Raw genomic sequence first — 235603 nt, 5'->3', positions numbered from 1 at the left:
GTATATATTTAGAAACTTTAATAGGCAAGAACTGAGCTGATGGAGAAAGTTAAAATATTAGAAAGAAAAAAGCTAGTCTGAGACATAGAAAGACTTCAGTCCTCCTATCAAGGGACTACCTATAGGGAAAGCAAATGGAAAACACTTCACATCTGGACATATCCTTGAGAATGCTTTGAATTTTAAGAACAAAGAATTAGTACAAAAAAAAGCCAAGCAAGAGAAACGTTTACCTCTAAAAGAAAGAAAAACAATTAGAAAGGTATTATTTTTCTTCACAGCCTAATGCCAGAAAATGGGAAGCAATGCCTATTGGATTGTGGTTTAAAATATCATGGCTAAGAACTCTCTAAGCAGGCAATTACTGTGCATGCCCCTGGGTAGACAAAGGGACTTGAGACCGATTTTCCTCTCCATCTCGGGGCTTATCATCCCAAAGCCGTTGCTTCTCCCACTCCAGGGTCTTCCCCAGGTAGGAGAGCAACTCTACTTGGTTATCTTGAGGCCAAATTATCTTTTCAGGAGGCAGGTTGCTGGCGAATCCTAACTTTCCTTTTAGAAAAAGATCCATTCAGCACTTGGTCTAGAAAAATGTTTCTTCCATGATTCTTACAATAGGAAGGCAGCTTTCCCTGGCCTCTTGTTCTCATGTTCCATCCCTGCTTAGAGCCGCTCCCATGTCACTATTTCCTTAGTTAGACTAGAAAGAGAGCCAGATATCTGTTCTGAAATAATTGTCTCTCTCCTCCTATCACAACCATCTTCAAAATTTTGCTTTGCATTTAAATTTTTATTGCATGTTTAGTTTCACAACCTTATTTCCTAAACTTTCCTAAAATTAAATGTCTGCCTCATCTCCATTTTTATCATGACCTGTTAACATATTGCACATTTAACCTCTTGTTCTACAGGAAACATGTATTTTGAATTTTATCAGTGGTTTAAAATTGACCAGTACAGTCTACAATGTCTTTCCGTCTCATTCAGAAAATTCTATTCAAACGTGCTCTTTCTACCATTTGAGCAGTTCGGGTTATTGGCCACATGTAGTTTTTTCTCCTTATTCCTGTATTCCTAGGTAAGAGATCACCAGGCCTTAGTCTTCCTTATCAACTGTATCAGTGGCTTCTTCTCAGCAACTCCTCATTATCAGGGACTCTTAGAGGCTTCCACTTAAATGTAAAAATTGGAGATTGATTACTAGTTCCCTAGGTGTTAAGTGCCCAAGGGCAAGAGAGAGGCTGTAGGGATTACGGAAAACTCTACTAACGTTGCAGTTTGTTTTGTATAGTTATTAATTCTCTTGTGTAAAGTGGTCAGCCCTGTGTACCCAGAATGATTCTGGAGTGAAGAAACTGCCCTTTTTGTGTGTGTACAAACACCCCCTACCCAATGTCAATGAACCTCCAAGTAGTCTTCAATCCACACATGAGAGATGCTGATTCATAATAAAATTTTGTTTTTCCAGGGAAATAAGAAATGCAATAATGATGCACTGAGTTTTTCTTAAAGTGAAACATATTTAATGATATATTCAGAGACATAGTTTTATAATTCACTTTGTATTATATCATAATGTACTAGAAATATTATAAACACCATTTATAAGATTATTAAGTAATCTGCAAGATGGTGGTTGTGCTAAGAACCACACATAGACAATTTTCTTGACAATATTGGTCAGTTTCCAGTCTTTGGCCTTAGATGTCCTTTGGCCAGTCTTGGTATATCATGGACACAAAATGAGTTCTATATCTGCTGTTGTTATCAGTAAAGTCACCCCAGATGACACATTGCCCCAAAAATATCTGGCAAAGTTTTTAAAACAATAAATTTTTATATGAGATTGGAATTATTTGTAAAAAATCAATAAGTGAACACACATTGAATTTCTCTCGAAGTCCTGACTTTTGATATATTTGATGATTAAAATTAATTCTACCTTTTATGGATATTAAAAGACCAATAATGTTAAACATGTCAAAGTGAAGTTTGTTCTAGTTGGTCTGTTTGAATGTTCTTTTTTTTTTCTTTTTCTTTTTTGACATAGAGTCTTGCTCTGTCACCTAGGCTGGAGTGCAAAGGCACGATCTCAGCTCATTGCAACCTCCGCCTCCCAGGTTCAAGTGATTCCCCTGCCTCAGCCTCCTGAGTAGCGGGAATTACAGGCGTGTGCCACCACGCCTGGCTAATTGTTGTATTTTTAGTAGAGACGGGGTTTCACCATGTTGACCAGGCTGGTCTCGAACGCCTGACCTCAGGTGATCCACCTGCCTTGGTCTCCCAAAATGCTGGGATTACAGGTGTGAACCACAGCGCCTGGCCTTGAATGTTTTTAAGAAGACCTGACAGAGTAAAAATGTATACTCCATGAATTGTGTTGTGAGTAAATTCACATAAGGGCATGATGAGAATAACATCCAGCCTGCCAAGGAGAGTCATGCAGAATTACTTGAAAATATGAGTGTTCACATATTCACTTCAGATTTATTCAGCTAAATGCAAATGATCAAAGCAACTCTAGTGCATGATATTAGTAAGTTTTGTCTGCTGTGATGCTTTAAAACCGCAAAACCTTTAAATACATTTAAATATAAGATACTACCCTAAAAGATCAATGCAGATAATTTTTTGAAATAAAAATGCTCCAAAATTATGAAACTACCAAATCTTGAGTGTTGGTACATAAATATGTACTTATTCCACAGACCTCATCCTCTCTGTGCACTCAGGACTTTGCCTCTGCTACTGTGGCCTCGGACTCCTGCACCATCGTTTTCTCTCTTTCTACTGAACTATCCACATCTGCATAAATGATACAGTATTAATGAAACAAAACCACTCCCATCATCTCCAGTAAATGCCATGCTATTGCTTTGCCTCCCGTTATAAGTTTTCTACAAGAAAACCCCTTGAAAGTAACACCCACATTATTTTATTTTATTTTACTTTATTTTATTTTATTTTATTTATTTTTGAGACGAAGTTTTGCTTTTGTTGCCCAGGTTGGAGTACAATGGCGTTATCTTGGCTCACTGCAACCTTTGTCTCCTGGGTTCAAGTGATTCTCCTGCCTCAGCCTCCTGAGTAGCTGGAATTACAGGCGCCAGCCACCACACCTGGCTAATTTCTGTAATTTTGGCAGAGACAGGGTTTCACCATGTTGGCCATGCTGGTCTCGAACTCCTGACCTCAGGTGATTCTCCCCCCTTGGCCTCCCAAAGCTGCATTCTGTTTCCAGTTCCTCACCTTCCATTATTCCCTTGGCCCAGTTCCATAGTTTCCGTTATGCCCCACTCCACCATATCAATTTTGTCAAGGTAATTAATGGTATCAATTATATAATTCAATGGTTAAGTTTGAGTCTTCACCTTATTCAATCTCAAAGTAAGGTAGGATGCAGTTGAGAAGTCTCTTTTTATGGAAATACTTTCCTCATTTAATTACTAAAATGTCTCCTGCTCTTGGGTTTTCTCCTACCTCATTAGGTATTCCATTTCCATTTCTTTGCTATTCATCCTCTTCTTCCCAGTTTCTAAAGGTTGGAGGGCACAGGGCTTCATCCTCAGCAACCTTCCTGCCTTTCTCTGCACACTTCCCTAAAAAATCTTGGCCATTTTTGTGGCTTTGAATGTGATCTGTATGCTGATCTTCACCAATTTATATCTGTCACTCTGTCCTCCCTCCTAGATTCCAGCTACACTTGAAACCTCTACTTATAATAATAAGCAACTTCAATTTAATTTTACCAGAGCAGAACACTGGATTTCCTCCCCTCAGCAGCCTTCCCCATCTCCTAAAATGGCATCACTTTTTACCCATTAGCTCGAACCAAATACCAAGAAGTTATTCTCAATGCCCTTTGTGTCCATCAGGTTCCAATTATGAGACAGAAACTGCTTGGTGATTTAAACAGGGAAAGTTTAATCATTAGCTATAATAGGAGATTGAAGTATTGAGAGATTAGCTACTAAGAGGTGAAGAGATGTCTAAAGAATACAAGAGTAGGAGATACAGCCAGCAGCCACTATCTTCAGAACAGAGGCAAAGCATGCAAAGAAAAACAAACCTGGGTAAGGAATCCGTCTCCTTACCCCCACCAGCCCACCTCACATACACACACAGCCAGCGCTGAAATGCAGACCTTGCAGGAAAGGGTGGGTCCCCTGGATGATGGAGAAGTCCACAAGGGTGCTTTGCTGATGTAACTCGCTGAAAAGCCACTCATAGGGGTATTAGGAAAAGCTGTCCAAGGGGAGAAACTGCATCTCAGGCCATGTTGGGCATCTGCACAAGGAACTGAATGCCTTTGGAAGCTGCTCTCTGAAGGGCAGGGATGGCTGTCCATGAGGAGGCCACATGCATTGTGTGCATTAGGCAGGAGCCTGCTACGAGAGAGCAGGTACCAGAGCCAGGGAGAAAAGCCTATTCCTCCCCAAGTGCTGCTTCAGCGCCTTGTAATGATGAAGATTAGTTTAGCATCCTGCCCACTGGTAAGCGAGAAACATGCTAGTTTCATGGCAGGGCAATAGAGGGTGGATTTGGAGCCGAAGACAATATATGGATGGATAGCCTCTCTTTTGTTCACACTCACACCACATACACTGTATCTTCTAATACCGATGACTCTGCTTTAAAGCATGTCTCTCATCTGACCACTTCTCACCATTTCTACTGCTACTACCTTCTTGGGCTAGCACAACATTCTCCCTCTCCCTGTTTTCACTTTTGCTGCACTGTGGTCAATTCTCTGCACATTAGCCATACATCACGTGAAAGTATAAATTCAATGTTATACTAATTTATAGTACTGATGTTAAATCATGACAGTCTCCACTAAAATTTTTCCTGTGGTTTTCGATCCCACTCAGATGAAAATGTAAACACCATGATCAGACCCTTGCCTGCCTCTCGCTCAACTTCTTTCTGTTCCTTTGTTTTTGCCTCATAAGCTTTGAATTTTCTGTTATCTCTGATGGGAACGTTTCTTCAAATGGCTGGTTCCTCCGTATCATTCACATCTGCTCCAGTGTCATCTCTGCAAACAAGGTCCTGATTTCTCTATTTCTCTATCTAAAATTGTAGCTCTTCATTCTCTACTTTTTATACTATTTTATATATATATATATATATATATATTTTTTTTTTTTTTTTTTTTCGCTGATAGAGTCTCATGCTGTCACCCAGGCTGGAGTGTAGTGGTGCGATCTTGGATCACTGCAACCTCCACCTCCTCGGTTCAAGAGATTCTTCTGCTTCAGCCTCCCGAGTAGCTGGGATTACAAGGGCGCACCACCACACCCAGCTAATTTTTGTATTTTTAGTGGAGATGGGGTTTCACCATGTTGGCCAGGCTCTTCTTGAACTCCCGACCTCAAGTGATCCTCCCCACCTTGGTCTCCCAAAGTGTTGGGATTATAGGCATGAGCCACCACACCCGGCTACTTTATATTCTTTTTGGCATTTATTATTACCACAAATTGTTAAGTATTCTTAATTAACAAGAATTAATTAGATTTTTGTCCTCTAGAATTTAAGTGTCATAAAAAAGGAAATTATTTTTGCCTGGCTATTGTGAGCTAAGGTTTAATGGCATTCAATAAATATATGTTGAAAGAATAAAAAAAATGAGTAAAGGAATGAATTCCTGCTTTTCAACAGACTGATTTGAACCCACGATCTGCCATTTTTTAAGCATATAAAATTCAAGTCATTTTCTCAATGTCTAAGAACCTCAAATTCTTCTTCTCTAAGATGATAGTTTAAAACATTTAACTCTCCGAAGCTTACTGTGAAAATTCACCAGATTGGATGATATCTCCTCAAAAAACCATCAGAAAGACTTCCTGATCAAGCAGAGCCATTTCTTGATGGAGTCTAAGTAGTCTCTTAAAAAGAGCAATTAGAGCAGGATATTTATAGGGCCACAGGCCAACCTGGGAGATTTTAAAGAGTGTCTATTAAGGTTTGGATTGGACAGAGTTTATGAAACAACTGTGCTTTGATGGACACAGTAGGGTGAGGGTGGTAAAATGAATTAAGTTAGCAAGCTGTTAGTCCTAATGAATAAGTGATTGGGTTGGCTTACAGTCTCATATTCTATGAGTAAGTGTTTCAAGGAGCAAGTAGCTAAGTGTGTTTTGCTTGTTCTCAATATTGATTAATAAACAGGGAGAATATATTATCTCAGATTTGGTTAGCACTGGGGCAGGAGAGTATGTTCTATGGCGTTGTTTATATGGGACAGAGGTATTTTGGTCCCAGATCTCAAGTGAGATGGTATTTGTGAGGTGTGGAAACAGTGCCAGCCCATATGCACAATGCCATAAAGCAGAGTAGATATCTAAGTGAATTGCCCTTCACTGAGCAGCTTAGCATGTACAGCCTGTATTCAGATAAAAGCATCATGGTTTCGTTTCTTTGAAAAGTTCTTTTCATTAATAAAATGGTTTTTTTGGTCTCTTTTGGATGATTTAAAAATGATTCTTTCAGAGATGATAAATTATGTGCTTGGGGAAATTCTGGTTTGTAATGACTCTTTTTGACTTTGTGAATTGGTCCAGTAGAGCATAAACTTCAGGAGTGCCTTAGGCCTTAATGGGCTATGTTCTTGTTTTAATAATTTTGACAAAATTGTTGTGGGAATCATAATCAGAGCCTCTCTCTCAGTGAATTTGATTAATTTAAAAATTAATAACATTTCTACATAAACAAAAGGTATTAGGGTGGTGCAAAAGTAATTGCAGTTTTGCCATTAAAAGTAATTGCTTACCACAATTACTTTTTCAATAACCTAAATGTAATGAGGAAGAGAGGAGAGCCTATCCCCCAGCAGGTGTGCACTTTAGGGAAGGAGTCGATGCTTGTCCTGTGTTGTGAGGCTTTGCGATTGAATCAGCTGCTCAGGATATCAAAGAATCTTCAACCTGAGGACCAGTTAGATCAGAATGGCATTGTCTGCCTGGACCCCTCTGTTAAGAAGAATTGTAACAATTCTCTGAGTTCAAGTGGGAAAAAGAGCTGTGGTATGGGCATAGGAAAGGTGGATGATGGCTTACTCATAGCACATTTATTGGTACATTGTTGTTTTTGCTGCTGTTATTGCTGTTTCCTGTTTCATTGATGAATCAGGAGTCTTCTTTTATTACAAACTATATGTACTACTTTTACACATGTTCACAGTAACATAACAACAAGCATAGGTCTTATCATCCACTTATTCCAAGGCTAAGAATAGGAGTCAGGGAAGTTAAGTGACTAGTCTGAGGACACAGGGCTAAAATTTGGCAGAGACATGGATGTGGCTATGCCCAGGTATCTGTGGCTGAAAGCTGGTGCTCTGTCTCTATGCAAGACAGGCAGAGGAAAACCTCTGGTTACAAAAAAAAAAAAAAAAAAAATCACAACAAAGCTACAGGACAACAGAAACCATCTAGAAAAGAAGTCAAGTCTCCTTCTCAATGACAGCTGAACTTTGCCAAGGAATTGAGATAATTATGAGCTAAGGTTGGGTAAGATTCTCATTTAAAGCATTACAGACTTTCTAAAGTTTTACTTCTTTCAGGAGCAGGAACAAAATCCCTTTTCCTCTTTTATCTACCTGATTTAGAAGAGTGCTCTGCTAGGAGGTCTATGAATATTTATAGAGGATGATAATAATTAAACACAAAAGTTTCAAGATATACATAGCAGAATTAAAGAACAGGGTTATATTTTGTGTGTCTGTTAGTGTTTAAGAGAAAGAGATCTCTTAGTGTATAAGTTTTTATTTTGTGAATTTACATATCCCAAATGACAAATCACTGTTATACATGGCCATTAGAGATTGCACAATATGTTTACTTTTCTCTTTTAGGTGACAAAGCTATTTGAAGGATGTGTGTGGGACTGAATATAACCCAGTTAAGCATTATTACTAGAAACCAATCAGGGACAAATGTAACTTTGTCACCTCACTGCCTAAAATACTTCACTGGTTTTAACTTCAGAGGCCTCTGATTCTCCTAAATTATTTGTAAACGTTTGTGTGTACCTCGTATGCATGTACTTTCAGGGTTTAGAATCCATAGATCTCACTAGATTTTCAAAGTCAGTATGCAACTCAAAAGAAGTTTAGAAAGTAATGACATGCAGGATACAGCCCACATTCCTCATTATGTCCTCCATAACTTGATCTGGCCCTTGCCTCCTTTTTTTTTAAAAAAAAAAAAAAAACATTGTATGTATTTAAAGTGTACAGCATGACGTTTGCTTATACACATACATAGTGAAATGTTTGCTATAGTTGAGCAAATTGACATATCCATCTACAAACAGAGTTGCCTTTATTTTTCTTATGGCGAGAGAACCTAAAATCTACTCTCTTAGCAAATGTTCCATATACAGTACAGTATTATTGAGTCCTCCTGCTCGTCATTAGATCTCCAAACATTCATCCTACAGAACGGCAACTCTGTACCCTTTGACCAACATCTCCCCATTTCAACTTTAGAAATCTCCCCATCCCTATTTCTATGTATTTAACTTTTTAAAATTCCACATATAAGTGAGATTATACAATATTTTTCTTTCCGTGTCTGGCTTATTTTACTTAATGTCTCCCAGGTTCATCCATGTTGTCATAAATGCACTATCTCCTTTTTAAAGGTCACATAGCATTCTATTCTGTACACGCACACACGTATAGTGTGTGTGTGTGTATATATATGTTAGTTTTAATATTAATCCGTAAATCCACCATTTTAATCCATAAATCCACCAAATGACACTTAGGTTGTTCCCATAGCTTGGCTATTATGAGTAAGGCTGCCGTGAACATGGGAGTGCAGGTACCTCTACCATGTGCTGGTTTCGTTTCCTTTGCATATATATCCAACAGAAGGATTACTGGGTCATACGGCTGTTCTATTTTTAATTTCACCAATAGTGCACAAGGGTTCCCTTTTTTTTCCACACCCTCATCAACACTTGCTATCTTTTGTCTTTTTGATAAAAGCCATTCTAAGGAGTGTGAGGTAATATGATTTGGAATTGCATTTTCCTAGTGATTAGTGATGTTGAGCTTCTTTTTATATACTTGTTGGTCATTTGTATGTTTTCTTTTAAAAGACGTCTGTTTAGGTCCTTTGCCCATTTTTAAACCACTTGAGTTTTTTTGTTGCTGTTGTTAGTGAGTTATGTGCATTTATTATATATTTGTGATATTAACCCCTAATCAGATATATTGTTTAGAAATATATTCCCCCAATCCTTAGGTAAAAATAAATGGAAATATATCCTTTGCCCATGGTTTAGAAGAATTAATATGATTAAAATGTTCATCCTACCCAAAGCAGTATGTAGGTTCAACGCATTCCTATTCAAAATTGCAATGACATTTTTAACAATTCTAAAATTCAAATGGAACACAAAAGACCCAAAATAGCCAAAGCAATCTTAAACAAGAAGAACAAAACTGGAGGCATCACACTTCTTGATTTCAAATTATACTGCAAAGCTATAGTGATCAAAAGAGTATGGTGCTGGCATAAAAACAAACATCTAGACCAATGGAACAAAATAGTGAGTCCAGAAATAAGTCCAAACATATAAGGACTATTCACTTTCAATAAGGAAACCAATGATACTCAACAGAGAAAGGATAGTCTCTTTAATAAATGCTATTGGGAGAACTGGATATGAACATGCAAAAAAAGGAAATTGAACTCTTATCTTATGCCATACATAAATATCAACTCAAAATGGATTAAAGACTTCAGTGTAAGACTTGCTGTAAAATTCCTGGACAAAAGATAGGGGATGAGCTCCTTTACATGGGCTTTGGCAGTGATTTTTGGGTTATGACACCAAAAGTTCAGGCAACAAAAGCAAAAATAAACAAGTAGGGCTACATCAAACTAAAAACCTTACTTACTTTTCTAGAAATAAAGTCATCACTTATGACTTTCTTATGAAGCATTGTGAAGTTTCTTTAAAACTCCCAAAGCACTTCACATGTTTTCTCGCCTCAGTGACTTTGTACACGCCATTGTCTTGTTTCTCTGCTGCCAACGGTGGTCTCTATTGTTTGCCCAGCAAATTGCTAACTGTCCTTTAAAACCCAGAACAGAATTCATTCCTTCAAGAAGAGCTGATCATTCCTTCATCTGTGCAACCCTGCCTATTTTCCATAGGTGTTTTATTTTATTATGCGTCCTAAAAATGGTGCTGCTGAACTTTTCTATGAAAAAATGTTCTTTATATATTATTAAGGAAACTAAGCATATGACAAATACAGTGCATGTGTTTATCTTCACACGTAGTTATCGAGAAGAATATAAATTGAGATTTTAGCTGTACTCATAGTTGATTCTGTTTGGCTTTTTCTTTTTTTCTGAATGTCTTTACTCCTGTGGACTTTAAAGTAGTAAATGTGTATGACTTTGGTAATATTTTAAGGTTTAAGAAAGCAATCTATTCACTCTTGGAAAAGGTGAATTTAATGGTGCAATGGCCACCTTTAGTGAGCAATTAAAAGCAGAATTGAAAGAATGTTGATCATGAGGTAATCTCATTCGATCTGCCAAGGGATATTTTTTGCTATGAGGGCTGGGTGTCTAATGACAGTAAACCGTAGTCACAGATAAGGAGAGAGGGTGGTTTTCAGTTGGAAGGAGGTGGTATCACATGACTACTCTCTGTTGGAATGAGGAGAGAGAACTGAGCTTCACAGAGAAGGTTGAGTTTTGAAGTGTAACTAGATTCAATACAATTTTTTCATTTTTGTGTTTTTTTCTTTTCAATAAAATATTTCCTAGGTGCTTAAGTGAATATTTTCAGAAATAGAACAAATAACCGAAGTTTTAAAATAAAGATATTCAGATAAAAGTGAGGTAAAAGAATATCATCTGGGCCCCTTGTGGAAGAGTCCCCTGGCATTGCCACACATGATGGGAGCACTCCAGGGGAAGCCCCACAGCCAGAGCCTTGTCTTCTCTGGTCATGCACTAGTGCAGCATTTGACCTGATTTATTTTTTCTTTTCTTTTCTTTTCTTTTTGAGATGGAGTTTTGCTCTTGTTGCCCAGGCTGAAGTGCAATGGTGTGATCTTGGCTAACCACAACCTCCACTTCCTGGGTTCAAGTGATTCTCTTGCCTCAGCTTCCTGAGTAGCTGGGATTACAGGCATGTGACACAACGCCCAGCTAATTTTGTATTTTTAGTAGAGATGGGGTTTCTTCAAGTTGGTCAGGCTGGTCTCAAACTCCTGACCTAGGTGCCTTGGCCTCCCAAAGTGCTGGGATTACAGGCAAGAGCCACCTCACCCAGCCTTGACCTGATTTTTAACCAGTGCTCTCAGAGGTGGCTGATTAGCTCTTACCACAGTGATGTCATCACTTTTGTCAAAACCAAAAGAAAACTGGTAGGGATGGCAGTACTTCCACAGAGTGTTAGTAGAACACAAACCTGGCTGCACCCTCCCTAGGCTCTGTGGTTCTAGTCGTAAGTCCCTTATGTGCACTTGTTGGCAGGTACTTGATATACTCTGCTCTTATGTATTTGCCTGTATGTCTTCTGGATCGTGAGCTCCTTGAAGGCAGGGGCTGTTGCTTTGCCCCTTTGCTTTGAAACAATCTTTATTTCAAAGTCTGCCATGTGGTCATAGCAGTTAAATATTTAATCTAGTGTAAATTAATCATTTAATTTAATTTAACTTAGTGGTGCCATAAACCAGGCATCATCCAGTGTCAGCATGCCTTGATTAAAGCTACAGAGTTTTGGAAGAAATAGAATTTGTGTAACTCTCAGTCTTGATGATTTGCTTTTCTCCAAAGTAACAAGATGTATTGCAAGTATAACCTGGAGAGTGGGGAGCTCTCAGATTCTCATTCTTTTCCTTTTGCATTCTTTTGGGCTTTTGGAAAGAGCAGCACTTAGCCAGACCAGTCATTTTTCTTTCAGTGTGAAGAAACTAATCCTTGCTGGAGGCTGACTTTGACAGAAAATCACTGCGAGTGCCTGGAACATGGGTTCTGAGTAGGAGTCCACGAGGGCTAGTTACTAAGGAAGAAACAGTGGAGAGAGGCAAGTGTCAGGATCAGGAGGGCAAAGGTTGAGATGGGCCTGCTTTCCTAGTTCAACTGCAGTCTAGCGGTGTCCAAGAACACTTGGACAGTCATCTCAGACAGGAGCCCAGTTATATTCTCTGAATTTGAGTAAATTTGGGGACAACAAAATATTTGACAAACTACCTGTTAGAAATATTTTCTGTGCCCATGTAGGCAAGGGTGACACATGCAGCATCAAGTGAGTGAACAGGCAGGTGCATGTAGTTCTGCACAGTCATTCTCAACTATTCTTCCTTATCCTGTGATGGATAGTACTCACACATGGTACACTATCTCTCCCAGTAAAGCGCACAGAGGCTGGAGGCTGGAGGATATTCCCTGTGGAATAGTTGTAATTCTGCATTGTCCTTTCCTCTTCAAGGGAATATGTTGGAACACATGGAAAAGATGTCATAACAGATGGAACTTAAATGCAGGCTGAAAAGCTCACATTTCCATTGAAAGCAGTTTTCTCCCTAGGGCTGGAGATAACCAGACTTTATATTTTTGTACCTGAAGTTTTGTACCTACTGAAATAGACCCTTTTGCTCTCAATGGTCCCTCTTAGTGATGTTGCTGTAGATCAAGTACCCCACTCATTGTTCTGAAAGAAGAATGTGTCATCCATGTACAGCTTAGCAGGAGTCTGGGACACAGAAACCTTGCTTTGTATGGTTAGGCCAAGTGTATCTCTTACGTATTGATTTGATTCTGCTTTGTGTTTTTTCCTAGAAGCCAAGGACCTTTCTGGAAGAAAGAGAAATAGAACACAAATATCATCTCTGAAGTTTACAATAATTAACTAGAATCTGTTTGATGCATTAGAAGGGTGGTAAATAAAACCAGCTACCAAGAAAGGTCAACAGGGTACCCTAGGAGGAAACTCACCATCAGGGAGGGATCTAAATGAGTGATTTGGATGTAACCCCAGAGCCTAGATATTCTCAGAAAAAGGCTGGATCAAGACACAATTTGTGGCTGTACCATACCCTTTCCTGATGCAGTTCCCATTATTTTACTCTTTCCTCCTATCTTCTACTGGGAAGATGGCTGCATGTATGCAAACTCAAAGAGCTGTTGTCTCAGAGCCCAGAGTAGTTGGGTGTTGCATCCTGTGGCTGTTGGCTGTAGGACACCCCTGGTCGAGTGTACTATTAAAGAGTCAAACACTTTCATCCGTCACAGAGAAACATTGAAGGATCAATGCTGTAGACAGCATATTACACAGTGTTGCTGGAGTGCTGGCTGTGCAAGGATGGCTGGGCCTTGGTTACCATGGTGACTCCTTGGGCAAGCAGAGCGCAGCTCCAGAGCTGTGGGATCACACTGGCTTACTGCTTGCTGGGTCCCAGCAGAACACGGGGCTTGCACCACCTGCCCAGAAGTGAGCAGATTAGAGATCAGCTGTCGTGGGCACAGCTGGTTTTGTGTTCTCCAGACAGATGGCAGCAGCAGGGAAACACCAAGGAGAGCTGATTATTCAGGAGTATAAACTACACTAGAGAGTCTTAGCGTGACCTGGATAGAAGTCCAGAATAAAATCTCAATTTCCAACCACGTGCTTGGGGACATGGTCATTACAGTTTGAATATTGGAGGAAATATGACTGTGTTTTCATTAATGAACTAATAAGTTGATTTATTTTTTATTGTATATATTTACAGTGCACAACATGATGTATTCATACATGTAGTGAATTTATTATTACAGGTAAGTAAAGTATAGGTACTTTACTGACCTTGGAGTTCCTTTACTTTTATAGCATGGAATACTACACGTTCTTTAAAAAGAATAAAATCATGTCCTTTGCAGGAACATGGATAACTGGAGGCCATCATCCCAAGTTAATTAAAGTAGAAACAAAAAACCAAATACTGCGTGTTCTCACTTATAAGTCAGATCTAAACATTGGGCACTTATGGAAATAAAGACGGGAACAATAGACACTGGGGACTACTAGAAACGGGAAGAGAGGGCAAGAAGGACTGAAAAGCTACCTATTGGGTACTATACTTACTATCTGGGTGATGGGATCATTCGTACTCCTAACCTTGGCATCATGCTATATACCCATGTAACAAACCTGCACACGTACCCCTGAATCTAAAATAAAAGCTGAAGTTATTTTTAAAAGTGTTGAATAAAAGGATGAGAGAGAGATATCATTAATTGCATGTATAGATGAGATAACTGATACTTAGAATAATTTGTCCAATATCTTACAACATAAGCAAAACACTGTCATTCTGATTGCATTTTTGTACTATGGTACATTATCTAGAGACATGCCTTATTCAAATAGGTAGTGCATTAAATGTTATAATTTATGTAGAATTGTGTATTATTTTCATGTTAAAATTTTTTTCAGTTAAGATGCATCTAGTAAACATAAAACCAAATGTGATTTAATTATATGTAAACATTTTCATTTTAAATGCTTAATATAAAATTTACCCCCTTACCAAATTTTCAATATACAATACAATGTTATTAACTATAGTCTCCCTGCTATACATCAGATCTCTAGGCTTGTTCAGCATACATCATAGCATTTGGACTCTTTGACCTACATCTCCCCATTTCTTTTCCCTTCCAGCCCCTGATAATCACCATTCTAACTCTCTGTTTCTATGTATTTGACTTTTATTTGGATTCTACATATAAGTGAGATCATGTAATATTTTTCTTTCTGTGATTTTGTTTATTTCACTTAGCACAGTGTCCTTCAGGTTCATCCATGTAGTAGCAAGTAGCAGTGTCTCCTTTTTATAAGGCCGATGAATATTCCACTGTAGATAAATACTACAATGTCTTTATCTATTCATCCATCGATGGATACTTAGGTTGTTTCCATAACTTGGCTATTACAAATGATGCTGCAATGAACATGAGAGTGCAGATATCTCTACCAGGTGCTGATTTCATTTCCTTTGTGGCAAAACCAGACTCATAAAACTCAAGCTCAGAATAGCTCTACATTGAGATAGAAATTTAGAATAAGAAAGGGAACTTACACAGCCAATTAATTCCTGGTCAGGAAAGACTACAGGGGGCCAGCTAAGTTCACTCACAGAGAAACAAGGAAAACATCACTTTCAGCTTCTAGGGAAACAGTGTCTTCTGTATTATTTCAGCTCTTAATTTAGTTGATTTTTGAATTTCTCTTCTCTGCCTCTGATACTTAGGGTTTATTAGGTCAGAGGACCAGCTGCAGAAGAAACACTTTTGTTCTCCAATTTGTGTGTGTGTGTGTGTGTGTGTGTGTGTATGTGTAATCTTATGATTAAGACTGTCAAAAGGAAAAAGTTATAGGTTCTTTAAGAGCACAGGGAGGGCAAAAATACATAGTTTTGAAGACCACATGACCTGAATAACTGAAAAAATGAGAAGGAAATAAGAAATCAACTTTTACTGAGAGCCTGCTGTGTTTGACACTCTACATGTTATTTAAAAAAAATTCATATGACATGAAATTATCTGCTCCTTGAGGACGGTGACCATGTCTTCTTCGATGCACTCTGTGCTGTGTGAGGTACATGGTAGGTACTCAATAAATATTTGTTGAGCTTATACACTCTTGGTGTGAATGTAAATTAGTTTAGCCACTGTAGAAAGAAGTTTAGAGATTTCTCAAAGAAATAAAAACCAAACTACCATTCTACCCAGCAATCCCATTACTGGGTATATACCCAAGGGAAATAAATCATTCTACAAACAAGACATGTACATTCATGTTCACTGCAGTACTATTCACAATAACAAAGACATGGAATCAACCTAGGTACCTATCAACAGTAAATTGGATAAAGAAAATATGGTACATATACCATGGAATACTATATGTTCTTAAAAAGAATAAAATTATGTCCTTTGCAGGAACATGAATGTACCTGGAGGCCATCACCCTAAGTGAATTAACACAGAAACAGAAAACCAAATACTGCATGTTCTCACTTATAAGTGGGAGCTAAACACTGAGAACTCATGGGTACAAAGATGGGAACAATAGACACTGGGGACTACTAGAGGGGGAAAGGGAGGGAAGGACAGGAAAGCTGCCTATTGGGTACTATACTCACTATCTGGATGACGAGATCATTCGTACGCCTAACTTTGGCATCATCCTATATACCCACGTAACAAACCTGCCCGCGTACCCCTGAATCTAAAATAAAAGTTGAAATTATTTTGAAAGAGTTGAATAAAAGGGTGAGAGAGAGATATCATTAATTGCACGTATAGATGAGATAACTGATACTCAGAATAATTTGCCCAATATCACACAGCAAAAGCTAAACACTAAGTCTTTCTGATTTTATTTTCATAATATAGTACATTATCATTATCATTCAAATAGTCAGGTAATGCATTAAGTGTTATAATTTATAGAGAATTGTGTATTAGTTTTATGTGACAATTTTTTTCGGTGAAGACAACCTAGTAAACATAAAACTAAATGTGATTTAATTATATGTAAGCATTTTCATGTAAAAAGTTCTACGACTCAGAAAATAAATGTGTCCAATCACGTATTTTTATTTGATTTAGAAAATAATATGATTAGGGGGCAGGGCCAAGATGGCCGACTAGAATCAGTGTCGATGGGAGGCTCCCATGGAAAAGAACCAAAACAGTGTGCGAATCCTCCACCGGCAACCCAGGTGTCCAGGTTCTGTCATCAGGACTGACTAGGAGGCTGGCGTGACCCATGGAGAGGAAGGAAGAGCAATGTGATGGGCGGCCCACCTGAGAGCCATACGGGGCCGAGGAGACCCCAACCCCCAGCCAAGGGAGGTGGTGAGTGAGCACGCTACCCAGCCTGGGAAACTGCTTTTTTCCATGGAACTGAGAAACCCACAGATCAGAAGAAGATCCTACTCGTGAGCCCAAGCCACCGTGGCCTAGGGTCCCAACCATGGAGCCATGCAGATTCTCAACAGCCACTCAGCTAGAATCTGCCTAAGCTTGCCCAGTTCTTGAGGGGAGGGGAGGCCATCACCACAGCTGCAGTTGCCTGCTGTCTAAGCTGTCTGGGCTCCTTGGAGGAGGGGAGGCAGGCAACACTGGGAATGCTAGCTTCCTAACACACTAAGCTCCCAGGGCAGGGGTAGGGCAGCAGCCATCTCTATAGCTCCAGGCCACGCTTTTCCCCTGCTGGAGCCAAGGAGGCTGGACGGCTTGGTCCCAAGAGGTATTCCCCACAGCCTAACAAACCGGCTGTGGCAGACTATGGCCAAAGTGCCTCTTCAGGCCTGACCTTGACCCATCCCTCCTCACTGGGTGGGGCCTCCCTGCAGGAACTCCAACAACTCCAGCCAGGGGCTCAGGGACAGAACTCTAATCTCCCTGGGCCTGAGCCCATAGAAGGGGTGACCATAGTCTCCGTGGACCAGCAGACTTAGTCTTTCCTTCTTGTAGTTCTGAGGAATTGGGGCAGCCCAGAGAAGTAGGTTTCCCCACAGCGAGGCACACCCCCTCTACCAAGGGAGAGCCAAAGTGCTTCATTAAATGGGTCGTGCATCCCATGCCACCCAACTGGGTGAGATCCTCCAACAGAGGTTGTCAGACACCTTATATGGGAGCATTTCTACTGGCATCAGATTGGTGCCCCTCGAAGTCAGAGATCCCAGAGGAAGGAGCAGGCATCCATCTTTGCTGTTCTCCAGCCTCCTCGAGTGACATCTTCAGGCACAGGAGTGAACCAGATGAATAGGGCCTGAAGTGAACCCCCAGCAAACCACAGCAGCCCTACAGAAGAGGGAGCTGACTATTGAAAAACAAACAAACAAACAAACAGACAGAAAGCAACAACAATATCATCAGCAAAAAAAGTCCCCACAAATCCTCATCCAAGGATCAACAGCCTCAAAGATCAAAACTAGACAAACTCATGAAGATGAGAAAAAATCAACAAAAAATCACTGGAAACCCAAAATGCCAGAGTGCCTCTTCTCCTCCAAATGATCACAACACCTCTCCAACAAGGGCACAGAACTGGACGGAGGATGACACGGATGAATTGTCAGAAGAAACAATAGATGCTGGCGAGGCTGTGGAGAAATAGGAATGCTTTTACACTGTTGGTAGGAATGTAAATTAGTTCAACCATTGTGGAAGACAGTGCGGCAATTCTTCAGGGATCTAGAACCAGAAATACCATTTGACCCAGCAATCCTATTACTGGGTATATACCCAAAGGAATATAAATCATTCTACTATAAAGATACAGGCACTTGTATGTTTATTGCAGCACTATTTACAATAGCAAAGACATGGAACCAACTCAAATGTCCATCAATGATAGACTGGATAAAGAAAATGTGGTACATATACGCTATGGAATACTATGCAGCCATAAAAACAAATGAGTTCATGTCCTTTGCAGGGACATAGATGAAGCCAGAAGCCATCTTCTTCAGCAAACCAACACAGGAACAGAAAACCAAACACTACATGTTCTCACTCATAAGTGGGAGTTGAACAATGAGAACACATGGACACAGGGAAGGGAACATCACACATGAAGGCCTGTAGGGGGAGGAGGAGAGGGAGATCATCAGGACAAATAGCTAATGCATTTGGGGCTTAAAGCCTAGATGACGGGTTGATAGTTGCAGCAAACCACCATGGCACATGTAACAAACCTGCATGTTCTGCACATGTATCCAGGAACTTAAAGTAAAATAAAAATTAAAAAGAACAATAATAATATGATTGTAAAGATAGATCATGTATAAAGAGGGCAGCTCACTGTGGTGTACTGGTAATTTTTGAACAACTGGTTCCCTTCTCCCTAAAAAAAAACTCTGTGTGTGTGTGTATGTATGTGTGTGTGTGTATGTATGTGTGTGTGTGTGTATGTATGTGTGTGTGTGTATGTGTATATATATATACACAATATTCTTTATTATAAATTCCATACAGTCAGTTTCCACAGAATGCTTTCATTAATTTTTACGAAACTCTTACTATAGCCAACCTTTGTTTGCAACTGATGAACAAGTTAGTTGACACATTTGCTTATCTCATGTAAGACAAAAGTGAAACAATGAAGACTCATGTCTCAGAACTTCACTGTTTTGTCCATGGTGTGAGCAACTTCTCTGTTGAATTGTATAATAGTGGTTGAATACTAGAAAACTGTATTTTTCATTTCAGTGCTGGTCAGTGTGATAACTACAGACACACGACACACTTCTAAGTTTAATCTGCTTTATCAACATTTTCTCTACCACTTCCATAAGTCTAGACAGTCAATAAAAAATAAATTGAGCCCTGATTTGTAGCATTTGCCAGTTCCCACCAGGCCAATTTCAAGCTATCCGAGTGATGTCACAAACATAGATTTGGGAAGAGATGTGCAGTGACACAGCATGATGTAGAACTTGCAACTTGCAACTAAGACATAAGTAACTTCAAAAGTATAAATAAATAAAACACAGTAATTGATAAGTTTTAGTAAGTGATGAGTTCTACACATTATTACTTGAATTTTTAATAATGGCTAGTTGGTAGAGAATGTAAATCAGTTTAGTTTCTACAGCAGTGACATCAGATTCCAATGAGGGGGTGAGAAAAGAAAGTGAAAAACAGAAGAAAGGGGAAAGAAATATTTGAGCACGTGATGTGGGCTAGGCACTTCCCTTACATGAGCTCCTTTAGAGTCCTTTCTCCAACTTACAAATGAACAAAATGAGTCCCAGCAAAGCACCTCCTCCTTTGACTACAGGATGCTGCCTCAGAAGGAGAGCCACCAGTTCCTGTTGCTCCTGGCTGCTTTTCTTTGTGTTTCGTTTCCTCTATTTAACTTAAATTACTGAGAAGTAGTCTGCTTATGTTTTAGTCATAAGCCTCTGATGGAAAGCTGGGCCAGCCGCCCACTAGGGATGATAGATGGTCAGACCCTCTCTCTTCATCTCTCTGACAGCCAGAACTTAGGCAAGGGACCCAGCAGGGTCTAATCACACATACGTGCCCAGCACTTGGACATGGGAGCCATGGATGATGGACAATTTATTCGGACTAGTGTGAGCAACTGTCCCGCTTTGCTGAGGACAGAGGGGGTTCTCAGGAGCCCAGACTATCAGTTTTAAAGCTAGCAAAGAGTTTTGAGCACACCAGCACGAGTGGGTCACCTGCTGCTGGAGTCTGGGGGTGGCAGTTTCAGCCTCAGTGTCCATGGTCAACAGTGGCTGCAGGGGAAGCTGCAGCTTCTGCAGTGTGGCGTTGACCACCCTAAGATCAAGTTCTGAGTCTTGATTTGGGCTGTGGTTCTGGCTGCCCTCTGTTCATGCCTATTTTCAGAAACTAGTTCTGCATCTTCCCAATTATTCTGTGAACAAACTAATAACCTTGCAAAACCTCCTTTTCTGTTTAATGTCAGCCAAGGCAAAGTTTCTGCTGCTTGCAGGGAATAGCCCTGGACTGACACCATGCCTCTCTCAGCTTTTCTTACTGCTGTTCCATCTCCCTGCAATGGCTGGCTCTGGAGTTCATTGTTCTGTGCTCCGCATGGGTGAAGGTCTCTAGGGAAAAGTGCTTCTTTCTAAGGCACTGTCAGACTTACGGAAATGATTTATTTAATATGTAAACCAGCACTGATGACTTCTAACCAGTTAAAGCTGATTGTTTTTTCCAGTCAGGAATTCTGGTAAAACCATATACCTCTATCCATAGTGTTGGTTAGTCCCTAATTGCCAGGCGTGGGCTGTAGAGTTTACGTGGGACTAGAAACCAACACACGTACGATAAACAATACAGGTAGGAAATTTACCTCAAATTTCCTGGCTATTGATTGATTCATAAAACTATTTTATAATGATCCAAAGGATTAAGCAACAAATAAAGTCATTAAAATTGTTTACTTAAAAGTTGCACTTTGCAAAATGGGTATGTGATCCAGGTACTCGTACACCATTTTTGTACTGCTGGTCCTGTACCAGAAACATTTTTTTTTTCCATTGTTACTTGCTTTTTAAACTTTGCTTAGCCACTTAAAGAAAATCTGCTTGCACAATTTGCCTCAAATCCACTCCCACTTTGAGCTGATTTTTTTATTTTTCCAATTAAAAAAATCACAATTTATGCCCCCCCAAAAACTCCTCAAATCATAGTGAGACGAACCTTCCATGAGGCCAGACTATGCCCTTCTCATTCAATAGGGTTAGTATTCAGGACCAAAAGAGCTAACCATCTAAGTTTAAATACAATAGAAATATAATGCCAGCCATGTGAGAAAATTTAAATTCCCTGGTAACTACACTTTTTAAAAAGTAAAAAGAAATAGGTGAAATTCGTATATCATTTTGTTTAACCTAACATATTAAAAATATTATCACTTCAAATAGTAAGCCATATAAGGATATTAACAATATATCTTACATTTCTTTTCTTTAATAGTAAGACTTCAAAATTCAGTGTGTAGTTTACCTTCAAGCACATCTCAACTAGGACGACCACATTTCAAGGGTTCAGCCCCATTTGACTTGGGGCTGCTGCCTTAAGCAGTGCAAGTCCAAGATATAAGCCCAAGCAAGACAAGGGTTGTCTCCGCATCCTCCTTCATGTGAGATGTGGCAAGTCTTGAAACCTCTCTAGCTCTGATGCCTTATAGTAAGATTAGTGGCTGTGTTAGATTATTGATGTTTCGTTTGAACACTGATGATTTTATGATCCTATGCTTTCTCTCAGCAACTAGTCTTCTGGATTTTTTCATTTATGATCCAGCCATCAGGACTTTTACCTAAATTCTAGATGCAATGGCTAATTGTTCTGCAATAACATTTTTTATTGTTCCTAAAAAAGCTTGTTTTGAATATTCAAACATAAGTTGTTTGATACTAAGATTTTTTAAAATGTACCTTTGCCAAAGAAAAGGGAATGAAGGAATACAGAAGCCAACTAAGATACTCTTACTGCTAGTATTTATTCTCTTGCCATAGCTTTAAAAGTGCAAACCAGATAATAAAATTATTAAACATAAATGGAACCAAGCAAGAAGTCTGTTTGTTTGTTTGTTTGTATTTTTAGTAGAGATGGGGTTTTGACATGTTGGCCAGGCTAGCCTCGAACCCCTGGCCTCAAGTGATCCACCCTCCTTGGCCTCCCAAAGTGTTGGGATTACAGGAACGAGCCACTGTGCCTGGCCTATATGTTTCTAAGTTACATTATTCACAGAAATCCTTAGGCATGAATGTCCTTGTGGGCATATAGAAAAACATGATTTCATGTCCTTTCAAAAACAGAACCCAGAATACTTTTGTACAGCATTTCTTAAGACACTTCCCTTGAAGAAGGAAATATGTTAGAGGTGCAATATCTTAAGATGAGCCTTGAGAAAAATAAAATGAAAAGAAGTAGGAAGAAGGAATTTATGTTTTTTTTTTTAAAAAGTGAGGAAACATCCAAGTTATGAAATATTGCTAAGTGCATCACAACAAGGGTTGCAATGACACAGAGAAGATCTGCAGAGTCCTGCACAGGAGGCTGTGTGCTGGGAATGTACACTGTTTTACTGTTTTTCAGAGGAGGATGAATGGAAGGAGGACTTACAGGCTTCTCAGTTGTATTTGGAGCTTAGTTCTTTGACCATAACCTTACTGCCATAATTTGATAATGGGCAGACCATAAGGAATTCATGCAGTAAACTCTGCATGGATGTGTTCTTGGCACTTAGCCATTGTATCTAGAATTTAGGTAAAAGTCCTGATGGCTGGATCATAAATGAAAAAATCCAGAAGACTAGTTGCTGAGAGAAAGCATAGGATCATAAAATCATCAGTGTTCAAATGAAACATCAATAATCTAACACAGCCACTAATCTTACTATAAGGCATCAGAGCTAGAGAGGTTTCAAGCCTTGCCACATGAGTCAAAGGGTAAAGGCACTATGTGTTGTCTTTAAAGAGATATGCCAATTCTTGCCTTGCTCACTGCACCACAATACTTTTTTGTACTGGGAGGAGTAGGCTCAGGGAAAAGAGGCTCTTCTCTAGCCACAGTGTGAACTATGATGCTTCTAAGATGGATTGAGGAATCAACAAATATTCATTCTGTCAAATGAGATGTAAAGGCAGAGCTGCACGAGGGCTTCAGGAAATGTTTTTCTCCCTGATAAAAAGAGGCACCAGGAAGACATAGTTTCTTTGTCTTCCTCTCCAGAAGGTTGTGTGATGGCCTGAAAATTGAAGCAACATTCATCTTTTTGTAGTCATGAAAAGAAGGCCATGAGACCACAGGGAAACCAAGCTAGAGTTCTGCCATCAGTGAGTGCTCAAGAATAACCTAGTCTGGAGCCATCCACTCTGAATCTCTTGTAATGTGGGACACAAAATTTCTCATTTTATCCAAGACTCTTGTATTGGGATTATTCAACTTGAAGGCATCACTTGGTAATAAATACTACTGAGGCTACTCTAGATGTGATGTATCCCTACCTTCTAGGCTTCTCTATGGTTGGATCTGCCTCTAAACCCTGACTCTAGGGTTATATCTCACAGACCCTAGTCATGTAGGAAGTATGGTAGGGCTTTGGCCAACATGTATGAGGTGAACACATCTGGCTAGCCCGAGTTAATCGTTTTCTGCTCATCAGTCTATTGTCTGGTCCACACAACTATGACTCTGCTTCTATTTCTTCTCTAGAACACTAGCTTCCTTTTTAGGTGGGCCTCAGGTAAAATCTGGCCCTGTTGTATGCTACCTTGACACCTGGAATGACAAGGTCTCCTTTCCATTGCTTTAGAAGTGGTCATCTGATCAATTGTATTAGGATAACCTAGTGGCTTTCAAAAGTGTGGATGCCTGGTCTCCTCCCAGCTCCCCACAGTCCATCAGGAAGGGTCATGTCAGCAAGCCTCCCAGATGACTCAGAAGTGGGTTAAAGCTGAAAGTTCCACTTACCCTCTGACTGTTGTCTCACCAGGCCCATGCGTGAATGAACATAATACCAGGTTCATTGCCTCTACCTGCCTGGGTTTAGAATACATCCACCACCTGGATCTCCTCTTGCTTCCCTGTCCTCACCAGGTCAAACCTGCCTGAGTCTGTCATTTCATCTGAGCCTGCCCTTGGATGGCCCCACTGCCCCAATGGGGCAAGCCCCTTGGTGGTGTCCATTCCCTCAGTCCCATCCTTTCTGTCTTCATCTTTCTCTCCAGTGCCTGTAATTAAGCTCAACTCAATTATGTCATCTCCCAGATGTCCACTGATACTGTGTCCTTATGACTGACCTCTATGAGTTAATCAAAGGAAACTCAGATTTTTAAAAATTGCTTAAAATAAAAGTCTAAGCCATCAACTAACGTTCAGTGCATGAGCTGGGTCAGCACTGCTCAACTACCTGAAGTAATCAAGATGCCTTTGATGTCCTTGTTTATTTTGCTTTTTGTTCCTCTAAAAACAATCTCTTAAGAGAAGAAAAAATTATATTTTGCCTATTTTAAAAATAAAAGAATTAAAATATTCTATGGTTTGCCTGAAGTCACACAGTACTCATTTGAGCCAAACTCTCATTGTCCAACTGGTCCCAAGAGTCCTTTCAAGTAACTTTGTCAGCTGTGCTTTGCCAGCATGTAATGCAGTGATGCAATGCTCTGGTAGCAATTTGGAACAATCCAGGAAGCAATATTCTCAGTGTTCAAGGCATGGCACTGCCCGGGGGAAGTTAAACCTTATCTACCCCAGCACATGATGCATGCCATTCTCCTTGACTGGGCTTTTCTGCTGCGGCAGCGGGAAAATGCAATCAGTTTCTCCCATCACCGAGTTCTATAGGCTTTTGTGGGGTTTTTTTATTTATTTACTAATAATAGGGCAATTAATGTAATTTTAAGAAGTTTTCTTTCCTTTGAAAAGAGGCTGGCCTGTGCTCCTAATTAAAATTGCTTTTCATGCTCTGAACAAGGCATCAGATTTCAATTGGCAAAATCCCATAGGGCTTGGCCTAGAGGGTTTATTTTTAAGGGTCTGGTGAGATTTTGAGTAAAAAATGATTAGTGAAATTGCTCCTCATCCTAACTACAGCCTGCAAAAGAGCGAAGAGTTCTGTAGTCACTGGTGTATTCATGACAAAGTAATTATTTTTCTACTTAGCTAGAAGGAAATGGGAGGTTTCTTTGAAGGCTTGAGATCTGCTTCTTAGAATGGGAGACCGAAATCTTTAACAGCTAATGGTATCTGTTTGAGTTCTTTGAACTGTCAGAGCATAAACTAGGTCACCACAGGGCCCATTTTGACTTGAGCATTCAAAACCAATATATCCTCATGGCCATTTTGAGAGTTATCATGTAAACAAGCAAAAATCTTCCATCTTCAGAAACTCTTGTTTGAAGCTATATTCCACCAGCTCCTGCCCTCTTACTCTGTCCTTCTCTTCAAGGTCAATGAACAGTTTTTAAGCCTTAGCTTCTTTTTCCTCCCAGCAGCATTTGACCCTGTTGACCATGCGTTTCTTGAAATCCTCTTGTTCTTTTGATTCCTTAATAATTATTCTCCCTGGTTCTTTTCAGTCCCATTGCCCCCAGTTCCAAATCTAAGTGCTTATCCTGCCAATTTTTGCTTTTCTCCAAATGTAAGCTGCCAGCCCACAGGGAAAAGAGAGATTAGGTGAGATCACAGGGATTAGGAGTTGTTTGGTAAATTGTGTTTTCTTTAGTAAATATATTCAATAGAACTCTCTCTGATTGAGCACTTGAAATGTGGCCAACGTGATTGAAGAAGTAAATTGTTAAATGTAATTTAATTTAAATTAATTGAAAGAGTCACGTGGCAAATGGCTATCAAATTGGACAGTGTTTTGTAGAGTCTTGCCACATAAAATGTGATCCATGGGCCAGTAGCTTCTGCATCACCTAGGTGCTGGTTAGAAATGCCTACTCTCAGGCTCCTCCCTGGATCTACAGACTCAGAATCTGCATCTTAGCAAGATCACCAGATGATTCGTAAGCACAATAATATTTGAGAAATACTGCTTTCAAAGTTTAATTTTTAAACCACTAGAGTGATAGACATGTGTACAACTTCTGGATATTATTATACCCTGAAGAAAGTGCTTTCTGTGAATTCTTACAGAGTCCGCCTTGTCATGTTAATCAGATATATTGTTGATTATATCTTGATTGACATTCCTCTGGATGTCAAAATTCTAAGATAATTGTTTCTGCGAGCAGTTGAGTTTAATCTACTGATCTGAGCTACATGTCATTCTTTAGTCCAGAGTATATCATTTGTTAGAAAAAATGCCAGCTCCCTTCCTGTGCTCTGGGGAAATAAATAGTATCTTTCTTTCTTAAAGATGTAGAATAAAGAAGATGAAAAAAATTAAACCTCATTGTACAGTAACTTGTAAAGAGATCACTTGCTTCTTCTATACTAAAATCAGACTGGTACCCTAAGGCATGAGTGAAGATTTGCACAAAACATTTAAGGATCTAAGACTAAAAAGAAGATCAGAGAAAAAGTCTACATTGGACAAAATGTTTTTTCATTCATTTTATTTACTTTTTAATTTTGAATTTTTATGGGTATGTTGGTGCATATTTTTATGAGGTACGTAAGACATTCTGATACAGGCATACAATGTATAATAATCACATCAAAGTAATTGGGGTATTCATCACCTTAAGCATTTACCCTTTCTTTGTGTTGTAAACATTCCAATTTTGCTTTTACTTATTTTTAAATATACAATAAATTACTGTAGACTGTATGTGTGTACTAGATCTTATTCCATCTGTCTAACTATATTTTTGCACCCATTAACAATTAACCATTCCCACTCCGCCCCCTGCCACTTCCCTACTACACTTTCCAGCCTCTAGTAACTGTCATTCTACTCTCTATCTTCATTGGTTCAATTGTTTTAAATTTTAGCTCCCACAAATGAGGGAGGACATGTGAAATTTGTCTTTATTTGCCTAGCTTATTTCACTTAACATAATTATCTCCAGTTACATCCATATTGATGAACATAACAGGATCTCATTCTTTTTTATGGCTGAATAGTACTCCATTGTGTATATGTACCACATTTTCTTTATCCCAGGTTTCTTTGAGTCGTATCCCCAAAGCACAAGTATCAAAGCAATAATGGACAAGAGGGATCACATCAAGTTAAAAAAATGCACAGCAAAGGAAACAACAAAGTGAAGAGACAAAGAATGGCAAAAAATATTCGCAAACTGTCTGTCTGACAAGCAATTAATAGCTACAATATATAAAGGAGCTCAAGGAACTCAATAGAAAAAAATTTGTTAATGAACACTTTGATTGATTCCAAATCTTGGATATTGTGAATAGTACCACAATAAACATGGGAATGCAGATATTTCTTTGATATACTGATTTTCTTTAGTTTGGGTATATGCTTAGCTGTGGGATTGCTGGATCATATGCTAGTTTTATTTTTAGTTTTTTTAAGGAAACTCTGTACTGTTCTCCAGGGTGGCTATAATAATTCACATTTTCACCAACAATGTATCAGGGTTCCCACTACTCCACCACCTCACCAGCATTCCTTACTGATTGTCTTTTGGATAAAAGCCATTTTAACTGGGGCGAGATGATATCCAATTGTAGTTTTGATTTGCATTTTCTCTGATAATCAGTGATGTTGAGTACCTTTTCATATATCTGTTTGCCATTTGTATGCCTTCTTCTGATAAACGCCATCTTAAATTAGATTATTATATTTTTTCCTATTTTTTTTAACATGATGTGATCCCTCTTGACCATTATTTGATTCTCATGCTTTTGGGATATTACTCAAAAAATGTGTGCCCAAACCAATGCCCTGGAGAGTTTTCCCAATATTTTCCTTTAGTAGTTTCATAGTTTGAAGTCTTAGATTTAAGTCTTTAATCAATTTTGATTTGTTTTTTGTATGTGCCAAGAGATAGTGGTCTAGTTTCATTATTCTGAATATGAATATCCTATTTTCCCAGTACCATTTATTGAAAAGACTGTCCTTTCCCCAATGCATATTCTTGGCATCTTTGTTGAAAATGAGTTCACTGTAGATGTATGGATTTATTTATGGATTCTCTATTCTATTCCATTGGTCTATGTGCCCATTTTAATGCTAGTACTGTGCTGTTTTGGTTACTATTTCTCTGTAATATAGTTTGAAATCAGGTACGTGATTCCTCCAGTTTTGTTCTTTTTGCTCAGGATGGCTTTGGCTATTTGGGGTCTTTTGTAGTTCCATATAAATTTTAGTTTTTTTTTCTACTTCTGTGAAGAATATCGTTAGTATTTATTTATTTATTTTTATTTTTTTGAGACCGAGTCTTGCTCTGTCACCCAGGCTGGAGTGCAGTGGCACGATGTCGGCTCACTGCAACCGCTGCCTCCCAGGTTCAAGCGATTCTCCTGACTCAGCCTCCTGAGCAGCTGGGATTACAGGTGTGTGCCACCATGCCTGGCTAATTTTTGTATTTCTTAGCAAAGACTGGGTTTCACCATGTTGGTCAGGCTAGTCTTGAACTCCTGACCTCATGATCTGCCCATCTTGGCCTCCCAAAGTGCAGGGGTTACAAGTGTGAGCCACCACACCTGGCCAATATCATCAGTATTTTGATAAAGATTGCATTGAATTTGTAGATTGCTTTGGTTATTATGGACATTTTAAAATACTAATTCTTTCAATCCATGAACATGGAATATTTTTTCATCTTTTTGTGTCCTCCTTAATTTCTTGCATCAACTTTTTATAGTTGATATGGTTTGGTTATGTCCTCACCTACATATCATCTTGAATTGTAGTTCCCATAATCCCCACAGGGACTTGGTGGGAGGTAATTGAATCATGGAGGCAGTTATCTCCATGCTATTCTCCTGAAAGTGAGTGAATTCTCATAAGATCTGATAGTTTTATAAGGGGATTTTCCCCTTTTGCTTGGGACTTCTCCTTGCTGCCGCCATGTGAAGAAGGATGGGTTTGCTTCCCCTCCCACCATGATTGTAAGTTTCCTGAGGCCTCCCCAGCCATGCTGAGCTGTGAGTCAACTAAACCTCTTTCCTTTATAAATTCCCAGTCTCAGGTATATCTTTATTAGCAGCATGAGAACAGACTAATATAATAAATTTGTACTGCAGAGGGTGGGGTGCTCCTATAAAGATACCCAAAAATGTGGAAGTGACTTTGGAACTGGGTAGATTGGAACAGTTTGGAGGGCTCAGAAGAAGACAGGAAAATGTGGGAAAGTTTGGAACTTCCTAGAGACTTGGAGGGCTCAAGAGACAGGGAGATGTGGGAAAGGTTGGAATTTCCTAGAGACTTGTTGAATGGCTTTGACCAAAATGCTGGTAATGATATGGCCAATGAAGTCCAGGCTGAGGTGGTTTCAGATGGAGATAAGGAACTCGTTAGAAACTGGAGTAAATGTCGCTCTTGCTATGCAAAAAGACTGGCAGCATTTTGCTCCTCCCTTAGAGATCTGTGGAAGTTTTGAACTTCAGAGAGATGATTTAGGATACCTGGAAAAGAAATTTCTGAACAGAAAAGCATTCAAGAGGAAGCAGAGCATAAAACTTTGGAAAATTTGCAGCCTCACAATGCAATAGAAAAGAAAAACCAATATTCTGCAGAGAAATTCAAGCCAGCTGCAGAAATGTGCATAAGTAATGAGGAGCCAAATGTTAATCATCAAGACAATGGGGGAAATGTCTCCAGGGCATGTCAGAGACCTTTCTGGCAACCCCTCTCATCACAGGCCTGGAGGTCTAGGACGAAAAAATGATTTTGCAGGCTAGGCTCAGGGCCCCCCTGCTGTGTGCAGCCTAGGGAATTTGTGCCCTGCATCCCAGCTGCCCCAGCCATGGCTAAAAGGGGCCATGGTACAGCTCAGGCCTTGGCTTCAGAGGGTGCAAGCCCCAAGCCTTGGCAGCTTCCACATGGTGTTGAGCCTGCAGGTGCACAGAAGTCAATAATTGAGATTTGGGAACCTCCACCTAGATTTCAGAAGATGTATGGAAATGCCTGGGTATCTAGGCAGAAGTCTGCTGCAGGGGCAGAGACCTCATGAAGAACCTCTTCTAGGGCAGTGCAGAAGGGAATTGTAGGGTTGGAGCCCCCACACAAAGTCCCCACTGGGACTCTGCCTAGTGGAGCTGTGAGAAGAGGGCCACTGTCTTCCAGACCCCAGAATGGTAGATTCACCGACAGCTTGCACCATGCAACTGGAAGAGCCACAGATACTTAATGCTAGTCTGTGAAAGCAGCAAGCAAGGAGGCTGTATCCTGCAAAGCCACAGGGGTGGAGCTGCCCAAGACCATGGGAGCCCACCTCTTGCATCAGCATGACCTGGATGTGAGACATGGAGTCAAGATCATTTTGGAACTTTAAGGTTTAATGACTGCCTTTTTGGATTTCAGAATTGCATGGGGTCTGTAGCCCCTTCATTTTGGCCAATTTCTCCCATTTGGAATGGGCGTACTTACCCAATGCCTGTACCTCCATTTTATCTAGGAAGCAACTAACTTGCTTTTGATTTTACAGACTCATGGGCAGAAGGGACTTACTTTGTTTCAGATAAGACTTTGGACTTGCACTTTTGAGTTAATGCTGGAATGAGTTAAGACTTTGGGGGACTGTTTGGAAGGCATGATTGTGTTTTGAAATGTGAAGACATGAGATTTGGGAGGGGACAGGAGTGGAATGTTATAGTTTAGCTGTGTTCTCACCCAAATGTCTTGTTGAATTGTAGTTTCCATAATCGCCACATGTTGTGGGAGGGACCTGATGGGAGGTATTTGAATCATGGGAGTGGTTACTTCCATGCTGTCCTCCTGAAAGTGAGTTCTCACAAGATCTGATAGTTTTATAAGGGGCTCTTCCCCTTTTGCTTGGCTCTTCTCCTTGCTGCCACCATGTGAAGAAGGACATGTTTGCTTCCCCTTCCACCATGACTGTAAGTTTCCTGAGGTCTCTTCCAGCCATGTTGAATTGTTCCCATTAAACCTTTTTCCTTTATAAATTACTGAGTATCAGTAATAGTTATAATAATATAATTTTCATTGTAGAGACCTATTACTTATTTGGTTAAGTTTATACCTATGTATTTTACTTTACTTGCAGCTATTGTAAATGGAATTATATTCTTAATTTCTTTTTCAGATTGTTCAAGGTTTGCATATAGAAATGGTACTGATTTTTGTATGTTGACTTTGTGTCCTGAAACATTACTGAATTTGTTTATCAGTTCTAATAGTTTTTCTGGTGGAGTTTTTAGGTTTCTCCAAATATAAGATAGTGTCACCTTCAAACAAGGATAATTTGACTTCTTCCTTTCCAATTTAGATCCACTTTATTTCTTTCTCCCATATCATTGCTCTAGTTGAGATTTCCAGTACTTAATGACAGTGGTGAAAGTGGGCATCCTTGTCTTGTTTCAGATTTGAGGAAAGACTTAGTTGTTCCTCATGCTGTATGATACTAGGTGTGGGTTTGTCGTACATGACTTTTTTTGCTGTTGTTGAAGTAGTTTCTTCTTTATCCAGTTTTGTGAGAGATTTTTCTCATGAAGGGGTGTTGAATTATATCAAATGTTTTTTCAGCATCAATTGTAATGATTATATGATTTTTGTCCTTTATTCTTTTGGTATGATGTATCACATTGATTGATTTGCATACATTAAACCATCCTTGCATGTCTGGAATAAATCCCACTTGATTATAATGCATCTTTTTAATGTTCAGATTAATTCAGTTTGCTAGTATTTTGTTGAGAATTTCTGCATCAATTTTCATCAGAGATACTGGCCTCTATTTCTCTCTCTGTCTCTCTCTCATTTTTTGATGTGTTTTTGTCTGGTTTTGGCATTAGTGTAATAATGTCTTCATAGAATGAGTTTGGGTGTATTCCCTTCTCCACTATTTTTCAGAATAGTTTGAGTAGGATTGGTATTAGTTATTCTTTAAATGTTTGGTAAAATTCTGCAGGGAAGCCATGAAGTCCCAGAGTTTTCTTTGATAGGAGATTTAATCTCATTACTTGTTGGTGTTCTATTCTGAATTTGGATTTCTTCATTGGTCAATCTTGGTAGATTGTATGTATCTAGAAATTTATCAATTTCTTTTGGTTTTTCCAATTTATTGGCATATAGTTATTCAGAATAGTCTCTAATGACTTTTGAATTTCTGTGGTATCAGTTTTAATATCTCCTTTTTCATCTCTGATTTTTTTTTATTTGGGTCTTCTTTCTTTTTTTTCTTAGTCTGGCTAAAGATTTGTTGATTTTGCTTATCTTTAAAAAAACAACTTTTCATTTCATTGAGCTTTTGTGTTGTACTATTTCTTTTCTTCGAATAATTTTGGGCTTAGTTTGCTCTTGTTTTTCTAGTTCTTTATAATGCATCATTAGGTTGTTTACTGTTTATTAGGTTGTTTATTGATTATTAGGTTGCTTATTGAAAAATTTCTACTTGTCTGAGGTAGGTGCATATTGCTATAAACTTTTCTTTTAGTATTGCTTTTGCTGTACCCCTATTGGTTTTGGTATATTGTGGTTTCATTTTAATTTGCTTCAAGAAATTTTTAAATTTCCTTTTTTTTTTTGAGATGGAGTTTCGTTCTTGTTGCCCAGGCTGGAGTGCAATGGCACGATCTCGACACACCACAACCTCCGCCTCCTGGGTTCAAGCAATTCTCCTGCCTCAGTCTCCTGAGTAGCTGGGATTACAGACATGTGCCACTACACACTGCTAATTTTGTATTTTTAGTAGAGACAGGGTTTCTCCATGTTGGTCAGGCTGGTCTCGAATTCCCGACCTCAGGTGATCCGCCTGCCTCAGCCTCCCAAAGTGATGGGATTACAGGCATGAGCCACCTTGCCCGGCCTAAATTTACTTCTTAATTTATTAATTGAAGCATTGGTCATTCAGAGCATATTGTTTAATTTCCATGAGTTTGTATAGATTCCAAAGTTCTTCATATTATTGATTGCAGTTATATTCCATTGTGTTCAGAGAAGTTACTCGATATTATTTCAATTTTTTTAATATTTAAAGACTTGTTTTGTGGCCTAACATATGGTCTATCCTTGAGCATAATCTATGTGCTGAGAAGAATGTGTATTCTGCATCCATTGGATGAAAGGTTCAATAAATATCTATTATGTCCCTTTGGTCTATAGTGTGGATTAAGTCCAATGTTTCTTTGTTGATTTGCTGTCTCAATGATCTGTCCAATGCTGAAAGTGGAGAGTGTTGAAGTCTCCAGCTATTATTGTATTGCGATCTATTTCTCTATATAGGTCTAATAATATATGCTTTATTATAAGTGAGTGTTCCAACAGTGGGTGCATATATATTTACCCAATATTGTCTTGCTGAATTGACCCCTTTATCATTATATAACAACCTTTGTCTCTTTTATAAGTTTTGTCTTGAAATCTATTTTATCTTATATAAGTATAGCTACTTCTGCTCTGTTTTTATTTTTATTTGCATAGAGTATCTTTCTAGCCCTTTATTTTCAGTCTATGTGCTTCTTTACAGGTGAAGTATCTTGTAGATCATTAGGTCCTTTTTTTTTTTCAATCCTTTCAGCCACTCTATGTCTTCTGATTATATAATTTAGTCTATTTATATTCAATGTTTTTAATTGATAAGTAAGGATTTAGTATAGCCACTTTGCTATTTGTTTTCTGGTTGTTTCTTGGTCTTATCTTCCTTCCTTTCTTTCTTCCTGTCTTCTCTTTTCTGAAAGTGATTTTCTCTGATGGTATGTTTTAATTTCTTGCTTTTCATTTTTTTACGTCTGTTATAGGTTTTTTGATTTGAGGTTGCCATGAGGCTTGCACATAACGTCTTATAAATCATTATTTAAGCTGATAAAACTTTAACTCTGACTACAAAAACAAAGAGAAAAACTAATGAAAACTCTATGCTTTAACTTCACCCACACCACTTTATAACTTTTTACTGCTTTTCTATTGTTATCTTATTATACTATCTCTGTATTAAAAAGTCATTGTAGTTATTATTTTTGTTAGGTGTGACTTTTAGTCTTCCTACTCAAGATATGAATAATTTATGCACCACAGTTACAGTGATATAATATCCTGTATTTGTGTACTCATTATTACCAGTGAGTTTTGTACCTTCAGATGATTTCTTATTGCCTGTTAACATCCTTTCCCTTCACATTAAAGAACTGCCCTTAGCATTTCTTGTAAGACATGTCTGGTGTTGATGAAATCCCTCAGCTTTCGTTTGTCTGGGAAAGTCTTTATTTCCTCTTCATTTATGTAGGGTATTCTTGTTGGATATACTATTCTAGGCAAAAGTTTTTCCCTTCAGAACTTTAAATATGTCATGCCAGTCTCTTCTGGCCTCTGAGCTTTCCAATGAGAAATCTGCTGCCAGGTGTATTGGAGCTCCTTTATATGTTGTTTGTTTCTTTCTTTTGCTGATTTTATGAATCTTTCTTTATCTTTGACCTTTGGGAGCTTGATTATTAAATGTCTTTAGGTATTCTTATTTGGGTTAAATATGCTTGGTGGCCTATACCATTCTTATACTTAAACATGAATATATTTGTATATTTTGGGAAGGTTCTCTATTATTATCCATTTGAATAAATATTCTACCCTAATCTCTTTCTCTCTGCTTCCTCATTAAGGCCAGTAACTCTTAGATATGCCCTTCTGAGGCTATTTTCTAGGCTTGTAGGCATGCTTCACTCTTTTTTTCTTTTGTTTAATCTGTGTGTCTTCAAATAGCCTGTCCTTAAGCACACTAATTCCTTCTTCTGCTTGATCAATTCTGCTGTTGAGACACAGTAATGCATTCTGTAGTTTGTCAATTGATTTTTTAATTCCAGCATTTCTGCTTGATTTAAAAAGTTATTTCAATCTCTTTACTAAAGTTATCTGATAGGACTCTGAATTCCTTCTCTGTGTTATGTTGAAATTCATTGAGCTTCCTCAAAACAGCTATTTTGAATTCTCTGTCTGAAACGTCACATATTTCAGTTACTCTGGGATCGGTCACTGGTAATTTATGTAGCTTGTTTGATGTAGTCACGTTTACTTAGATGATTTTGAGGCTTTTGGACATTCACTGATATCTGGGCATTGAAGAGCTAGATATTTATTCTAATCTTCACACTCTGGGCTTGTTTGTACCTGTCTTTCTTCAAAGGCTTTCCAAGTATTCAAAGGGAATTGAGTGTTGTGATTTAAGTCTTTGGTCACTCACTGCCGCCACATCTGCATTAGGAGACACCCCAAGCCCAGTAATAATGTGACTCTTGCAGACTTGTAAAAGCATCATTTTGGTGGTCTTGGGTAAGATCTGGGTGAATTCCCTGAATTCCCAAGCATTGTCTCTGGTTCACTTTCCATATTCTTCCCCCAAGCAAATGGAGTCTCCCTCTGTGATGAGCTGCCTGGAGTTGGGGAAGGGGTGATAGAACCACTCCTGTGGCCTCCATTGCTGGGTCACACCTGAAGCCAACACAGTAGAGTCTCACCCAAGGCCTGTGGTGACTGTTGCCTAGCTATCACTGATGTTTATTCAAGGCCCATGGGCTCTTTAGTCAGCAAGTGGTATATCCTTCCAGGCCTGTGTCTTTTCCTTCAGGTCAACAGGTTCCCTTCTGGCCCAGGATTGACCTAGAAATGTTATCTGGGGACTATGGCCTGAAATCAGGAATTTAAGGAATCTACTTGGTGCTTTATTTTACTATGGCTGAACTCATACCCAAGTTGCAAGACAAAGTCCTTTTACTCTTCCCTCTCCTTTCCTCAAGCAAGAGTCTCTCCCTGTGTCTACCACTGCCCTGGCCCATGGTGACTGCTGCCTAGCTACTGCTGATGTTTATGCAAGGCCCAAGGGCTCTTTAGCCAGCAGGTTGTGGTGAATCCTGCCAGGACAGTGTCCTTCCTTTCAGGACAGCAGATTCCTTTCTGGCCCAGGGAGGTAGGGCCTGTAACAGGGGCTTCAGGACTCTGCTTGGTGCTTTATTTTACTGTGGCTAAGTTGATATTCAAGCTACAAGACAAAGTCCTCTTTACTCTTCCCTCAAGTGGAAGAAGTCTCAGAGCCGTGTGCTGTTCTGCCTGGAGTTGGGGGAGGGGTGATGAAAGCAATCTCTTGGCCCTGACATCTCAGCTGATGTCTCACTAGGTCACATGCACTCCAAGTCCACTGGCTCTGAACCCAGGACAGCACCAAGACTTGCCCAGGAATTGCACTCCTTGTGACCTAGATTGTCTTTCAAATTTATTTAGGACCCCCGAGCACTTTAACCTGCATGGTGAAGCTAGCTGGAACTCAGGTTTAGGCCACTAAGATGAGCGATTCTCCTCTGCAATGCTCCTTCCATGGGCACAAACTGGATTCTTCCTGGCGTTGCTCTCCATTATTACAGGGAAGCACTGATTTCCAATGCAAAGCCCCACAATCACTCACTTTCCCCCCTGCAAGCACACAAATTATCTCTCCATGCTCCACATGGTGCTGTGGAAGGATGGGAAAGGTGTGTTTCAAGACTGTCTTTCTTACCCTCTTCCATTCCCGTTTCCTTGATATGATGTTAAAACCACATACTGTGATCGCTCACCTGAATTTTGCTTCTTAAGAATGTGCTTTCTTATGTGGATAATTGTTCAATTTGGTATTCCTTTGGCAGGATGATAAATTGAGGGCTTTAGTCATCTTGCTCCTCCCTCTCTCATTCTTGATTGAATGTACCCATGCTCTGGGATGCTTCCAAAGTGTTAAGATATACAGTGCCCTCGACTGTGAACTGGGATCAGAAAACAACGGACTTTTATTTTTCACTCATCTATAACTAAATCTGTCATTTCTGTCAATTATAAATGTAGACAAAAAAGGAGAATTGTATTAGAGAAACCAGTGACTCTGTCACCGGTAGGAATCACAGATCATTTGACATTACACTGTAACTGTGGCAAATTCTCAGAATACCATTTATGCAAATCATGACTTCAATATTACTGTGACCATTAAACCTGTCACTAGATACTGTATTTACTATACTAATAAAGAAACACATATATTAATATTAAAATAAAGATATACAGTGCCCTAAAAAGGCCATCTTTGGAACTGGAGAAACCTCCAGCTGTAGTGGATTTGAGATGGTCCCTTTGGGTGCCAGTTCTGGTTAAGAAAGAAGGATGGACTGAGAATCTCAGAGCCAGGGCATTTCAATACTTTCTACTCAGGCTGCCTCTCTGGGTTCTGTTTCTTCCCTGTAAAATAATGTATATGGATTTGATAGAGCCTTTTTTTAGGTCAATTCTCCTCACATTCAACCCTGATCCCAGAAAAGTTTTGAAAATCAAGTTAAGAATGATTAAATAGCTATCTACAAAAGAAGGATTATTCCATGACTGTTCTCAGAAAATCTTGTATAGTTAGACCATCATTGAAAATATTGAATTAATTGAACAAATATGTGCAAGGCATTATTCTGGGCACTGAGAAATAACAATAAACAATATAGTTAGGGCCATGTGGAATATATTGTTAGAAAAGTGTTAGCTAAATCAGCAACTGTTAATTCTCAAACCTGTTTACTCTCCCTGTTTATACTGATCAAGACTGTAAAATGCCAGGTGGGGGTGCCCTGTTTGATTTTAAAGTATAGTGGCTAAGTCTACTAAGATACTGGAGGCAGAATATCTCAGCAGAAGGCAGACAAGAAACCCATGCCAAGTAATAGGGCAATAAAAACATCTGGTGGAAAGTCATATGCAAAGAATTCAAATAGAACAATGTGATAGTGCTTGGGCGGTTTCCTGACACTGTGACAGTCACAGCAGGCTTCCCCAAGTAGGTGTCATTAATACTGAGTGAGAATGGAATGACCAGGGACAGCCAGCCCCACATGTGGAAGTGAGAAAAGCACTCCAGGCAGAGAAACCTACAGGTATAAAGATCACAATGCACAAAGAGCTGGGTGGGCTCCAGGAGCAAAATAAAATCCAAGGGATGGAGCGTGGCATGGTATGAATTATGGTCAAGCATATAAAAGGAGGATGTTGTAGGCCAGCATAAATCTCTCTCTGTATTCATTAGAGATCCCTTCTTAGTGGCTAATCTCAAGCTCTCTTGCTGCACTTAAAATCATTTATCATTTTGTTAGATGTAGAGAGCACTCTTATAGGGCAGGGTATGCATTTATAAATATTTGAAGACTAATATCCACAGCTTTCGACCATCCAAGACTTTTGTGTGCCAACTATGATTTCATTATTTGAGACTATATCCAGACTAGAAAATAAATGCCAGATAATATTTTTTTTTAACATGCTTATTTTCTTGGTCCTATGGATGCTCAGAAATGCTGCCTTGGATCACCTTCCTCTGGGGGAGGAGTGAGAGAGACAGAATGTCCTTTTTGGGCCTTCATCTCTCATCTGCAAAGTGGAAGACAGGGATGGGATAACGTTATCTGGACTCTTCTCATTTGAAATCTCATGTCTCAATGGAAGAAAGGTCTATTGTACCATTGCTGGGAAATCTCTGTTCAGTGGTTTCTCCTCAGGCTACCTCTCTGGGTTCTGTTTCTTCCCTGTAAAATACTTTAGCAACAGAACCCAGAGAGTCAGCCTGAGTGGAAAGCACTGAAATGCCCTGGCTCTGAGATTCTTAGTTCATCCTCCTTTCTTAACCAGCTCTGCCACCCAATGTGACCATCTCAAATCCACTACAGCTGGAGGGTTCTCCAAATTCCAAAGATGGCCTTTTTAGGGCACTGTATATCTTAACACTTTGGAAGCATCCCAGAGCATGGATACATTCAATTAAGAGTGAGACAGAGTGAGACATGCATATACGCAGAGAAGGAAAGATGAATAAAGAGAGATACTTTATGAATGCAGGTGCCTAGTGTGAAGAGCCTACACACCACTCCCAGTTTCTGGGTTGGCTAAGATTCTGGGATTTTTTTTTAGATCAAAGAGGGCACAAAGCCTGGCATCTCAAGTTTTTAGCTAATGACTTTTGAGTGTAAACAGGTTTGGAAATTAGCAGTTGCAGATTTTGTTACCACTTTCCTAAAAATAATTCACAGTGGCAATTTAAGGACTCCAGAGAAGAAAAGTGTCCTCCACCCATTCTTTCAGGAGCAGAGATTCCCCAGCAATGGCCATTTCAAATGGCACTTCCATGGGAAAGGAGAAGTGAGCAAGTTGGTGGCATCTCCAGCAGCATTTGCCTTGGACTTGCCTCAGCCGAGGACAGATTGACTTTGTCTTCTGAAAATGAAATTAGGCTAATCATTTATGTTAATGTCCTAATTTAACAGTTTAGAGGGGGGAAATAATTATATTTAAAGAATTTTAATGCTCTAGGATTTAAAAATATACTTCTACTTAAAGGTTAAGTTCCAACTCAAAAATAAGATTCCAAATAGCAAAAAGAAGGTGGAAAATGAAGCCATAGATTGTTAATGTGTCTGCCAGAGACTGTCTCAAATTCCTTGCCATGTGTACATCATGGTGCAGTGGAAATGAAGACTTGGAACACAAACCCTGGTTTTCATCTTTATCTTCTCCCTAAGTAGCCCTGTGGCCTTGTGGTAAATTCCTAAACTCCAAATTGGAGTGGCTTACATCTCTTAAATAAGAGAATTATACTATTCTGGAGTAAATTATTTCTAAGCTCTCGTATTAAGGAATTGTTAGTTTTCTTAAAATCTTGGCACTACCCAAGAAAAAAGTGCTGAATTCTGAGTATAGTAAGAAAATATATGAAACACCTGCATTCTTCTAGCTGTGCTGCAAATGCAATATGTACAGATTTTAGTACTTTGAAATCCTAATATCATCCATGTGAACAATTAAAGTATGTGTTGGTCATAGTTCCAAATTGTAGCTGATTTTTATTTTTATACTCCACTGTTGGTCACATCTAACTTATTTCTTAGTTTGTCCTTTGTTAGACAAGCAATCCCTAAATATAGCACGGTTTCTATGGGAACATACATTCTCCTGAAGATTCCAGGAACACATTTTATCTGAAAAATAAGGAACTGTCAGATAACACGTCCAAATTCAGGACTATAACCCAGGTTTTATATTTTTGAATTAATTTCATTTAAGTAGAGTTGTTTAAAATTAGTTGAAAAATTGGTTTCATGTGAAATTTTCCAGCTGAGTTGAATTGGTACATATTTGATTTTGATAATAAGAATTGAAATCTTATCTTTTATTGAGAGCTTTTTTTGAAATAATTAAGCATATGGCTCCATAACATTTGGATTCTGTTGTTTTACATCTCTGTGGCCACAAGCACTGTTGGATGATTGTGGAGCAGATGGCACAGGTGGGGACAATACTTACTCTCTTCCAAAGCAAATGAGAACTTTACCAGTTGTTACCTAAATGTAGGCCATAACGCACTTGCATTATGCATTTTTGTCCTTTTGAATCCCTGTAGCTGAGCAGTAATATGATTTGGTGCTGAGTTTGCCTGTAACTGCTAGTTCCTTCCATCTTTAGGATGTAGTCACCCAATACTTCCTCAAAATTATGCTTTGATGTCTTAGCACAGCTACAGATGACTGCGAAGTTAGGGCAGAAAGTGAGAAGGTTGACATATGAAAATTAAAAACTTTTGAGGAAAACAACCCTCATTGTTGAAGTTACATCACCAGAGGATTGGACTTCAAAGAAAACCATATGTCCAAACGGCAGTTGATGAGAGAAGGGACCTTTGAAAATGGAAAATTATAGTTATAAATATTGGACGCTTACTGCTGAGAATACAAAAGTCTCAAGGAAGTCATGCCACAGGTCGTTTTCATTCTGAATGTGAAACATTTGGGGCAATACATAAAAGTACAATGAGAAACAGCATTGAAAAATACCTTTTAAGTGTTTCATTTTAATAAGAAATATTTCTGAAAATAAGACACTGAGAGTGAAAATGAAGCATTTACTTATGTGAGTATTCTCGAATGTGTTTCACCACTAACTGTAGAGATAAACATTCCTTTGTGGCTGGGATGGTTCATCTGGGCTCTTCATTTTCACTGTTCCTCCTTGTGAGCCTTCAGTCTAAGCTATTCTCTCGCTTCCTCATTTTTCACATGGTTTTAAAGACTGTTGAGGTTAGCGAAGTCTTGGTTCCAGTAAACTGCTCTCGTTGCCTGCCCTGATCATGATTAGCAAATGACTATGGTAAATTATATCCTTATAAAAAATATTAGGAGTAATATTCCCCTGAAATACTATGAAAAATATCACAGGGTGTACACCCACTGTGATATTAGGAGTAAATTTCCCCTAGGATATTATGAATACTATCACAGGGTATACACCCACTGTGATATTAGGAGTAATATCGCCATAAGATATTACAAATAATGTCACAGGATGTACACAACAGGTGTACACCCACTGTGATATTAGGAGTAATATCCCCATAAGATATTATAAATAATGTCACATGGTGTACAAACCGAGTTTACACCCACTGGAATATTAGGAGTAATATTCCCCTAATATATTATGAATAATGACACAGGGTGTACACCACTGGTGATATTAGGAGTAATATCCCTCTAAGATATTACAAATAATATTACAGGATGTACACCCACTGTGATATTAGGAGTAATATACAACTAATACATTACAAATAATATCACAGGGCATACACACGAGGTGTACACAAACTGTATTATTAGGAGTAATATCCCCCTAAGATATTATGAATAATAACACAGGGTGTACCCCCACTTTAATATTAGGAGTAACATCCTTCTAAGATATTATGAATGATTTCACAGGGTGTGCACCCACTGTGATATTAGGAGTAATAGCTCCCTAAGATATTACGAATAATATCACAGGGTGTACACACCATGAGGTATTAGTAGTAATATCCCCCTGAGATATTACGAATAATATCACAGTGTGTAAACCCACTGTGATATTAGGAGGAATAACACTCTAAGACATGATACATAATATCACAGGGTGTACATCCACTGTTATATGATGAGGAATATCCCCTTAAGATATTACAAATGATATTGCAGCATGTACAGCTCCTGCAATGTTAGGAAGAAATCCCCGTAAGATATTATGAATAACATCACCGAATGTTCACCCACTGTGATAATAGGCGTAATATCCTCCTGAGATATTATGAATGTTGTCACCAGGTGTACAACAATTGTGATATTACGAGTAATATCGTCTTGAGATATCACAAACAGTATCGCCAGGTGTACACCAATGTGATATTAGGAGTAGTATCCCCCTGAGATGTCATGAATGATATCACTGGTGTACACCTATTGTGATAATAGGAATAATCTCCTCCACAGATATTATGAATAATATCACCGGTCTACACTCACAATAATATTAGGAGTAATATCCCCCTGAGATATCATGAATAATATCATCAGATGTACATCCACAGTGACATTAGAAGGAATATCTTCCTGAGATATTATAAATAATATCACAGGGTATACAACCACTGTGATATTTGGAGAAATATCCCCCTACGATAATGTGAATAATATCACAGTGCGTACACCCACTGTGATATTAGGCGGAATATCACCCTAAGATATTATGAATAATATCACAGGGTGTACACCCACTGCGATATTAGGAGGAAAATCCCCCTAAAATATTTCAAATAATATCACAGGGTCTACACCCACTGTGATACTAGGAGGAAAATCCTCCTAAAATATTTCGAATAATATCACAGGGTCTACACCCACTGTGATATTAGGAAGAACATTCCCCAAAGATACTACGAATAATATAACAGGGTGTACATCCACTGTGATATAACAAATATCTTCCTAAGATATTATGAATAATATCACCAGATTACACGCTGGTGTACATTTACTGTGATATTAGGAGTAATAGCCTTCTAAGATATTATGAATAATATCAACGGGTGTACACACCAGGTGTACACCCACTGTGATATTAGGAGGAATATCCCCCTAAGATATTACAAATAATATCACCTGGTGTAAACCCACTGTGATATTAGGAGGAATACTCTTCTAAGATATTACGAATAACATCACCAGGTGTACACCAACTGTGATATTAGGAGGAATATACCCCCAAAATATTAGAAATAATATCACAGGGTGTACACCCACTGTGATACCAAGAATACCCCCCTAAGGTATTATGAATAATATCACTGAGAGTACACCCACTGTGATATTAGGAGGAATATCCCCCTAAGATATTATGAATAATATCACAGGATGTACAGCCACTGTGATATTAGGAAGAATATCCTCCAAAGATATTAGGAATAATATCATAGAGTGTACACCCTCTGTGATGTTAGGAAAAATATCCCCCTAAGATATTACAAATAATATCACAGGGTGTACACCCATTGTGATATTAGGAGGAATATTTTCCTAAGATATTACGAATAATATTACAGGGTGTACACTTACTGTGATACTAGGAGGCATATCTCCCTAAGATATTAAGAATAATATCACAGGCTGTATAGTCATTGTGATATTAGGATGAATATTCCTGTACGATATTATGAGTAATATCACAAGGTGTACACACATTGTGATATTAGGAAAATATTCCCCTAAGATATTAAGAGTAAGATCACAGAGTGTACACCCACTGTTATATTAGAAGGAATATCCTCCTAAGATATTACAAATAATATCACAGAGTATACACTCACTGTGATATTAGGAGGAATATCCTTCTAACATATTATGAATAATATCACAGGGTGTACACCCACTCTAATATTAGGAGGAATATCCTCCTATGATATTACGAATAATATCACAGTGTGTACAACTGCTGTGATATTAGGAGAAATATCCCTTTCAGATATTACTTATAATTTCACAGGTTGTATACCCACTGTGATATTAGAAGAAATATCCCCCAAAATGTTACAAATAATACTGCAGCATGTACACCACAGGTGTACACACACTGTGATATTAGGAGTAATTTCCCCCTAAGATATTAGAAATAATATCACTGGGTGTACACCCACTGTGATATTAGGTGTATTATCCATCTGAGATATTACGAATAATATTACTGGGTGTACACCCAGTATGATATTAGGAGTAATATCCTTCTGAGATATTAAGAATAATATCACCATGTGTATACATGCTTCTATATTAAAAGTAAAATCCCCCTGATGTATTACAAATACTATCACTGGGTGTACACCCACAGTGATATTAGGAGTACTATCCTCCTAATATTATAAATTACTTCTAATATCACTGTACACCCACTGTGGTATTAGGAGTAATATCCCTGTAAGATATCACAAATAAAATGAGCAAGTGTACATTCACTGTGATATTAGCAGAAATAGCCTCCTGATATATTATGAATAATATCACCAGGTATACATCCACTGTGATATTAGGAAAAATATCCCCCTAAGATATTATGAATAATATCAGTGTGTACACCAAATGTGATATTAGGGGGAATATCCCTGAAAGATATTGTGAATATCACAGGGTATATACCCACTGTGATATTAGGAGAAATATCCCGCTAAGATATTACAAATAATATCAAAGGGTGCACACCACTGTGATATTAGCAGGAATATCCCCCAATATATTATAAATAATATTACAGGATGTACACCAACTGTGATATTAGAAGGAATATCCCCCTAATATAATACGAATAATAACACAGGGTGTACACCTATTGTAATGATAGGCAGAATATCCCCCTAAAGTATTACGTATAATATCACAGGGTGTACACCCACTGAGACATTAGGATAAATATCTCCCAAAGATATTACAAATAATATGACAGGGTGTACACCCACTGTGATATTAGGAGAAATTTCCCCGTAAGATATTATGAATAATATCACAGAGTGTACAGCCACTGTGATATGAGGAGGAATATCCCCCTAAGATAGTTCTTATAATATCACATGGTGTACACCCACTGTGATATTATAAAGAATATTCTTTTAAGATATTATGAATAATATCACAGGGTGTACACTCACTGTGATATCAGGAGGGGAATCCCTGAAGATATTACAGGGTGTACACCCACTATTATGTTAAGAAGAATATCCCCATAAGATGTTATGAATAATATCACTGGGTGTATATCCACTGTGATATTAGAAGCAATATCCCCCTGAGATATTACCAATAATATCACTGGTGTACACCCACAGTGAAATTAGGAGTAATATCCCCCTGAAATATTATGAACAATATCACATGTGTACACCCACTGTGACATTAGGAGTAATATCCCCCTAAGGTATTCTGAATAGTATCACCGGGTGTACACCCACTGTGATATTAGGAGTAATATCCTCCTAAGATACTATGAATAATATCACCGGGTGTACACCCCTGGTGATATTAGGAGTCATAGCCTTCTGAGATATGACTCCTGATAACACTGTGTGTACATCCACTGTGATACCAGAAGTAATAGCCCCCTGAGATATTAGTCTTAATATCACCAGGTATACACCCACTGTGATATTAGGAGTAATATTCCTCTAAGACATTACAAATAATATCAGCGAGTGTACACCCACTGTGATATTGGGAGGAATATCCCCCTAAGATATTAGGAATAATGTGGACACACCAGGTGTACACCAACTGTGAGAGGAGGAAGAATATACTTCTAAGATATTATGAATAATATCATAGGGTCTACACCCCGGGTGTACATGCACTATGATGTTAGGATGAATATCCTTCTAAGATACTACAAATAATATCACAGGGTGTACACAACGCATGTACACCCACTGTGATACTAGGATGAATATCCCCCAAGATATTATGAATAATATCACTAAGTGTACACACCTGGTGTACACCCACTATTATACTAGGTGGAATATCCCCCTAAGGTATTATGAATAACATCACAGGGTGTCCACATACTGTGATATTAGGAGTAATATCCCCCTAAGAGATTATGAATAATATCACAGGATCTACTCTCACTGTGATATTTCGAGTAATATTTCCCTGAGATATTGCAAATAATATCACAGGGTGTACACCCACTGTGATATTAGGAGTCAAATCCCCCTAAGATATTATGAATAATATCATAGTGTGTACATTCACTATGATATTAGCAGTAATATCCCCCTAAGGTATTACAAATAATATGACAGAGTGTATACCCACTGTGATATTAGGAGTAATATCCCCCCAATATATTACGAATAATATCACAGGGTGTATACCTACTGTGATATCAGAAGTAATATCCCCCTAAGTTATTATGAATAATATCACAGTGTGTACACAGCAGGTGTACACATACTATGATATTAGGGGTAATATTCCCCTACGATGATATTACAAATAATATTACAGGTTGTATACCCACTGTGATATTAAGCAAATTGTAACAGGAAAAGAACAAGTAAGTAGTTTGTGTAGCCATTTGTTTCTGAGTATAATACAGATCCAAAAATGTCTTTACTTGGTTTTAATAAGGAAGTACCATCCCAGAAATTAAAGGCTTTTGAAAGATAATGTTACGAGTGGTGGTGCAGTCGTAGGATAGGGTCTTGCGGGATATGAAAAGTGATTGTGTAACTTCTCCCCTCCTTTTGAATTTGTCCTTATGAATTTAAATATTTGTAGGTTTCTGAGAGCCAACTTAAGCAGAATGGGCTCTTGTACGTTGTGTTTGTGAAATATCTTTATGTCCATTATAGAAGGAGACATGACATTGACACTTCAGTAACCTATAATATGTCAGAGAGTCTGTTAGGTTCTTTGCAGATGTGATCTAACTTCCTGCCTACAAAAATCTTACAAAATAGGCATTATCATTCTCATTTTTATAGCTGAAGAAACAGCTACAGAGTTAAGTATATGTCTCATGATTCACCGGGTAGTAAGGTGTGGCACTACCTGTCTGTTTCCAAGTATCACACTGCCTTAGGAGATATGTTCGTATAAACCATGGAACTGATAAATAATTTAGGTTTTTCGTTCTCTTGAAATTATTTTAAAAGATCCTCTATGCTTAGACTTAAGGATGACCAATATTTTAAAACTAAATCAGTATCATATTTATTGCTTATTAAGTCATATAAACCTACTCTATTTCACCCGAAAGCTTATAAACATTACATTTTTTACATATATATATATACTTCTAAAAATGCATATTTTAACACATAAAACTTAGATCACTATGTCAGTTGTAATTATGTTTTTAAGTTGCCATAAAATCTTATTGAGGGTAGTAAATATGCCAAGTCCAATATAATTTAATACAAACAAAATCTTACTTATTCTAAGAAGATTCTGTAGTAGCAGAGGAAAAACTCTAAGATATTTAGACTTTCACTGTGGAATAACTTTTAACTCTGATAGAATCAAACTCCAATCTGGCCAGGTAGGCAGGAGATACATGAAGAAAATGACACAGGTCTTCCCAGAGAGAATATTTTGAGCTGTTGGTGCCTGGGTTTCTCATACTGTCAGAACAAAGTCTGGAAAAGTTATTGTTTGTTTTTAGTTAGATATTTACTAAATAGCTATTAATGCAACCATAATTTTATGGATCGTAACTATGTTTCTGCCCCTACTTACAGTAGAGAGGAAGAGGCAAATAATGTCTTCTTGTGGTTGTTGTTTTGGCTTAAGAACCATAACATTTATATGGCTTTTTTTTTTTTTTGAGACGGAGTGTCACTCTGACGCCCAAACTGGAGTGCAGTGGCACGATCTCGGCTCACTGCAACCTCCATCTCCGAGGTTCGAGCGATCCTTCTGCCTCAGCCTCCCGAGTAGCTGGGGCTACAGGAGTGCACCACTACGCCCAGCTATTTTTTTTTTTTTTAGTAGAGACAGGGTTTCACCATATTGGCAAGGCTGGTCTCAAACTCCTGACCTTGTGATCCACCCACCTCGGCCTCCCAAAGTGCTGGGATTACAGGTGTGAGCCACCACACCCTGCCAATTTATTTAATTTTTGAATAGCCCTTTAAGGCAGGCAGTACAACCTTTCTCGTTTCACAGCTGAAGCTCTGAGAAGCCAAGTAACTCACAGCAGGCCCACAGTAACTAAATGACAGAGTTGGCGCTTATTTGCAGGGTGGCAGATCGACAATGCTCTGTCCTTCTGCTACATGATCACTGCCCCTTAAACTCCCACTTAAATAAAAACTAGAAAGAACCATCTTCAATCCCCAACATTTCACCAAAATGTAACACATCAGTGCAAGAAGAGATTCAGATCTAAGAAGAAAGGACTGTAAGAAATATATATATATAGCATATAAAAAATATGCTACTTTCTGCTCAATAGATCCCACAGAAAATACTCTAAAATGTTATCTGATATACTGTCTTACAATAATTACACATGATTAGTGTCTTTTTCTCTACATTTTCCCCAATTGGATCGCATGACAATAGGAGAACGACCTTTGTATAACTGACCTAACTGTGGACTGGATGTATACTGATCTTGCATTTACTTAAAATTTTGTTATTTTTTCATGATATTTTGCATTAATTTTTATTTAAAAAATGTTGCTTCAGAATATTATTTATTTTGTTTCCTGAGTTTTTTGGCCCTTCCTTAAATTTTACCCCTGAAGCTAATATGTCTCATACTAGCCCTGACCCTCATATGTGTGCTTAAACTTGTCTGCAGAATACCTAGGTGCACAGCTCTGAATTTTATATTCAAACAAACTTTTGTTGTTAATTTATTTCACTAACTTCTGTCTCTCAAAAATGTTTGGTAATTGGGTGGAATCTGTGACGATTTTTTTTTTTTGGTATATAGGTTTGGTTTTTAAATAATTATCTGGGGTTGCCAAATTCAATAATATTAATACACAGTTGTTTAGCTTCAATATGTTTATCATAATTTTGTAAAACTTTTCACTTAGGGGTTTGTCCAAGCTCTGCGTGGCAAAACATGTAGATGATCAATACATCCACCCTGTCAGACTCCTTAAACATAGACTTAGATCACTGTGACATGCATTGTAGGATAATCCTCATGACACTCTACAGTGTGGTTGTACTTAGTGGCACTACAGGAACGGTTATGATGTTATGTATGATCTTCAAAACAAATAGCCAATCAATGATTGGTACAATCATCTTCAATATCATAGTGCTGCACTCCGTCCTCCTGGTGAGCCTTCCATTCCACCTCAGCTATTATGTCTTAGTCATCTGGGAGCTTGGATTCTTTACCTGCCGTGTGGTTAGCATCATATATGGGCATATGTACTTTACTTTTGTTTTCTGTGTGGCCATTGTCATACTCTGATTACTCATTTATGTTAACAACCTCCAAATGCAACAGTTACAAAACTACCATGTAGTAGTTTTAAGCATTATTATTTGGATGGTGGGTTGCCTCATTTTTGCCAATTTTTTTTTTTTTTTTAACAGTATGGCATAGATCCAAGTTACTCAGAACAATGATGCTTTGAATTCTACAAAGATCTTAACCACAGAGAATTCATTATCATGAACTACTCTGTGATTGTCACTATGATGACAATGGTTGTGATCCTTTTCCTGATACAGACAGCTGTCATCATTCACCTGATAAAAGCTCTTTGACCTGACATGTGGGCCCATCAAGAGTATAGACCCCAAATCAAGAGTTTCTTCTTCCTTCTAGTAATAGTTGTCTGTTTTGTACCCCACCATGCATTCCAGATACACTTTATTCAAAATAATTCAGAGAGAAAAGCTTCTGACTTAGTTCTTTATAATGAAATTTGTGTTACTTTAACGACTGTCTGTTGCCTGGATATGCTGTGTTTCATAAGTGGGGTTATCCATTAAGCATTCTTATGTCTCTTCCTTCACAGTGTTTTCCCACCATTGTGATAAAATGCTTTAATTGAATGAATGTTACTGTGATTTCAAAATTTTTCATCTTAATCGCCATCAGAATTGTTTTTTTTCCCAAAAAAGTAATGAGGATTGATTGTTCCCCTCTCTTTAGAGAACTATTACCAGTTCTATATTTACCATACAATGTATTCAATCTCTTAGCTCTATATAAGCTGTCTGCATCCTTTTTTCCAGACTTAACTACCTTCATGCAGTACTTAACTTCAGCTAAGCACAATAATTGGTTTCCCTGTACTCTCCAGGGAAATTTGCTTACAAATTTCATAGAACAAGATAACTGGCAGTGTACTCAAGTTACATTGTGAGCAAAAGTTGTGACATTTGCTCTCTCTGAGTTCTGACCCTAGAACATTCTTTCCCTCCATCTCCACTTCTCAATTTTTTAAGATCCAGAGAAACCTGGAAATAGGAACGGTATAAACTGGGCTCTAGAGAATACTTAAGTTGACATAGCTGCTTCTTGAAAACTACTGATTGTCAGTAAAGCCATAGTTACTGGCTTTGGTATTTGGAGGAAAACATTAGCTCAGATAGGAAGTCAACAGAGAGAAAACTCTTTCAGGAATGACTAGGCATAATAACTTGTCATTGTTACTATAATTATTAATTATATTTGAAAATGCTATAGTAGACCCACTTTATAATTTTGTTACCACAGAACAGGATAAATGGCAGTGTACTCAAATTACATTTAATCAATTTTCTTAGGGCACATGGTGTGTTTTAAGTCACAGTTTTCTCAAGATAGACAGTATTCATTATTGTCAGTACTCAACTTACTAATTCATTAGGTTTCACAAGTTCGTTTTTAATATGGTAGGCAGCCTCTAAGAGGAGCTCCAATGATTCCTGCCTCCTAATATTTCCTGTATAATGACCATGTGGAATCTCCTCCCCTTTTACTGACTTCTTATAAATAGAACAAGGCAGAGTGATGGAATGTCATTTCCAAGGTTAGGTTACAAAAAAGCTGTGGCTTCCATCTTGAGCACTCCTTCTCTCTTTCTTGGATTGCTTCACTCTGGAGGAAACCAGGTCATAAGGCAGCCCTGTGGAGAAGCCCATGTGGCAAATAATTGAGGCCTTCTACTAGCCATGTGAGTGAGCTTAGAAGTGGATCTTCTGAGACCTACCAATAGCTGTGGAGCAAGCTCAGACGCAGATCTTCTCCCACCTCTCCCATCCGAACCTTGAGATGTTGGCAGCCTGGCTGGGAAGTGACTGCTGCTTCATGATAGACCCTAAGCAGGAACCACTCTGCTAAGCTGCTGCTAGATTCCTGACTTGAAACTTGTTGTTTTAAGTCCTCATGTCTTGGGGTAATGTATTATGCAGTAATAGATAGCTAATATAGTAAGTTATTTACACCTATAGAATGCTGCCACATAAGACATTATAGTATCTGACATTTACAACCTGCTTCTTAGTCTCTGCTTATTCCAGTTGCTGATGATAAAAATATATCCTTGCCTGTTGTTTGAGTCAATAAGAACTGTGCCTGGTATTGTATTAGAAGCTTTACTTCTACGCCTGAAAAGTAGGGGTATGAGCATATAAAGTACATGGAGATACACTGGGCTGGTTTAGAGTAAAGATTGCAAGGGGGTCAGTTGAAGAGTGGGTAAGAATTGTTCTGTTAGTCATGTTGAAATCTGGACCATTGGTTCTCCATGTGTGTGGCCCTGGACCATCACTACCAGCAGCAGTAGCACCCATGACCTTGTTAGAAATGAAAATTCTAACAAGGAAAAATCAGTGGAGCTCCACCTGAGACCAGCTGATTCAGAAAATCTGGTTGTGGGTCCCAATAATAGGAGGTTTGACAAGCCCTCTGGGTGATTTTGATGCAGGCTAAAATCTGAGAACCACTGCACTGGATTAAGTTGATAAACTGAAAATGGGCACAGATTCTTTGAAACTGCTCCAATTGAGAGGTGGAATTTATGTCTCCTATAATTTACTATGGGTGGAATTTGTTATTGCTTCAACCAATAGAACACAAGGAAAGTGGTGCTGTGCCAATTCTCAGGTGCAGGTTTTAAGAAACTAGCAACCTCCGCTTCCTATCCCTTGAAGCATGGGTTCTTGGAGCCTGAACTCCATGAAAGAAGTCTGACTTGCATGCTGGAGAACATCTAGAGATGCCAGAGACTACATGGAGATACATGGAGATGTGCCCAGATATAGCCAGACTTCCAGCGAAGGCACCAGGCACATAAACGAAGAAGCTGTCTTGGGCCCTCCAGAACAACCTATCTGCCATGTGACTACCACTAACTGACCTCAGTCCACACAACATGGTGCAGAAGAATTGCCCACTCAATACTGCCTAAATTCCTGATCCACACAATTATGAGAGAAATCGTTGCTTTAAACCACTAGATTCTGGGATTATTTGTTACATAAAAATAGATAATTGCCATATATACAATTTAAAATTTTCTAGTTGCCATATTAAAAATTTTAAAAGGAAGAGGCAAAATCCATAGTAATAATAATAATATAATTTGTTTAATCCATTCTTTCTAGCTAGCTATCAATCATCTACTTTTCTTTCTATTTATCTATTCTAGCTTTCTTTCTTTTATGGATTCTGACTTTGGTGCTGTCTTTAAAAAGTAGTCACCAAACCCAGGGTCATGTAGATCTTTTCCTATGTTATCTTCTGGTAGTTTTAAACTTTTGTGTTTTACATTTATATATGTGACCCATTTTGAATTAGCTTTTGGGAAGGGTGTAAAATCTGAATCTAGATTCATATTTTTTGCATGTGGATGTCCAGTCGTTCCAGCAACATTTGTTGAAAAGGCTGGCATTTCTTCATTGCATTGCATTTTCTTCTTTGTCAAAGATCAATTGACTCTGTTTACGTGGGTCTATTTCTGGCCTCTCTTTTTCATTGATCTGTTTGCCTATACTTTTGCCAGTACCACACCAACTGAATTACTATAGCTTTGTAATATGTCTTAAAGTCAGGCACTCTTCATCCTCCAATTTTGTGCTTCTCCTTCATTGTGCTGGCTATTCTGGGTCTTTTGCCTTTCCACATAAATCTTAGAATCACTTTGTTGATATCCACAAAATAACTTGCTGGAATTTTAATTGGGATTGTGTTGATCCTATAAATCAAGTTAGGAAGAACTGATGTCCTGACAATATTGAGTCTGCCTCTCCGTAAACATGGAATATCTCTTCATTTACTGGGCTCCTCTTTGATTTCTTTCATCAGCTTTCCTCATGTAGATCTTGCACATATTTTGTTAGATTTACACAAAAGTGTATCATTTTGGGGGGCACAAATGTAAATGTTATTGCATTTTTAATTTAAAATTCCACTTTTCATTACTGGTATATATAAAACAGATTGACTTTTGTATAATACCCATGCATCCTGCAGGCTTGCTGTACTTATTAGTTTTAGGAGGTTTTATTATCTGGTTTATTCTTTCTGACTTTCTACATAGATGACTGTCATTTGTGAACAAAGATGGTTTTTATTTCTCCTTCCCCGTCAGTATGCTTTAAAAAAAAAAAAAAAAAACTTCATTTATTTGGTTAGCTAGGACTTCCAGTATGATAACGAAAAGAAGTGGTAAGAAGACCATCCTTGCCGTGTTCACAATCTTAGTGGGAAAGTTTCTCATTTCTTATCATTACATGTAATGTTAGCTGTCGGTTTTTTGATAAATATTGTAGGGGAGGCAAAATTTTACTTCTACCCTTGTAAAGTCCCAGTTAAGCCTGAGAATTAAATTGACTTAAGAGAGTAATGGGAGAAAAGCATACAAATTGAATTTAAATTTTACATGATATGGAGTCCTCATAAGGAAATGATGATGCAAAGAAGTGGCAAGCTTGTATGCTTTTATATTAGGTTGAACAAAGAGAGGTAGTCATGGAACAGTAACTAAATTATATGGGGAGGCTAATGGTAGGTAGAAAAGGTAGAATTATTTTAACAGGATCTGTTTGCCCAGAATTCTCTGGATATGATTCTCTATTGAAGAATGTTTCTTTTCTCCTGCTATAGAGGAATTTTTCTCTTCTGTTTTCAGGAAGAAAAGGGGAAGATTAGAATGCCTTCTTGCAACTGATGTTTTTTAAGTGCCTTTAGTCCGAAGTAATACTATGTCAAAGTGGCATATTTTGAGGTGGCATATTATGTCACCCTTCAATATTCCTTATCTAGTGTCCTCTATTCCTAGTTTACTGACAGCTTTATTGTGAAAGCATCTTGAATTTTATAATGATTTTTATGTATCCATTGATTTGATCATGTGATTTTTCTTCTTTAGATTGTTGATGTGATGAATTACATTAATTAATTTTTGAATGTTGAACCAGTTGCCCACCAGGGGTAAATCTCACTATGGGTGTGATATAATTCTTGTTATTCATTGCTGGATTTGATTTGCTAATATTCTGCTGAGGACTTTTGCTTCTATGATCAAAAGAGATATTGGTCTGTAGTTCTGTTTTCTTGCAGTGCCTTTGTCTGGTTTGAATATTATGGTGATGTTGACCTCATACAATAAGTTAGGAAGTATTCCCTCTGTTTCTATATTCTGGAAGAGATTGTAGAGAATTGGTATAATTTCTTCCTTAAATGTATGGTAAAATTTAACAGTGAACCCGTCTGGGCCTGGTGCTCCCTGTTTTGAAACATTATTAATTATTCATTCAATTTCTTTAATAGATATAGGCCTATTTAGATTGCCTCTTTCTTCTTGCTTTGTCAGATTGTGTCTTTCAAGGACTTGGTCCCTTTCATCTACCTTATCAAATTGGTGTTCATGCAGTTGATTATAATATTTCTTGATTATCCTTTTATTGTCTATGGGATCTCCTGTGATGTCTCCTCTTTCACTTCTGATATGAAGAATTTTTTTTTTTGGTTGGCCTACTAGAAGCTTACCTATTTTCTAGGTCTTTTCAGAGAACAAGCATTGGGTTTCATTGATTTTTTTCCTATTGATTTCCAATCTTCAACTGTGTTGATTTATGTTCTAATTTTCATTATTTCTTTTCTTCTGATTACCTTGAATTTAATTTGCTCTTCCTTTTCTAGTTTCCTAAGGTAGAAGCTTACATGTTATTAGATCTACCTTCTTTTCTACTATATGCATTCAATGCTATAAATTTCCCTTCAAGCACTGCTTCTCCTGCACCCCTCAAACATTTATAAGTTGTGTTTTCATTTTAATTTAGTTCAATTTTTTTTTTTTTTTTGAGACGGAGTCTCGCTCTCGCCCAGGCTGGAGTGCAGTGGTGCAATCTCGGCTCACTGCAAGCTCCGCCTCCCGGGTTCACGCCATTCTCCTGCCTCAGCCTCTCCAAGTAGCTGGGACTACAGGCGCCCGCCACCACGCCCGGCTAATTTTTTTTGTATTTTTAGTAGAGACGGGGTTTCACCGTGGTCTCGATCTCCTGACCTCGTGATCCGCCCGCCTCGGCCTCCCAAAGTGCTGGGATTACAAGCGTGAGCCACTGCACCCGGTTTAGTTCAAAAATTTTTAAATTTCTTTTGAAATTTCTCTTTTGACTCATGTGTTATTTAATTTTGTTAGATTTCCATGTAGTTTAGGGTTTTCCAATTATCTTTCTGTTATTCTGTTATTCTAGTTTAATTTCATTGTGATATACAGCAGATATTATATGACATTTCTATTCTCTCAGATCTCTTAAAGTGTGCTTTATGGCCACGAATGTGGTCTATTTTGGTTAATATTTCACATGAGCTTGAGAAGAAAGTGTATTCGGCTGTTGTAGAGAGTTACAGATGTCCAGATGATTGATGATGCTGTTGAGTAAAACTATGTCCTTGCTGATTTTCTGCCTGCTGGATCTGTTCATTTCTGATAGGAGGTACTGAAATCTTCCTCTATAATGGTGGATTAACCTATTTCTCCTTCCAGCATAATTAGTTTTTGCCTAATGTATTTTTACTCTGTTAGGCACATACATGTTAAGGATTGTTCTGTCTTTTTGGGTAATTGATTTCTGTATTATTAAGTAATGTCCCTCTTTACCCCTGCTAACTTTCCTTGTTTTGAAGTCTACCGTGCCTGAAATTAATGAAGTGATTCCTGCTTTGTTTTCATTAGTGTTAGTATGGCATATTTCTCTTTTTCCCTTCCCTTCCCTTCACTTACCTTTCCTTCCCATCCCTTCCCTTTCTTCCTTTCTTTCTCTTCTTTTTTTTTTTGGCAAGTTTTTCTCTGTCACCCAGGCTGGAGTGATCATGGCTCACTGCAGCCTCGACCTCCTGGGCTCAAGCAATTCTCCTATCTCACCCTCTTAAGTAGCTGGGACTACAGGCACATCCCACCACACGCAGTTTTTTTTTTTTTTTTTTTTTTAATGGAGACAAGGTCTCACTATGCCCAGGCTGGTCTCGAACTCCTGAACTCAAGCAGTCCTCCTGTCTTGGCCTCCAAAAGTGCTGGGATTACAGTTGTGAGCCACCACACCTGGCCCATCCATTTACTTTTAATCTATGTGTCATTATATTTAAAGTGGGTTTCTTGTAGACAACATGTAGTTGTGTCATTTTTTTTTCATCCACTCTGCCAATCACTGTCTTTCAACTGGTTATTTTATACCATTGACATTGAAAGTGATTATTGATATAGTTGAATGAATATTTACCATATTTGTTAGTGTTTTCTATTTGTTGTTTTTGTTCTTTGTTCTTATCTTTTCTTTCACTCTTTCTCTGCCTTTTGTGGTTTTAATTGAACACTTTATATGTTTCCATATTCTCTCCTCTCTTAGCATATCAGTTAAGCCTTTTTTCACTTATTTTAGTGGTTGCCTTAGAGTTTGCAATATCCATTTATAACTATTTCAAGGCAACTTCCAAAAACACTATACTATTTCACAGCTAGTGCAGGTACCTTATAATAACAAAATAATTCAAACTCCTCCCTCCTAGCTCTTGTATCACTGCTGTCATTCATTTTACTTATATGTAAGCATATATAAGCACAGGTAGACATATATGCATAAGATACGCACATAAGTATACATAATTGAATGCATAGTTGCTGTTATTATTTTAAACACACTGTGCTGTGGAGTGAATGAAGACACTGATTGTTTTGCTTGTACCTCCAGCACATTGAAGCCACCATATTCAAAGGAGTCAGTCTGTCTTCCTGGTGAGTCCGTGACCTCTCTGCTCTTCGTCCCCTGGCTTGGACCTGCAGCACAGCCATCCTACTTCCACCTGAATGTTCTCATTGGCAGCAGCTCCATGTATTTCGGGAGTGGAGTTCCCCGAGGCAACTGACAGCCCCTCTATAACTTCCATTGCAGTGGATACCCACCCTTGCTGCCACCAGACTAGGCAAGGAACAAAGAGCCTGAGTGCTTTATTCACACCTCCATGCCACAGATGCTCTATGGAGAAGAGGCCAGACTGATTTTACAGCAAGCCTCCAATCCTCCAGCTCTTCACCAGGAAGGGCCCCCTAGCTTGAGGCCCACAATGCAGCTGCCCCAACCCCAGGTGATCATTCTGATTGGTAGCAGCTCTGTGCTTCTCTGGGGTGAATCCCTCAAAGACAAGTGAAAGGCCCTCTGCCATTGCCACTGTCAAGGTCCCCACCCCTGCCACCCCCAAACTAGGGAGAGAACAAAAAGCTTGAGTTCACAAAGGGGCTATAGTGCACAGTCTGGGAGTGCCAAGCTGAGATATATGGCCAGCACTTGAGTGGGAGAGGGGCTTACACTCTCAGAGCACTGAGAGACAGCATAGCTGCAATTGAGGAAATACAGAGGAACCATGTGGCTGGGTAAGAGCCTATGTACCAGCCATTATGGTTAACTGCCATCTACTGGATGGAACCCCCAACTTTAACACCAAAAATACATTGCTAACATACCTCCCCATGAAATCAAGGACAAGAATTCAGCCACAAATAAAGACCCTGCACAAAGCATCAGCCCTCTGAAAACATCCAGAAACAAATTCAACTGACTATACTCAAATTACACCACAGTTAAAGGCACGTCAGCCCACATAGATGAGCAAAAACTCAGGCAACTCTAAAAGCCAGAGTGTTTTCTCACTCCCAAATGACCACACTAGCTCCTCAATGATGTGAGTTAAAAAGAAATTACTTAGGCAGACAGTGAGGTAAGAAAGTCTTTAGTAAGGTTTTCCTTTTAATGAAAAGCAACCCCCAAATCATTTTCTTTTCTAACAAAGCGCAGCCTGTAAAATCGAGCTGCAGACATAGAAAGGCAAGCTAGAAGTTTGCACGGGGAGGTGATGGCAGCTATGCCAGTAGGAAAGGGGCTACCTGGGGACTAGGCATGTTCAAAATGTCAGCTCCTTGTTTCCTTTTCTTTGCCAAACCATATGTACAGTAAGGTGAAGACAACATGGCGCTGACGGGGCAAATATGCCATTTGCATAATAAGATTAGGGTGGGGCAGCCAGCTTCCTCACATGCTATGTAAATGTTACCCTAGTCTAACCAATCTTCGGGTCCTATGTAATCAGACACCGCCTCCTCAAGCTTTTTTATAAAATCCTGAGCACTCCACTGTGGGCCAGAAGTCCCATTTGGGCACCCCTCTCTAAAGCAGGAGAGAGAAGTGTTCTCCTTTTCTTTCTTTTGCCTGTTAAACCTCCGCTCCTAAACCTACTTCTTGCATATGCATACTTGATTTCCTTTGCATGAGATGATGAACCTTGGTTATTTACCCCAGACAATGATGCCACTTCACCAATGATGGTTCTCAACCAGAATGAACTGGCTAAAATGACAGACATAAAATTAATAATCTGGATAGCAATGAAGATCATTGAGATTCAGGAGAAAACTGAAACTCAATCCAAGGAATCTAAGAAATCCAGTAAAGTGATTCAAGAGGTGAAAGGCAAAATAGGTATTTTAAGAAAGAACAAAACTTATCTGATAGGGCTGAGAAACTCACTAAAAGAATTTCATGACACGATCAGAAGCATTAACAGTGGAATAGACCAAGCTGATAAATTAATCTCAGAGCTCAAAGAACAGTTCATCAAATTATTTTAATTTCACACTATTTTAGTCACACAAAAATAAAACAACAAAGAATTTTTAAAATGAACAAAACCTTTGAGGAATGTGGGACTGTGTATAGAGACCAAACCTACAACACATTGGCACCCCTGAAAGAGAGAGAGAGAGAGAGAGACCAAGCAACTTAGAAAACAAATTTGAGGATATTATCCACAAAAATGTCTCCAACCTTACTAGAGAAGTCAACATTCAAATTCAGGAAATTCAGAGAACCTCTGTGAGCTGCATTACAAGACAAACATCCCCAAGACACATAGTCATCAGATTCTTCAAGGTCAATGCAAAAGAAATAATATTAAGGCAGCTAGAAAGAAGGGGCAGGTTAACTATAAACAGAACCCAATGACATTAACAATAGACCTTTTAGCAGAAACCCTGCAAATCAGAAGAGATTGGGGGCCTATATTCAGCATTCTTAAAGAAAAGAAATTCCAAACAAGAATTTCATGTCCAGCCAAACTAAGCTTCATAAGTGAATGAGAAATAAAATCTTTTACAGATAAGCAAATGCCAAGGGAACTAGTTACTGCTAGACCCACCTTACAAGAGTTGCTTAAGAGAGTGCTAAACATGGAAGTGAAAGACCACTAATGTCCACCACAAAAACATACTTAAGTACATAGACTATTTACACTGTAAAGCAACTACACAATCAAGTCTACCTAACAACCAAGAACATGATGACAGGATCAAATCAGCACACATCAATATTAACCTTGAATGTAAACAGGCTAAACACCTCATTTCAAAGGCAGACTGGCAAGTTGGATAAAGAAACAGGACTCAACTATATGCTGACTTCAAGAAACCCATCTCACGTGCAAGGACACACAAAAGCTCAAAGTAAATAGATGGAGAAAGATGTATCAAACAAATGGAAAACAAAAAAGAGCAGGGGTTCCTATTTTTATCTCCAAGAAAATAGACTTTAAACCAGCAATGATCAAAAAGGCCAAAGGAGTGCATTACATAATGATAAAGGGTTTCATTGAGCAAGAAGACTTAACTATCCAAAACACATATGCACCCAAAATTGTAGCACCCAGATTCATGAAACAAGATCTTAAAGGACTTACAAAGAGACTTAGATTACCATACAATAATAGTGGGAAAGTTAAACACTCCATGACAATATTCAACAGATAATCAAGGCAGAATATTCAAAAAGATATTTGAGACCTAAACTTGACACTTGGCTAAATGGACCTAAAATCCTCTTACAGAACACTTCACCCAAGAATAGAATATACATTCCTCTCCTATGCACGTGGCACATACTCCAAAACTGATCACACACTCACTTGGCCATAAAGCAGTTATCAACAAATTAAAAAACAACTCATACCAACCACACACTCAGAACACAATACAATCCATCCCAGCTAACGTGGTGAAACCCCATCTCTACTAAAAATACAAAAAAAAAAAAAATAGCTGGTCGTGGTGATGGGTGCCTGTAGTCCCAGCTGCTGGGGAGGCTGAGGCAGGAGAATGGCATGAACCCAGGAGGTGGAGGTTGCAGTGAGCCGAGATCACGGCACTGCACTCCAGCCTGGGCGACAGAGCAAGACTCCATCTCAAAAAACAAAACAAAACAAAAAAAAAACACAACACAGTAAAAACTAAAATCCACATCAAGAACATCTCTCAAAACCATACAATTACATGGAAATTAAACAATTGATTCTTGAGTAACTTTGGGGTAAACAATGAAATTATAGCAGAAATCAATAAATTCTTTGAAATGAATGAAAACAAAGATACAACACACCAGAATCTCTGGGAAACAGCAAAATCATTGTTAAGAGGAAAGTCTACAGCACTAAATGGCCACATCAAATTTAAAAAAACTTTAATAAACTACTTAATGTCATCCCTAGAGGAACTGGAAAAATAAGAGCAACCCAACCCCAAAGCTAGCAGAAGAAAAGAAATAACTAAAATCAAAGCTGAACTGAATGAAATAGAGGTAAGAAAAAATCATACAAAGGATCAACAAAATCAAAAATTGTTTTATGGAAAAAGTAAATAAGACTTGTAGACCACTAGCCAGACTACTAAAGAAAAGAAGAGAGAAGATCCAAATAAACACAAGAAATGACAAAGGGGACATAACCACTGAGTCCACAGAAATACAAAAAACCCTCAGGGACTATTACAAATACCTGTATGCACACAAACTTGAAAACAGAGAACAAATGGATAGATTCCTGGAAATAACCTCTCAAGATTGAACCAGGAAGAAATCGAAACTCTGAGCAGACCAATAATGAGTTCAGAAATTAAATCAGTAATAAAAAGCCTACCAAGCAGAAAAAGCCCTGGACCAGACAGTTTCACAGCCAAATTCTACCAGACATATAAAGAAGAGCTGGTACCACTCCCACTGAAACTATTCCAAAAGATTGAGGAGAAGGGACTCCTCCCTTACTCATTCTATGAGGCCAGCATCATTCTGATATCAAAACCTGGCAGAGACACAACAGAAAAAGAAAAATTCAGGGCAATATCTCTGATAAACATAGACACACAAATCCTCAACAAAATACCAGCAAACCAAATCCAGCAGCACATCAAAACGCTAATCCACCATGATCAAGTAAGCTTTATTCCTAGGAGGCAAGAATGCTTCAACATATGCAAATCAATAAATGTGATTCATCACATAAGCAGAACCAAAAACAAAAACCACAAGATAATCTCAATAGATGCAGAAAAGGCTTTTGGTAAAATTCAACATCCTTTCATGTTAAAACCTTCAATAAACTAGACATCAAAGGAACAAACCTCAAAATAGTAAGAGCTAATTATGACAAACCCACAGCCAACATCATACTGAATGGGCAAAAGCTGGAATCATTTCCCTTGAAAACTGGAACAAGACAAGGATGCCCACTCTCACCACTCCTATTCAACACAGTACTGGAACTTCTATCCAGAGCAGTCAGGCAAGAGAGAGACATAAAAGGCAGACAAACAGGAAGAGAGAAAGTCAAACTATCTCTCTTCACAGATGATATATTCTATACCTAGAAAATCCCATAGTCTCTGTCCAAAGGCTCCTACTTCTACAAACAACTTCAGCAAAATTTTAGGATACAAAATCAATGTACAAAAATCAGTCACATTTCTATATATTAATAATGTCCCAAGCTGAGAGCCAAATTAAGAACACAATCCCATTCACGATAGGCACTAAAAGAATAACATACCTAGGAATACAGCCAACTAGGGAAGTCAAAGATTTCTACAATAAGAATGACACAACACTGCTGAAAGGTATCAGAGATGATATGAACAAATGGAAGAATATTCCATGCTCATGGATAGGAAGAATCAATATTGTAAAAATGCCCATAATACCCAAAGCAATTTATAGTTTCAATGTTATTCCTATTAAGCTACCAACATTCTTCACAAAATTTAAAAAATACTATTCTAAAATTCAATTAAACCAAAAAACAGCCAGAATAAGCACAGCAATCCTAAGCAAAAAGAATAAAGCTGGAGGCATCACATTACCTGACCCCAAACTATACTACAAGGCTACAGTAACTGAAACAGCATGGTATTGGTACAAACACAGACACATACACCAATAGAAGAGTTTAGAGAACCCAGAAATTAAGCCACACATGTAACCATCTGATCTTCAACAAAGCTGACAATAACAAGCAGTGCGAAAATGATTCCCCTTTCAAAAAATGATACTGGGATTATTGGCTGGCTATATGGAGAAGATTGAAACTGGACCTTTTCCCTTTACCATATTAAAAAAATCAACTCAAAATGTGACCAGTCGTGGTGGCTCATGCCTGTAATCCCAGCGCTTTAGGAGGCCGAGGCGGGCAGATCACAAGGTCAGGAGATCGAGACCATCCTGGCTAACACAGTGAAACCCCATGTCTACTAAAAATACAAAAAATTAGCTGGGAGTGGTGGCGGGCGCCTGTAGTCCCAGCTACTCTGGAGGCTGAGGGAGGAGAATTGCATGAACCTGGGAGGCGGAGTTTGCAGTGAGCCGAGATCACACCACTGCACTCCAGCCTGGGCAACAGAGCAAGACTCTGTCTCAAAAAAAAAAAAAAAAAAGATCAACTCAAAATGTATTAGGCTTAAATGTAAAGGCTAAAACTATAGAAACCCTAGAAGAAAACCTAGGAAATACCATTATGGACATAGGCCCTGGCAAAGATTTCATCACATAGACTCCAAAACAATTGCAAAAAAAACAAAAACTGACACTGGGACCTAATTAAAGAGCTTCTGCACAGCAAAAGAAACTATCAACAGAGTAAATAGACAACCTATAGAATGGGAGAAAATATTGCAAACTATACGTCACATCCAACAAAGGACTAACACTAGAATCTTAATAAATCTTAAGCAAAACAACAAGCAAAAAACAAACAACCCTATTAAAAAATAGACAAAGGACATGAACAGACACTTCTGAAAAAGAAGACATACACATGGCCAACAAGCATATACAAATGCTCACTATCACTAATTATTAGAGAAATGCAAATCAAAACCACAATGAGATGCTGTACACAAGTCAGAATGGCTATTATTAAAATGTCAAAAATAACAGATGCTGGTAAAGATGCAGAGAGAAAGGAATGCTTATACATTCCTGGTGGGAATGCAAATTAGTTCAGCCACTGTGGGAAGCAATTTGGAGATTTCTCAAATAACTTAAAATGGAACTACCATTCAACCCAGCAATACCTTTATTGGGTTTATACCCAAAGAAATATGAATTGCTCTACCATAAAGATACATGCATGCATATGTTTATCACAGCACTATTCTTAATAACAAAGACATGGAATCACATAAATGCCCATCAAGAGTGGACTGGATAAAGAAAATGTGGTACATATACACCATGGAATACTACTCAGACATAAAAAAAAGAAGAAAATCATGTTCTTTGTAGCAACATGGATGGAGCTGAAGGCCATTATCCTAAGCGAACTAATACAGGAACACAAAACCAAATACTGCATATTCTCACTTGTAAGTGGGAACTAAATAGTGAGTACACATGGATACCACAAAGAAACAAACAGTAGACACCGGGGCCTATTTGAGGGTGGAGGGTGAGGTTTGAAATACTACCTATTGAATACTATGCTGATTACCTGGGTGACAAAATTATCTGTATACCAAACCTCTGCAACATGCAATTTACCCATGTAACAAACCTGCACATGTGCCCTCAAACCCAAAATAAAAGTTGGAAAGAAAAATAAATGAATAAAATAAAATCAAGGGTTTTTTTAAAAAAAGAATAGTAACAATAAAAGTTATTTCATCCTCTTATTCCTTCTATTTATTTATTGATTGATTTTTATTTTTATTTATTTCTTTATTTTTGAGACAGGGTCTTGCTTTGTTGCCCAGGCTGGAGTGCAGTGGTGCAATCTTGTTTCACTGCAGCCTTTGCATCCTGGGTTCAAGCAATTCTCCTGCCTCAGCCTCCTGAGAATGGCTATTACTAAAATGTCAAAAAATAACAGATGCTGGTAAGGATGCAGACAAAAGGGAACACCACCATGCCCCACTCATTTTTTTTTTTTGTATACTTAGTAGAGACAGGTTTCACCAGGTTGGCCAAGCTGGTCTCGAACTCCTGGCCTCAAGTGATCCACCTGTCTCAGCCTTCCAAAGTGCTGGGTTACAGGTGTGAGCCACTGCACCTGGCCAGATGTGTTTTCTTTCTTTATGTAGATCCAAGTTTCTGAGCTATGTCACTTTTCTTCTCTCTAAAGAACTCCTCTTAACATTTTTTGCAAGGCAGGTATACTAGCAACAAATTCTCTGAGTTTTTGTTTGCCTGAAAAAAATCTTTATTTCTTCTTCATTTTTGAAGGGTAACTTTGCAGATTACAGAATTTTAGGTTGGTGGGGATTTCAGACATCAATTTGGGAAAATTCTCAGTTAATATTGTTTCAAATATTTCTTCTATTCTTTTTTCTCTTCTGGTATTCTCCCTCCTCATATATTACTACTTTTGTAGTTGTTCCACAGTACTGAGATATTCTGCTACATTTTTATGAATATTTTTTCTATTGGCCTTTCAATTTTGGAGATTCCTATGAAGACATTGTCAAGCTCAGAGACTGTTTCCTCAGCTATGTCCAGCCTACCAATAAGCCCATCAAAGGCATTCTTCATTTCTGTTAGTGTTTTTGGTTTGCATTCCTCTTGGGGACTTTCTTAGGATCTCCGTCTGTCTGCTTACATTGCCCATCTGTTCTTGCATGCTGTCTACTTTCTCCATTAGAGCTCTTAGCATTTGAATCACAGTTGTTTAAATGCTGGGTCTGATCATTTCAATATCCTTGCTATATCTGGGTCTGGCTGGGATGCTTGCTCTGCCTCTTCAAACTGTGTATTTTGCCATTTAGTATGTCTTGTAATTTTTCTTGCTATCCAGATAGACATGATGTGCTGGGTAAAAGAAACTGCCATAAATAGGCCTTTAGTAATGTAGTGGTTAAGGTGTTGGGGGAGGAAATGCATTCTTAGTCTTATGATTAGGTGTCAGTCTCATAGTGAGCCTGTGCCTCCGGACTGTGAACTTTACACATGATTCTCAGGTTTTATTTTTTCTCCCCTTTGGTGAGACAGGGTGAAGATAACTTATGAGCTTACTCTATCTAGCTAGAGGGAGCTAGAGTTGGGTATTTCCATTCCCCAAGGTTAGTTAGGCTTGATACCATCCCAGCAGGTTAGGCTCTTCAGTTTCTCCTGAGAATAGTTTTTGTTAAGAACAGAATGCTGTGGTGTATTTAAAAATGTCCCTTTTACCCTCCCCCTGCTAAAAATGTGAGGTTTTTCTCTGAAATTTACAGTTGGAACCCCAAAGGAATTTTTCTCTCATATTTACTGTGGAAATCTCCTGTGGAGATTTCTATGAATTTCTGCTTGAGAAAAGTTGTAATGCCTTGCACCCCTTTGTCTGTCTCTCCAATTTGGGGAGCAGCAGTTTGTGCTATGGCTTCACTTCTCTTAGAGATCTGAGAAGAGTTGTTAATTTTTTTCATTTTGCTCAGATTTTTACTTGTCAGGTTGGAGAGGCAACACTCAATCTTCTTGCAGGTGGAAACAGCTCATATATTTTATTTTGAGCTATTTTCTGTACCATGTTGTGTTGTGTTTGCCTCTTTATTGATATTAAAACTTCTCTACAGCATTCTTACACAACAGCCTTGGTGTTTTGTATGGTTAAAATAAGGAGATGATCAAAGTATGATTTTATTCATCACAATCAAACAGTTTATTGCCACATAAAAATGCTCTGTTTTTTCCACCACACTCAAAGAGAGGGAGAATAAGGAGAATAAACCTCACAGAGAACACACTTAATAGACAAGGTACATTAAGCACATAGTGAGTGAGTTCCAATTTTGTTTAGAGTTCAATTATTAAAGTCTAGCTGCTCAATTAGGATGGAAGCAGGCATCTGTGAATGTAAAGTCTAATGGAGGTTTGAGGCTTATGTTAAAGCAGACTAAATATGGCCTGAGGAGGACTCTGTAATTCTGTATTTGAGTCCTTGTGGATGAACTGTAACCTAGCTTAATTGGCAGACAAAATTGAAAATCTAACTTAAAGGTATGCATCTGTAACAATAGCTGAGTCTTGGCCAACCCCAGCGGCCGTACTTCAATCACTCATAGGCTGCTATGTATTCAAACTGTCTTCAAATAAGGCAAACGCCAGCCTGTAACCAATCCAGCTGTTTCTGTATCTCACTTCCAATTTCTGTACGTCACTTCCCTTTTTTTGGTCTATAAATTTGTTCTGACCCTGGAGTCTCTCTGATTCTGCTGTAATTCTGAAGGCTGCCCAATTCATGAATCATTCATTGCTCAATTAAACTCCTTTAAACGTAATTCGGCTGAAGCTTTTCTTTTAACACTTAACCTTTCTACAAGAGGTTCTTGAAAGAGAGGTTTGATGAACACAAAGATATGTAAGCTCCTTCCATGCTTTCAAATAGTGCTGGTGTTGGTGGGCAAAGCTATAGAGAGTAGCTCAAAGGCTGGCAGAAAGTACCCCACCACACTCTAAGCTCTTAATGTCTGTCAAAGTCTTGGGTTTTTATGTGTTTTGGAGTAATTGAGGCCAATAACTCCCATATGTGGTCTGATAAGGTGTTATAACATTCTTCTGGGGAGAGAGATTACACTCTATGCTCTTACCACAGCAAAACATGCCACCCACATAGAAAATTATGTGTTTGGAATTTTCTATGTGAAAATTAACCTAAGTAGCCTAACACTTAGGTTATTGGTGCTTTGAGTGAATGAATACAATAAAGTGGAATAGAGAGACAACAGGAGCCATAGGACACAAAATGAGCATTCTGCTGACTCTTAGAGATGAGAGCATAAAGTGTCCAGGAAACTCTAAATTTTGGAGAATTTTTGGAAATATTTGAGAAGGCAACGAATCACCACAGGCTGTACAGTTTTCTGCAGTGGTTTGAATCATTTTATTTGGTTGTGAAATAAGAGTGACCTCAGAATGCTAGAGTACTTGCACATCACCAGGTTCCACACTAAATACATGATGACAATGATGATAACAATGGTGATGACAACACTCAAGGAGGAAAAATACTGGCTTGGTATGCTGTAAAAATTTACTCTGTAGCTTTTCTTATTATCTTAGCTGGAATGCATTGTATGGATTCAGTTTCCTGTATCTGGGCCTCACTGCACCTTTTTAGAGATTTTCCTTCACAGTTTGTTTTTGGTGAAGGCTCTCTTCCTGCTTTTTCTTTTATTCCCCTTACTCTCCCTATTCAGGCTCCAGCTTATTAAGTGCTGGCACTTTATCAGGGCAGCAACCACTGAAAGGGTATCCTGAGACAAAGGATGTAGGTACACACAGAATGAGCTCCTCAAGTTTCTCAAGTCCAAAGAATAGTTGGCACTTCATGCTGGTAACTTATCAGTACACCTCAGAGTGAGTTAAAAACAGGAATTATTTTAGACTCTGGATAATTACTTATTGTTAGCTCTTGTGCATATGCAGCTTTCCTTAGCTCAGTTAACCCTTCCTTCTTTTCCCAAGGCCTCCATCACCACTCTCATACACTATCTGGGGCTCCATCCTATTTTTGCATTAATTCCTTTGGTATTTCCCTTTTAATATTTTCATTCCAAGCCTTTAGCAAACAATAAAATTAAGAACAAAATGAGCATCAAGATACAGTAGGAAAATTGCCAACAGATACTTGGCAAACATATTTGTAGAGACATCTATCATTGCCCTTGTTACATAATAATTTGTCTATATGGAATTCTCTCTCAAATATGCCACTGCCCATTTCACCAAATATTTGAGAGCAAAAAATCAGTCTCATCTGATTGTGTATGTTTAACTCTACCTATAAATCAAACCTTTCTTTAAGCAAAGAAAGAGAGCTTGAATCTGTGAAATCTAATATTCTGACCTCAAGTATCATTTATCTGTTTATGAGACTCTGCCTAGGATGGAAGCTGCTCACATAACAGAGAATAGCCAATGATCTCACAACCTGGGCAGATGGGAGATTGTGCAAATACCTCTCAATCTAGGTGATGATAAACATTGATACTTCAGAGTGAACGTTATCAAATTGGAGAGCAGAATAGATCTCAGACATTATCTGGATCAAATACAGATCTTTTGATTCACTGATTTACTATTCTCTGATATTTTTCCCTTCCACCAGGTATGTTTTCACTTTATAGCAAATAAATCTTTAATAAAATTCTGTGTATAAAAGTTCACTGTCAGATGCTTCATTCACAAGGAACTACAAGGAGGATAAACTCTTTATCTACTTTATTAATACCAAATCTATAATCTTCAGGCTTGGAAAGGGGATGCCAGGTGGATCAAAAGCTCCCAGCTTTTATTTAGTCAAGGGCCCATTAGGAAACAGATGATCCTCACAAATCAAAATAATTCAAGGATAAGAGGCTAGTTACAAAAGTGTGGAGACGACATAGAGAAACCACAAACAATAGTGAAGTACCGCACTATTACTAACAGCAGTGCTATCAATATTCCTAGGCCTGAATGGCAAAGGAAGTGAGTGTTTATCAAAGGTGGAAAGAGGGAATAATGTGGAGAGAGCTGCTTTGAAAGACACTCTGATCTTAGGTTCAGAAACACAACCATCTCAAGGCAACACCACAGAGCATCAGCTGGTGGAATATATACCACAATCTTATTCTTCTCCATCCCTCAAATCTTTTGTTTTTGGGGCTGAATTCACCAGAAGCCAGAAGGCAAGAGAGCCTGTTGATGTAGTTCACATAGATCAGCTTCTCTGGGTGAAGCAGGGTGGACAACTATGGAGAAAAGTGTTGACAAAGCCCCTTTAAAAAAAAGTTTCTTATTAAAACAACTGCCTCCAAAACCAAAGCAAAAAGCAGAGGTAAAACTTGTCAGACATAGTAAGGAAACAAAAGGCAATAAAATATAAGCTGGCATATCTCAAAGAATAAATAAAACAGAAATTTAGAAATCAAGGCCATGCTGAAAACTTCATAATACAGAATTGAAATTGCTGAAAACATAGCAAAGGACTCAGAAATTGGGATTAATAAAAGCAAAAATAATTATATGAAAATTTTTTAAAACAAAAAGAATTAGCAAGAAAATGATAATTGTTGGACACAGAAAAGGAGATTCAACATATGTATTGGCATCCTCTAAGAAGTTATTATTTCAGATACAACATAAGGATTATAGTTAGTAAAATTGTATTGTATTAGAGATTTTTGTTAAATAAGTAAATTTTAGCTGTTCTTGTCACTATCAAAAAGTAACTATGTGAGATGAAATAAATACATGTTACTCTTCTTCAGTATAGTAACAATTTTAGTATCAGTATGTATTCTATAACATCATGTTGTAAACCTCAAACTTTAAAATTTATTTTATAAATAATGACAAAAACCAAAAATAAAAGGAATCCGGGTTGACAGTTCTTTCATTTTAGTACATTAAACATGTTCCACTATCTTCTCAGTTAAATTGTTTCTGACGAGCAATCTTTTGGCAGCTTTAACTTTGATCTTCTGTATATAGTATCTCTTCCTTTCTCCTACTAGTTTTAAGATTTTACCTTTATCTCTGGTTTTGAGAAATTTGATTATGATGTAAATTGGTGTAGTTATCTTCATATTTCTTGTGTTTGGGGTTCATTGAGCTTTTTGGATCTGTGGTTTTATACTTTTCATCACATTTGGAAAAAATTAAGCCACCATTTCTTCAAATAATTTTTCTGACTTTTACCCTCTTTTTTGAGAACTCCAATTATATATATACTATGCTCATGGAATTTTTTCCCCAGTTTACTGATATGCTTTTCTTTTCCTTTAAGTTGTGGTAATATCTATCTATCTATCTATCATCTATCTATCTATCTATCATCTATCTATCTATCTATCTATCTATCTATCTATCTATCATCTATCTATATCTATCTATCTATCATCTATAACATAACTCAGTCTTGGAACCAGATTGAGTTTTGTGCCAAACAGGTGTTTCTCAAAGAGGAAGCAAGACAGCCCACAGAAACCCTTGTAGCCAGCCAGAGCTCCGACAAGCCCTTGAGAGACCCTGAGACTCCCAGATCTTCAGGTTCTATGTGCAATAGATGGAAGCCAAATGGCAAGGTACTAAGGAGATTGCCCCTCACCATTCTGCAGGAGGACAACTCCTCTGGCACCCTGACACCATGACAGCTAAAGCAAGAGAAGGGTAAGCAGTCTTCACTAAGTGAAAATGTTAGTGAACTAAAGGAAGGAGCCATTCTTGGAACTGGGCAACTTCTGAAAAGTGGAAGACAGCATGGGAGCAAGGCCAGGACGATGACAAGGAAAATCAGCACTTTCCCTTGTGGAGTGCTGAGCCCTGCATGACCCCAGCAATGCAGTCACCTAGGGCCTGGTGGATCTGTGTTCTCTCAACCCTTCTTTCCCAGGGATACTGAGGAAGGGCTTGTTTTCTTAGACTCCTCCTCAACTACCAAACTGGGACTAAGAGCTTTATTGGGGGAAAAAAATAGAATTTTAAAAACATTTTAAAAGAATTAAAAAAAATTCTTTGTTTAGCTTTTTGAGGGACCGCTGAACTGATTTTTACAGAGGCTGCACCATTTTACATTCTCACTATTAATGTATGAGAGTTCCAATTTCTCCACATCCTTGTCAACACTTGTGATTTTCTATGTTAGGCTTTTTGTTCGTATGTTTTTTAGCCATTCTTGTAAGTGTGAAACAGTATCTCATTCTGGTTTTGATTTACATTTCCCCAATGACTAGTGATGTTAAACATCTTTTTATGAACTTATTGGCCATTTGTATATCTTTTGAGAAATGTCTATTTATGTCTGTAGTCCATTTTTAAATTGAGTTTTCTGTCTTTTTGTTTAGTTTTAGTTGTACATTATTTATTTTGAATATTAAACTCTTATTAGATATGATTTGTAAATATTTTTCCCATTCCGTAGTTGCCTTTTACTATCCTAATAATGTCTTTTGGTGCACAAAATTAAGATCTTTTATTTTCTTTGTCAGTCTAGCTGAAGGTTTGCCAATTTAAACATTTCTTTTCTAAGAGCAAGCTTTTTGTTTTTTTGCTTCTTTTTATTATTTTTCAATTCTCTACTTCATTTATGTTCACTATAATCTTTATTATTTCCTTTCTTCTACTAGCATTGGTTTTAGTTTGCTCTTCTTTTTCTAGTTCCTCAAGATGTAAACTCAGGTTGTTGATTTTTAGATCTTTTTTCTTTTCAATTGTGTTTACAGCTGTAAATTTCCCCCTGAACACTCTCTTCCCTGCAATGATGCACTTTTCATTTTTAGAAGTTAATTTCTCACTCCGTGTTTGATTTTTGGAGAGTATCTTTTGTTTTGTCTTCAACTATGCTAATTTTTATTTCTGCAATGTCTAAGCTGCCAATAATCTCATCCTGTGTTTTTCATATCATCCAGAATATTTATGTGTATTATTTTGATTTGAGTCATTTTTATGTGTTTGATAGCTCTTCTCTACTTTTTGAACATATAGAACATGATTATGATTACCGTTTTAATATCCTTATCTGTTAATTCTAGAATCTGGCAGCTTTATTGATTTACTGACTTTTCTCCTCATTATTAGTCATATTTACCCGCTTCTTCACATGTCTGACAATTTTTAATTGGGAATGTCCTTCATTGTAAATTTTATCTGATTGGATGTTGAGTATTTTTATGTTTTTGTAAATATGAGTGTGCTTTCTTCTGGAATGCAGTTTGATCATTTCAGGTGTTGCTTTTAAGATGAGTTAGGTAAATCCAGATCAGTGCTCAATCTCAGGCTATGTATTTCCCACTATGCAGGCAAGATCTTCTTGAGCACTATATTCAGTGTTCCGTAAATTATATTCTTCAGTGTGCCTGGTGGTAACATCTGCCATTCTCAGATCTATGTAAACACTGGACACTGCCCCTACTAATTCTTTCATATTCTTCTTTCTCCAGACTGATCAGTATTCAGCGGAACACCTGAGCTCGGGGAGGAGGAGAGGGACTCTGTAAATGCCTGTGGTTCTCTCTGTTTTGCTGTCTCCTTTCTTCTTTCTGTTACTCTGCTCTGCAAATTGTAGCTGCTTCAATTCTCAGTTTGGCCTCCTCAGATTCCAGGGATGCTTTCTCATTCTACCAGAGTTTCCCCCTTAGGTTGCAAACTAGAAACTTTCACAAGGCAGTAAGTTGATCACAGGGCTCATCTCATTTGTCTTTCATCTGTCATTGATCACTGTCATTCTTTGCTTGATGCCCATTCGATGTATTGAAAACTATTGTTACAGGGATTTGCCAGTTTTTAATTTTTTCAGGGAGTAGGGCAAATCTGGTCTGTCTTACTACATCTTGGCCAGAACCACAGGAATTTCATGTATAACAACAAGCCATAGGTATTCATGACCTTCTTTCTTATTCTGTGGGCTGAGCAATTTGTCTCAGACGACATAATGTCAAGATGACCTAAATACAGATGCTGTAATCAAATTTTGTTTTTCCGATTTAGCAATCAATCAATGAGTCATTTGTGTGAACAGATATCAGTATCTAACATCTTAAGACATTTTAGTCATGTAATTCTTCCCCATTCCCCATTCCCATATCTATCCCTTGGCATTCCTTCTTCTCCATCTCCATTCTATTCTAACTTAATAGTGATAGAAATTAGTTTGTGAACATACACTTTCTCAAAGTTCAGGTAGAATCAAATTCTATACAGATATAGTAATGAAAATATATTAAAGTTATATCTCTGCATGACAATAAATAATAATTATTGAATGCTCACCATAGGTTAGAGATTTTTCTAAGCCTTTTACATATTTAAAATCATTGAATCCTCACAGAAACCATTCAACAAGTTTGCTTATAATCTCCAGTAAAGATATTGGGGTTCACGGAGGTTAAGAAACTTACCCAAGGTCACAAAGACCACCACTACCCAATATTGCTGCATGGAGATTTTATCCCCCAAAAAGTGTGTATGTTTATGTGTGGGGAGCTAATTAGCCAGGAAAAGCCCTAATGTAATATGCTTTATTTATTTTCAGATTACTGATTGCATAGAACAATGTTGGCTCAAACCTAATGCTATTGTGAAAATGGACTTTTGTCTTATTCATTGTTTCCTTGGTAATCATCATATCTGTGGATCATAATAATCCTGGTTTAACTGTCAATAGTGGTAGTGAGTCTTCTTCCATCTTGTCATTCTAAAAGTCCTGAATTCATGATCTACCCTTCAGATCTGATCTTCCTTTTACATTTCTCATTAATTTTGTTAAAGAAAAATTATTCATTGACACTTATTAAAGATGGTAAGGAAGGCTCTACTAAGAAAGGGGATTATTGTGATGAGTGTAGGAACCACGTCAATAGGGGAAGAGAGATTGCGTCTGACTTCAACTCCAAGGAAAAGTGGAGATTTATATTCAAGGAGCAGAGTGGGAGTCAATGGATGGAAAATTACTAGGAAGAAATATCAAGGGTTAGGGGGATTCTTGCTAGACAGACTCAACAGAATTCTTGTTGAAGACAACTCAAGGTGATAAGAATGGAGAGTGGTTGGATACTAAGGGTGGGAAATTTTCACTAAACTGACTTAGCAGGATTCTTGCTCAGACTGGATTCTATAAGAATAGAGAGGGAAGCTGAAGCTTGGGCCCAGTTGAGCAGAGGGCTCAGAGGAGCCTGATTAAAATTTGGTCGAAGGAGAGAAAGTCTTTCTCAATATGAAAGGCATCATTCACTCACCCAAACCTGAAACTTAGGAGATTTCTGTGGTTCTCCCCCTCCCTCACCCCTCCACAGAGTAAGTCCTCAAGTCCCCTTGATGCTAAACCCCAAATATCTCATGAGTCAGTCTCTTTTGCCCCTTACTCACAGTCTCTGCCTTAGTTTAGGCCTTTGGCCCAGCTCCTCTGGGTTGCACCAACAGGCCCATATCTCTTTATCTCTTGTTTCACTTCCCACCCACATTTACTACAATTGCCACAGTGATGCCACAGTGGTTTTTCAAGAATTGAAAACTTTTCCTGTCATTCATCTACCATAAGTCTTCCCATCAAACTTTGAGAAGCTTCATACTGTTTTTGTATAAAGCCCAAATTTATTATCAGGCTTATTGCACTCCCTATGCTGCAGCCAAGCTTGCCTTTCCAGGCTTGTCATGCCCTCGCATGAATTCCTCACATCAGGTACAGCATCAAATCCACAGGCCCCTCCATACATCTGGCTCTCCCATCCCTGTGACTACACATACTTCCTACTGCACCTTGGAGTCCCTTCCCCCAAAATCCCTTTATCTCCATCTGCCTCCCTCTATGCTCCATGCTCAGCTCCACCTTATTGTGTTCTAGTCTTACCTCTAGTCCTTTATGGACAATGGCAGGAGTGATTAATTACTCCTATGCATCTATTGCAAGAACTCATATGCCAGGACTTCAGGATGCTCCTTTTCTATCTCCAGACTGATTACGAGCCTCTTCTTAACCAACTCCCCTGTCATCTTACCTGTGCCTCTATTGCAGTGACTGTCATTTGGCAAACTATGACATAGTACCAGATAGGGAAATCATAAAAAGAGAAAACTAAATTATACTTCTCTCTGTGTCCTCATGCTCTAGAATAATATCTTGCTGTTCAATAAATATTTGCCAGGCAATAAATGAATGAAGAAATAAGCTGAGCAATTTCCTGATATTTTTCCCTTTAGAAAACAGAAAAAAAGGTTGAAATCTGAACTCATACCTGAACCAATCCCAGTTGACCATTTTCTACTGGTGACATTAGTGTTGCCATTGAAATAGTATAAATATAAAATGAAAGTTTGATAAAGTCACCTCTGATAAAAATACATAATATATAACATGTATAACATCACAGAATATATATTATATACATGTGTATTATAAAAGCTTTTTTATCTTATATATGTATATATACATATCTTATATATACATGCATACGTGTATATACATGTGTGTGTATCTATCTATAGATACACACATGCACACATATATACGATAAGAAAGGAGCTTAACAGGGCAGTGATATGTAGATTTCTCTCCAATGAAGCCTGAAATTATTTTGTATGAACAACTATAAATGAGATGTGTTACTTTTACTGCGGACTGTTCACATGAGCATAAACTGGATGCTTTAATCCTTTGTTATTTTTTCTTGCATTTCATTCAAATTTTTAAATAGTTGTGATTATAGATTGACTGGATAAAGACACGGTCAATGGATATGGATTTTTAAAATGGTAACATTTTTGCACCACAGGGATCCTCAAAGATGCTTGTAATGGAAATAATTTGCATAAAGATGCTGGAAAAGTCATTGAAAATATAAGCTATTTAAATACATAAAATGGAGAAAAACAATATATGGAAAGGCTATATTTTTTCTTTTGGTCATGCTGGAGGAAGCGCCCCTCCTCTTATCTGACGTATTTTCTTCACCTGCACCTCCCATCTTCTATTTCTTCAACTTCTACTCTCCTGACTGTTAAAAATCAGCATTTAAATACAGTATTATAGTCAAACTTCTTCCACCTTGTTTAAAAAAGAAAAACGAGCCCTCCAGCATTCACATATTTTGGGCAACTGTCTCTTCTCTGTTTCCATTTCTTCACCCTTATGCTTCTGGAAAGAGCTGCTGATTCTTTCTCTGCCTCCTGTCTTTATAGTCTCTCAAGGGACTTTCCCAGACCACTCTACTGAAGACACTCTCGTGATCACCACTGGCATCTTTGTTGCTCAGTCCATGTAAGTGACATTTTATCTGACCAGACCTTGTTTTATTTGGCCGCTCTGTAGCACTTGGCAATAGTATTGCTGCCTCAACAGTGTCTCATTCTCTGATTCCTATGACATCACTTCTTGGTTCTTCTCCTGACTTTTTGGCTATTTCTCCTCATTTTCCTTCATCAGCTTTACTTTCATGACCTGTTCCTGAAAGTTGATGTTCTTAGCATATCCTCCTAGACCCTCACTGTCTCAAACTACTCAATTTTCTTGGTCATCTCCTATGCTTCTATTCCCCTAATGTGCTGATTATCAGCAAATCTATATCTCCAGCCCAGATATTTCCTGAGTATCTTTCATATTCAGTAGTCTCCAATGTGTTGTGTACACCTTCCCTAGGGTGTGCAAAATAAATCTATGAGGCTACACAAAGAAAAAGGCATCTATATTTTCATTTATTTTCTTATCTGAAATATGAGAAAAGACTGTGCTAATTTATTAATGGTTATCATATGCATCATCAGTAATGTCCTCAGTGGCTTTTCGTCCTCCTGTTTCCAGTTCGCATGGACACACTTTGTCTCTGGTTTTTCAACCACCACACATATGCAAAGGTACCAGGAAGCTCAAGGTTTGTTGAGTGTCTCCTACAAGGAGCTGGTCACACAGGAATATCCCAGCTATTGGTCAGCCTTGACCATTAAGCCCCCTCTCCCTCCTTATCCCTGGGCTCCAGCAAAACCAGGTGGTATAGGTCTAAATCCAGTTATTATTCCTGATCAATGCTGATAAACTGGTATGTCCACTCCAAAACAACTTGCAAACCAATGGTTCCAGAATATTATTTACTGGTTATCTCATGGCAAAGTTCATTTTTATTTTGTAAAAATAAAATGTTTTAAATTTGAGGACATGTGGCTGTCTAAATTTTGCTATCTAAGAGGTATATTTGAAAAAATTATCATCATTATCTATTCCCCCAAGATTAGAGTGATGTTTTGAAACAGTGAGAAAATTACTGCTTTTTTAAATAACTCATGGTGAGGAGGTGGAAATGTATGAAAACCAATATTTGAAATTTTTCTATAATTAACATGGCTTAATAGTGAAAATGAGCATGACTTATAAACCCGCTCACAATTACACACCTAAAATACCTTAGCATCACAAATTTTCTTTTGTGTTAAAAAATTTCCCCAAAAGTTACATTTTTAAGTTATTTGTCAAATGAAAACCCTTCCCATTTATTTGGTAGAAAAAGCAATTTAGATTTTCTAGGATGTTGAAAAATTACAGAGTAATTGTAACAAGTCTTTTCATAATTTTTGGAAGATACTGAAAGATAAGTATCTTTTGTTTTAAATGGCATTTTCTTGTGAGAAAGTATTTTGAGCATTGAAATAAATTTAAAACTTAGAAGCAGACATTTGAATCACTCTATCACACAATATTAAATCAAGATTTCAAAAACAATGAAATCATATTCAATTACATTTCTCACTAAATATTAATAACATTAATATTTGTTTAAGCATTTGAATATTAATAACATTAATATTTGCAGAAAGCCATGAAGTTCTGAACTAGTACGTAATAAATAAGACGAAACAAGTAAAAAATAACATATATTTATATATTTAATCAGATCATAATCTGAGTTAACGTTTTTGTTGTTTTTTAACTTTTTTTTTTTTTTTGTAGAAACAGGGTCTTACTATTTTTCCCAGGCTGGTCTCAAACTCCTGGCTCCTGGGCTCAAGCAATCCACCCACCTCAGCCTACCCAAAGTGCTGGGATTACAAGCGTGTGCTACCACACTCGACCCATTTTTGGTTTTGTTTAAGCATTATAACATTCAGAAGTGATGAGTAATAGGAAAAATATTTAATCTATTAAGACATAAAGATACCTAATTTGATGTGCAGGTTTAAATAATTTTACTGGTGTAAATGTGTTGTCAAGTACCTCCTAATCCTCTTGTGGACCCATATACTTTCTTCTGCTTTTCCTTCAGTCTTGCAGCAGACCACCCATCTCACTTTGATTCCCCCAGTTTTTCTGTTTTTTCATCCTCTCCTCTCTCCTTCAACCCATTCTCCAGTCCCAGTCAGAGTAGGGTTTCTAAAATGTAAAAATGAGCAGTCACTTTGCTCAGTAGAAGGCTGCGGTGGTTTTGCTTGCCCTCAGGCTATATACCCAGTTCTTCTTACCTCTCCCAGACTCCTCCAGATCTGCCCCCTGCTGACCTTGTACCCAGCTGCAGTGACACCGAGCTCCTCAAAGCTTCCTAAAGTGGGCTGGCCCCTCTCATGACAGGGTCATCGCACAGGCTCGCTCTGTGGGGGAACACTACGGGAGTCATTTAAACACCACCTTCTTCAGGAAGCCTATTCTGATCCTTGGTACTCTAAGCAGCTGTTGTCAATGCCTACCCCAGGACTTACCAAGCCATACTGATTTTATTTTCCTGGATACTTAATCACAGGTAAAGTCACTGAGGCCACACAACCCTGGGGAGAAAATGCTGTTGAGCAGGCAGGATTTTGATGATATTTTCTGGATGATACCCCATTCTCAAACTGTCCACATTCACACTTCTTTTCACCCAGAGAAGATTAAGCCACTATGCTTCTAAACCATTCTTACTTGGGTTTTGTGTAATATGCAGCAAAATGGAATTATTACAGATACAATTGGTTCTGACTTGTATGGATACACTTATAGAAAAACGTGTGAGGGTATATTGAACAACAAAATACTGATTTTTTTCTTATTTTGATTTGTCTCTGATGAACACACATCTCTTTATGTAAATGCATTAGAGGGAATGAATAAGAATATGTTGAGGAATAAACAAATTGCCAAATCGCAGTGGTGTAGCACACTGATGGTTGATTTGTCCCTCACACAAAGGCCGGTGCAGGTTAACTAGGGCTAGCTCGAGCCAATGACTCAAAGATCCAGGCTCCTTCTGTCTTGTGATTATTAAGGGTAGAAAAGAAAAGAGAAGGTGGCGGTGGCAGACCAACATCCAGATACTCCCTGCGAGAAACTAAAGGTGCCATTTCTAGTCACAGGCCATTGGCTAGACTACATCACATGACCTTGCCTGTCAGGAACTAGCATTGCAGACTTCCCAGCATGACGGAGAAGGAAATGAGAGCAGATGTGGGGAAGCATGCATTGTCTCTACCAAAATGAAAATGGAAGTTAAAAAATGCAAGTACTCATGGGAAAGGTAACACACTGCACATCTTAGCCACTGTCTTCCCTGACTGCAGTGGCAGAGGATAGAAGGAGAGAAGAGGTGTGCGCATATGGAGGCGCTTGTAGATTCTTTACAATTTGTCTCAGGTGAGGAAGGGTTAATGTGAGTGCTCAGATGTGCCAGTGAGTAAAGGAAAGAGTATGTTTTCAAGCTTTGCACCAAATGTGAAAGTCACTTGTTTCTTTTTTCCCTTTTAATTCTAAATCTGAGAAAAAACAATGCTCCACTTTGATTTTCAAATGTCTTCAACATTGAAGTCTGTTGATCAGGCTATTTTCTTATCATCTCTGAGCCTCAAATACGCATCTATAAGAAGAGAAGTCTTTTCCAGTTCTAAGAGCAGTGACTCTGTGTGGCTTCAGGAATGATAAGTACACATTCCAAAATGCATCCTGGATTAATCTCTTAATTCATATCTACCAGAGATGTGAGTATCCAATGCTTAAAGAACTATGGTTCCATGACTAACAAGAAGGGATTCACTGAGCCCAACGGGCAATCTAATCTAATTGCCTCTAAGTGTTGTTTAGTAGGGGTAACTTTGGCTATTTTAACGAAATGTAAATTTTTAGAAATTACAGACAACAAAACAAATGTGTATTCAGCAATTCCTGCCTATAGGAGGTCACACTCACTTAAGGAAGGCAAGGCATGTGCAGTTGAAGCAACTAGCGAAAAAACAATTCTAAATAAACTAGTGTTGTATACCAATACAATTAAGTGCTAAAGTGTGCAGTTCAATTAGATAATATAAGCATTAGAAAAGAAAGGTGATAAAGTATGCCCCCAGACAAAATGGGCTCCCTGTGGCTAACTGAGGAGCTCAAAGTTAAAACAGAACTAGGTGTCCATAGCTGGGGGACAGAATGGTCACATGTTCTGTGCTCTCAGAAAGATGTAAAAGTATTAAAGGACCTCCCTTTCTACAATCAAGCTGAACCAGCTCCTGTTCTGTTGTTCGGCTACAAGATAAAAGGCTGCAAAAAGCACAGCACCTGCCCACACCTCCCAATGCCACAAGCCCCAGGCCCCATTGGCCATTCGAAAGAAACATCTGACAGGGACTTCTGGTTTGGGGCTTGGGAAGCAACCAGAGATCACCTCCTCTAGCCAATTAAGGCTCAGCTGTTTAGGCCAATCAGAATTCAGCTCTGTCAGCCAGTCAAAACCAAACAAAACTCAACTCTTTGTTTGCATAAATGGACCTGGTTGAGAACCTGGGTGGGGACTTTTCCTATAAAACCCCAGGCATGCCATCCCTTCATTCTCTGGAATGGACCTTCATTTTACACAGCAGCCTGCATGTCTGCCTGATTTGCAAACAGTTCGCTGGAATAAAGTCTCTTTCTTCCAGATTCTTTTTCAGAGAGCTTTTGTTCACAAAGGGGATGAAAAGATTACGCTAAGACGAAAATCAGAAAAAAAATAGAATCACAGCAATGATAAGGCTCATTATTTCCAAGATTTTTATGTATCCTGGTCTAAGTATGTCTGTCCTTAAAGCATACGAACTGAAAATAATAGGAGCTGGATTTATGGGTTTTGATCCATTTAAAATATCAGTATTATAAAGTTTTCTAGTGAAGTTAAACGAATGTCCTCATGTAATTTTTTTACAGAACCCCAGTTGAGAAGGGCTGCAAGAATTAAGAGTATTTTTGAAAATATACCAGAGTAAGCAAAAATTGCAACATATGATGGCTAAAAAAAAACAAGCTCAGTAGTATATCATATTAAAGATTTATATATTAAAGATAACAGAATTTAGAAATTATTTATGTGTATGGGACACTGCCTACCACTTTGTATCATTTTTTTCACGTAGACTTGTCACCATTATTCATTGTGAAGAACAGTATATTTAATATTCATAGGAACATAGTATAAACATTCTTCTATGTAATATTAAATTCACAACAAATGGAGTATTTCCTGGGTCACATGGGAAAAAAATAGCAGAATCTTGCTGAGCCTCCCCAGACAGATTCTATCATCAGGACAGCTCTGTAAGTTCCCAGAGGCAGGTGCCTCCCTTCCTTGGCAGAATACCTGGTGGACTCGGCAGCTGCCTTCTCAGCCCTTATCACAACTGAGGCTCCCTGGGGAGTCAGGCTTCTCCTCTTCCACCCACTGTGGGCGTGGGGTGCCACCCCACGGCTTCTCCTGGTAGCTCTGATGCTGCCCCTGCAGTGACCCTGGCACCATCTGGTCCTTGGATGTACTTGCTGACACTGCCATCATCATCACCTGCACCTCTGCCCCAAGACAAGGTTGAGGATATTTTTCCCAGACCAGTTTCCTCCGTTGGGGACGTTTGTCCTAGGCCTAGTTGCCATTCTAGAATCAGGAACTTAATCAAATCATAGATCTTCACTTGAAGAAAGCATTATGTCGATGGCCATGAACCAGCAATTTTTCTTCCTTTCTCTCATCTCCCTACTCCTTTTTAGGGCTATTCTGCCCAGCCTCATTTCCCTGTTCTGAATGGCAGATCCATCTCTTAGAAATAACTTTCAAGATGGAACTGTAATCTAGGTCTTTGGTTGTAATTGAGGTCTTCTGGGAGTTCCATTTTGGGATCCAGACTTATATCAAATCCTACATTTGCTTCTGGAGAAAGTTAAAATTTTGATATACAAGAGAATTTTAAAAAAATACTATGCCATCAGAGATTAAAATGCTAATGGAAAGTGATTTAGGAGAGAAGAAAAATTGATTATGTGAATAAAAATAATATTAATTTGGCTGAAAATGCAAAATACAGTTTAGGTCTTCAGGGGCCATAGTAGAGTGTGTTAGGATTAATGAGAGAGGGAGTGGGGGGTCCCTGCTTTGTGCGGGGTCTAGTCTTGAGGGGTTATTCTTGCTGTTCATGGTTGATGTGTGACGACACTTCCATACTTGTGTTGGAATCCTAGGAATTTCTGGGAATCTGCCCCCACTTCTAAAGACAGGGACTGTCCTATGTCGGAGCTTTTGGGGTTCTGCTGAGAAAGGGGGAGGCTGAGTAGCAAGAACTATCATGATTGATTAGTAACATCTGCTACAAAAGTGGGAGGGTGAGGGACGGCTCATATGGCACATATTTATCACCTTACCCCATAACATGCTTTCTGGCTGTATTGTCAGGCTGCTAGGAAATCCTTTCCACTCGGAACTGAGACCTAAAACTGGAAACTAGGCTGCAGGACCACCTGGTACGTGTGAATTGCAGAGGTTCATGCATTTCCAAACAGGGGTGTCATTTTAGAACTGGGGCGTAAGATGATGAGCAACAGAAAAGACAACACCGAGCCCCGGGATATGAGCTCAGAACTCTTTACATGTTTGATACTCCAAATGGTCTAGGGCAGGGGGGCTTCAGAGCCTTGGCAGCGGAACGTGGTCGCGTAGTTGTTTATCTGATTTTCCGTGCGCTGCTGCTCAACCGCCACCACAGAAGTGCACACTGCCACCTTATGGACGTCTTGAGAAGTTACACTTAAACGTTATTAATTATATTGAATAAAATTCAAATTTAATAAATAATGTCAGGGGTAGTTTTTATAGACATTTGCAATGAAAATTCATATGAGGACTTCAGACAGAATATATTCAAATGAAGAGTTGATTTCGATTTCACTGATGAAATTAAATAACAGGATCAAGATGAAATTCTCAGCTATTTTAGCATTTTAGTGTTTTTCTGCTACTGAGTTGTAGGAGTTCCTTATATGTTTTGGCTTGTCATAAATATGGATGACAAATATTTTTTCTGATTTTATAAGTTTTTTCACTCTGTTGATTATTTCCTTGGTTATACAGAAACTTTTTAATTTTATGTGGTCCCACTTGTCTATTTTTTACTTTTGTTGCCTGTGCTTTTGGTGTTGTACTCAAGAAATCACTGCCAAGATCATTATCATGAAGCTTTCTCCCTATGATTTCTTCTAGAAGTTTTATAGTTGGGGTATTACATTTATTTATTTATTTAAAAACAAGATATTGTTCTGTCACTCAGCTGTAGTGCAGCGGCACAATCAAAGCTCACTAGAGCCCCAACCTCCTGGGCTCAAGTGATCCTCCCATCTCAGCCTCCCAAGTAACTGCAGGTAGCTACAAGTGTGCACTACCACACCAGGCTATTTTTTGTGGAGAAAGGGTTTCTCTGTGTTTCCTGGGCTGATTTTGAACTCTTGAACTCAAGTGATACTTCCACCTTGCCCTCCTAAAGTGCTGGGATTACAGGTGTGAGACTCCAACCCTGGCCAGGTCTTACATTTAAGTCCTTAATCTATTTTGAGTTGATTGTTGTGTGGTGTAATATACACATGTGAATATCCAGTTTCCCTAACATTTGTTGAAGAAACAACTGTGTATTCTTAGCATCTTTGTCAAAGATCAATTAATCATGTGTGTGTGTTTATTTCTGCACTGTCTATTCTATTCCATTGATTTATGTGTTTATCTTTAAGCCAATACAATATAGTTTTAATTGCAGTAGCTTTGTAGTATATTTTGAAATCAAGAACTATGATGCCTCCAGCTTTCTTTTTTTTTTTTCTAGAGATTGTTTTGGTTCTTCTGGATCTTTTATAGTTTAATATGAATCTTAGGATTGTTTTTATTATGTCTGTAAAAAAATGCCATTGGGATTTTGATAGAAATTGCATTTAAACTGCAGATCACTTTGAAGAGTATGATTATTTCAACAATATTAAGTCTTCCAATCCATGAACATGGGATTTTGTGAATATTTTTGTATGGTTTTAGCCTAATTAGAATGTTTCTACTGTTTTAATTTTACATACAATGTTAGCTGTAAGTTTCAGACAGAATTATTTCTCAACTCTAAGTTTGTTCAGAGCTTTCTAAAATTATTATTAATGAAAGTTAATCATTTTTGGCATAGACAGTTTTTAACTTTGGTTAAGTCCAATTATTACTTTTAAAATTTTATGATGACTCTTTGTGTTCTAAGAAATATTTGATTACCATCCCAAGATTGTAAAAATATTCTATACTTTTGGAAAACCTTTATAGTTGTAAACTTTTATGTGTAAGTCTGTGATCCATCTTGAACTACATTGCATATTTTATGAAGAGGAGGTGAAGGTTCATTATTTTACATCTGGAGTTTAAATTTTTCCAGCATCGTTTATTTGAAAATTTCCTTTCCCTGTTGAACTACCTTGATGTCTTTGGAGAAAATAAATTGACGGTGTGTGTGGGACTCTTCTGAACTCTGTATTTTTTTCATTGATCTATACGTGGCATTACCACACCATTTTAATTGCTGTAGTTTAATAATAAAGTGCACGTTTTCTACCTTTTTTCTTTCTGACTCTTCTGGGTACTTGACATTTCCAAATCAATTTTAGAATCAGATTGTCAAGTACAACAAAAAATGGTTGGGATTTTTATTATTATTGCATTGAATCTATAGAATAATTTCGGTTAAAAGTGACATCTTGGGCTGAGTGCAGTGGCTCGCACTTGTAATCCCAGCACTTTGGGAGGCCAAGGTGGGCAGATCACGAAGTCAAGAGTTCAAGACCAGCCTGGCCAACATAGTGAAACCCTGCCTTTGCTAAAAATACAAAAAAAAAAAAAAAAAAAAAAAAAATTAGCCGGGCATAGTGGCAGGTGCCTGTAGTCCCAGCTACATGGAAGGCTGAGGCAGGAGATTCGTTTGAACCCGAGAGGTGGAGGTTGCAGTGAGCCAAGATCACATCGTGCCACTGCACTGCAGCCTGGGTGACACAGCGAGACTCTGTCTCAAATAAACCAAAAAAAGTGACATTTTAGCAATTAGTCTTCTAATTAATGAATATGATACACTTTTTAAAATTTATTTCTTTGATTTTTTTCAGCAATACTTTGTTGTTTTCAGAAATAAGATATATTTCTCTTTTTAAATTTATGACATATTTTATCTTCTTTGATGGTATTGTAAATTTTAAAGTTAATTTTATTTTCCAAACCTTCGATGCTAGTTTATGGTATACAATTAATTTTTTATATTTACCTTGTATTTTGCAACTTTGATTAATCATCTATTAGTTCTAGTAGGTTGATTTTTCCCCAAGATTCCTTAGGATACAAAATCGTGCCTTTGCCTATATATATACTTTTTTCAGTCTTTACACCTATTATTTATATTCCCCTTGTATTGCACTAGCTAGCACTTCAATATAACATTTAGTAGAAGTGGGGGAAGCAGACATTCTTGACTTGTTAATGGTCTTATGGGAAAGTGTTTAATAATTGCCCATTACATATAATGTTAGCCGAAGGTGTTTTATAGATACACTATATCAGATTGGAGCAGTTTGCTAGGAGATTGTGTGTGTGTGTTTATCATGAATGAATATAAAGCTTATCACATTATTTTCTTTATTTACGTCATGATATAGTTTTTCTCTTGTATTATGCTAATATGGTGAATAAATGCTTCATTTTCAAGCTTGCATTGATGGATAAACCTCATTTGGTCATGACACATGATCTTTTTCATGTACTATTGGAATCGATCTGTTAATATGTTACATATATTTACATCTATGTTCATGAGGTATATTGGTCAATAAGGGTTATGCTGGCCTGGAAGCAGACACATGTCAGGATATATTCCTCTTTCTCTATTTTGTAAAATAGTTCATATAGTATTAAATTATTTTTCTTATTTGGGCATAAAATTTCCTTTATAAAAATATTTTAATTATATACTCAATTTAAGTAACAGATACATGGTAATTCAGTTTCTTGTGACCCTTTGCTAAATTGTATTTTTCAGGTAAGTTTTATTTCATCTAAGTTTTAAAAGCTTATGGCATATAGTTGTTGTAATATTCCATCACTGATGGAATCCATAACTTCATTGCTATGAGGTCTTTAGTGATATGCCCTCTTTCATTTACAATACTGAAAATTTGTATATAGCCTATTTTTCTTATGTAGTCTAGCTTTGGGTTTGTCTTTTCTTATCTTTATAAAAAAAACCTTGGATGTTTGTCAGCTTCCATTTTTTTTGTTTTCTATTTAATTAATTTTCTAACTTTTGTTAGTTTCTTCTCTTAATTCACTTTGAAAAATAAGTCATTTATTTCAGCTCATAAGTTGTAACTTACATCCTTATTTTGAACATGTTGTATTCTCTAATATAAGCATTTATAGTTTCCCACTAAGAACTGCATTAGCAACATCCAACAAACTTTGATATGGTATGTTTTAATTATCATTCAATTTAAAATATTTTCTAGGCCGGGCTTGGTGGCTCATCCCTGTAATTCCAGCACTTTAGGAGGCTGAGGCGGTGGATCATTTTGAGCTCAGGAGTTTGAGACCAGCCTGGGCACCATGGCAAAATCGTGTCTCTACAAAAAAATACAAAATTAGTTTGGTCTTCGTGGCTCAAGCCTGTAATTCCAGCTATATGGGAAGCTGAGGCACAAGAATCGCTTGAACCTGGGAGAGAGAGGTTGCAGTGAGCAGAGAGAACACCACTGCAGTCCAACCTAAGCAACAGAATGGGATCCTGTCTCAAAAATCAATCAATCAATCAATCAATCAATAAAATATGTTCTAATTTCCCTTTTGATTTCTTAACTCATGGATTATTTGGTAGTATATTGTTAACTTTCAGGTATTTCAGACTTTACCATTATTGTATTGTTCTTAATTTCTAACTTATTTCTATTGTGATCAGAGACAATATAGTGAAAGATGTAAATATTTGAAGTTTATTGTGATTTTATTATCTGGCTTATGATTCATTAAATATTCAATGTGCATTTCAAAAGAAAGTATATTCTGCAGTTATTCAGTAAGTGTCAATTAGGTCCAGATGATTGACAGGGTTGTTCAGATCTTCAATAATCTTACTGATTTTATATATTTATATCAATTATTGAGATGTAACGAGTTATCTATTTTTTATTTAATTCAGGAAATTTTTGCTTCCTATATTTTGAATCTCTGTTCTTAAATATACACACATTTAAAATACTTATGTCTCCCTAATGAACCCTTTTATCATCAGGAAATATTTATTATCTGTGAAAATACTCCTTGTACTGAAATCTACTTTGTCTGATATTAACATGGTCAGGTCAGCATTCTTACTTTTTACATTATATTTTTTCCATTTTTGACTTTCAACTCATATATATCTTTAATTGAAAAAGCATGTCCTTTTACCAGATGCTATGTATCATGGGTATTCTAATTTTGCATTTTGAGTATAGAAATGTATGTCAATTGCCTACTAGAATAATAAAATAGAAATGTTTAAAATAACACGACAGAACTCTACATTTTACAAGGCTGGCTTTATTATCTACAATGTCCAGTTTTTTTTACTAAAATTTACCAGATATGCAAAAGGATGGAAAAGTATGACCTATGCTCAAAAAAGGGCAGTCAATAGAAATTGACTGAATGGGCCCAAATGTTATAATTAGTAGACACAGATTTCAAAGCAGTTGTTAAAAATATGTTGAATAAATTCAAAAGAGTTCAATAATTAAAATATAATGTTAATTAATAGACTAGACAGAAAATCCCAATAGAGAAATGCAAACTATGCAAAATGTAAATTCTAAAGGTAGAAAGTACAATAACTGAAATAAAAAAGATTCACTAGATGAGCTCAACAAATAATAAATGACAAAAAATGTATAAACTTTAAAATAAATCAACATATGTTATCTGCACCCAAAGAATGAATTAAAAGAATAAAACTAAACAGAGTTACAGAGACCTGTGGGGCAACATCACACTCTCACATACATGTAATTGGAATACGAGATTGAGAATAGAGAAAGAAGGCAAGAAAGTGTTAGAAGGAATATGATCAAAAACTTGAAATTCGATGGAAAATATTAACGTAGGAGTCTGAGAAACTCACAAAACACATGCAGAATAAATGCAAAGAAAACCACCACTAGGCATATCATAGTCATTTTGTTGAAAGCCAAATTAAGGAGAAAATCTTGATAGGCAAAGAATAACGACATATTGCATACAGCAGAACAATGACAATGTTAAAGACTGATGTCTCATCAGAAACTACGGAAGCCATCATACTTTAGAAAGATACATTCAAAGTGATGAAGAGAGGGAATAAAAAACACATCAAGCAAGAACTCTGTATCCACAAAACATTTTTAAAAATGAAGGAAAAATTAATACATTTTCAGATAAACAGAACTGAGAGCATTTGTCACTAGGAGACTTACATTACAAGTAATCCTATGGTGTTCTCCAGACTGAAGAGCGATGAAACGAGATGGCAATTCTGATGCATAGAAGAAATGAAGACAACCAAAAATGACGGTAAGTATGTGAGTTAGTAAGTTAAGAACTCTTCTCTCTCTCTCTCTCTCTCTCTCCCCTCACCACGTATGTGTGTATCTGTATTTTCTAAAAAACATGACATTTTAAAACAAAAATTATTGCACTTTATTGATGAGTTTACAAGATATATAAATATAATGCCTAAGATGATAATAACATTAAGGATGGGGGAGAGATGACTAGAAATATACTATTGCAAGTTTTCTATATTTTACCTAAAAAAAAAAATCAATACTAATTCCAAGTAGGTACGGATAATTTATAGGTGTATATTTTACACTCTAAAGCAATGAGTTAAAAATAATTTCAAAACATATAGTTAGAAAACTAAAAAAGGCATTAAAGTGGAATGCTTAAAAATATTCAATTAAAGTAAGGCATCTAAGGAACAAAAGACAAAAACAAGTAAGACAAATAGAAAAATGGGACACCTCAGAACAACCATATCAGTAATTACATTAAATGTATATGGACTAGATACTCCAATAAAAAGACAGCAATCAAGATTTTTCAAACTGTGTAAAAAAGTAAGAACCATCAATATGCCGTCCACAAAATAATGCACTTTAAATATAAAAACACAAATAAATTGAAAATAAAAGGGTGGGAAACAGTAAACATAATACAGTGGAGTAACTATACTAATATCAGCCAACATGAAATTTAAGACAAAGATACTTACTAGAGACAGAGGGACATTTTGTAATGATAAAGAGACAGTTCAAAAGAAGACATAACAACTGCAAACATATGAGCCTAATAAATGAACTTCAAAATATATACAGGAAACTGACAGAACTAAAGGAAGTCATGCACAATTCTCACAGTCATAGTTGGAGACTCTATCAGACTTTGTTTTGCCATTTAGATTTTCCAAATGTTAATATTCTTTTTATTTATTAGGTTTTATAAAGGAATAAAACATTACAAATACAGCTGATGTCCCGCCTTTCTATCACATTCTCCTCCCTCTTTCTTTGGGCATTGATAAGCTAATAATAATTCAGGATGTAAATCTCTGGAGTGTGTGTTCTTGGAGTGCAGCACTATATTTTATTAATTTTGAATTTTTAGCTAATAGCAGTGCCTGACTCTAGAAGAGATAAATAAATATTCAAACAATTAAATAATAAATAAATGAAAGGGATTGTTTTTATAATAATAATAATAATTTTTATCTTTGCCATAGGTAATAGGGGCTCTGTAAATGTTTGATGAGTTTGGGAATTAATAAAATAGTTTTGATTTCTTACTGAGAATAATTGCCCCTAGCTCTTTTTTTTTTTTACACTTTAAGTTCTAGGGTACATGTGCAGAACGTGCAGGTTTGTTACATAGTTATACATGTGCCAAGTTGGTTTGCTGCATCCATTAACTTGTCATTTACATTAGGTATTTCTCCTAATGCTATCCCTCCCCCACACTCCCACCCCAGGACAGGCTCTAGTGTGTGATGTTCCTCACTTTGTGTCCAAGTGTTCTCATTGTTCAATTCCCACCTGTGAGTGAGAACATGCGATAGTTCTTGTGACAGTTTGCTCAGAATGATGGTTTCCAGCTTCATCCATGTCCCTGCAAAGGACATGAACTCATCATTTTTTATGGATGCTTAGTATTCCATGGTGTATATGTGCCACATTTTCTTAAGCCAGTCTATCATTGATGGACATTTGGGTTGGTTCCAAGTCTTTGCTATTGTGAATAGTGCTGCAATAAACATATGTGTGCATGTGTCTTTATAGCAGCATGATTTACAATCCTTTGGATATATACCCAGTAATGGCATTGCTGGGTCAAACTGTATTTCTAGTTCTAGATCCTTGACGAATCGCCACACTGTCTTCCACAATGGTTGAACTAGTTTACACTCCCACTAACAGTGTAAAAGTGTACCTATTTCTCCACATCCTCTCCAGCATCTGTTGTTTCCTGACTTTTTAATGATGGCCATTCTAACTGGTGTGAGATGGTATCTCATTGTGGTCTATCAGACTTTTTAAGTAATTTTTGGAACAACTACACCAAAAAAAGGTCCTTAAGAATCTGAATGACAATGTCAGTGGCTTTAACTCAAATGAGATTTGTAGAACACTGCCTCCAACGACTCCATAATACATATTCTTTTCTTTTCTTTTCTTTTTTTTTTTTGAGATGGAGTTTCGCTCTGTCACCAGGCTGGAGTGCAGTGGCACAATCTCAGCTCACTGCACCCTCTACCTCCCAGGTTCACGCAATTCTCCTGCCTCAGCCTCCCAAGTAGCTGGGATTACAGGCATGCACCACCACACCCAGCTAATTTTTGTATTTTTAGTAGAGACGGAGTTTCACCATGTTGGCCAGGATGGTGTGGATCTCTTGACATCGTGATCTGCCCGCCTCAGCCTCCCAAAGTGCTGGGATTACAGGCGTGTGCCACAGCACCCAGCCTATTTTCAAATGCATATGTAAGGCTTAACAGGCTAGACTATAAGCTGGGCCGTTAAACAAATCTTAGCAGATTTCAACAGACTGAAATCTTACGGAATATGTTCTCTGACCACAACAGAATTAAGGAAATCAGCAATGATAAAACACCTAGAAAAGTCCTATCTGGAAATCAGACAACTAATATGTAAATAACCAACCCATAGGTAAAAGAAAAAAAAAGTAAATTAGAAAATATTTATAAATGAATGGTGATTTTAAAAACACAATGTGCCGAAATTTATAGGATGCAATTAATAAGGCAGTTCTTCAAACTTTATACCTTAAACATTTTACATTAGTAAAGAAGAACCCTTTAATTTTGAAGATTATGTTAACTAATTTTTAGTATTTTGTTCATAAGCCTCATGTTGCTTTTGTTGTTGTTGCTGTTATTAATGTTTTCATTGAAATATATATCTTCACTCATATAAATATCTGTCATATGCCTGGTAACAAGGTGCCAGGTTTTCTTGGTTTTACTCACCTACACATAGTTGTTGATTGAATGCAATTTGAAAACTAGATCTAATGAAATGGCACATCTGGTGCTGCTCTTCTTATCAGAAGTCAGATCGTCTCCTCTTCTCTAATATTCTGAATGCATATACTGTACTTATCCTACATTTCCACTCCTTTTCCAATCTCTGTCCCCGTGTAAGACATCATTTAAAATTATTATCCAGCGGAGCCTTGGAACCACCTTATACTAGTTAATGAGAACAAATTGTTAGGTTTCAGGGATTATGTGATATGAGGGTTAATCACAGCCATTACAAAAAATATATAAAGTAACAAATTACTTATATTTAAAACATAAGTAATAAATTTCTCAAACTCATCACTTCCTTATCACTTTGTCACATTTTACTATTTTCTGTGCTCTTAAAATTACTTATATATACTGTATCTTTAGGTAAAACACCAACCATATAATGAAGTGTTAGTGCATATCTTTTGTGTCCCATGACATCATGCTGGTACCTTGAAACTGAACATGGTGGGAATATTTACACCATGGAAATCTGCAAATGCTACAAATTAGCACTTTATTGATTTGTTGATCATTAATGCAGATTAAAAGTTAAAGTATGTTGCATCTGTAGTTGTTACATTCTAAAAAGCACCCAATATTTAGAAATAATCTTCCAGTATTTGCAAACTATTACCATATTCCGCAAGAAGTCGTTTATGTCATTGATGAATGGGTGAAATTCTAACTTATATCTTCATTGTTTCACTTTGTTGAACTCATTAATGTATATTGAAATGTTGACCAACATTCTTACTGGACCTGCACACATTCACTGATGACATGAATAATTTATTTGCTGTATCATATAGTAAACAAGCATTTATTCATCTTCTGAACAAATTGCAACCATGAATTAGCTATGGAAACACGAGTTTGGCAAAAATTAAAGAAAAACACTTTTGTAAAAATCAATTGACTATGTGGGATTTGCAATAAAGAGTACTGTATATTTTATAATATATATTAAAAATGTGAAACATCATTTTAACAATTAAATTCATAATACTTTGTTGCATACATTTTTTCCAAGAGAACTGGTTATTAACACTTACCAGCATATCACCGATTATGACTCTCAGGATGTCACAAGTTAATTCTTCCATTTTCTCACCCTTGCTTTTCTTATTTAGAAAGAATTGTGATCTTCCATAAATACAGCAAAAAGGGTAGTGAAAGGTAGAAAATAGTACATAAATTGTATTACGAATCAGTGCCTGGACTGCAGAGGGATGGCTACTGTTTTGGTTTGTTGCAACTCTCTGAGTCTCTGAGACAGAAAGCAGACAGGGAGGTCCAAAGCCTCTTTCTGATTAGTTTCAGGCTGGTAGATTTGCTCGGATATAGAAACTGCACAAAATTTTTATCTCAATCCAAACTCATCAATTTTGCAGTTCCCAGTAGGTTGCGGTTGTAATAGGTTCACTCATTCTGTTTTATTATTATGAGTTTTTATTATTCTCAGTGCCTTAATTTCATATAAAATGGGAAAAGAGAATATCTCATTTAGTATTATTATGCAGGTGACTTTTAAAATTGGAATTCAGAATCTGTGATTTTGATCTAGTGGAGATAGGAGAAATTTTTTAAAAGTTATATAAAGTTTTCCTGGATAGATGACTAGCTTACTTCTATCTCTAGCTGAAGTTATAAAATTAAAGTAAATCCTTATACCATTTATTTTCTTTATAGTCTACTTAATTACCTGGACCAGATTTCTTCATTTTTAAGCATTGTGTCTTTATTTTATTAAACTTTAAAAAAATTTGAACTTTTATTTTAGAAATGAGGGGTACATGTGCAGATTTATTGCATGGGAATATTGCGTGATGCTGAAGTTTGGGGTGCAAATCCCATCACTCAGGTAATGAGCATAGTACCTGATAAGTGGCTTTTCAACCCACATCTCCCCATTGTCTGCCACTTATAGTAATCTGCAGTGTCTATTGTTCCAATATTTATGTCCATGTGTGCTCACTGTTTAGCTTCCACTTACAAGGGACAACATGCAGTATGTGGCTTTCTGTTTCCACATTAATTCATTTAGGATTATAACCTCCAATTGCATCCATGTTGCTGCAAAGGACATGATTTCATCCTTTTTAATGGCTGTGTAGTATTCCATGGTGCATATGTTTATATACACATTTTCTTTATCCAGTGTACCATTGATGAGCACCTGGATTGATTCCATGTCTTTGCTATTGTGAATAGCTCAGTGATGAACATATGAATGCATTGTCTTTTTGGTAGAATAATTTACTTTCCTTTGGGTGTATATCCAATAAGATTGCTGGGTCAAATTGTAGCTCTCTCTGTTTTAAGTTCTTTGAGAAATCATCAGACAGATTTCTTGAATTCAAAAATTAAGAATTTTGTTTATCTTCATTAAAGAGTACATAAATCTGTCAAGAATATCTGCTATTTCCAAATGCACTAGCCTGCTATCTAATTTTAAAGTGTTTATGCACAAATGGTGATGCTAGGTGCCAGAGAGGATTTCAAGAGGAAGAGAGCAAAGCGAAAACAATTCTACAATCCAGTTCTTCTTTTCTGGGCCTTCGTATATATTTAGAAGTCACGAGAACACACAAATGAAATAATTAGGTACTAATAAACTTGTGCCCCAAGGAAAGCAAATTGAGCACTATACATAGTGCTGTGTGAGGGTAAGAAAAGGCAGGTCAATGTAAGAGAGTACCTTTAATGAATATTGAAAGATAAAGTCAAATATATGCAAGGAGCAAAACAAACTATTAGGTCCCATCAGAAGTAAAATCTCTCATAGGCTTTTTGGCATTTATAGCTTACACTCTCCCTAATAAAATATACATTGTCTTGTAACCAACATTTTCAGAGAATTTGCCCTTAAAGTCAATTCTGGGCAGACCCAAGTCAAAGGCTCTTCAGGTTTACGTTTTAAAGCCTCAACATTCAAAGTTTTTTGCGATTAGTAGTAATGATGTAAAAAAAAAACAAAAAACCTAATTACACCTTCCTTCCATGTATTGGTCACTGATAAATGTTTGTTCTAATTTGAGAATACATTGAAACTTCTTGCATCAAAGTGTTATATGAAGGATTTGCCTGAAATATTTGCATGGACATTTCACCATGTGAACTGTTGTGTTGAAGCAAAGAAGAATCAAAAGTCAATTTACTCACAATCTGACTCTGGTGAAATGGCAATTATAGGAAATACATAAAACTTATTTGAAAATAGCAGATGGTTTTAGATCCTTGAGGAATTGTCACACTGTCTTCCACAACGGTTGAAATAATTACACTCCCACCAACAGTGTAAAAGCGTTCCTATTTCTCCACATCCTCTCCAGCATCTGTTGTTTCCTGACTTTTTAAAATGATTGCCATTCTAACTGGTGTGAGGTGGTATCTCATTGTGGTTTCGATTTGCATTTCTCTAATGACCAGTGATGAAAAGCTTTTGTTCATATGTTTGTTGGCCTCACAAATGTCTTCTTTTGAGAAGTGTCTGTTCATATCCTTTGCCCACTTTTTGATAGGGTTGTTTTTTTCTCGTAAATTTGTTTGAGTTCCTTGTAGATTCTGGATATTAGCCCTTTGTCAGAAAGATAGATTGCAAAAATTTTCCCTCATTCTCTAGGTTGCCTGTTCACTCTGATGATAGTTTCTTTTGCTGTGCAGAGGCTCTTTAGTTTAATTAGATCCCATTTGTCAGTTTTGGCTTTTGTTACCATTTGACCCAGCAATCCCAGTACTGGGTATATACCCAAAGGATTACAAATCATTCTATTATAAAGACACATGCACATGTATGTTTATTGCAGCACTATTCGCAATAGCAAAGACTTGGAACCAACCCAAATGTCCATCAATGATAGACTGGATAAAGAAAATGTGGCACATACACACCATGGAATACTATGCAGCCATAAAAAACGATGAGTTCATGTTTTTTGCAGGGACATGGATGAAGCTGGAAACCATCATTCTCAGCAAACTAACACAAGAACAGAAAACCAAACACTGCATGTTCTCACTCATAAGTGGGAGTTGAACAATGAGAACACGTGGACACAGGGAGGGGAATATCACACACTGGGCCCTGTCAGGGGGTGGGGGGCTAGGGGAGGGATAGCATTAGGGGAAATACCTAATATAGATGACAGGTTGATGGGTGCAGCAAACCACCATGGCATGTGTATATCTATGTAACAAACCTGCACTTTCTGCACATGTATCACAGAACTTAAAGTATAATAAAAAAAAAAAGGAAAGAAAATTGCAGATGGTGAAGTGAAGGAGTACTACATGTCCTGTCTTGATAGGATATGATCCTGGTCAAAAATCCTTCTGTAGGTAGCCCTGCTCATCTATTTGGTCCACTCCAGGGATGAGGATCCCTACAAAGGTTAATTGTGTCCCTCTACTCTACAGTTGCTTTCTGTATCTCGGCCTGTGGATTAATCAGAAACTATTGTTAAAAATTATTTCCAGATGCTGCAAGTGAGAGGGCAGAAGGAAAGTAAAGAGAAAAAAAAGAGAAAAAGAAAGAAAGAGAAAGAAAGAAAAAAGAAGAAGAAGAAAAAATAAATGAACCAGGGTAGATGAAGACAAAGTTAAAAAGAAAGAAAAGGCTGGTGCTGGCAGAGAGCCTTCTGTTCCGATTTGTGGTGCATGCATTTTATGCTGTAAAGCATGGCCAGTCACGGGAGGATTCAAAGCCAAGGAGAGATATGATCAAATCTGCACTTCGGAAAGCGCACCTTGGTGCGCATCTAGGGATAGGGGAATGTAGGGATGGGAATATGGGGGATGGGAGTTTGGGGATGAGGCAGCTGAAGAACAGAGTCTTGTGATGGTGGAACCAGGACTTCGTTGTTCCTTCATTGTGTGGGCAGAAGAGGTGGAGGATTTTCGGCGCCACCTGGTCTTGTCCCCACTGCTCAGGTATAGCTGCTGGCTGGAGCTGGGGCCTCGAGACGCCGCTCAAGTCTCACGGGCAGATGGGTTGGACAAAACGTTGCCCCGCTTCTTCTTCCCAGACAGGCAGGGAATCCCTCTTCTTCCTTTTGCTGAATCAGCTGGAGAAGAAAGCCCAGCAGGAGGCCGGCCAGCCTCAGCCCCGGGCCCTACCAGGGTCCCAGGTACTGGAATGGAACTTCGCCGAGGTCACCGCTCAAACGGCCACAACGAGGGAGCTGATTTAGATCCTCTGGGCCTGTTTCTTCCTTTTCTTTAAACGTCCCAGTCTAGCTTAGAGGAGGACGGTTTGTGTAAGGCTTGCCGGAGCAACCAGCACCTTTCCTGGGATACAGCCTTGCTTGTGGCTTTTCCTTTGTTGTACGCTAGTGTCCACTACCGCCCACACGCTGACTGACCCCTGTTCTACACCGCCCCTCATACCACTGAATAGGGAGTTTGGGAAGTTTATGTTGTGCCCCAGAAAACACTAGTGGCCTTGTTCTCAAGATTAAATATCCTTAGAGCAGCCAGATCTGAAGAGGGACCCCAGAAAGATCCACGGGCATGTTCATAGACAGTATATTTGCAATTGATAATATAGGAAACACTTTCTAATATTTCAGGAAAACAAAACCTTTAAAAAAACCAGACTACGTGTAACTCCTAACATTCTTACCTTGCTTCAGGACTGTTGGGAGGATAAGGTAGTGTGGCAGCTATAAGCATTTAGCATAGAGCCTAGCATACAATAGTGCTTCCATGACATTAGCTTCTCTCTCCCCAGCAAAGATGACATTGCATAATCCAATGTACAGTGGGGAAATTTTTCACTAGTACATTAAGATGTTATTTGCAGTTACAAAGAATGAATACTATAATCCCAGCACTCTGGGAGGCTGAGGTGGGAGCATCACGGGTCAGGAGGTTGAGACCATCCTGGTTAACACGGTGAAACTCTGTATCTACTAAAAATACAAAAAAAAATTAGCCGGGCGTGGTGGCAGGCGCCTGTAGTCGCAGGTACTCAGGAGGCTGAGGCAGAAGAATTGCTTGAACCCCGGAGACAGAGGTTGCAGTGAGCCCAGATTGTGCCACTGCACTCCAGTCTGGGCAACGGAGTGAGACTATGTCTCAAAATAAAAAAATTAAAAAAAAAAAAAGCAATGAATAAGACCTAGTATTTGCTAGCATAAACAGGTGACTGCAGTCAAAAAATCTAAATTGTACATTTGAAAATAACTAAAAGAGTTATTTTTGTAACACAAAGGATAAATTGTTCGTAACAATTTGTTTGTTTGTAACACAAAGGATAAATGCTTGAGGTGGTGGATATCCCATTTACCCTGATATGATTATAATGCATCGCATGCCTGTATCAAAATATCTCAGATTTAAATACATAAATATTTAAGTACATAAATAGAGAGATACATAAATATATACACCTATTATGTACCCACAAAAATTAAAAATTGTTTTAAAAGATATTATTTGCATGCACAAAGAAAATATTATTTGCATGCACAAAGAAGATATTATTTGAATTTCCTACTTAAAAATTTTTCTTTCTTTTTCCTATGATAGTAGATAAATGGCAAGCAAAAAACAAGAAGTCCAGTTACAGGTGGGTCTGACATATCAACAGTTCTTTATCTGGTGCACTGGTGCTTGAATACCTTTTACAGTGCCTTCCACTTTGCAGACAGTCATCAATAATCAAAGCCTGTGGGATGAGATGTTGCAGAACAAAGGCTTAACAGGTACAAGGACTCCCCAGCTGTCTGGCCACCTGGGGTTTGATCTAGGGTACCTCCTGGCACCCTGTCCCTCTAGAGTGCCACTCCCCACTTTGACCAAGAAATCCTGCAGTGCCTTTGCCCTGGCCATGGCTCCAGATTGGGATAACTGCTATCCTAGGTTGGTAGACTTAGTTATTTCATAAATATCATCATCTTCTAGTGATTGATGTTTACCAAGCCTGGTGTGGACCTTGCAAAGCAATGCAACCTTTATTCAGAAAATTGAAAAACGAACTGAACGAAGATGAAATTCTGCATTTTGCTGTTGTAAGAATTTTGTTTTCATTAAACCACTGTTTTCACTTCATATTAAGTGTTTAAGTATCCTCTAATACTTTAAGTATTGTCTTAATTTAAACAACCTGTCAGTTCTTCAAAATAGTCTTTACTTGGCAGTTTTACTATATATTTAATTCTACTAGATCTGAGAATGAACATGATTTTTATCCCATTCTTATAATGTCGAGGCTATTTACCATGACTGTGAAAGTTAGAAAAGTGTAATAATGGATACGTCTATTGTTCTGTTTCCTTTCACCTGACCACCTGTTCAGTGTGTGTCCTTTAGAATAAGGGCTGCAAAAGCTGTTTACTGGGTATCATTGAGTAGTGCCCTGGCATTAACCCAGTTACCTTATCTTCCAGTGGCAATGATTTTTTCCTCATTTATTTGCTACCTACCCCTAACCCCACACTCTCACAGCCTTTTCCACCATCAAAATCCCACATCAGAGTGGTACATTGTTACAACGGATGAGCCTACACTGGCACATCCTTATTTACCAAAATCCATAGTTCACATTAAAGTTCATTCTCGGTGTTGTACATTTTAGGGACTTTAACAAATGTGTAATGACAAGTACTTATTATATTATGGCATTATATAGTATAGTTGCATTCCCTGCAAAATCCTCTGTAATCTGTTCATCTCTCCCTACCCCGTAACCTCTGGCAACCACCAATCTTTTGACTACCTCCATAGTTTTGCCTTTTCCAGAATGTCATATACTTAGCATCACATAGTGTAGAGCCTTTTCACATTGGCTTCTTTTACTTAGTGATATGCCCCATGTCTTTTAATGATTTGATAGCTCATTTCTTTTTAGTGTCAAATAATACTTCATTATCTGGATGTACCATGGTTTGTTTATCCATTCACCTGCTGAAGAACATCTTGGTTGCTTCTAACTTTTAGCAGTTAGGAAAAGGCTGCTATAAACATCCATGCTTAGGTTTTTGTATGAACATACATTTTCAACTCATCTGGGTAAATACCAAGGAGCAAGATTGCTGGATCATGTGGTAATGATATGTTTTATTTTGTAAGAAACCATCAAATCATCTTCCTAAGCAGCTGTACCATTTTGCAGTCTTACCAACAACGAATGAGAGTTTCTGTTGCTCCACATCCTCACCAGCATCCGTTGCCTGGATTTTGGTCATCCTAATAGATGTGTAGTGGAATCACATTGTAGTTTTAGTTTGCGTTTCCTGAGATTATGTGATGTGGAGCACCTTTATATATACTTTATTGCCATCTGTATATCTTCTTTGAGGAGGTATCTGCTAAGGATTTTGGCTTATTTTTTAATTGGGTTGTTTGTTCTCTTATTGTTGAGTTTCAAGCATTCTGTGTATTTTGAATAACAGTCCTTTATCAGGTATTACTTTTGCAAATAGTTTATCCCAGTCTGTGGCTTGTTTTTTCATTCTCTTGTCATTGTAGTTTTTATAAGACAAGATTCTATAACAACCTGTTTCACTCTGGAGAATCAGAACCACCAGAAAGGAGCTAGGAAATTATTCTAGACTTGATTCTTCACAGGGAAGAAAAATCAAGTTAGAAGAGCAGAGAATAGGGCCTAAAGGAGATTGCCACATGCAGTTGGAAAGGGGTTGATGGAAGCTAAAAGACAGTATCACAAGTGTCTAACAGCTAACAGATGGATCACAGGGAATTGAGGATCAGGAAATTCTTGTGAATCCTGGCAGTTGGCATTAGGAAAGTTTGTTCAAAAGACATAGACTAGGGGTTCTGGATTCTGGTGACCTGCCCATGAAGGTGAAAGAAAATTATATCTCCAAACCTCTATTGTGAGCAGCAGTGGAGGGATGCCCTCTGCTGGACATACTGTTTTCTGCTGTTAATCAAGGAAGAGAGACACTCTGAACTTGAACATGTAGGTCCAAAATTAAGATGTATGAGGTTATTATCTATTAAAATCACCCTGAGCTGAATGGTCAGTATACAATTTTTTTCTGCTGTGTGCCTTTTTAAAAGAGGAACATTAAATATTTTATATATATGTAGACATATAAAAATTTAGTAAATGTTGTTTATTATAGTTACTATTATATTATTATTACATTATTTAATACTTAATAATTTATGTAGTATAATATAAACATTGTAATTATAATACCTGAATTACTTCTAAATAGAGTTGACCCTTAGCAATGCTGGAGTTAGGGGTGCTAACCCCCCTATGCAGTAAAAAATTCATGTATGACTTTTGACTCCACCAAAACTTAACTACTAATAACTTATTGTTGACTGGAAACCTTATGGGTAACACAAACAGTCGATTAGCGCATATTCTATATGTTATGTGTATTATATACTATATTATTGCAATAAAGTAAGCTAGAGAAAAGCAAATAGTATTAAGAAAATTATAAAGAAAACAAAATATATTTACTATACATTAAGTGCAAGTGGATTACCATAAAATTCTTCATCCTCATCATCTTAACATTGAGTAGGTTGAGGAGGAGAAGAAGGAAGAGGAGTTGGTATTGATATCTCAGGGGTGGCAGAAGCAAAACAGGTGGAGGAAGTGGAAGGGGAGGCAGGAGAAGCAGGCATAGTGGATGTAATTTTATGGAAATACATGGTAATTTCTGTCTGACGTTTTTGCTTTTTCATTTCTCTAAAAATGTTTCTATGTGGTACCAATCCTTCTTCCACCATTTGCTTTGGTTTCAGTGCCCATGTCATAGAAGGGTCCATGTCATAAATGAAGTCAAAAGCAGTCTTCAATAACTGGAATTCTTCTGCCAGATGTTCTAATGTCAGTTTGTTTTCTGGCACTGGCTCTTCTACATCTTCTCCCTCATCGTCTGGCACTGCTTTAGAGCACTCATCTCTATCAATTCGTCTTCTGTTAATTCCTCTGGTGTGGTGTCTCTCAGCTCTTCGATTTCTCCAACATCCATATCTTGAAACCTTTCACCCCCCACCTTTTTGCCATATACACAATCTCTTTTATGACTTCCTTAATTGGCTCTGTCATAAATCCCATGAAGTCATGCACAACATCTGGACACAATTTTCTCCAGCAGGAATTTATTAATTTGTGCTTGATAGCTTTTGCAGCTTTTTCTATAACAATGATGGCATCTTCAATGGTGCAATTCTTCCAGACTTTAATGATGTTCTATCAGGGTTCTCTTCCATAGCACTGACATTTTCTCCATAGAGTACCACGTGTAATGAGCCTTCCAAATCCTTATGACCCCCGATCTAGAGGCTGAATTATAGATGTTGTGTTTGGGGACAAGTAGATCATTTTGACACCTTCGGTGTTGACCTCATGGGATTCTCGGTGAACAGGGGCATTGTCCAATATCAAAGAACTTTAAAAATGGTCTCTCACTGGCAAGGTACTTCCTGACAGCAGGGACAAAGTATTGATGGAACCAAACCAGAATAAAAGGTTCTCATTGTCCAGGATTTCTTGTTGTACAACTGAAAGACTGGCAGCTGGTGTTATCTTTTCCCTTCAAGAATTGGGGGTTAGCAGTTTTATTGAGAAAGACAGCCCTGATCATAAACCCGACTGTAATGCATAAAAGGGTTGAGTTAGCCTATCTCTTCTTCCTTAAGTCTTGGTGCTCACTTCTCTTCCTTACTAAATAACGACCTTTGTGGCATTCCTCTCCCCCCACCAAAACCCAAGTTTAGGGCACTTTCATCTGCATTAAAAACCTGTTCAGGTAGACATCTTTTCTCCTTAATTATTTCCTTAAAGGCATCTGGAAACTTTTCTGCTGTCTCTTGGTCAGTAGCAGCTGCTTCTCCTGATATGTTAATATTTTTTAACCTTTTCAAAAATTATCAAACCATCCTTTGCAGGCATTAAATTCTCCAGCTTTAGATCCTTCACTTCCTTTTGCTTTAAGTTGTCATATGATGACTTTGCTTTTTTGGAATCATATTAGAGTCCTATAGGCATGCCTTTCTTATAGTAATCCTGCACCTGCATAAAAGCTGCATTTTCAATGTGAGATAAAAAGGTATTTCCACCCTTCCAACATCCCTAGTAGCACTTTATCTGGATCCCAAGGTGTTAGTCAAGGTTTATGGTATTGCACTAAACACAATGAAAATCCCACTTTGAAAAGCATTGCCTTAGGTTACAAAAACCAACTGCTATAAACTGAATGTTTGCCATCAAATTTCTTACATTAAAATCCTAATCCCCAATGTGATGATATTTGGAGATGGAGACTTTAGAAGGTAATTAGAATAAAATCAAAGCCTTTAAATAAAGGAAGAGACATGTGATTTCTTCCAGGTGAGGACATTAATGGAGAAGAGGGCCTTCACTTCTGGCACCCAGACTGTGCTGGCACCCTAATCTGAGACTTCCATCCTCCAGAACTATGAGAAATAAATGCTTGTTTTTCAGCCACCCAGTCAATAGCAATTTGCTATTGCAGCCCAAACTGACTAAGACACCAACTCTTACAGAAGGGCCTACCAAACGATCTCATTCTGGCAACTGGACCAATGGATACTATGTTAATATGGAAGAAGACACTATTATTGAATGTATAGTTGCTCATAATTGATTTGGAACAACTTGAAATTTATGAGAAAATATTAAGAAAATTACAGACATAAAATTCAAAATCTTTAAAAGTTGACTACTAATTTATTCAAGGAATGTTTAGTAAGGCTCTTTTAATGTATGGCCCTATGACTGACAGAGGGAGATGAGATACAAATGTGGATAGGAAACATACTCTCTCTGTGCACACAGCTCTCCTTCTAACAGAGCAGGTGCCACAGGCCCACACGTGCCTGTAGTAGAATATTGAAAGGGACATAGGTGCCTTGGGAGAGGGGCAGTAACGTGCTGTGCAGAACAAGAGATGATTTACAGCAAAAGGAAGTGAGACAGAATTGGAAGAAGGATAGTTGAACAGGGACAGTAAAAGAAGGGCAGGACCAGGGAGGAAAACATGAGTAAATAAGTTTGGCTAAAGGTTGGTTAATGTAAAAGGAAACAGTGTGGAAAGTTTAAGGCCAAATGATGTAGGGCTTGACTCGCCGGTATGTGCAGTTTGAGCCCTAAAAGCACTAAGGCATACCGAATGTTGCAGTAAACCTAAAAATTATATATATCTCTGCATTGTTTCAACATAGTGTATCACATTACTTGAATATAGTTTTATTTATTATCATATGAAATGTTTACTTTTTCCAGGCAGAAGCTGACAACATTGTGACTTTGCAGCCATTTAGAGATAAATGTGAACCTGTTTTTCTCTTTAGTGTTGTAAGTATCTTTACTTTCTCAATTGCATTATCAGATTTCAGTTTGCAGTTAAGAACAAGTAACATTGTAAAATTACCATGAAATTGTTTGCCAATGACAGTAATTATACAATGTTTGCCTTATCTTTTCTTGACTATTTATAAATTTTATAATTTGGCTGCTAGGAGCTTATTATGGATTGAAGGGATTAGATGATGACACACTGGGTTGATCAGGGAAAGGGAAAGGAAAAGTAAGATGGTGTTTACCTTTACTAAGGAAATGATCGGAGATTTGTACAATAGATTATTTACAGGAGTAAAACCTTGGAAATTTCTTAGATACCTAGCAAGAGAGAATTGGTTATAAACATTCATGCATATCCATACAAGAAAGCATCTGTATGATCAGTCTTTTGTAATACATATTACTCTTATCTCTATATTTATAAAGAAGAAAGCAAGTGGATTCACCAAAATGTTATAGTAGTTTTCTATGTGTGAGGAACAGGTGACTAATTTGTTTTATTGTTCATACTATTCTATATTTTCTACATATTCTCTGAGGAACACACAACTTTAAGAATCAGACAGAGGCCAGGCATAGTGGCTAACGCCTGTAATCTCAGCACTTTGGGAGGCTGAGGTGGGAGGATTGCTTGAGGCCAGGAATTCAAGATCAACCTGGCCAACATAGGGAGACCACATCTCTATTTTCAAAAATAAGTAATAATAAAATAAGTATAAAATATAAATGGATAATTAGAAAGACATAAAAAATGCTATTTTCTAAAAGCAGAGTGTACAGTTAGTGCTAAATTGTGTGACACAAGGTATAGCTGCTACAGAGTTCAAGAATTGAGACAAAAGAAAGAAAGCCTTCATGGAGGAGATAGACAGGACTTGGACTGTTCCTCCTCTGTGGCATATTTATTTTTGATATTAGAAATACTCATTAAAAACACATCTTGGATATAACTTTTTTCTGCTATTAAACAATACTCTTGCAACCCTTTCAAAGAGTTGAATTGCTGGGTTAGTGATAAAAAAATGCATTGAATGGTAAAAAATGCATTGTAGATCTCCTCTAAGTTGGATGTTTACAATTCAATGACTTAGGTGAGGGGTCAGCCAACGTTGTTTTTGTTGTTGTTGTTTTTGTTTTTTTTTTTGTAAAGGGCCAGGAAGTGAATATTTTCAGCATGATTAAAATAGTCTCTGGACTGGGTTGAGGTTTGCTGACTCCTAAGCTAGATGTCATTACACTCATGAGGGAACCAGAATGAATAACAACACAGAGGCAGAATGGGTTTGGGGGGCTCATGGAACAATGAGGAGGCTTTAGCTGCACGTAGTGGGTAGGAGCATGGGACTGAGGAGAAAAGATTAGGCAAGTGGGTCACATTGTAGAGTCTGGAGCTCTGGGATAGTTGATAATATAGTTTGGATATTTGTTTCCTCCAAATCTCATGATGCAGAAATGTGATCTCCAATGTTGGAGGTGGGGCCTAGTGGGAAGTGTTTGGGTCATTGGGGCGGATGCCTCATAAATGGCTTGGTGCCCTCCCTACAGTAATGAGTGAGTTCTCCCTCTATTAGTTCATGCAGGGGCTAGTTATTTAAAGAGATTGGCACTGTCTCACCTTTCTCTCGCTCCTTCTCTCTCCACGTGACATGCCGTCTCCTTTTCCCTTCCTCCATGAGAACAAGCTTCCTGAGGCCTCACCAGAAGCAGAAGCTGGTGCCATGTTTGTACAGTCTGCAAAAGTTTGTGCCAAATAAACTTTTCTTTACAAAGTTCCCAGCTTCATGTACTCCTTGATAACAACACAAAACAGACTAATTGGGCCATCACCCCGACAGCTAGTTCAGTCTGACCAGTAGACCCAGCCCCACTCTCCTTAAGTGGACCATCCAATCCATGTTCTCTAATCATCAGTGCCCAGAGTTTAAGTCCACCCTTCCTTGTAGCCATGTTTCATCCATCCTTCTGTTGCTTATTCTTTGTCACACTCAGTTCTCCAACTCTTCCCCTATCTCTCAAACCTTTCCACTCTATGACATCTGGAATTAAAATGACTTCCTAAGATTTTTGACCATGGCTCTGAGCTTTTGTCTCACTTCCTTGGCTTGCCTTAGTTCTACCTTCTTCCTTTGGACACTCTCTCCACAGCCCAGAAGTGATAACTGTTTATTTCAGGATGTGGAATAGAGTTGGTGTTTCCCTTACTTCTTAGTTCTTCAATAACTTTGTTTTCTTTGCTATTACTAGTGGTCTGTTTCACGTGGCTAAATCTCCTGTTCCTCCATCTCACTCCTGTCATTTACTGACCTTCAAATCAGGTCTATTGATGACTGAAGCCTTTGGCGTGTGCTTCAAAGTCTTACTCTCGAGCCTGAGTCCTGCCATCACCTTGACGACTTTAGTTTCCACATTGACAACCCACCCAATATCCTGGCTTTTCAATTCTTGACCTCCTGGCTGCTAATAAACTTTTCTTCCAATAAACTTCATCCAATCACTCCTGCAATCATGTCTCAGACTGCTCATTGCTCCACATCCATAATCGTTAATTTAAGAATAGAATTCTGTGATCACAAAAACACCATCAAGCCCAATGCTCATTTTATTCAGATATTCCTTCAATGTCCCTTTGTATGGTTCAGCATTTTTAGCTGACAACAGATTCATTCCAGCTAGTCTCAGCAGAAGCCTTCCTCAAGAGATACTAGATAGTTCACAGAATTGTTGAAAGATACTTTTTCGTTGGAAATGGTAACTAGAGTTTCAGGTTTCATTTAAACCTTACTCAACTAGATCCTTCTCATTGGCTTTTGAATATGATTAAGTCTTTTCAATTTAAAAAATATATAATACTTCTTTCTGATAGCATATCCCTCTCTAGCCACCATCCATTTCTTGTCTTCACCTCATAGCTAAATTGGTCAGAAGACTTTATATATTTAATTTTACTTCTTTTCTTTCCATTTCATTAACTCCTCAATCCATTCTACCTGAGTTCTGATTATTCCGCCAAAATTGCTGTTGCTAATGTATCCAAGTACCAGCCTGTGCTAAGTATAATGGATATAGTTAGGTATTCGTCATTTGTACCTCTTAAATGGATTGAATATGGTGACCATGCCCTCCTTTTTAAAACATTTGCTTCTTGTGGCTTATGTGACTTGGTTTTCCTTTCACCTTCCTGGATGCCACTTCCCTCTGTCCCTTTGGCAAATTCATCCTTCTTTATTCCATGATTAAATATTGACTTTATCAGGCTATACACTCTCCTTAGAAAATTTCCTCAATGCACAGTTTTAATCATCACCAACTGTATATCAATAAATCACATTTACATCTTCAGCTGAATGCTATTCTTTCCACTCACATTTCCAGTTGGTGTCTTGGCATCTCCTATTGGCTTTCTCAAAAAGCATCTCACAGCAAATTCATTCAATACCAGATCTTCCTCCCCACAAAACACAGTCCTCTTCTATTGTCTCTGAATTTGGCATATAACATGATAATTTATAATTTATCCAGTTTTCAAGTGAGAAACAGAAGAGTCGCCTTGGTGAAATCTCTTTACACAACATTCTATCCAAGTCATACCTTGCACCTGTCAATTTTACTGCCCAAGTCTCTGTCACACTCATCTACCTCTTTCCATCCTTTCCATCTCCACCACCATCATCTCTCCACCTCCACCTCTAGCGTGGCTCCTAACTTGTCTGCAAATATTTTTTTTTGCTCCCCCCAGCATTTTTTCCACACAGTAGGTGAAATAATTTTTACAGACAATTTTAATCGTGGTCATGGCCTCTGCTTAAACATTCTGACCGCACTTAGGATGAAGACTGAATCCCTGGCCCACCAGGCTGTGCACAGTGTAGCTTCCCCTGGGTGCCGGGCTTCAACTCACACCAGGCTCCCCATCACTTTGTCACCTGGTCTTGTCACTTGCCATCTTCCCTTCCAGCTTTAGAATCCTTACATGTGTTATTCCTTTTGCTCTTCCTTCTCCTTTTTGCCCAGTTAGCTCTTACCCATCTTTCATATTTTAAACCAAGAATCACTTCCTGACATTGAGAAGTACTTTCCCTGATCTCTTTGACCAAAACTCATTATTACAGGTGCTCCAATGGTTTTGCACCACTCTTGGTGGCACCTACTAAGGTTGCTGTTTCACATGTTTGTGTTTATGCAGGGCTTTTTTTTTTTAATCTAATTAGGTCAGGTGCCAGATCTATTATTTTATACCATTATGCCTGGTACGGCACCAGTAAACAGATGCTTAGTAAACAGGTGTTGAAAGATGAGTGAAAGGGGCATGGTGTCAGAAATAACTAGTGAGGATGTCATTGGGAGGCCTATCCAGAATTGTTCAACTTCAAAGCAAGGATGCCTCAGGAGAGATTGCATCAGGTGAGAGCTCCTGCAGGGGGATGACTTGCTGCAAGGTGCTGGAGGACATGCACATTGGAGGTAGAACTCAAAGAGTGGAGTTTACCAAGTCAAGAACATTCACGGTATTAAGATCTTACTGTAAAATGGTTAATTACCATAGCTAAAGGAGGATTCATGAGGATGAGAGTAGGGTAGAAGGGAGGGATGACTTAGTCCAGTTTAAGTGTTAATTCTTCATGTGTTCTGCAAATGAAACTTCCCTTCCTGTTTTCATTTCCCTTATAGAATGGCAAAATTATCGCAAAGATTCAGGGTGCAAATGCACCGCTTGTTAATAAAAAAGTTATTAATTTGATCGATGAGGAGAGAAAAATTGCAGCAGGTGAAATGGCTCGACCTCAGGTAATACTTTGGATTAACAACAGTTTGAAGACAAGCTTATCATTTAGAGTGAGATAGAACAAAATGCACTACTGGTGCTAGGTACCTCTAAAAGTTTTGAGTACTTCATGTCTTTTAATTTTTAAAAAGTACGTTACCTTTTATTTGATGTTTTCTTATTTATTTTTATTATACTTTAAGTTTTAGGGTACATGTGCACAACATGCAGGTTCGTTACATATGTATACATGTGCCATGTTATTTAACCTAATTTTGTAACTATCCAGGTGTGTAAATGGTGCAACCTTTCTGGGAAGCATTTTGGCAATGCATGTGTATATATATTTATATACATAAAAATGAAACCTTTCGGATAGTTCACAGAATCACAGAAGCATATCCATGGCTTCCCTGGAAGTTAGGAACCTTTGTCCTTCTGGTATTTTGCTCTTTAATAGGATATTGATTATTGGTTTGAGAAAGATTTTTTTTAAATTAACGAAATATCCTTTTGTTCCAAATTTGCTGATACTAGTGGTCAAGAATAGATCTTCACACTTATCAAATTCCCTTTTGATCATTAATATGATAATCATGTGTTTACAGTTTTCTTATTTATTAATTTCTGCTTTGTTCTTATTTTATCTCCCATGCTCTTATTAAATGTTAAGGTTTGGCTGGGTGCAGTAGCTCACGCCTGTAATCCCAGCACTTTGATAGGCCAAGGGGGGCAGATCACTTGAGGTCAGGAGATCGAGACCAGCCTGGCCAACATGGTGATACCCCCGTCTCTACTAAAAATACAAAAATTAGCCAGGCATGGTGGCGGGTGCCTGTAATCCCAGCTATTCGGGAGGCTGAGGCAGGAGAATCGCTTGAAGCCAGGAGGCGGAGATTGCAGTGAGCCAAAATAGCACCACTGCACTCCAGCCTGGGCGACAGAGCAAGACTCCTACTCAAAAAATAAATAAATAAATAAATAAAATTAAGGTTTGCTACCCGTTTCATACTGCATATATGCATTATTCCTGCCCCTTCCATTTTAAAAGATCCCTTATTTTATTTCAGTGGAAAGCTGGAGACAGTAATGTTAGATAAGTTCAGGAAGTCTTCCACTTTACTTTCTATTTCTTAGACTATAAATATTTACCAGACACAAAATTTCTAAAAACCCACTCACTATCATACTAAAACATAACTGTGTTCCCTTTGCATTGCATTTCTTTTTCATAGCATCCTGAAATTCCATTAGTAGACTCAGATTCAGAAGTTAGTGAGGAATCACCATATGAAAGTGTTCGTAAGTACATTTACTTCAAAGTAATCCAAGGGTTTTCTGTACATGGGCGGTCATCACAGCATCACTTGTTTCAGCAAAACACTGGTAACAAAATCCATGTTTATTAATGAGGAATTGTTCAGATAAATGATGCTTTGTGCCTTGCAAGACTCAGCTATTAAAAAGCACCTTCTTTTCCTCACTCGCCTTACCTTTGGTTCTGGGCCTGGAGCCTTTCAGAGGTTACCCAGTACAATGGATTCCTGTCTCCTGTGACTAATCTGGACAGCAGCTTCCTATTTCATCCTTCATCATCTTCCAAATATTTGTGATGATAATTTCTTCCTTGATGACCCATACTCTTGGTTTACTTTGCAGTTAACAATTTCATGCCTTCACTAGATTATCTGCGTTGGGGTAGCGGGGTGTATGTTTTCATACTCTGGAGGGAGCAGAGGCAAACAGCCACAACCAAATGAGTTATCTTGCACTAAAAGTTCGTTATAAGAATGTTGATACATTCATGGATGAATCTGTTGGTGATGTTTACTTGCATGATTCACAGTTAAAACTTCACTTACTGGTGGTACTGTGCTGGATGGATCCTGTGTGTGATTCTTACACATGGGAATTGCATTCAAGCCACTAGGGCCTACCTACTCAATTTTTGTTTCCTCTTGATTAAAAACTCTTGTGAATGCTTCCCCTGCATGCAAATATAGGAACTGCCATTTGATTCTAAGTAGGAAACCTCTGGTAGTTGAAATGCCATAGTAAGATACACAGCTATCGATGGGCAACAATTCACTGATAGTTAGAAATTTACATTGCTAATTGCCAGATCCTTCATTATCCAGACTTTGTGCCCAGAAAATGAAATTCTATCTTTTTCTAAATTTTTTCTAGAGGAATTATACAGTATTGCTATTATCAAACCAGATGCTGTGATCAGTAGAAAAGGTCTAGAAATTAAAAGAAAAGTAAGTAATATTTTCCAACCATGATTAAATTAATTGCAAAATAACAACCTCTTAATCGTCAGTTTGAAGACAAGCTTATCATTTAGAGTGAAATAGAACAAAATGCACTACTGGTGCTAGGTACCTCTAGAGGCTTTTGGTACTTTATGTCTTTACAAGGCTCGATCTATTCATGCATCCTTCTGTAAATGATCCTACTCTACCAGCGTCCTATGTAAATTTTAAAAAATTATAGTTCTTATACTAGATTGTATATTAGTCTGTCTTCATGCTGCTGATAAAGACATATCAGAGACTGGGCAATTTACAAAAGAAAGAGGTTTATTGGACTTACAGTTCCACATGTCTGGGGAGGCATCACAATCATGGTGGAAGGCAAGGAGGAGCAAGTCACATCTTACGTGGATGGCAGCAGGCAAAGAGAACTTGTGCAAGAAATCTTCCATTTTTAAAGCCATCAGATCTCATAAGACTCATTCACTATCATGAGAACAGTGCAGGAAAGACTCGCCCCCATAATTCAATCACCTCCCACTGGATTCCTCCCACAACACATGGGAATTGTGGGAGTTTAAAATTCAAGATGAGATTTTGGTAGGGACAGAGCCAAACCATATCATTCTGCTCCTGGCCCCTACCAAATGTCATGTTCTCACGTTTCAAAAACCAATCATGTTTTCTCAATAGTCCCCCAAAGCCTTAACTCATTTCAGCATTAACTCAAAAGTTCACTGTTCAACATGTCATCTGAGACAAGGCAAGTCCCTTCTGCCTATGAGCCAGTTAGATCAAAAGCAAGTTAGTTCCTTCCTAGATACGATAGGGGTGCAGGTATTGGGTAAATACAGCCATTCCAAGTGGGAGAAATTGGCCAAAATGAAGGGGCTACAGGCCCCGGGCAAGTCTGAAATCCAGCAGAGCAGTCAAATCTTAAAGTTTGTATATTTTTGAGCCACTTCAAACCAAGTGTCCTATAGATTTTGCTGAGGTTCTTATAGAAAATGCATTGAAAGCTGGTGGTTTGTTAAGCCCCCAAAACAAACTTAACTTGTTTTACATGTGATCCCACAACGTCTGGATTTGACCTTACTCTCTAATTGAAGATCACCAAAGCCGGATTTATTATAGAAGCAGAGCATAAGACAGTGCTCACTGAAGAACAAGTTGTCAACTTCTATAGTCGAATAGGAGACCAGGTATGAAAGCTAAAAAGAAAAAATCCACTATGTGTTTAAATACATTGGCCTCTATAAGCGTTAAATCTTTACTACAGAAAAGCAAATTGGTAAGTCTGAACAACTAAAATAAGCTCCTGGTGTCCCTGTTGGTGTCCATATCATGGAGATGCCAATGATAGTGGCTCTGAAAAAATCTTTGGTAGAAATAGTGGCTGCCAAGCAAAACTGGATGATCTGATTTTGTTTTGTTGACATGAAGACATCTTTATGTCATGCCCTCCAAGAGTGCCTGCATCCATCCTCTGGAAGTGAATATCCAGTCCTTTCCTATTGATTTTTATTCTGGGTTGAAGGCTCTGTCATCAGCTTCACAAGAATGCTTTAATCTTTTCTTTACCTAAGGGCCTTTCTCTCAGGCTGCCCCCACCCCAACTGCCCCACTCCCGCCACCTCCCTGCCCCACCAACTCTTTTTTGTCTGGGGATATAATATACTAAAGGCAGTGCTGTATATTAGAAATTGTATTGGCTTGGGAGTCAGGAGACCTCACTTCTAGAAATGAACTGTCCAATATGGTAGCTACTAGATACATGTGATCTTTTGAATTTAAATTCATTAAGATTAAATTACATTAAAAATGTGAAGTCTCAGTTGCACTAGCCACATTTCAAGTGTTCAAATCCACACGTGGCTACTGTGTTGGAAAGCGCAGAAGAGCATGTACATCATCACAGACCATTCTACTGGACATCAATTTGTGGAACTGACTGCACCACTGATGTCATCTCTGTTGGCCCCAGCTTCCACATGTGTAGAAAGAAAGGGTTACGCTAACTGTATTTGCATTAACTGTAAACTTCTGAGAAAATCCAATTCCTGGGCCCCACCTCAGACTTACTAAATCAGAAACTGTAGGATTGGGCTCCAGAAATATGTGTTTTAACAAGCCCCCTAGATGACTTGGAAACATCCTAAATTTGGGGATACTGTTAGGTTATCTTTAAGATAAATTCCTAATAGCTTTGAAATTCTACCACTTAAAAATGTAGGAGACTAGTGACTGGGAAGGGATAGGGAGAGATTTGTTAAAGGTGTGAACCAAAAGTATCTGGGACAGGTTGCAATCAATTTAGAAAGTTTATTTTGCCAAGGTTAAGGACACACACACGACACAGCCTCAGGAGGCCCTGATGACCTGTTTCCAAGGTGGTTGGGGCACAGCTTGATTTTATACATTTTAGGGAGACATGAGACATCAATCCATATGTGTAATATGTACATTGGTTCTTCCTGGAGAGGTGGAACAACTTGAAGCAGGGTTGCTTCCAGGTCATAGATAGATAAGAGACAAACAATAGCCTTCTTCTGAGTCTCTGATGAGCCTTTCACTGAATACACGATTTACATGTGAGATGCCATAAAGGAATAGTCACTTATGCCTTAGTCTTGCTTAGTGAATCTGCGTTTTTACATAAACCACTGAGCAGAGGAAGCCATCAGATGTGCATTTGTCTCAGGTGAGCAGCAGGATGACTTTCGGCTCTGTCTGTCCTCTGTCCCCCACCTGTGAAGATAAGCTATCAATTATCAATTTACATTGCCAGGGTGAAATCTAACGGAACTGTTTTAGAGTAAAGATCTTGAGGCCCACAAGGAATTTCCTTGTGGACAAATTATGAGGGAGGTATGTAGCTTTTTTTTTTTTTTTTTTAATCTTTGAAGCAATCTTATTTAGGAATAAAATGAGAGGCACGTTTGCCTGACGGAGTTCCCGGCTGGACTTTTCTTTAGTGATTTTGGGGTCCAAGAGATTTATTTTTCTAAGGATACAAAATTACCCTGCTCTGGTTATTATACATTTTCTTTACTGAAACATCACTATGTCTCCCATGAATATATACAATTATTTTTCAATAAAAAACAAAAACAAAAACCCCCAAACAATAAAAATGTATTGTTAACAGGAGATTTATAAGAGTAACATTCCCTTGCCCAGGGGCAATGGAGGGGGAAGATTTCATTTGACTTGGGTAGTGACCGCCATTTTAGTTCATCCATTTTAGGAGCCTGAAGGAAAGAGTTTATCATTTCATTTTGCAGGCTGACTTCGAAGAGTTTGTCTCTTTTATGACAAGTGGCTTAAGCTACATTCTAGTTGTATCTCAAGGAAGTAAACCCAATCCTCCCTCTGAAGAAACTGAACCACAGCCTGACACTGAACATAACGAACCATCTGAGGATCAACCTGAGGTCAATGCCCAGGTTACACCTGGAATGATGAAGAACAAACGAGACAGGTATAGCTCAAGACCAGGAATTGTGTTACTTGCAATGTGTTATTGGGTAATGAAGCATAGTGCAGGCACCTCAATACCTAAGGGCAAATGTTTTTGTGTTAAAGGCATAAGTATTTCTTCCAGTCAGCTTAACATACTGTATATTCAGAAGAGCTGTGTGCCGGGTGAAGTGTCAGATACCTGGCATCGGAAAAAGTAGTTGGCTTGTGGGTTGTAGGGTAGTAAGAATTTACAGATGACAGTGTAGGTTTGAAAGGAAAGTTTTGTTAGATAGAAAGAGCACTGCAGAAGAGTGCAGCGGGGCTCCTCAGTGAGAGAGGACTGAGCTCGCCATGGTGGATTTTTCTTTAGGGATATTTATGGACCTTAAAGCTGGAGCTTAAGGGTAATTTGGACCTTATTAGCCACACAGGTCATGATAAATAATTGCACTTGTAGACATGTTGGTGCCTTGATGTCAGCAAGGGTTGCACAATGAGTTTGAACATGCATGCATTCCGGGGATGTATAGAAATTCTAGTTACTGATAATTTTTTTTTAAAGTCTGGTACCAGATGCCAGCTTTAAATAATAGGGAAGTCTAGTTACTTCTAAATTCCTCAGATAAGGAGTTTTGCCTCTGGATAGTCAGCTTGGTGGCCCTCACGTGATCTTTGCTCTCCTCACTGTGACTGCCCTGAAAGTTTATGTCAAGACCACTAGAAAGGGAGGCCCTTTCCCTTCTTGTCTTCCTAAAGCTGGGCATACCAGTCTGGCCACAAGGGCCAGGGCTTGAAGGGTGTATTGGAACCATGTATAATCCCTCCCAACTCAGTCTCCTCTCCCATCTCCCCACCTTCCCCTTCCACCTTCCCGATGCCCTAAAAACATGAAACATGCACTTTTACTTTAGATGGTTTGTGGTTACAAATTACTGAGAACAAAACGGTTGTATATTTTTTGTTGATGGATTTTAAAATATTAGAAAATTGATATAAATAATTTGTGGAGCATTGGTTTTATGTGCTGCTGTTTGTGCCTGCATTCCTCTGAAGTCTCAGAGAATGGAGAGTGTAACACAGCAGTTGTCAGGCTGCACCGGAAAGAAAGTCAGGTGAGCAAGAACATACTTAGAGTATCTGAGCCTTGAGGCTTCCTGGGGTGTGTCTCCCCGTGTTTGGCAGCCCATCTCCATTGCATTTTCTGGCTGAGAATACCCAGAATGTTCCTTGTTGTTCCTTCTTGACTTATTAATGAATCATAGTGGCTTTTCTTGGGTGCCTACCTCTGTTGGCTCCTACTGATGCCATATTTTTAGGAAGTGGGAGATCCTAATATCATTAGTTCCAAGTTGTATGCAGGATAAAGGAATTCATAAGGTAAATCCTGCTGGCAAGGAGCTTTTTAAACAGTAGCAGTTACTTTCAGGGTTTTAAGGGAAAATAATAATGAGTGGGCTGAGGGAAGGTTTGTTGGGTAGGGTGTGTTAAGTTTAAAAAGATACCAGATTTTATCCTAGAATTTTTGAGCCATTCAAAAAACAAAAAGCATTCTATGAAGCACCCATTAATGTAACAAGTGAAGTCATCATTCCATGGGGCTATTGTTTAGGTAGTAAACCTCCATTACATCCAACTTTGAGAAGCTCTAATTGTCCAATACTCACATGACACCATGGACAATTTAGGCATGTTAATTGGCATGTCAGAAGGAAGTGCCAGCAGCTCTCCCTCCAGAACAAGGGCAAGCACTGTAGGGGCCAAGATCAGAGTGAAATGAAATGTGTACACCTTGCCCTGGCACAGTCTACAGTATTTCCTTTCTAAACTTAGAGTCCCCACGTGCCTTTGGCCCATGTTTATCCCAAGCTGGCCACAGCAGACAGCATGGGACAGTGTGGAGCATGCTTGTTTGGTGTGCTGGGGCTCAGAAACTGATACCCAAAATATGGCGCTTTGACATACTGAACTGAAAAAGCCTCACGATCTCTCTGACTTGTCCCAGCACTCCCGGCCAGCAGTCTCTCTCAAAGCACAGGATGAAGCTGAAGTTCTTTTATCTGCCTAAGATCCTCAGATCCGACAAGAACAATTGTTTTTCTTCCCCTCCCTATAAGACCAAGAATGTAACCACATCTGAACGGAGATAGTGTACAAGTTAATTTCTGCGCATTGGTCCATTCATTCTCCCTAGTCATCCTTTATTGTCCTTCAACAGAATTCTCCCCGCTCTTATTACCTGTTTTGTCAGATGGTCTATAACAGGGGTGTCCAATCTTTTGGCTTCCCCGGGCCACACTGGAAGAAGAATTGTCTTGGGCCACACATAAAATACACTAACACTAACCATAGCTGATTAACTTAAAAAAAAAAGAAACTCACAAAAAATACATATCATAATGTTTTTAAAAGTTTACCAATTTGAGCCGGGTGCAGTGGCTCATGCTTGTAATCCCAGCACTTTGGAGGGCCGAGGCAGGCAGATCATGAGGTCAGGAGATCGAGACCAGCCTGACCAACATGGTGAAACCCAGTCTGTACTAAAAATACAAAAATTAGCTGGGCGTGGTGGTGCATGCCTGTAGTTGCAGCTACTTGGGAGACTGAGACAGGAGACTCGCTTGAACCTGGGAGGCAGAGGTTGCAGTGAGTCAAGATCAAGCCACTGCACTCCAGCCTGGGCGACAGAGTGAGACTCCATCTCAAAAAAAAAAAAGTTTACCAATTTGTGTTGGGCCACATTCAAAGCCTTCCTGGGCCTCATGCAGCCAGTGGGCTGTAGGCTGGACAAGCTTGGTCTATAGGCTTCTGAACCTCATTGCAGGATGGGTACTCACTCTGTGGTTCTCTCTGTGTACATGTTGATCAAATTTGTCTGCTTTTTCTCCAACTAATCTACTTTTTGTCTGTTGATGCCCGTTGGTTTTTCAGTAAAACTTGAGAGGACAGAGGGGAAGCTTTCCCCTGGCCCCTATAATGTTTGTCTTTATTTTCACAGCTCTTTCTCTGGAGGGAGGGCCTGAAAGGCACTGTCACTTCCATGTGACATCTTTCAAGTAGGTCCAGAATCTAAAGGAATAAGGACAAAAACTCTCATGCATAATTTATTCAGTTGTTCACTTTCACTCTTTATTGCCCCCTCTCCCCTATCTCCCAGCCTGCTCACTCTCCTCTCTGGGTGGTGGGGATGGAAAGGGTGAGACATGAGAAAAGTTAAAAGCAGAGCAATTGAACTGGGAGTGATTGGTGACCCCTCTGTGTATAGAGCAGCGGAGCCCCAGGGCTTTGTTGGCTGGTTATTCCTATGGAGACAAACACTCACAGCTTATGAATTCACATGGTGTAGGGAAACTCTCTCCATGCCATCGATGGTCTGCCTGCTCCAGTGGCTGCAGAAGGATGGGGGAAGAGCCAGGGAAACAAGGCAGAGGTACCCATGTTTGTCGTTCACATTCCAGCTTCCTTCATGATGGCTTTTTATTACATTATTTACATGTTTGTCTCCGTAATCAGCCTGTTTTAAGAAATCAAAGGATACTGTCATTTATCTTTGCTTTCCAGTCTTTCTACAGATCAGGAAGGTGTGGTTCCATTAGCTACATTGCTCAGAGTCACACAGGTAGTAACTGGCAGAGTCTTCTCATTCATTCACTTATTCTGTTATGCGTTGATTCATTCATCTAGTATTTATTAAAGACCTACTATATGCCAAATCGTAGAGATACAAAGATGGGGAAGAATTAGATGATGACCTCTGAGGTCACTTTCAGTTTTAAGTCTTTATGACAGAGTGAAGGTGACATTTCCAACCACCTCTACTATATTGTATTCCTCTGTCCATAGAAAATATCTGTTCTCTTCTTGGTAGCCTCTCTTTTTGTCCCTATACCTGTCATAGCTATAGGGAGCTTTATTTTTTCCTTTATGATATTCTCATTTAAATTAAACATAATAGATACAATTCCTAAAATAATCCTTAAAAGTGTTTCTGGGATCAGGGAAGTCTGAATTCTATACCCTGACTCTACTCCCATCTACGAAGCTTTCTTTCCTCTCCATAGTCAAAGGGAAGCTTAACTGATATGCAGCTGGCTGTCAGTGAGGTCTGGAGCTCTGTTCAGGTCCCCAGGGCAGGAGAAGATGAGGGTGGTGTGGTGTTTTCTCCACTGAGAGTTTGGGGAGCTCCTGAACTCTCCAGAAAAAAAGGACCTGCAGACAACCACAGACCCTGAGAATAACAGACTTGTGGACTTCACTGAGACTTCGTGACTCCTAAAGGGCCAGGATGGAACTGAGTAGAATTATTGAATACCTTGCCCTAGCTAGGTCTCTGGGGGCTTTTCCTGATTGTGCCTGCAGAAGAATAATGACCCACTGTCTTCTACAGCACAAGCTTGTAGCCTAGAGGTCATCTTGCCTTCCAACTACAGGATTTCCAACACATATCAAAAATCAGACCTAAGCCCCAGTGAGCCATCAAGGAAAAATGACTACCTGCCTAAGGGAGACTGGCAGCCAGAGAAAGGAAGGCCTGTACAAAAATCACAACACAAGTCTAGTGAAAAACAACTGCTTAGAGACAGAAAAATCCTTAAATAAAATAACAATAAAAAAAGGACTTGAGATTCAATTGCTAGGTATACATTTAAAAAGCCTTCCAAATTTGAATTATACAAATTGTGATTTGAATTATAAGTTCAGTGGAGAATTGGTATGATCATCGTTTGAGACTCAAATTAATGACATGGAAAGTCAGATGCAAGAAATAGCTGAAAGCACACACAAAAAATTAGACAGGCATGATGAGAGCAGAAGTCTGAAATCTGGATGATATACTGAGGGGATCAATTGCTAATGAGAAACTCTGCACAGAGAAAGAACAGATGGACAAACTATAATTCAACAAATAATGGGGGAATTTTTTTCCCAGAATAAATGCATTTCTCTGCCAATTGCAAGGGCTTACAATAGTCCACCCTCAACTGATGCCACCCCACCCCCACCCCACACACAAATACAGGAACATCCTGGGAAGAAACACTGCACACTGTTTCCAGACAGACAGAGCAAGCATTTGTATACTTCATATGTTTGAAACCCAGAGCAGATCATCTTCCTAACAGCCTCTTCCTCTGTATGATGAAATTATTTTTAAGTGCTAGTTACTGAATGAGGCAAACAATTATGCTAGAATAAAAATACAGACAGTGAAAATAGTCTTTTATGGGCCAGATGCCATGGCTTGTGCCTGTAATCCCAGCATTTGAGGTCAGGAGCTCAAGACCAGCCTGGCCAACATGGTGAAACCCCGTCTCTACTAAAAATACAAAAATTGGCCAAGCGTGGTGGCCCATGCCTGTAGTCCCAGCTACTCGGGAGGCTGAGGCAGGAGAATTGTTTGAACCCAGGAGGTGGAGATTGCAGTGAGCCAAAATCGCGCCACTGCACCCCAGCCGGGGCGAATGAGTGACACTCTGTCTCAAAAAAAAGAAAAAGAAAAAAGATAGAAAAAGAAAGAAAAAGAAAAGAAAAGAGAATAGTCTTTTATGGACTTTTGAATGTATAAATATATGAGTATAAAATAAAAATAAATGTTACAATGTCCCAAAGGAAAGAAGTGATAGATGGATTAATTAATATTTTTATCAATAAAACACATGTATGTCTGTGTATATTAATCTATCACAGAAAATGAAGTACAGTTTTTGCTTTTTGAAAGCCTTAATTTTTGAAGATTTGTCCGTGATGTTCTCAAAATTGATCTCCACTCTATGTTTAATAGAAAAAGGTAAGTGAAATTCCCATTTTACAGTACATTGCAGAAATTGCAATACTGCCAATAACTTTGTTGTTTTGGGATTGATTCTATGTAGAGCATCATGAACAGTACACTACTTATGAAAGGATAAGTAATGAATATGTGCGAACTCCAAGAGTACATAGGTGCATTATCACTAATGTTGTTTAGGAGTGCTGGTACATGGTGCTGATAAAAAGCAACCAGACTTTTAATTGGTTTTATTACTGATTTAAAATTGCACTTGCACTTTAGGTGGATCCCCAACTGCATACTTGGCAGCAATTGAGAATAAGTTACTTACAAGGGAAAAATGCCTGACTGCCATAGGGCTCATTTTAGGACTACTGGAAGAAAAAGACTGCAACCCCTGCATTCTTACAAAGCTAAGATATTTACCTGGTACAGCAAATGAAGATCTTCGAGGACATACTTAGCAATATATCACCTATATACTCCTTCTGTGGAAAATATGTGAGGATATACTCAACCAAATCAAAAATATGGGAGGAAAAAAAAGAAAAACAGTTCTTATCAGTGAACCTTGGAATCGCTGAACACACACACAGACACATACAGTCCATAATTCTGGGTTTTATAATATAACAGCTGATGAAGTACTCTAGAAATAGAAGAAAATTCTTCTAGATTCTAAATTATCTCAACAAAACCTAGAAATTTCTGGGTGTATATGGCAAAATGGTTCAAAGATCAAGAAGGCAGTATTTTGACAGTTGTATTTTGAGGTTCTTATTTGCAGAAAGGGCATAAGTGGAGTATTAAAGTTGGGAGATGGTGTGTCAGAATGCAAGAAATATTTGGGACATACGCATCTGACAACAGGGGCAGGAAAAAGAGAGTAAACATTAATGCAGTGGATAAGTATAGTAAAACTTCCACCTTAACAAGGGAAAAACATGGAATGAGGAGCAGCTTGCTCAGACCAGCAAAATAAGGGGAAAAAAGAAGAAACCTCAATTTAAAATAAATAGTCTAGATAAAGTAAGATGAAAAAAATAAAGTCAAGAATATGGCTATTAGGCTAACTATGAAAAAGTTAATTTTCCCATCACATATAGACATTACCAGGTAAAGGTAAAAAAAACCCTAAATTAAAAACCATCATATTAATGATGCACACAAGAATCATCATTGGGTTTTAAAATATTGTGTGAAAAATATACACACAGTTTCATGGAATGTCCTCAGAGATGACTTATTAGTTTTAAGGGGAAAATTGTAGCTTTTCAGTAGATAAAATGGGGGGATATCAACTATATTAATATCACCAATAACGGGAAAAACTGACATCATACACCTCCTATGTGATGGAGCAAGTAATGGACCAAGAAGGACACAGGCTCTTGAAGATAGTTTTCCTGCCAAACGTTCATAACCAGAATGTAATAGGAAACTATTGGACCATCCAATAGTTTGAAACTATCCAAAATGAAGGGAAGTCTACAAACAACTGTCCTGGACTCTTCACCATATCAATATCATGAAAGACAAAAGAGGTTGAGTCACTGTTGGAGATAAAAGCAAACTAAGGAGATGGGACAACTACATGCAATATATAATCCTGGATTAATATAAAAAATTACTATAGATAAGACGGTATTAGAAAATTGGTGAAAATTGAATATGGACTGTTTATGAGGTAATAGTTTTGTATCAATGTAATATTTCCTGAAGTATTTAGAGATGAATGGTTAAAATATCTGCAGCTCACTCTCAAATGGATCTGCCAAGACACACATACACACACCCACACAGCCCCCCATACCCCCCATACACATTGGGGGATGAAAGCCGAAGATGGAGGGAACAAATATGGGACAGTGTTCACAGTTGGTGAACCTAGATGAAGGGTATAAATGGGAGTTCTTTGTCCTAGTCTTGCAACTTTTCTATTAATTTTTTTCAAAATAAAAAATTTAAACAACTTTACTCATCTATATTCTGTTTAGAAAAAAAGATGAAAATAAAGGGATGGCCAAAAAATAGCCAGGAAAAATAAAATATTAACATTGATCATTAAAATTGCTAAATTTGATAAAGACATGATATAGAAGGCAACATTTATGATAATACAGCAACCAAAATAAGAAAAAATTGTGTCCCCACCAACATAACTGCTAAGTACATAAGGAGGGAATTATTGGAAAAATAAGGAGAACTGGAAAAAATATCAGCTAGCAGACAACAATAAGTAAGGATGTAGAAGAATTTAAAAATACATATTCCATAAATAATATATAATAAATTGTCCAGGCACGGTGGCTCACGCCTGTAATCCCAGCACTTTGGGAGGCCGAGATGGGCTGATCACAAGGTTAGGAGATTGAGACCATCCTGGGCAATGTGGTGAAACTCCATCTTTATGAAAATACAAAAAAAAAATTACCTGGGCTGGTGGTGAGCACCTGTAGTCCCAGCTACTCGGGAGGCTGAGGCAGGAGAATCGCTTAAACTTCGGAGGCAGAGGTAGCAGTGTGACAAGATCGCACCACTGCACTCCAGTCTGGTGACAGAGCGAGACTCCGTCTCAAAAAATATATATATATAGATAGATAGTTAGATAGATAATAAATTATCTATAATATATGAAACATAAACATAGATACAACCTTACACATTACAAATAATTTTTTCTTTTACACGAAGAATACCTCAACAAATTTTTAATCAAAATTTTACCACACATATTTTTTTGATTATAATCCAATAAAATTGGAAATAAACAATAAAAAGGTAACTGAAAATGTTCATTTGAAAATATGAAATGCACTTTTAGTTAACCGTTAGTTCAAAGACAAGATTAAAAAGAAAATTAAAAACTATCTGGAAAGTTCTACATAGGGAAAAGAAAAATTTTTCCTTAAAAACACAAAATTTAATTTTGATCTTTGTTTATTCTCTCATAAACTCAAACATAGATGATATCATGTAAGTAATTTTTGTAGTGGGCTCAATAAAAAGTTGAATTAAGTATCATATTCTTCGATATAATAGGAAATGCAATTTATCTTTACATGAAATTTAATTTTTGTTTTATTAAACTTCTAGTAATTTCTTAACATATTATCACTTTTAATTTGTTGGCATGGTTATAAACTTCAGTTTATAATTATCTTAAATTATATTTTGGATTTTGACAGTTTACAAGAATATCTGGAAAGACAACATGTAGCTCAGTTTTGTGACCTTGAAGAGGATGCAACTAATGTTACTAAGTTCATGGATATTTTCTTCCCTGATTTTAAAAAAATGAAAAGCATGAAATTAGAAAAGACATTGGCATTACTTCGACCAAATCTGTTTCACGAAAGGAAAGGTAGGGAATCAAGCATAAATTGTTTGAGTATTTTATAGATGAGATTTGAATAAACCCTAGTATAATTACATTTAAAGACATTGTTTGAAAATTTAACATTGAAGAAAATGTACCTTAAGAAATTAATGTATTAACTTACTAATAATTTAATAATAGTGAATGAAACATATTTGTAGCTGAAGAGTTTACAAGGTATTTTCTAACCTGTGAAATTGTTAGAGTAGATTTTAACATTGCAGGAATTATTATACAGTAAATATTGAAAGCTTTTATGTCTGAAATGCCTCAATTCAAAGCTTGGATCTACCATAACTGATAGTGTGACTTGAACAACATATTTTACCAAGTTTATTTCTTCACATGTAAAATTCAGAACATTAAAATGAGAAAACACAAATAAAGTACCTGGCACATAAAGAGTTAGTTCTTTTTAATCTCGCCCCATATTCTTACAGCAGAGTGAATATGGCAGAACAAGAACACAAGTCATAAATTAACACTATTCATTCTTTTTTTATACCTAATATATGGTATCCTTGCTACCATTAATATTTATATATTGGCATTTTATTCTCTGACTTGTCCAACTACCTAGGAGCTTTCTAGGAGCTTTGACGTAGTTTCCTCGGCATTTCTATGTAGACCAGGATTTCTCAACCTCAAATCGGCTTACATCTTGGGCCAGATAATTCTTTGTCCAGGGTGGAGGATTGACTGTGTTATGTGCATTGTAAAGTGTGTAGCAACATCCTTGGCCTCTACTAACTGAAAGTCAGTATCATACCCCCCTTCCCCCCACCCCACCTCTCAAATTGTGACAACCAAAAATGTCTCTGGAGGTTGCCAAATGCCCCTTTTAGGGCAAAATCTCTCCAGCTAAAAATCATTGATATACACAGTAATAGGGTTTGCAAAGTGAGATACTTGTTCCTCTTCGTTTCCATCTGTATGCCTTTTATTTCTTTTTCTTTCCTCATTGAGTGAGCTAGCACGTCCTGTATGATGCTGAATTGGAGTGATGAGAGGAGACATCCTTGCCTTGTACCTGATCTTATAGCAAAAGCATTTGGTCTTTTACCATGAAGTATGTTAGCTGTGTATGTCCTTTATCAGTTTAAGAAAATTACCACCTCTTCCTAGTTTGGAGAGAATTTTTATCAGGAAAGGATGTTGTGTTTTTCTCATTTTTTTTGTATCTATTGATGTGATTGTGTTTTTTCCTTCGTTTTGATAATATGGTGGATTATTTTGATTATTGATGTTGAAACAGCCTTGCATGCTCCAGAAAAATCCCACTTGGCTGTCATGTATTATCCTTTTTACACACTGCCGGATTTGATTTGCTAATATTTTGTTGAGAATTTTTGTGTCTCTATTCAGGAGGGATATGTGTTGATTTATTTCCTTGTAATGGTTTTATCTGGTTTGGTGTCAGAGTAATGCAGGTTCATAAAGTGTGATGAGAAGCAGTCACTCCTGTTTTATGGACGAGATAGTGTAGAATTGGAGTTATGTCTTAAATGTTTACTGGAATTTATGAGTAAAATGATTCAGACATGGGGTTTTTTTTGGAAGATTTTGTCTTATTTTTGTCTTTTTGCCATTTTGAATGTCTTTTAGTATTTAAAAAAGATAATATTTTCAAATACATGTTATTTTTAAATAAATAGACTTTACAGAACCGTTTTAGATTTACAGAAAAATCAAGCCAAAAAAATAAACCATTGTAGACTTTGAGAAATATTAAGAAAAATACTACAGAGTTCCCATATACCTGCTCTCCCACCTTCTCCTATCAACATCTTGTATTACTGTGATACACTTTTACAGTTAATGAACCAATATTGTTACAATGTCATTAGCTAAAGTCCATAGTTTACATTGAGTTTCACTCTTTATTTTGTTCATCCTATGGATTGTGACAAATGCATAATGTCCAGTATTCCCATTACAGTATCATACAGAATAGAATTGCCACCCTAAAAATTCCATGTGTTCTACCTACTAATCCCTTTCTCTCTCCTAACCCCTGGCAACCACTGATCCTTTTGTTATTTGATATGTTACAGAATGTCTTAGAGTTGAATCATACAATATATAGCCTTTTCATTTTATATGTGTGTATATATATGTGTGTGTGTATATATATATATATATATATATATATTTGATTTTATTTATTTTTTATTTTTTGAGATGGAATCTCACTGTGTCACCCAGGCTGGAGTGCAGTGGCGCGACCTCGGATCACTGCAACCTCTGCCTCCCAGGTTCAAGAGATTCTCCTGCCTCAGTCTCCCAAGTAGATGGGATTACAGGTGTGCCACCATGCCCGGCTAATTTTTGTATTTTTAGTAGAGAGGGGGTTTCCCCATGTTGGCCAGGGTTGTCTAGAACTCCTGACCTCAAGTGATACACCCACCTCGCCTCCCAAAGTGCTGGGATTACAGGCGTGAGCCACCGCACCCGGTCAGTAGATAGCCTTTTCAGATTGACTTCTTTCATTTAGCAATGTGCATTTTGTGTTCCTCCATGTCTTTTGGTGTCTTGATTGTTCATTTCTTTTTATCACTGGATAATATTCCATTGTATGTATGCAACTAAGTTTATTTATGTAGTTACCTATAGAAGGGCGTCTTGGTTGCTTCCAGTTTTCAGCCATTATGAAGAAAATTGCTGTAGGTGTTCATATGCAGGTTTTTGTGTGGATGTAAGTTTTCAATTTAATTGGGTAAATATCTAGGAGCAAGACTATAGGATCATGCTGTAAAAGTATGTGTAGTTTGTAAGAAACTGCCAAAATGTCTTCCAAAGCATCTGTATCACTTTCCATTTTTATTAGAAATGAATCAGAGTTCCTGTTGCTCTACAACCTTGCCAGGATTTGGTATTGTCAGTTTTTGGGAGTTTAGTTACATTAATAGGCAAATAATATTACCTTAGTGTTGTCCTTGTTTACAATTCCCTAATGACATATTATGCAGAGCTTCTTTTCATATGCTTACTAATCATCTCTATATCTTCTTTGATGATGTGTTGTCTCTTTATATTTTTTGCCCATTTCTTAATTGAGTTGTTTGTTTTTCTCATTGTTGAGTAGAAAGTTTTTTTGCTTATTTTGATTGCAAGTCTTTTATCATGTATGTGGTTTGCAAATATTTTCTCCAAGTTTTTGGTTCTGTGGTTTCTGAAAAGTGTCTTTCACAGAAAAGTTTTTATTTTTAATTTAGTCCAGCTTATTAGTTATTTCTTTTTGGATTGTGGTTTTAGTGTTGTATCTAAAAACTCATTGCTAACCACGAGGTCACCTAGATTTTCTTCTGTGTTATTCTCCAGAAAGTTTATAGTCTTGTGTTTTACATTTAGGTGTATCATCCATTTTGAGTTATTTTTATGAATAGTATAAGGTTTGTGTCTAGATTTATTGTTTTGAGAGGGTATTTCTAATTATTTCAGCACTATTTGTTGACAAAACTGTCCTTCCTCCATTGTATTGCCTTTGCAACTTTATCACAAACCAACTGACTATATTTGTGTGGGTCTTTTTCTGGGCTCTCTACTCTGTTCCATTAATCAATGTGGCTAAGTCAGGTAGTATCAGTTCTCTAACTTTGTTCTTCTCCTTCAACACTGTGTCACATCTTTGGCCTTTTCATATAAACTTGAGAATCAGTTTGTCAATTTCCATATCCACAAAATAACTTGCTGGGCTTTTGGGTGGGATTGTGTTTAATCTACAGATCAAGTTGGGAAAAACTGACATCTTAATATTAAGTCTTGTTATCTATGAATATGGAATATCTCTCCATTTATTTAGATCTTTGATTATTTTTTCACCAGAGTTTTGTACTTTTCTTCATTTAGATTCTTTATGTATTTTGATAGATTTTTACCCATGTATTTTCATTTTTAGTGCTAATATAAATTGTTTTGTTTTAAATTTCAAATTCCAATTGCTCATTTCTGGTATATAGAAAAAAATTGACTTTTGTATATTAATTATAACCTGAACCTTTGCTATAATATTCCCTTATCAGTGCCCGAAGTTTTGTGGTGGTGGTGTTGTTGTTGTTGTTGACAGTGATGATGATGATTCTTCGGGATTTCTACATAGACAGTCATGTCCTCTGTGAAGAACAACAATAGCTTCATTTCCTCATTCTGAATCAGTATACCTTTTATTTCCTTTTCTTGTGTTATCTCTTTAGCTAAGATTTCCAGTATGAATTTGAAGAGGAGTAGTGAGAGGGAGTAGCTTTGCTTTTTTTTCCGATCTTAGAGGCAAAGCATCTAGCTTCTCTCCATTAAGGACAGTGTTCACTGTAGGATTTTTGAAAATGTTCTCTAGTAAGTTGAGAAAGTTTCCCTTTATTCCTCCTCTGGTAAGAATTTTTATCATGAATTGGTATTAAATTTGTCATATGATTTTTCTGCATCTACTGATACAATCATATGACTTTTCTTCTTTAGCCTATTAGTGGAGATTAAGTTAATTGATTTTCAAATGTTCAACCACCCTGGCATACTTGGAATAAATCCAGCTTGGTCATGGTTTGTAACTTTTTTATACATTGTTAAATTTGAATGGTTAATATTTTGTTAAGAATTTTTGCTCCTATGTTCATGAGAGCTATTGGTCTGTAGTCTCTCTTGTAATATCTGTTTGAATATTATGGTAAGGCTGGCCTCATGGAATGAGATAGAAAGTGTTCCCTCTGCTTCTATTTTCTGAAAAAAATTAATTGTTTCCAGGGAATTGGTGTCATTTATTCCTTAAACGTTTTGTAGAATTCACTAGCGAAATAATCTAGTCCTGGTGCTGTATTTTTCAGAATGTTATTAAGGGTTAATTCAATTTATCTAATAGATATAGGGCTAATCATATTACCTAGCTTTCATTGTGTGAGTTTTGGTATTTAATATTTAGTGTATTTCAAGGAATGGGTCAATTTATCTGAATTATCAAATTTGTGAGCACAAAGTTGTATTGCAGAGAAAAAGTCTGCTGTCAGCTTGGTTTTTGTTCCTTTGTAGATAATTCAGTTTTTGTTGGTGGTGGTTGTGGCTTGATTTATTTAGATACTTGCAAAATATTTTGCCTTTATTTTTGCTCAGTTGTTTTTCAAGATTGTATAGATATCTAAGAATGAACGGATCTTTACACATTTATTTAACTATTAAGCACCTTACTTAGAAATTTGCCTGTTATTGATGAGAAGTAAGGTATCAAGGTGTGGGCCAGGTGCTGTGGTTCACGCCTGTAGTACCAGCACTTTGGGAGGCCAGGCAGCCGGATCGCTCGAGCCCAGGAGATCAAGACCAGCCTGCGCAACGTGGTGAAACCTCATCTCTACTAAAAATAGAAAACGTAGCTGGGCGTGGTGGCCCATGCCTGTGGTCCCAGCTGCTGGGGAGGCTGAGGCAGGAGAATCACTTGAACCTGGGAGGTGGAGATTGCGGTGAGCTAAGATGGTGCTACTGCACTCCAGCCTGGGTGACAGAGTCAGACCCTGAAAGAAACAAGAAGGAAGGAAGGAAGGAGAAAAAAAAAAACAAAAAAAAAAAAAAAAAAAAAGAAAGAAAAAAAAAGGAAAGAGGAAGGAAGGAAGAAAGAAAGAAGGAAAGAAAGAAAAAGAAAAAAGAAAGAAAGAAAGAGAAAGAAAAAGAAAGAAAGAAAGAGAAAGAAAGAAGAAGAAAGAAAGGCGGAAAGAAAGAAAGATCAACAAGGTGTTCAGGGCTTTGAAGTATGAGTTTTTATGCATCAGGTTATTCCATGAAACTTCCATGCAATTGCTAGACACCTTTATCTAGAACCAGGAATTCTGTGTGTCTTCATACCTGTCACCAAATACGGCATCAGATAGTGTCACTGGAATACTTGAAAGGATGTTTGAAAATTCTCATGGACATAGTGCAAGCAAAATAAAATATTTATTATTATATTCATCATGGAATTTAGAGTGAAACAATCCTCTAGTGGTGAGTTCAAAGAAACTCAATGCCATCTTGCAAATAAGGCATATTGGTTCTACTCACCAATATGCCTTATTTTGGTTCTACTCACCAATATGCCTTATTTTGGTTCTACTCACCAATATGCCTTATTTTGGTTCTACTCACCAATGTGCCTTATTTTGGTTCTACTCACCAATGTGCCTTATTTTGGTTCTACTCACCAATGTGCCTTATTTTGGTTCTACTCACCAATGTACCTTATTTTGGTTCTACTCACCAATATTTTTTCAGTTTATCCGTTGGACAGTGAGGACCCTCTCTACACCTGGTTTATAATTCCTTTGTGATCACCTAACTGAGAGAGTGCAAATTAGGGAAGGCAATCTCCAGGATTCTCAAGGATCGACAATCGACCTACTCTCCCATTAAATCTATTTTCTTTAGCTTTATGCAGATTTACCTTCCCTGAATATTTTTCCTGAGCTTTTGTCATGAGTCATTTCAAGAAGCTATTAATATTTTATGGCAATTGCTTGGGGATTGGTTGTCACTTTTTAAACTGTGGTCATCAGGTACCCTCATTTGAGAAATCTTTTTACAAAATTAGTAATTAAAAATAACTTTAGTGTCTTCTAAGAATTAATATGATTCCACTTTTTCAAATTTCAAGAGCTATATATCCTGTGTTTTCCTTTTTTCTCTGTGAGGTAGTTCTGAAGCAAATTATTGCTTAAGCTGTATTAACATGCATGATACTTTGTTTTATTCTTTCCGTACAATTGTTTGCTTAGTTCTACTTTATTCACTTTGTTTCCTGTTTTTTGGCCTCGATAAGGAGCTTAAGGGTGTTCAAGATCTTAGTCAATATTTGTGCTTTTGACTTATCCTTCTTTGTCACAAGATGACCTGCACAGCTCCAAAGATCATGTCCCTCAAACATTCAAAAGCAGGAAGCAGAAGGTGGTGTAGGACAGAGGTTCTCCCTGAGTGCCTCTCTCAGAAGAGTCCCCAGTGTATTTCCTATAAATATCATTGACCATAGCTGGATCACACTGCCACACTATCTGTAAGGAAGGATGGAGGTGTGAGTATTGGATTTTCTAGGCTTCTGTAGTGGGAAGTAGGCAAGAGATAAAAAGGTTGAGAAATACCTTCAGGTATTCAATCACCTTGTTTCTCCCCAAATGGGACAAATCAGATCATGGTTATTGAACATAAAAATTATTTATAATGACTTCCATAATTGTGTTGGTTGATTATTTAGGTTACTATCTACACACACACACACATACACACACACAATCACTCACATTCACATGCATACACCCAAGAAAAAGATTTAATGAGATAGCTATGTGTGTGTGTGTTGTATATGTGTATGTGTGTGCATGCATGATTCCTATGCAATGAAAAATTGGAAATAGCATCATAATGAGATGTTAAGAGATACTGTTCACCTCAAATTAAAACCTAAGAAGGTATTTCTGCAAACTTTCAAAATTTCATATGAGAATAAAGTGCATTGTATGCCCTCATGATTGTATATTATGTATTGTGTACATAATCAGTAATCTACCAGTTTAAAGCTTATTATGTGACTTTTTATTTAGATGATGTTTTGCATATTATTAAAGATGAAGACTTCAACATACTGGAGCAAAGACAAGTAGTATTATCGGAAAAAGAAGCACAAGCACTGTGCAAGGAATATAAAAATGAAGACTATTTTAATAAACTTATAGAAAACATGACCAGGTAGAATTCACGTTGAGAAAATTCAGTCTGATTTATTTTTGAATCCTGTAAACTTTCTCTTAAGTCTGGTTTCTATTTAAGCTGCCAAACTCCTCAAGTCTGTAAACATGTTCTGAATTTACTTCTCTACCAGTCCTGCTCCCATCCCAATCCTCTGCTCACCTGCCTGTCTTCTCTAGTCTTCCTGGAATGTTACTGGAATAGTAGGAAGGTCTCAGAGGAAGTTACTGGAGTCCCGTTGAGTTGAACACCAGAAGTCCAGGGTGTACAATACTATCAAGTTTAAGCAGAGAACTGACTGACTCTCAAGAGCTTTTGTAATCTTATAGTTAACTAGTTCTAGGAAAGAATGAGTTGCTAGAAATGTGCTGGGTTTCTTTCTAGAAGAATAACTGAAATAGCAATTGAGGCCGAAATCCTGCAAGGGCATATAAACCAGCAGGACCATGGGAACAATGAAAGAAACATCTACAAGGATCATGACCCTCCCCTTCCCTTCCTTTCTCTCCTTCTATTCTTTTATAGATATGCTCTTGAAAACATATCAATGGAAAAAAATTTCAGACCTCTGTTAAAAGATTATTTTACATGTTACATGTTTTTGATCTATTTAACAATATGCATTTGTATTGCCTATACATAATTAGCTACTGAGCTACACTTCTTATTACCTCTTCTTTGTTTTCTTTTCTAATAGTGGTCCATCTCTAGCCCTTGTTTTATTGAGAGACAATGGCTTGCAATACTGGAAACAATTACTGGGACCAAGAACTGCTGAAGAAGCCATTGAATATTTTCCAGAGAGGTAGGATTCATACCATGGGTCCCTATCTGTTTTCATGGGCTCCATTTTAAACACCTTTATAGATGTAGAGTATTGGAACCACAGCTCTACTCCCAGGGAGCTTCTCAGGAAAGCTGCCTTTCCTGGGGCAGGAGTGGACCACTTATGACTGTAGGTCCAGCCCAGTGCCAGCCTGAGGATGGCCAAGGATTTGCAAGAGACCATTGTGAGATGCTAGGCTTGGGGCTGAGAGCTAAGAGGTGTATATTTCAGTCAACAGGTCATCTCTCGGGAGAAATATCCACCCCACCTGCTATTTAGGAGAAATTCCTTTGAGAAGGTTGTGGTGGCAGCTGTAGCTTCTTTAACTGATCATGAGTTTTAAGATGGTGATGACTAATTGAGTATGTACTCTACAATTTAGTGGGAACATTTATTGACTTGGCTTACTGATTAATCTTAGAAATCAGCTAAACTTTGTAATCAACTTGACCCCTGGCATATTACCTGGCACATAAGGGGAACTCTTTCAATATTTTCTGAGCTTACCTGCTAGGCTTAATATCATCTGCAGGATAGAAATAGTATCTCATGCATCTCCATATTTGGCAGGAAGCTGATGGAAACAAATTGAATTTCAATTCCCTTGAATTCTTCGTGCCGATTTTAGGGTAGGATTCAATTCAAAGGAAGAAAGGACACCCCTCATACCCCCTTCAAGTGTGCAAGAATATAGATGCTCTTTATGGCACTGCAAACCTGACATACATGTTGACACAATAAATAACAATAGTTATGAAGCCTCACTTACATGAAAGCTGAAGTGCTTTCTTTTGGGTAGGATATACTTAAATCTGACTTGTGTTGCATTAACATGTATTGCTCCTTAGTTAGCCCTACTCAATTATGTCTTTGCTTATGTGCTAATGACTGTGAAGGATAATAAGCATAAAACCTCTGCAAGTGTTGTGAGCAGAGTGCCATGGAATCATTTAATAAAATGTGGCATAGAGTGCAATGCATGCTACCAGAGAGAGGGATTGCTATCAACACAAGGCCTGTGCCTGTAGGCACACTGGTCTAGACACTGGGGCACCAAGTGTGGAGGATCTCAGTTACTGCCCCATCTCCACCCCACTATCGTACTGAAAATTGCCACGCGTTCACAATTAATCTTGATCTTTATTTCTAATTGATCCCCACTTTTCCACTTTCCTTGGCTCCACCCAGCACTTACAGTTGCTTTAGGAATAACTCTTTAAATAGAACTTCACCCCTTTCCTGTGCCTGAATATCAGATTCTATGCTGGCATTGTTTTACCCAAAATATGATAATTTGCATAGAAGAGAAGCACAGCAACCCCTCATTGTTACCTGTTACTCCCTGTATCCCACTATTCCTCCCCCGACATTTTCCAAAAATCGTGTTTAACAGCATAACAGGGGTTGGGAGAATGCTCTGCATTGAGTAGAGTAAGTGCTCAGGATGGCTCAGGCTGTTTCATTCAATCATTGTGCAAATCCCTCATCCCTGGCAATCACAGAGTCCAAGTGACTAGGGCTAAAAGTATCTCCAGATTAGAGGTGTGGGAACAGCCAAGGGCAGAATGGAAAGGTCAAGGTGATAAGGCAAAAAAACAAAAACAAACAAACAAAACCCTGAATGAGTCACTGAGACCAGAGAGGAAAGAAGAGGATCTGGAAGCTGGGGACAGAAAATCAAGTTTCCAGTGATGTGAAGAATCCACATCAGTGTTAGCAGGAAGGAACATTATTCACCATAGCTGGAATTTGTTGGGTTGACTGCCCTGGACTGTTTAAAGGGAAAAAAGTGAAATGGGCAGTGAGCATTATTTGCTACTGAAATATGCATAGATAGAAAGACAGATAAAAAGGACAACTGAAAAAAATACCAAAGAGCAACAGCTGATTCATGGGATACATACTTATTTATAGGAAAGAAAGCATAACAATAAACTGTCTAATCTAATGTGGATGGTCTGGTATTATCAGCATCACTCCTGCCTCTTCCCACAAAGTTGTCCTGTCTACTTCTCTTTTATTGCTGTTGTTGCTCACCTGGAGGGTTCCCTTACAGTATCTTCTGGATTTAATGTTTATAATTTTGTATCTTTGGTCTAGAGTCAAATGCCATGTAATGCTTGTTAATGTGAAGCATTAACGCATGGCGAAAGCCGCAGAAGAAAATTTATTTAGAGTTCAATACACGCACCATATATTTCAAAGGCATCATCTGATTGCATCTGCAAAATCACCTTCTGAAACAGGTTTTATTGTCATATTTATATTTGAGACAACTAAAGCACAGAGAAGTTAAGCAGCTCCCTAATATCACACAGCTAGCAAGTAGTGCAAGGATTCTACCCTCTGAGCTTTTTCACTGCACAGGGCATCTATATCAGTCCGTTCTCATGCTGCTATGAAGAAATACCTGAGACTGGGTCATTTATAAAGAAAAGAGGTTTAATTGACACACAGTTCCGCATGGCTGGGGAAGCCTCAGGAAAGTTATAATAGTGGCAGAAGGCACCTCTTCACAGGGTGGCAGGAGAGAGAATGAGTGCCAGCAGGGCTTGTAATACCAGGTGCTTGTAAAACCATCAGATCTTCTGAGAACTCACTCAGAACAGCATGAGGGAAACTGCCCCCATGATTCATTTAGCTCCCACTAGGTCCTGCCCATGACATGTGGGGATTTTGGGGATTACAATTCAACGTGAGAATTGGGTGGGAACACAGCCAAACCATATCGGCATTCATTCCTCTTTCATAGTTATCTGTCAATATTCATTGTCATGATGATTTAAATGATCACATCCTTTCTTCCTAATGACCATTACCTCCTTGAAAAGAAGTAGCATGCCCTAAGCCGCCATGTACTTACTTCCTTTTGCACAGTGTCAAGATCTGGAATGATTTGCTGTTATTTGATAACTTTTGAACAACTTATGTAAATTGTGTTATATTACTCTGTTCTGTTCTAATAGCTTTTAAACCTGACTTCTTTTTCAAAGTTTGTGTGCAAAATTTGCGATGGACAGTTTGCCGGTCAACCAGTTGTATGGCAGCGATTCGTTAGAAACCGCTGAAAGGGAAATACAGCATTTCTTTCCTCTTCAAAGCACTTTAGGCTTGATTAAACCTCATGCAACAAGTGAACAAAGAGGTAAATATTTGAGAATAAAAGTCAGTGTATACATTTTCTCCAAATTTTGTGAACATTTAAAAAATTAACAAGCAGAAAAGCAAAACAGGAAACAGAAAATTCAAAAAAAGAAAGGTTGCGATGAGTACTCCTATCCTTCATTTAGATTCAAAGATTGACTTTGTCATATTTTCTCTTGCTGTCTCTCTCAGGTCTCCCTCCCTCATCCTTGTCTTTGTCTTTCTCTTAATCAGAAATGATATTGAATTTTGCTGAAGTCCTTTTCAGAATTTATGAAAATGATGAGTTATTTTTTCCATGGATATATTAGTATGGAATATCATGTTAATGATATTTCAAATATTGAACTATGTCCTTCCATTCCTATATAGATGTTGCTTAGTTACGATGCATTTTTAGATATGCTATTGGATACTATTTGCTTATATTTTACTTTTTTTTGTATTGAGACTTAAAAGTGAGATTGATCTCTGCTTTCCATTTTTTTGGTTTGATATCTATCAGGTTTAGAAATCAATGGAATACTTCATAAGGAATGTGAACATCTTTTTCAGTGCTCCAAAAGAGTGTAAGCAGCACTGAGATTGGTATTTGGAGGTTTGGTAAAATTTTCCTGTGAAAATATCTGGGCCTGTTGTTTTTTTGTGGGATAATTATTTGATTGCTTTCTCTGTTTCTTTTATGGAAATTGCTCTGTTTAAGCTTTCTATCACCCTTTGAGTAAATATAGTTAAATTATACCTTCCTAGGAAGTTATCTATTCCAGCTACGTAATTTGTAAAGTAATTTTTTATCATTACTATATTTCCTCCATTTCAGTGATTATTTCTACTTTACCATTTCTTATTTTGTTATCTTTCAAACAATAAAAATTTAATTTATTCATGAGTTCTATGTTTTTCTCTTTTCTAACTACTACTTTTGGTTTTATCTTCATGATTTTCTTCCTTCTATTTTCTAGTAGTTTTTTCTTATGTTCTTCTTCTAGCTTTTTGAGTTGAATATTAAATTTATTTATTTTCAACTTTTAATTTTTATTGACAAGAAATTTTAAGGTTATACATTTTTCTTTGATTACTGCTTTAATTATAGCCCACAGGTTCTAATGCATAGAGTTTTCATTATCTTTGATTATTGATAATTAGTTATTGAAATTTTGTAATTTTGGTTTGTATTTTCCCTTGGGCCTTAGAATTATTCAACAAATAAATTATTTTTAAAGATATTTTTTAAAATTCTGGTAGAAGAAAAGCTTGCATTTTTTTGAAATTATCATGGTATTGCCGAACTACCATATGGCAAACTTTTGTGAAGATTCTACGTGTCTGAGGAGAAAAAATATTATCACTAGTATCATGGTGAAAAGTTTGAATATAAGATAAAACCAGCCTTACAGTTTGATTCATCTTGATTTATTTTTTCCCGACTTGATCTGTCTTGAATTTTGGGGATCCTCAGAAACTAAAGGTGTGAGTCACCTGTTTTCAGTATATTGTTGGCTATATTTCCTGTATTTTCTGATTCATAATGGTGGTGGCCATGTTATTTGATACATAGATATTTAAAACTATTCATGGTAAATTTAGTTTTTAGCATTACACAAGGTTCTTATTTGTCTCATTTAATGCCTTGGGGCCTGAATTCTGTATTGTTTGCTATCAAGACCACACACCCTGCTTTCTTATTATTTGCATTTGCTTTGTATATTTTTGCCCATTTATTTTTAGCCTTTTTGAATCACTTTTTTTAGGCTTGTCTCACACATAAAAATCCATAAAGGCAGATTTGTATTCCTGACTTTCTCTTAAAATATATGTTAAACAGCCAAATTCACTGTAATAAAACAGTACACAACTGACGTATTTTTAATTTTTTAAATTGAAACATCATTGTCCGTATTCATGGGGTACATTATGATGTTTTGATAGATGTACACATTATGTAATAATCAAATCAGCGTATATAGCATACCCATTACCTCATAACTTTATCATTTCTTTGTGGTGAGAACATTCAAAGTCTCCTCTTCTACCTATTTTGAAATATACAATGTAATATTATTAACTATAGTTACCCTACTATGCAGTAGAACGCCAGAACTTATACCCAAAGACTTATCTCTCCCTATTTCTCCCTCCCCCATACCCTCCCTGCCTCTAGTAAGCACCATTCTGCTCTCTACTTCTAGGAGATCAACTTCTTTAGGTTCCACATATGAGTGAGATCATGCAGTATTTGTCTTTTCTGTGCCTGGCTTATTTCACTTAAGATAATGTCCTCTAGGTTCTTCTATGTTGTCACAAATGACAGGATTTCATTACTTTTTATAGCTGAATAATATTCCATTATGTACATACATCACACTTTCGTTATCCATTCATCCATCAATTTTTATTGATAATAAATAGGTTGATTTTATTTATGTTGATTCCAAATCTTGGCTATTGTGGATAATGCTGCAATAAACATATGAGTACAGATATTTCTTCAATGTACTGATTTTATTTCCTTTGGATATATATCCATAGTAGGATTGCTGGATCATATATGGTAGTTCTATTTTTGATTTTTTAAGAGATGTTGAGCATTTTTTCGTATATCTGTTGGTCATTATATGTTCAACAGATGTCTTTTGAGAAATGTCTATTCAGGTTTTTACCGATTTTTAAACCAGAATCCTTTTTTGGGGGTTTTTGTTTGTTTGCTATTGAGTTGAGTTCCTCATATATGCTGTATATTAACCCTTTGTCAGATGCATAGCTTGAAAATATTTTCTTGAATTCTGTAGGTTGTCTCTTCACTCTGTTGATTTTTTTCTTCACTATGTAGAATTTAGTTTGATATAATCCCATTTGTCTAGTTTTGCTTTTGTTGCCTGTGCTTTTGAGGTCTTATCAAAAAAAATCACTGCCGAGACCAATGCTATGAAGCATTTCACCTATATTTTCTTCTAGTAGTTTTATTGTTTTAGGTGTTACAGGAAAAAAATTTAGTAGATGAGATAAAGTCACATAATATGTTTATTTTATGTTAATGATATGTTTAGTTTCAAACATCTTATTATTTTAAGTTATATTTACTTTACATGTTATTTTTCATTTACTGTTGTTCTTCTCTGTGTGGTCTTTTACATTTTCTTTTGTGTTTGAGAAATTTATTTGTTCTGGAAGCCATTTTTAATCGCAACATCTATCAGGGTTGTCCAAGGGAAAGAATATAGTCATGGGTTCTTAGTTTCTGTTTCTGATTGGTCCAGTAAAGCCCCTTCCTCATCCTTCTTTTCTGGTTATCACTAGAGACAGAAACTAAAAACCATGGCTTTGGGCTGCTAAAAGCCTAAAACAAAACACAACAACAACAACAAAAAAAGGTGGGATGGATAAGCTTGAAAGTTCTCTTTTCTTGACTGAGTGCCTATTATTTGTTTTCTCTGCTTTAAATGATACCCTATTACCTTTCTGACAATTAGGTATTTAATCTACTTTCTCATTTCTTGAGCTATTCTCCTATTTTTTGAACTTGTGTTAAATGTTAAATGTACTTTGTTAGAAAATATATTATTAACATATATGCTGGATAAAAATAATCCTAGGCTCACGTTTTTTTTCTTGGAGTTTCTTGACAGGGTATCTCTATTCTTGTTTCCTGCATTTCTTTCAAGAAACCTGGTGCCATATTGATTTTTGTTTCATTGTAATATGGTGTTTTGCCAGAAGACAGGGTTAATTTTTGTTTGTTTCTTAAGTCTAGTAGCTTTACTAACATATGTCTGAGATTTGACCACTCTTGGTTTCTTTTTCCAGATACATGCTAGTCTTTTTCACTGCCTAGATTCTTGTCTTCTCTTATTTCAAGACGGTTTTCCTGCCTCATAGTTTTAAATATTAGTTCTGTTCCATTGTTCTTTTTTTTCTTTAGGGATTTCACCAACTGGAACTAACAGGGGATTCTTTTGAAGTTTCTGAGTGTTTAGATTGACTTGCTCAATTTTTAGTTAAAAATATTCTCTTTTGGTATGATGAAGTCAAATTTCTTAAATAAATATAGTAATATATATTATTTAATTATATATATACACAGATATGTACACACACATACCTACATACACACACGTGTAGACATGCTTATCTTTGCCTAACTTCTGTAACTATCACTTTCCCTATTGACTTCTCTTTCTTTATTTTGCTTCCCTTTACTTGGCTATTTTTACTTCTGTTGTCTATGTCCTTCTCTGTATTTTAAGTTACATTAGACACCTAGTTTATTTCTGTTATTTTATCTTTGTCTTTCGTGGGTGCAGCTTTTATTTCACATCTACTTATTGCTTGGCCATTTCTAGTTTTGAGTTTGAAGTTCTGATTTATGATTTATGATTTTTTTAATGTTCAAACTGCTTAATTCACATTAGGGTGTTGTGTTACAGTTTGGGAGGTATTTGTCATCCTTCTGCTGGCTTTCTTTCTTCCTCCCTCCCTTCCTCTTTCTCTTTCTTTTATTTATTTCTTTAATAGGGGAATAAATTTTTTAATTAGCATAGTAATTTTAATTTTATCTTTTATAATGGTTCAGTAAAGATTAATAAGTGTTTGGGTTAGCTCATTTCATTTCTCAGCTCAGATTTTCCCTTGGTTTTGTATTAATATAATTAGGTAGTTTCTTCATAGGTAGGGCCTTTGCAGGGGGTGAATCTGCCTCACTACCTACAGTACTCTCTGTTTATCTTGAACGTTAACCTGAGCCACTTGCTGTCTTTATCTAAGAACTGTAAGAGACTTTTCTTTTCCAAGGTGCCTCCTTTTACCAGAAAGTACTGATTTCCAAAAACTGCATTAGTCTTCAAATACCTTGCTTGCAATGCCACAATCACCCACTCCTACCCTAATTCATTCTTCATGGTGCAAAGGAAATTATCGTTTTGGAGCACAGATCTGAATATGTTCTTGCTTAGAATGCTTTAAATGTTCCTTGCTGTTTTTAGAGGAAAGTCCAGATTTCTTCACAGGGCATAGCTCTTGATAATCCTTCTTCTACTTACTTGGCCAACTTCATCTCCAGTATATTTTCACCCAGTCACTTCTTCCTGCCCTCTGCACTTGGCATACATTACTCACTCTGCCTGCAATGTCCTTTCCCTACTTGTCCACTTGGTGATCACACCTTATTTTTTCCATGCTTAACACAAAGGTCGGTGTCTCTGTGAAGTCATCCCTGACCTCTTCAGAGAAAGTTAATTGTTTTCTCACCTGTGGTTCTGGGGACCTTATATATTACTCTATAATAATGATTACTTTCTCATGATATCTTTATAGGCCTTGCTCTCTGTTGAGACAATTAGTCTCTGAGGAAAGGTTTATATTTTCTTCCCTTTCATTTCTGCAGTGCCTGTCTTAGGGCAGATCCTGGCCACCTCCCTTCCAGCAGGAGAGGTCCAGCCTTCTCCAGGCTGTCTGTTGGTTATAATCATATTGCCTTTAGCTCCCAGACCATTCTATGTGCTTTTGATCTGGAGCAAAGAACAGGCCGTTTTACCAGAAAGTGCCCAGTTTCTCAGTTGGTTCATCTTTGTCTCTAGAATGTAGCCCTCAAAACTTAGGCTGTTGGTGAGATTTTGACATTTGCTTTAATTCCCTCGATGGTACTCTGATTCTTCAGGGAGAAGAGTTCAGATTGGCTTTATCCTTCAATCCATATCTAGCAAGAAATTCCTTGGAATTTGTAGTATGAAGGTGAAAATATATCTTTATTCTTAGCTTGAGAGCAGGTCCCTTTGCCTTCTACTCTTGTGGTCTACTAGGTGTTTCAGGTGGTTTCTGGAAGGGTGAACCTCAGAGACTGAAAATCCACATTAACATACTAAAATTCTGAATGTCAATTTGGTGCTTTGGAATTTTAATTTAGTTTGGCAGTTTTGTCATGTTCAACCACAATATGCAAGTTAAACTGTCGTTTTCCTTAGTTATTTCAGTCTACTTGAGTATGGAGGAAAAGTGAAGCAATCTGCAATATTATCAAATATCTGTTTTTCTTAGAGCAGATCCTGAAGATGATTAAGGAGGCTGGGTTTGATCTGACACAGGTGAAGAAAATGTTCCTAACTCCTGAGCAAATAGAGAAAATTTATCCAAAAATAACAGGAAAAGACTTTTATAAAGATTTATTGGAAATGTTATCTGAGTAAGTTTCTGATACATAATTATTTGCATTATAAAAGTGGTAAATGTTCATTATAGAAACTTTGAAAAATGCAAAAGTTAATTAAAACATTTCGTCTAATGTCATTCATGAAAAGACATTCTGTTAACATTCATGGTTCATCTTTTTTCTGTTTTCTTACCTCCCCACATCTTCTTTTCTCTCTCTCCTTCTGTCTCTCCTCGCTCCCTTTCTTTCATTCTTTCTTCCTTCCTACTTTCCTTTCTCCCTTCCCTTCCCTTCCTTTCCCTTCCCTTCCCTTCCCTTCCCTTCCCTTCCCTTCCCTTCCCTTTCTCTAGGTCTTCGCATTAGACATAGAGGCTGCCTAAGTTCAAACCCCTGCTTTGCCAGCATACTTAATTGTTGCCTGAGTTTCCTTATCTGTTGAATGGGAGTAATAATAGAATCTATCTAATAGGCTTGTTGGGAGGGCTACATAATTGATGTGTTGAAAGTACCTAGAACAGTGCATGACAGATATTAAACACTTGATAAATGTTAGCTATGATTATTCACATCTTTTTTTTACATGCGTTGATACCTTGTAAAACTATGTATACATAATAACATAAATATTACTATAAGAAATACACTCTTTTAAAACTTCTTTCTACATGATACATCTGTTCCTGACAACACATACTTTTATAACCACCGCATAGAAATTAAAGGCTAACATTTATTGTTTCCTTAATTCCAGGCCTTGTGATGAGCTGTACACACTTTACTTCATTTGATTCTTATAATAATAACTCTATGAAGTAGTTTTACTAGAATTTCCACTTTGATTTTGAGAGAACGTAGGCCCAGGGCTAGAAGTTGTCCACAGTCACAAAACTAGTGTTTCGCTGGGTCCTGAACCCAGGGAGTCTCTGCTTTTAACTGCTGCTTTCCAAAGCTCTCTTTTACACAGAGTTCATAATTATGTGAACATCGTTATCGATTTACTATGAGTTAAATGTCTTTTCTATTTTATATATATTAAACATCAAATATTTTCTATACAGTCATGCTTTGCAGTATAATATTTCAGTCAATAATGAATTACATGTACAGCAGTAGTCCCATAAGATTATAATGGAGCTGAAAAATTCCTATTGCTTTAGTGACTTCGTGATCATTGTAATGCAACGCATTACCATTTCTGTTCATATATGTTTAGATACACAAATAACACTGTGTTACAGTTGTCTACAGTATTCAGTATGGTAACATGCTGTACAGGTTTATAGCCCAGGAGCCAGCCTAGGTGTGTAAGAGGCTATTCTATCTAGGTTTCTGTAAGTATATTCTATGATGTTTGCACTACAATGAAATAGCATAATGTCACATTTCTCAGAATGTATCTGCATTATTAAGAGGTACATGACTGTGCATACACACACACATGCACACACGCACACACGTGTGTATAAAATACGTATAAGAAACCTCTTTAATTGCACATCTTCCCTTTTTTCAGTTCCTGACCATTTGTCAATGAGTTTAGGAAGGCAGAATTTATAAAGTTAACCAAATTTAATGGAATATATGTGCTATTTAGATATAAATAATAAGCAGAAGCCTAGGACTGCACCATGACAGCTTAGAAAACTAACTTTCATACTTACTGCAGGTTGCATTTTCTGGGAAGCTGGAAGAGTTTCTTGTTCAGGCTATTGAGTAAGGATGCCACAAGGAAGAGGGGGCAAAGAAGCAGGATGGGGATGACGGCAAGTCAAGATAATAGTGCAGACCAGACAACAGCCTCTGCTAACCACAGTTAGATTGGTCTATCAGAGTTGTCCAGTATTGGCTGAGATGACCAGGCTGTTGTATGCTCACATCACTCAGTTACTTGAAGTAGGCCATCCTGGCAATGAGGGTGGCCTGAACAAGGTGGCTATCTTAACTTGAGGCAATCCCTGAAGGGGTTAGAGGTTGCTAGCCAACCATAAAGCAACAAGTCTTGAATGCATGACAATGTCTCTATTTACAGATCTCAAAGTAGCAAAATAATAAGACTTCATTGACAAATATTCTCTAGAATTAAATTATAGCACTCACCTAGCATATAAACCTATTAGAAGAGGGAGAAATGAAAAAAAGAGAGTACATGATTGCACTGATAAGGACAAAGAATGAAAAGGAGCTCCCTGGCCCAGGCTGCAGTGTTCTGTCTTTAGCCTTGTTTGCAGTGTCAAGAGTTCTCAGTAGGCTGAGTCTTCTGAAAGCACTGTTCTTTGCAGGGGTCCATCTATGGTCATGATTCTGACCAAGTGGAATGCTGTTGCAGAATGGAGACGATTGATGGGCCCAACAGACCCAGAAGAAGCAAAAGTACTTTCCCCTGACTCTATCCGAGCCCGGTTTGGAATAAGTAAGTTGAAAAACATTGTCCATGGAGCATCTAACGTCTATGAAGCAAAAGAGGTTGTTAATAGACTCTTTGAGAATCCTGAGGAAAACTAAAGTATATACTGTGAAGTACGTACCTGTTTAATTATTATTTTATTTTATTTGCTTGTTGCAGTGACTGAGGCTAGGACAAATCTGTCCTAAAAAGAGAAGAACTTTTCCTAAATTCCTGAATCAAACTTTATTTCCTGTGAGACACACTGTTCTGTTGCATAGTAACCACACAGCCTCAAAGCTGAGCCTTGTAGATGCTGATGACCTTGGGGATTCTGGTTGCTTGTAACCAGGCTGAGGATGCTGCATCCAGGCTGGAGGGATGCAGACAACAGGGCAAGCACCACACCCATTGGTTCACACACCTTGGTCTTGAGTTGTGGTGTCATCTACCATGATATAAAAAGCCTCATGCAGTCCCTCTACTCAGCTCCTTTCCACTTCTCCACTTTGAATGGCCAAAGTTTCTTTCTTTTTATCTTTATTTGTTCTAAAAAAAAAAAAAGCCAAAAACAAAACAAAAGAAAACAAAAAACAGGATACATGTGCAGAACGTGCAGGTTTGTTACATAGGTATATGCGTGCCATGGTGGTTTGCTGCACCTATTGACCTGTCCTTTAAGATCCTTCCCCTCACCCCCCACCCCCCAACAGGCCCTGGTGTGCGTTGTTCCCCTCTCTGTGTCCGTGTGTTCCCAATGTTCGACTCCCACTTATGAGTGAGAACATGTAGTGTTTGGTTTTCTGTTCCGGTGTTAGTTTGCTGAGGATGGTGACTTCCAGTTGCATCCATGTCCCTGCAAAGGACATAATCTTTTTGATGGCTGCATAGTATTCCATGTACCACATTTTCTTTATCCAGTCTATCGCTGATGTGCATTTGGGTTGGTGCCATGTCTTTGCTGTTGTAAATATTGCTGCAATAAACATATGTGTGCACGTGTCTTTATAGTAGAATGATTTATATCCCTTTGGGTAGGTATATACCCGGTAATGAAATTACTGGGTCAAATGGTATCTCTGGTTCTAGATCCTTGAGGAATCACCATACTGTCTTCCACAATGATTGAACTAATTTACATTCCCACCAACAGTGTAAAAGTGTTACTATTTCTCCACAGCCTCACCAGCATCTATTATTCCTGACTTTTTAGTAATTGCCTGAATGGCCAAAGTTTCAGTGTACAGTGTACAATGATTGTACGGTGTACAGTGATTGAAAAACCTACAGTCACCTTGGGCTGGTGGGAATATAAAATGGTGCGTCTTCTGGATAATCGTTTGGCAGTTTCTTAAAAGGTTAAATATAGAATCATTATTTAACCCATCAATTCTATTCCTAGGTGTATTCCCAAGAGAACTGAAAACAGGGAGTCAAACATATACTTGTACAGTAATGTTTATAGAAAAATGATTCACAATAGGCAAAAGGAAGAAACCAGCGAAGTGTCCATAAAGTGTGGTATAAAGATACAACGGAATATTATTTAGCCATTCAAAGGAATAAAGTATTGATGCATACTGCAACATGGATGAATCTCCAAAAAATTTTGCTAAATGAAATGTTAGACACAGAAGAACACATATTGAATGTTACCACTTATACGAGGTACCTAGAACAAGCAATTATAGAGAGAAAAAGTAAATTATAGCTTGGGGCTGAAGGAAGAGTGAAATTGTAAGTTATTGCTTAATGGGTGCAGAGTTTTTTTTTAAGTTGACAAAATATTTTGGAAATTGTTTGTGGTGATGTTTGCAAACCATGTAAATGTCATTAAGACCATTGATTTGTACACTCAAATGGTTGCAATGGCAAATTTAATACACACACCCCCTGACATATTGCCAGGATAAAAAAAATAGTAACAAAAATAGTGAAATAAGGAAGAATGATTTCTCAGACAAGCACAAAAAGCTCTTGCAAGAGAACTCTTCAAAACCCCTTCCAAAATGACACAAAATTGTTAGTGTTACATTTTAAAAAGAAAATGCATATACTCCTAACGTCGAAACCCTTAATTAAAAGTAAGCCTTTATGGTAGGAGTGTAAATTAGTTCAACCATTGTGGAGGACAGTGTACTGATTCTTCGAAAACCTGGAACCAGAAATACATTTGACCCAGCAATCCCATTACTGGATATATACCCAAAGGAATATAAATCCTTCTATAAAGATACATGCACAGATATATTTATGGCAGAACTATTTACAATAGCAAAGATATGGAATCAGTCTAAATGCCCATCGATGATAGATTGGATAAAGAAAATGTGGTACATACGTGGCATGGACTACTATGCAGCCATAAAAGGGAATGAGATCATGTCCTTTGCAGGGACATGGACAGAGTTGGAAGCCATTATCCTCAGCAAACTAATGCAGGAACAGAAAACCAAACACTGCATGTTCTCACTTATAAGTGGGAGCTGAATGATGAGAACACATGGACACATGGGGGGAACAACACACACTAGAGCCTGCCAGTGGGGGCTGGGGGAGGGAGAGCATCAGGAAGAATAGCTAATGGATGCTGGGCTTAATACCTAGGTGATGGGATGATCTGTGCAGCAAACTACCATGGCACACATTTACCTCTGCAACAAACATGCACATTCTGTACACATACCCCTGAACTTAAAATAAAGTTGAAGAAAAAAGTAAGCCTTTAATAAAGTTCTTAAACAGATAGTAAATAAAGGAAATTTTGTTTCAAACAAAATACAACAATACCAACAAACTCCTTAAACTCTTTCTTGGACATCTCTGACCTGAGAGTCCTGCTGAACCCCCAGCTGCTCCCCCAGGCAACCCCACAGCCCCGCCTTTACACTCCAGCCTGTCCATCATGTTCAGAAGGAGCTGCACAATCTGTCCTGGTATTTTTCTCACCCCCTTCCTATTGTCTTCCTAACCTTTGGCTTAACCAGCAGTTTTGAATCCTTGAACGGGTTGGGTAGAAAGCTTACTCACGAGTTAATATTTTTAACTCTGTCACAAATGTTTGTTCATTAACTCATTGCTCTGTAAATGTTTGATGACTGCTTACTTGCTCAGTCAGGCTGTCTATAGGTAAAGGTTAAGGCCCATCTCCCCGCTCTGTGATTTGTGTGCAAAACTTCAATATGGAAACTGATAACTGCTTAAAGATTAGCATATAACACTGTCATTTATTTTATTAAGTGCATTCTTTCTTTTCCTAGAACTTTGAGAAGATAATACATACGTTCACATCAATATACAACCATTTGGCACAGTTTCCTGGGAATAAAAATAAAAACATGCTTTGGAGGAAAACTCACCTCAAGTTACAAAAATGAATGGCTATGCATAACAACAATAAAAATGTATTCCCCAAACAAATCTTAATGTTTATTTGTACCCGATCTTCCAGAAAAGATTTAAGGTATATAAATGCACACAATATACAACAAGATAATTGAGGGAGGAACATGAAATGTGGGGAAGAAGAGAGTAGGAGAGATCAAATAAAGCCAGGAGTGGAGTTAAATGCAAATGCATACTGCCTAATGTATATTTAAAATTGGTCAAAGTTTTGACTCTAAATTTTCTTGCAGACAATGAGGAAAAGGATGACATGTAGACTTATATAGTTTGCAAACTATAGTACTGTCCAACAGTCCAGGCAGTGTACCTAACTCCCTCATGGTAAGATAATGCAAGAAGGTAACAAGCCAATTTTGTTTTGCTTTTTGTTTCTTTTCCTCTCTCATGATGTACTCTGAATGATGTTTTCTGCAGTGGTATGCTCTTAAGCCCGTAGCCAGAGTAATGTGTGGTTCCCAGCATGTTAGCCCTGACACCCTCCTTTTCATTCCACTCAGGAGAAATATTAGATTGCACATGAGTGAGAATAATGTTGCTGAATGATTAACTTTTCAATTTAATTTCTTAACTCTAGTATTAATAAAGGTAAGATGCTCACAAGCTTTGATCCTTCCACATTAGTAACAGATTACTCACTGCAATACTTTCATATTCCAACATAACGTTTGAGAAGCATGCCTGTGAACAGTGTTAAATTATACAAAATCTAATTACTTACATAGGAGTTATCAGTAAGGATATTTCTCAATCTTTCTCCAGAATACATTAAAAAATAAGGTAAATCAATTATCGGCTTCCTTTAGATTGTGCAGAGAAATAAGTACAGTCAATATCTTCACTTTCCTCACTTCCTTCACCTTCCCTGCTCCCTCAGGTTGAATATTATTATCTGATGCTTTCCATGGCCTGATAGTATTTGGATATTCATAATATGATTGTGCTGAGTGGCACACTGCTATTGCCTCAAGGATGATCCAGACCTTCGAATGCATTGGGGGAAAAAAAAGAAAAAAAAAAAAAAACTCTCTTAAAAGTGATATCGTATTTCCCCAGCAGATGGCAAGCTACACTCAGTTGTGTGTATATGTGACTAAAGCTGTACAAAGATTTCATACACAAGACATAGAGAAAGGCCATTTCTTTCTAATTGAAGTAGCTAGAAATCTAATAATCAATATCTAAAGAGATCTATCCAATTAAGCTTTAAGTTGAGTTCGTCTTGGTCTCGAGGGGATTGTATTTAGTGAGTGGAACACAGCAGCAAGAGGTAGGCATGTAAGGACTGGGGTTAGCAGTACTTGGAAATATCTTCTTGCCTCTAGGGGAGAAAGATTTTAAAAGGCTAGAAAGTCACCAGGGCTTCTGCTAAATGGGCTGGTCTTGAATTTCGGCTGGACTTTAGGTAGTAAAAGCATGTCCTGGACCACTGTGGCTGAGGCAAGTAAGGCCTGAAAAATCAGCAGGAAAAGTTAGAACTTGAGGCTGAGAACTGTCAGCTGATGAGATACCCAGGAGGGTGGGGATGTGGGTCTGAATTCAGGGACGGGCTCAGTAAGTAGGCAATGAGACACCTGTGCACAAAGTGCCTCTATCCCATCAGCCAAATACACGAGGATGACTTCGCTGGGATGAGGTCAGTGTCTACATGAATTCCCCCAGACAGAACAGTCCCCATTCTCTAGTACTGGCTCAGTCATGCACCTTGACCCTAAAGCCAGAGTCTCTCTGATGGCTACACCCAGTCCATCCAGACCAGTTCCATGACAGGACACCCAAAGCATTCTCGATTTGAGCCTAATGCTCTCCAGTACCTTCCTTGGATGCCCTGTGGAAGATGGACAGATTTTGTAAAATATGCTGTCCTCTATTTGTGGCCCTCTAGCTGGACTGTCTTGGTGCCCTTTCTGGACACTGAAAGGGATTCCTGACACTGATGCCTATCTGAACTGTGTCTGAACCTGCTCAACCATTGGAAGCTACTTTGGATGACCTCCAAAGCCAAACATTTTATGCATTCCAAAAAGGGAGAAAGATGACTTAGCAATTGTCTGCCTAATTTTCAGCTGCTGAACTATTTCAATGACATAATAAATATTTTAAATTATTAGAATTATTATTAAAATGTTAGCGAATTTGAAAAGTCCATCAGTTTGAATCAACATTATTTTAGATTTATTTTGCTACCATGGTGAAATTTTATTCATAATACCATTTTTTTTTGCTTAACTTCAGTTATTTGCGCCTTGTTATATTATTCAAGTTCTTACAATTTTATGAGATTTAGGAATAGTCGTCTGATTATATGCCCTCCCTGTTAGCTGAATATAATTGTTAATGAACAATTTAATTGTTTTCCCTTTTCATAATATGTCATTTAAGTGAGTCATACTGGCCATTAGAAAATTGTTCTCATTGAGATACTGCAGCTGCATATTTTAGTTATAAAATTGTTCTCATACAAATATCACAACTAAATATATTAGACTTAGGCTGTAAAGGCAAAATTACACACCATGGCTTTGTTCTTGCCATTAATTACCTCTTTACAAATATTTTCTTACATTCCACTAGAGAGAAATTTCTCTCAGGTAGCAAAGCAAATAAATACTGTAAGTTCTGTAGTGGTGATCAACATATTATTTCTTCAATAAATTCGAAAAGAAAAAGACATGAAAAAGCATGAAGACAAAAGTCCAAGGCTTAGGGATTAAAGAGTGTATGGCTGCCAGTTACAGAAATTGACAGAGACATTCTGTTGCTTGACACTACTTTATAGTTTGTGCTGGAAAAGTGTGGTGGTCAAACTTTAATATTTTTATGATTGTCATAGTGTGATGAGTATGAGAATGTGAATCACAACTTCCAATTGCAGGGGCCATATTGACAAGGGTTCTAACTCTGCACCCTGAAATTCACTGCCACCTTTGCAGCAAGACTGCACTACCTATAGGTTGCTCCCAGTCAGTGACTGAGCACAACAGGATACTTAGAGTTATCCCTGGGAGAAGAGGGACTCGTTTGACAGATGACTGGCTCAAGACTCCCAAATAACGTTGCCAAACTTTCCTTAGACTTTACAGCAGTGTGGAATGCTTCTACCCAACCTTTCTTCTCTCTTCGCTCTCTCTTTCACTCAAGGTGGACATCCGTTGTGTTCTGACAGCTCTCCCAGCCCTACCCAGATCCCTCCCCATTCTCTCTCACAGGCGTTTTGCACATTTAATTCTGTTTTCGCATTTGCTTCTCTGAGGACCCAGATAAAAACGCATATGATCAAGGCAATAATTTTCAAATTAGCATGTCGAAATGTCTTTAAACCCAATTACATTCTATATATATCCCTCTCTGATAATATTTTTGTAGTATCTGATAGTTATAAAAGTAACACATGTTCATTAGACAAAATATGGAAAACCTTTATGGCTTGCAGTCTTTTCTTTTCTTTCTTTTTTTTTTTTTGAGACAGAGTCTCGCTCTGTCACCCAGGCTGGAGTACAATGACGTGATCTTGGCTCACTGCAATCTCCGCCTCCCCGGCTCAAGAGGTTATCTTGCCTCAGCCTCCCAAGTAGCTGGGACTAATTTTTTGTATTTTTGGTAGAGACAGGGTTTCACCATGTTAGCCAGGATGGTCTCGATCTCTTGACCTTGTGATCCACCCGCCTCAGCCTCCCAAAGTGCTGGGATTACAGGTGTGAGCCACCGCACCCAGCCTATGCCTTGCACTCTCTTATGGCAACATTTTTTATGGTCTTTAGTATTCAATAATGAAGGAAAGTTATTTGTGTCACAAACACCTATCCTACCCTGGCATGACTAGGGAACCACAAGTCCACTTTCACAAATTATTGGTAAAATAAACTCTGATACATCCAAGCTATGCAACTGTCCAATATAAACCTACTGTTGCATTCTTGACGTGGAGCAATTTTCATGCTGCCTTATTAAGTTCATACACCAAAACAGAAGGAAAACCCAGAAGGATTCACACCAAAATGCTAGTTTTGACATTTTGAGTAGCTACTTTGATATTTTGGGTCTTTTTGTTTTATTTCATGTTTTTGCTTATCTCTGTTGTTTGAATAATAAGGGAGGATATTCTATTGCTATCCTAGCATTCAGCATCTTCTTTGGGGTACTTTAAATTAAAACAGATACTCTATCTTGGGTACTTCATTCATCTGGAGAACATGGCATGCTTCCTTATCAGTTAAATCACAGAGTTGACAATTAACTGATATTGTGGCTAATAATATCAGTTAATTACTGATATATTGTTGGTTGGCATGCTTCTCACTATGATGTAATACATCTTTCAGTGTAAACTGCTTTTCAAAAGTATTTTCCAATAGGAAATATGGTCAGTATTAGCATAAATCAGACTATAACAAGAAGCAGAAATTTGTTATCCTGTTGCTCTTTCTATGGTGATAAATAGTCTCTCTAGCAGCCTAGATTTATGTTACCAAAAAATCAGTGGACTTTAGATGAGTAAATCAAAATTCAGGAAATTTGAAGGCCCAGATCTGTCTCTAGCTATGTGCAAGAAATCAGACAAACTTACACAACCTTTTCCCAACAAGCGAGGTTATGACTTCTGAGGTCTTATTCAACCTTTTCATTCCATGATTCCAAATAACCATTTTTGCTTTTTGAATTGGTAATAATAGCAGGTACATCCTTGCAGTAAAAATGTGCCCTTCTTTTTCACTCAGGGACTGGTTACCCCAACCAGAAACACCCTCAAGCTAGTAAGGGGTTTTGTTGTAAGAATGCGATAGACCATCTTATAGGTATCCAAGGAGAGAAACCAACAGTGTGATCAGACTGCATTGGTTTAGAGCTGAAAAGTAAGAACTAAGGCTATTAATGTAAATTCTCATGTATCTTAAAAGGAGGCTAGCCAGAGAGCATCTATTGGCAGCTCTGCTATACTCTAATTCTTCAGTTCCTGTAGTTAACCAGTTATATTATTAAGTTTGATTCGTTAAAAAATAGAGGAGGTTGCATAGGCTTTTCTGGCAGTTAAGAAATCTGTCTGTCTGTCTATCTATCTATCTATCTATCTATCTATCTATCTATCTATCTATCTATCATCTATCATCTATCTATCTATCATCTATCTATCATCTATCTATCTATCTATCTATCTATCTATCTATCTATCTATCATCTATCTATCTATCTATCTATCTATCCATCCATCCATCTTTCTATCCATCTATCTATCAATCCATCTATTTATCTCTATACTTTGAGAGGCTCAAATCACTATTTCCCAGCTGCCAGGAGTGTAGGAAGTGCTAAGAATGTTGTCAGCTGATGGTTCACAGATGAAGGGAGGAGGTTTGCCCAAGGTGGCCACCAGTTCCAACTTTAAATTTATAATAAATATGGGGAAGGAGAAACAATCTTAGTGAGGGTTTCCATATATCATACACTTAGCGAGCATTTCCATACACTGCTGGTCCAAGCATTCTGGGGCATAACTGACAAGATCAAAAACTTTCCTTGCTGAGCATACTCCTTGGCCCGAAAATGCTATTTAAACAAACGTATCCCAAGGTACTAATGAAGGATATGCACAGATGTTTGACTATTGAGATGTTTATTCAGTATTGTCAGTGAAGAAACCACCTAAGTATCCAATAGTACAACAGTTTGTTGAGTAATGCATACTATGGAATACAACACAGCTGTTAGAAATGAGGTGATATCGGCCGGGCGCGGTGGCTCACGCTTGTAATCCCAGCACTTTGGGAGGCCGAGGCGGGCGGATCACGAGGTCAGGAGATCGAGACCACGGTGAAACCCCGTCTCTACTAAAAATACAAAAAATTAGCCGGGCGTGGTGGCGGGCGCCTGTAGTCCCAGCTACTCGGAGAGGCTGAGGCAGGAGAATGGCGTGAACTCAGGAGGCGGAGCTTGCAGTGAGCCGAGATTGCGCCACTGCACTCCAGCCTGGGTGACAGAGCGAGACTCCGTCTCAAAAAAAAAAAGAAAAAAAAAAAAGAAATGAGGTGATATCTGCTTTCTTGACATGAAAACTTATCTCAATAAAGGGTCAAGCAAAGGAGGCAGGTTATGAAACACATGTATAGCAGGCTCCTAGTTTTACTTGTTCAAATCTTTTTATAAGTGCATAAGAAACACCTGGAGAATAATATGCCAAAATACTAATAGTGATTACTTCTGTGTAGTGGAGAGTAGGATTAAATAGGATTTTATTTCCTTTGGACGTTGTGCATTTATTGAATGCCTTATAGAGAATACGTGCTTACTGTGTTAGCAAAAGGCCAATAAAATTGTTTTTTTAAATAAATGCCTCCAATTGTCCACAATTATGAAATTCGTTGGTAAAATACTGCAAGATAAGTTCTTTTTTTCTGATTAAAGTATCCCAACTGTCAAGTAATTCTCATTTCAGAGATGGAACCTCAGCTTTCCTCTCTGTACATTTATATTTAACTCCTCTCACATGTATTTAGGCAAAGAAAATATTTAAGTGAAGAAAACAAATTTTTGGCACTCACATGAAGGCCATTTTTACACTTGTCAAATTATTCTCAGGGTGGATGTCCTGGGAAGTGAGATGAGTGACATACCTCTCTTGTTGTGGGTATAAAATGATTGAGCATTAGCCAACTAATTAGTACCTAACTCCTAATGGTACAGACAAACTCATTGTTTCTGGTGCTGCTTAAGGGAGTGTTGACAAGAAGCATCATGATCATGAAATCAGGTAACCAAAAAACAGGAATCCAGACATTGTCTGCCTCTCCTTTTTATTTATTTTTCTTTATTATTATTTGTTTTTAGAGTTTCTAGCTAAAAACAGAGCTGAAGTCATTGTAAAAAAGACACATTATAATTTTCCATATGCTACTTCTCTAGATTTTTCAAAAAATCCCCTTTCATCACAGAAATCCTTCTGCAGACCATAAACACATAAAGATCTTTTAGACATTCATTCCACTACTGTTCCTTCTTAGAAGCATTATATTTTCGATCACATCTTAAAACATCACTAACGTAACAATAGATTTCAAAAGGTAATAAAACATACTGTAAAAAAATTACGTGTTTTGTTTGAAATATGGCATTTATTTTACAATGCACATATTAGGTCGAATAGTAACAAGCACTATTTTCCCTACTCTCCTAGAGTATGCACACAGGTTACTCTGAATGCAATGCAATAAGCCTTTTCCACCAGCTTTAACTCACCTTCTGTACCAAGGGGCAAACCTACCACTATGGCTTGTGATGGCTTACAAAGAAAAACTGAAGCATAGCATTAAGAAAAATGCTGCAAGATGTGTCTATGAAGAGCACTGCAGTGAGTTGTTAGGGCAAGGGGCACATGGCCTTACATAGGCTGTCCCAGGCAATGCCCAGCCTCATCCTGTAAGGAAGTCGGAAGTCTCCGCTTTGGAAACTAGTTAGCTCACACTCTTTTCGGGTTTGTTCTCTTCTGGGCACTCCTAGTTTTAATGTTCTTCTTGGGGCTGTCTGGTTTGGGAGCAGGAGGCTTTCCCTTTGGTTTGGGGGGATTACTACGACTGGTGCGCCCGGCTGTTTTCTTCTTGTCCTGAATTGTTCTCCGCTGTTCCTGCAGCCTCTCTTCCCACTGCTGAAAGGCAATTTGTAAACATGACTGTCAAATTATCTCACCCCTTTATGGTGCTCAGCTAATATGAAAATTAAGGCAAGTTTTTCACTGTAATATGCTAATGATGTTAACAATTGTAATAGCTACCCTATGTCAAGCACTTATCATGTACCAGGTGACTTGGAAAGTGCTCAGTGTGTGATGAAGTTTCCACATGCATTCATTTCATGAAACAACAGTCCTTCCAGATAGGCACCATTGACAGGGGCAGGAAACAAGCACAAAGAGGTTATTTGCAGGCCACAGAACTGGCAAATGTCAGAGTCAGGATTCAAATTCACCCACTCTGACTCCAGAGCCCGAGGCCCTCACCCATGCACTTTTGACCACTAGCCCCATGATGCAACATTCCTACAGGGCAAAGCCTTCTAAAAAGGCTCTTATTTCATGGCTACTAGCATTAGTTTACCCCATGTCACTGGGAAGTCAGGGGTTTGTTCACTTCATTCTCCCACATCCAAAGGAAGACAGAGGCCCCTTCTACACCTAGTCATCCACTAATGTGCTAGCTATCCAGAACCACTGGGAAATGAGTCATTCTGAAAAATCAAGTTTCTCTGATAGCAAAAAATTTATTCTTTAAATAGCTCAAGTAAGGAACAATAAAAAAGTGAGTCCACTTGAATTGCCATTGCTTTATATTAACACAGATGTCCCTGCTTGGCTAGAGTCTATTTCATTCAGCCAAAAGTTTGACCACAGTCATCAGCCGGGTATTATTCTAGGCAGTAGGAATGCAATGAAAAGAAAAACATTGTCTCCACTGTGCTATGACACAATTCTAGTCTATTCTAAAATAATAAACTCATTACAGTATGTTGCTATCATGTGGTGATATTTGCAAATTCCTACTGAAGTATATTGGAAAATATGCTGCAAAAGTGAATGGTCCCCACAGCTATGATTACTGAAAGCTTTCCTCTCGGCAAGCTGAGGTTCTCAGGGTCTGCTTGCCTTCTGTATTGATGCTTCTAATCTACTGTAGTCCTGGAAACCAGATAACCAATCTTGCTAGAATTTCCTGTCTAATAGAACTAAGCATGCTCCTAAGCAGCTCATGAGTTTTTAGCTCTGATTTAACACAATAGTGTTTGGTTCTCTTATTCAGAAGCGCACTGACTAGGGGAGGCTGTGTTCTAACTACATTCTCCATAACTCAATTGTTAATATATACTTTTCTCTTGCCTGGAACTCTTTATTGGTGCAAACTAAGAGAGCATAGGCAATAGCAATATGTTTTGTGAACCTGTAAACACAAACTCTTCTGAATATATATGACATATTTTGCAGAGAAGGGGTGCTTTAAAAATTTAAAACCAAAGACATCAGGTGATGTCTTTAGATTGGTATAATTTCTCATCTCTGGGCAAAAAATTATTCTAACTCCTCTAATTGAATTACCAATATTTCTACGATGTTACCACACAAATCATAGATTTGACTGCAAAACGATTACTTTTTGCATATAATTTTTGACAAAAGTCTTAAATTGTTATAAATACAGGAAAAGATTCTGCTATGTATAGTGATAGGGTAAGTTTTAGTACTAGATATTTCACCCCTCCAAATATATGTCAGTTTTAATCTCAATGGATATTAAGTCTGCTCAAGTATCTCATGGTTCACTAAAACAACTACATGTAATAAAGAAACAAAAGGCTCATTTAATTTGGAAATAACCAGTACATTAGTATTGAACACAACTAAATCACCTTTGAAGTTGAATGATAGATTCCTGGTAAAAATTCTGAGTGAGACTAGCTACACTTTTAATGGCCTATTCAAAACACAAATACTGTTGCTATTGCTGGCTCTTATGAGAGCCTGGAGATTAGAGAATGGGAAGAATTCCCCAACTCTAAGGAAATCTGTTATGTACACTTACATCCATCTTCACAGTGTTGTTCATGATACTTACTATGGATCTTTTACTAAGCTGATCTCTCCATTTTTCAACTAAGCAATTTTCAAGAAGCATCATCCTGAAAAAAAATTATCTTAGTAAACAGATTTTTATTACAAAAGTAAAAAGCTAAAAATACAGAAATTGTAAAAAAAATTTTCAAGAATCCTTTACCCCATAATCCACATATCCACCATTTATATTTTATTGGTGTTTCCTTTCATTCCTCCTTGTAACAATATTTATTATATTTATTAGATCACATTGTGTATTTAGATGATCTGCTGATCTGCAAATTTCCTTTTGTCATTATATGATATAAATTTTCTGATGTAATTAAATAATTTAAAAATGTAATGTTAATAATATAATATTATGAATATGGATATCCATAATATATCTAGCCATTTCTTTATTGCTGAATTCCCCTTTTGCTTAGCTATGATTACCAGTGTTGCATTGAATAACCCTGTATACAGTAGTGTGCACTGGCTTATTATTTTGTTAGGACAGATTTTTAAAATAGAGTAACTGAGTTAAAGGGTATGTACTTTTTAAAAAGATTTTCAATGCATAGTGCCAAGTTATTTTCAAAATGGTTGCACTTTCATCCAATTCACTAACATTAAGAATTAGGTGAAAATGGAATCTTGTTTTTATTTGGACTTAGAATTAAGGAGATAATTTTTTAAATGTTTACTTACTATTTGTATTCTATTTGTATTACTATTTGAACTTCTCTATATAAATTTATATACATATATTTCTATATCATGGTCTCTATGTTTAAATATTAATTTTACGAACTCTTTAGTAAGATTACTATTTTTTCATATCTTTTGCAAGTATGTTTCTCAATTTTTATTTGTCTTTCTATAATCATTTGTGATTTTTATGTATATAATATTATGTGGTCAGATATGTGTATTGATATTTTTCCTTGCAATTTCTTACATTACTTTTATGATTACAAATTACTTTGCTTTTCAGATACAACATATTTAGTCACCCAATTTTATCCTTTTTTTAGTTCTTAGAATATTTATCTATTTAATCCATTTGAAAGTTATTGTATAGTACAGTATAAAATGAAAAGACTGTATTATTTTTACAAATAAGAATATTTTCAACATTTACCAAATAATACATTCATTTTCTATTGATGTGCCATATTTCCTTCACAATGAAAGGCTGTATTTTATGGATTAAAACCTGTTTCAAGAGTTTTTCCCTCTGTTTTATTTATCTTTACATCTACTATTGCATCACATGGTTTTAACAAGTGTAACGTTACAACAGTTTTGCAGGTCTCATAAGGCAGATTTCCTCTCTTATTTTCACAATCATCTTTACATACCCTTACCAATTTATTAGAATCATTTGTGAGGACATAAATCTCAATTATCCAAAACTATTTTTACTGGGATGGATTATAATCCATTCATCTCTCCAGACAGAATGTAATGACTAACAACCTGGTATCCCGAACTGCATCTCTAGCACTGCAGCAGATGCAAACACCTTGGTAGAGATGAGTCCAGAATCACTGATTGCTTCTTTAGGAAGACAAGATATAAGCAGAGTCTGGCTTTAGAACCAAGAACACAAGGTGATATCCATGTTGTAAGGAGGGCACCCAAGTACTGATAGAATACAGAAAAGTGAAGTTAGTTCCCGAAGATATTTTTGGTTTCTTTTTGGAGGAATAGTCTTAGGTTATATCTAGAAGAAACAGATGAGCATTAACAGCAGAGAATGGGAGGGATGCCTTGTTATGTAAAACTGAGTGATTTTGCTGGAGAAGTATACTGCACTAACTTACGGGGCTCAACATGGAGGCTGGGCTCAAGAGTTTGACTTTATATTACAAGTAATGTACCAACATCCAAAAAAAATAAGAAGGAGAGGCCAGGGAGACAAATAGACCCAGCCAGAATTTGTGTGTATGTGTATCAGTGTGCATGAAGCATATATTTATTTGTTTATACTTTGCCTTGTGATGATTTGAATTGAGAATCACATATTCGATTCAGAAATCACCTTAAAGTGTATGTGTGTGTGTGTGTGTGTGTGTGTGTGTGTGTGTGCAATACTCTATCAAATATTATGAAGTGTTTATATGGAAAACATGCGGAGCTATAGTCTCAAATGCCTACTTATTTGATCTGTAAGCTATTAAAGTGGCCTTAAAAATTCAGTATTTGCCATTCTAAAATTTTTTGAATGATTTGAAAAGAATTGTTCTTCCTTAAAATAACTGACTTGCCTATAAATTTTGGAATCACTTAATGAATTTTGAAATTGATTTTTAAAGACTCTATTCAAATACTCATATTTGATTTTTCCTTCATTCTATGAAGAATTAATTGATAGTTGGAATATATGCTATTCAAACAGAGGCATCTGTTAAACTAATTTTTTTTGAAAAGCCTTTGGCATATTTTTGTTATATTTTTAAACCGTGACTGCTAACTGAGATTGAGGTTTTTCTAACAGTGTGCATACAGTTCCTTCTGCCTCTTTGTGCCTACCTTGAGCGCCACTCATAACACATGATGAGAACATCTTGATGGGGCAGGATGTGTGGACACTGGCAAGAAGAATTTGTAATGAGCGGGACTTGAGTTCGAGGGATGGGTGATGAGGACTTGAAGATCTCTTTTACATCCACCACCGTTGTGACCTCATTGCAGCCACTCCTCTGCACAGCTTTTATTTTGGCATGAATAACTGCAATTTAAAAATAGATAAAAGTGTTGTTGAAGGTTTTGGGGAAAAACTAGGGATGGTGTATTCATGCCAACTTCTGAGCCTCTCTTAAAGAATCACTCCTGTAATTATGGTTATGTCCAAGTGGCCTGAGTGCAGGCAAACAGCCCACACAGTCATATGCTAAATGGATGGTGTCCTATATTGTCAACATTGTCTTAAAAGTTCCGGGGCATACTGCAAAGATGGGAAAGCAAGCTGAAAAGCAGGTTTTAGTCTTTCTCTGCCTTTAGGTCAGTAAAAAATTCACAGAAATGTGTATTTGTATTCTTCCTTGTGGTGATTGGAAGTGGGGATCATATACTTTCAGATCAGAAGTCATCTTAAGGTTTGCATTTCTTCAATCACTCATCTGATGCTTGAGCTTCTTCTGTTTTACAGAGATAGTTATTAGTCATAACATTTTTGAACTGGAGGGAGTCTCTGAGGACTACTGTTCTCAATCTTTTAATTTCACAGGCTGACAAAGTAGACCCATGGTGAGCAGAGATAGAACTGTTATTACAGATGGCTGTTAATGTCACTGTCTCTGACCAAGTTTTAAATGCTGGTTTCTGTGGTCTGTTGCTATTACTGCCTCCCACAGAGTTGTAATCAGCCTAATATGGCTGTGTCTTGGATTCCGTTTCTGGAAGCCAGTTTATGAAGACACCAAAGGACTTGAATACAAAATGGTTTCTTCATCAAGTTCGTTCCAAGGCCATAACACCCCAGAGAACAACACGACAGTGAAACTCAGATTAGTATCTCAGGCTGGATCTTGGCAGAGGAGGGACTAAGTAAGTCAGATTAGGATGGTATCTACATAGAGCAGGCTTTAAGAAAAAAAGCTACAGGAAAAGATAAATTACTTTTTGTTGTTGCTGAATTACCCACATTGGCTAAATATGATACTTAAATCTGATAGCTTTGTAAGAGCTTATTTTTTTTCAGATTTTTATATTTCCATGATCCTCCTACTTTCATGTCTGATATATATCCTAAAGTTTCTTACTGATATAAAATTTCAATCTGCAAGATGAAAACTAAGTCAGCAAACAAAATAAGCATTTTCCCTAAAATCACTTTATGTTATTTCAGCAGAAATAATTTAAGACATGCAATGAAATATAAAGTAGGCAGCCCAAACAGACATTTTTTAAATGTCTGCCTTTTACATTTCTTTTTGAATTGAAAAAGAACATATGTTAATTAAATTTACTTTCAGATGATAATAGTGAAATTAAAATTACTTAAAACATTTCAAATTTCATGATTGACTTATTCATGGAAGAAAATGCTGAATGGTTCTTTCAAGAGAGAGGGCATTTAAACTAGTTCGATAGTGTAACCATAGGATTTTGTGATTAACATTTTTTTCACAATTTATTTAAGACGTTAAATATTTGTAGCTAGTCACAAGTAAAAGGATATGCAGGCAGATCTTAATTGTCTGGGCCTATGGGCCTTATTTCTCTGACTCTCAGATAATCAGATCCATGGATCATTCTCCCATTCTTTCTGCAGCAGTAAAACCTCAGGAGGAGAACTGGTGGGATGTGCCATCAGGGCTGATAAGCACTTCTTACCAAGAAAAGGAGGATCAAGATGTCAAATTTTCAATCTGATGCATGTAATTGTTATCACCTGGGTCATTTCCTTTGTTTGCACTTGATTTATCCAGAAAAGCAAGACATTTTGCAGTTGTTATTGTGCCATATATTAATAGAATTCACATGATCAACTGCAAAAGTAGTCAACCTTTTGTTTCTTTACTTTGTGACTAGCTATAATGAGAGCAACCTTATTGAGATTCCAGCTTTGTAATGGACCAAGTCTCAAAAGTAAATGGCTTTAACAGATGACTTACCATAGCTGTAGTTTTTGCTGAGATATGTTGCCAAAGTCGGCTTCACCTTTTTACACTTGCACCGATCTAAAAAAGGCAAAAGAGGCAGAAAGTTGGAACGAGTACAGAAATCACTCAGGAGAGGAGAAGTAGAGGGAATATCCACGAAGAAAGAACTCACCGGGGCTTAGGCGTTTACAGTCAACATCAAGAGGCCTTTCCTGTACCATCATGTCTGGTGTGATGTCTATCCACTTAACATCTGAAACACAAACAGGGCCACATGGGCATGGTTGGTGATTTGGTCTGTTCACCCAGCTGGTATAAGGAGCCCTCTGAAGATATAAACTAAAACAGTATCGCAAAAGAATAGTTCTTAATGGTAAAAATGGGCCAGGAGAGGTGGCTCACGCCTGTAATCCCAGCACTTTGGGAGGCCGAGGAGGGCAGATCACCTGAAGTCAGGAGTTTGAGTCCAGTCTGGCCAATATGGTGAAACCCCGTCTCTACTAAAAATACAAAAATTAGCCAGGCATGGTGGTGGACGCCTGTAATCCCAGCTACTCGAGAGGCTGAGGCAGGAGAATCGCTTGAACCCGGGAGGCAAAGGTTGCAGTGAGCTGAGATTGTGCCATTGCACTCCAGCCTGGGCAACAGAGTGAGGCTCCATCTCAAAAAACAAAACAAAACAAAAAATATTTATATATAGTAAAAATGGCATGTGATTGTTGACTTCTCCTTTCATAATGATATCCAGGGCTTAGGAAAGAAATCCTCTGGGGGGATATTTGCCTATCCAAGCACAAATTGATGTGAATGTATATCCATTTAACCTCACTGGTATATACAACCAAACTGGATAAATCACATCACTCTCTCCCAAAGTCATATTTAAATGTTGATTTTCCAAGTTAACAGTTTATATTAATCAAACTAACCAAAATATTTCCAAATCCCTACCTCGTATCTTGCAGTGCAGAAACAATTCACAGGTACATAACCAAAACCAAGCATAACCCTCTATTATTTATATAATTTAAACAATAAATATGTTTTCTTTCCTAAAACTCTAAATTAGAGAGGAGTTTCCATTTACCCTGTTCACTTAACCACTCCTCCTTCATGTTTAGGGCAATGCTCTGGGGTATAACTTCAGAGATTCCAGCACAGCAATATCATAGTCTGTTTAAATGTGGGGTGACCTGGGTCAGATAAAGCCTGGATAAAAGAATGCAAAAATATTCCTAGGTTTCATTTCAAGAAGTGAATTTAAACCTCTCCCTCTTCTTAGAAAAGCAATCAAATGACCAAAGAAAAAAGAAGGAAGTGGAAGCAGAGATGGGGTTAACTAAAATGCCACAGTAGTTGGCTCCGGGTCAATGACCATGAAACAGACCTCACAATTTTCCAGGGAAACTGCAATTACAAATCTCACTCCTGGTGGGAAGCAATGACCATTACTGCTTTTTCAGAAAAAAAAACTTTTTAGGAAGTAGCACTAAATGGAGCGAATATTGGCACCTGCCTGGTGAGATTATTTTGGGCATTAAATGAGTGAATAACGTGTAATGTGTTTAACACTTGCTCAGACACCTAGCAACACCTGTTTACTGCTATTATCATTTCTGTTATTACCATAAATGCAAACATCATCGAAGGCTCGTTTGTAAGCAAAATCTTTTTTTTTATTTATGGGGTGCAGTGCTCTTCGTGGCTCCTAAAATTCCTATGGGAGAAACCAGACTTTTTCTGAAGAAAATGTTTCCCCCATTCTTTCCCACCTCCTACAAGCCTCAGACGCCCCTGGCAGCCTTAGGTGTGGCCGCCCAGTTCTCAAGTGGCAGCCACAGCCCCGGGCGCCTCCTGGCCTCCCTCCATCCTTCCTAGGGCCTCACCCTCCGGGAGGTCGGTGACGATGGCTTCAGGCGAGATGCACACGCCACGGTCATAGACGGGCAGCTCGTCGCAGGCCAGGCTTTCGGGCCAGCTGTGGTTGTACATCTTCATGAGGGGCTCGCAGTCGTCGCGCGCGCGCTGGCACACCGACTTGCACGGCTTGATGGGGTCGTGCAGGAACTCCAGGGTGCAAATGGGCGCGTACATGGCACAGAGGAAGAAACGCAGCACGGCGCTGCAGTTCACGTCCACCAGCTCCTCGTACTGCTCGATGGCCAGGATGGCGTTTTCCTGCGTGCTGTGGTGCAGGTGGTTGGGCATCCGCGTGATGTTCCAGGGCATGTGCCGGCACATGGGGATGCGCACCGCCTCGCAGGGCGCGCCGCGCACGCCCAGCGCCAGGTGCAGCCACAGGCACAGCGCCACCAGGATGGAGAGGAACATGGCACTGCCCTCCCGCGCTGCGACCCCGGCAGACAGAAAGCGCCCTTCTCTTCCTGCCACCCTTGTCTTTCGCTGTCCCTTCGCCGAGGAGGAAAACCTCTGCGGCGCAGGAGAGTTTCTTCCCCCAAACTCCAGTCGGTAGCAAAGCGGAGCCGCGGGGTCCGGCCGCGGAGCTCCGCCGTCTGGCACACAGGGCACGAGCAGCGCCAGCTCTCAGCCTTCGGGGCGCGAACCCGCCCGGGCAGCTCCAGTCCCGGACTCCGCAGCTCGGAGCGCAGCCAGCCACGGCCATTGCGGGACCCTATTTATCCCGACACCTCCCCTGACGTGGGCTCGGAACGCTCCCTTGGCAGCTGCAGCCGCGGCGCGGGCTCCCCCTCGGCCGCCCCACCCCCAGGCCCCTCGGTGCAGAAGCGGTGACATCATCCCCTCTCGGCCGCAGCCCAGGGCTGGAAGCCTGCTTTCCCCCAAAAGTCCCTCCTTTTTAGTCTGGCCAGTCTTTTTTCTTCGGACCAAGAAAAAGAACCTCTGGCAGTTGTTTTCGACACCGGATACAAGAGGGTGCGGGAGAGAATTTCGAGAGAGAAAGACACTCTTCGGCTAAAAACTGAACTTTGCTCCCTCTGCCTTAGAGTTTTTCCAAGTATAGAGTTGGGGGGAAATGGGAGCTTCTGCTACCCTCTAATTCTGAAATATATTTGCTTTCTCCGGTAGGGGGCATGAGGAGCGCTGAGGACAGTTGGGACACTGTCCTGCGAGGCAGGGGAGAGTGCAGTGAGTGTCAGAACAGGAGGGACACATTGTATAAATCACTCCCACTCCGCCCTTAGTTGTGTGGAGGGTGGTTTGTTGTTGTTGCTAGTAGACAGTTTGGGCCGAAATTTTTCCAGTATAACACTTGGTTTGTTTCTGCTCCAGGAAGTTAACAGAACTGGGGGAAGGTGTGCTAGCATCTTCCAGCCTGAGAAATGTCTCCAACATTTCCCCTTCCTTCTAACTCCCTGTTCCCCTCTCCAGCATTAGTGGAACCCAGGAGAAAACATTGGGCACCACAATCTGAAAGGTCTCCCCTGCTCTGATCCTTCATGCCAAAGGATTTCCGCCTCAGCAGCCTAAAGTCTTGATTTTTGATGTGCTCAGAGACTGTTGCTTGAGTTGAGTAAGAAGCTGTGTACTATGGGATGCAAGTATGTAGTTTTGCTTTCTCTTTTATCTTACTTGCATTAGGAAGAGGTAGTAAGTCCAATTGCTGGCTCAGCTATCCACGGAAAAGGGAGGCTTTGTTTATATAAGGTTGTTGTATATTAATCTTCAGGTGGTAAGACTTCTGGTATGTGCTATTTTTTAGGGCATCAGCAATATGGAAACATGTTCTCTGAATGTTAATCTTTAAAAACACAGTTTAACTTGAATTTAAGGCACATGGTTTTTCTCTCCAAAGCTTAAGCCTACACAATTAGTTTAGTTTTGACTGAGGATTAAAACTAAAGACTAAGGATTAAAACAGCGAGGAAACAAGCGCAAGTGACATGTATTGGGAATTTACAACGGTCAAGGTATGAAGCTAAGAACTTTAAATGCATTATCTTATTTTTTAGGGAACATGAATTAAACATAGTAAGTGCAAAGGATAAATGAGACAAATACCTTTCAGGATTCATCCAAAGAGTCTGGTTCTTATTTAGGGGAAGCCCAGGGTGTTCTTACACTTCCAAGCCACTCTAGAAAGGTAATCTAGTTCCTATAGAACAGGTCTTAACCTCCAGAGATGCTAAGCCAGGCTAGTAAAATATCACACGAGGAGGAAAGCCCAGATGACATCTCAAGCCATTTCTAGCAGTAAACTCCAATGAGTCTAAACCCTTCACTGAGTGAAAAAGATTTTCAGTCGGAGTTCCTACCAGGGGAGCAAGAGAAAAAGCTGAACTACCCTACACTTTTCCTATGAGTCTGAGCAGGGCAAACTTCGAGAGGGCTCAAATTTCTGCAGCCAGTTTGAACCTGCTGCATCTGTTTAACTATGTAACCAAGTCACAGAGTCTCATGGGCTTCCCTGATGTTCTCTGAGGCATACCCTTTAAGAAAAGGTAATGCTAAAGCTCTGTGCCTGCCCCATTCCACCCACTGGTAGTGTCTCTAGTGGTTCTACAGACAGGGAGCAGCAGGGAAGGATGCATCAGGAAAACATGTCAACTGTCCCTCCTCTTCGGGACCTCCAGGGATGCTGTGATTCTAGAACACCCTACTTCCGCATTCAGTCCATTGTTTCCATGCCTTACATTTATTTAACAAGGCTCGGGAAGTTGCCTTATTCAGTGGCTTCTTTCTGGTGACTCCTTTTGGTCTCCTCAAGTGCCTGTTATCTGCCCATCCTTTAAATATCTGGAGCTCTCTGGGGCACCATCCTAATCCTTCTTCTCACACTCAACACTCCCCTGCACTCCAGGTTTTCTCACCCCCAACACTTAGGACATTTGGGGCCAGATAATTTTCTCTTCATTTGGGTGGGGGGAGGTGGCTGTACTGTGCATTGTAGGAAGTTTAGTAGCATCCTTGGCCTCTACCCACAAAATGTCAGCGGTAGCCTCCTCCCCATCTACATTGTGATCATCAAAAATGTCTCCAGATATTGCCAAATGTTTCTTTGCTGGGGAGGGGAATGCGGAATTGCCCCAGGAACCACTGTTCTACTCTTCAGCTTCAGTTACCACCTATGTACCTATGGCTTCCTAATCCAGAAGCTCTGCTGGTTTCCAGAAGTATTTATCCAGCTGTCCCTTGGATATTTCCACCTTAATATTCCACAGTCAGCTCAAAATCAACCAATCCTAAAATGAATTGATCATCTCTCCTCACTCAGGACTGGACTCCCAGTGGCCCAAACCAGAAACCTCTCTCTCTGAGTTGAAATGCTTCTTTACAGCTCCCAACTGTCTTCCACCCTCTCCATGACCACTCCCGCTGCCTTAGCTGAGTCAGGATCATCTCTTTCCAGGATGATAACAGTAGCTTCCTCCTCTCCCTGCCTTCCCTCTGGCCCTATGCCTTCTGTTGCCTAAGTGGGCTTTTCAAAGCATATGCCTGATGATGCTCCTCCCTAGCTTTACATTGATTGATAGTTCCCACAGTCCTCAATATCAATGACAAATTCCTTAAAATGAGTGCTATGGCTTCAGAGTACTCCTCTACCTTGTCCTTGAACCCCAGCATTATTCTTTTCTTGTCCTTATGCCCTTCATTCAGGAATGTTATCTCCCACTTTCACCTGGCTCAATCTTTTTTTTTTTTAATTATACTTTAAGTTTTAGGGTACATGTGCACAATGTGCAGGTTTGTTACATATGTATCCATGTGCCATGGTGGTGTGCTGCACCCGTTAACTCATCATTTAGCATTAGGTATATCTCCTAATGCTCTCCCTCCCGCCTCCCCACACCCCACAACGGTCCCTGGAGTGTGATGTTCCCCTTCCTGTGTCCATGTATTCCCATTGTTCAATTCCCACCTAGGAGTGAGAACATATGGTGTTTGGTTTTTTGTCCTTGCGATAGTTTACTGAGAATGATGGTTTCCAGTTTCATCCATGTCCCTACAAAGAACATGAACTCATCATTTTTTATGGCTGCATAGTATTCCATGGTGTATATGTGCCACATTTTCTTAATCCAGTCTATCGTTGTTGGACATTTGGGTTGGTTCCAAGTCTTTGCTATTGTGAATAGTGCTGCAATAAACATACGTGTGCATGTGTCTTTATAGCAGCCTGATTTATAGTCCTTTGGGTATATACCCAGTAATGGGATGGCTGGGTCAAATGGTATTTCTAGTTCTAGATCCCTGAGGAATCGCCACAATGACTTCCACAATGGTTGGACTAGTTTACAGTCCCACCAACAGTGTAAAAGTGCTCCTATTTCTCCACATTCTCTCCAGCACCTGTTGTTTCCTGATTTTTTAATGATGGCCATTCTAACTGGTGTGAGATGGTATCTCATTGTGGTTTTGATTTGCATTTCTCTGATGGCCAGTGATGATGAGCATTTTTGCAAGTGTTTTTTGGCTGCATAAATGTCTTCTTTTGAGAAGTGTCTGCTCATGTCCTTTGCCCACTTTTTGATGGGGTTGTTTGCTTTTTTCTTGTAAATTTGTTTGAGTTCATTGTAGATTCTGGATATTAGCCCTTTGTCAGATGAGTAGGTTGCAAAAATTTTCTCCCATTCTGTAGGTTGCCTGTTCACTCTGATGGTAGTTTCTTTTGCTGTGCAGAAGCTCTTTAGTTTAATTAGATCCCATTTGTCAATTTTGGCTTTTGTTGCCATTGCTTTTGGTGTTTTAGACATGAAGTCCTTTCCCATGCGAATGTGCTGAATGGTAATGCCTATGTTTTCTTCTAGGGTTTTTATGGTTTTAGGTCTAACATGTAAGTCTTTAATCCATCTTGAATTAATTTTTGTATAAGGTGTAAGGAAGGGATCCAGTTTCAGCTTTCTACATATGGCTAGCCAGTTTTCCCAGCACCATTTATTAAATAGGGAATCCTTTCCCTGTTTCTTGTTTTTATCAGGTTTGTCAAAGATCAGATGGTTGTAGATATGCAGCATTATTTCTGAGGGCTCTGTTCTGTTCCATTGATCTGTATCTCTGTTTTGGTACCAGTACCATGCTGTTTTGGTTACTGTAGGCTTGTAGTATAGTTTGAAGTCAGGTAGCGTGATGCCTCCAGCTTTGTTCTTTTGGCTTAGGATTGACTTGGCGATGCGGGCTCGTTTTTGGTTCCATATGAACTTTAAAGTAGTTTTTTCCAATTCTGTGAAGAAAGTCATTGGTAGCTTGATGGGGATGGCATTGAATCTATAAATTACCTTGGGCAGTATGGCCATTTTCACAATATTGATTCTTCCAACGCATGAGCATGGAATGTTCTTCCATTTGTTTGTATCCTCTTTTATTTCATTGAGCAGTGGTTTGTAGTTCTCCTTGAAGAGGTCCTTCACGTCCCTTGTAAATTGGATTCCTAGGTATTTTATTCTCTTTGAAGCAATTGTGAATGGGAGTTCACTCATGATTTGGCTGTTTGTCTGTTATTGGTGTACAAAAATGCTTGTGATTTTTGTACATTGATTTTGTATCCTGAGACTTTGCTGAAGTTGCTTATCAGCTTAAGGAGATTTTGGGCTGAGACAATGGGGTTTTCTAGATATACAATCATGTCGTCTGCAAAGAGGGACAATTTGACTTACTTTTTTCCTAATTGAATACCATTTATTTCCTTCTCCTGCCTGATTGCCCTGGCCAGAACTTCCAACACTATGTTGAATAGGAGTGGTGAGAGAGGGCATCCCTGTCTTGTGCCAGTTTTCAAAGGGAATGCTTCCAGTTTTTGCCCATTCAGTATATTAATCATCCTTGAAATGCAGTTCAAGTGGAAAGATGCTATACATTTTTTTAGTTCCTTTCTTTTTTCTTGATTTCGTATTTTATCACTATATTTTTAGAGACAGGGTCTCGCCATGTCGCCCAGGCTGGATGGAGTGCAGTGGCATGATCATAGCACACTGCAACCTCTAACTCCTAGGCTCCAGCGATCCTCCCACTTCAGCCTCCAGAGTAGCTGGGACTACAGGTGTGTGAGCCCCGCTCATTCCATATTATAGATCCTAACATTACATAAATATAAACCCAATTAACCTTGTTCTTGAAGAAGCGAACCCCCCCAGACACCCAAACCACTCGGCTGGCGGTATTGCCAGGAGATGAGAGGAGCAGTCTCACTGCAATGTGACCTTGAGGCAATGTCCATGAGTCCTAGGCCCAATGCAGGAGGCTGTTTACTAGTCTCCTAGACTCTTCACTGGGAATAGGGGCTGAGAAGCGGCCATGATGAATAGCTAGTATCATTTCTTCAGGGAAGGACTCGTCTTTCCACTTTTAATTTGGAGGAAGAAGTTTGCAATTTTGTCGAGGGGCAATGTACGCGGGGCAAATATTTGCACAGCAAACGCAGCAGCTCTGCTTTTCCTATCTTGACCTTGAACTTGCCCCTCCGTGTGTGATTACCTGTTGAACACTGAAGTTAGTGGAGAAACAAACTTCTTAGCACAGTCTCCCCCCATCCCCCCTCTTAAAACATGATGCCTCCCAGGATGCTAGTGGCACCACTGCCACTGCATTTCCTGTTGGCAGCAGTGAGCAGTGAAAACCGAAGCGGCAGCAGGCAGTGGCCCAGGCAGAAATAGCTCCCGCGAGATTCACTGGAGCCTTCCCAGGGCCCTGGTCCCGGCTACCGGGACTCGCGCGTCCGGATCTCAAAAGCGGCAGAGGCCACCGAAGGGACAGGAAGCACCTTGGTCCAGACCACACTCCCGGCACAGTGCGGAAAGAGCCGGCGGGAGCCACTGTGATCCCGGCCGCCTCAGCGCCCCCTTGGGCTAGCGCTTGCCCTCGGGCCGGGGAAGGCTGACCGCGATGCCAGGACGCGCTCCTCTCCGCACCGTCCCGGGCGCCCTGGGCGCCTGGCTTCTGGGCGGCTTCTGGGCCTGGACCCTGTGCGGCCTGTGCAGACTGGGGGCGGTGGGAGCCCCGCGCCCGTGCCAGGCGCCGCAGCAGTGGGAGGGGCGCCAGGTTATGTACCAGCAAAGTAGCGGGCGCAACAGCCGCGCCCTGCTCTCCTACGACGGGCTCAACCAGCGCGTGCGGGTGCTGGACGAGAGGAAGGCGCTGATCCCCTGCAAGAGGTACAGGTCACCGGCCCGCGGGGCGGGAGTAGGGAGCCGCGCGGGCCCGGGGGGGGCGAGGTCGCAGGGGCCTGCGCCCTGTAACTCTTTCCGGCCCCTTGCAGCTCCTCCCTTCTCCCAGAGAGATCCTTCGCGAGGAGGGTCGCTTGGGGATAGCATGGTCAGGGGTTGGGAGGGGCGCTGCGCCCACCGAGGGCGGCCTGCTGGCGGGGGACTCAGTAACACCCAGCGAGGTGGTGGCAGGTAAAGAAGAGACCCATCCAGGGCAGGATCGAGCTGCAGAGCGCCCCATGCCCAGGTTCGCCCCTGTTCTCACGCTGCTGAGTCAGGCTCTGGGCTCATGGAGCCCCCTGCAGTCTAGGGCGTGTCTTCTGCGCTATCTCATTTCTTTCTAGAGCCATCTGCGAGAGAGGCACGCAGAATATGTATTTTCTAAGAAATACTTTCTGTATTTTAAAAGAATGTGGCAAGACTACAAACGGTATGGGAAACTGATAAAAAGAAAATTTTACCCACAAACTTATCAAATTGTTACAGCATTAAAATTTTGGTCTACTCCGTTTAAGTTTTTTGTTTATTTTAAAGCAAATTTTACATACTATGATCAAAAGCCACATGTTATCTGAATCTTTTTTAACTTAACATTGTCCCATATATGTTCTTATTTGCCATTTTATTAGCTGGCCTCCTATTTTTAATGGCTGCACAGTATTCCTTACAGGGGCAAAGCTGTAAGTTTCTTTTAAGCATTAGTCTGACCATTCACCTTTTCACATCTGTTGTGACAAAGGAAACCCTCTTTTAGAGATGTCATCTCGCTTGTGGCCCCTTTAAGACCTGATTTCTAATTTGGAATCACCACCTGTCTCCCTTCCGGAGCCCTGCCGTTCCCCCAAAGTGTGTTCCTCTCACTGGCCTCTCTTTATGGCGTTTGCATCATTAGGAGTTGCAAAGTGAATTTCCATGGTTTGAAACTCCGATGGGCTGTAAGATCTATAGCAAAAGGGCACCATTAGTTTATAGAACAAAACCAAACTTGATAATATCATTTATTCTAAAAGCATTTGTTCAAGTATTAGGTGACTTGAAGAAAGTATGGAAAAGGTAGACCCTTTCAAACAATATCAAGGGTGCAAACTAATGCATTATGAAATGCAGCACAGAGCAGCACAGTCATCATGGTGGACTGGGAACTGATTTGAAGTCTTTCAAGAACATGAATGTTTTCAGTAGGGTCTTGAAGGGCACAGTAATAATAATAACAACTAACAGTTGAATACTTATTATATATGAGGCATGACACTGAGGACTTTACATATATTATATAATTTAGTTTAAATCTCTCAATAACTTGACAGTATAGGTTTTATGATCTCCATTTTACAGACAATAACTCTGAGGTCTAGTGAGATTAAGCAACTTTCTTAAGATCACACAGCTAATACTTGAGGAAGCTGGGTGGGTTCTGACGCCTATGGTATACCAGATTCACATTCATTCATTTATTTAACAAGCATTTGTTCATGTTAGGCACTGTGTATAAACAGAGTGGTTCCTGGCTTGCGGGGAGTTCAGAGTCTGGAGGTGAAGTCACATAAATAAAAAAAATTCCCATACAGTGGGATGAGGGGTGAGAGCTGGGGTGTGATGAGAAGAACTCAGTTGGGCACCTAACCCAGGCTTCCTGGAGGAGCTGAAATGAGAGTGAGTTCCAAAACACCTGTACAGGTTTTCCAGGGAGATGTGGAGAGACTACTGGTCCAGGGGGATGCAGGTGTATCCATGCCTGGTACGTGTGTGCCATCCTGGAGTGTATAGAGTTGAATAAATTCCAAAAACCGCAGACCACTCACTATTACAGCTGAAGCACAGGACATGGCGAAGGGTCATACTGAAGGAGTTTTAAACCGTGGAATTTGTGATTAGATTATATAAAGATCCCTAGATGTGTCCTTAAGGATGCATTCCCAAGATGTGGACACAAAATGGAGCAATGTGGAGCAAAAGTAGAAGTGAGAACACAACCTTGGAGATTTTTGTAGTGGTCCAGGTGAGAGATGGGTAGTAGCAATGGAAATGGTGAGCAAGGGGCAAGTGAATGCATCAGGGAAGTATTGAAGAGGTTCAATTGAGGAACATGTAAATGATTGGACGGGTTGTGGCAGACATGGTGAGGGAGAGGAAAACATTAAAGAGGACCCCATTTTTGGCTTGTGAAGCTAATGGTACTGATGGCATAGGGTAGATGGTGATGCTGTTCCTTGCAACAGGGCTTGACTTTGTGCACTTCCAATTAAGGGTGGATTGGTATCTTATGTAATTTTATGTGAAGACTTGTACAGTAGTGGCGCATTGATGAATAGTCATATTGAAGATGGACTGGGATGGCTGAGAGCACACTGCTGAAGCAGAGGAGTGTGTCAAAGAGAAGGATAAGGGTTCATCTCTCCAAAGGTAGTATTTTTTTACAATTAAAAAAATTAGACTTTAGAGTCAGACAAATCTGGTTCTGAATCCAGACTCTGAATATGGGTCTTTGGGTAAGTTACTAAAGCTTTCTGAGTCTCAGTATCCTCATTTACAAAATATGAATACTTATAATGCCTTATTTATTGGATTATTATGGGAATTAAATGAGCTCAAGTATATAAAACATATAGTACAGTGTCTGATAGTACACACAAGATGCTCTGTTCATGGCCAAGTTTGGTCCCATCACTACCACTATCATCATTATCCTGGTAAAGTTACCATAGCCCAGAGACTTGCTGCCAGCCTTTGGGCTCAGAAACTTGATCCAGCAGCACACACAGACACTTTCTTTGGGAACAACCTTCAAGTAAGGAAACTCAAATGCTAAACCGTCTACTTCAATGAGTTTTATTGCTGGCATGAGGACCAGGATTCTCAAATACACCAGACTAGGTCATTCTCTCCCTGTAGTCAGAACTATGTGGGGAGCCAAATTATCATCAGGCAGTTGTGAGCAAAGAGTTGGAGCAAACTCATCAAGCAAACATCTAATGATTGCCTGCCCTAGGTTAGGCTGTATGCTCAATGTGGAGTTTTCCATCATGAATAAGACAGGCCAGCCCGGGGTGAGGTTTAATGGTAATCAGGCAAAGGCAAAGTGATGCATTCATTTTCACAATAGAGATGACTTGGTGGTGGTTCTGTGCTACCTCAGCTGTGCTGCTCCTGACCCCTTCCACTCGGAATGGACCCGTAGTGAGTACTGCTCAAGTCTGTCTGAGCAACCCTTCTTCCATGACTCCATGACTGACTAATATAGCCTTTAGATGTGTGTTTTATACCTTTAGTGGAGTCACAGCCAACTCTTGCTGGCCTAGAAGCATTTGTGTCCCTTTGTGGTGATTTCTCATTCCTCCGCCCTAATCCAATAGGTGCTGGTTTCACAGTTAAACTTCTAAAAGACAGTTTTTTCCCTTTCTTTCCGAGTTCTTGGCAAGGTTCTTTCTCACAGTCACATCGCTGGCCCTAAGTCAGATGTGGAAAAGAATGTTTAATGCATAAACACATTTTTAAGCTCTTTAAGTGTAGATTTGTTGGAACAAACTCAGAAACTTTTTCAGGTATTAACAGTCTGGCCAAGCAACCAGATGTTATTTGAAGAAAATATGGATGAGTTGTCTCTTCATATTTATGAGTAAGTTGAGAAGTAAGTTTTAGAATTGGATCAACTTCTTAAGATTTTCATTTTGCATCCAGATAGTTATGGAAAATCCCGTTGATAGTTACTGTGGAATAACTAGTATTTTCCAGGCTCTCTTTTCCCTGAGATGATGGAAAAGATTAAACAACTTTACAAGCTTCAGATAAGACAAGCCTGAGCAGCAAATGGGAAATATTAGTAATTGATACCATTTTATTTTCTAATTCCAACTGTCTTTTCCGACTCCTTGATTAAATTCACAAGTATTTATTTGAAAGACTGAAGGAAAATCAAGAAGATGATTTTCATATTTCAGGCAACATGTTGAACTTTATAGGGGAAGCAACGTTGATACACAATGAACCCTCACAGGCCACCAGTAACTTAAGGCTCCCCCTTACAAAATGGTGGCTTGGGTGTTGGAATCAATGAAGCTCTTAATGCAGAGTGAGCAGAGAGGCAGTAAAACAATATGCACTGTCTGGCATCTTGGAATATTATTTCGTCACCAGTCCTACATGTTCTATTAAGGATTTGTATTTGTAAAACATGAAAAATATGTCACAAATGGGGCAGCAGGTGGATTCTTATTCAAATTCTGATTAATTCATGTCTGCTTCTCTTGATTCTCCCAGAGCATATTATTTCTTGGAGAAGAGAATAGCATTAACCTTCTCTTTTTTAAACAGAGAAGCAGCCTCCTGTAGTGGAGAGGGCAGGGGCATTCATGTTAGACCATGATGGAGTGACAACCATGGCTTCTAATCCTGTCTTCACCCCAGTAAGGTCCTCAACATTGCAGAACCTCTGTGTTTTTCATCTTTTAATTTAATTTGAATGATGCCTACAATGTTGATACTAAATCACTTTTAGGCTTTCGTTTGTTAAATGCTAGATATAGATAGTATTAAATGATATCCTGAAGGCACCAATTGTACTTTTATTATATCAGGCAGATTCATTGTTTCTAATGCAAGGAACTTGACACAGATTTTAAATTTTTTCTCAACCTGTCCCATTGTGTAGACAAATTAATTCAAAGTTCTTTTTCTTCCTTCTCTTTTTCATCTAAGCCTGTGCTTATGAGTAGAAAAAGAGAAGAGGCTACCTTGAAATGCCTCGGGCCCAAACTCAGAAGGCTCTGCACTCAACTTCCTGCTAAGAGTGGAATAATGTTGCTTATAGGGGTGTTGGTCCAAGTATCAGCTGTGGATGATTAATTCCCAGGGCTGCTATCACCTAAGGTAGCTTCAGTAATCTTATGTGTTTGGAAAAGAGAATGAGGATTATTTTTCAAATACATAATTTTGTTTTATTTTGAAACAATCTCACACCTACAGAAAAGTTGCAATTATAATACAAAGAGCTTCCCCCCCACCCCGCCTGAACTGTTTGATAGTAAGTTGCCAAACTGATACACCCACGATCCCCAAATGCTTCAGTGTATTTCCTCACAGCAAGGACATTCTCCTGCTTAACCCACAATACAACCATAAAAGTCAGGAGATTGACACCGGTTCATTTTGACCATCTGAAATTCAGGTGTCATTCATGTTTTGCCAGTTGTTCTTTGTATGTTCTTCATAGCAAAATAAATAAATAAATTAATTAATTAAAAAAGATTTAAATGCAAGCATTACACTTGTGTGGTGTCTCTGTGGTCTCTTTCTATCTGGAACAGTTCCTAGGTCTTCCTTGCACTTTAGTACTTTTAAAGATTGCAGGCCAGTTATTTTGTAGAATATTCCCTGTTTTGGGTTTGTCTGATATTTCCTCATAATTAGATTCAAGTTACTTACCTTTGGCAGGAATATTGGGGATAATACTCTGTTCCAATTGCATCCTGATGTTCACTTTGATCACCTCATTGACTGTTGTCTGCCAGCCTTCTTCACTGTGAAATGATACATTTTTTCTTTTTAATTAATAAGATTTGGTAGGGAAATATTTTAAAACCATGTACATATCCCATTCTTCATTAATCTTCTGAATTATACTTTATTTGTATCAGTGTGGACTCAAGCCTTCTAATTTTGTCCTGTTTGCTCTCATTGTTTACTTTGCTGTTCATAATGTCCTAGATTTGGCCAGTGGAAGCCTCTTCAAATTGGTTTCTGTGTTCTTTTGATGTGTTTGAGCACTTCCTTGCTTTCTGGCACAGCAAGATATTTCAAGATCATCTATACTTTTCCTGCCCCAGTCTTAGGATAAACCATTTTCAAAGAAGCCCTGGTTACTTTTCCTGGAGAATAATATATGGGAGTCAGGACCTGTGCTCTGGTCATGCTCAGTGCTAGCAGGTGGCTCTGCTACCAGGTCCTCTCAATGGACAATGCAAGGGGTGTTAAGTTTGAATACACACACCCCTCCCCACACACACTCATACATATATACACATTTACATCTATATTTATTTCTGAACCTCCAGTTCTAATCCATAGAGGTGATTAAACTGATGCCTTCATTCTAATCCAGCACTACATGGTTCATTCTAGTTTTTTTTTCCCTTTCATTTTTGCTGCTCCCTTCTCAGACAGTGAGAAAACTGGCTTACTATTCAATTGCAGTAGGTAGCCAGTCATGTATCATTACACTCTCTCCTTCACACACGGGCTGTGCACTCCAGGCCAGCCCATGTAGAAGCCTATCTTCCTTGGTCCTACCTAGTGGCTTTAGTCTAAATTGTTCAAGAGAAAGGAGTAGGTCAAATTATGTTCTTAACATATGTTTGTATTGCTTTGGGCTTCTCAGTATGTCATCATTACAAATCCTCAGAGTGTGTTTCTGTGTGACTGGGGGAGGCGGACTAATATAAACTGCTCAATAAATCTATTTGATCATGAATCTTGTCTTGCATGGGTTGGATTTTCATTTTAAGAAACTATGACTTTGTGAATATTAGGAGCATGACTTCTCCTTTGACCTTTACTCCATCATTTTGGTCTCAGATGGCTGGCGATAGCATATTCTTTTATAAGCTCAGGAAGCCTTGACTGCCTGTGGCCTCCTGATCCTCAAAGAATAAACCATGCTGATTTGCAATACTTCAGTTTCACAATATTTGAGTTTTTCTTCAAGAAACAGATTTTCTTGGAAGCACACAAAGTTTGATTTAAAGGACTTAATTCAGTGGGTCTATAGACCCTGGATTTCAGGGAATTAATGCTGAGATGGGGAGGGAGAAGCAGGCACTGGGGAAAAAAGATCCAAAGAAGATAAGCCCAGGAGCATAAGGAGGCTGATGGAATGTAAGACCAATTTACAAATGGAAGCCAGAGGTGGTCACTGTACTGCTTTGAAAACATCTTTACTTTCTCCAATAACCTTGAGCTGTTTCTTCCTGATTCTGACCTTGAGGATGGTGGTCAGGGGCAAAGTGCCCAAAGATCTGAAAATATTCCACCAATTAGTGGTTTGTTTTTCCTGGAATAAATATGATAGTCTTCGATTTCACCAATTCCAGTAAAAAGTTTCTATTTTCCCCCTTAACATTTTCTTTTACTTTACCCATCTTTAAATAAAAAAAAAATCTTCTCTTGATCTTACCAGCTGAAATCTCATTCTCCTCTTCTATTTAAAGCAAATCTCATGCCAACTACAATTTTTGTACTCCCATGCTCTCTTGAACACCCTCCAATCACTTTTGTCACCATTCTATTGAAAATACTCTGGTGAAAAGCAAGAAGCTCTACATTACTAATCAACCAATCTTTGATCAGTTCTCATCTTATTATAGATTAATTCCCCAATCTTGATGTACTTCCTTCACTTGGCTTTCAACATGCTGGTCTTCTGGTTTTCCTCCTCCCACCTTATTTCCTCTCCTCAAGCCTTTTGCTCTTTCTGCTCTTCTCTGGACTGCTAATAGTGGACTCTCCCAGGGCTCAGGCTCTCATCTCTTTAGGTTCCTACCTATACCCTAATTTTGAGGTATACTGAATCTGACCATACCTCCACTGTTATTCTGGTCCAAACCTTTATTATGTCTTGGCTGGATGTTTATGATAGCCTCCTAACAGGTCCCCCCACTTCGGACCTTGCTCCCTTTAGTCTGTTCTCCACGTGGAAACCCCAGGGGTTCCCTTGAAAATATGTCATGCCACTCTTTGGCTCAGGATCTGCTCCCCAGCCTTTTCCCTACCTTATCTCTGTCACCAGCTCACTCATTGTGGACCTGACCTCAGCATGCTGACCCCATTGGCACTTGAATCTGTCATTTCCTCTGCCAAGAAAGCCTTTTTCCTAAGAAGCTGCAGGACCTACTCCCAAATTAAACTGTTTCTCTGCTCAACATTCTCAGTGCCCCCTGACTGCTTTATATTAATATATCCAAGGCACTTATGACTATCTGGCAGAGTGTTTAATATTAAAGTTCCTTCATCTCCCCCACCTTCCCTCACGCACAGTAAGGCTCCATAAGGCCAGGGGTTTCGTATGGTTGTTGCTGTATCTCTAACTCCTCAGAACACTTTACATTCTTTTCAATATACTATGTGGGACCTAAACGAATACTTGTCCCGTATGAAAGGAACTGTGTTCTGATGTCGGAGAAGGTGATTCCCAAGCTCCATTTTCTAAATGCTAAAAGCAGGGCCTGACTAATTTTTTTTTTTTTAATCAGTGAATGAAGGAAATGAATAACTGATAATATGCATTCATTGAAGAAAGATATCTAAATAATAAATATGTATTTTCTTTCCTTTTTTCCTTATAATTAAATTTCTTAGACAATAAAATGATAGATTTATGTAATGGTTTCATGTTTTTTCATTTATATGTTATGTTATACCTCTTCTATGTTAAGAATGATTTTTGACATCGAATTACACTGCAGTGTTTTGAAAAGTTTTCCAGTAGGGTTGACATCGAATTACACTGCAGTGTTTTGAAAAGTTTTCCAGTAGGGTTGAAGTGGAGCTTCCCTAGGAGGGCACACCACCACCTCCAGAGAGTGGATCCAGAGAGTGGATGCTCCAGAGAGTGGATGCACTCCAGAGAGTGGGAGTGCTCACCCACGAGCCACTCCCCAACTGCCCTCTCATCAAACTCTGTCTTCAGTGTCTCTCTTGTGCTTCAATTTCAATTTTGGGGAATTTCACCCAATGTGGGCATTTGAGATTTATTTCTAAAGCACCCACAGTTTCTCAGAAGCAGTGCCTCTTTGAGTCGGGAGGCCATCTGAAGAGGAATCAGATCCTTAGCAGGGTGCCTAAGTTACTCTCAGGCCCCTCAAAGAAAGGAGAAACTCTTGGGATGATGGCTTCCCTAAAGAAGGCAACTTCTCCTGGAGAAAAGGATACAACACCTTGGATGACTCCTGCCCGCTCACAGAAGGCTGCTTTTGTTGTGGCTTAAAGTTAGATCTTCTGGTAGAGTTCTAGAATGTGAGCCCTGCTGATGAGTGATGACCAAAATCTCACCTCAGAAGAGGCACCAGAGTCACAGCCCCAGCTCTCCCAGGGAAGATGCTGCTCCAGAGCATCTCAGAAGCCACCAGGGAAGACACTGGCAGATGGGAAGCCAGTGGTGCAGGGCCAAGGGCACAGCTCTGCCTGACGCAGCATAGTCAGCAATAGGTAACATACAACTTATGAGGAGTATCTGTGGCACCATGAACCCCTAGGCTCATTGCCATGGCATCTGGGAGCAGACATGGTGGAAGCAAGGCCCTTCCAGGTTGCTTGAAAATACTTGCAAGGGAGACTGGTGAGCCGGGCCATCCACATTCACCCCGAGTCTTCTAAAATATTTTCCTCAGGGCCCTTACTGAGACATCTCTTAGATCTTCCAGAATGTAAGGCTGCTTCCGGGAGTGTCTCACCAAGCTGCTGATGAGTCAGGACATCCAGGCTGAGAAAGGCAGAAGAGGCCCATGACACCCCAGAGCCTCTGAGCTGGCTGAAGTCAAGGGCAGCAGCACCTGCTTCAGAATCCCTCGGGCAACTCTTGGCGGAGGGACCCTGCTTGAAGTGGGAGGCAGAGGCAGCGAATGTAGAGAAAGCATGAGGGATGGAAGCTCCCATTTCAGAAGAAACAGGGCTGTGGACCAGTGAAAGATTCTACCAGCTGGCTCTCTCGGGAGTGAAGGATGGGGGAAGAGAATCTGCTCCAGACTTCATATCCATTGGAAATGCCACATCAAGTGCTGTGTCTTGGCGTGGATTGTGTTTCCTGTAGGTGTGGGAGTTCTTCTTCTCACAGTCAAGCCCTCCACCTGTCCCTTGTAACACACCCTGTCCTTTTGAATAGATATTCTCATCCTAGCCCAGCTTCAGGCATGGCCTGGCTTACCCTTGGACCCCAGAGATCTCATCCTTCTGAGGTCTCAATTCTCCTTAAGAAGTTAGGAAATGAAGCTTGGGAATCCGCTTCTCGGACTTCAGAACACAGTTCCTTTTGCACAGGACAAGTATTTATTTAGGTTCCACTTAGTATATTGAAAAGAATTTGAAGTGTTTTGGTGGTTTGTAGTCCTCTTTCATCATACTGAATCAAGCCTCAAAAAGGTCAATTTCTGCGGTTGTTAAAACACAGAGGAATTTTCATAGTGTGTGTGTTTGCATAAGTTTATAAGGAGCTTTGTCACAAGGTCTTCTATTTTAGAAAAACAAGCCATTTTACTCCTTTTATAATTCACTGCAATTTATTTTATACTAATTTTCGTATTTACCTTTATTTCATGTTTTAGTCAGCTAGAGAAATTATTCAATTTTTTTTTCAGAGAAGACGCTAAGGTTGCATACTTTCAGAGATTTTCAATGTCTGAGCACATCTACTTATTGCCATTTAAATAATGATTTTTTTGGTGTATACAATTTGGGTAAAAATGGTCTTTTTGCTTAAATATGTTTATGGCATTTACAGCTCTCAAAGAGAAGTTTGAGGCCGGGTGCAGTGGCTCACGCTTGTAATCCCATCACTTTGGGAGGCCGAGGCAGGTGGATCACCTGAGGTCAGGAGTTTGAGACCAGCCTGGCCAACATGGTGAAACCCCATCTCTACTAAAAATACAAAAATTAGCCGGGCGTGGTGGCATGTGCCTGTAATCCCAGCTACCCAGGAGGCTGAGGCAGGAGAATTGCTGGAACCCGGGAGGCAGAGGCTGCAGTGACCTGAGATTGTGTCACTGCACTTCAGCCTGGGTGACACAGCAAGACTCCATCCAAAAAAAAAAAAGAGAGAGAGAGAAGTCTGACACCAAACTAAATTTAGTTTTGTTTCAATAATTTTTTTTCTGCCCATGTTTTTGTAGGTTGTTTCTATTATCCTTGAATATTATTAACATCTCCAGGTAAGGTGTAGTTTTAGGGGAACTTTGTTTTTGTTTCGCTTTGTTTTGTTTTTGTTTTTGTTTTTGTTTTTTGAGATAGTCTCGCACTGTCACCCAGGGTGGAGTGAAGTGGCGCAATCTCGGCGCACTGCAACCTCCGCCTCCTGGGTTCAAGTGATTCTCATGCCTTAGCCTCCTGAGTAGCTGGGACTACAGGTGCCCACCACTGCACCCGCCTTATTTATTTATTTATTTATTTATTTATTATTTATTTATTTATTTATTTAATTTATTTATTTTTGTAGTAGAGAAGGGGTTTCACCGTGTTAGCCAGGATGGTCTCGATCTCCTGACCTCGTGATCCACCCACCTTGGCCTCCCAAAGTGCTGGGATTACAGGCTTGAACCACCGCACCCGGCCGGGAACTTTCCTCTAGTATTTCTGGAGGTTTGATACTCTGCTTTTCTCTTGGTTCCTTACAGAATCTCTTTCTGCTTATCTGTTCTGGTTCTCTTACATTACATCTGTCTTCCAAATGTCTTCTTTGCTTTAGCCTATTCATCACTTAATATGTTTTTTTCCCCTCTGAATTCTACAATAATACCCTCTAAGTCACTGCCTGTGAGGTGGTTCTTGTCGTTGTTGTTGTTGTTGTTGTTGTTTTTGCCACAGTCAATCTGCTTTACACTGCCATGACTGCATTTTTAATTTCTAAATTTTTAAAATTTGTTTACTTATTTATTTAGAGATGACATCTCACTGTGTTGCCCAAGCTGGCCTCAAACTCCTGGGCTCAAGTGGTCTGCTTACCTCGGCCTCCCAAGTATCTGGGACTACATGCCCTTGCCACTATTTTTTATTTTGATAATGATGTTTTTCATCAGAAAGCCATCCTTGTGGTCACACATTATTCCTTTTCAATTATAAACAGTCTATCCCAAATCCCAGTGAAAATAAAAAATAAGATTTATATTTCAGAGTTTCATTAAATGTTAGCTGGAAGGGTTTGCGTGAGTTTATATTTCAACATGGTGGGAATTGATCTATTTCTGCTAAATGGCATCATGCTGACCCTGCACTGTCCTTCCCATCCTTCTTAGAGAACCCCCTGCTATGTCGTTCTAGAAGCCACTAAGCACCATGGCAACCTGGATATCTCAGTACTAATGATGCTATTTCTTTTCGTGGTGGTGAAACAAAAGTCAGCCTGCACTACTGTCTCATGAGAAATTTTTTATTATCTTTCATCAGATGAAAGAGTATTTGCCTACACAATGCCAATATTCATCCAGATATATTTTGGGAAAAAAAGCTCTTCAATTTCTCAAGCACTTTTTTCATCTTTTGAACTGGAATCCAAGTCATGAGGCCCATCACCTTACAGCTTCTTAAATGGCAAACATAATTATTCTTTGATTTTGCTTTTCCTCAGGCTGCATTCTTAAGTAATTTAATTTTCCTTTTGTTATATGTGATTGGCAACAATGCGCACAATGAGTTTGTGTCTAACACAATTTTGAAATAGTGTTTTTTTTCCTTTTTATGTCTCATAATCATTGCAGGGTGTAACTCAAACTTAGTATACGCCAGCATGGCAAGTGGCCGCAGCTCAATTCTTCCTCCTGAGAGTCAGATGGCCAGCATGCATTACTAATCTATTATAGTGCGTATTAAACAAATCCAAAGTTTGTTCAATTTTTTCCATAAAAGCCAAAGTTCTTTTGTAATCACAATATAATATTTGTCTACTCCCTTTTCTGTAATTTAATATATCTTGGATGGCCGAGCAGTTCTACATGGATGGGAAGAATCACTCCTTCCCCCTGTTGAGAGCGAGAAGGCACATGGTGTTTAAGAGTTAGAATGAGTCTGGTTGACCCCATACTTAACTACGAAGTTATGCTCTGAGCCTCATATTTTCTCATCTGTTAAAAAAATAAAAATGCTAATAACATGTTCAATCAGCTGAATTTGCCAGTCTGTAACCTCTGCTTTGGATGTGTTCTTTTTTTCCTGACTACTCAAAATTGTGACAGAAAAACACTTGTCTCTTGACTGTTAAGGCAGTAGCTGCTCAGGTTCACCTACACCCAGGCCAGGCTCTGGTATTTCAGGTTCTAGGATTAGTCAAATCTTTGGGCCCTGCTCATTCTGAGAGGGAAGGCTCTCACAGAGTTTTTGTAATGAATTGAGTAGATGTTATCCATAAAGGAGTGGTTTTTATTCATTTCATTAAGGATATTTACAGCTATAAGGGTCAGAAAATCTGGCTAGCAAATGCTAAAATATAAGAATGTTTGTTGTTTACTCCAGAATTCTTGGGATACATGTTCCTAGGTCTGATTCAACAGTTTCATCAAGACCCTAGGATTATCTGCATCCACTTTCTCTGCCATTCTGTTTTGTTTTTTTTTTATTTTGAGATGGAGTCTCACTCTGTCGCCCAGGCTGGAGTGCAGTGGCGCGATCTCAGCTCACTACAAGCTTCGCCTCCCGGGTTCACGCCATTCTCCTGCCTCAGCCTCCCCAGCAGCTGGGATTACAGGCACCTGCCACCACGCCTGGCTAATTTTTTGTATTTTTAGTAGAGATGAGGTTTCATTGTGTTAGCCAGGATGGTCTCGGTCTCCTGACCTCATGATCCACCTGCCTAGGCCTCCCAAAGTGCTGGGATTATAGGCGTGAGCCACCACGCCCGGCCTACTCTGCCATTCTTAGCATGATGGCTCCTAGTTGCAAGATTGCATGTTGACTTGTTGCCTCATGGTTTCAAGATGGCTGCCTCTGCTCCAAGCATTATGTCCTCTCCCAACTACATTCAAAGACAGAAAGTGAAGGGAGTAGCTTCCCTAGAACAAGGACGCTTCTCTTTTTTTTTCCTTTTCCTTTGAGAGAGAGGAGGAATCCCAGGGTATTCTCTCTCATTACAAACTTTCCTTTAGATCTTCAAAGCCAGAACCACATACCTTTAGCTCTAAGGGAGACTAAGAAAATGAGTACAGTCAGCCCTCCACATCCATGGATTCTATATCCATGGATTCCACCAACTACAGATGGGAAATACTGTTTTAAAAAATTAAAAATGGCCAGGTATGGTGGTTCATGCTTGTAATACCAGCACTTTGGGGGGCTGATGTGAGAGGATCACTTGAAACCAGGAGTTTGGGACCAGCCTGGGCAAAACCCCATCTCTACAAAAAAATACATAAAATGTCCAGGTGTGGTGGCATGTGCCTGTGGTCCCAGCTACTTGGGAGGCTGGGGCAGGAAGATTGCTTGAGCCTGAGAGGCAATTGTTGCAGTTAGCAAAAAAAATGTCATTGCACCCCAGCCTGGATGACAGAGTGAGGCTCTGTCTTTAAAAAAAAAAGTTAACTATGACAATAAAAATAATGCAAATCAAAAATATAGAGTATAATCACTATTTACATAGCATTTACATTGTATAAAGATTATAAATAATCTAGAAATAATTTATAGTATACAGGAGAATATGCAAAGGTTATATGCAAATACTGAACCATTTTATCTAAGGGACTTGAGCATCTGTGGATTTTGGTATCTACAGGACTCCAATCTTCCATGGAGGTCGAGGGACTACTCAGTATGATTTTCTCAACCTCTATATTGAGAGATAGACAAGGGAGAAGGGGTACAAATGCCTGCTGGGTCTTTTAGGAAGGGATCCACCATAGCACTCAGAATATTCTGTCCTTCATCTCTCTATCCCACCTGGATGAATTAGCCCTTCTTTGTTATGTAGTAGAGCAATTAATATGTGTACGTATTAAATGATTTTTTTCCCTGTTAAACGTTAACTGATGATGATAAACACAAATATGAGATTTTCCTGCCATGGTTATGATGCCTTACACTTATATAACAATGTTATATCTATTATCTCAAATTCTGTTTGTAAGAATGTCATAAGTTTCAAATTTTTGGTCTCTCTTTCCATATGAGAAGTAGACAGATGACATTTATGATCATACAGCTCATCAATAGCAAATGGGTAAGATTGATTGTTTGACCTAAGCTTTTTAACCTTTTATGTTTTCTGAAAACCTTATGCCAAATTAAGAAAACTAGAAAGGTTTTTTCCCTGCTTATAGTAGGGTAAACTTTTAGTATCTTTTCTAAAGCAGAGAATTTAATGAAGCTCTACATCTAGTTAACGATTCCAGTGTTTTTGTTGGGTGGGGGTGGGGAGGTGGGACAATTAGTAGTATCTCATAAAATATGATATGGGAAGTTCGTTTGATGCAATGATCCCATTCTATAAATTTTTTGCTGGGATATAAACACAGAAAGGTAAAAGGTTTTATCTCCAATTCATATTCAGCATCATTAATATTAACAAAACTGTAGAAATAATCTAAATGGACATGATTTGGGAACTAGCAAATCATGGCATATATATATACAAGGGAAATGTGAATCTGTTAAAATTATTGTAAGTCAATCTCACTTGTGAATATTGATATAATAAGTGATTAAAAATTCCTTAATAGCAGACTAAGTCCAACAGCACATTAAAAAATACATTGTAATCAAGTGAGATTTATTCCAGGAATGCAAAGATGGTTCAATTTTAGAAAATCCATAAATATCTATAAAATAATCATGTGATTATAGCCTTAGTCTAGCAGAAAGGCAGTTGATAAAATTCAACAAACATTCATAATACAATGGATTCAGTAGGAACTGATGGATGCTTCTTTAACATAGTACAACCTGTGTAGTTCTTAATTTACTTGAAACCATAGCCTTTTTCTGCTAAACTCTGGAAGAAGGCAAGGATGCCCATTACCTACATTCTATTTAATATTGTGCTGGATTTACTGACCAGTATGGACAGAGACAACAAAGTAATTAGTGGTAAGGGATTAGAAAAGAAGAAATTGAAAACCATCTCTATCAATGATATGAATATAGTATACCTGCAAGACACAAAAGACCTGAACATAAAACTAATTCAGACAATAAAAGTAAGGTGGCTATATGTAAAATTAACATGAAAAATCAATAGTCTTCATATATACAAACAATAACCTTACTAGAATTATAGTGTAAGAGAAAGTGTCACTTAAAACAGCAACAGTGACAACAAAAGATCAACTACTTAGAAACAAATTTAAAGGAAATGTGCAAACCTTGTATAGTAAAAAATTTAAACACTCCTTTTTTGGAGTAATAGGATGATTGAACATCAAAAAAATATCAGTTCTCCTAGATTTAACTCAGTTCCAATAAATGCAAAAAAGCGGGATTTTTTTTTTTAGCTAAGTTGATGCTAAATTTCATAAGGAAAAATTGAAAAGCCCAAACATGGGAAAACCTTGGAAAAGGACACAAAAGGAGGACCAGCAAATTTGACCAAATGTTGAAACACACTAGTAAGTCTCTGTAATTAAAAAGTGTGATATTGATGTGTAAATAGGCAATTCAGTGGAATAAAATAGAGTCTTGAAATAGATCCACATACATCTGGAAATTAGGTATGTGATAAGGGTGGCATCTCAAATCACTGGGGAAAAGATGGACTTATTAATCAGTGTTGTTGGAACAACTGAGAAAAGATAAAACTGAATCCACATCTCACACCATACGTAAAAATAAACTGCAAACCAAATTAAAGATCCAACAAACAAAATAAAACCACACCGTTATGATAGAAAATATGATGCATTTCTTTATAATCTGAGAGTAGGAAGCTTTTTTAAAATATGACAAAACCCAGAAACAATAAAAGGAATTTGCTTTTTAAAAATGAAAAATCCTTTGCATTATAGAAAAAATTGAAATAAAACCAACAAATGGCAGGGGAAAATAGGGGCAATTTATATCAAGTACAAAAGGCTAATTAGTTAATGATCTGTAGAAAATAGAGAAGAGAAAAAATCCTGATGTGTAGAGAAATGAACAGCCAGTTCATGGAAAAACAAAATCAGATGATGCTTAATATATGAACACTCCACCAACTATAATGAAAGGAGGTGAATTAAAATTACACTGCTCTTTGAAATGTTAGTGACTGAGGGGGCACAGTGGAGGCTTCTGAGGTGACTTATCTTTGATCTGGGCTGGAGATACTCAGATTATTCACATAAAAAGTTTCTCAAGCTCCACACCTTAAATCTATGCAATCTATTGTACAAGAGAACTTTTACAACTTCATAGGAAAATAGAATTAAAAGATACGAATACAAAATATAAACATTTCTTGACACAAGCCCCATCAACTTCAATACACCTTTGCAAGTGATAATACCAGCCATTTAGTCCATCATCAACAAAGTGAGGTCCCAGGAATTTAACCATGTCAATGCAGTCTTTTTTATGCACTGACTGAAGAAAAATGGGTGTCCTTTAAATTTTTTTTTTTTTTTTTTTTTTGAGATGGAGTCTTTCTCTGCCACCCAGGCTGGAATGCTGTGGCGCAATCTTAGCTCACTGTAAACTCTGCCTCCCAGGTTCACACCGTTCTCTTGCCTCAGCCTCCCGAATAGCTGGGACTACAGGTGCCAGCCACCATGCCTGGCCAATTTTTTGTATTTTTAGTGGAGATGGGGTTTCACCATGTTAGCCAGGATGGTCTCCATCTCCTTACCTTGTGATCTGCCCATCATGGCCTCCCAAAGTGCTGGGATTACAGGCTTGAGCCACTGCACCCAGTGCCTTTAAATATTTTTAAAGATTAGGAAACAAAAAGAAGTCAGAAGGAGCCAAATCAGGACTGTCAAGTGGATGATTAATGATTTCCCATCATCTCATGGAATTGTCCTTGTTTCATGAGAGGAATGAGCAGAAACATTGATATGGTGGAGAAGCTCTGGTGAAGCTTCCATGGATGTTTTACTGCTAAAGCTTTGGCTAACTTTCTCAAAACACTCTCATAATAAGAAGATGTTATCATTCTTTGGCTTTTCAGAGGGTGAACATGCAAAATGCCTTGAGCATCCAGAGAAACTTACCATGACTTTTGCTCTTATCCAGCCTACTTTTGCTTTAACTGGACCACTTCTACCACTTGGTAGCCATTGCTTTGATTGTGCTTTGTCTTCAGGATTGTACTGGTAAAGCCATGTTTCAGCTCATGTTACAATTCATAGAAGAAATGCTTCAGGATCTTGACCACTTGTATAAAATTTCCATTGAAGGGTCTGCTCTTGTCTGCAGCTGATTGGGCCACAATTGTTTTAGTACCCTTGGGAATGAAAAGTCTGCTCCCCTTAAATTTTTCATTCAGAATTGTATAAGCTGAACTAATTGAGGTGTCTGTGGTGCTGGCTATTGTTTCTCCTGTTAATTGTCTGTACAATTGTCTCCTGTACAAGTAGGGCATGACCAATTTTTTTTTTTTTTTGAGATGGAGTCTCGCCCTGTTGCCCAGGCTGGAGTGCAGTGATGGGATCTTGTGTCACTGCAAGCTCCACCTCCTGGGTTCACGCCATTCTCCTGCCTCAGACTCGAGAATAGCTGGAACTATAGGCACCCACCACCATACCCAGCTAATTTTTTTGTATTTTTAGTAGAGACGGGGTTTCACCATATTAGCCAGGATGGTCTCAATCTGTTGACCTCGTGATCTGCCTGCCTCGGCCTCCCAAAGTGCTAGTATTACAGGTGTGAGCCACCACGCCTGGCCCAAGATTTTTTTTCTCACAAATTGATATGGATGAACTGCCACTGTGGGCTTAAATCTTAAATCTTAATCTTAATATTGACTCTCACCTTTTTAAAATGAGTTAGTTATTTGCAACTGCTGACTTCTTTGGAGTAATGTCACATAAACTTTTTGTAAAACATCAGTGATTTCACCATTCTGCCACTTGAGCCTCATAATAAATTTAATATTTGTTCTTGCTTTAATTTTAGCAGAATGCATGTTGCTCTGATAGGAGCTCTATCCAAACTGATGTCTTATTCTTCTTGGTGCCTCAAACTAGATCCTGTTTAGGCATGTTATAACAAGTTTTGTGAGTTTACTTTGGTGAAAAAAGTTGGAATCCATGCATAGTTTTTTCATAATACACATTTTCTGTGAACTTTTTAAAGACCCCTCTTATGGGTGTTATACTTACTAAAAATGTTCTTAACAAAAACCTAGTAGTCAGATACCATTTCTTATTCCTCAGATTAGCACAAATTTAAGTTTGACAACATGCTCTGTTGGCAGGACTATAAAGAAAAAAGGCATTATAATATAATGCTGATAGGCATGCAAAATAGTACAACCCTGTGGAGAGAAATCTGGTAATATTTAACAAAACCACAAATGCTTTTACCTTTTGACCTGGTAATTCCACATCTAATAATTTACCCTAAACATACAACTCCAAAACAGCACAACACAAGGTCATTATTTTTGTTAATATCAAAGGAAGAGAAACAACTCAATGTTTATTGGTAGAAGACTGGCTAAAGAAATAATGATATTTGCACACAGTAAATTTACATGGCCATAAAAAAATAAGGATAATCTGTAGGCATTAGTGGAGAATGGAGAAAGCAAGATGCAGAAAGGTCTATATAGCATGCTACTCTGTCTGTAAAGAAGAAGAGAAAATAATAATTCACATATGTATTTGCTTATTTTTTGACAGGCATGCAGGAAAAACAAAATGGAAGCAGTTGAAAAGTGTTATCTATAAGGAGCATGAGGAATGGGGAAGATGAGATAGGGATGGAAGGGGAACTTGGCTCAATGTACCATTTTCTGTCATTTTGAGTTTTGAAATACAAAAATTTTTACATATTTAAATAATAAAATCAGGGAGGAAAAGTGTAAAGTCCCTGAATTGGGAACAAACTAAAACAAAGGAATCTAATGATCTATCAATCTGGAAACATAACCACACAGAGAATAGGCTTATTCTAAGTAAATTTTTGACACAATACTGACTCTCGATACTAGGGAATTATATTCTAAGGATAAGAAGAACTACAATGAAATCTTAAACTTCACTCGGCAATTTTGTTATTTATAATAGTTTTGAAGTTATTATTATTTCAAAATTATAGAATAAAGCAAATAAATAAATGTTTTTGTTAATGTTTTTAGGAAGCATGATTTTTATTTTAAGGGAAAAGATACATAAATACAAAAAGTAGGGGGAAAAACCTGTAATGTTAATTTAAATGGAAAATATCTATATGAATTCCAATTTTTTTTTTTTAATTGGAAGCTCTGACCACTTGAAAAGCAATGACATCTCAATGGCAATGAGCCCATCTAGCGCCCTGAGGTCAGTTTCTAAGTTTTTTCCCCATTAAGGGTAACTAGAGTTTTTTAGAGAAATGCCTGATTTCAGATCTGGGACAGGAAAAGTCCAAGGTTAGCCTGTGCCACCTTGTGTCATAGAACATCAGAAAGCACTCAGAGACTAATAGGATTATGTCAGAAGATACATACACCAACTTGAAGGAGCTCCTTCTGACCAAACTTGGGGAAATTTTAGCATCAAAAGGAATAATGACTTTAATTCTTTGTCATACATTGAATAAATAATATATCCATGAGTCCAGAGTGGTACTCAATAGATTAAGATAGATAGATGTCATTTACTATACCATTGGTACTATGATCCTAACTCCCAGTGAAATAATTGATTCAGGAAATGGTTTTACCTAAAACCATTAGGTGACAGTTATTGGGTAACAGGACATTTCCAACATCACAAAGTATCACTCATCAATCACTTGCCAATTGCAAAAGGAAACACTTTTATAACAGATATCTGGAGTCACCATATAACTTGGTGATCAAAGTTAGCAGCATTAATAGTGGGAAGGTACATCACCTGTCTTCAGATATGATAAAGTCCGAAGTATACAACCTCACCAATGACATGTTATTTACAAATATCTTGGAACTCAAATCGAAAAGAGCCTTTAGACTTCATATCCATTTCATAAGAATGACAAAAGCTCAAATAGCAATTTAAATGACACCATGAGGAAACTGCCAAAGAAATCCACATTGTGGAATATCTGCAAATCTGAACTCTTCAAAGAGTCAATGTCATATTGGAAAATAAAAAGGTAGGAGTACTGCTCCAGATTTTTGATAGAGACATAACCAAATATGATGCTTGAACTTTAATTGAACTCTGATTTGAAAAACCAGCTTTAAGATGTATTTGGGGGGCCACTTGAATATGGAGCAGATATCAGGGAATGAATTTTTATTTATAAGATACCGTCCTATTGTGACCATGTGACAGAAGCTCTTGTTTTAAGGAAATATTTAGAAAACTAGAAAAAATACAGTAAAATGTAGAGAATTGTTGAGCCTAGGAGGCAGACATAAAAGTGGTCATTATACTAGTTCTTCAACTGTTCTGCATATTTAAAATATTTTATAATAAAAATTAGAAAAGTTAGATTTATCTTTTTACTTAAAAGATTATCAAGGGCAAATTGTTGAATTTAAAATGCGTAGTTAGAAAACAAATAATAGGCAATCATTTGCGTAAAATGAGTATAGTACATATTGAACAATCAATCTAATGTTTGTACACCTATGTTTATAGCAGCATTTTTACAATAGCCAAAAGTTAGGAAACACCTAGGAATCCATCAGTGGATGAATGGATAAATAAAATATGGTGTATACATACAATGGGATGTTATTCAGCCTTAAAAAGGAAGGAAATGCCAACACATGCTACAGCACAGATAAACTTTGAAGATATTATATTAACTGAAAAGAACAAATATTGTGTGATTCCACTTACATGAGCTATGTAGCGTAGCCAAACTCATAGAATGGTGGTTGCCAGGAGTTGGGGAGAGGGAGGAATGGGTTGTTATTGTTTAATGGATATAGAGTTTCAATTTTGCAAGAGTTCTGGAGACTGATGTACCACAATGTGAATATATTTAACATTACTGAACTGTACACTTAAAAATGGCTAAGATGGTACATTTTTGTAACTTGTATCTTGCCACAATTAAAACATAAAAAATTTAAGTATAAAAATTAATAGTACATAAAGATATATTTAGAAGAATATATGTCCAGACACATGTACAGAGTTGTTATTTCTGTAAATTAGAGTTTCTAGGCAATTTTTGCTTCCCTTTCCATCCCTAGATTGTTTTAATTTTTTTATATTGATCATGAATCCATCTTACTAAAAAAAAAAAACTATTTTCAAAAGCAAAACTGGGAAGTTTTTTCAAAAGAAAACTGGGAAGTTTTCCCCAGATTTTCGGTGTTTCAGAAAACATGGTGATTCGAGAGCCTACTTTTTAGGGAAATGGATTTGCAGGAAACAATGGAAATTGTCAATGTAACCTGAGAATTTTAGTAAAAGCAACAAAAATCCTTTGTCCCATATGGTGAGAAGCAAAACAGGCCTCGGGCCCGTCCTGTGTGTTGCGGTTGCCGTGGAGAGCTTGGCCTTCTGACCCTTTGGCAGGGCCTAGCCAACCTGACCTTGCTCACAGCTGAGGCTCAGCAGCAGCAGGGCCTTTGTGGGAACTCGCCTGCCCCTCCCAGTGAACTATGCTTTGCTTGGTGCCTGGCCAGCAAGGAGGCGAAGTTTGTCTGCTGTTGTTGACCTGGGCTGGTCTGCCTCCCTGTCCTGAACACCAATTTCAGCATCTCACCTTGCTTCACTGTGCCCCGGGGGGTCGTTGGTGCCTCTCATCTCGTAAATGCCTCTGTGACAGAGCCAGTCTTTGATCTCGCCTCCAGGAATCCAATTCCTCTCAAAGTCTGTTAATCCCTTGGGTCCACGGGTTATTCCCGTACAGCATCCCCACTCCGATTACTCATCTCAACCGTGGCTGATCTCTGCATTTTGACCTTTGGTCCCCGTCAGGCCACAGGCCCTGTATTCTATTTGTGATGGAAAGACTTATGTCCTAACTGTTAATATGTTCACATAAACACACACAACCTACAGTATCATTAAAATGTTTTCTAAAATTTGTCATAGAGCAGTACTAGCATTTATATCCACATGGGATTTTGAAAACGAATTATATAGTTCTATTTTGTTTCCCATTAATTTATTATTTTCAGTTTAACTTAAGGTACAGTCAACATAACCTCAATATCAGATGATGTCTACTTTTTAAAAAAGTAAATATTTTGGAAACATAGAAAAGTACAGAGAATACCAAAACGAACACTTGTGTTTAGACCACCCAGATTTAGCGAATGTTAACATTTCGTAGTGATTGTTCTGGGTCTAAAATTCTCATTTTAAAATTACATTTTACTTCTGTATGTGGGCAGAGCGGGCCTCAGGGAAACAGTGAAGCTGTGAGTGTTCCCTCCCTGCTGTCCCCTGCCCTTCTGTTGCAGGTGACTGACCAGGCATCTGTGGCCCTTGGTGCCACACAGGGCCATGCTGGGCCTTTCCCAGCACAGCCGTGCTGGCAGCTGCTTCCCGGGGCTCTCCATGGAGCACTGGGGTCCTCAATTCTATCAGAAATGATAGAACTGAGTAGCATAAAAAGCTGCAAGCCAAAAAAGGAAGGAAAGTTTATTAGAACAAAGGAAGCTTATTGTAACTCTGTAAGCGGGGATGCTCCAAGCATCTCAGAAAAAAAGGGCATAGGAAATGAACAGCTGTTGGAATCCCAGTTTGCTAGTGCTTCTCTCTGCTTCATTCTTTAATCCTATTCCATTTGCATTTTGGAAAATAGCCTCCCTCAGCTTCTAAATTTACATGTGATGTGTCCAGCCACATAAGAGGCTGACTATTAGACCTTGGTTGCAATGACACAGGTCAAGAGGAAAGAATCTCATTGTCTCATCTCTGGTCTAGTAAACTCTGGTGAGGGAGGTAAATATGAGGCTAGAATGACATGTATGACAAATATGAGGCTAGGATGACTGTATTAGTCTGTTCTCATGCTGCTAATAAAGACATACCTGAGACTGGGCAATTTATAAAGGAAAGAGGTTTAATGGATTCACAGTGGCAGAAGATGAAGGAGGAGCAAAGGGACTTCTTACGTGGTGGCAGGCGAGAGAGAGCTTATGCAGGAGAATTTCCATTTATAAAACCATCAGACCTTGTGAGACTTATTCACTACCAGGAGAAAAGCATGGGAAAGACCCGTGCCCATTATTCAATTACCTCCCCCAGGTCCCTCCCATGACACATGAGAATTATGGGAGCTACAATTCAAGATGAGATTTAGGTGGAGACACCGCCAAACCATATTAATGACACTTCTGTGATCTTGTGGATTTGGGGAGTGATGGAGATGATTTCAAGAAGGAAACTCCCTCTCCTGCACATGGCTACATATTCTCCAGGGAACAATCATTGCAGTCTGAGAAGCACACAACAGGGATATCAGCAAAAGCTAGGAATGCCTTTCTAGCCCAGATACCTAGCACTGGGGAAAGCACAAGATATTGCTGGTGGTGAGAACAATGAAGACAACTTGTTTTTTGGGTGGCCCACTGGTCATTAAAAGTATCACAGAACAGGATTTGTGTATGGACAACAATTCCCATATTTACAAATGAACAATGCTCTAAGAGTTGGGTTAATGTTGCTGTGTTTCTTCAATCAGTGCTTAGGCTCTGTTGTGTCACAGATTTAGCTGGTTATGAGAAAACAGTGACAATCCAACCCCAAACTTTTTCAAAGGGCTAACAGTTTTATGTTGACCCTGCATGCATATTATAAAAAATTAGCTCCATTTTTGAGCAATATCTCATAAAATGCACACTTATATTTCTTTCTATATTCATTCTCATTTCTGAAAGTATGTGTCTGGGTCATTTTTACCCTCGCAAGCCCTTTAAAATCTTTTCTGAAATAAGCAAGATACATATAAATGTGTAAAATGATGTCATGTTTATATTTCCATACTATCTCATAGAAACCTGAAGCATACGACTACTAATAATACAATGATGTGCTTCAAAATGACGTTTCAGTCAATGAAGGATCACATATACAGTGGTGGTCCCATGAGATTACAATGGAGCTGTAAAACTTCTATTGCCTAGTGACCTCATAGCCATAGTATGTGGTAGCACAATGCATTACTCACATGTCTGGGGTGATGGTGGTGTAAACAAACTTACTGTGCTTCCAGTTGTATACAATTCTAGCATATAAGTAATTACTATATTATACTTTTTTTCTTCAACTTTTACGCTAAATCAGGGGTACATGTGCAGGATGTGCAGATTTGTTACACAAGTGAACGTGTGCCATGGTGTTTTGCTGCACAGATCATCCCATCACCTAGGTATTAAGCCCAGCCTCCATTAGCTATTCTTCCTGATGCTCCCCCTCCCCCAAGCTCCACCAACAGGCCCCAGTGTGTGTTGCTCCCCCGACGCGTCCATTTGTTCTCATCATTCAGCTCCTGCTTATAAGTGAGAACATGCAGTATTTGCGTTTTCGTTTCTGCGTTAATTTGCTGAGGATAATGGCTTCCAACTCCATCCATGTCCCTGCAAAGGACATGATCTTGTTCCTTTTTATGGCTGCATAGTATTCCATGGTGTATATGTACCCCATTTTCTTTGTCCACATTTTCAGTCTATCATTGATGGCATTTAGGTTGATTCCACGTCTTTGCTATTGTGAATAGTGCTGCAACGAACACAGGTATGCATGTATCTTTAGAACAGAATGATTTATATTCCTTGGGGTATATACACAGTAATGGGATTGCTGGGTTGATGGTATTTCTGGTTCTAGGTATTTGAGGAATTGCCACACTGTCTTCCACAATGGTTGAACTAATTTATACTCCCATCAACAGTGTAAAAGTGTTCCTTTTTCTCCACAACCTCACCAGCATCTGTTGCTTTTTGCCTTTTTATTAATAGCCATTCTGACTGGCATGAGATGGTGTCTTTTTGTGGTTTGATGTGCATTTCTCTAATGATCAGTGATGTTGGGCTTTTTTTTCCTGTATTTGTTGGCCACATGTATGTAATTACTATATTATATCGTTATTTTAGAGTGTGCTCCCACTTACGTAAAAGGTAACTGTGAAACTGCCTCAGGCAGGTCCCTCAGGAGGTATCCAGAAGTAGACATTGTTATCATAGGAGGTGACAGTTCCATGCATGTTACTGGCCCTGAAGGCCTTCCGGTGGGACAAGATGTGGAAGTGAAAGAGGGTGATACTGATGATCCTAACCTTGTGTAGGCCTGGCTAATATCTGTGTTTGTGTCATAATTTTTAACACAAAAGTTTTTTTTAAATAAAATAAATTTTAAAATAGAAAAAAGCATATCAAATAAGGATATAAAGAAAATATTTCTGTGTAGCTGTGCAATGTGTGTTTTAAGCTGTCTTCCTACAAAAAAGTCAAAAAGTTAAAAAAAATCAAAACGTATATAAAGTTAAAAAGTTACAGGAAGGTAAAATTAATGTATTATTGAAGAAAGGAACATATTTTTTATAAATTTAGTGTGGCCTAAGTGTACAATGTTTATAAAGCCTACAGTAGTGTATAGAAATGTCCTAGGCCTTCACATTCTGTCACCACTCACTCACTCACATACCCAGAGCAACTTCGAGTCCTGCAAGCTCCGTTCATGGCAAGTACCCTGTACATGCGTACCATTTTTTATATTTTATCCCATATTTTTATTGCACCTTTTCTATGTTTAGATATATAAATGCTTACCGTTGTGTTACAGTTGCCTCCAATATTTAGTGCAGTCACATGCAGTACAGGTTTGTACCCTGGGAGCAGTAGGCCATACTGTGTAGCCCTGGTGTGTAGTAGGCTGCACCATCCAGGTTTGTGTAACTGCACTCTATGATGTTCGTGCAGTGATGAAATGGCCTAATGACACATTTCTGAGAACATAAGCCTATCATGAAGTGACGCACGACTGTGTTTTGACTATAAAGACAGTAACCATTTTTAACTTTTTTTTCTGAAGAAAACAATTTTTAAGCTCGGGCTTGGGATGGAGAGCACATGTCTTCCCTGAAGCCTCCTCTAGTGCATTGGGTCTCATAAGCCACAGATAATTTGTTGGCTATTTTTATTTGCTGATGAAAAATCACCTCTCTAGGCTCTTCAGCCCTCAAGTGTTACGGATTTCACTTTCTGAGGTCATAGCTGCAAGACACATTTTCTTGACCAGCAGCTGTGGCCTGAGTTTTGGGTCGACAGTGAAATGCATAGAAACATAGCAGGCTTCCCCCAACACCAAGATGGCTCAGCTTTAAGGAAGATATAGGACTGATGCCGATACTGCATGGCTGGTGACTCCTGGGCTCAGCCTCTGAATATCTCCCTGTCACTCCCCAGGAAGGGTGAGCAGGTGGTCACTGGAGGAGGCCGAGAGCATGGAGAGAAACTCAGCTGAGGGAGTCATTTGCTCTGGGGTCGCCTCAGCTTTTGTCTTTGCTCATCTCAGCCCCTGCAGGGTATGTGGGCTGCGCCCATGCCGGATCAGCTATGCGCATCAAAGCCCCTTATTCATGACTGCTTGGCAGTGGAGGCAGTGAAGCACAGGCACTCGGTCCATCCAGTCCTCAGTGCGTTCTTGTCCTATATTCAGTATACCCCCATAATTCCTTGACTGAGTGCTGCAAGAGAAACTGCACCAAACAAGAGTCAAGTCCTCCTGTGTCCCTGTGGGTAAACGAAAGTTCACAAACCAGCTGTTCAGCCAGGACCACATCTTCCCCATGTTTGTATGCTAAGCAAAGGGTCTGGCATATACTAGGTCCTGGTCAAAATTTGTCCGGTGAATATACACTTTTGACCTCTATTTTTTTTTTTCTTTTTTTTATGGTGGAAGGGATCTCACCCAGGCTGTATGTAGTGCGGTGGCGTGATCATGGCTCACTGCAGCTTTGACCTCCCAGGCTCAAGTGATCCTCTTACTTCAACCTCCCAAGTAGCTGGGACTACAGCTGTGCACTGCCATGTCTGGCTAATTTTTAAATTTTTTTTTCTAGAGACAGGGGTCTCACTATGTTGCCCAGGCTGGTCTCAAACTCCTGGGCTCAAATCATACTCCCTCCTTGGCCTCCCAAAGTGCTGGGATTACAGCGATGAGCCATCATACTCGGTCTGATCTGTGAATTCTAATTATTTCATATGCAAGTTGTTTCATGTGTCTAGTGTTTATAAATGTTAAGTGATTGCCTAGCAAGTAATTTCTTTCTATTTTAAAAGTAATATCTATCAAAGGTGTTTGTGCTGTTAAAAGGCACGATGATTGTAACATGAAGCCCTAAACTACTTCTTTCCATCTGTGTTTCAGATTATTTGAATATATTTTGCTGTATAAGGATGGAGTGATGTTTCAGATTGAGCAAGCCACCAAGCAGTGCTCAAAGACGACCCTGACAGAGCCCTGGGACCCTCTTGACATTCCTCAGAACTCCACATTTGAAGACCAGTACTCCATCGGGGGGCCCCAGGAGCAGATCACGGTCCAGGAGTGGTCGGACAGAAAGTCAGCTAGATCCTGTAAGGGTTCAAAGGATCTAAGCATTGTATTCAGGAGGCATGATGGGGAAAAATGTTTAAGTCCTTTAAGGAAGGTAGTTTTCAGGGAAACATCCGCTTAATCAAAACATTTTTAAAGCCTCCACTTAGGTCTGCATGTTACTTTGCTCACTATGGGGCAATGGGATCCAAGCTTCATATTTGAAACACCTCAGCCTTCTAGTGCCACCTGTACCTCTCTGCCACTTTGGCTCCTGTGAACTTAGCCTTGATTTTGACATTTTATGGTCACCCCGAGGTCTGTGACATGGAAGGCATCTGTCTAAGGCACACATTTGAATCGGGTGCCTCCTTTTCTTTCCCCCACTTCCTAAAGTTGCAGGGGTCAAATCTACTCCCATCATGCGGAGTGTGCAAACCAGCCTGCTTTTATGTGAAGCCATTCTCTGCCCTGCTGCTGATATATGCCTATCCCAAGACAGTTTTTACCACACAGGCATTCATGCTGTGGAACACAGTATGGTGATTTCTCAAAAAATTAAAGATAAAACTGTCATATGACCCGGCAACTCCACTTCTGTATGCCCCAAAGAATTGAACGCAGAGACTCAAACAGATATTTGTACACCCATGTTCACAGCAGCACTATTCACAAGTGCCAAAAGGTGGAAACCCAAATGTTCATCAACAGATAAATGGATAAACAAAATGTGCTATAGTCATACAACAGAATATTATTCAGCCTTAAAAAGGAAGGAAACACCAGCACATGCTACAACCTGAGTAAACCTTGAGGACGTAATGTTAAGAGAAACAATGCAGGCAGAAAATGATAAATACGGTACAATCCTACTTACACGAGGTATGTAGAGCTATCAAATTCATAGAGACAGAAAATCGAATGATGGGTTCCAGGACCTGGGAGAGGAGGAATGGGAAGTTAGTGTTTAATGGAGACAGAGTTTCAGTTTGGGAAGATGAAAAAAGTTCCGGAGATGGATGGTGCTGATGGTCAACAAATGTGAATGTACTCAAGCCACCAAACAGTTAAAAATGGTAAAATGGTAAATTTTATGTTATGTACATCTTACCACCATAAGAAAAATTATGAACTTCTTGCCTGTCTTCTTTATTCAAAAGTCAACTTTTTTCCTCTTATAGATGAAACCTGGATTGGCATCTATACAGTCAAGGATTGCTATCCTGTCCAGGAAACCTTTACCAAAAACTACAGTGTGATATTGTCCATGCGGTTTTTTGACATCCAGCTGGGTATTAAAGACCCCTCGGTGTTTACCCCTCCAAGCACGTGCCAGATGGCCCAACTAGAGAAGATGAGCGAAGACTGCTCCTGGTGAGCCTGTGCATAGAGAAGAGGCAGCATCAGATGTCAGCCCCCTGTGACCCCAGCTGGAGATGGATATGAGACTAGTCAAGATGTGAATGCTAATTGGAGAGAAATGTAATTTTAGGAAGATGCACATTGATGTGGGGTTTTGATGTGTCTGATTTTGACTACTCAAGCTATGTTTACAGAAGAAAATTGAATGGCGAGAGTGTGGCCATATGAGCTGACTAGATGGCTAATATGGACACTTTGGGTATTTCTAATGCCTGTTCAGGGCTGGTTTTCTGCATGCACAGGTATACACATGATGCAGTGCCATGCACATAGGGAGGGGTCAGTAAGAGAAGTTTGCCTTGGCAGCAAGTATTTATTGTTGACATTATTCAGAATTAGTGATAATAAAAAGCAGAGTGATTTTGGTCAATTTTATTATTAATTCTTAAATTCCCTGCAGAGAATGCCCCCTTTGTTGCTGCACCGGGGTGGGCATTGCTCCCACTGAGCCCTACTCCACCCTGCCCCTGCACTCCCTTGGTTGCCAAAAAAATGATACCTTAAATCCCTTCCAGACTTAAGAATTTTATAGCATGGCCCAATTGATATAAACATTTAGAAGGAAATGAAAGCTAAAATAGGAAGTAATTATTCCTCTAAAGAAACATTTTGAGCAAGGCAGTTTAGAGAATCCTAACGTCTACACTGGTAAAGCACGAGCCATGTAAGCTTCTTTTTTTTCTATGCAAGAGTATTGTTGTATGTGCTGAATCTTCACAGACTTGTCAATACACAGGCAGTATTCTAAAATAGCACTGAACTGGGAGTCAGGAGACTATTGTCTCCTAACCCCAGGACTAGAGTTCCCTCGTACTCTCACTCCTTTCGTCATTAAATGCACTGGGCTTGCCCACACTTTGGCCTTCCTAGAACGCTGCTTCATATCCTCTCTGTCTGACTTCTGCATCTCCTTCCAGATCAGCTCATTCACAAGAGCTGCTCTGAATCCTGGATGAGTTGCACTTGCATCTTGAGCATGCATTTCTCACAACAATTATTAAGCTGTGTGATAATTTCTGCTTTCAGGACACTCATCCATTATCTTGGCTGTGCGCTCCTTGGGTACAGGTACCTTGTATGTTTACTTTTATATCCCTAGCACAAAGCAAGTGCCTGGCACATGGTCAGTGCCCTAAGTATTTGTAGAGTGAAGAATGCCAGTCTCTCTTGTCCCTAGTTTCCTTATGTGTTAAATGTGGTTGAGTTTGTCCATTGCTACGGAGAGACTTCCAGTGATACAATTTACTATTCTAGATGCTTCTACTGTTATATTTTATCTGCCCATTTATCTTTTTTAGTTAGCAGGAAAAATGTGTGACACCTATATTATAATGAAAACAATCTTATTATTATAGTTTATCTATATTAAACAAATTTAATTGCATTTTAAAGCATTCTTTGATATTGTTGCTTTTGTAATAAATATGGATAATCTTGGTTATAAGGGAGTTAAAACAATGCTCTAATAAATAAAGTGCTTTATGTGATCAAAATCAAATTTGTTATCCTCTCTCGAAAGCCTGCTCTCCCTCTTACCTTCCCTAAACTCCAGTGTCCAGTTGCCAAGGCCAGAAGCTTCCAAGTCATTCTTGACCCATTTGTCTCCCTCAGTCCTCACTGGCAGTCAATATCCCGAGTCCTATGAAAATAGCTCTTAAAACTTCTGCCTCTTCTCCATTCCCTCAGCCACCACCCAGCTCTGGGCTCTTAACATCATTGGCCTTTGCAGGATCTTCACACCCTCTGTCCTTGCCCTTGTCTTTTTTTTATAGAAGCCATCCTGTGTTTGTTCATTCATTCATTCATTCACTTGGTCAGCCAAATCACAAGCCAGTACTAAGCACCTGCTCCCTCCAGTGCCCATGCAGGTTCCTGGGGTCCCCGAGGATTGTGAAGTTTGGTCATGCAGGTATCTGAACCGCACAGACAGGGAAGAGTTTCGCAGCTGCATTCCAGGTGGCCCACCCTACTAACGCCTTTGTGACCATGTTTGCCCCACTTCCTGTCTCCCCAACCACAGAATGATCCTCTCCTCTCCAAGCTGCACATCTCCTCTTAGCCCTGGGACTTTGTCTTTGCCCATTGCAGGCCACAACCTTACTCAGAGAGAGAAGGAAACTCCTTTTATTTTATGGAGGCCCATGCAAAGTGGGTACCCTTTTGTTTTTCGGTTGGCCTGTTTTAGTTATTAAGCCACTTCACAGAAAGGAGTAAAAAGTCCAGAAGGATTTGACATCTGGTCAAATCTGATCTGATGGCGTCCTGCCTCTGTGGTTCTTCACTGCTTACAAGTAAAGTGGAGACCCCATAGCATGGTGGACACACCCTTTTTCATCAGGCATCTGACTCCAGCCTCACTCCTTGGCACAGTTTCTTCTTTCCCTAAATGCCCAAAGGGCTTGAGAAGTAATGGCTGGGTCACCTCTTGGTGGCAGGAGGGTTTCCTTACTCTGCAGTCTTATGTAAAAACTTTCTAGTAGCCACCAGAGTCACAACGAAGAGGGCTACTAAATAGGTACGGACCTGTACCTATTAATAAAGTGCAGTATCCCAGTGCCTCACTCATCTGCAGAGGTGGTATCACTGATAGTGGTCTGAGCCAGGGCTGGGTACCACTTTGTGGATACCCCACCTTATATGTCTCTGAGCCTTTATGCTGCACTGGAACAATTTACTTCCATTTCTCCCAAGGAAGCCTTGCCACTTCCAAATTGCCAGGATCCAGGCAAGCCCTAGGGTGTGCTCGACATACACCTGCCTTCAACTCTGCCACCCTGAAGGCCCAGCTCTACGACAGAGCCATCACTCCCTCTATCTCATGGGCCATGCAGAGTCAAGGAGGCCCGACATTTCTGTCCCCAATTGCTCTGTCATCAGGGTGAGTTTCTTACCATAAGCTTTGCTAATCGAGATTCCTAAAATTGGGACACATTTTAAAATTCTTTAAATATTTAATGAAGACCAAGAATTTTAGGTCTTTGGGAAATTTTTCAATTAACTACTAATAATTTCCTACCAAGTTAAATTTGACATCATTTGAAAACAAAACACTCACCTCTTGCTGGGTTTCCTTTACCAAATCCACTTTCTCTGTTGTCCCAGCTACTCAGGAGGCTGAGCTGGTAGAATCGCTTGACCCCAGGAGGTGGAGATTGCAGTGAGCCAAGATTGCACCACTGCACTCCAGCCTGGGCAACACGGTGAGACCCTGTCTCAAACAAACAAACAAACAAATAAAAACCTTCATTTTCTCAATGTTCCTTCTGTTATTTCAAATCACTTTGCCTATATATCCACCTGCAGCACACGGGATGTTTGACATTTTTCCGCTTATGTAGATCTTGTCTTTCTCCATCCACAGAAAGCAGCTCCAATGCAGGAATGCCATCCTTGTCATTCTTGTTGAGTGAAAATAATTTATATTGAATGACAGAATGAGCCTCCTCAGCCAAAGACTTGTAAATAATTGTTGATATTTGAAGGCTTTGTAGGTGAACACCTCTTTAAAAGACAAATTTAACTTTATTTATGGATATTCTGATATCAACAATCATCTTTTTTAGGAATGATGCTAGGATAATAAATGATTAGAACATATTTTTATTTGTTTTAAAGCAGAATTATTAGCTTAACTACATGTGTAGAAAAAATACTGGGCCTATAATTTGTTGTATAGTTTATTCAGGGAGAGTGATGCTTACCTTTATGATATCCTAATTTTAAAATGTATATTGTTTTCATTAGAGCAAAAATGAACACATATTTTCAATATTTATTTCATATTTAAAGTTGGAAAATGTAATGTAGCCCCAGCATTCAAGGAGTGGGCTATAACTATCCTATAATTCAGAAATAATATCAAAGACTTGGAACCAACCCAAATGCCCATCAATGTTAGACTAGATAAAGAAAATGTGGCTCATATACACCATGGAATACTATGCAGCCATAAAAAAGAATAAGTTCATGTCCTTTGTAGGGACATGGATGAGGCTGGAAACCATCATTCTCAGCAAACTAACACAAGAACAGAAAACCAAACACCGCATGTTGAACAATGAGAACACATGGACACAGGGAGGGGAACATCACACACTGGGGCCTGTCAGGGAGTGGGGGGCTAAGGGAGCAATAGCATTCAGAGAAATACCTAATGTAGATGACAGGTTGATGGGTGCAGCAAACAACCATGGCACGTGTATATCTATGTAACAAACCTGCACGTTCTGCACATGTACCCCAGAACTTAAAGTATAATAATAATAATTTTTTAAAAAAAGAAATAATGTGCAATGAATACAACACACTCAGAATTTAAGTAATTTGAGTATATGAGTGTGTTGTGCTGTGGCTGCAGTTATATCATTCCCAATGGCATATTGTATATTCATTTTAACATACAACTGTTTAAATCACATAGCAGTGTTCTTTTCCTTCACCAAGATAACTGATGGTAAAATAGGTACTCTATTACTTAAACATGACTAGTATTATTGCCATTTTTACTTGACCTCTATGATTTTAATCAAGAAAATTATGTAAAAAAAAGAAGTCAAGGCATTATCGGTTATTGTGAGAAATGGGTTTTCAAGCCTAGAATATGTTACTTAATAACCTCTCAGCCCTAGTTCATTAGTTTTTCCGTTCAGCCTGGGAGAATAGCTGTTGGGAAATCACTGGTCTTAGTTTCCCAACCAGGAGGCACCAACCTAATTATTGAAAAGTCCCCAGTTAACCAAATACACAAACCTGATTAATTAAAAGTGTAGTTTTGGGATAGATATGTGGGTATTGATATACGTATTAGAGAAATTTAGGGTCTGTTGGTTTTGTTTCACTCCTGATGCCAGAAATGATACCTTTCTTGTGGGATCGTGGTAAATCTGTCCTATCTTATTATATAAGTACATTTGAGCAAAGCTTAGTTTTCTATTAAATTCAATTATAAAATGGGGGATTCTTTTTTAAGAAAAATTTAAATTTGTAAAAACTAAACTGAAAATCTTTGATGAGGAAAAAACTAAGATAAAAGTTGTTTCTAAAGCAGTTCTGTTATCACGTTAGTTGATGGGCATATGCAGGAAGCAGTTGCAATTTAAACTCTTTTTAGAAGAGCCCTTTGCTTTTAAAGAATTTTTTGATTCTGAAGTGTTAGGTGACCTTGTCTCAGTAGCTGTGGCATCTCTGAGGGCTTGGGGATAATAAAGTGAAGATGTAGACTGCCCTGTCTTGAATGATCTTAGGACATTACCTTAAAGTGGACATTAGAATAATGGGAGTAGGCAAAATGACATCTCAAGCCCAGGGAAAGTGTATGCTTTTATGATGTTTCTTATAACTTAAACCTCCCTGTACTTAACACCTTTCATAATTTCCTCCAGGTAAACCTATGTTCCTATCACCATAACTCTTATCACATAAAAAATAACTAATAGCACTGCAAAGATGTTTAGATGTATTTTAAAACTCCGAATATCTTGGGACTGAAGACTTTACTTAGATCCATATATGTCCTATCCTTACTACAAAAAATATCATGATGATAGCAATCCCATAATCCTATCTAGCTCAAACTAACTATATCCCAAGCAGCAAAAAGAGGTGAGGAAGAAGGAGCAGGAAGGGGAGGAGGATGACAAGAAGAGGAAGAAGAAGAAGGAGAAGGAGAAGGAGAAGAAGAAGAAGAAGAAGAAGAAGAAGAAGAAGAAGAAGAAGAAGAAGAAGAAGAAGAAGAAGAAGAAGAAGAAGAAGAAGAAGAAGAAGAAGAAGAAGAAGAAGAAGAAAGAAGAATAAGGAGGATGAGGAGCAGGAGGAGGAGGTGGAGGAGGATGGGGGGAGGAGGGGGAGAAGGAGAAGGAGAAGAGAAAAAGAAGAGGAAGAAGAGAAGAAGAAAGAGAAGAGGAATGGAAGAAGAAAAAAGAAGGATGTAGGGGAGGAGGAGAAAACATTTATCACTATAAATTTTCAGTCCAAAGGGCTGTTGATGTATATAGATGAATAAACATGAGAGCGTCACAAGCCACAATGGAGCAGCACTTTAGGGATTTTCAGTTCAGATGCCTCCCCTTTAAGTTTCTCTAAATTAGAGCATTTCTCATGGACACAGGAAGGGGAACACCACACTCCGGGGACTGTTGTGAGGTGGGGGGACGGGGGAGGGACAGCATTAGGAGATATACCTAATGCTAAATGATGAGTTAATGGGTGCAGCAAACCAACATGGCACATGGATACATATATAACAAACCTGCACATTGTGCACATGTACCCTAAAACCTAAAGTATAATAATAAAACAATTAAAAATAAATAAATAAATAAATAAAAATAAATTAGAGCATTTCCAGACGAAACGTTCTTTCCTGAACCATGAACCATTGGCCCCTCCTGTCAGAAATTTAGAATTATTTCCATGTCTATGTACCTCATAATAGATGTTGACATTCAGTGAGGAATAAAAATAGCCTTAAAAAGAAAGCCTGCTTGTTCAGGGAATAATTTCTCTGCTTTTTCAGTTCAATACACTTAAAATGAGTTTTAGTTTGTCTGCTCATAACAACTAAAGTTCAGTATTATGGTGTATTCAAGTGCGTAGGTATTGAACCTCAAAGGACTTTTTAACTTTGTATGGAAAGTATATGATTATGTAGGTAGTCTTTGGATAATAATGGGTTATCAAGTGATTTTGAAAACTCTCAGGTCCATCTTATTCTTTCTAAACCTCTTACTTTCCCTGTTCAGTCATGAGAACTCTCTATTCCCTGAGTGAAGAAAGAGGAGGAAACAGCTTTATTGAGATAATTCAAACAGTTCAGATAATACAAGAATGAGAGTCTATTATGGAATTTGCAGTAGATGTCCCTGGAATGGAGATAAGTAAAAATTTTCCCCAGACTCCTGCCATATGTAATCATTCAGTACAACCATTCTGTTCAAAAATAAGTTTGTTAATAAATTTTCCATGTGTCTCTAGAAGAGTGGTCATCAACAAATCAACTTAACAAAGTCAAGCATAAATAGACTAAATTTAGGTGCCCCAAACTTGGAAATAAGATTAAGCTCTGTGATTGAAAATATAGGACCAATACTTAATAAATGGATAAAGTGCTATTTAGAGATATACACCACAGAAAGAGAAGGTCTTCAAGTTCGGGGCTATAAAACTGGAGAAAGCATGAAGTCCAATGAAAGCAAGATTGCCACTGAAATGCAGTCTCATCAAAGTTTAATCAGAATTGGGGCTGATGTAAAAGAACACTGGAATGTTGTCATTTCGTCTGAAAATGAAGTGTTTTCGCAGAAGGAAGTTGGTTTACATGGAGTTTAGTTAGGGAATCTTAAAACCAAGGATTTGGCAGTGTTTATCTAACCATGTCCAGGAGAGAAAAGTATGGAATCTGGCAGTCATATACAAAATGTTGGGGACAATTATGAGATTAAAGTCATGTGTTGTTATTTTGCCTAAGATTTAGGAATATTTCACTTCACTCTCCCTATCAGCGATCCACAACAGAGCAAGGTCAGGAGACAGCAAAGCAAGTCATCGCCATTACTTAGCTGGAGCTCTGGCCCCGAGCACCTTCTGTGGATGTCTGGTAGATCAGGCTAGACCAACTGGAGAAAGTGGAGGCCAAAGTAGCCGCAGGCCAGAGCAAGCCAAATTACTAGTTCTGTCCATTCTACTGCAAGTCCCAACACAAGTAGATCTTACCGCTCCCAGGTCAGCAAAAGGGCACACAGAATAGACCCACTGGTGACAGAAGAAAAGGAGCAAGGACAAGGAAAGAAGTTTGTGCCTTGGTGCCCAATGCTGCCTTCCCCAGACCTTGGGCTGGTCAGAGCAGTAGACAACCTGCATGGGAGGAATACCCAAAACAGAGAGATTTAGCTAGGCCTGTTGGTCAAGCAGAATCCAATAAGCTCAGAACGATCCCTCCAAACTAGGTAACTTTTCTTCTGATTAGAAATTTTACTTCTCAAGTAATTTTCTAAAATCATAACTGAATATCCAAAATGGCAGATTTAAGTATTTCACTCACTGGAAAAGTTTAAAACATCATTGCAAAATAATGCATTGTTTTTCTGTTTTATTTCCCAGTCTCTTAAGTTAAACTGCTTAGTGCATGTCAGTCTGTAAGGGAGGCTGTGCAGTGCAGTAGAAAGGATGAGGGTTTGAAACCATACTTAACCTGAGTTCAGATGCTGATTCAGTCCCTTATTACCACTGTGTTACCTTGGACAAGTCATTTGAACAGTCTATGAACCTAAGTTTCCTCCACTTCTTATAAACAAACATACAAACAAAAAAAGTGGTGTATGGGGGTTGTTAGGGTTAAATGAAATAGCATTTAGAACATGTGTAGCACACAGCTTTGTAAGCAAAAAGCACTCAAAATATTAAATGTCTTCTACCTCTGGCTTCTTTCCCCTGAGATCCTGACCAATCCTCCATGGATCAACAAAATCAAACCTGTATGACTGTATGAATCTGCTATGGATTAGAGCAGGGTCCTGGAGGCCTACAAAGGCAGTGCCCTTGATGGGCTCTGTTGGACCCATCAGCTAAACCATTCCCTAAGGTATCTGTTCCTCATTGCTCACGTTCGTGTGCAGAAACATGCGCCCACCTGTAGCTATGCTCAGGCAACATCAAGTATAATATACATGTAGTTAAAAAAAACCCCAGCAACTTCCCCTTAATAAATACATCCCTCATGTACCCTGGCATTTTGCACATAACATTTTTAAGATAGAGAAAATAAAAGTAGTATCAACCTCAATCTACATCAGTGAGCACTTGTTTTGTGTTACATTCTCTCCAGAGTTTTATACTGATTATTTTATTCAACATCAACAACCATATTTGAATTAGATACTATTGTTATTATGCTCATATCATAGATTAGAAGACAGAAGTCCATATCAAATGCCTTTGACTTGGGAAGATAATTGATAATAATTTTAAACTATGATTTTAGTTACTGGTTGCATGCTATTTGTGCATTACTTATAGAAGTCATGTTGACTAAGTGAAGAAAAGACTGGGGAATACATTAAAATGCATTTCTCTAAAGCTGATTTTGAATGAGATGAGCTGAAAATAAAACTATTTCAATATCACCGTTGTTGGATTGCCAGCAATGCCTGTGGGCTTTTACGCTATCGGGAAACCTTAACTTTCCCCAAACCTCATGGTCACACTTCCATTTAAGCACAAAGAGGGTGGAAAGTCACAATATATTGAGTTACTTTTTGGCACTGGAAACAAGAAGTACCCATCAGCAGTTTGCCAACCTGTGCAAGAATTTTCACTAACTGGCCCTCAAGGGTCATGGCTCAGCAAGGTCATGACGATTCCATTTCCAGGCTTTGAAAGGTGCCGCGGCAAGCAACAGTAAGGTAGGAAAATGTTGCCATGCACTGTTGCCACTTCTGCCAAAGGTCTGGCCCATCAATCAGAAAGCCAGCAGTCATCTTTTTTACTGAGAGAGTTGTACCGGGGGCAGCTGAAGCCACCCCTTTATCCTCAATTTTCATCCCACTACTCTTCAACAGCACCTCTTTCCCTGAATCAATGTCAGATAATACAAATTCTATCAGCAACCAAGAGTGAAATAGGACAGGCAATGGGGCCACTGGTGAGCAGTTAATGAAATCCCCAAAAGAGGGAAGATCTGAGGATTGTAGTTTTCAGACTAAAGAAGTATCACTTGCTCGAAATGATCAAGAATCCATTCATTCATTGAGCATTACTGAGGCCCTCCTACAGGCAAGACTCTTCTAGGCAGTGGGGAGACAGTCAAGGACAAGGTCCTGCCCTCAGGAAGCCTGCATTCTGCTGAGAAGGAGACAGATGACACACAGAGAATTTTAAAAGCCAGCTAGTGACAATAACTACCCAGAAAATGGAAAGAGGCTGAAGGAATATGGTGAATAAATAGCACCTTATGATGGGGATGGTCAGGGAGAGCCTCTTTGAGGAGGTGCCCTTTAACTTGAGTTTCCAATGTCAGAAAGAAGCTGGTCAGGAGAAGATCCAGTAGGTCACATTCTAGGTAGAGGGAACAGTTAAAGCAAAGGCTGAGGCTGCAAGGAGTTCATCTTGTTTGAGGAACTGGACAGGCCAAGTAGATGGAGTCTGGTGACTGAGGCTTTCAAGGAGAGTGGATCCAGGTGAGATAAAAGAGACAAGGGAGGGCCAGACCTCACATGTTGGAGTGGCCACAGCAATGAGTCTAAACTTCATTCTAAGGCCAATGGGAAGTTGTTGAAAGGTTTTCAGTGATGAGTCACAAAATCTGGTTTATATTTTCTAAGATCCTCCTGTTTGCTATGTGGAAATGGATGGAAGGCTTGTGAGAGAGAAGGTGAGAGGACCGGTGAGCAGGAGTGCAGCAGCTTGGGAGAGAGAGCTTGGTGGCTCGCAAGGGGGTGGCTGCAGGGGAATGGGGAAAAGGCACCAGGGTCAGGGTATGTTTGGAAGCAGTAAGTGGGACTTGTTCAGTTAGCTGTGGTAAGGTGAGGGAGGAAGGAGGAGTTGAGGAAATCCAGTTGAGTTTTGGTCATGATTAAATTTACATAATATTCAGAGAACTAGATAACAGTGGCAGGAGGAAACCTCTTAATCTAGTGTCTAGTGGACTAACGTGTGTGTGCATGCTGTTAAAACAATGAAGAAACTTCTATTAATTATGAAAAATGTGTATGTATGCATGTTTGTGTCTGTCTGTGATGCTGTGTAATAGGATATCCAACAGAATTTTTCCTGTTTTCATGGCTCAAAGCCAAGGACAATGTTTAGAGAGCCACCAGCCACTTCCTGCTTTTACTGAGAGGCACTGATGAAGACTTGGCTCTACCACTAACTCCTGCATATATCTCGTCCTCCTTCCTTTAAGCCACGGACTGGGAAGGAAGTCTCGCTGGGTGTGCAGTTTTCAAAAGTGGATCTGCCATCCCTAGCCCACTCTGCTCATGAAACTGAGTATGTTTGTCCATCCTCTGGGGAGACTAGCATCTTGTTACTCACTTGAGCATCTGCTTAGACAGAAAAAAGTTTGAAGATAATTTTTTTTTTTTTTTTTTGAGATGGAGTCTTGCTCTGTCGCCAGGCTGGAGTCCAGTGGCACAATCTTGGCTCAGGGCAACCTCCGCCTCCCAGGTTCAAGTGATTCTCCTGCCTCAGCCTCCTGAGTAGCTGGGACTACAGGCACCCCCCACCATGCCCAGCTAGTGTTTGTATTTTTAGTAGAGATGGAGTTTCACCATGTTGACCAGGATGGTCTCAACCTCTTGACCTTGTGATCCACCTGCCTCGATCTCCCAAAGTGATGGGATTACAGGCGTGCAACACCACACCTGGCCTGAAGATAAAGATTTTAAAAATCAATAGTTTTCTAAATACCAGAAATAATTGGAAATAAAACCGAAACAAAAAAATTGTACTTACATGGGCATTAGGAAAACAGACTGTCAGGAATAATCCTTACAAGAAATTTGTGAAACCTCTATTTTTTAAAAAATTTACTTTATAAATACATATGTAATGATTTTTAAGCCAATTTTTAAATCTATCTACTAATATTTTATATAATTTATATATATTGAATACATGAAAAATGTGATTTTTCAGCTTAATATAGGGTTAAAATATCTATTTCCAATCCCAAAAAGATTTCCTTTGCAATTTGACAAAATAATTTCAAAGTTCACTAGAAAAAGGAACAGTTTGAGACTAGAAAAATAAAAGGAAGCAGAGTTGTGGATGCTCCCTGTGAAATGCTAAGTACAAAACAAAGTGTTCGTAAAAAGCTGCATGGACTCTAGAGTTCACAGAAAAGCCACTGAACACAATGGCCTTAAAAAAGAAACACGAATTGAACTTTTCATAGCAAAGCATCCTAAGGCCATATAAGGGATGGATTTTCTTACCAAAATATATTGGGAAAATTATCTATTTCATTCAGAAACAAAGTCTAGCTGGAGACTTACTCAGACTGTGCACTGAAATAAGTTGTAATGCATTAAAGAGATATATGTGAAACCAATATAAAACCACTCAAGAATTTTATTAAGGCTGCTAAACTAAAAAATAGGCCAATATATCCTGATCTTGGTTTGAAAAAACTTAAAGAAAATAAAAAGCATTGAATAAAACCACACAGAAAAAAAAAAAAAAGAACTGACACTATAAAGCCCTATATATGTATATGTACATACAAAAATAAAAGAAATTAAAATAGAACTTACGGGCCAGGCATGGTGGCTCACACCTGTAATTTCAGCACTTTGGGAGGCTGAGGCAGGTGGATCACCTGAGGTCAGGAGTTCGAGACCAGCCTGGCCAACATAGTGAAACCCCGTCTCTACTAAAAACACAAAAATTAGCCAGGCATGGTAGCACATGCTTGTAATCCCAGCTACTTGGGAGGCTGAGGCAGGAGAATCACTTGAACCTGGGAGGCGGAGGTTGCAGTGAGCTGAGATCGCGCCACTGGACTCCAGCCCAGACGACAGAGCCAGACTCAGTCTCAAATAACAATAACAATAACAATAATGATAACAATAACAATAACAATAATACAACTTACACCTGGGCGCAGTGGCTCATGCCTAAAATCCCAGCACTTTGGGAGGTCGACTCAGGGGGATCACTTGAGGTCAGGAGTTTGAGACCAGCCTGGCCAACATGGTAAAACCCCATCTCTACTAAAAATACAACAATTAGCTGGGCATGGTGGAGAGTGCCTGTAATCCCAGCTACTCAGGAGGCTGAGGCAAGAGAATCACCTGAACCCAGGAAGCAAGGTTGCAGTGAGCCAAGATCACACCACTGCACTCCAGCCTGGGCAACAGAGCGAGACTCCATCTCGAATATAATAATAATAATAATAATAAATAATAATAATAATAATAAATACAACTTAAAACTGAAGAAAAATCTTAGTATATTTCCTACATAACATGACATTTTACTAAGTAATTAAAATATAGCTTATTAAAAATAGATAAAAGAAACAAAGAGACATTTATAAAAGAAGACAAAAAGCTAATAAACATTTTTAAATGTCCAACTTTGGTAATAATCAAAGAAATGCAGGTTAAACACTAAATAATGCCATTCTCACTTCTGAGATTTATAAATATTAAAAAGTTTATAATCCCCAAAGATATGAAAGGGTTGATGATATGTACTCTCATATGCTATGGCTAGCCTATTCTTTCTTTCTTTATTTTTTCGAGAAACTGCAATTGTTTGGGGGGTACAGGTGGTTTTTGGTTACATGGATGAGTTCTTTAGTGGTGATTGCAGAAATTTTAATGCACCTGTTACCCAAGCAGTGGACACCCGTACCCAATATGTAGGCTCTTATCCTACATCCCACTCCCAACTTTCTCCGCCACCAAGTCCCCAAAGTCCATTATATCACTCTTATATGGCTGGCCTATTCTTTGGCACACTTCTGGACAGCATTTTGGTGATATAAATTAAAAGCCTTATAAAATTTCTTATGCCATCATCTGCCCACTCCCACCCCCAGTTACTGAGATGGGCATTTAAGTATCACAAACTTTAAACATAATTCCAGCTAAATTCTTGCAGTCCAGATGTGTGCTCTAGAACATGTAAGTTTTAATGAATCATTTGATCGTTTCTTGGAGTCATCTTCACGTTACTTTTGAAGAAAACACTGGTCTTTCCTCAGATTATCTTTGAGAGTTGGGCAATCTTTTATCCAACCGTTTTTAATCTTCCATCCAAGGATATGAATTCGACCTGATGGGCTATTGAAACTTCGGGGGTTGTACTAGTCTGTTCTCACACTGCTACAAAGATACTACCAGAGACTGGGTAATTTATAAACAAAGATGTTTAGTTGACTCACAGTTATGCCTGGCTGGGAATGCTTCAGGAAACATACAATCACGGCAGAAGGGGAAGCAGTCACCTCTTCACAAGGTGGCAGGAGAGAGAGTGTGAGCCAGCAAAGGGGGAAGTGCCTCTTCTAAAAGCATCAGCTCTAATGAAAACTCACTCACTATCATGAGAACAGCATAGGGGAAACCACTCCCATGATCCAATCACCTCCCACTAAGTGGTCCCCCTTGACACATGGGTATGGGGAATACAAATTGAGATGAGATTTGGGTTGGGACACAGAGCCAAACCACATCAGGGGTCTCCTCTTTACCAGCCACAGAATTTTTGGATTCTCACTCCTTCAAAATGCACACGCTTGGACAAAAATACATTGTGTCTGTCACAAGCCTTTAGTTCAATTTTCAATGGTGGATTAGAGTAAAATTCCTAGAGCAGTGGATCCCAAACTGTGCCATGACTTGAAATCACCTGAGAGAGTTGATAGAAGAGTTTGTTGGTCCCCTGCTCCCAGTTTCAGATTCAGTAGACCTGGGCAAAGGCCTGATAATTCACCTTTCTAACCAGCTCCCAGGTGATGATGATGCTGGTGGAGAACCCCTGGCCCAGAGGAAAGTATTTCTAAGGTGAGCAGGAGAAGTAGTCACTTGGTTTTTGAGGGGGCCAAAAGTTTGAATTAAAAACATGAAACTATGATAGAATTATTTCAAGCACATATCAGCTAGTGTGCAACGTAGATTTTGGTGCCATTCAAATATCCTAGCCACATTCTGACAGTCACTTACTACTTTTTAATGTGAGACCAGCCCTTGGTTTCTCAGTTAGACTTTCTTTTCCTAAAGGGCAAATTCCATCTTAAACATTTTTTTTTTTTTGAGACGGAGTCTCGCTCTGTCACCCAGGCTGGAGTGCGGTGGCGTGCTCTCGGCTCACTGCAAGCTCCGCATCCTGGGTTCACGCCATTCTCCTGCCTCAGCCTCTCCGAGTAGCTGGGACTACAGGCGCCCGCCACCACACCCGGCTAATTGTTTTTTTGTATTTTTAGTAGAGACGGGGTTTCACCGTGGTCTCGATCTCCTGACCTCGTGATCCGCCCGCCTCGGCCTCCCAAAGTGCTGGGATTACAAGCGTGAGCCACCGCGCCTGGCCTTAAACATTTTTTTTAATTCCCATAGTTATCTGCACAGATAAAGGATCAGTAGAGATATGCTTCTGAACTGAATTTATAAATCAAACATACCCTGAAAAGAGAGAATCCGTAGAAAGTTTTGGGGTTGTAGCCACAGCTACAATTTAGGATTTGGTGCTTAGCCCAGTTAAAGAATGTGACTAAATCCCTATCTTTCCATTATCCCAGTTGTAGCTGAGGATAAACTTTGAGGTTGAAGATTTTAATGATAGTCAATCTCCTCTAAGAGTCCCTGGATGGACTTTATTTGAGGATGCCAATAATAATGATAATCACGGGATGAGGATAGTATTATTCAGTTTATTCCGGTTCTTAATGAAGTTGCGGGGAAAGAAAAGGAGAGTGTGAGAGATGCAAATAAAGGAATTAGCTCTGCCTGGGAAACAATTTTTAAAAGCCAACATTTCTCATGTATCGGCCTCGAGGTTTTCTTTTTTTATTTTTTAGGGAAGGTTTCTTGGAAAAAGCCGTTGAGGTTGGGTATCGAATGTTCTTTGTCTCCTTCTTTTTTATGTACTTATGTGGTTATATATGTATTTACTTTTATCCCAGCCATTGGGCAATATCCCATTTTTCCCTGATGAAGTTGGGGCTTTGGTGCCCTTTCCAGTTATAGTAATAATAATGGCTAACTTGTTTATAGCACTTACTAATCACAAGGCGCTGTCCTAAGTATTTGACAAGTATTAATTCATTTAATTTATAACGGTCCTATTTTATTATTTATTTTATAGTTGAGAAATCTGAAGCACAGAGAGATTAAGTAGCATGTCCAATGTCAGCCAGGAAGTAATGCAGCTGGGATTTATGCTGGTCAGTCTCTAACCACTATGCCGAGCTGTGGGCTTAAAGCCATGCTGCTGAACTGCAATGGAATACCAGGAAGCCACAGGCTCCAAATCAAAGGACCCCTGTGAAATTCTGGTCCAATCTATAGATGTCTTTGAACCCAATTTTTCATCCATGTAAAATCAAGGATCCTAATAATTACTTCACAGACTTCATAAAGTAAAATGATAATATGTATGCACAAACAACTACAACAGTCCCCTGAGCACGTGTACTCGGCACGTGTGAGTTTCTGTCCTTATGAGAAGAAACCTTCACAACAAAGGAGGTGGGCATTCTCTGGCCCCATACGTCTACGTGTTCTACCCATCCTTAGAGGCATTGTGGCTGAAGGTGAGAACATCCCTTGTGTCCTGGGGCATGCTGTGTTTAGAAGAGCTGTCACTCACACGCATACACATTTTGACTGAGTCAAAATTGCACCTGAAAGAGACAAGAAGGAAGCTCTCAACTAATCTGAACTTTCCAGGATTTGTCTATAGCAGAAAGACAGGGTGATATTTTAAATATTACCATCCCCAGGCCTCAGTGAACTAAACTCAAAAACTTTTCAAGCTTTTCAAAAGCTGCAAAACAAAACAAAACAAAAAACTATGGGGCATCAAGGTGCAGATGCATGCATGCTTCCAGAGTCAGTCTCTGCAAGCGCATGACAACTCACAAAGGAGATAAGCCTTGGTGAGTCCAAGCTAAGATGGAGTGTGGGGCTTCAAGGCCAGCCACTGGCCAACAACTCATCTTTGAATGCCCAGTGCCCTGGGCTCTGCTTGCTGTCCTGCCCCAGTGCATTGCCTACATCCTAGTAGACTTGGAGGCTTGCAGACTTTGACTGAAGATGGTGGCAGGAAAACCAATGTGGAATGGGACCAACCTGTTGAAACTTCTATATGATCCGGAGACACTATGCACAGGGCATTGCTGCCACACTTGCCACTGGGGAGTGGTTCTAAGGAGAGCAGGTGAAATGAAAGGCATGACTACTGCGTCTGACAAAGGCAGGGCTCCAGCAGGGCTTGCCTGTGTCACTGTTCTGATATGAGGGCTCATGTTTCCTGGGGCACTGTTCTGAGACTACTGTGTGAAATGACCCCTTTATTCTTCACAATGGCCCTTATTATCCTTTATTATGAGACAACTGAGACTCAGAGAGATTCAATGACTTGCCTGATTCCCACAGCCAGTAGCCCTTTCTCCAGGATGGTGCAGATCTTTAATGGCATCCCCCTGCTCTCTGAAGGAAATACAATCTCCATCATAGCTGCAGGCAAGTCCCTGCAGAATCCAGCCCCTGCGTACCTCTCTACCGTAATTACTATTATTTTTTTGCCCCGTTCTCATTCTGCATTTAGTCTACGGTAAATTGTGTTCATGTCTTCAAGTATATTATATTCTGTCTCCTCAGGACTTTTACATGTGTTTTCTCTGCCTGGAACCACCTCTTTCCTATCTTCCTGTCCAGGACAACCACTATTCAGACTTCAAGGTAAACTTAGATCCAGTGTTTTCCCCAAAAAGAAATGGGTAGTTACTCATATAATCTGTTTGTAGTACATTGTTCTTTGCTTATCATACATTTTACTTTATTGTATTGACTGATGGAGCTGTTGGTCTCCCCACTAGACACAAGGCTCTATGTGGTCAGACTTTGTCCACAGAGCATGGAGCCTGTCTCCACATGGGTGATCAATAAATATCATTGGATGAACAAAAACTTGAATTTCTTTTGCTTTGCTGTCTCATTTCCCCCACTATCCCACCTCTGACTCTGAAAATCCTAATTTAAAGTTCTTGCTGATAATTGGCCTCATCAGTTTGACTTATCAGTTTGACTTAAGACTTTGTTGTCTTCATACTTGCCTAGCAAGAACAAAAATTCTTATATACCAAAATCCTTAGAGAGTTCCAAAGAAGTTACAATAATGCCAAAAAATAATGCGGAGCAGTCAAAAGGAAGGGTCTTTTTTTCCTTCTTAATTTAAAAAAAAAAACTCTTCTCCGATTTCCCTTGAAGCCACTGACACACACATAACCCTGGTCTCACTGCAACCTCACAATCCAGGAAGCCACATATCATGTGCTTTGGCTCTTACAGGTCACTCATGCTCAGAGGCAGGGCAAGAATGAAAAAAGCACTAGTTTCAGGGGAAAAGAAAACTCAGGCCCTGTTCCCAGCATGGTAACTCTCTAGATGTGCTAATTTCTGCGTGACGTTCAATCTCTCTGGGTCTCTATTTCCCTTTATTTCATAGAGTAGTTTTGATAATTTAGTGAAGTAATATATGCCAGATGCCTAGGCAAGGGCCAAACATGTAACAAATAGTTGCTGATGCCAGTTTTCTTCTTTCCTTTGCCTTTATCCTGGGGGATTTTGGTTCAGGAATTTTATAGCATATCTGATACTATAAAATGATTAATCTGGTCATCAGTGGATCTGTAAACACCCGGAAATTGCATGCAAAGTTGGGTATGTCTTCAAGGAATTTTATCTCTAGAGAAAGTGTCTCTGTTAGCTTCCTGGGTCTGCTTTAACAAAGTACCACAAACTGAGTGGCTTAAACAATGGAAACATATTGCCACACAGTTCTGGGAGCTAGAAGTCTGAAATCAAGGTATGGGCAGGGCTAGTTTCTTCTGACAGCTGTGAGGAAGAATCTATTCAAGGCTTCTCTCCTAGCTTCTGGTAGTGCCAAGCATCCTTGGCTTATTGATGGTTGTCTCCTTGAATCCAAATTTGGTCTCTGTGTCCAAATTTCCCCCTTATATAAGGACATCAGTTATTTTGGATTAGGTCCCACCCAAACGACCACATTTAACTTAATGATCTGCAGAGATTCTATTTCCAAACAAGGTCACATTTGAACTCCAATGTTTCTTTTGAGGGGAAACAATTCAACACATAAAAGAATCCAGTTTTCATCAGATTCTTAAAGGGGCTTGTGGCCCTTCCAAAGACTAAGAACTAGTGACTGTAAAATCTACTTTATGGCTTATCCTATACCAACCTAACCAGCAAGCTTGTAGGCTTGAGAAGGACCATGCTATGTCTTGAGTGCCAAATCATGGAGAAACACCAAGGCAATTATGATGGGGTTGTTTAGGCACCTACTAATGGGAAAAAAGTACAGGAAGTATCTTTCTACATCAAACTTTATACCAGTTGGTAACCATTGCTGTTTGGTTAAAATCTTGCTGTGTTAAGAATTTCTCAAGTCTCATTCTAATGAAGCTTACAATCCAATGGCTGAGACATGTTTACCAAAAAACACATATGCATGCATAATTATAAATTGGGAATAGTGCTGAGATAGAAAGAAGCATGATTCTATAAAATTAAAGAATTTGACTTGACCTGGATTGGCCAGGGTAAGCTTTACTGAGGAAATGATGCTTCATCTGAGTCTGGAAAAATGAATTAAAGTGCATCTAAAGGGATGAGTATTCCAGGCAGAGGAACAGCATGTACAAAGGCTCTATGATAGGAGGGAACATGGCATATTGGGGAAACTATAAGAAAGCCAGTGATATGGGAACAGAGACTTGGAAGCGGGAGAATGAGAACAATGTGAGATGAGGTTGAAGGACATTTGGGCATTTTGAGAAATGCAGGAACTTATCCTAGGATAAATGGGACACCATTCCATCTTCCTCAACCTGCATGTCAATCTATACTCTTAGCCTGCTAGCCCTCTGCCATCTTGACATTTTTAGCCTTGATTCTTCAGAGATACCACTTCATTCTGGGTATACTCCCATTACTCTGGCTATGATTTTTCAATCTCATTTTTCTCTGTCTGCTCCTTAAATATTGCTTTCCACTCTCTCCCTGAGTGATCTCATCCTGTTGCATGGTTTCAGCTACCATCCTCTTGTAGATATCTTCACAAAACCATTTTCCTGGGTTGTAGTTGCCTTTTTTCATCTGCTTACAAAATAAATAATGCACAACTTTGGTCAATTTTGGTCACATGAATATTTATGAATATGTATATGGTCTGCTTAAGCCCTCTTTTGTAACTCTATGGATAACTGCTTTTGAGAGGATGTTCCCAAACTGGTATCATTTTAGCTGTTAAGACAAATTTGTTACAGGGCAGAAGGGAATAAGTCACCTCTGAGGAGGTGTGAACAGTGACTGGTGGGGTGCTGGCCACAAGGCCTCCCTGCTCATCACTGGAAACAGTTGACAGATAGTCTGCCCTTTTGTGCTCTCCTGATATACAAAACACATGCCTTGAGTTTGCTGAGGATTCCACTCACCTTTCCCAGGGCACCCTGACTCAGGGCTCCAATCACCCTCTGCTGACATCCGTGTGGGCATAGAGCATCCCCCCAGCTGAGATGGCATGAAAGGAAACCAACAGATTAATGCACTTGAAGGTCACTGTGGCAATGTCTGAAAATCAGACTGCAGTAAAAGTCTTGGTGCGTCTGATTCTCAGGTAGAAATGCTTCTCACGTATCTACTGTGGAAGAGAAAGAGGAAGGATAGAGAAACAAAGACAGAAAGAGAAGAAAAGAGGCAGGGAGAAAAAGATGCAAATGAGTATTTGCTAAACACTACATGATTTAGTTTCACAGGCATAGTTTATTTAACCCCTACAGACAGCCTGGCAAAGTAGGTATTTTTTTTAAATTTTAATTTGTATATGCTCAGATCCATGAAGCAGGTCTCCTGAACTAAAGACAAACAAACAAACAAACAAAAAACTAGTAATTTTTTCAACAAGTTTGGAATCAATCTTTCTTGCTTTCCTCTTAATTTGATGTTCTTTCAACTATACCACAAAGCCTTGGTCATTAACCAGTAACCAGAACTTTTGTGTTATTCTGTCTTCTGTCACTCTCATGAGGACTCAGCTACCATTGAGTTCTCTGTGCTTTCTCTTTGCACAACTTGTACTGAACCTGTACGTTTAAGTTGAACCAACACAGCCAGAAACCCAAACCAATGGCTGACAGCAAATACATGTAAGCCAGGGACCCATCAGTTCAACTGAGACAGTCTCCTCTGTCCTATCCCCTAAATTTCTCCCATCTTACTACAATATTTTTTTCCTTCTAGTCTAGGTTTCTCTTCCTGATTTGGCTCAGCTTATACTCTTGGATGTGGGCACTTACTTTTACTGGCTCTAACTCAATACTAATTAAGGATTTGCCTCCTGGGACACCAAAGGGTGGTCTTCCTGGACTTATTTCAGGTCCTTGAATGCTTTATGACTGAAAGCAAACTCCTCATACTTGACTACCTGGCTGGTACTCAGATGCTCCAACGCTGAAGCCCTGTAGGACAGGGGAGATTTTAGAGAGGATATGGAGGGGAGAATCCAATCAGAGAATGGCCTTTGGGCACTCTAGCAATGGTTCTCATAAGCAGATTGTACTTATCCCCCTAGCAGGAATGTTACATTGAGGAATTTGAAGGAAACTTTGTCTAGCAAGAACTATCTGCTTTAGTCATCATTAATGGACTACATTGAGCAAGTGGTCATTCAACCAAATTCTCGTACATAGGGCAAATTCCTTTCTGTTCAACTCAGTTAGTCATTCTATCCTTGGGGACTCCAAAAGGTTTTGTGCAAAGCTCCATTAGGAATATACAGTAATCACTCCCCAACAGTGAGTTTCTTTGTTGGGTATTTCCAATAAATGTATCTCTACTTCTGGATTTTTTTTCCTTACTGCCCAGAATTTTACCTCCATTACCCATGCACTGTGAATTCTTGGGGAGGTTTACGTCCTCATAATAGACTCCAGCCGTGACTTCCAGATACTGGTGAATCATTCCATACCCCATGCTTGCTGTTATTTTTTGTTATTTACATCTTGGCACTGATCGAACATAGATCCAACCCCTTTCTATTATTTTTACAAAGAAACATATTACTCAAGGTCTTTACTGCAATTTTAGGCAGACAGATGGAGCTCACAGGCAGCACAGAATGCACCCTAAGATTGGACATAAAAATTTCCAAAGATTCTCATGGAAATTGTAGGCACGTGGCTTGGCCATCTCTTTAAAAAAATCTCTTCTTTCTTTTCTCCTCTCTCGTTCCCATATTCCTGTGCTTTTCTAATTGAGAGCAGTTGAGCTCTTCCTTTAATGTCCTTTTCTAAACGATGCTCTCAGTGACTCAGCTGCTAATCTCAAGTGGTTTATTAAGGTATTTTGCTAATTAAGTCAGTTGTTTCCATGAGAGCTGACTACCAGTATGATTTTTTTTAACAGAACATAAACATAAAAGCATTTTTTGTTACTAGGGTAGTAATACACCAAAATAGATGTAAACACATATCTTTCCTTTAACCCAACTCTGCAGGTATTTTTTTTTTTTTTAAGAAATATACTCCAGTCTGGGCATTCACTGTCTCCTTGGCAGAAGCATATTTATAAGTCATCCCACACCTCCCTCCAGGCCATGTGAGAAGAAGCACCTGGAAAACAGACTCTGAGCTGAGCATCTCACATCTTCTGGAGCTTCAATAACAAACAGGTAAATTCCCCACCTGCCATCAACGTCATGCTATACCCTAAAAGTTAGGCAGAGATGTATATCAATTTATTTGCCTAATAAGCAAAACCAAGTTAAACAGTTATTAAAATAATTTTTTTCTCACCCTTCACACCAACATTCAAGCCACTCTGTGTCTCTGGAAACTCAGTGAACCCAGTCAGAGGTAGTCATGAACTTGAAGTTTGAAAATAGGAAAAGCAGAGAACATTCTATTTTGGTTATTGTAAGTAATTAAAAAAAAAAGGCAGTTTAAAAGGCCTGCATGTTCATTCAAAACACCCATCTGATTTATGCCTTTAAGAACTTAATTTTTTCCCTTGAGTGTTTTGAGAAATCTGACCTTTATGATTGATGAGGGGCTGCTGTATCTTTCTGAATTATGATTCTTTCCAAGTCTTCCCTGCTCTGTTCTCCATGCTTCTTTAAGTGCTAGTAAATGTAGATTAAATGAATGAATGGTAGATAAACAAAAAAACTTGAGAAAGAGCACAGAAGGAAAGAAGAAGAAGAGACAGACAGAGAGGAAAATGAGAGAGAGAGAGAGAACCGATTGCTGTAGTTCATTTATTTAAAACAACATTATCTAGAATAATCAGTATCACCTAATAGAAATGTGTTATTTAAGGGGAACACTCAACCCACCAGCAATAAAAAAAATCTAGGACACTCCAACTGATATTCCATATCATAAACTAGGTCAATATAATTTACTAAGATTATGTGATTGATAAGGGAAGTAGCTTTTCTGGTTAGATTTTGGGGAAATAGTGCAAAAAAATACCAACGTTTACTGTCCATTTAAGCCCTGTGCTCATGTTTTAATTTCTGTGGGAAAAGGGAAAAATGATTCTAGATCATGCCATTCCTCATTTCTATGACAAAACTCTCTCAAAGTTCTCACAGTACAATATTGTTTTAAAGACTCAGTGATCAAATACTTTTATCTGAAACTAAACTAGAAAATATTTAAGAAGAAATAAGCCAACTGGTGGTTTTATCCTCATCATTTTCTTTTCCTTCATCCCTTCCTTTCTTCAAAACCCTAGCAAACGTCATATGCACAAAAGAACCACTGGCTAACCACAGGTTTTAATTCAAGGAAGGCAGAAATTTCCTCTCCCAAATAAATCTCAAAATAATGAAGCCAGTAATTTAATAAAGGAAAGAAAAATAATATTTTCATGGAGGAAGGTTGCCTACTAATGCAGTGCCACAGTTTTCAATCCAAGCTGCCCCCAAGCCTTGATAGTGGCCAGGAAGACTGATTTCCCAGACAGTCTCCAGAAGAGGAGTCATCAGGGACATTCTCTTTCTTTCCTGCTCCATGGTTGTATCTGGTGTGGTCACCATGGAAAGTCAGGCCTTCAGCTGAGCTGCCTTTGAACTGTGTGAGCTTAGCCCTGTTTGAGTTGAGACAGGCACTGAGAGGCATAACGATGGCTCTCCATTTAGTCCACATCAATCAAGGAATTGTCATGTCTCTTACTGACTTTGTCTTAAGCACCTTGTAGGACAGAAAAGAAGCAGTATTTAGAATGTCAGAGCACGACTAAGGGGTGTAGGTGGTCAAAACTCATAGGGGCATATGACTAAGCTTTCATTTCTGAACAATGGTGATAACAACAGTTTCAGAAAGCACCATTTCTGGAGCTTTTACTTTTGACTCTGATATTCTGCCAAGAATTTGCATGCATCTTTATAGCCAATGATCCTCATTATAGAAGGATGATGATCACTATTACCACCATTATTCAGAAGAGGCAACTGAGCCTCAGGTAGGTTAATCAATGTACCTAGGTTCAGTAGGGCACACCCATGGAGAAGCTATAGTATGGAATTCAGCTGTCTGCTGAAAATGTCTATGTTTTTAACTGCTATGCAAAATGACGTATTTATTACGGAGAAGTCATTTTTAAATCAGGTAGAAACATATAAATTTATGATCCATAAAACTTAAAAGTGTTTACCCATTGTTTGTTGAGTGGTGCTCTGGTGTAGAATCAAGGACGCTGGCCTCCAAGGATGGTCCTCTAGCTAAGTTGTCAATCCTATCTGTAGCCACTCCTCTACCCTCTGCTCCAACCACCCTCAGCTGCTTATTTTCCAACACACTTCGTGCCTTTTTTAAGCTGCACCATCTGCCTTAAATGTCTTTCTTCTATCTGACCAGCTCAAATCCTGCTCATTCCTTACATTTTGGCTCAGTTGTCACATTCACTTAGAAACTGGGAAATAAGAGAAAGTTGAAGAATGGTTCTTAATTGAGTTGTGAACCTAGTATGTGTTTTGGTAAATTTGATACTGGTGTGAGTGAAGTGCTACCGCATTACAGAGCCTTTGTGTTTGCCGAGTGAGAGCAGACAGTTCCGATTTTCTGTATCCATTGTGATTCTCCAAGAACAGAAGAAGATTTCTCACCAGAACAAGGAAAGCAGGGCTGAAAACTGCCATTCTGCCTGCAAAAGCTGTAATTCCTTTATATTCGAGAGAAAATTTACTCATGAGGGAAGCTCCCATGTTCTTACATGTAATATAAATGGGAAAAGTACTAAGAATGTCCAATGTCCAATAAATAAGTCTTTGATCCCTCATGAAATTTTTGATAACCTGCTCCTCTTTTTGCAGTGTGGGTTTATTAGAATTACCTTATCAATGACATATCAGGTTTCTATTCCTTCTATTAATTTAAGGGAAAGGAATGAGCTATATATGCATCTGTGGATAATACATTGTTGGTTATCACATTAGGCAGCTTTAGTGCAGTAACAATCCCTCCAAATCCCGGTGACTTAACCAAAACCATATACTTGTCACTTGACTTTGTGCATTAGCAGCAGCTTCTTATCTAGGCAGCTCTGCCCAGTAGGTCTCACTGAAAGTTGAAAAGTGCTCATTCTGGACACTAGGCTGAAGGAGAAGCCCTTATTTGAGATATATGGTCCTTGTGGCAGAGAGAAAAGAGTAAGATAGCTAAAGAAAACAATCAATGGCTCTTAGAACTTCTGCTTGGTAGTGGAGTGTGCACACACACTCGCTTTGAGTGGACCAAATCAAGTCACATGACTGAGCCTGACATCAATAGGGCATGAATATTTATTCCTTCCATTGGAGGCACTGCCAGTCAAATTGCAGAAGTTGGGGACATATAATCCTTTTAAAAGAAGGGCAAGTGACCAGGCATGGTGGCTCGTGCTTGTAATCCCAGCCCTTTGGGAGACCAGAGCCGGTGGATTGTTTGAGGCCAGGAGTTTGAGATCAGCCTAGGTAACACGAGGAAACCCTGTCTCTACAAAAAATACAAAAAATAAAAAAATTAGCCAGGTGTGGTGGCACACACCTGTAGTCCCAGTTACTCTGGAGGCCGAGGACGGAGGACCACTTGAGCCCTGGAGATTATGGCTGCAGTGAGCCAAGATCGTGCCACTGCACTCCAGCCTGGTGACAGAGTGAGACCTCATCTCAAAAAAAACAAAGAAACAAAAGAAGAGCCAGGGAGTTGTTATTGGTTATACAGTTGGTTATGGCTACTTAGATATTACTTATAATGGGTGTGACATCTATTGAGGATTGTCATAGCCTGAATGTGTTCCACCCTAAAAATCATGTTTGGTATCCTAAACCTCAGTGCTTAAGAATGTGACTGTATTTCAAGATTGGGTCTTTAAAGAGATAAATAAGGTTAATGGAGTTCATTGGGGTGGGCTGTGGGCTCTAATCCAATAAAACTGGTGCCCTTATAAGTAAACAAGAGTAGGACACAGACATGTACAGAGGAAAGACCACATGAAGATGCAAGGAAAAGATGACCATCTACTAACCAAGAATAAAGGTCTCAAAACAAAACCAACCCTGCTGACACCTTGATCTTGGACATCTGGCCTCCAGAATTGTGAGAAAATAGATTTCTGTTACTGAAGCCACCCAGACTGTCGTACTTTGTAATGGCAGCCCTAGCAAAGTAGACACTGATGAATAAATTAGCAGATTTGATGACATTGATATTTCCATTATTTATTTTATTCAACTAACACCTCTAATAATCTCTATTATTATATTAAACATTTACTCTGTATTAAGTACAGTATTAAATGATCTATATACATTATCTGTTTTATTCACTCAAGACAATTCTATGATGTAAGTACTACTATTTCCCACATTTTGTATATGAGAAAATGTTATATCAATAGCTTGAAGGGCTTGAAGAACTTGTCTAAGTTGACACCCAGGTGGGGAACTGTGATCTGATCCTAGGTCATCTGAATCCAGAACCAGCTTTCTGCCACCACTATCAAGGGACATTGGATATTCTGTAGCATTTACTAAAATCAAGAAAGTTAAAAACATATAAACATGAGAGATCTATGATGCCTGTCTTGAGGAGTTCACAATCCAGTTGACAAAAGAAAAGAAGAAATAAGTATAGTCCTAGAGAAGATAAGATAAATGTCATGTAAAACACTCTGTCCATACTTGTTATTATAACTTTGATGAGGAAATTGATGGCACAATAATAAATGTTGCTGAAGATGCAGCTGAGAGAGACAACATTATTCCTTGGATAACACTCGAAATTTTAAAAAGGTGATAAATAAAACTATCTTGTCAGGCTAGAATGATTGGCCAAATCTGGAGAAACGATGCATGATGAACAAATAAAATAAATTTCTAAGTACAAAAAAACAACTGGATCAGAACAATAACAACAAAATAATGTAGTTTGTTGTGTGAACAAAGGTCATTTTAGTTTCATATTAGTCAGCTGTGTCACTCATTGTGGACTAAGTCATTCAAGAAACATTTATAGAGTGGCTCCTAGGAGAAAGTGGAAGGAAGTCAGTGCTCTCAAGTTGTTAGTCCAGTGGTGAGAGAGAGACTTGAGCAAATCATGATAAAAGAATCTGACAGATGCCTTTAGGTGAGTCTGAATGAAGCACCTCGGTAAATGGCAGAGAAAGGAAATAATTTTTGTAGGTTCATGAGAAGAGTTTGAGATGGGAAGGAGTTTGCTGGGCAGAGAACCAAGTTCATGATAATCTAGGAGAAAGAACAGTAAGTGAACATTCAATTGTATGAAAAAGTTCTCCCCTGTTTGGAATGGCTGAAATACAAGTTTAAGCACCAGCATAGGATGAGGCTAAAATTTTGACTGGGATTCGGTTTTGAAGGGCAGTATAGTTAATGCTGCTGAGTCTGGCCTTCCTCTTGTATGTAACAACAAGGTAATAAAAATTTCTAGAGGAGCAACATGACCACATTTGATTTTTTGGAAGATAATTCTTGCAAGCAATGTACAGAAAAGACTGGAGGGTGGAGAGAACAGATTCAGGGAAATCAGTTAACGAGTGGTTGCAATTTTCCAGTAAGAGAAGTTGAAGCCTTAGGGAGGTAGGTTCTGCTAAAAATACTGACACTAAACGGTACAGCTGTGGCTCTTTCCACTGTCCTGGCTCAAAGTGAAGTTTTGTACTGTTTTTTACTTTTGTTTTTTCTGAAACCACCCAAGTTGAGCTGCTGGTTCCTTCTGCATTACCCGGTCCCTTCAGGTGTCCATGGTTCTACCCTTTCTTATGTGGGCCTTAAAAAGTGCTGGGTTATTGATAAATGTTTATAGTACAGTTGAGTTGGGCTGACTGAGACATCAGAATGTACACGGGTGACATTTCTACTGGGTGCTCATGGGGTGAGTTGTAAGCAGCGATCAGAGGAAGAACCTTCATGGGGGACAATGAAAAGCAACACTAGCAATTGTCTTTGGCAGGACAGCGTGCAGCACTCTACTGAACCTGACAGACAGCCTTCAGCATGGCTTAGCTCTGTTGCCTGTCGACTGCCCTTGGGCTGGCCATAATGGTCTTCTTCAGGGCAGAGATTGAGTTCTTTCCAAGTATGATCTCTGCTCTTCTCTGTGTGATCCCTCTGAGCCATGCAGAAGGTCACCCTGACCTCCGTTCTTGTCAGGTTCTCTATCATCCCATTGACTCCCTGGAAAACTGCACTCTTAATTTTTTATTTGTAGGCTAACTTTATACCTTTATCTTTCAAATCTTTGCCTTTTGATTTTCAAAAATTATTCTTTCAAAAATCTTGGCTCTTATCAACTAACAGCTTTCAAAATCTATCATCTTTAATGTGGACTTCAAAAACTTGACTGTCTTTGTTTTTCTTTCTGTTTGAGCTAAATAACTTTTAAACCTCTCTTCTCAAATTCCCCTTAAAGATATCTCTAACAGTTTGTATTCTCTTTGTGTTCAAGCTAAATAAATTTTAAACATCTGTTCTCCCATTTTCCTTAAACTGAAGATATTGCTAGCAGTTTGTATCTCTATATAGGGACATACATAATCAGACAGGTATGGAAAAGAAAAGGATATTAAATTATTTTCTAAATATAATTTTTACAATGATTGTATTAAAAGCCAACTAAAATTATGATATCCTAGGAGAATAAAAATTACTAAAATTGACTCAAGAAGAAACAGAAAAAAGAGTAGACTAATTCAAATGATAGAGAAAAAAGCTGAAAAAGATGAGAAAGTATGAAACTGCTTCACAATAAAGGTGCCCAGTTTTATGCAAGATGCCTTTGAGAATCATACATAATGCCTATGATTATTTTTAAAATTGCTTGGAAGTATTGGTTTTGAAAATATTGGCTGGGCACGGTGGCTTTTGGCTGTAATCCCAGAAATTTGGGAGGCCAAGGCAGGTGGATCACTTGAGGTCAAGAGTTCAATACCAGCCTGGCCAACAGTGAAAAACCCATCTCTACTAAAAATACAAAAATAAGCCAGGTGTGGTAGCACACACCTGTAGTCTCAGCTACCTGGGAGACTGAAGGATGAGAATCACTTAAACCTGGGAAATGGAGGTTGCAGTAAGCTGAGATCATGCTACTGCACTCCAGCCTGGGCAACAGAGCAAGACTCTGCCCTCCCTCATATATATATGCACAAGAATCACTTGGGGAGGTTATTAAACACATGGACTCCTTTCTCCTCTTCTCTCCCCATCTTCTCTTTGGGACTTTGATACAGTAGCTGTGGGATGGGATCTGGGAATCTGAATTTTAAATAAACAGATGCTCAGAGAACAATACTGTCCTTTGAGAAACCTGCTCTAAAGCCATGGTCTTTTTAAATATGAAGTTTGCATAAAAAATCCATTAGGATGGATTAAAAAATAGAACTTTATTTTTCTTAATAAAAGAAAGAAATTTCAATTTCACTGTAATAGCATTTGCTTAACTGATTGACCTGGCTCCTTCTCTGAGTTCTTATGTCAGATGGCCAATGCACATGCATGGCTCCACAGATATTCTTGAAAGAAAGTATGGGTGCCACCTGGTCCCCTCAACAGTGTGTTTGCTCTTATACACTGCACTGCAATTTACAACTATGTGGGTTCTAACATATAGTTGTTATTAAAGGAATCCTCCCAAAATGGACAAATGGCATGATTATATTTCTGAAGAGAAGCCACAGATTGAAGAGACAGCACTATTAAATGATGCTTTTTCTATTGATTGTTCAAAGAAAAGATTTCATCAGTCACATTATGAGTCAGACAACGATGACCTCATCAGATATTAAAAACATTGGCTGAATAATTTTAAATGATCAGGAATGTTACTGGAAAATAGACATCCATACACAGTATCGGCAAGAGCAACCCTTATTTTAATTGTATATTGTACCTGCGAATTAATTAATAAAAGGATGAGGTCTTCAGGACGTCGGGCACTTAAAATCTAAGCATCCAGAAAAATTATTATTCATCACTGGCCATCAGAGCAATGCAAATCAAAACCTCAATGAGATAGCATCTCACACCAGTTAGAATGGCCATCATTAAAAAGTCAGGAAACAACGGGTGCTGGAGAGGATGTGGAGAAATAGGAACACTTTTACACTGTTGGTGGGACTGTAAACTAGTTCAACCATTGTGGAAGTCAGCGTGGTGATTCCTCAGGGATCTAGAACTAGAAATGCCATTTAACCCAGCCATCCCATTACTGGGTATATACCAAAGGATTATAAATCATGCTGCTATAAAGACACATGCACACGTATGTTTATTGCGGCACTATTCACAATAGCAAAGAGTTGGAACCAACCCAAATGTCCAACAACAATAGACTGGATTAAGAAAATGTGGCACATATACACCATGGAATACTATGCAGCCATAAAAAATGATGACTTCATGTCCTTTGTAGGAACATGGATGAAACTGGAAACCATCATTCTCAGCAAACTATCACAAGGACAAAAAACCAAACACTGCATGTTCTCACTCATAGGTGGGAATTGAACAATGAGAACACATGGACACAGGAAGGGGAACATCACAGTCTGGGGCCTGTTGGGGGGTGGGGAGAGGGGGGAGGGATAGCATTAGGAGAGATACCTAATGTTAAATGATGAGTTAATGGGTGCAGCACACCAACATGGCACACGGATACATATGTAACAAACCTGCACATTGTGCACATGTACCCTAAAACTTAAAGTATAATAATAATAAAATTAAAAAATATATACACATATTAAAATATATATTTAAAAGTACGTTAAAAATAATTTTAATTAGAGATATGATTTGTAAATAAATCAAAATGCATATAATATGGTAACATTTTAACAGCAATTTTGCTGATAAATGTGAATTATTATAAAGAATAAGCCTCTTCTTACAAGTAGGGCTATTCAAAATGTGGTCCATGAACTGCCAGTGGTCATCAACTATTTGTTACGTGGTCAAGATAAATATGGCAATAATAGTCAGCATTTAGAAACTTTTACAGCAATTTGGTAGAGTAATCTCATGCCTATTGAATCTATTCATAAAGAAATTAAGCTTTTATTTTGATTGTTTTTGGCTTCTTGTTTTATTTTTCTAGTAATTTCTTCTTGCTTTGTTTTAACCAAAATAGCAGTGCATAATGGATAGGAAATTGAAATAAAGGATTTCACCACGGATAATTTGAAAAACATTGTTTTAAAGCATAGAAAACAATTCTAATTTATGTATAATATTCTAGTTTATTTTATAAATTAGCATAGTCCTGAAATCAAAATCTGACAAATATCCCACAATAAGAAACCTACAATTATAAGGAAAATATTAGCAAATCAATCCAGCCTCAAATTAAAATACTAATATGCCATGACCACGTTGAATTTTGTTTTTTTCTTTAACTTTTAAACTGTAAAATGGTTTAATTTTTAATAATGTGTTATTTGTTATTATGCTAATAGCTTACAAGAGACAATAACATAATTACATTGATAAATATTCATGAAAAATTATTTCATCAACATAGCAGGCTATTAAGCAGTAATAAGTACAATTTTTTATAATCATATATTTACTTAGTAGAAAAAAAATCTGGAATATTATAAACCAAAACGTTTACATTGGCTGTTTTGTTTTGATTCATATTTTCTTCTTATGTTTATAGCTATGTTCTAAACTTTCAATAACACATTTTTTTTAAGAGACAGGATCTTGCTCTGTCACCTAGGCTGGAGTGCAAGGGCACCATCATAGCTTGCTGTAGCCTTGAAGTCCTGGGCTCAAGTGATTGTCCCACCTCAGCCTCCCGAGTAGCTAGGACAACAGGTGTGTGCCACCACTCCTGGCTAATTTATTTATTTATTTTTTGCAGAAGCGAGGTCTTGCTATATTGCCTAGGCTGATCTCAAACTCCTAGCCTTAAGCCATTCTCCTGCCTTGACCTCCTAAAGTGCTGGGATTACAAGCGTGAGCCACCGTGCTTGGACTATAATATATGTAATTTTATGTAAAAAGTTTAAAAAAAGTACAGTCATTGTAGGTATAAAACATTGTGTGTGCCTAGAGTTTAAGTTCCTATGAAACATATAAGGATTTACTATTACTCACTTACAGGTTTACACATTTTCCACTAGCTTGTTTTGGAAGTAATTTACTCAATGGCTCATTTTAATTTCATCTTCAGGAATGAGCAATTTGTAATTTACAAAGAAAAGCAATAAAAACATTCCATTAGTGTTCCTCAAACTACTGTGCATTGCATGCATTTGCATAACAAAGAGAGACTTTTTTGTTCTCTGAAAAAAATCAAGTCTTTTCCCTTTCCACTCTTTGGTCTTACTTATTTCCAAGGTAACAGGGTGGTAGGCCCAGTCTTCTTCCTTTGAAATTTCCCTCCCTGTGATGGGTCTGCCTTTTAGATCAGTTCATTTATTTATGCCATTTCTCTGAATTTCTGACCCTTCTTTATTGCCTTTATTGCAAAATGCTTTTTGCAATAGTTCTAGTCATTACTAATCACCCTTATCTTTTTTCTTTGAACATTTAAATCACATGATAGCATGTGACTCAGGACAGAAACTTGTACCAGAGTTGCAAGTGGTTGAAGATCTTGACTAGTCAGATTTGGGAAATATTTTGAAGGTAGAGCTTGCAGGATTTGTTGGATGGAATGTGGGATGTGAGAGAATATTTCAGGATGGCTATAATGATTTTGGCCTGAATAACTGGAAAAATTGAGCTGGTATCTACTGAAATAGGGAGAACTGTGGGAAGGATTTGGGTGGGAAATGAAAGTTCCATTTTGGACATATTAAGTTTGAGTGCATTCTATATATTTAAGTGCACATAGAGAACAGACAGTTGAAATTTGAATCTGGAGTTAAATGGTGAGATTAGTATTGAAGATAAGATGTGTGGCTTGTTGCTGAATGTGGCATCTAAAGCCAACTGGTGTGGATGAGATCATTTGTAGATGAGCACTGAGCAAGTGCTCTGCTGCATTCTGAGGATGGAAACAGGGCCTGCTTCATGGCCACATGATCTTGGCAGTCACGCAAGACCTCTTGCTTAGGAGGAACCCGTGCTTGATTGAATGCTCTGCTCTCACTCTCTTGAAACTGTTAATAATTTTTTAACAAGGGCCCTGCATTTTCATTCTGCACTGCACTCTGCAAATTATGTAGCAGGTTCTGGTTGGAAACATAAGGATCCAATCTTACGAAAGGAAAGAGCCAATGAAGTAACCTGAAAACCAAGCAAGTGTGAGGAGGTGTCATAAAAGTCAAGGGAACAAATTGTATGATGATGGGCAGCATGACCCACAGTCTCAAAAAGATGATGCAAGGTCATAGTACCTCAGGACTGAACGCTGATCATTGGATTTAGCAACTTGGGTATGCTTGCTGCCCGTGGTGGAGTAGGTTGAAGAGAAAAGAAAAGAACAAATGTTGAATGTGAACAACTCTTGCAAGCACTTTTCTTGAAAATGAGAAGCTTAAAATTGGGTAAGAGCTGAGAAAGATATAGGGTCAAGACAGGGTTTTTTTAAGATGGAGATAAGTGTTATAAATGGGGGAGTAAGCACCTTTCGTGGAATCTTTAAGGAACATTCCAGTACGGCTGTGGAGATTACAGTGGGGAGGCATATGAATTAAAGGATTTACTGTATTTACAGGTTCTACAAAGGGAGGCACAACATACCTTGCAGGAGTCACCTGGAGGGAGCACCAAGGGAGCAGGCTCAACCAAGCAGTGGGGGAGCCAAGAGAAAGTGGGGACCTGTGGACAAGCGCCCTTATTGGGCATCAGGATGGGGTTTGCCAGCAAACGCAGGAGGGAATATTATGGGTATGCTGGAATGTCACTAGGACACAGTCAGGGAAGAGCAAGGAGGGGGACTTGTGGCAAGACCAGCCTTGTCATATTGGTGCACCTGGTCATCTGGGAAAGGTGCCCACAGCCTGTTTTTCTGGAGATGTTGAGGAATCAGAAAAATGGGAAGTCTTTAAAAGTTGCAATTCAAGATGTTATGGTACATCATTTTTCTTGGCAATGACCTATTAAGAAAGAAAAAAAAATGATGAGGCGGGAATGGGAATAATTCCAGGAGCAAAGCCTTTGAGGAGGAGCAGGGAACAGGTTCTAGTGCAAAGTAGGGGGTTGGCCCTAGGAGACAGGGAAACCCAAGTGGATGGAGACCTGCTGCGTTTTGTAGAATGATCCATTCTGATTCCTTCTATATAAAAATCAAAGCCTTCAGCTGAGAGTGAGAAGCAGAGAGGAAATGTTGAGATTTGAAGAAGAGAAGAATGTGAAATAGTCATCTAGGAGGAAGGGCAAACAAGGAGACCAGGACTGACGGGAAGGGCAAGGGCTGCTAAACAGCTTAACAGTGAAGTGGCTGAAATATGAACATTGGGTGTCTCTGGTGATGACTTCCTTTTTGTAGTTTTCTAGTTTTCCAGATGTTTCCAAATAGGCATATATTACTTCCACAATTATCTTTTTAAAACTGTCATAGAGACGTAAAAAATAGGACATATTATATATGAGAAAGGGACTTAGGATTTTGGAGAGGTGAGTGGGGATCAGACGGACACAGGAAACCTCATTCTGTTTGCCTGGAAAAGCAAGGCCTGCAATAGATGAAGAGGAGATTTCTGCAGAAATGTACAGGATATTTTTGACCTTTTATTCAGGCCAACAGATTTACTCCATTTCTAGTTCTGAGCCACCAATTGTGTTTCTTGGTTGAGTTTGAGGGTTTGATAAGACAGATGGTGGAAACTGTTCCCAAATTCTGAAATGAGGTAAGCTACCATTCTGGGCT

At 38.6% G+C, this 235603-nt stretch overlaps 3 protein-coding genes across 10 annotated transcripts; 2 read left to right on the top strand and 1 right to left on the bottom strand.

Annotated features, from left to right (window-relative positions):
• Positions 1 to 96800: 96800 nt before the first annotated feature.
• On the top strand, positions 96801 to 147547 carry NME8 (NME/NM23 family member 8). 8 transcript variants are annotated; one of them, XM_032758302.2, is made up of 18 exons: positions 96801 to 96932; positions 97028 to 97258; positions 98532 to 98571; positions 98650 to 98707; positions 98907 to 99013; positions 104239 to 104310; positions 108985 to 109101; positions 110314 to 110380; positions 111266 to 111339; positions 112443 to 112535; positions 114618 to 114814; positions 123751 to 123926; positions 131492 to 131636; positions 132334 to 132441; positions 135456 to 135607; positions 141637 to 141781; positions 144028 to 144265; positions 147392 to 147547. In XM_032758302.2, the coding sequence occupies exons 3-17, from the start codon at positions 98539 to 98541 to the stop codon at positions 144248 to 144250; spliced, it is 1767 nt and encodes a 588-aa protein (XP_032614193.1). In that variant the 5' UTR covers positions 96801 to 96932; positions 97028 to 97258; positions 98532 to 98538; the 3' UTR covers positions 144251 to 144265; positions 147392 to 147547. The 8 variants fall into 8 exon arrangements, with proteins under 8 accessions (XP_032614193.1, XP_058288558.1, XP_058288606.1 ...); XM_058432575.1 differs by having other exon boundaries at positions 96887 to 96932; positions 97028 to 97129; positions 147392 to 147538; XM_058432623.1 differs by having other exon boundaries at positions 96917 to 96932; positions 97032 to 97129; positions 147392 to 147538.
• A 7127-nt stretch (positions 147548 to 154674) lies between these two features.
• On the bottom strand, positions 154675 to 164063 carry SFRP4 (secreted frizzled related protein 4). The gene is made up of 6 exons (XM_032758301.2): positions 163604 to 164063; positions 161890 to 161970; positions 161730 to 161795; positions 159643 to 159841; positions 157127 to 157190; positions 154675 to 155169 (listed from the first exon to the last, which is right to left on the bottom strand). The coding sequence occupies exons 1-6, from the start codon at positions 164046 to 164048 to the stop codon at positions 154984 to 154986; spliced, it is 1041 nt and encodes a 346-aa protein (XP_032614192.1). The 5' UTR covers positions 164049 to 164063; the 3' UTR covers positions 154675 to 154983.
• A 6116-nt stretch (positions 164064 to 170179) lies between these two features.
• EPDR1 (ependymin related 1) lies at positions 170180 to 202401 on the top strand. Its single transcript, XM_032758300.2, is given in 4 exon segments — positions 170180 to 170256; positions 170258 to 170782; positions 198958 to 199166; positions 200307 to 202401. Coding segments are annotated over 4 exon segments (1008 nt in total). The 3' UTR covers positions 200504 to 202401.
• Positions 202402 to 235603: the final 33202 nt, after the last annotated feature.

Source organism: Hylobates moloch, unplaced genomic scaffold, assembly GCF_009828535.3.
Source record: "Hylobates moloch isolate HMO894 unplaced genomic scaffold, HMol_V3 SCAFFOLD_1, whole genome shotgun sequence".
Lineage (NCBI taxonomy): Eukaryota > Metazoa > Chordata > Mammalia > Primates > Hylobatidae > Hylobates > Hylobates moloch.
This window is presented reverse-complemented; position numbering and strand designations above follow the sequence as displayed.

Excerpts from the sequence above, each read along its gene's own strand:
- NME8 (XM_032758302.2), top strand. The coding sequence starts at position 98,539 with ATGGCAAGCAAAAAACAAGAAGTCCAGTTACAG. Across the intron at positions 109,102-110,313 it reads GTGAAATGGCTCGACCTCAG|CATCCTGAAATTCCATTAGT; the intron begins GTAATACTTTGG and ends TCTTTTTCATAG. Across the intron at positions 123,927-131,491 it reads TCTGTTTCACGAAAGGAAAG|ATGATGTTTTGCATATTATT; the intron begins GTAGGGAATCAA and ends CTTTTTATTTAG.
- SFRP4 (XM_032758301.2), bottom strand. The coding sequence starts at position 164,048 with ATGTTCCTCTCCATCCTGGTGGCGCTGTGCCTGTGGCTGCACCTGGCG. Across the intron at positions 161,796-161,889 it reads CTGTAAACGCCTAAGCCCCG|ATCGGTGCAAGTGTAAAAAG; the intron begins GTGAGTTCTTTC and ends TGCCTTTTTTAG. Across the intron at positions 159,842-161,729 it reads CAGCAAAAACTACAGCTATG|TTATTCATGCCAAAATAAAA; the intron begins GTAAGTCATCTG and ends TTTAAATTGCAG.